This window comes from Hyla sarda, chromosome 6 (assembly GCF_029499605.1).
Source record: "Hyla sarda isolate aHylSar1 chromosome 6, aHylSar1.hap1, whole genome shotgun sequence".
Lineage (NCBI taxonomy): Eukaryota > Metazoa > Chordata > Amphibia > Anura > Hylidae > Hyla > Hyla sarda.
In genome coordinates this window covers 22,367,584-22,653,453 of record NC_079194.1, presented here as the reverse complement: position 1 = coordinate 22,653,453, position 285,870 = coordinate 22,367,584, and the positions used below count along the sequence as shown (strand labels likewise).

The 285,870-nt window shown below is 44.9% G+C and overlaps 2 protein-coding genes across 5 annotated transcripts in view; one reads left to right on the top strand and one right to left on the bottom strand.

Annotated features, from left to right (window-relative positions):
- The first annotated feature begins 42,362 nt into the window (after window positions 1–42,362).
- Window positions 42,363–206,782, top strand: RGS5 (regulator of G protein signaling 5). Of its 4 annotated transcripts, none has more exons than XM_056523298.1 (5): window positions 42,363–44,025; window positions 103,601–103,711; window positions 114,999–115,060; window positions 173,761–173,927; window positions 206,329–206,781. In XM_056523298.1, exons 4-5 carry the CDS (start codon window positions 173,793–173,795, stop codon window positions 206,488–206,490), a joined length of 297 nt encoding a protein of 98 aa, XP_056379273.1. In that variant the 5' UTR covers window positions 42,363–44,025; window positions 103,601–103,711; window positions 114,999–115,060; window positions 173,761–173,792; the 3' UTR covers window positions 206,491–206,781. The 4 variants fall into 4 exon arrangements, with proteins under 4 accessions (XP_056379273.1, XP_056379270.1, XP_056379272.1 ...); XM_056523295.1 differs by lacking the exon at window positions 42,363–44,025 and adding an exon at window positions 44,692–44,928 and having other exon boundaries at window positions 206,329–206,762; XM_056523297.1 differs by lacking the exon at window positions 42,363–44,025 and adding an exon at window positions 102,173–102,308 and having other exon boundaries at window positions 206,329–206,767.
- Window positions 206,783–283,662: 76,880 nt separating this feature from the next.
- The window catches only part of RGS4 (regulator of G protein signaling 4), a 16,659-nt gene continuing 14,451 nt past the window's right edge, over window positions 283,663–285,870 (bottom strand). The window contains exon 5 of the mRNA XM_056523294.1: window positions 283,663–285,056. Within this exon, the coding sequence (XP_056379269.1) occupies window positions 284,820–285,056 (237 nt within the window). The 3' untranslated portion in view covers window positions 283,663–284,819. The remainder of the gene's footprint in view (window positions 285,057–285,870) is intronic.

The window sequence follows — 285,870 nt, the reverse complement described above, 5'->3', positions numbered from 1 at the left end:
TTTGAAGAGGAAACAGAACGTGCAATTTGTGGGGCCCATCGAATCCCGTCACAAGTCATTAGAATTATGTGAGGGAGATGAAGCAGAGCCCGTTCTGTATATTAGGAGCAATAGTTAGAGGGCAAAGCAGACGACAACTGAACCAGTGATGGACCCACCACAGTGTGGTGGCCCAGTGCAGTAGTTGCACCCCCTGTACCCTAGCTGCCCTGTCTGGCAGACTCCATACAGTGACCCCTGCCCCCCCCCCCCTGCACTTATGTTCTACCTACTCCCTTAAATGCCATATAATGTACATATAATGTGTTATAGCTTTGAGACCTGTTGTCATGTGATTGTAACCCAGTGAGGTATCAGTGACCATGTGACCTAAGGGTGACCTATGGGACCCATCCTAGTCTCCCCCATATGAGCCCTTGGTGGAGCTATCTCACTCTTATGCTCTTCTCTACTGAGCGCAGCAAGGTCAAGTCCTAGGTGTGTGTTTAGAGTCCAGAACAAGGCCAAAGTCTACCACGCAGCCACAGATCCACAAATCCACTACCACCCAGGTCCAAGTCAAAACCTGGTAAGCTACAAATGAGGTAAAGTCTGTCATAGTCAGTCTCAGTCAAGTCAGTCCAAGTCAAGTCAGCGTGGCCCTGCATCAAATTGTCTAAGTCCATTATAAGTCCCAGCAAGCCCTGAAGCCCTCTGAAGTCACTGGTCACCTTCGTGGGCGTAGCCAAGCTGTATAGACTGTTACATCTGTCTGACTCGGTAAAGCTGCCGTTGTTCTGTAACTTGGCGTCGGAGTCATTATTTGCCCCCTTGCCCAACGTCCAGTGGTATATCTTCGAGTGGTATAGAGGATAAACCATGCCCTGGCGTCACGGACACAAGGGGCTAATGCATCTTCCCCTAGGGTAATTCCATCTGCCCTCACCACAACAGAAAGCCCAAGCGGGTTCACACAACCATCCTAAGTTCTTCTCATCACAAGAATATGTGCAACCTTCAACTAAACACTGATAGTTATTATCTTCACTCCAACCACTAAATAAAGACCCTATTTTGGTGTATGCAATTATATGGGATTTCTCTAATAAATACATATATATATATATATATATATGTATATATATATATATATATATATATATAGTATGCCTTGGGGGGTTATAATACAGTGGGGGTGTTGCTTCGGTATATGAGGGGTTAATTTAACTCCTGTCACTCGTGACGCCAGGGTGCGGGTTAATACGCTGAGGTAAATCTTCGGCCTATCACCACCCTGCCCAGAAACGATAGGTGCGTGCTTAAATGAATGAAGGTCCACAATAGAGATGGACTTGAACTTGCATAAACTTTACTGAAGTACTTGCGGTACATCCAATTAACAGCAACAGTCTTAGTAATACAGTCTCTATACAGCTCAGCAATGATTGACAGAGGCTGCGGACCATTGACTTATCCAAGGATTAATAGAATTAGGATTTGTGCAGAGATCCGTCCGTATTTAGGGGTCTGTTTAGGTCCGGTGATCTTGCGAAGTTAATAGGGATTGAGATAACTCACAGTTTTGTATGGATGGCCGTTGCCGCAAGGCTTGGGCCTAGTCACTGCGGAAGATAGTTGAGCAGATCCGTCCTCTTCAGCAGCCCACGAGGAAAGAGAGTGCTTAATGGCCGCTGCTCCCTTATATGGGCAGGGCCGTTTTGGATTGGCCCGTGTCAGCTGTCACTCACCTTTACAATACATGGTGGGTGCATACGTCACGGGAACCTCCAAAGGTCCTAAAGCAAAACCATAGAGTTTCTACCTGATCACATGACCCGCAAGTCCTGCTACGCTGCGAACAGGTACATAAATAAATATATACATTTCTATACCTATAGTTATATAAATATCAAATAGAAGTACTATATATGTACTGACTAAGTGAGAGGTGACAAGGGGAAAACTAGACAAGAGGGACCCCAATGTCCTAGGGACTCTGACTATATGGACCTCTATACAGGTAACATATAGGATACGGTACCGGGACACCACAAACCCCCTTGCTTAAAATATGTCGACCTATCTTCTATACATCCTGACAAAACCTAAATAAACATTAAACACATTCTCTGTATCGTGACTAGACAATAGGAATCTACACATTTTGATGCTACCTAGACCGTGATGAAGCTATCTAGCCTTTAGTTTCTAGCTCCTTAAACATTTATAATAGCTCTCTATAACATTTATGAGGCTAACTAGACATTAGTACAGCTCTCTATACATTTAGCTTCAAGCTGACTATACATTTTGAAATCTCACACATTTTTTTCTTTTTGCCAACAATAAGTTACCTGTTAGTACACGAGTGGTATACTGGCTAGCCGGAAGCTAGGTCACAGTAAGATGGCTGCTAGGGTCTATCGGCTACACGCTACTTACCCCTAGAGCACTTCCAAATAACCTACCTAGGTTACCTTTAGAAATACGTGTTCAATTCTATACTCGCAAGAGCACCTGCTGGCCAGGTAGAGCATCTCACACACGTAATACAGAGAAAAGACATATGAGTGTACCTAACAGTGGCAGGAATTGGACATCAATAGGCTACAATTCCTAAGTGTTTCTTGAATGGGAGATATATATATTTTTTTGTGCATGTACTGAAATAGATTGAGGTAGTACATTTAAGTGAGTAGTCTAGAGTACTGTGTGTGCAAGTACTATCTTAAGGGTAAGTTACCCTACTGTTTTTGTTGAGAAAGGTGCTAGCGATTGGCGACAGCAGCAATACTACCCTCGGAGGAGCCGGGGTGTCACCTATTAAGTAACTACTAAAACACCTTTTAGCATTTTTATATCTTTGTATGTACATGTGTACAAGTTATTTACATTTTTTTGTTTGGTGTACACGTGCATATAGCGGACAATTTTCTGGGTACAACCTTGACTTACTTTTATGTACAAAGACATGAAGCTATTCTTCTTGTGTACAAGAACCATATACATTTTTACTATACATTTATCAATACTCCAACAAGAGTCAGGCGCATACACCTGATAAGTGCAACATTTTGGAGAGAAAAAGTCCTATAAATATAGGGTTATGTAGATAAAACGGTCGTGTAAGGATCTGCAGTCCACCTACACTAGGAGTCTATGGGAAACACGGCTTTACCACAATTAGCCGGGCACAAAACTTACAAATTTCCTACGGGCTAGGAGTCTCTTGACCTAATGGTCAGGCACAAAGCTTGATGGTTAAGTTGCTGAACTTAAAACTGGAACAATCTTAGCACAGTCCTGCTAGCCACATATCTTGAACTTTGTTACTGTAAAACAAAAGTGGTTAGCACAGAAAAGCAATAAACATTACTTTACAGCCCTTTAAAAGACATTTCTTCTGAATCTTCTTGTGCCTCTTGTAGATCCTCTATATCTGCCAACATCTGAAGCATGCGAGAAGTTAATGTAACTTTCCCACACCACATTGGTGAGAGTAGAATGGTTAACAGTAGGATTCAGAGTGGCCAAAGGCTTACTGGACGGAATGTAAGTGAGGCAAAGGGCTTGAGCACCATCTCCAAATTAGGAATGGGGCAAAACACTTTCGTCGGTACCCTGGAAGCAGGCAAACTCTCCATGTCAGAAGAAGGACTTGGTACATAAGTTGGTACCTGTGAAGGAGGCAAACTCTCATTGCTCCGAGAGGGCCTAGGTACGTACGTTGGTACCTCTGGAACAGACAAACTCTCATTGTTCCGAGAGGGTCTAGGTACAGTCTTTGGTGCCCGCAACTTAGGCTTACTTTCTTGAACTTGAGCAGGACTTGGCACTTTACTGTACACAGAAGATGATTGATGTTGTAGAGGCTCCTCCTCCTTAAGTACGTTGTTGGAGGCATCAGGGGCAGACCATTTCGGCCTCAGGTTGAAGGGATCTGATTCCCAATCTGTAGACGGAAAGTATTTGAAGGGAAGCTGTGTTGGGGCTGTTGGTCTTGTGACCGCTGCAGCCCATTCTCCACGCAGGCTCTGGACGGGGGTGTACTCCACAATTTCACCCACCTCCAAGGAGTAGAACTTTTTATGAAGATATGGCCTCTGTACTGCTCGCCGGTTTACGGGGATGGTTTGCCCAGTGTGGCAATCAAGAGGTGTCCCATAACCTCTGAACTTATCGAACTTGGCCACAGTTGCTCTTCATCGTTCTAGAGGCTCCTCCCCTTTTCGGGGATGGTCCCACTTGCGGATGAATAAAGCTTCCATTTCTTTAGTATTCTCCTGGTAGCAGATTCTTTCTTCAGGAGGCAAATGCACATGCTTAGGGGCATACAGTTCTCTGTGTCGGGCCTCTAATCTTTCCATCAGTTCAGCCAGCTTGGCTTCTTGATGAGCCCTTTCCCTTTGTGCGGCTGGAATTGGTGGGAGTGGCTTCCCAGGTATAGGTTGTAGAACCGCGTGCATATACTCGATGAGTCCCGGCTCGTCCCCAAAGATCCACTGGGGTAAATCTGGTGAGCAGGGTCGTGCACTTGGCAAATTTGATCGAGGTATAGCTTCAGGGCTGGAGGAGGAAGAAAAGTCCACCTCTGGCGGGGTTACTCACTGCAGACTCCTTCAATGGGATCTCGGCCCACGAGCCCCAAGTTCTGTGGTGAGGGGACAGTCTCACCGGCGATGCACCTCCAGGTGTCCCTGCGTTCTCCGCTGGAGGTGTCTCTGGCCAATCATCATCATCATCATCAGGCAGTGGGTGAAGATTGCAGGCCCCCTCTTCGTCTAATGACAACCGCTGCAGACGGTCAGCAAGTTCTTGGAAAAGTCGGGCTGCGACTGCCACAACTTTCCGCTGTTCCGGCACCATTTTGCCATCCTCACCACGTGGAATGCTGCTCTCCGCCATGTCTGTACTCTCCGACTCCCTGTGCTGACTGAAGAGGTTGCTGTGCATGGTGTCTTTTATAGTGGGCTTCCCCAAAATGGTGGCCGGCAGGAAGGACGTCATCGGTGCAGCCCTGACTTCCGGTCCTTCCAGAGCCGACTCCTGTATCTCCAAGTTCCCTTTCGACTGTGATACAGCAACTTGGCAGCCACGCCCAGGGGCGGGGCGGGGCGCAGCACGGGCCTTCTTCGCGCGCTTTTCCGGCAGCAGTTCAGCTCCGCCTGTGCTGACTAGAGGATCACAGCGTGAATTAATTGCGTAGTTTACACATCCTAGTTGCAGATACATTTTTGCCTCCCCCTTACTTTTCTTGTGGCCCCCTTGTATGGCGCACTGCGGACACCGCTCCTGTACACAACAACACGGTTCACAGCACATGAATAAAGTTCGTTACTTGGGGGGACTACACTTTCACTAGTGGCAACTGTAGTAGGCACACACCCGAATCCTGTTCGTGACGCCAAAAAGGCTTTGTGGTAGCCCTTGGGGGGTTATAATACAGTGGGGGTGTTGCTTCAGTATATGAGGGGTTAATTTAACCCCTGTCACTCGTGACGCTAGGGTGAGGGTTAATACGCTGAGGTAAATCTTCGGCCTATTACCACCCTTCCCAGAAACGATAGGTGCGTGCTTAAATGAATGAAGGTCCACAATAGGGATGAACTTGAACTTGCATAAACTTTACTGAAGTACTTGCGGTACATCCAATTAACAGCAACAGTCTTAGTAATACAGTCTCTATGTAGTACAGCAATGATTGGCAGATGCCGCGGACCATTGACTTAACCAAGGATTAATAGAATTAGGATTTGTGCAGAGATCCATCCGGATTTAGGGGTCTGTTTAGGTCCGGTGATCTTGCGAAGTTAACAGGGATTGAGATAACTTACAGTTTTGTAAGATGGCAAGGCTTGGGCCTAGTCACTGCGGAAGATAGCTGCGCAGATCCTCTTTCATCAGCAGCCCACGAGGCAAGAGACTGAGTAATGGCCGCCGCTCCCTCATATGGGCAGGGCCGTTTTGGATTGGTCCGTGTCAGCTGTCACTCACCGTTACAATGCATGGTGGGTGCATATGTCACGGGAACCTCCAAAGGTCCTAAAGCAAAACCATAGAGTTTCTACCTGATCACATGACCCGCAGGTCCTGCTACGCTGCGAAAAGGTACATAACTAAATATATACATTTCTATACCTATAGTTATATAAATATCAAATAGAAGTACTATATATGTACTGACTAAGTGAGAGGTGACAAGGGGAAAACTAGACAAGAGGGACCCCGATGTCCTAGGGACACCACATATATATATATATATATATATATATATATATATATATATAACATTGCTCACACCCATCACAAAAAAATCTGTACTCTAAAATTAAGCTTGTAAAAACATTTTCCACTAATAACACTTCATATTATGTTTTCATACTTTCAGCCAGTAATGCCTCTGGCCTATTTTTCTTGTTGCCAGATCTAAGATATGCCAGGTTTAGTTTGTGCCAGGTTTAGTATGTGCCAGGTTTAGTAAGTGCCAGGTCTAGGATGTTCCAGGTCTAGTATGTGACAGGTTTAGGATATACCAGGTCTAGGATGTTCCAGGTCTAGAATCAAAAGGTCTAGGATGTGCAAGGTCTAGTATGTGCCAGGTTTAGGATGTGCAAGGTCTAGTATGTGCCAGGTTTAGGATATACCAGGTCTAGGATGTTCCAGGTCTACAATCAAAAGGTCTAGGATGTGCAAGGTCTAGTATGTGCCAGGTTTAGGATGTGCAAGGTCTAGTATGTGCCAGGTTTAGGATATACCAGGTCTAGGATGTTCAAGGTCTAGAATCAAAAGGTCTAGGATGTGCAAGGTCTAGTATGTGCCAGGTTTAGGATGTTCCAGGTCTAGATTATTCCAAGTCTAGGATGTTCCAGGTCTAGGATGTAGCAGTATTGCTTCAGCTATTGTTAGGAGCTGTGGACAATGGTGACTTTTCATAAGACTCCCTGAGAGCCTGTGGTGGACCAAAGTGCCCATATGATAATTGAATTTACAATGCCAACAGGTTAATATAAAGAAATGTAAATTAGTTACTAATGTGGAGGAATCTGACATCAACTTCACTCAGCCCCAGCAAAGTCATCTTTTCCTTCCCTGCAGACATCTTCCCCCTTTAGCTCCTCCCTCTCCCTGGCAGGCATTTTCCTTCTATAGCTCCTCCTTCTTGCCTGGGATTCCCCTCTTTTAGCTGAGGCTGTGAAGTCCTGAAGTTTGCAGCTTCAAAAAAAGGGGACATTTGGACACGTGTGAGTAGCACATTTGATGACTGTTTTATTGGGTGGCTGGTAGTAAGCCATCCATATAGATTGGGAAGATTATTGTATATTAGCACTTGGAGGAGCAGTATTTTGTTTGTATTGTGTGTTTAAACTTTACACCCATGTCCCTGTCTCCAGTCTCCCACACCCTGTACATCTGTCCTCCTTCTGTGTGCCCAAATGCTTCACTTCTGCATTTCCTTTGCAGGAGAAAGATATAGCTTCCCCCAAAGAGAAAACACCTTTAACCCCTTAAGGACTGAGCCCTTTTTCACCTTAAGGACTCGGCCATTTTTTGCAATTCTGACCACTGTCACTTTAAACATTAATAACTCTGGAATGCTTTTAGTTATCATTCTGATTCCGAGATTGTTTTTTCGTGACATATTCTACTTTAACTTAGTGGTAAAATTTTGTGGTAACTTGCATCCTTTCTTGGTGAAAAATCCCAAAATTTGATGAAAAATTTGAAAATTTTGCATTTTTCTAACTTTGAAGCTCTCTGCTTGTAAGGAAAATGGATATTCAAAATAATTTTTTTTTTTATTCACATATACAATATGTCTACTTTATATTTGCATCATAAAATTGATGAGTTTTTACTTTTGGAAGACACCAGAGGGCTTCAAAGTTCCGCAGCAATTTTCCAATTTTTCACAAAATTTTGAAACTCGCTTTTTTTCAGCGACCAGTTCAGGTTTGAAGTGGATTTGAAGGGTCTTCATATTAGAAATACCCCATAAATGACCCCATTATAAAAACTGCACCCCCGAAAGTATTCAAAATGACATTCAGTAAGCGTTTTAACCCTTTAGGTGTTTCACAGGAATAGCAGCAAAGTGAAGGAGAAAATACACAATCTTCATTTTTTACACTCGCTTGTTCTTGTAGACCCAATTTTTGAATTTTTGCAAGGGGTAAAAAGGAGAAAATTTTTACTTGTATTTGAAACCCAATTTCTCTCGAGTAAGGACATACTTCATATTTCTATGTTAATTGTTCGGCGGGCGCAGTAGAGGGCTCAGAAGGGAAGGAGCGTCAAATGGTTTTTGGGGGGCATGTCACCTTTAGGAAGCCCCTATGGTGCCAGAACTGCAAAAAACCCCACATGGCATACCATTTTGGAAACTAGACCCCTCAGGGAACGTAACAAGGGGTAATGTGAACCTTAATACCCCACAGGTGATTCACGACTTTTGCATATGTAAAAAAAAAAAAATTTTTTTACCTAAATTGCTTGGTTTCCCTAAAGTTTTACATTTTTAAAAAGGGTAATAGCAGAAAATACACCCCAAAATTTGAAGCCCAATTTCTCCCGATTCAGAAAACACCCCATATGGGGGTGAAAAGTGCTCTGCTGGCGCACTACAGGTCTCAGAAGAGAAGGAGTCACATTTGGCTTTTTTGAAGGAAATTTTGCTCTGGGGGCATGCCGCATTTAGGAAGCCCCTATGGTGCCAGGACAGCAAAATATAAACACATTGTCACGATGCCGGCTGGCAGGTAGTGGATCCTCTGTGCCAGAGAGGGATTGGCGAGGACCGCGCTAGTGGACCGGTTCTAAGTCACTACTGGTTTTCACCAGAGCCCGCCGCAAAGCGGGATGGTCTTGCTGCGGCGGTAGTGACCAGGTCGTATCCACTAGCAACGGCTCACCTCTCTGACTGCTGATGATAGGCGAGGTACAAGGGAGTAGACAGAAGCAAGGTCGGACGTAGCAGAAGGTCGGGGGCAGGCGGCAAGGTTCGTAGTCAGGGTGGATAGCAGAAGTTCTGGTACACAGGCTTTAGACACACAAAACGCTTTCACTAGGCACAAGGGCAACAAGATCCGGCAAGGGAGTGCATGGGAGGAGGTCAGATATAGTCAGGGACCAGGTGGAAGCCAATAAAGCTAATTGGGCCAGGCACCAATCATTGGTGCACTGGCCCTTTAAGTCTCAGGGAGCTGGCGCGCGCGCGCCCTAGAGAGCGGAGCCGCGCGCGCCAGCACATGACAGCAGGGGACGGGAACGGGTAAGTGACCTGGGATGCGATTCGCGAGCGGGCGCGTCCCGCTGTGCGAATCGCATCCCCAACGGCCATGACAGTGCAGCGCTCCCGGTCAGCGGGACTGACCGGGGAGCTGCAGGGAGAAAGACGCCGTGAGCGCTCCGGGGAGGAGCGGGGACCCGGAGCGCTAGGCGTAACAGTACCCCCCCCCTTAGGTCTCCCCTTTTTTTTGTCCGGTGACTGCCTCCCCTGGGATGAGGACACCGGGAAGGAATGGATGGTTTCCTCAATGGCAGGCAGTACAGCAGGAGTAGGAATGGGGAGGGAGGGCAGAGGGTGAAGCTTGGCACGGGGCAGGGAGACACAAGGACGGGAGCCATGAGGGGACACAGAGGCTTGCCTGAAGGGACTGGGAGGGGGGGAGAGGCATTTTCTGTGGCAGGCAGAGTCCCTAACGACCTTAGGGGGACCGGATACAGGAGGAACCACAGGGTCACGGCAGGGAGTACTGGGAACCGGTTTAAGGCAGTCCTTGGAACAAGAGGGACCCCAACTCTTGATCTCCCCAGTGGACCAGTCCAGGGTTGGGGAATGGTGTAGAAGCCAGGGTAGTCCAAGGAGAATTTCGGAAGTGCAATTGGGAAGGACCAAAAATTCAATTTTCTCGTGATGAGGTCCGATGCACATTAGGAGGGGCTCCGTGCGGTAACGCACGGTGCAATCCAACCTGGCTCCGTTGACCGCGGAAATGTGGAGTGGCTTGACAAGACGGGTCACCGGAATGCGGAATTTATTCACCAAGGACTCCCGAATAAAATTCCCAGAGGCACCAGAGTCCAGGCAGGCCACGGCTGAGAGGGAAGAGCTGGCTGAAGTAGAAATCCGTACAGGCACCGTGAGACGTGGAGAAGCCGACTTAGCATCAAGAGACGCCACACCCACGAGAGCTGGGTGCGAGCGTGCGTTTCCCAGACGTGGAGGACGGATAGGGCAATCCACCAAAAAATGTTCGGTACTGGCACAGTACAGACAAAGATTCTCTTCCTTACGGCGATTCCTCTCTTCCAGGGTCAGGCGAGACCGATCCACTTGCATGGCTTCCTCGGCGGGAGGCCTAGGCGCAGATTGCAGTGGAGACTGTGGGAGAGGTGTCCAGAGATCTAAGTCTTTTTCCTGGCGGAGCTCTTGATGTCTCTCAGAAAAACGCATGTCAATGCGAGTGGCTAGATGAATGAGTTCATGCAGGTTAGCAGGAGTTTCTCGTGCGGCCAGAACATCTTTAATGTTGCTGGATAGGCCTTTTTTAAAGGTCGCGCAGAGGGCCTCATTATTCCAGGATAGTTCAGAAGCAAGAGTACGGAATTGTATGGCGTACTCGCCAACGGAAGAATTACCCTGGACCAGGTTCAGCAGGGCAGTCTCAGCAGAAGAGGCTCGGGCAGGTTCCTCAAAGACACTTCGAATTTCCGAGAAGAAGGAGTGTACAGAGGCAGTGACGGGGTCATTGCGGTCCCAGAGCGGTGTGGCCCATGACAGGGCTTTTCCAGACAGAAGGCTGACTACGAAAGCCACCTTAGACCTTTCAGTAGGAAACTGGTCCGACATCATCTCCATGTGCAGGGAACATTGCGAAAGAAAGCCACGGCAAAACTTAGAGTCCCCATTAAATTTGTCCGGCAAGGACAGGCGGAGGCTAGGAGTGGCCACTCGCTGCGGAAGGGGTGCAGGAGCTGGCGGAGGAGATGATTGCTGCTGAAGTTGCGACTGAAGTTGGTGCACAATGGTGGACATTTCCGACAGCTGGTGGGTTAGATGGGCGATCTGTCGGGATTGCTGGGCGACCACCGTGGTGATATCAGAGATATAAGGCAGAGGGACCTCAGCGGGATCCATGGCCGGATCTACTGTCACGATGCCGGCTGGCAGGTAGTGGATCCTCTGTGCCAGAGAGGGATTGGCGAGGACCGCGCTAGTGGACCGGTTCTAAGTCACTACTGGTTTTCACCAGAGCCCGCCGCAAAGCGGGATGGTCTTGCTGCGGCGGTAGTGACCAGGTCGTATCCACTAGCAACGGCTCAACCTCTCTGACTGCTGATGATAGGCGAGGTACAAGGGAGTAGACAGAAGCAAGGTCGGATGTAGCAGAAGGTCGGGGGCAGGCGGCAAGGTTCGTAGTCAGGGTGGATAGCAGAAGTTCTGGTACACAGGCTTTAGACACACAAAACGCTTTCACTAGGCACAAGGGCAACAAGATCCGGCAAGGGAGTGCATGGGAGGAGGTCAGATATAGTCAGGGACCAGGTGGAAGCCAATAAAGCTAATTGGGCCAGGCACCAATCATTGGTGCACTGGCCCTTTAAGTCTCAGGGAGCTGGCGCGCGCGCGCCCTAGAGAGCGGAGCCGCGCGCGCCAGCACATGACAGCAGGGGACGGGAACGGGTAAGTGACCTGGGATGCGATTCGCGAGCGGGCGCGTCCCGCTGTGCGAATCGCATCCCCAACGGCCATGACAGTGCAGCGCTCCCGGTCAGCGGGACTGACCGGGGAGCTGCAGGGAGAAAGACGCCGTGAGCGCTCCGGGGAGGAGCGGGGACCCGGAGCGCTAGGCGTAACACACATGGCATACCATTTTGGAAACTAGACCCCTCGGGGAACGTAACAAGGGGTAAAGTGAACCTTAATACCCTACAGGTGTTTCACGACTTTTGCATATGTAAAAAAAAATAAAAAAATTTACCTAAAATGCTTGGTTTCCCAAAAAATTTACATTTATACAAAGGGTTAAAGCAGAAAATACCCCCCAAAATTTGAAGCCCAATTTCTCCCGATTCAGAAAACACCCCATATGGGGGTGAAAAGTGCTCTGCTGGCGCACTACAGGTCTCAGAAGAGAAGGAGTCACATTTGGCTTTTTGAAAGCAAATTTTGCTCTGGGGGCATGCCGCATTTAGGAAGCCCCTATGGTGCCAGGACCGCAAAAAATACCCACATGGCATACCATTTTGGAAACTAGACCCCTCGGGGAACGTAACAAGGGGTTAAGTGAACCTTAATACCCCACAGGCGTTTCACGACTATTGCATATGTAAAAAAAATAAAAACATTTTTACCTAAAATGCTTCTTTTCCAAAAAACTTTACATTTTTAAACAGGGTAAAAGCAGAAAATACCCCCCAAAATTTGAAGCCCATTTTCTCCCGAGTACGGCAATACCCCATATGTGACCCTTAACTGTTGCCTTGAAATACGACAGGGCTCCAAAGTGAGAGCGCCATGCGCATTTGAGGCCTAAATTAGGGATTGCATAGGGGTGGACATAGGGGTATTCTACGCCAGTGATTCCCAAACAGGGGGCCTCCAGCTGTTGCAAAACTCCCAGCATGCCTGGACAGTCAACGGCTGTCCGACAATACTGGGAGTTGTTGTTTTGCAACAGCTGGAGGCTCCGTTTTGGAAACCATGGCGTACCAGATGTTTTTCATTTTTATTGGGGAGGGGAGGGGGGTTGTATAGGGGTATGTGTATACGTAGTGTTTTTTACTTTTTATTTTATTTTTTGTGTTAGTGTAGTGTAGTGTTTTTAGGGTACAGTCGCACGGGCGGGGGTTCACAGTAGTTTATCGCTGGCAGTTTGAGCTGTTGCAGAAAATTTGCTGCAGCTCAAACTTGCAGCCCGATACTTACTGTAAGCCTCCGCCCATGTGAGTGTACCCTGTACATTCACATTGGGGGGGGGGACCTCCAGCTGTTGCAAAACTAAAACTCCCAGCATGCGCTGACAGACTGTACATGCTGAGAGTTTTAGTTTTGCAACAGCTGTAGGCACACTGGTTATGTATCACGGAGTTTGTGACCTTACTCAGTGTTTCAAAACCAGTGTGCCTCCAGCTGTTGCAAAACTACAACTCCCAGCATGTACGGTGCATGGTGTAAGGTGACTGCTGGGAGTTGTAGTTTGCAACTGCTGGAGGCACACCGGTCGTGAAACACTGAGTTAGGTAAAAAAAAAAACTCTAAGTTTCACAACCAGTGTGCCTTCAGCTGTTGCAAAACTACAACTCTCAGCAGTCACCGACAGCAAACGGGCATGCTGGGAGTTGTAGTTATGCAACCAGCAGATGCACCACTACAACTCCCAGCATGCACTTTAGCTGTTTGTGCAAGCTGGGAGTTGTAGTTATACAACAGCTGAAGGTACACTTTTCCATAGAAATAATGTGCCTCCAGCTGTTGCAAAACCATAAGTCCCAGCATGCCCATAAGGGAATGCTGGGAGTTGTGGTGGTCTGCCTCCTGCTGTTGCATAACTACAGCTCCCAGCATGCCCTTTTTGCATGCTGGGAGCTGTTGCTAAGCAACAGCAGGAGGCTGTCACTCACCTCCTGCTGTTGCTTCATCGCTGGACTGTCCCTCGCCGCCGCCGTCGCTCCTGGGGCCCCGATCCCAACATGGACGCCGGGGATCGGGGTCCCCAGCACCCGGGGTCGTCTTCCCGCACCCGCTCACGCCCTCCGGAAGAGGGGCGGAGCGGGTGCGGGAGTGACGCCCGCAGCAGGCGCCCTGATTGGTCGGCCGGTAATCCGGCCGACGAATCAGGGCGATCGTGAGGTGGCATCAGTGCCACCTCACCCCTGCAGGCTCTGGCTGTTCGGGGCCGTCAGAGACGGCCCCGAACAGCCAGTAATTCCGGGTCACCGGGTCACTGGAGACCCGATTGACCCGGAATCGCCGCAGATCGCTGGACTGAATTGTCCAGCGATCTGCGGCGATCGCCGACATGGGGGGGCATAATGACCCCCCTGGGCGATATGCCAGGATGCCTGCTGAACGATTTCAGCAGGCATCCGGCTCCGGTCCCCAACCGGCTAGCGGTGGGGGCCGGAATTCCCACGGGCGTATGGATACGCCCTGCGTCCTTAAGGACTCGGGATGCAGGGCGTATCCATACGCCCTGCGTCCTTAAGAGGTTAAAGGAGATATGTGGTGGGAGGGGAGAGGCGGGACATCATTGCGGCTGGTGATAAGCCACGCTGCAGCATGACTGTCGACCCCCAGAAGCAGGAAAAACCTCCTCCGGCTGTAAATCCTCTTTAAATTGCTTGATGTCAGGAATAGATCAAATAATATTCTCTATATAGGTCCTGTCTCTCCACAACCCGGTACAAAACGTGTACGTGACTTTCTTCTCTATACAAAAGTTGTGTGGTAAAGGGTGTGATGCAGGGCAGATGGAATTACCCTAGGGGCAGATGGCATTAACCCCTTGTATTTGTGATGCCAGGGCGTGGTTTATCCTCAATACCACCCGAAGGTATACCGCTGGATCCTGGGCTAGGCACGGGGGCAATAATGACTCCAAGTTACGGATAACGGTAGCTTTACTGAGATTAGACAGGTGGAAAAGTCTATACAGTTCAGCCAGGGCCCACGGAGGTGACCAGTGACCTTAAGGGTTTGCTGAGACTTGTAGTAGAGGTGGACAATTTAGTGCAGACCACGTTGACTAGACAGATGACTGTGACTTGACTGACTTGTGACTGACAAGACTGTGACTGTGGTTACTTGCAGGTTTGTAGCTTGTGGCTGTAGACTGGACTCGAGGCTCCTATGACTCTGGACACTTAGGCTCGACTAGACTGGACCTCAGCAAAGAATAAGAGAGCGAGCAGAGGCTCCACCCAGGGCTTATATGGGGGAGGCTCTGGTGGGGTCTCATTGGTCACCCCTAGGTCACCTGGTCACTGATACCTCCTGGTACCATATGGTAAACAGTCTTAAAGATATAACACTCTTACATATATAACATAGGGATAATATACAACTACAATAAACAGATGCAGGGGGGGGGGGCAGGGGACACTGCAGGGGGGGGGGGGGGGCAGGGGAGGGCAGGGGACACTGCAGGGGGGGGGGGGGGGCAGGGGACACTGCAGGAAGCTGCCTGATAGGGCATCAAGGGTACGGGGTAACAACTCCCATACTGGGCCACCACAGTTGCAAAATTCAATACACAAAAGGCAACAACAACAACAACAACAATAATAATAATATGGACAAGCAGGTGAATAGACAATAATTGACAATGAGTGCTTGTTCCTTACTGCCTGATCCGAATCTACATGAACATCTCCATGAAACCATTTCATCATCCTGGATGTTGAAATTGTGGGAACAAGGACACCTGTCTGTAATTCACATTGGGAATGGAACGACATGATACAGCGATTAAACCCGGGACATGTAGGTTTGGCCAAATATTCGAATGTTATTTTCATTTTAGAATGGCTCGTCCACACTGCGGATGTTACGCCGAGCGCTCCGGGTCCCCGCTCCTCCCCGGAGCGCTCGCTACACTCTCCTCACTGCAGCGCTCCGGTCAGATCCACTGACCCGGGGCGCTGCGATACCGCCTCCAGCCGGGATGCGATTCGCGATGCGGGTAGCGCCCGCTCGCGATGCGCACCCCGGCTCCCGTACCTGACTCGCTCCCCGTCGGTCCTGTCCCGGCGCGCGCGGCCCCGCTCCTTAGGGCGCGCGCGCGCCGGGTCTTTGCGATTTAAAGGGCCACTGCGCCGCTGATTGGCGCAGTGGTTCCAATTAGTCTGATCACCTGTGCACTTCCCTATATCACCTCACTTCCCCTGCACTTCCTTGCCGGATCTTGTTGCCATCGTGCCAGTGAAAGCGTTTCCTTGTGTGTTCCTAGCCTGTGTTCCAGACCTCCTGCCGTTGCCCCTGACTACGATCCTTGCTGCCTGACCCGACCTTCTGCTACGTCCGACCTTGCTTCTGTCTACTCCCTTGTACCGCGCCTATCTTCAGCAGCCAGAGAGGTGAGCCGTTGCTAGTGGATACGACCTGGTCACTACCGCCGCAGCAAGACCATCCCGCTTTGCGGCGGGCTCTGGTGAAAACCAGTAGTGACTTAGAACCGGTCCACTAGCACGGTCCTCGCCATCCCTCTCTGGCACAGAGGATCCACCTCCTGCCAGCCGGCATCGTGACAGTAGATCCGGCCATGGATCCCGCTGAAGTTCCTCTGCCAGTTGTCGCTGACCTCACCACGGTGGTCGCCCAGCAGTCACAACAGATAGCGCAACAAGGCCAACAGCTGTCTCAACTGACCGTTATGCTACAGCAGTTACTACCACAGCTTCAGCAATCATCTCCTCCGCCAGCTCCTGCACCTCCTCCGCAACGAGTGGCCGCTTCTGGTTTACGCCTATCCTTGCCGGATAAATTTGATGGGGACTCTAAGTTTTGCCGTGGCTTTCTTTCCCAATGCTCCCTGCACTTGGAGGTGATGTCGGACCAGTTTCCCACTGAAAGGTCTAAGGTGGCTTTCGTAGTCAGCCTTCTGTCTGGAAAAGCCCTGTCTTGGGCCACACCGCTCTGGGACCGCAATGACCCCGTCACTGCCTCTGTACACTCCTTCTTCTCGGAAATCCGAAGTGTCTTTGAGGAACCTGCCCGAGCCTCTTCTGCTGAGACTGCCCTGTTGAACCTGGTCCAGGGTAATTCTTCCGTTGGCGAGTATGCCGTACAATTCCGTACTCTTGCTTCAGAATTATCCTGGAATAATGAGGCCCTCTGCGCGACCTTTAAAAAAGGCCTATCCAGCAACATTAAAGATGTTCTGGCCGCACGAGAAATCCCTGCTAATCTACATGAACTCATTCACCTAGCCACTCGCATTGACATGCGTTTTTCCGAAAGGCGTCAGGAGCTCCGCCAGGATATGGACTCTGTTCGCACGAGGCGTTTCTTCTCCTCGGCTCCTCTCTCCTCTGGTCCCCTGCAATCCGTTCCTGTGCCTCCCGCCGTGGAGGCTATGCAGGTCGACCGGTCTCGCCTGACACCTCAAGAGAGGACACGACGCCGCATGGAGAACCTCTGCCTGTACTGTGCTAGTACCGAACACTTCCTGAAGGATTGTCCTATCCGTCCTCCCCGCCTGGAAAGACGTACGCTGACTCCGCACAAAAGTGAGACAGTCCTTGATGTCTACTCTGCTTCTCCACGTCTTACTGTGCCTGTGCGGATGTCTGCCTCTGCCTTCTCCTTCTCTACTATGGCCTTCTTGGACTCCGGATCTGCAGGAAATTTTATTTTGGCCTCTCTCGTCAACAGGTTCAACATCCCAGTGACCAGTCTCGCCAGACCCCTCTACATCAATTGTGTAAACAATGAAAGATTGGACTGTACCATACGTTTCCGCACGGAGCCCCTTCTAATGTGCATCGGATCTCACCACGAGAGGATTGAACTTTTGGTCCTCCCCAATTGCACTTCTGAAATTCTCCTTGGACTTCCCTGGCTTCAACTTCATTCCCCAACCCTGGATTGGTCCACTGGGGAGATCAAGAGTTGGGGGCCCTCTTGTTCCAAGGACTGCCTAAAACCGGTTCCCAGTAACCCTTGCCGTGACTATGTGGTTCCTCCTGTGACCGGTCTCCCTAAGGCCTATATGGACTTTGCGGATGTTTTTTGCAAAAAACAAGCTGAGACTCTACCTCCTCACAGGCCTTATGATTGTCCTATCGACCTCCTCCCGGGCACTACTCCACCCCGGGGCAGAATTTATCCTCTATCCGCCCCAGAGACTCTTGCCATGTCTGAATACGTCCAGGAAAATTTAAAAAAGGGCTTTATCCGTAAATCCTCCTCTCCTGCCGGAGCCGGATTTTTCTTTGTGTCCAAAAAAGATGGCTCCCTACGTCCTTGCATTGACTACCGCGGTCTTAATAAAATCACGGTTAAGAACCACTACCCCCTACCCCTCATCTCTGAACTCTTTGATCGCCTCCAAGGTGCCCACATCTTTACCAAACTGGACTTAAGAGGTGCTTATAATCTCATCCGCATCAGAGAGGGGGATGAGTGGAAAACGGCATTTAACACCAGAGATGGACACTTTGAGTATCTGGTCATGCCCTTTGGCCTGTGCAACGCCCCTGCCGTCTTCCAAGACTTTGTTAATGAAATTTTTCGTGATCTTTTATACTCCTGTGTTGTTGTATATCTGGACGATATCCTGATTTTTTCTGCCAATCTAGAAGAACACCGCCAGCATGTCCGTATGGTTCTTCAGAGACTTCGTGACAATCAACTCTATGCCAAAATAGAGAAATGTCTGTTTGAATGCCAATCTCTTCCTTTCCTAGGATACTTGGTCTCTGGCCAGGGACTACAAATGGATCCAGACAAACTCTCTGCCGTCTTAGATTGGCCACGCCCCTCCGGACTCCGTGCTATTCAACGCTTTTTGGGGTTCGCCAATTATTACAGGCAATTTATTCCACATTTTTCTACCGTTGTGGCTCCTATCGTGGCTTTAACCAAAAAAAATGCCGATCCCAAGTCTTGGCCTCCTCAAGCGGAAGACGCCTTTAAACGGCTCAAGTCTGCCTTTTCTTCGGCTCCCGTGCTCTCCAGACCTGACCCTTCCAAACCCTTCCTATTGGAGGTTGATGCCTCCTCAGTGGGAGCTGGAGCTGTCCTTCTACAAAAAAATTCTTCCGGGCATGCTGTTACTTGTGGTTTTTTTTCTAGGACCTTCTCTCCGGCGGAGAGGAACTACTCCATCGGGGATCGAGAGCTTCTAGCCATTAAATTAGCACTTGAGGAATGGAGGCATCTGCTGGAGGGATCAAGATTTCCAGTTATTATTTACACCGATCACAAGAACCTCTCCTACCTCCAGTCTGCCCAACGGCTGAATCCTCGCCAGGCCAGGTGGTCTCTGTTCTTTGCCCGATTTAATTTTGAAATTCACTTTCGGCCTGCCGATAAGAACATTAGGGCCGATGCTCTCTCTCGTTCCTCGGATGCTTCTGAAGTTGAACTCTCTCCGCAACACATCATTCCTCCTGACTGCCTGATTTCCACTTCTCCAGCCTCCATCAGGCAAACTCCTCCAGGAAAGACCTTTGTTTCTCCACGCCAACGCCTCGGAATCCTCAAATGGGGTCACTCCTCCCATCTCGCAGGTCATGCAGGCATCAAGAAATCTGTGCAACTCATCTCTCGCTTCTATTGGTGGCCGACTCTGGAGACGGATGTTGTGGACTTTGTGCGAGCCTGCACTATCTGTGCCCGGGATAAGACTCCTCGCCAGAAGCCCGCTGGTTTTCTTCATCCTCTGCCTGTCCCCGAACAGCCTTGGTCTCTGATTGGTATGGATTTTATTACTGATTTACCCCCTTCCCGTGGCAACACTGTTATTTGGGTGGTCGTTGATCGATTCTCCAAAATGGCACATTTCATCCCTCTTCCTGGTCTTCCTTCAGCGCCTCAGTTGGCTAAACAATTTTTTGTACACATTTTTCGTCTTCACGGGTTGCCTACGCAGATCGTCTCGGATAGAGGCGTCCAATTCGTGTCTAAATTCTGGAGGGCTCTCTGTAAACAACTCAAGATTAAATTAAATTTTTCTTCTGCATATCATCCTCAATCCAATGGACAAGTAGAAAGAGTTAACCAGGTCTTGGGTGATTATTTACGACATTTTGTTTCCTCCCGCCAGGATGACTGGGCAGATCTTCTTCCATGGGCCGAATTCTCGTATAACTTCAGAGTCTCTGAATCTTCCTCCAAATCCCCATTTTTCGTGGTGTACGGCCGTCACCCTCTTCCCCCCCTCCCTACCCCGTTGCCCTCTGGTCTGCCCGCTGTGGATGAAATTTCTCGTGACCTTTCCATCATATGGAGAGAGACCCAAAATTCTCTCTTACAGGCTTCATCACGCATGAAGAAGTTCGCGGATAAGAAAAGAAGAGCTCCTCCCATTTTTTCCCCTGGAGACAAGGTATGGCTCTCCGCTAAATATGTCCGCTTCCGTGTCCCTAGCTACAAGTTGGGACCACGCTATCTTGGTCCTTTCAAAATTTTGTGCCAGATTAATCCTGTCTCTTACAAACTTCTTCTTCCTCCTTCTCTTCGTATTCCTAATGCCTTTCACGTTTCTCTTCTTAAACCACTTATCATCAACCGTTTCTCTCCCAAATCTGTTCCTCCCACTCCTGTTTCCGGCTCCTCGGACATCTTCTCCGTCAAAGAAATTCTGGCATCCAAAAAGGTCAGAGGGAAAACCTTTTTTTTAGTGGATTGGGAGGGTTGTGGTCCAGAAGAGAGATCCTGGGAACCTGAGGACAATATCCTAGACAAAAGTCTGCTCCTCAGGTTCTCAGGCTCTAAGAAGAGGGGGAGACCCAAGGGGGGGGGTACTGTTACGCCGAGCGCTCCGGGTCCCCGCTCCTCCCCGGAGCGCTCGCTACACTCTCCTCACTGCAGCGCTCCGGTCAGATCCACTGACCCGGGGCGCTGCGATACCGCCTCCAGCCGGGATGCGATTCGCGATGCGGGTAGCGCCCGCTCGCGATGCGCACCCCGGCTCCCGTACCTGACTCGCTCCCCGTCGGTCCTGTCCCGGCGCGCGCGGCCCCGCTCCTTAGGGCGCGCGCGCGCCGGGTCTTTGCGATTTAAAGGGCCACTGCGCCGCTGATTGGCGCAGTGGTTCCAATTAGTCTGATCACCTGTGCACTTCCCTATATCACCTCACTTCCCCTGCACTTCCTTGCCGGATCTTGTTGCCATCGTGCCAGTGAAAGCGTTTCCTTGTGTGTTCCTAGCCTGTGTTCCAGACCTCCTGCCGTTGCCCCTGACTACGATCCTTGCTGCCTGCCCCGACCTTCTGCTACGTCCGACCTTGCTTCTGTCTACTCCCTTGTACCGCGCCTATCTTCAGCAGCCAGAGAGGTGAGCCGTTGCTAGTGGATACGACCTGGTCACTACCGCCGCAGCAAGACCATCCCGCTTTGCGGCGGGCTCTGGTGAAAACCAGTAGTGACTTAGAACCGGTCCACTAGCACGGTCCTCGCCATCCCTCTCTGGCACAGAGGATCCACCTCCTGCCAGCCGGCATCGTGACAGCGGACAGTCAGCCGGCAAAATTCCGTTTGCAGCAGGTGCCGCCGAAATCATCAAAAATGGCAACGCAGTCCGGAAGAATTCCATCCAAAGGATGAACATGTCCTTTCTTTGGGTGACCGCGTAAATTCTGCAGTATGCACAGAGCAGCAGAGACCCATTGAAAACCATGGCCACAGTGTGGATAGGCCTTCCAGGTTACAATACACCATTTTTATTATTCCAATTAATAATTATAATGATAATAATAATAATTAAAAAAAAGAAATATACAAAATAAAACTTCCATATAAAATATTCAATTGGATAAAAAGTAAGGAAGTCAGAAATTGCTGCATGGCTGGAGTTATAGGGGCACTCTAGCTTTTAGGGCCATAGATTGGAGACCACTACAGTAGAACCAGTGATATACGTACAGTGGTCCCTCAAGTTACAATATTAATTGGTTCCGGGATGACCATTGTATGTTGAAACCATTGTATGTTGAGACCAGAACTCTATGGAAACCTGGCAATTGGTTCCCAAGTCCCAAATGTCATTCAAAAATAGGAAAAAGTGAGAATTAAAGAGAAATAAGTAGATAACTAATATAGATAAAGCAAATCCTTACATATAAAAGGAAGAAAGATCTGCTGGGAGCTTTAAATCACTGTCTATGTCAGTGATTTCCAAGCAGGGTGCCTCCAGCTGTTGCAAAACTACAACTCCCAGCATGCCCGGACAGCCTTTGGCTGTCCGGGCATGCTGGGAGTTGTAGTTCTGCAACAGCTGGGGGCACCCTGCTTGGGAAACAATGGTCTATGTAGAGGACAGGAGCTTCTTCGGGGTCCTGTACAGTACACGCAATGTCCTAAAAAAGTAACATGGAGTCTCCCTCACCTGGTGTCCAAAGGAGCAGCTAATCCTGGTACAGGTAGAGTGTACAGAACATGTAATACCTCCCTGTACTGTAGGAGGTACTACCAGACATCAGTCAGTGCATACACTTCAGTAATACAGGTAAAGAGTACAGAACATGTAATACCTCTCTGTACTGTAGGAGGCACTACCAGACATCAGTCAGTGCATACACTTCAGTAATACAGGTAAAGAGTACAGAACATGTAATACCTCCCTGTACTGTATGGGGGCGCTACCAGACATCAGTCAGTGCATACGCTTCAGTAATACAGGTAAAGAGTACAGAACATGTAATACCTCCCTGTACTGTAGGGGGCGCTACCAGACACCAGTCAGTGCATACACTTCAGTAATACAGGTAAAGAGTACAGAACATGTAATACCTCCCTGTACTGTATGGGGGTGCTACCAGACACCAGTCAGTGCATACGCTTCAGTAATACAGGTAATACAGTAATTTGCCCATTCTGATTGGTCAGTTCTCTCAGCTATTGACAAGTTTCACAGATCTGGACTGTCTTTGTCCAGATTGTCATTGTATGTTGAGTCTGGTTTCAACTTACAATGGTCCAGAAAAGACCATCGTATGTTGAAACTATTGCATGTTGAGGCCATTGTAAGTTGAGGGATCACTGTAAATGACGGTAGTGTCTTCAAGTAGTTGTGAAGGCCTCCATCTTCACCCTTTTAGCCTGCCTTTCCATTGTTTATCAAGATTACAATTAGTCTGTAAGTAGCCCTAGTCCGTAGCCCTGCAGCGTATAGAGCATTTCTCCCTCTGATGGAAATCCCTTCTACTGTTCTCCGGCATATAATGGCCTTATATAAGAGGGATTTGTTATTACTATGGTCTTTGTTCTGAGCTGGAGGGGTCTGGGAGCGCAGGTCACAGGAAGGTAGTCTCCGAGATACCACATCTACTGTATAAGTCTTGTTGAAACGTATGTCAAACACGAGGCTCTATCGGTGGCCGCCAGTCACTTCTCTTCATGACAGACATTTCCCGAGGGCACCTTGGGCTTCTGAGTAGATGTTGGAAAGAGCTTCCATTATACAGAATTAAGATGTGGCAATGAAGTCCGGTGCATTAGACAGAACAAGCTTCTCATAACCTTGATAAATGAGCTTGAGCCGGGGCCAGATAGATAGAGATTGAGGTCTAGAGCTGAGGAGACATAGGTGAGAGTGATGTGACAGCAGAATTACAGAAGATGAACTCTCTGTATCAACAGCATCCCATCGGATACTTTTTAAAGTTCATTTTCATAATATAAAAAATTGTAGAAGCCAGAAGAAACTTTATCTAACGTGTACCTGTTATTAGCAAAAACTATTTTATATATAATGTAGATAATGCCATTATACATATATTTGTAATATACATTGGTTAAAAATGTGTATATTTTTGTCCCTGCAGCTATTGTCTGTGTGTCTCTATGAGGAGTCCAAATACAGGAACTGAGGGAGGACAAGCAGGGCTCTGTGCACTGAGGACAAGCAGGGCTCTGTACACTGAGGACAAGCGGGGCTCTGTACACTGAGGACAAGCAGGGCTCTGTAGACTGAAGATAAGCAGATTTCTGTACACTGAGGACAAGCAAGGCTCTGTATACTGAGGACAAGTGGGGCTCTGTACACTGAGGACAAGCAGGGCTCTGTACACTGAGGACAAGCAGGGCTCTGTACAGTGAAGGACAAGCAGGGCGCTGTACACTGAGGGCAAGCAGGGCTCTGTACACTGAGGACAAGCAGGGCTCTGTGCACTGAGGACAAGCAGGGCTCTGTACACTGAGGACAAGCAGGGCTCTGTACACCGAGGACAAGCAGGGCTCTGTACACTGAGGACAATCAGGGTTCTGTACACTGAGGACAAACAGGGCTCTGTGCACCGAGGACAAGCAGGGCTCTGTAAACTGAGGACAAGCAGTGCTCTGTATACTGAGGATAAGCAGGGCTCTGTACACTTAGGACAAGCAGGGCTCTGTATACTGAGGATAAGCAGGGCTCTGTACACTGAGCATAAGCAGTGCAGGATGATTGACAAGCCAGGAGCCTGCACAGAGTCCTGCTTGTCCTGGTCTCACTTCCTGTATTTGGTCTCCTTATAGAGACACACAGGCAATAGCTGCTGGGACAGCATTTTTGCACCCAAAATTATACACATTTTTTAAACAATGTATATTACAAATACACATATAATAGTATTATCTACATCATATAAAAAGTTTTTGGAAATGACAGGTACAATTTGAAAAGGACCTGTGACGTCCTCTGAAAAATCAATCTAACAACTATTATTTGTCAGCACTTCGTCCTATGCCCCCTCCCCCCAATCACTAGATATCAATGAGCCCCTATAGTAAAGTGGGCCATCACCATTACATAGTTCTCAATGGGGAGAAATGCTCAGATTGAAAGCAGTGGTGACCACCCTATTGACAGCTAAGAGACAGCAACGCAGGACCCTAGCCTTGCTAGGCAACAGTGCTTACCACTGAGCAGATAGGGAAATGTTCTGTGCATGGATCTGATGTCCTGATTGCCACAGTATAAAACCAGCCTACGACCTATGAGACCCAGGATGACTCCCTGCTCTGTCATCATTTTCAACCGTATCTGTGTCCTCCTGAGGAATCCAATACAGTTCAAAGTGGCACTTGCCCAAAGATCCAAAGCATGTGCCTCAGATGCCCTCTGCTAGGAATGGCACTCCCAGATGTGATAAGGAGGGCCTGGAACTTGGCCAAAAATGGCAACCGCTGTGACCCCTGTACTGTAGCTCAGCCACTGGTTAAAGCCCCCACAAATTCTGTTGTCCGCTTTTCCACAACTAGTAATGCATATTTCTGTTCCCATGTTGTTATAAATCTAAGCAGCTTTGCCATTTTCTTAGTCTAAGGCCGTATTCACACAGCCGAAATTTTGCGTAATGTCTGACCGGAAAACACTGGTGGAAACATGCTGGTGCTAGGACGGCTCAGAAATGAGCAGTCACCATAGACGGCAATGCATTTCTGATGCATGCCACCAAAAGAATTGACATGTCTGAGGACGGAATCAGAATTTCTGCGACAGATGTTTCCACCGCGGAAATTACGCTTTGTGTACAGTGCCGCATAATCCCACTAAAAATCGTAGGGGTTTCCAAGTAAAAGTTTTCCGCCGGTAATTCCATCGAGTAAACATGGCCTAAGAAAGATGGGTACCACCCTTGCGTGAGATGTAATTTGTCACTCAACTTTCCAAAAAATCAAATACATTTTCGAGAGAAGAGAGCAGTTCAATAATGTCTATTAATTGTGGATTTTTAAAAGATTTTTGCAGGAAATGCAATTTAAAAATGTACATAGTACTTTGTGTTTAATACTGTATTTTTAGATACGCCCCTTTAAAAAAAATTTAAAATTTTTAATTTATTTATTTTTCACATGTACGTGAGTTTAGAAGATATTTTATTTACTTCTGGGGCTTTGACCTACCATGAGAAACTGGGAAGCTACATCCTCCATAATTCCCTAACTTTTCCAGCTCATCTTCACATAAGAACCAGGGGGGGGGGGGGGGGGTCGACGTTCAACAAATAAACAAGCAGTGATCCAGCTCCCAATAATGAAGCCGTTCCCATACGGTCTCATAGGGACGGTCAGATATCTCATACGGAGATAACAACACATGTATCTAGGGTTCCTCACAGCTCAAATATTAATTGACAGAAGACAAGATAGCGTGTCCACAGGGCCGGTGTTGCCTATAGGCTAAATAGGCAGCTACCTAGAGCGCCTTCTTGATGGGGGCGCTGCTCTGTCCACTGCAGGAAAGTTAGTAGCCACCCAACATCCAAAGTCCCCTCTGCTCTTCCGAAGCACCCGCCCAGCCAGCTCCACCATTGCAACACCCCCGGTACCATAATAATCTGCATTCTTCAGCCTGCTGGAGGAGCGCAGCGCCACCTCCAGGGCAAGAAAGGTATGTCAGGTCCGTCCAGCATCCTGACATCGAGCACGCCTCCATACATCCGCCCCATGAGGAGGAGGTGTGTTACAGTATGTCACCCCAATAGTACGGTAGAGCGTGTCAAAGGGCGGGGCCAATGGGCAGGTCAAGGGGAGGCAAAATTAGCTTTCGCCTAGGGTGGCAAAAATCCTTGCACCAGCCCTGCGTGTCCATCTGACGAATGGAATCAGTTTGAGGTGAAAGAGTCTCCATCCAGTGCAACAGGTTCTGTTGATCGTATCATTGTATAATAATAATTTTTTCTTTCTTTATTGTATAATTGTCAACGTATGGGCATCTTCTGCGTTAGGTTAGCATGGACACAACCATTTGATGTCCAGAAAATGTGGTTTTTCAGCCATTGTGAAACTACAACTCGGAGCATATCCTAAGACAGTGTCTCAAACAGAGGCCCTCTAGATGTTGCAAAACTTCAACTTCCAGCATGCCCGGACAGCCAACGGCTGTCCGGGCATGCTGGGAGTTGAAGTTTTGCAACATCTAGAGGGCCTCAGTTTGAGACCACTGTCCTAAGAGATGGATCCAGTGGTTTCACAGCAGTTTTTGGAGACCCAGATTTTGTATAAGTGATATTTGTCCTGTCATATAACATACTACTAGTTTTCTATGTATGGGTAGAAGCTGTATGCTTGCCACATCAACTCCATGCTGGGAGTTGAATTTTTGCAAAATCTGAAGGGCTTCAGTTTGAGACCACTGTCCTGAGAGATGGACCCAGTGGTTTCACTGCAGTTTTGGAGACCCAGATTTGGTTTAAGTGATATTCGTCCTGTCATATAACATACTACTAGTTTCCTATGTATGGATAGAAGCTGTATGCTTGCCACAACAACTCCATGCTAGGAGTTGAAGTTTTGCAACATCTAGAGGGCCTCAGTTTGATACCACTGTCCTAAGAGATGGATCCAGTGGTTTCACAGCAGTTTTTGGAGACCCAGATTTGGTATAAGTGATATTTGTCCTGTCATATAACATACAACTAGTTTTCTATGTATGGGTAGAAGCTGTATGCTTGCCACATCGACCCCATGCTAGGAGTTGAATTTTTGAAAAATCTGAAGGGCTTCAGTTTGAGACCACTGTCCTGAGAGATGGACCCAGGGGTTTCACTGCCGCTTTGGAGACCCAGATTTGGTTTAAGTGATATTCGTCCTGTCATATAACATACTACTAGTTTCCTATGTATGGATAGAAGCTGAATGCCTGCCACATCCACTGCGTAAATCTCTTTATGACTGTGCTATATCTTCAATAACTACTCTACAACAGATTACAGAGAATTATTATGCAATAATATTTTCGTAAAAGAATGACTCAAACGGGAAATAAGCTAGAATACATTAAGCCGGCAGAGATTTTGGGAAAGTTCTTGTAACTCTTTCATGCCTTTAGAATAGGGAGATAGAAAGGCACAAATGTAAACCAGAAACCTGCACATAAAAAAGGCTAAACCTCTAGTAAGAAAGTACACATCATAGTATAATACACTGCTCAAAAAAATTAAGGGAACACTAATAACACATCATAGATATGAATGAAAGAACTAATCGTACGAAATACTTTCATCTTTACATAGTTGAATGTGCTTTGCATAGTTCTTTGTCCCAGTGTGAACAGTGTTCTATGTTCCTGTTCAGTTTGGTGTTTTTGCCTTCAGCTCTTCCGTTCATCCTCTTGTCTCCTGGATTCTGTTGTATACTTGTTCTATACCTAGTCTTGTTTATTTTAACATGTCTGACGTTTTTCTGGATTCCAGTTCACGAACTGTTTGTTAATTGACAATATTTTGCCCTGTTTGCTAGTTTATATTCTGTCTGGTATATCTGGTTGTCTGGTAGTTTTCTCATTCTGTTTCTGGCCAGTGACCAACTATTTTTATTATTTGTTTTTACACCACTACACTTTAGCGCAGGGAGGGACCGGCTCCAAGTTGTCAATCCACTGTTTAGGGTGGATGGGCAAATAGGCAGGGAGAGTGTATATAGGGACAGCTTAGGGCTCACTCTCCCTGTTCACCCCCGGTCATGATACACCGTCAGCCCCAGTGCTCGTCTCTTCATTACAAATGTCATGATACACCCCATACCCCATTAGGCCCTTTGTCCATCTGTGAGCTTCACATTCATACAAAGGAAAGGCACACAACACACAGCTGATTCCATTGTAGCAGCACAGCACTTGACTGTGCTCACGCCTTTTATTTACGTCCACAGTAGAATACCAACCAATGGGACCATGGTACAAGGACATGATGTGTTTCCAATTACATATAGCTACATAGGAAGTTTAGACAAAACCATCTAAGGACAGGCAATATATGTATAGCATCTTCTCTTTTTGGGAGGGGGAAACATAGCTTATAGGGTAATGTCTTAAAGGGGTACTCCACCCCTAGACATCTTATCCCCTATCCAAAAGATAGGGGATAAGATGTCTAATTACGGGGGTCCCGCTGCTGGGACCCCCACGATCTCTGTGCAGCACCCTGCATTCATTTAGAAAGCTGGGTGTGGGCGGCTGGGGTCGTGATGTCAAGGCTACGCCCCTCGTGATGTCACGCCACACCCCCTCAATGCAAGTCTATGGGAGGGGGCGTGCCACGCCCCCTCCCATAGACTTGCATTGAGGGTGTGTGGTGTGACATCACGACCCCGCGCCACCTGCTCCAAGCATTCGGAACAAAATGTTCCAAACGCTGGGGCAGCGGAGTACCCTTTAAATACAACAGCTTATACAACAGGCAAATCTGGAACAAGGCTATCCTTGGAGAGATGATGTATCAGCTTTTTATCCCTATCTGGGGGCCAGTGGTAATACACAGTCCATGGTGTATTTATTTATAACATATAGTGAAATAATGTTTTAACCCTGAATAATTTATACTATATTTCATATTACCATATAACACATCTCAGTTATGCCATTTCGGAGCTGGTGTAAATATTTTGTGACAATTAATGCCTGTTTGCAGGTGTAAATTGTAAAAGAAAATTGACTTGTGAATGGCGGCATGCCCCCTTTATGCATATTTTGCCCCAAGCTCCACCCACTTGAAGTTCTGGGCACAAATTGTCAAAAAGTTGCCAAATTTTTGCACAGATTGATTGTTTGCTCAAAAGAATTGTGATTTATCAAGACCTATCAAGAGGAAAAGTTGAATAGTTACCTATAGCAACCAATCAGATCGCTTCTTTTTATTTATTTTTTTAGATGCCTTTTAAACATGAAAGAAGCGATCTGATTGGTTGTTATGGGTAACTGGTCAACTTTTCCTCTGCACAGGTTTTGATAAATCTCCCCCATATGTATCTATATGTGATCAATCAGTGGTTATGATATGAACTGCAGCCTGTTGAGACTATTGCCTAAAGGGGTACTCCACTGCCCCAGTGTCCGGAACATTTAGTTCAGAACGCTGGGTGTGGGGGTCATGACGTCATGGCCATGCCCCTTGTGACGCCCCCTCCCATAGACTTGCATTGAGGGGGCATGGTGTGATGCCACGACCCCCGCAGCCCATACCCAGCATTTGGAACTAAATGTTCAGGACACTGGGGCAGTGGAGTACCCCTTTAAATGTTGTGATAAAGTATTGAATTTAGATTGTGAGAATTTAATATCCTTAGCACCATTTGACCATAAGACCGTCTATATAGCATCAAGAAGGGAATTGCAGCCCAGCCTGGGTGAATAGTAAAGCATTTTCCATGGTAAACCCCACAGCAAAGGTTGGCCATGTACCAATGGTGGAACAGAACTTTTTCAGTTTATATTAAAATTTTTCCAAGTTGGACTGAACGGTTGAGATCACCAGTTTACGATTGGCTACATTTTCGTAGATCACGTGCATGGGAACGTATAATGATAAAATCAGGTAAAAAAAAAAAATATGTTGTACAAAAAGTCTTTGTTTTCTGATTCATATATTTGGATAACAAAGGAGCAGACAAAAAACAATAGCCAGTTCATAGATATGTTATTAGAAATTAGACTTAATCCCTGGATAGTTCTTTTGATTCCCAGTTGGCTGAATGACAGATATTGGAGGGTTGTTGGTCATGGTGTGTGTTCTGAGCAGAGACTGGTTACAAGTAGGGCCACAGCGAGCCGAGCTAGGGAAACCTGGTTTCGACCCGAACTTCAGAGAAACTGCGGCTTGCCGAACTTCCGAATATTGCCAGGTTTGGCTTGCACAAATCTGGCAATAAAGTAAGGCAGCGATCTGTATAGATTGCTGCTTTACTGTAACCCTTAGCTGGGGAGAGTGCTATGCACTGGCCCAGCAAAGAAAGAGTTAACTGGTGCTGCTGAGCAGCACTAGTTAACTCCTTGGAATGGGGCTGTGGGGTATATAGTATTCAGCCATCTATATAGATGACTGTATACTCTAGGTAGAGACATTTACTTACCCTCCTGACTCCTGCTCTGGCCTTGTTTTGTGTAGCCCTGACTCTAGTGTTACTAGAGGCAAAACTGCAGCCAGGCAAAGGGTCCCTCTATAGGGAGGAGGGTTGGGGTATACAGTATCCAGCCATCTACTGTATATAGATGTCTGTATACTGTATACTGTGAGCAGAGACGTCCACTTATCCTCCTGGCTCCTGTTCCGGCCTGTTCCAGTGTAACCCTGCCTCTAATGATGATGTCACTAGAGGCTGAGCTACAGCCAGGCCGAAGACTCCCTCCATATAATATAGATACAAAAGAGTTAAGTTGCACCACACACCGAATATTTTCCGACAGTTTGGTGAGCCCACTGAGCCTAACTTTCGGACAGTTCACTCATCTCTAGTAGCAAATCTCTAGAAATTTGATTTGGCTACATAGGGGTTGTTTATCATTGTGTTCTATTGCTTTTTTTGGTCTACATTTGCAAACTTTTGTTATTTTTGCGCTATTTGCAGGGTTTGTTTGCATTTTTTTTCCATGTTCTAAAATCTGTCATTTTGACCTTTTGATGTTGCTAGACCATTTTTTTGAAGTGACTAATGCAGTGGTCACAAATTTATCTGCATGTTTTTTAATTTTTGCGCAAATTTTGTCGCAACTGACGCAAAAAAACTCACAAATCTAGACCACCTCCTGGTCTAAAAAAGAGAGAGATAACAAGATAGAGAATAAGAACGTTTAAAGGCATAAAAAGTAAAAAATTTTGAATAAATCAGATATATTTTTTTAGGTACAAAAAAAGGAATGGTAAAGTTGTAAGAAACAATAAGATTGTTAGCAATGGCCAACATCTCACAATTTCATGTGTCCAAATTTAAAAAAATATATGATAACAAAATAAAAATAAAAAGGTGGAAATAATAATAATAATAATAATAATAAAAATAAATAAATAAATACCTGTTCTATTAAAACCTCCGTCTCTTGAACAATAAAGTTTTTTTTCCTGTCCTGCAGCATGGTAAACCACTAGTCAGATGTGAGGGAGACTCTTTGCAGACCTTCTTTTAGACATTAATTTGCCTTAAAATTTAAACTAAAACAAATAAAGCCAAAACACACAGACAAACAAACGCCTCAGAAGCAGGATAGACATGATCTGAAAGCGGCGGTAGAAAATGATTTGGGTGAAGATCTGCGCGAAATTTATCATCGTCACTGCGACAATATGATAAATTTGGAGCAGCACCGCCAATAAAAACGCATCTAGACAAACTACAAAAATGATCTAGCCAAGACCATTATTCATAAATGACCCCCATTGTGCTTGAATCTGCTGTCGGATAGGTTTTGGATTCTGAATTCTGACTTTTGCTGGGCCTGGTGCCTTTGAGAGGAGTCCCTGTCCCTGTTTTTACAGCAATTTGGGTAATTTGGGGCAAAAAATGCACGTGGTACCGCAACGTCTGAACAGCAATTATTTGACACATACTTTAAGAAGATAATGGTTAATGGAGAAGGGAGCATGGAAAAAGTTTAAAAGGAGAACTGTTTGGATGGAGCCGTCACCTAGACTAGGATTGGATAAATATTTCTTTATTATGGGATCTACTCTTCAGAAGCCTGAATGATGTGATCCACCGGGATATAAGGGAGAATAGTGATGGGATAGCCATGGTTACTTATTGCACTTGCTCACAGTCTTGTCTTTCATGTCTTCTTCATGCAACACATACACATAGACAATAACCACTGTTTATATAAGAGTTGCACTTGTTTCGAGATCGGCCTAATCTCTTTTCAGGTTTCTATATTAAAAATTGTTGGCTGCTTTTATTGAATGGACCTGAAGAAGAGATCAGGTTGGTCTCGAAACGTGTAATCTTTAATAAAGTTTATCCTGTTTGAATGATAATTGCTGCACTTACGTAAACAGTGGTTGTCTTCTCTACCAGGGGATTGCATCTACCAGCACCCAAATCTGGATATACTACCTAGTCCAAACCAGAATGGTACCTGGCTGAGTACAAACAAATCAAGCAAACAAGTCTATAACCTCTTCTTCCCCGAATCCTCAACCATACTGTTTTCACTCATTGGTGTACTGTATACCATTCATTGCACCCATACACTACATGACTGGGCTGCTGCCCAGAGGAGAGGAGACTCCACATCTAGAGATCCCTTACCTTAGGCTCTGAGTTAGTGTTCCCCTTGAAGCATCTTTAGCATTTGGCATTCATCATTTATCTTTGTAGCCACATCTCTTGTGCATTGTTATTCTGCCACTATAGGTCCCCTGATGAACCCCATTATTGCTCATAACCAAACTATGGGGAGAAATGTGTTGGAACACATGGGACAAAATGTGATTTTTGTGTTTAATGGAGCAGGAATTCATGCAGATACTTTTATACAGTTTGGGGAGGGTGAAATCTTTGGGCCTTATTTGCTCGGCCTCCTACCCCACTGTTATATGAACATCTGAATAACCTAAGTTTTATACTTTTTTTCTGCCACTTTTCGTGTTTTCTTAGGCCAGGTTCACGCGGCTATGTTGTACTCTGTACCCCAGTCCAGCTTGTCCCAGTGGTAACACATGACTGTAACCCACGACCTTATGCAGACAGAACTTGTTAAAAATGATAATAATGTAATGTCATAAAACAGAAGAATGTTCCCAAATTCATAGATGACGGCATATAGCTGGTCTTCGGGAATTCCTTGAGCCCCTTTCTGCCATTATTACATTTTGTGGACATAAAAGAGAGTTATATTTCTCTGACTCTGCCCTTCCTCAGGAACATCTGTTTACATACCGTGTTTCTCCGAAAATAAGACCGGGTCTTATATTAATTTTAGTCACAAAAAACACACTAGGGCTTATTTTCAGGGTAGGGCTTATTTATTTACGGTATGGGGGGCTGCAGCAGTGTGGAGGATGGGGGGCTGCAGGAGTGTGAAGGATGGGGGGCTGCAGGAGTGTGAAGGATGGGGGGCTGCAGGAGTGTGAAGGATGGGGGGCTGCAGGAGTGTGAAGGATGGGGGGCTGCAGGAGTGTGGAGGATAGGGGGCATCCTCCACACTCCTGCAACCCCCCATACTCCTTCAGCCCCCCATCCTCCCCTTCCCCTGTCGTCCTCCACACTCCTACCATACCCTACAGCAGTGTTTCCCAACCAATGTCCTCCAGCTGTTGCAAAACTACAACTCCCAGCATGCCCGGACAGCCTTTGGCTGTCCGGGCATGCTGGGACTTGTAGTTTTGCAACAGCTGGAGGCACACTGGTTGGGAAACACGGCCCTACAGTGCCCCCCACCCCTCTGCCATAATAAACTTGGGTACCGGTACTCATTTTACTTTCTTACCGTACCCTGCGGCGAGATCTTCTCCTGTAGCTTACCGTAGCAGCCGGGGGCAGGGACACGTCCGTGACGTCGGCCATGCATACGCGCCGACGTTTTAGAACTTCAGCGTCCCTGCCCCGGCTGAATTACGGTAAGCCGCGGGACCAGCCAAAGGAGGCGGGGGGGGGGGGGGGGGGTGGCCGAGGGGGGCTGTGGGGTCTGAGGGCATTACGCGGGTGGTCGGGAGGGATGTGGAATCTGCGGGCATTACCACACTGTGGTGGCCGGGCGTGGTTTCGGGTCTGCGGGCATTACTGTGGCGGTCGGGGGGGGGGGGGGCTATGGAGTCTGCGGGCATTACTGTGGGGTCTGCGGGCATTACTGGCGGCCGTGGTCCGGATCTGGACCGCGGTCCGCCAGCAGATTACCCCTGGACTAGGTCTTATTTTCGGGGTAGGGCCCTACCCCATAATCCTGCTAGGGATTACTTTCGGGGGAGGGTTTATTTTCGGGGAAACACGGTAGTCAATACTTTGAGACATATACAAGGGAACAAAAAACACTCAGATTGATGTTTAATAATATAAGATGTCAAAATGCATCGGGGTACCCAAATACTTATTTTCTTTTCATGTTGACACAATCCAAATTGGCTTTGTCCAGGACTGTTTTTAGCTTATAAACTGGTCTGACAACAGCTAAAATAGGTCAGTCGGTTAGGATAATAACAAAGACATAGAAGTTTTCCGTACACCAAACATTGTTTGATAATTTGGTTTGTTGCTGCTCAACAATTCTGCGTAATCTGCTTCAATGATCAATTTGTATTATTTCTTCTAAGTAAAGTTAAAGAGAAACTGTGGCCCCACCCAAAACAATAAGATGTCCTGATCTCACACCTCTTTACAGTGTCTTGATACACCCTTCCGTTCCAGAGATATGAGGGTTTACAGGTTGTCTGACAATTCAGGGAATAGTCAAGTGGGCGTGAACTTCATTTTAATAACGGAAGTGGCTATTGGACGATGGGTGGGATAATACGGTCAATGATGAATATTAAAAGAGAATGGAAGAGCGCTCATAGCGTAAAACCGCCTATAGGTAATCCACCAATGTGAAGAGGAACTCTTACCATAGGAGGTTGTCGGAGCTCACGCACAACAATGGTCAGTGTGAATGAGCAATGAGACCAGGCATGCAGCCTCCCCAACCAAACGAACAATAGCTGGTGAAGACTTCCAAGGAACAGGAGGAACAATGCAGCGCATTTCACCGCGCTTGCGCAACTTTGTTTCATCTTGGCATTATGCCCAGGCTGACCCTTCCACAACTCTCCCCCTCCAGGTATCACTCTCCCATCCTCCCGCCCCGGTTCTCTTCTGACTTTTGGTGCCTGACTCGCTACAATGAGCTCAGCTAATCACCGGTCATGGCAATGTACCTTCTCGGCCCATGATAGGCCGAGCGGCAGTGTAATGTAATGGGCCTGGCCTTCTTCCCGGTGTCTGTTAAAGATCATTAGAAAGAGGGTCAATATAATCCTTTATGCAGGTTAGTGTAGATGTTCCCCCTGTCAGTTTCCCTCCTTATTTTACTGTCACGCCCCCTCCCATAGAATTGCATTGAGGGGGCAGGGTGTGATGTCATGAGGGGGCGGGGCTATGATGTCACAAGCTCCCGGCGTCGGCTCCAGCGCTTGGAACAGTTTGTTCCAAACGCTGAGCAGTGGAGTACCCCTTTAACTTTCTGGAGCCACTTGATATGTAAAAAATTATTTTTCAATGGAATACCCCTTTAAAGGGAACCAATCATCAGATTTTACCCTATATAACGCTTGGCAAAGCGTTATATAGGGTAAAATCTTTATTTTCGCCATTCCCGGGGGACGCTCCTGCCCCCAGGGATGGTGAAGATATGAAGTTATAAACTAGTCACCGCCGCCGCCGTAAGTAGTCCCCTGGGCGGGGAGCTCTTCTCACCTACTCCCGTTCTTCGGCCGGCAGCGATGCCCCCTCCGCTTGATTGATGGGCCGCGTCATCGTTCCGCTCACTGAACAGACGGAGCAGAGTGATGACGCGGCCCATCAATCAAGCGGAAGGGGCGTCGCTGCCGGCCGAAGAAGGGGAGTAGGTGAGAAGAGCTCAGGTGACTACTTACAGCGGCGGCGGTGGCTAGTTTATAACTTCATATCTTCACCATCCCTGGGGGCAGGAGCGTCCCCCGGGAATGGTGAAAATAAAGATTTTACCCTATATAACGCTTTACCAAGCGTTATATAGGGTAAAATCTGATGATTGGTTCCCTTTAAGGACCCACTCTTTTCAGGTGGTGGTGACGTGGCGAGCAGACTTGCACATATTGATCAAAATGTACAGACCTCTGCATTATTCTGTACAGCTAAAGGCTTTATAGGTCGCTTTACATCTAGAAAAAAACAAACAGTTAAAATATAGGAGTACAGATTGTACTGGATAGAATTGCATAGTTAAAGGGGTACTCCGGTGGAAAACTTTTTTATTTTTTTTATTTAAATCAACTGGTGCCAGAAAGTTAAACAGATTTGTAAATTACTTCTATAAAAAAAAAATTCTTAATCCTTCCAGTAATTATTAGCAGCGTATGCTACAGAGGAAATTCTTTTCTTTTTGGATTTCTTTTCTGTCACGACCACTGTGCTCTCTGCTGACACCTCTGTCCGTTTAAGGAACTGTCCAGAGCAGGAGAGGTTTGCTATGGGGATTTTCTCCTGCTCTGGACAGTTCCTAACATGGATAGAGGTGTCAGCAGAGAGCACAGTGGCCGTGACAGAAAAGAAATTCAAAAAGAAAAGATTTTCCTCTGTAGTACACAGCCGATAATAAGTAGTGGAAGGAATAAGAGAATAAGAGTTTTTAAGTAATTTACAAATCTAAAAATTAAAATTCCAATTGCTTTTCCTCTAATTTATAAATCTGTTGGCACCAGTTGATTTAAGAAAAAAAGTTTTCCACCGGAGTACCCCTTTAATAAAATTTTTAGATTTTTCTACTGCTTCTTATGTTGAATACTTTTGTACATGTTTTCATATAAAAATATTTTTAAAAATAAATAAATAAAGAAAAAAAAACACAAATGATGCTTTAAAAAGGTGGTGTGGATGAGGCCGTATATAAAATATTTGTTGCACACTTTCCACATCAGCGCTTTACTAGACTATGTCTATCCTCCCCTGACAAGACAGTTTCCATGTGTAGCTGCCCTATAAATACACGGATATTATGCTGTAAATACTATTTTATGGTGTTTATAGTGAACACTCCGAATATGTTTCCACAACGTTCTACATACTCTGATGTCGCTGTTTTATCTACAACTAGAACACGAGATACATTTAACCTGGGGACAAGTGCAGAATTCTCATTGTGAGTTACAGAAATGGCTGGATAAAACACTGGTTCGTTCACTTCATTAGAAATAAGCTGCAATACTACACGCAACCTAAGGACAAGGGGGGAGCTGTTTTTGGAGGAAATCATCTATGTTCCCGTAAAAGGAACATAGCGTTTGAAACAAACTGTTCCCAACGCTGGAGTCGGGAGCTTGTGACCTCATAGCCCCGTCCCCTGATGATGTCACGCCCCGTCCCCTCAATGCAAGTCTACGGGAGGGGGCGTGACATCCGTCACGCCCCCTCCCGTAGACTTGCATTGAGGGGGCGGGGCGTGACATCATCAGGGGGCGGGGCTATGAGGTCACGAGCTCCCGACTCCAGCGTTCGGAACAGTTTGTTCCAAACGCAGAGCAGCGGAGTACCCCTTTGACAATGGAACTCATACTAAATCATGGATATAGTTTTATGTATGTAGAGTATGAAAGATGAGATATGCTGTATTTTAAAGGAATTCTCTATGACAAGAATACAGGTTTGCTTTCCAGCTAATTATCTGGGATTGTTATTACAACTTGTGCCCATACGGCCATGTATTAAACATGTATTAAACAAAATAAAAACAGCCATTTTACTCCCCCAAGTAGTCTTTTTTTTATTTTACCATTTCATTTTATTGAATTAATTGTGGAAACATTTATGGCCATTTGTTAATATAGCCTCAAGAGGCAGTGACCCCCCCCCCCCCCCTCCTCTTAATCGCCTGCCCTGTAAGCGGTAATCCCCCGTCAGTAAGCAGTAATACCTCCCAAAAAATAGTAATCCTCCCTCAAAGGCAGTAAATGTCCCCATAATAGGCAGTAATTCCTCCCCAGTAGGCAGTAATCCCCCCAATAGGTAGTAATTCTTCCAAACACCAGTAGTCCCCCAATAGGCATTACCCCCCCCCCCCCCCCAATAGCCAGTAGTTCCTCACCAGTAGGAAATAATCCCCACCCTCCAATAGGCAGTCATTCCCCCCACCCCATTAGCAAATAATTCCTCTGCAGTAGTCAGTAATCCCCCCCCCCCAAATTGGCAGTTATCAACCCCCCCCCCCCCCCATAGTGATGATGTGTGACATCACTTCATGCACCGGGCAGAGGTCGAATCCCAGTGTAGGCAGTTTCAGGCGGCGTACTACACCATCAGCTGGAGCTCGCTGACCTGGGGATTTGGGCCAAGTGTCCTGGATTCCCCGGTTGGTGAACAGAATATAATGTGGCCGGTTATCTGCTGGATCAGGTGGCTTGGGGGGAACTTGGCACCCCCCTGGTCAGACCGCCACAACCCATATATATATATATATATATATATATATATATATATATATATATATATAAGCTAATTACAGCATGCATTCTGGGATATAAATGACCCAAAAGCGTTTCTTTTGCAAAGAGCACTTCTTTTGGAATATACTATAGCTTTTGCCCCAAAAACTATATTAAAAAAAAATGAAAAATCTTAAAATAAGATCTAAATGAAAAAATACACTAAGGTCCCTTTTACACTACCGTTGTCACCCTGCAAAAACTCCCGTCAAAAAATCCCATTCATGTCAGTGGGATTTCTTGACCATCCTGCAGCACCAGTTATGTCCTGTTATGACTAACGGGCGTTATTTTTGACGGCACAAAAGACGGTGCATACACAAATTTTTGTCCCATCAAAAATAACGATGGAATAACGGCCGTTAAACTTTTAACATTGAAGTCTTTGGGTGACGGATGTTCACAATTGACATCCGTTAGTGTCCTTTATTTTAAGGTCCGTTATTTGTACTGCGCATGCTCAGAACATGGAAATAAAATAACGGACTATAACGGATGAAATAACGGCTGATAACGGATGGAGCATGTCCGTTATTTTTACAAAATGGCCATTACAATAACGGACATTGGTCATCCGTCATCATCCGTTTGTCTACTGTTTCGTGACCTCTTTCAGCAGAAAAACAGCTGTCAAAATGCAGGAACATGACGGTAGTGTGAAAGAAGCCTAAAAGTCAGAAATGATCTGATATAATCTAAATAAAAAGATAAAATAAATAATAATTAAAAAATTTAAGGGTTTAAGCATAATAGGAGTTGTAGTTTTGCAACAGCTGGGGAACGCTATGTGATAACCTGGGGGAGAAGGGTATATGGGGTGTAGCTGTGCGGTGACTAAAGGGTGTCTGGTTAACCCTTGCTATTCGTGACACCAGGGTGTGGGCTCCTCTGTAATGCTTGTCCTACCGCCACCCTTCCCAAGAGCGATAGGGAGGTATAGAATAATTGAATGTCCACAACTGGAGAGTTTGCTGAAAACAGTTGGAACTTTACTGAAGATTTTATGCAAGTTTCATAACCGGAACAGTCTCAATACATGCAAAGTCTCTTGGGGATTGACAAAGGTTGGGACCTTAAGCAATTTAGAGTCTTTAGGATGATATGCGCTGTTCCACTGGATTTAGGGGATTTAGTTGCGGTCCAGTAGTCACTCTAGCTTTAGCGGGGATTAGTTTAGAACTCACTGTTTAGTTCAGCTGAGGCCGGTAGGTTTTCTGGCCTAGCGTGTCTTTGAAAGTTGCGCAGATCCATCCTGCTAGTCCGGCATCCACGAGAGCAGCAACCCAAGAGAGCGATAATTGGCTACAGCTCCGTTATATGGGCAGGGGCTGGACTAGAGCTAATTAGTCCAATACTTCTTCAATCACCTTTACAACGGGTTATGGGTAACATGTGACCCAAGGACCTCCAAAGGTCCTCCAACATACCATAGAGGAATAAACATAGTCACATGACCGAAGGTCCTGCGACGCCAACAAGGTAAGTATACTATACATTATATTAAATACACACATTATTAAATATATACACGTATAAACACTATAGAATTAGAGTAGAAGGAGGCGACTAGGGGCTGTCCCACCTAAGGGACCCTACCTGAACGTAGTAACTCTGACTTTGGGGATTACCACACAAGGTACGGTATGCAATACGGTACCGGGACACCACAATTGATTTTGAATTGACTACATAAGGATGATAGGAGTTGTAGTTTTGCAACAAATGGAGAGGGCAGGCTGGGAACACCAAACTAGGGAGAGTCATAGTCTTGCAATAGCTGCAGAGCCACAGGTTAAAGGGGTACTCCACTGAAAAACATCTGATCCCTTATCCAAACGATAGGGGATATGATGTCTAATCTTGGGGGTCCGCTGGGGACCCCTCCAACTCCGCTGCAGCACCCCAGAAATCCAGAACTCCACTCCGTGTTGGATGGCTGGACCTTCAGCCGTCACGACCCCTCCCATAGACTTGCATTGAGGGGGCGGGGCGTGATGTTGTGAGGGGGCGGGGCTATGACATCACAAGCTGACGGTGTCGGCTCCAGCATTCAGAACAGTTTGTTCTGGACGCTGAGCAGCGGAGTACCCCTTTAAGGGATTTGCTGGGACTTGTAGTAGGACTGAACAATTGAATGCAGACCACACTGACTTGACTTGACTCATAAAGCTGTGACTTTAGATTACTTGAATTGATGCGCATAGTGCGCATGCGCAATTATATCTTTCACCTAAGGCTGCATTCACACCACGATTGCAGCCTACGGTTGCCAGATCCGGCCCCCCAGCCGGAGAGGCACTGAAATCCATTTACCGTAGTATACTACGGCTTTAGGTCCGGTCAATAAACCAGATACGGGGCAGAAATGAGCCGACCAGAGTCACTGTTTGACTCCGGTCAGCTCATTAAAGTGAATGGATTTCAGCGCCGGTCCGACAGCCGTAGGCTGCAATCGTGGTGTGAATGCAGCCTAAAAGATGAGAGGGATCAGTGTCCAGCCTAGAAGTGCCGATATTTGCATAAATATTTGCATAAATTTGCATAAAAAAATTAAAAATAATAATATTCACGGCACAGTATGAGTTGTGGATTTGCAACAGCTGAAGCAACAGAGGTTTAGGAACACTAGTGGGGGAGATTCATCAAAACCTGTCCAGAGGGAAAGTTGCTGAGTTGCCCATAGCAACCAATCAGATCGCTTCTTTCATTTTTCAGAGGCCTTTAGGCCTCTGAAAAATGAAAGAAGCGATCTGATTGGTTGCTATGGGCAACTCAGCAACTTTAGGCCTCTGAAAAATGAAAGAAGCGATCTGATTGGTTGCTATGGGCAACTCAGCAACTTTAGGCCTCTGAAAAATGAAAGAAGCGATCTGATTGGTTGCTATGGGCAACTCAGCAACTTTAGGCCTCTGAAAAATGAAAGAAGCGATCTGATTGGTTGCTATGGGCAACTCAGCAACTTTAGGCCTCTGAAAAATGAAAGAAGCGATCTGATTGGTTGCTATGGGTAACTCAGCTACTTTAGGCCTCAGAAAAATGAAAGAAGCGATCTGATTGGTTGCTATGGGTAACTCAGCTACTTTAGGCCTCAGAAAAATGAAAGAAGCGATCTGATTGGTTGCTATGGGCAACTCAGCAACTTTAGGCCTCTGAAAAATGAAAGAAGCGATCTGATTGGTTGCTATGGACAACTCAGCTACTTTAGGCCTCAGAAAAATGAAAGAAACGATCTGATTGGTTGCTATGGGCAACTCAGTAACTTTAGGCCTCTGAAAAATGAAAGCAGCGATCTGATTGGTTGCTATGGGCAACTCAGCAGCTTTCCCTTTGGAAATGCTTTGATAAATCTCCCCCATTATTGACTTTCAGTAAGCTAGCTAGGACTTGATGGGAGTTGAAGTTTCTTAACAGTTAGAGAAGCCGACCTGGGGAACTCTAAGGCTGGGATCACACCACATTTTGTTAAATACGGTTCCCGTATACGGCTGGGAGGAGGGGTGGGCGGGGCTTAATCGCGGCGCCCGCACTCAGCCGTATTCGGCAACCGTATTTAATCCATGTCTATGAGCCGACCGGAGTGAACCGCAGCCTCCGGTCGGCTTCGTTTTCGGCCGTATGCGGTTTCCCGACCGTAGGCAAAAACGCGGTTGACCACGTTTTTGCCTGTGGTCGGGAAACCGCATACGGCCGAGGCTGCGGTTCACTCCGGTCGGCTCATAGACATGCATTAAATACGGTTCAAGAATACGGCTGAGTGCAGGCGCCGCGATTAAGCCCCGCCCACCTCCTCCCAGCCGTATACGGGAACCGTATTTAACAAAACGTGGTGTGAACCCAGCCTAACCTAGAGGAAGCAGGAAGCCTGGGGGAGATCCAGGACATCATGGGAGTTGTAGTTTTGTGCCAGCTGCACAGGCACAGGTTGAGGCATAATAGGAGATGTAGTTTCGCAACAACTGCAGTGGCACCGGTTTGGGAACACTACCCTAGAAGACGCTAATACCAGGATGAGCCAGGGAGCGATGGGAGTTGTAGTCCTGCAATAGCTTCAGAGCTACCGGTTGAATGATAATAGGAGTTGTATTTTTTGCAACAGCTGGGGAAACATAGAATGGGGAACACTGTCTGTGTGTTCACACTGAGTAGTTCAAGAGGAATTTACTCGAGTAATTCCTCTTGAATTCTCTGCTCCAAATTAATTCACATCTCCTCTGCCCATTGACTTTAATGTTTTTTCCGCTGTCCTGTTCACACGGAATTCACTAACGGAATTCCGACGCTGAATTTCTTTACACTTGAAGAAAGAACATGTTCATTCTTCAAGCGGAATCCGCTAGCAGAAATCAATCAAAGTCAATGGTTAAAAAAATTTCCACCCGGCATCGTTTTCGTGTGGAATTTGCGCAGAATTTGTGCAGAATTCGCGCTTAAATGGCTGAAAAACCCTCTACTTAATTTCCCCCCTTTCTGCACGCAACTCCACGCAAAATTATGTGCGAATTCCGCGAAAATTCCGTGCAAACAGAAAATTCTTTTTTCCGCACGTAAATTTTTCAGCGCAAATTCCTCATGATTTACTCAGTGTGAACGCACTCTAGGGTATGTTTACACTGTGGAATCTCTTCTTGCAGAATTCCGCTCGCTGAGATTCCGTCTGGCGGTACTTTGGCGGTAGGACCGTGCGGCACTGCGCTGTCACCATTGACAGCTATGCAGCACTCGCAGAATTCTGCGCAAAGAATGAACATGTTCTTTCTTTCTTTGCGCGGATCAATTTCAGCGGCGGAATTGTCCTGTGATAGCCTGGGGGATGTAGGATATGGGGAGCGTAGCTGTGCGGTAATTAAAGGGTGCTTATTAACCCTTGCTATTCGTGACGCCAGGGTGGGGGCTCCTCAGTAATGCTTGTCCTACCACCACCCTTCCCAAGAGCGATAGGGAGGTAGATAATAATAGAATGTCCACAACCGGAGGGTTTTCTGAAACAGGATTAACTTTTACTGAAGAATTTCTGCAAGCTTCAATAACAGAACAGTCTCTAATCATAACAACGCCTTTCCTTGGAGATTGACAAAGGTTGGGACTTTAGCACTTAGAGTCTTTAGGATGATATGCACTATTCCACTGGATTTAGGGGTCCAGTAGTCACTCTAGCATTAGCGGGGATTTAGATTTGAACTCACGGTTTTGGTTCAGCTGAGGCCGGCAGGTTTTTTAGGCCTAGTGTATCTTTGAAAGTTGCGCAGAACCATCCTGTTAGTCCGGCATCCACAAGAGCAGCAACCCAAGAGAGCGATAATTGGACGCAGCTCCCTTATATGGGCAGGGGCTGGACTAACGCTAATTGCTCCATACTGATGTCAATCACCATTACAGAGATTTGTGGGTAACACATGACCCAAGGACCTCCAAAGGTCCTACAACATGCCATAAAGGTTATTAACATGGTCACATGACCGAAGGTCCTGCGACGCTAAACAAGGTAAGTACTATACATTACTGTAAAATATATATTATTATTAAATATATACACGTATTAACATTAGAGAATTAGACTTGAGGAGAGACGACTAGGGGCTGTCCCACCTGAGGAACCCTACCTGAACGTAGTTACTCTGACTTTGGGGACCCCTACACTAGGTACGGTATGCAATACGTTACCGGGACACCACAGTCTTCAGTGTGAACGGGTTTCGCGGAAGACCCATTCACACTGAAGTTAATGTTCACTGCGCGGAATTCTACTCGCGGAATTCCGCAGTGTGAACAGACAGAGTAGTCATAGCATGATAGGAGTTGTAGTTGTAGGGCCAGTGGTCTCAAACTGTGGCCCTCCAGATGTTGCAAAACTTCAACTCCCAGCATGCCCGGACAGCCAACGGCTGTCCGGGCATGCTGGGAGTTGAAGTTTTGCAACATCTGGAGGGTCACAGTTTGAGACCACTGCTGCAGGGCTAGGGGATGCTGGGGGGGGGGGGGGGGGTGGGGGGGCACTTCTTTAACTCCCACATCCCCCAAATATGTGAGGAAGAGATGATCCCAGTGCTGTGCAGCCTGCGCTGCGAGGGTGGCTGTCATTGGATGAGGGGGCTGGCTCTCTTCCAGGGTTAAACCTCTATATACTTCTGCAAGTCAGTGACTGCCTCAGAGTGAGAGAACTAGAGAGAGAGTGCTACTGTCAGAGCTACAGACAGCCACACCAGTCCGAGACAGCCTGCACTGAAGACCACCACCACCACCGAGGAGGTGAAACTACTGAGACCCCCCCCTGCGCCACTTCTTACGAATAAAGAAAAAGCTTCTCCCAGTTCATTCTCAAGGACCGGACTCACTCAGCCAAGATGTGTAAAGGACTCGCCGCCCTGCCCCACACCTGCCTGGAGAGGTGAGACCACCAGGACCCCGCTGTATACTGTGTGACTAGGCATAGCAGAGCTGAGTTGGCGCATACATAGGGCTTCCGAAACTTTATAACCAGTTACAACCTGACATTGTCAAAAGAAACTATACACGAATGAGTACTGTGCGTTTTTAACTATTGCATTATTCTCTTAGAGAGCGAATTATCAGCGGCGTATTCCTTTAACGCGTTCGGCTCTGCTACATCGACCCCGCAGCGCTATTGTTTGTAGAGAGACGGACAGGTTATTGCGGTTCTGCATAGTCTCAGCTTTGGCGTATGTGTTGCTGCTGTTGTTGTTGCACAGGGGTGACGTGGTCCTGTGCCGGGCATCTTCGGAGGATGGAGCGGAGACGTATTGGTGTTGCGGTACAGAAGGACCATTATCTGATTTAGGATTTTTTTAAATCCAAATCTCATGACCCATCAACAGATCTCGATATAGCACAAGAAAATCATTCATCGGCATCGTGTAAATTTTTCATATGAGCATCTGTGACCGGTCAAAGTTTATGTTAGGCGTAAGGCGGCGTTCACATCACGTCTCTGATCTGTCATATGGGGTATGTGGGGAATGTATCCATAGGGCTCTGGGGTCTATACATAGCACCAAAGTCTACAAAAGTTTATTACACTATTCACTTCACCTAAAAACAAAGTAAACTAAATGTAGCAGTGTTTCCCAACCAAGGTGCCTCCAGCTGTTGCAAAACTACAACTCCCAGCATGCTGGGAGTTGTAGTTTTGCAACAGCTGGAGGCAACCTGGTTGGGAAACAGTGATATAAAGCAAGGTTTTATTGGTTTTGTTTTCTTGCACAAAGTTTATCAATAAGGCGCACATCACACCTAACTCACACAAATGTGTTGTTGAAAGCATTTTTTTTTTTTTTAGCAAGCAAAATGCTGGTGTAAATATATAAAGGTTATCACTGCGACTCCTATCTGGGGGAAAGTTCTACTGCAACATTTTTAACACATTTTCTTAAATCTATCTATCTATCTCATATCTATCTATCTTTCTCATATCTATCTATCTATCTCATATCTATCTATCTCATATCTATCTATCTATCTCATATCTATCTATCTCATATCTATCTATCTCCTATCTATCTATCTCATATCTATCTATCTATCTATCTATCTCATATCTATCTATCTATCTCATATCTATCTATCTCATATCTATCTCATATCTATCTATCTCATATCTATCTATCTATCTCATATCTATCTTTCTCATGTCTATCTATCTATCTATCTATCTATCTATCTAGACTTGACAGAAGCAGCACACCGGAGTAAGATGAATATGTGTCAGGCTTTGACAAAGAGCGTGTGAGGCGGATGAAACGTTGTGGCATCTGATGAATAAAGCCTGATACATATTCATCTTACTCCGGTGTGCTGCTGCTTCTGTCAAGTCTGTTTTTGCGGGGGTCTCCAACCCAGACCCGGCCAGCTTGCACCCAAAAACACCCTTTGGGACTGCGGTCCTTTTTTTGTATTATCTATCTATCTATCTATCTCGTATCTATCTATCTCATATCTATCTATCTCATATCTATCTATCTATCTCATATCTATCTATCTATCTATCTATCTCATATCTATCTATCTATCTTATATCTATCTATCTCATATCTATCTATCTCATATCTATCTATCTATCTATCTATCTCATATCTATCTATCTATCTCATATCTATCTATCTATCTATCTCCTATCTATCTATCTATCTATCTATCTATCTCATATCTATCTATCTATCTATCTATCTATCTCATATCTATCTATCTCATATCTATCTATCTCATATCTACCTATCTATCTATCTCATATCTATCTATCTCCTATCTATCTCATATCTATCTATCTATCTATCTCATATCTATCTATCTATCTATCTATCTATCTATCTCATATCTATCTATCATCTATATAATATCTATCAATCTATCTATCTAGCTCATATCTATCTATCTCATATCTATCTATCTAATATCTATCTATCTCATATCTATCTATCTATCTATCTATCTATCTATCTATCTATCTAATATCTATCTATCATCTATATAATATCTATCAATCTATCTATCTATCTCATATCTATCTATATCTATCTATCTATCTATCTATCTATCTATCTCATATCTATCTATCTCATATCTATCTATCTCATATCTATCTATCTATCTCATATCTATCTATCTCCTATCTATCTATCTATCTATCTATCTAGTAATCCAAAGAGAAACAGCACTCCCTTGAGCTCAATATCCGTGGGTGCACGCAGAACCAGACCTTGGTCAGGGGTCCCAATTCACAGAAAGTTCATATAAATCCGCAGCACACAGGTCCAATATGGTGAAAAAGAAAAAACTTTATTCCATCATGTGAATGTCATACAGCGACGTTTCTGCCGCCTCTCCCAGGAGCTTGAGAAAGGCTGGGAGAGCCGGCAGAAACGTCGCTGTATGACATTCACATGATGGAATAAAGTTTTTTCTTTTTCACCATATTGGACCTGTGTGCTGCGGATTTATATGAACTTTCTATCTATCCATCTATCTATCCATCTCATATCTATCTATCATCTATCTAATATCTATCAAACTATCTATCTCATATCTATTTATCTATCTCATATCTATTTATCTATCTCATATCTATCTATCTCATATCTATTTATCTATCTTATATCTATTTATCTATCTCATATCTATCTATCTATATATCTCATATCTATCTATCTATCTATCTATCTCATATCTATCTATCTATCTCCTATCTATCTATCTCATATCTATCTATCTATCTATCTATCTCATATCTATCTATCTATCTCCTATCTATCTATCTATCTATCTATCTATCTCATATCTATCTATCTATCTATCTCATATCTATCTATCTATCTATCTATCTCCTATCTATCTATCTCTCATGTGGTTTTGTTACATTATCATCCCATGTATCATTCCTATTGATCAGCCGCTTAGAATTCTCTCCATAGATCTTTCTTCCAGTTTTGGGCCAGAATGACTCCAGTTTTCCTGAAATCAAACAATTCAATAACATGAAAATCTTCCTGTTACATTTCCCCATTTTATTGACATTGTGGATTCTAAATGACATGAACGTCAATATGGAGGCAGGAATCCCTTCTGTAAGGATTAACCATTTCTGGTTCACAACACTTTGGGAAGGGATCTTGCAGTTGTCTTTAAGGTCTCGCTGTGTAATGATCTACTCCCCAGTACAATACACTGTAGATTACTCACAAAGTCTTACTATTTATAAGGATCCCTATTACTTTTACAAACTTCTCATGTGTCCTAGTGTCAGATTTTGGTGGCCCTGATGCCGAGACCCCATGATTGTTAGAATGAAGGAGCAGAGATATCATTGACCACTGTGCCCATTCATGTGGGTGTGGGTTGTAAGCAGTGGTCTCCAAACTGTGGCCTTCAGATGTTGCAAAACCACAACTTCCAGCATGCCCGGACAGCCAACTGCTGTCCAGGCATGCTGGGAGTGGTAGTTTTGTACCTGCTATAGGTCCTGCTATATAGTTGCATGCAGATTTTCCCATCATTGAGTGTACCAGATTTTCCTGCTATAGGTCCTGCTATATAGTTGCATGCAGATTTTCCCATCATTGAGTGTACCAGATTTTCCCCATCATTGAGTGTACCAGATTTTCCCCATCATTGAGTGTACCAGATTTTCCCATCATTGAGTGTACCAGATTTTCCCATCATTGAGTGTACCAGATTTTCCCATCATTGAGTGTACCAGATTTTCCCATCATTGAGTGTACCAGATTTTCCCATCATTGAGTGTACCAGATTTTCCCATCATTGAGTGTACCAGATTTTCCCATCATTGAGTGTACCAGATTATATTTTACATTTATCATTGTATGTACACTGGTTTTAAGTTAAATTATGTTGCACTTATTTTTGCACAGTGTTTTGTTTTTTTGCATCTTTTTTTTGTGCGCATTATTTTATTCCCATGTTTTTATTTTTTTATGTTTTGATGGTTGGTGGATACTTTTTCACAGTGGATAGAGAGTTATCATGTGCGCTTTTTCGTATTTTGCGCACTGATTTTGCACATGGCAGCATAATCCTGCGCAACCCTACACCGTAAAGGAGGACACGTAGAAATGTGTCAGATGATCGACTACTTTGAGGTACCGTGTGTGGTTCTCTAAGTCTGCACAACATTTTTCATCCACCGTGTGCACGTATGATACATTTTGCACAACAGCGACATAGAAACCGGTTGAGAAAGGACCACCGCACACCAACAATGAGAAATGTCCCCCAATGAGTGATCCACAGACATTTCCCTATGATAATTATAGGACAAAACAAGGAAAACGTATTACTACAAGCCAAAAAATCATCCCCATGTGCTCGGTGTGTGTGATGGAAGATCAGATATCACGGACGTTATAATGATGGGTTTTATTTAGACATCAGAGGGATTTCCCAATATTTCCTTTGGCATCTGCTATAAATTATTGTATAGGTCTATACAGATAGGATAATACCGCACAACAGCGGCTAAACAATGGCGGATTGTATTGGGCGCATTGAATGTAGAACCAGTGAGATATTTCACAAGACGTCTCAAGACCTTATCATCAGTTTTATGCCATGTTTCCATTTGTTTTAGTTTTTTGCAGACCATCCAAATTTTTTTCTTTTAGGCATCTTCGGAACTGTCTTATTTTAGGCAAAAAACACAGCAAGACAGATGTTAGCTGGGGAAAAAATAGGGGAAAATAGAACGCCCTAACCCACTGGGCGTTTTTTCCTTTTAAAAATTTTTTTTTTTCATTTTTTTGGGTGTTTTTATACCCCTCGAGTCTTCAATAGAAATCCTTCAGTCAAAGCATGAATGAATCACGAGTGAAAAAAAAAAAAAAAAAGGTAGCGGAAAAAACGTTAATAGTAATACCATTAAATTTTTTTTTTTTAAATATAGAAAAAAACTGCATCTTGTGAGGCCAAAATGAGGGGGCATTTTTTGGTGGCCGAAAAAAACGCCCAAAAAAATCACATGAGTGAAAAAAAAAATGTAGCGGAAAAAACATTTATAGTAATATCGTTAAAAAAAAAAAAAAATATATATATATATATATATATATATATAGAGAGAGAGAGAGAGAGAGAGAGAGAGAGAGAGAGAGAGAGAGAGAGAGAGAGAGAGAGAGAAAAACTGCATCTTGTGAGGCCAAAATGAGGGGGCATTTTTTTGTGGCCAAAAAAAAAAACACCAAAAATAAATTCAGCCTGTTTGACAATCATCTTTTTGAATACATTTTTGACAATGGGGCGGCCATAAAGCGGCCATAGTGTGATTTATAGCACTGAAGATCTGGATTACAAAGTGTAACAAGTGTAACATACGCTACTTTGTATCCTTTATGTAAGTTTTCTTTTATAATTACACTTTTTTTTTATTATTACTAAGTAGAATAGAGATGAGCGAACTTACAGTAAATTTGATTCGTCACGAACTTCTCGGCTCGGCAGTTGATGACTTATCCTGCATAAATTAGATCAGCTTTCAGGTGCTCCCGTGGGCTGGAAAAGGTGGATACATTCCTAGGAAAGAGTCTCCTAGGACTGTATCCACCTTTTCCAGCCCACGGGAGCACCGGAAAGCTGAACTCATTTATGCAGGAAAAGTCATCAACTGCCGAGCCAAGAAGTTCGTGACGAATCGAATTTACTGTAAGTTCGCTCATCTCTAAAGTAGAGACAATCTCTATTTATTATAAACTACAATAAAAATGTTTTGATCTATAGGTGTCTCATTGTTGGGACCTCCAATTATCTTTTGGAAAACCCAAGTGTTCTATTTCCCAGCAGTGCCACCGCTGGATAAACAAAGCATTACACAGGCGATCATTACATCAATGGGCTATCCCTGTAATGTATTGTTGTTTTAATTTGTTTCTTTTATAATGGAGTGGAATGTTAGCGCAGCATGTGGTACGATGTATAGCTTAGGGAAACCTTTCTGTATATTATACCAGCATGCTTTATACGATTTTAATTGTATCACTTGTAATGATGACTGAATGATCGATAAAGCTCAGTCAATGGGTTGTCCCTGGAATGTATTGTTGTTTTAATTTGTTTCTTTTATAATGGAGTGATGGAGCGGAATGTTAGCGCAGCATGTGGTACGAAGTTTAGCTTAGGGAACCCTTTCTGTATATTATACTATCATGCTTTATACGATTTTAATTGTATCACTTGTAATGATGACTGAATGATCGATAAAGCTCTGTCAATGGGTTGTCCCTGTAAAACAAGACACGGCAGCTTCTGGATAGCGACCCCCCCCTCCCACACAGACATGTCCTCTTCCCTCTATTAATGCAGAATTACCTAATAGGGTATATGAAAATGGGCTTGTAATTCGAACCAAAAATTCCAATTTTTTTATTTATATATTTATTTATTTATTTTTACGTTTTATAAGCAGTTGGCCCTTTTTAATATTTTTAGAAAGAAGTAAATAATTTTATAGAGACATTTCTTAGCATAACAAGACATTTTACGAGACTCTAGCAAGTTATAGAAATTCTTTATAAATGTTAGGAACCCCAGACTGCAAGAACTAGTCACTAAAAGTGGAGTATGGAGGTGGGTTATTTTTTTTAGAAATTTGGGGCTTGTTCTAAGTCAGTGCTCTCCAACCCGTTGCAAAACTACAACTCCCAGCATCCCCGGACAGCCGTTGGCTGTCCGGGCATGCTGGGAGTTGTAGTTTTGCAACCAGAGTTTTACTCCTATTTAAAAATCTTAACCCTTCCAGTACTTATCAGCTGCTGTTATGATCCACAGGAAGTTCTTTTCTTTTTGAATTTCCTTTCTGTCTGACCACAGTGCTCTCTGCTGACACCTCTGTCCATTTTAGGAATTGTCCAGAGTAGGAGCAAATCCCCATAGCAAACCCTCTCCTGCTCCGGACAGTTCATGATACGGACAAGAGGTGTCAGCAGAGAGCACTGTGGTCAGACAGCAAAGAAATTCAAAAAGAAAAGCACTTGTGAAACATATAGCAGCTGATAAGTACTGGAAGTATTAAGATTTTTAAATAGAAGTAATTTACAAATCTGTTTAACTTTCTGGTACCAGGTGATTTAAAAAAAAAATAATATAATGTTTTCCAGGGGAGTACCCCTTTGAAGGGGTACCCTCTGGCTTGCAATGTTACGGAGGGTACTTGCATTTGGGGGCACTCCGATCCTCTCCATGGTGGCATGGCTTATGTAAAAGATCCAATCTAGGATCTGGCCCTCAAGTGTGTCCTCAATGGTTCCAGATGTTTGTTCTTTGTGGTATTTTTTCTTCTTTTTCTTTTCACTGACATCAATAGGCTAAAAACGGAAAAAAATAAGAACCAGGTGCCATATTTTTATTTTTTATTTTGTGCATGTGTTTCTATGTTGATGATTTATCGTATTTTCTGCAGATAGGGTTACACAGAGATTTTCATGGGCCATCGTCTCCAATGGAAGACAATCAGCGCAAAAATGTCATGAAGGGCACTAAACTATTCCTCCTGACCCCCATGTATGTGCACTCCACTATTCCTCCTGACCCCCCATGTATGTGCACTCCACTATTCCTCCTGACCCCCCATGTATGTGCACTCCACTATTCCTCCTGACCCCCCATGTATGTGCACTCCACTATTCCTCCTGACCCCCATGTATGTGCACTCCACTATTCCTCCTGACCCCCCATGTATGTGCACTCCACTATTCCTCCTGACCCCCCATGTATGTGCACTCCACTATTCCTCCTGACCCCCATGTATGTGCACTCCACTATTCCTCCTGACCCCCCCCCCATGTATGTGCGCTCCACTATTCCTCCTGACCCCCCCATGTATGTGCACTCCACTATTTCTCCTTACCCCCATGTATGTGCACTCCACTATTCCTTCTGACCCCCCATGTATGTGCACTCCACTTTTCCTCCTGACCCCCATGTATGTGCACTCCACTATTCCTCCTGACCCCCCCCCCCATGTATGTGCACTCCACTATTCCTCCTGACCCCCATGTATGTGCACTCCACTATTCCTCCTGACCCCCCCATGTATGTGCACTCCCCTATTCCTCCTGACCCCCCATGTATGTGCACTCCACTATTCCTCCTGACCCCCATGTATGTGCACTCCACTATTCATCCTGACCCCCCCCCAATGTATGTGCACTCCACTATTTCTCCTTACCCCCATGTGTGTGCACTCCACTATTCCTCCTGACCCCCCATGTATGTGCACTCCACTATTCCTTCTAACCCCCCCCCCATGTATGTGCACTCCACTTTTCCTCCTGACCCCCATGTATGTGCACTCCACTATTCCTCCGGACCCCCCGTGTATGTGCACTCCACTATTCCTCCTGACCCCCCCCCATGCATGTGCACTCCACTATTCCTCCTTACCCCCCATGTATGTGCACTCCACTATTCATCCTGACCCCCCCCATGTATGTGCACTCCTCTATTCCTCCTGACCCCCCATGTATGTGCACTCCACTATTCATCCTGACCCCCCCATGTATGTGCACTCCACTATTCCTCCTGACCCCCCCATGTATGTGCACTCCACTATTCCTCCTGACCCCCCATGTATGTGCACTCCACTATTCCTCCTGACCCCCCATGTATGTGCACTCCACTATTCCTCCTGACCCCCCATGTATGTGCACTCCACTATTCCTCCTGACCCCCATGTATGTGCACTCCACTATTCCTCCTGACCCCCCATGTATGTGCACTCCACTATTCCTCCTGACCCCCCGTGTATGTGCACTCCACTATTTCTCCTTACCCCCATGTATGTGTACTCAGTTTAGCCATCAGCTTTCCTACCAATTCCCCCTCCCCCATATACATGCACACTCAGTTCTATCAACAATTCTGGTTTCACCAACCCTATTCCACGTGTCCTCCCAATACACATTCAAGCTTTGTTCAGCCGATAACTATTCCTCCCATCCACTATTTCTCCCCAGCCCCTCCATAAACAGGCATGCTTGGTTCTCTGTACGAACATACATTTTTGAGCTTCTCACACAAACTTGGTTGGTTCAGTCCCAAAGTCTTTTTAGTACAGTGTGACAGTATCCAACTTACCACAATCTGATCTCAGCTTCAGACCAACTCCTTTCTGGCAGTGCTCACACACATGGAAGATCAGGTTCAGGACCGCAGCACACCACAGAATTGAAATTTTGGAGTGACTTTATGTCCAGAACCTACAGTCACTCTTAAAATATGGACCCTAACTCCAGTCTTATATACAGTACCTCCCAGCCAACATTTTGCCTACTGCTTTCTTACAACATGCAAATTCAGTTCAGCCAACAACTATCCCACCCGTTCTACTGAAACATATGTGTGCTTGGATTAGAAGACCCCCCCCCCCCCAATTGTCCAACTATTCCTCCCATCTTCCCAATACACATGCATGCTTTGTTCAGCTGACAGCACCTCCTGTACACCCCCATATACATGCATGCTTGGTTTGATCAATAACTCTGGTTTGACCAATACCTATTCCATGTGTCTTCCCAATACATAACAAGCTTTATTCCTCTCGACAGCCCAATACATTGCACCCTCTTTTTGATCAACAGCAATTCCTCCTGAGCCCATCCATAAACATGAGCACTTGGTTTGACTGACAACTTTTCCATCCAGTCCGTCCTTCCCAATACACATGCTTGGCTTAGCTGACAGCTCTTCTTACCACCTCCCCCCTCCCCCCATTGCTCGGTTCCATCAACAACTCTCCCTCCTGACTCCCCAATACACATGCAAACTTTGTTCAGTCCTTAGGGTCCTTCTCTCCCCCCATCATCATCTGTCGGGAGAGAGTCAGATCGGCCTCCATACACATGAGCCAGTTGTCCGATCCCACAGATATTAACATGCCCCCCCATAGACTTGCATTGAGGGGGCATGGCCGTGATGTCACGAGCCTCCGGCGCTGCACCGTTCTAAACGATTGCCGGGTGCAGCAAGGGGACTGTGGGGGTCCCCAGCAGCAGGTCCCCCTCAATCAGACATCTGATCACCTATCCTTCGGATAGAGGATAAGATATCTGGGGGCAGAGTACCCCTTTAAGTAGCCGAAGCAGCTTTATATCCTCCCTATGGAGAAATCCTAGGAATATAATTCAAAAAGAAAAAAAAATTTTTTTGTTCTCCACACCGTTTTGCTATTTGGAAACACTGCAGATCGCCTCCTGATGTTTTGACACGGACTTTAACTTAATAATAAACTTATGGCGCTGCCTCCGTATTAATTCTGGGTTTATGACATAATGTTGAATGGAGATTTGCAGAATTATTATCACCTGGGCAAATTGTAATGGAAATCGACCAATTCTTGAGATATTTTTAGGATCCCGAATCCTTCTTGTAGTCACACACGTCATCCCTGTAAGGTGATACATCTGTTCGGATCAGGACGCCAGATATTAGTTCCAGTCTTTATCCTGGATGATCGCCGAGCCGGTGCGTTGTGGATCGTCAACCTCCGATAGACAGCGTTACGATCGCGAGTCTACTGGGGCGGCTGTTACCTTTCATCTGTTCCTGGTAGCAAAAGAACAGAAGAAATGTATAGTGAGGTTTGCTTTGATGTAATAAATCTGCATTGTCCAGAGGGATCTCCACATGTGCAGTTCTGGATATCACCAATACATTCACTAATATGACTATACGAGCCAACGCCGGAGCTTTACCCTTGGTCTCCAAAGTCTCCTTTCATGGGCAGATTTGTAATATGTATATACTTCAGGGTGCTCAACCATCTATTGCAAAAGTAGTGCTGAGTCAGGGGTGTATCTTAGGGGCAATGGAGTATATGCTATATTGGCAGACCATGTGGCTACTATGAGACCCTTGCGGGGAGGGGGCCCCATCCTGGTTGGTCCCATTGCTTTCTCTTTAAAGGGGTATTTCGGTCAAAAACTATTTTTTTTTTCATATCAACTGGCACCAGAAAGTCAAACAGTTTTGTAAATGACTTCTATTAAAAAAATGTTAATCCTTCCAGTACTTATGAGCTGCTGAAGTTTAGTTGTTCTTTTCTGTCCGATCACAGTGCTCTCTGTCTGTCTCAGGAACAGTCCAGAGCAGGAGAGGTTTGCTATGGGGATTTGCTCCTACGCTGGACAGTTCCTGACACAGACAGAACAACTCAACTTCACCAGCTGGGAGGATTAAGATTTTTTTATAGAAGTCATTTACAAATCTGTTTAACTTTCTGGAGCCAGTTGATATAAAAAAAAAATATAGTTTTTTCATGGAAAGCAAAGCGGAATAAAGACCAGACCTTTCTATTCTGGGGGGGGGGGGAATTAGACACCACAATAGGAGGCCCATTTTGATATTTGCTATGAGGGCCCTGTGCTGAGTGTTATTGCATACAAGACACTCTCCTTTAGCCCAAATAATAATAAGGTTTTCCAGAACTTAGGATCTGCGATCAATTTCAGATCCCGGTGGCGTCTAGATCCCAGGACCACCCCTGAGGAACTCATTGAAGGGATGGTGGTGCTCAAGCGTGTGATGACTTCTTTAGGCACATTGCCATACATTTTTCAGTGGTTGTACTTGGTACTGCAGCTTACTGTGGCTTGGTAACATTAAAGTGAACAGGACTGAGCAGTGATACAAGGAACAAAATAAACATAGTTGTGCCTGGTAAACAATAAAAAGGCTCTAGTACTTACCAGAGAATGACAGACCCTTCATTCAACATTCATCGAGCAGACGCCAGGTTGTCTCTTGAAGATATTCTCTGTATGCTCTATTGGGCCTATAGATATCACAGATATGGTTCCTCAGAGTCTTTTTTATGAACTAGGACTCACAAAGTAGGACTGACTAATATACTACTGAACACAACTTGGCCGCATATTAGTATGACGTATGTAAGGGTGCCGATACTTTTCGTAGTACTTACCAATACCAGTTGCTGATACTTTTTTCAATGTCATGTGCGAGCAGAAGTGGCTCTAGACTTTGAGGGTCTCATGTTAAATTTTCACCTAAAGCTTCACACTGACACTTCTGTAGTTTGGTAGGAAATTCATCCTATAAGGTTAAAACCCCTAAATATTTAGAACCCCCTCCCCCCCCCTGTTAGGTAGAACCCCCCCAGTAGTTAAGTAGTCAGGAAATCTCCTCTACTAGGTAGAAGCCCCCAGTAAGTAGGAAATCCCTCCTATTAGGTAGAAGCCCCCATTAGGTAGGGAATCCCTCCTATTAGGTAGAAGCCCCCAGTAAATAGAAAATCCTCCCCCCCCCCCATATTAGGTAGAAGCCCCCAGTAAGTAGGAAATCCACCCTATTAGGTTGAAGCCCCCACTAGGTAGATAGGTAGAGAATTCCCCCTATTAGGTAGAAACCCCCAGTAAGTAGGAAACCCCCCCTATTAGGTAGAAGCCCCCATTAGGTAGGGAATCCCTCTTATTAGGTTGAAGCCCCCCAGTAAGTAGGAAATCCACCCTATTAGGTTGAAGCCCCACTAGTTAGATAGGTAGAGAATTCCCTCTATTAGGTAGAAACCCCCAGTAGGTAGGAAATACCCCCTATTAGGTTGAAGCCCCCATTAGGTAGGGAATCCCTCCTATTAGGTAGAAGCCCCCAGTAAATAGAAAATACCCCCCCCCCAATTAGGTAGAAGCCCCCAGTAAATAGAACCCCCCCCCCAATTAGGTAGAAGCCCTCAGTAAGTAGGAAATCCACCCTATTAGGTTGAAACCTCCCACTAGTTAGATAGGTAGAGAATTCCCTCTATTAGGTAGAAACCCCCAGTAGGTAGGAAATACCCCCTATTAGGTTGAAGCCCCCATTAGGTAGGGAATCCCTCCTATTAGGTAGAAGCCCCCAGTAAATAGAAAATACCCCCCCCCCCTAATTAGGTAGAAGCCCCCAGTAAATAGAACCCCCCCCCCCCAATTAGGTAGAAGCCCTCAGTAAGTAGGAAATCCACCCTATTAGGTTGAAACCCCCCACTAGATAGATAGGTAGAGAATTCCCCTTATTAGGTAGAAACCCCCAGTAAGTAGGAAATCCCCCCCCCCTATTAGGTAGAAGCCCCCATTAGGTAGGGAATCCCTCCTATTAGGTAGAAGCCCCCAGTAAATAGAAAATCCTCCCCCCCCCCCATATTAGGTAGAAGCCCCCAGTAAGTAGGAAATCCACCCTATTAGGTTGAAGCCCCCACTAGGTAGATAGGTAGAGAATTCCCCCTATTAGGTAGAAACCCCCAGTAAGTAGGAAACCCCCCCTATTAGGTAGAAGCCCCCATTAGGTAGGGAATCCCTCTTATTAGGTTGAAGCCCCCCAGTAAGTAGGAAATCCACCCTATTAGGTTGAAGCCCCACTAGTTAGATAGGTAGAGAATTCCCTCTATTAGGTAGAAACCCCCAGTAGGTAGGAAATACCCCCTATTAGGTTGAAGCCCCCATTAGGTAGGGAATCCCTCCTATTAGGTAGAAGCCCCCAGTAAATAGAAAATACCCCCCCCCCCTAATTAGGTAGAAGCCCCCAGTAAATAGAACCCCCCCCCCCCCCCAATTAGGTAGAAGCCCTCAGTAAGTAGGAAATCCACCCTATTAGGTTGAAACCCCCCACTAGATAGATAGGTAGAGAATTCCCCTTATTAGGTAGAAACCCCCAGTAAGTAGGAAATCCCCCCCCCCTATTAGGTAGAAGCCCACATTAGGTAGGGAATCCCTCCTATTAGGTTGAAGCCCCCAGTAAGTAGGAAATCCACCCTATTAGGTTGAAGCCCCCACTAGGTAGATAGGTAGAGAATTCCCTCCTATTAGGTAGAAGCCCCCAGTAAGTAGGAAATCCCCCCTATTAGGTAGAAGCCCCCATTAGGTAGGGAATCCCTCCTATTAGGTAGAAGCCCCCAGTAAGTAGGAAATCCCCCCTATTAGGTAGAAGCCCCCATTAGGTAGGGAATCCCTCCTATTGAGTAGAAGCCCCCCAGTAAATAGGAAATCTACCCTATTAGGTTGAAGCCCCCACTAAGTAGATAGGTAGAGAATTCCCCCTATTAGGTAGAAGCCCTCAGTAGTTAGGTGGAGAATCCTACCCCATTAGGTTGAAGCCCCCAGTAGATCGTTAGCTAGAGAATCCTCCCCTTTTAGGTAGAGGCTCCCAGAAGATAGATATGTAGGGAATCTATTAGGTTAAAGCCCTCAGAAGGTAGTAAGGTAGGGAATCCCCCTGTTAGATAAAAGCCCCCAAAAGATAAGTAGGTGGGTAGGGAAACCCCCTATAAGGTTGTGTGGATTTGTTTTAATGGTCGGCAGGTATCAGGATAGTAGTACAAGTACTCAAGAAAATGACCGGTATCAGCATTGTTACCAATACCAGTATCGGTGTCGAGATACCCCTAGTTTTTTTTAAATCATTTTTTTAAATGTTTTTTGGGTTTTTGCTTTATATAAACCTATAATAGGGAATTATTAGAAGAAGAAAAAAAAACATCAAATTAGATACAGGACTGGAAGGACAAACATAGACATTTTTGACATTTGAGTCATTCTGTGCCCTGGCACCATTGCCAATTCCTCTGAATGCAATGATTAATGAGCGGCGACATAAATAGAGACCTGGATATTCCGAGACCTTTTTTATTAGGTCAAAATTGAACCCCCGGAGTGACTGATACCATGTATGTGCCCCCTCCTGTGAGCTGACTCCGCCATTCTTCGAGGGGGAGAACACATTTGTGGGGGGTTTTGGAGGGCTGGGGGGGCCCTACGGGACCCTGTAATTTGAAATTGGCCATTAATTGGATACAGTTGCAACCTAAAAATAACCTGATGTGTAGTACATGGATATCTCTATGTATAGAAGTGAGCGCATGGCGGGAAGCTGTGATATTTAAGGGGTACTCCCGTGGAAAACTTTTTTTTTTTAAATCAACTGGTGCCAGAAAGTTAAACAGATTTGTAAATCACTTCTATTAAAAAATCTTAATCCTTCCAGTACTTTTTAGGGGCTGTATACTAAAGAGAAATCCAAAAAAGAAATGCCTTTCCTCTGATGTCACGACCACAGTGCTCTCTGCTGAGCTCTGCTGTCCATTTTAGGAACTGTTCAGAGCAGAGGAAAATCCCCATATCAAACATGTGTTGCTCTGGACAGTTCCTAAAATGGACAGCAGAGGTCAGCAGAGAGCACTGTGGTAGTGACATCAGAGGAAATGCATTTCTTTTTTGGATTTCTCTTTAGTATACAGCCCCTAAAAAGTACTGGAAGGATTACAATTTTTTAATAGAAGTGATTTACAAATCTGTTTAACTTTCTGGCACCAGTTGATTTAAAAAAAAAAAAAAAAAAAAAAGGTTTCCACGGGAGTACCCCTTCAATCTTGCATGATGGAACTGTTGGCTGTCCGGGCATGCTGGGAGTTGTGGTTTTGCAACAGCTGAACACACCCTGGTTGGGAAAAAATGGTCTAGGATGACAAACAGCTTGGATCTGAGTTATCTCCAATCTCAGCCAATGCATAAAGCAATGATTTCCAACCAATGTGTCTCTAGCTGTTGCAAAACCACAACTCCCAGCATGCCCGGACAGCCTTTGGCCAACATTCTACTGTATATTCCAAGCCTGGGTCATGCCATATGTTGCTGGATTTAAGACATATATTTATTGTATTACTTGAAATAAAGATGTTTTCTTTGTTTTCCGATGGCTGTCCGGGCATGTTGGGAGTTGTAGTTTTGCAACAGCTGGAAGCTCCCTGGTTCGGGAAAAACTGTTGTTAAACAGCCTGGATCTGTTTATAAAAATTATGTAAATGTAGGTATCGTTTTAATCAAATTGACCCACAGAATAAAGAAAACATGTCGGCTTTACCATAAAGTGCACTGCGTAAAAACAAAAGCCACCCAAATTAATTTCCTCCACCCAAATTTTTTGCTTTGATCTACATTTTATGCTGAAATGAAAGGTGTCATTACAAAGTACAATTGATTTAGCAAAAAAAATAAAATTAAAATAAAAACAAGACCCCATATGGGTCTGTGGATAGAGATATAAAAGAGTTATGGCTTTTAAAAGGCAAAGGGGAAAAAACAAAAACACAAAAATGAAAATTGGCTGTGTCCTTAAGGTCAAAACCTGCTGTGTCATTAAGGGGTTAAAGGGTTTATTTGACTCTGATACATATGTAAAGTTAGTGTAGTTCGTAATATAATGTCTGTACCTGTGTTTTACTGTACTGTGTTGGTTTCACGATTCTTCTGTGATTTTTGCCCCAAAGTTTATTTTTAACAGCATCGTCTCAGGTTTCCTAGGTTGCAGTGTAGCCAAGACATGACATCACTAGTCAGGCCTTCAAAAGGAGCTTGTTCTGCTTCAATGGAGAGAGATCATGTTGCAAGTAATTGCATTTTTGCAACAGTGTGAGGCACTCTGGTTAGAAAACAATGGTCTATTGCATGGAATTGAGCTCAGCTGTGCTACAATGGGTGGGGTGGCTGATGTGTGGGAAAGAGAAAGTGACCTCACACTTACAAACAAGGAATCATAGGACTTGTAGTTGGAAGGAGGGAACTCACACAGGAAATAGCCAGTTCACAAAAAGATAACCTCAGCAGTATTGCAATCTCACAACATAGCCATTTAGCATGGATCCTTCCTAAGCATGTCCATTACTGTCTGGCAGGTAAGTACTAAAATCATCTTATGGTGGCTAACCCCTTTATGGAGAAATGTAATTGTTATTAAATAGAAGAGCCCAGGTTTAGAACATAGGTCTACTTTATTTAAGAAATGGCGCCACTCTCCTTTCTGGGCTGTGCCTGGTATTGTACCATATCCCTAATCGAGTAATACAAAGCTGGTATGCAATACCGGATATAGCCATGGACAAGAGTGGTGCTGTTCTTGGTTAATAGAAAATCCTTTTTTTCATATGCTGGAAAAGACCTTTAGGGAAAGTATTTACATTTCTATTATCACAATTATATTTTTTTTTTGTAAAAACAAATGTAATAAAGATTAAGGAGAAAATCTAAATGTCAGGACGGCAGCTTGTGACATCTCAACGTCTTCTTGGATTAATAGTAGGGATGAGCGAATTGAATCTGACAAATCCGAATTTGTTACGAATTTCAGGAAAAATTTGATTTGCAACACTGCCATTTCCCAGGGTTTTTAGGTGGAAATAGGGAGAGGTTCCTGTGTGGGGCCGCCCTTTTTAGGGCGAGTAACACTTGCCAAGAAGGGAGTTAATAGTGTGAGAGTAGGGCCTTACAGGAGAAGTGTTACGCCGAGCGCTCCGGGTCCCTGCTCCTCCCCGGAGCGCTCACGGCGTCTCTCTCCCTGCAGCGCCCCGGTCGGTCCCGCTGACCGGGAGCGCTGCACTGACATGGCTGTCGGGGATGCGATTCGCACAGCGGGACGCGCCCGCTCGCGAATCGCATCCCAAGTCACTTACCCGTCCCGGTCCCCTGCTGTCATGTGCTGGCGCGCGCGGCTCCGCTCTCTAGGGCGCGCGTGCACCGGCTCTCTGAGACTTAAAGGGCCAGTGCACCAATGATTGGTGCCTGGCCCAATTAGCTTAATTGGCTTCCACCTGTTCCCTGGCTATATCTGCTCACTGCCCCTGCACTCCCTTGCCGGATCTTGTTGCCTTGTGCCAGTGAAAGCGTTTTAGTGTTGTCCAAGCCTGTGTTACCTGAACTCCTGCTATCCATCTTGACTACGAACTTTGCCGCCTGCCCCGACCTTCTGCTACGTCTGACCTTGCCTCTGCCTAGTCCTTCTGTCCCACGCCTTCTCAGCAGTCAGCGAGCTTGAGCCGTTGCTAGATGATACGACCTGGTTGCTACTGCCGCAGCAAGACCATCCCGCTTTGCGGCGGGCTCTGGTGAACACCAGTAGCCTCTTAGAACCGGTCCACCAGCACGGTCCACGCCAATCCCTCGCTGACACAGTGGATCCACAACCTGTAAGCCGAATCGTGACAAGAAGTTTTTACCTCCACCGGTTACAATGGACCATATGTTGTTCCCTTCCACCTTTTAGAGGTCTTGTCATTACATCAATACTTGGTGGTGTAGGTGGCACATGGTGCTTTTTTCACACCTCTCATTTTGTTAGATTCTTAATATATTTTATCCTAAGAATAATATTAAAAGTTAAGTTTTACGCAATGCATATCCTCAATACTTCTTCTACCTACCTGCCTCAGCTACTATTCTGATTCTGCCACCCACCTGATGCCACACATCTGATGCCAAGTTTCCCTTCTTTCACCCACCTTCATCACCGGGTACTGGTATTGCCACCCACCACCCAACTCTACCAAAATGTACCAAAGTGCATGGCAGCACCGAAGTGTGGAGCTGTAACTACGGGCAGGGACAATACATGTCCTTTACCGCCCACTGGGTGAATGTGGTTCCTGCACAGCCACATCAGCAACTTGGACAGGTCACGCCGCTTCCTCCTCCACGCTCTCAGGCAGTTGGTCCTGCGATATTGTACGACTCCGCCTCCTCATCCTCCACCGTGTCTTCAGCCTCCACTGCATTGACAAGTCTCAGTGCCCCTTCAGCATACCATGTGTGCAGGGCACGGCGGTGTCACACTGTTCTTCATATGGTTTGCCTTGGCGAACGGAGTCACACAGGGGAGGAAATGCTCAAAGTCATTCATCAAGAAATGGGAACCATGGTGACCGACAACGGGAAGAACATCTTGTCTGCACTGCGTCAAGGAAACCTGAGCCATGTGCCCTGCATGGCACACATGTTCAATCTTATTGTCGAGCGGTTCCTGAAGTGTTCCCCCCATTTGCAAGACATCCTAACAGTGGGAAGGAAACTTTGCATGCACTTCAGCCACTCGTACACCACAAAGCACACCCTCCTTGAGCTGCAGCATCAGAACGGTATCCCACAACATAGTCTGAAATGCGATGTTTCCACACGTTGGAGTTCCACCCTCCATATGTTAGACTGACTGTACGAACAGAGAAAAGCCATCACCAATTTCTTGATGATCCAAGCGGATAGGGGGACTCCCTTGTGTAACTTCAATGTACACCAGTGGCAGCTTATACGTGACACCTATCGTGTGCTCAGGCCTCTATTATGGGATGAATAACGTCATTCCACTACTTCATTTCCTACAACACGTGTTGGAAACAATGGCTGGTCGGAGCACTGGAGACGTGGCGCCTTCATCTCACGGCCACATGAGCCTTGTGGGGGCTGAACTGGAGGAGGAGGGGGACAGTGGAGCACAGGCAAGGTTTTGCGAAATGGGTGGTTTTTATAGTCATCTGACAGGAGAGGAGGAGCAGGAGCAGGCTGTGGAGCTAGAGGATGATGAGGAAGACAAGAAAGAGGACCCAGACACACCATGGCCATGTGGTCTCCTCATGCTGCTGGCACATTAAATGAAACTTTAAAAATGTTAATCTATATAAAATCTTCAATTTAAATTTTACAAAATATCTGAGGCCCAATGGTCTTGTCAGGCTGTTGCCACCTCCAGGCTGGGTCCTTCGGCCCCATTATTGTCTCCTCACGCTGCTGCCACCTCCAGGCTGTGTCAAATTGGTCGAATCGAATTTTCCAAAAATTCACTCATATCTAATTAATAGTTGTTGTATTCATATATAAGTAAATGACATGTGGATGGATTTCTGATTTATTTCCAAAGTTTATATAAACATTTTGTTACAATACGATAAAGAAAATGTAAACGTTTTATAACATGTAATGTTGCAAAAAGAGAATAGAGGGGTAAAACTGGCAAAACTTACAAGGGGAGAAGAGAAGTGAAGAGCTCGCATATACTATGCACAAGAGCCTGAATGAGGACTATTGAGAAGGCTCCTCTAGATTTCTTATTTAGAGGGGTGTTTCAGGGTTTTTAGTTCTTTGAATGTAAGACAGGGACAGCAAAGTTAATCTAGTTACTAATATACATCTCTTACCTGTGTTTGGTGACTGGTATAGAATTTCGTTGTATTTCTTTTCCCCAGAAGTACATTTTTTGCAGCCTACATAATGAGTGTTCTCTTGGACCTTTCCCAGCTTGCTCTGCGGCCTGAGACATTACATCACAAGTCAAGTACTAAAAGGGGGCTTGGCTGCTTTGTCTATTGTGTGTGAGGCCAGCCCCTAAGGACGTTACTGGTGCATGTGTGCATGCATTTATTATCATGCAGATCCACAGCTTGTGTGTCAGGTTGTGCTGTGCTGCAATGGCAACCGATGTGTGAGAGGGAAATAAGTAACCACCTACCTTAAAACAAAGGATCCTGGGGATTGTAGTCTTAGGGAGGCCACAGAAACAGGAAGTAGCCAGTTCCCCAAAACAATGACTTAAAACTCCACCTTTAATATATTCAATAAGATATAATACCCCAATTTACAATATGGTGTCTACCTAAGATAAAGGTCAACACAAGGATCCCTCTAATGCAGTCCTGACTGAAGCGATTGACCAACAATGAATACAACAGAAGTCGTTATACTGCAGTAGTACACCTTAGAAGGAACACATAAAGTATATAAATATATATATATATATATATATATATATATAGATAGATAGATAGATAGATAGATAGATAGATAGATAGATAGATATCTAGGAAGGATGCCGCAAGCACACGGAAGATTCAAGTGCAAAAACAGCGGCTTGACAAAGGCTGCATTGGCAGCAGAAACGTTGCTAACCTGTATCACCATGGAATAAACCACTGTTTTTGCACTTGAATCTTCCGTGTGCTGCGGCATCCTTCCTAGATGTCTAACTTGCCTTGACCGGGGCTCTACTCGCTGCTTGCACCGCCATCATATTACTGTGGGACGTGCTGCTCTACCTTTTCTTGTGCTGTAGATAGATAGATAGATAGATAGATAGATAGATTTTAACCCCCAGACCGCCCAATGTGTTTCTGTCACAATGTGTCTTGTGACTTCCTCAGGGGGGAAGAAAGAGTAAATAAAGCTATGGTGATGGCAGTAAACAATCCCAAACATCGTACAATTCTATCCACATAAACTTAAAGTAGTGAGAGGCTGAAACGCTTCTAACATCAGACTACTGACAGTAGAGGTGCAGATGCCTACAAGAGCAAGACAGCCGTGACGCCCAAAATCAAGCAGGACACCTAGATTCACTCAGCTAACAATTGGTATAATTTCCGCAAACTTAGATCTAGAGCAAAATAAATGCTGGAAGGTGAAAGATGAATAGCAGGGACGAGAGGTAGAGAGCGTCCTGCATGTCGCCGCACGCGGGGAGATGCAGGACCCTCTCTACCTCCCGTCCCTGCTATTAACCTCTCGCCTTCCAACATATCTTCTGCTCTACTGCATTTTCCCTCTAAAAACCTATTCTGAGTTTATGATAGAGAGATGAGATATGGCCCAAATGATCAATTGATGCTGTCCCAGTAGTGGTCCCAGTGGCCATCCACCAAATCCCCCAGACCACCCAACATGTTTCTGTCACAATGTGCCTTGTGACTTCCTCAGAGGGAGTACCCCCCTGAGCAAGATACACTCAACTAACAACTGGTATAATTTCCACAAATCTACATGTCATTCACCAATCAAAATATTTCTGGCATGTCCCGGGATGTCCTCCACTGTAAGATTGTTTAAAAATAACCATGATGCCATTCTTGGGAAAGCTAAGCGACAACCAACATGTGATTTTTCTCAGGTCAGGTCAGTGTACAGATGTCCAAACTATTCTTCTGCCAAAAACCATCAGAGAACAGTCCATTAACTTTTACACATCACCGGAGGACGGGCCGAGTATGGAGGCAGCTTGGCCTTTCCGTGTCTTTGGAGGATACAATTTGGAAAATTCTAAGACAAGGGAATGTGAAAATGACAAATTAGAAGAACATTTAGAAAAAAGTTAGATAATAATATATCATGTAACCTTTTTATTGGAACAGGAAAATAACAAGAGGGTTAAAGTTACTTAAAATAGGTCATCAACATATCAAGGCATCATCGATGAACTGCTTCAAATCCTGCTGAACAACTAGCAAATTTGGGGGGATTTGGAGGTACAGGATAGCTGAAGGTGGGTTTTGTGTCTCATTGCAGAGGCTTATTTTCAGCCAATGCCCCATGGGAAAAAAATATGCAAATGAGGTTTACATCTTCTATGTTAGGCTTCTTTCACACTAACGTTTGTGCCCATCAGTGTACCGGCCGTTAGGAAGATAGCGGGAGAAAAATTTGTGCATGTCACGTCTTTTTCTCCTGCTATCATAACGGGACTTATAACGGACGATAGAGGGATCATCTTTGCCCGTTATAACTCCCATTTTGCTCCGCTACAATAACGGACGTTAATGGCAGCCAAAGTATTAAAAAAAAAAAGACCCATTAACGTCCGTTTGTAACGGAGCAACAGTATTGTGTGAAAGGAGCCTTACTAGAAACACAAATTTAGCAGGAGTAGATGCCTATCCATTCATAGAGGCTCCTACTAAAGTCCTATTTTGGGTTTACCTTATACACTTACTCGCCACTTTATTGGGTACATCTGTTTAATTGCCAATCAGCCAATAACATGGCAGCAACTCAATGCCTTTAGGCATGTAGACGTGGTCAAGACAACTTGATTTAGTTCAAACTGAGCACCAGAATGAGGAAGAAAGGGGATTTAAAGGAGATCTGTAGTGATACATTTTCTGAATCCCGCGTCCGGGTTGCAAAAAGTAACAAAACAAACTTTAGCTCACCTTGTGATGTTCCCCTGTTGCGCCGATATCGGTGTCCCGGTTCTTCTTCCTGGGGATGATGAGTCATACTGCGCTCAGTGTATTGCCGGGTACAGCGATGTCCCGCCTCGGCCGGTGATAGGCTGAGCGCACTGTTATGTAACGAGCCTGGGCTCTACCTGCTGTTCGAGCTCCTTACATGACAGTGCGCTCATCCTATCACTGGCCGAGGCGGGACATCGCTACGCCCGGTGATACACTGAGCACAGTACAACTCATCAACTCCCAGCACGCCCGGACAGCCAAAGGCTCTCACGAAGAATGAAGACAAAAGGGGGTTCAACCCAGTACTAGTAAGGTGAACCTAATAAAGTGGCCAGTGAATATACATTATACATATGCCGTACGTTTACTATATAATCTTCAGAAGAGCTAAGGAATTTCTAAGTGTATCCTCCAAGCAGTAACAGGTCTAATGGAGAATTTTACGAAAGGTGAGAACGCTCATAAATGCCTCTCTGACATTTTCAGAGCAATTACACTATAAAAACGACAGAATCGTAAATCCCTCTTACCATTGGCTTTGTCTTTTTCTGAAGTGTTTTCGCTATTTTTCACATGACTGATGACCAACATATGATTCTAATTTCTGCTAAAAAATTTTTTAAATAAAATTCAACTTTTCATGTTGATGTGGAGACCACTGACAGCATCATCTATTGAAGCTATAACTTAGTGAAAACTTCTTCCTGCTGTCTTAAAGGGGTTTTCCACCATAAGGTGATTTAATGCGTACCTGCCAGTCAGTAATGGACATGTTTAGAAAGGATCCGTGCTTGTCTTGGGGCTAAATGGCTATGTTGTGAGTTCACCGTACCGCTGCTTTCTTGATGTGAAATGGCTATTTCCTGTTGGCGTTCCCTCCCTCCAACTACAAGTCCCACACATCTGTCACCTGATCCATGGAAGCACAACTAAGCTTCCTTCCATCAGTGCTGGACTTAAAACTACAATTCCCTGCAGCCCTGTGTAAAATAATCTCCCTCCCACCCAACGGTTGCTCCACCCATTGCAAGTCTATGGGAGGGGGCGTGACATCCGTCACGCCCCCTCCCATAGACTTGCATTGAGTGGGTGTGGCATCACGTCATGAGGTGGCGGAGCTATGACGTCATGAGCTCCCATCGCTAGCATTCGGAACAGTTTGTTCTTAACGCTGAGCAGTGGAGTACCCCTTTAAAGGTTTGCTACATCTATATAATGTAAAGGTTCTTATTTTAACAGGTCCTTAGAGACCAATTATTATAACACAAGAAAGGGAAGCAAGGTGAACGACTGTAGTCTCTTGTATGATGCAGGAAAGTAACGACCCCTATATGTATATATAACCACCAATATCTACTTCTCCTTATGAATCATCCAGAGAATCTATGTGAAATCTGCTGATGCCGAGTAGGATTGTTCAGTGAGAGAACAGGTCCTTCCAGGTCAGGAGAATTATTGCTGTGAGCAGATATTTCATATGTGTTCTGGTTATTGGAATGACCTATGGGGTCCTCCTCAGTTTTGCTGAGACAGCCATACCCATCTGCTCCCATTACACTTCAGCTCAGTGAGTTTTCAGCCGTATGTTTGCTCATGGATGGAACCCGCCGCGTCGCCTGTGTAAATGTTTAGTTACGGATCTTTCAGCAGAAAAGCATTAGTTTGGCCGCAGGTTGATATGTTGCTGGTTTTGGCCAGGAATGCCGCTCAGCCCATTGGCAGAACCACCGTCAGCCATCGTAACGCGTCCTCTCAGCCTCATCTATTGCAGCTAATGGCTTGTACTGGCCAAGAAGGGACGTAATGCATCATTGCCGCTTCATCAAGCATATCATTTTAGTATTTCACACCTATGGATAGACAATTTATGTGCCATTTGTAGGCTTCGGTTGACTCTTTAGAATCTGAATATCTTTTGATTCACTTCAGATGTGTTTTGGCTCAGCTCCTGTAGACTGAGGGGCCTGGAGATCGGTGTTAATGATCTTTGCTTTGCAGCTTCCTCTCCTGCATTAATTAGGCTCTGTGCTCTGCTCCCGCCTAGCTGCTCAGTGTTTTGTACAAGAGCAGGGACTCCTGTCTATGATAAACTTCCCTGCTCCTGTAGACTGAGGTATGTGATGATGCTCTTTACTTTGCAGCTTCCTCTCCTGCGTTCACTAGGCTGAGCACTCTGCTCCCACCCATCTGCTCTGTGTACTGTACAAGAGCAGGGACTCCTGTCTTTGGTAGACATCCCCGCTCCTGTATACTGTGGGGCCTGGAAGTAGGCATAAATGCTCTTCGCTTTGCATCTTCCTCTCCTGTATACACTAGGCTGAGCACTCTGCTCCCACCCAGCTGCTCTGTTTATTGTACAAAAGCAGGGACTCCTTTGATGGACGTACCCGCTCCTGTAGACTGAGGGTCATAGAGGTAGGCACTGATGCTCTTCGCTTTGCAGCTTCCTCTCCTACATTCACAAGGCTGAGCACTCTGCTCCCGCCCAGCTGCTATGTGTACTGTACAGGAGCAGGGCTTCTTGTCTTTTGATAGGTGTCCCCTCTGACACAGACAGAGGTGGCAGCAGCAGCCCACTTTATAACAAAGGTATGTCCAGCACCAAGTGCGGTAAAATGCTAGGTATTTTATTGTAGGATCAGCGGATACAAACTTGCATCAGGCTGGAGCCGAAGCGTTTCGGACCGTTACAGATCCTTAATCATGCCATGCCATGACTAAGGACCTGTGATGATCCAAAACGCGTCGGCTGCTGCCTGATGCAAGTTTGTATCTGCTGATCCTACAATAAAATACCTGCCGTTTTACTGCACTTGGCGCTGGACATTTCTTTGTTATAGCGTTGATCCGGTCCGGGGACGCTGCCAGCTAGCCAGTGCGCTGGTGCTGGAAAAACGAGGGAGAGAACTGTCCACACAGTGTTGTTTCCCAGCAGTCCACTTTGTGTGGGCAATCACAGGCAATCAAAAGAAAAGTGCGGATAGGGATTCAAAACCAAAATGAATCAGACCCAAAAGAAATCTCTGGAGACTCAATCATCTTTACCTATTATCATTCTTATGTACAATACAAGGAAATGACTATATAAAAACTGAGAATCTGTCATATATTCACATCATGTGCCATAAGGTCTCGAGCTTAACCAAAAATTCGGCCAGTGGACATAAGTGGTGGTCAAAAAAACATATTTTAAATCCCAATCCCAACAAAACATTAAAGGAGTAGTCCAGTGGTGACCCAGTGGTGAACTACTTATCCCCTATCCTAAGGATAGGGGATAAGTTTGAGATCGCGGGAGGTCCGACTGCTGGGGCCCCCTGCGATCTCCTGTACGGAGCCCCGACAGCCCGCGGGAAGGGGGCGTGTCGACCTCCGCACGAAGCGGCGGCCAACACGCCCCCTCAATACCACTCTATGGCAGAGCCGAAGCGCTGCCTTCTGCAATCTCCGGCTCTGCCATAGAGATGTTTTGAGGGGGCGTGTCGGCCGCCGCTTCGTGCGGGGGTCGACACCCGCTATCTGGCCAGAGAGCCGGGGCCCCGTACAGAGAGATCGCAGGGGGCCCCAGCAGTTGGACCCCCCGCAATCTCAAACTTATCCCCTATCCTTAGGATAGGGGATACGTTTTTCACCACTGGACTACCCCTTTAACCTTTCTAATATACTTCTTTATAGAAATCATGACTTATAAAAAAAAAAAAAAACATCACTAGGGGTCGCCATACCATCCAGAACATAATCCTGTCCGGCTGCAGCATCATCTTTGTCCCAGCTGAAGCACAGGTTGAGACAAAGTTTGGGAGGTGAGGGCGGGACTAGTACTCCTCTGTGCTCACTCCTGTCCTATCAGACTGCAGCATGACAACAGAGAGGAGGGGGTTACAGAGCAGACTGTAGTGATTGGATGAAGAGACCCAGCACAGAACAGTAGACTAAGGGAGGAAGTGAATGCATGGTGAGTGAGGGCGGGTTCAGTACTTGCCCCTTCCTGAGCAGTGGATGTCAGAATAAGTGAGCAGCAGAACAAAGGGATTTGTGAGCCAAATACAGAAGCTAGATACATAAAAAAAAAAGACATATAAAGAATCTACATGACTTAGTGAGTAACATATAGAAGTATTATTTTCATTTTCTGTGATACGACAGGTACGCTTTAGGTTTTCATCTTAGTTGCGTAGGAAAAATAAAAAAACCTTGTATTATGCAGGAATCCTTTATTTTTATTTTTATTTTTTAGAAGCAATAAAATACAGTGGCTTTAGATCAGTGGTCTCCAAACGGTGGCCCTGCAGATGTTGCAAAAACTACAACTCCCAGCATACCCGGACAGCCAACGGCTGTCCGGGCATGCTGGGAGTTGTAGTTTTGCAACATCTAGTAGGCTGCAGGTTGGAGACCACTGCTCCAGACGAAAAATAGATGTATCCTGGGAAACATAAAAACAAGTAAAAATATATTTTAAAAAAAAATGCATTTTCTTTCAATTTTAATGGATTGCAATATGCAACAGAGCAGGGCTGCAATTTATTTATTTAATTTAATGTATTTACTTATTTATTTGTTTATGTTGTTAATATTAATAATAATATAATAATATTAATATTGATATTATTATTATTATTATTATATTTCTTTTTTTTTTTTTTACTAAAAGTTTACTAAAACTTTTTTTAAAGATTAGCTATCAGTAAATTAAATTTCCCTATTCCCCCTCCCCATCTATCCCTATCTTTATTTTTCCCCAAATCCCCATAAAAATACCTTTTTCTGAACTGCTGCAGGAGCTCAGAGTTGAGCTCACTGGTGAGGGCAGAAAGTGGGCGGCCCCGGCAGGCACAATGTCATCTGAAGCCTGGCCGGGGCTCGCTTCCGCCCGTCTTCCTGAATGCTGTGTTTGTGCCAGTCTCCTCTCTCTCCTGAGACTGCAGCTTGCGCGCTGCACTGAATGAGAAGAGGGAGATGCAGGGGGGCGGGGACATTTAAATATCGTGCACCGCGTGCATGAGCGCTGTGCTCGCTCTGTGCCTGTTTTCTGTGAATGCGCATTCCGGACCACGCTGTGCCACGCTGCCCGGCCAGCTTTGGTCCGAATGTGATGAACGTAAGGGGGGGGGGGGGGGGGGGGGAAGTAATCCTGAGCCATATAGGGTGACACCTAGTGGCCAGGTTTTCAAATGTAAAAAAAAGACATACAACATGATTTTTTTTTAAAATAAAATATATTCTGTTGCGCATTTTTTCCCCCCGTATCTATTGCCGGCGATAATGATAACTTGCGGCGGCGCAGTCGTTATGAAGTTCACCCCTGTGAACTCTTTTTTCCCTGTTATTATCTGGATGTGAGTAATTTTATCGTCCTACATATTTCTCCCATATGGTAACAATTTGCTGTGATTATCAGCGCGGTGACCCCTTGGTGTGCGCAATTCCCGCACATTGCGAGCGAGTAGAGGCTGTCATCGGAGAGAACACAGGCTGTACATCATAAAACAATGGCGCGGATGCCGGCCGCGGACGGTCGTGTCGCAATAGCTGATGAATTGTTTGCACATATTTTTTCATTACAGTTGCAGAAAGCAATATGGGGGGGGGGGGGGGGGTTCTTTTAACTTATTACAATGGGAAAAAAATACATTCGAAACTTTAAGATTCTTAGTAAGTCTTGAGTAAGTGGTCTGATCCCACGTGGCTGAACATTCCGAATTCATGACTCTGCTGAGAAGTTTATACAGTATTCAAATCGAGCAGGATAGTCAACCTTATGTTCCCTTCCATCAGAGGGATTCTGACTTCAAGGAGTTGTATGGGGTAAATGATGGCAGTGGGTTATCCAGGATTAGAAAAGCACTTTTTTTTTTTTTTCACAAAAACAGTGCCACCCCTGTCCACAGGTTGTTTCTGGTATTGCAGCTCATCTCCAATTAAGTGAATGGGACCGAGCTGCAGACAGGAGTGGCGGAACTGCGGACAAGAGAGACGCTGTTTTTGCAGCATTTTACTAACCCCTTTAAAGAAAGGATCATAGATTATTTAGTTGATGGATTTCCAGTTACTACCCCCCCTATTTACAGGTTAAGGGATAAAGGGGGGTAGGGTTGTCATTCCAGCCCCCGCCTTTCGAGACATACAGTGATCCCTCAACTTACAATGGCCTCAACATACAATAGTTTCAACATACAATTGTCTTTTCTGGACCATTGTAACTTGAAACCAGACTCAACATACAATGTACAGACAGTCCAGATCTGTGAAACATATCAATGGCCGGAAGAACCGACCAATCAGAATGGACATTCACTGGTAAAAACCCTTGTATTACTAAAGTGCATGCAATGACTGGTGTCTGGTAGCGCCCCAAACAGTACAGGGAGGTATTACATGTTCTGTACTCTTTACGTGTATTATTGAAGTGTATGCACTGACTGGTGTCTGGTAGTGCCCCCTACAATACAGGGAGGTATTACATGTTCTGTACTCTTTACCTGTATTACTGAAGTGTATGCACTGACTGTTGTCTGGTAGCGCCCCCTACAGTACAGGGAGGTATTACATGTTCTGTACTCTTTACCTGTATTACTGAAGTGTATACACTGACTGGTGTCTGGTAGCACCCCCTACAATACAGGGAGGTATTACATGTTCTGTACTCTTTACCTGTATTACTGAAGTGTATGCACTGACTGGTGTCTGGTAGCGCCCCATACAGTAGAGGGAGATATTACATGTTCTGTACTACTCTTTACCTATATTACTGAAGGGTATGCACTGACTGGTGTCTGGTAGCGCCCCCTACAGTACAGGGAGGTATTACATGTTCTGTACTACTCTTTACCTATATTACTGAAATGTATGCACTGACTGGTGTCTGGTTGCACCCCCTACAGTACAGGGAAGTATTACATGTTCTGTACTACTCTTTACCTATATTACTGAAGTGCATGCACTGACTGGTGTCTGGTTATGCCCCCTACAGTACAGGGAGGTATTACATGTTCTGTACTCTTTACCTGTATTACTGAAGGGCATGCACTGACTGGTGTCTGGTAGCGCCCCCTACAGTACAGGGAGGTATTACATGTTCTGTACTCTTTACCTGTATTACTGAAGTGTATGCACTGACTGGTGTCTGATAGCGCCCCCTACAGTACAGGGAGGTATTACATGTTCTGTACTACTCTTTACCTGTATTACTGAAGTATATGTACTGACTGGTGTCTGGTAGCGCCCCCTACAGTACAGGGAGGTATTACATGTTCTGTACTCTTTACCTGTATTACTGAAGTGTATGTACTGACTGGTGTCTGGTAGCACCCCCTACAGTACAGAGAGGTATTACATGTTTTGTACTACTCTCTAACTGTATCACTGAAGGGTATGCACTGACTGGTGTCTGGTAGCGCCCCCTACAGTACAGGGAGGTATTACATGTTCTGTACTACCCTTTACCTGTATTACTGAAGTGCATGCACTGACTGGTGTCTGGTAGCGTCCCCTACAGTAGAGGGAGGTATTACATGTTCTGTACTACTCTTTACCTGTATTACTGAAGTGCATGCACTGACTGGTGTCTGGTAGCGTCCCCTACAATACAGGGAGGTATTACATGTTCTGTACTACTCTTTGCCTGTATTACTGAAGTGCATGCACTGACTGGTGTCTGGTAGCGCCCCCTACAGTACAGGGAGGTATTACATGTTCTGTACTCTTTACCTGTATTACTGAAGTGTATGCACTGACTGGTGTCTGGTAGCGCCCCCTACAGTACAGGGAGGTATTACATGTTCTGTACTACTCTTTACCTGTATTACTGAAGTGTATGCACTGACTGGTGTCTGGTAGCGCCCCCTACAGTACAGGGAGGTATTACATGTTCTGTACTCTTTACCTGTATTACTGAAGTGCATGCACTGACTGGTGTCTGGTAGCGCCCCCTACAGTACAGAGAGGTATTACATGTTTTGTACTACTCTCTAACTGTATCACTGAAGGGTATGCACTGACTGGTGTCTGGTAGCGCCCCCTACAGTACAGGGAGGTATTACATGTTCTGTACTACCCTTTACCTGTATTACTGAAGTGCATGCACTGACTGGTGTCTGGTAGCGTCCCCTACAGTAGAGGGAGGTATTACATGTTCTGTACTACTCTTTACCTGTATTACTGAAGTGCATGCACTGACTGGTGTCTGGTAGCGCCCCCTACAGTACAGGGAGGTATTACATGTTCTGTACTCTTTACCTGTATTACTGAAGTGTATGCACTGACTGGTGTCTGGTAGCGCCCCCTACAGTACAGGGAGGTATTACATGTTCTGTACTACTCTTTACCTGTATTACTGAAGTGTATGCACTGACTGGTGTCTGGTAGCGCCCCCTACAGTACAGGGAGGTATTACATGTTCTGTACTCTTTACCTGTATTACTGAAGTGCATGCACTGACTGGTGTCTGGTAGCGCCCCCTACAGTACAGAGAGGTATTACATGTTCTGTACTCTTTACCTGTACCAGGGTTAGCTGATCCTTTGGACACCAGGTGAGGGCGGCTCTATTACTTTTTTAGGACATTGTGTGTTCTGTACTTTCCCTGAAGAAGCTCCTGTCCTCTACATAGACAGTGATTACAGCTCCCAGCAGATCTTTATTACTTTTATATGTAAGAATTTGCTTTATCTCTATTAGTTATCTACTAATTTTTCTTTAATCCTCACTTTTTCCTATTTTTGGATGACATTTTGGAGGCTTCAGAACCAATTACCAGGTTCCCATAGAGTTATGGTCCCAACATACAATGGTTTCAACATACAATGGTCGTCCTGGAACCAATAAATATTGTAACTTGAGGGACCATTTTACTAGTCTCAGCAGTGATAGGCAGCTTAGTCAATCTCGGTCAAGACGTGTCCCATCTCAATTGGTGATTGGCTGAGCGTCCATTACCTCCGAGACCAGTTTATCTAGTAAGGTGGCGACTGGAGCCCTCAGTGGGGAGACACAGGCCCTGTTCTGGAGACCGTGTTGAGGTACCAGTGGTCGGATCCCTGCACAATCAGACACTTATCCCCTGTCCTGTGGCTAGTGATAAGTTAAGGAAACTGATTTAAACAGATGACTTCCCTTCTTCCCTTCAGTTTTTAGGCCACCATGTGGTTGACGCAGACCCAACTAGTGTCCTGGTTCATAAAAACAGCCCCATCTCTCTGAGGACTGCTTACTCTGGCTCTTTGCTTTATACAGTGGTCCCTCAAGTTACAATATTAATTGGTTCCAGGACGGCCATTGTATGTTGGAACCATTGTATGTTGAGAACATAACTCTATGGAAACCTATTAATTGGTTCTGAAGCCACCAAAATGTCATCCAAAAATAGGAAAAAGCTGTAAATCACTGTCTATGTCAGTGTTTCCCATCCAGGGTGCTTCTAGCTGTTGCAAAACAGCAACAGCTGGAGGCGCCCTGGTTGGGAAAGACTAGTCTATGTAGAGGACAGGAGCTTCTTCAGGGTCCTGTAAAGTACACACAAAATGTAGCCGCCCTTACTTGGTATCCAAAGGAGCAGGTAACCCTGGCACAGGTAAAGAGTACAGAACATGTTATATCTCCCTGTACTGTAGGGGGCGCTACCAGACACCAGTCAGTGCATGCACTTCAGTAATACAGGTAAAGAGTACAGAACATGTAATACCTCCCTGTACTGTAGGGGGCGCTACCAGACACCAGTCAGTGCATGCACTTCAGTAATACAGGTAAAGAGTACAGAACATGTAATACCTCCCTGTACTGTAGGGAGGCGCTACCAGACAGTCAATGCATGCACTTCAGTAATACAGGTAAAGAGTACAGAACATGTTGTATCTCCCTGTATTGTAGGGAGGCGCTAAAAGACACCAGTCAGTGCATGCACTTCAGTAGTACAGGTAAAGAGTACAGAACATGTTGTATCTCCCTGTATTGTAGGGACAGTCAGTGCATGCACTTCAGTAGTACAGGTGTAAATGTCCATTCTGATTGGTCAGTTCTTCCAGCCATTGACACGTTTTACAGATCTGGACTTGTCTGTACATTGTATGTTGAGTCTGGTTTCAAGTTACAATGGTCCAGAAAAGATCATTGTATGTTGAAATTATTGTATGTTGAGGCCATTGTAAGTTGAGGGATCCCTGTATATCCGGAGGGGTACACTCCCTCCCCAGCCTATGACTAGTCTGGCTTATCAGAGTAGATCTAATAGACCATTTTACAGGCTTCGACCTCCCACCCACCTTGGTGATAATTGTCTGTAAGCTGAAGTCTCTTCCAGTCTACTCTGATCCAGCAGTAGCTCTTTAAGGCTCGGGTTCCACATAGCCCACACATTATTGGTTTCCCACAGGGCTTAAAGGGGTACTTCAGTTGGAAACTATTTTTTTTTTTAAATCAACTAATGCCAGAAAGTTAAACAGATTTGTAAATGACTTCTATTTAAAAATCTTAGTCCTTCCAGTACTTATCAGCTGCTGTATGCTCCACAGGAAGTTCTTTTATTTTGGAATTTCTTTTCTATCTGACCACAGTGCTCTCTGCTGACACCTCTGTTCATTTAAGGAACTGTCCAGAGCAGGAGCAAATCCCCATAGCAAACTTCTCCTGCTCCGGACAGTTCCTGACATGGACCGAGGTGTCAGCAGAGAGCACTGCGGTCAAACAGAAAGTAAATTATAAAAAAAAAAAAAAAACTTCCTGTGGAGCATACAGCAGCTGATAAGTACTGGAAGGATTAAGATTTTTTTTTTTTTAAATAGAAGTAATTTACAAATCTGCTTAACTTTCTGGCTCCAGTTGGCTTTAAAAAAAAATTGTTTTCCACTGGAGTACCCCTTTAAAGGGGTATTCCAGGCCAAAACTTTTTTTTTATATATCAACTGGTTCTGGAAAGTTAAACAGATTTGTAAATGACTTTGATTAAAAAATCTTAATCCTTCCAATAGTTATTAGCTTCTGAAGTTGAGTTGTTGTTTTCTGTCTAACTGCTCTCTGATGACTCACGTCCCGGGAGCTGTGCAGTTCCTATGGGGATATTTTCCCCATCATGCACAGCTCCCGGGACGTGACATCATCAATGAGCAGTTAGACAGAAAACTTCAGAAGCTAATAACTATTGGAAGGATTAAGATTTTTTAATAGAAGTAATTTACAAATCTGTTTAACTTTCCGGAGCCAGTTGATATATAAAAAAAAGTTTTGGCCTGGAATACCCCTTTAAAGGGGTACTCCAGTGGAAAACAATTTTTTTTTAAAGCCAACTGGAGCCAGAAAGTTAAACAGATTTGTAAATTACTTCTATTTAAAAAAAAAATGTTAATCCTTCCAGTACTTATCAGCTGCTGTATGCTCCATAAAAAAAAGTTTTGCCTGGAATACCCCTTTAAGTCTCATACAGTCTATGCCTCATCTACTATAGCCTCTCTCGGCAACTCACTTCTTCCACAGTCCACACAGACTGAACAGAGCTCGCTCTCCTCTGGGCTGAAGATCCTCTTAGCTTAAAGGGGTACTCCACTGCTCAGCGTTTGGAACAAACTGTTCCGAACGCTGGAGCCGGCGCCGGGAGCTCCTGACGTCATAGCCCCGCCCCCTTCATTACATCTCATCCTGCCCCCTCAATGCAAGTCTATGGGAGGGGGCGTGACAGCTGTCACGCCCCCTCCCATAGACTTGCATTGAGGGGGCGGGGTGTGACATCATGAGGGGGCAGGGCTATTAGGTCACGAGCTCCCGGCATCGGCTCCAGGGTTCGGAACAGATTGTTGAAAATGCTGAGCAGCAGAGTACCCCTTTAAACACTCTCTTCCATGCTAAGCGGTTCTGAAAGTTTTTGTCTTGACCTCTTGAGACCCAAGGTGCAGCCTCACCACACATAACAGGTTCACATGACTTATTCCAGCCTCCAGCCCACCTATGCTCCCATAACACAAGCCCAGGCCTATAGACCTGGGAAGACAACAACAGGTTCTCCTGACACATCATGTGGTATTACCGCACTGTCTCCCTGTGGTGCCAACACACGACCGAACTCTTCCATCACTCAGTGCCACAACACATGCACCTATGTCAGCATTGGGCCCTTCTCAAGCTCTTGCTGAAGCAGACGCCTTCTCCTACAGACTGCCGCCCAACTAAACCTCAGACGAAGTGTTGCACAACAGTGCTGGCTTAAAGGGGTTATCCAGGAAAAAAATTTCATATATATATATATATATATATATATATATATATATATATATATACAGAAACAGAAGAATACAGCAGCACACGTATAAAATTGTGAAGTAATGAAATAGTGAGGTACTTAGCTTGCAATTAGCTTGCAATTTTGGCGACCAAATAGCTTGGACGGTCCCACCACGGTAAGGTGACCTCATTTTGGGACGAACCCTACACTGTGAATATGCCTCTGTGTGAATATATATATATATACAGAAACAGAAGAATACAGCAGCACACTGCTAGCACAAAGATATAGGTGAAACATGAGTATATAGATACAACATGAGAAGCTATTCAGCTATGATGCAGTACATGAAAGTATAAAATTGTGAAGTAATGAAATAGTGAGGTACTTAGCTTGCAATTTTGGCGACCAAATAGCTTGGACGGTCCCACCACGGTAAGGTGACCTCATTTTGGGACGGACCCTACACTGTGAATATGCCTCTGTGTGAATATATATATATATATATATATATATATATATATATATATATATCAACTGGCTCCAGAAAGTTAAACAGATTACTTCTATTAAAAAATCTTAATCCTGTCAGTACTTTTGAGCTTCTGAAGTTGAGTTGTTCTTTTCTGTCTAAGTACTCTCTGATGACACCTGTCTCGGGAACTGTACAGAGTAGAAGCAAATTTCCATAGCAAACCTCTTCTACTCTGTGCAGTTCCTGAGACAAGCAGAGATGTCAGCAGAGAGCACTGTTGCCAGACAGAAAAGAACAACTCATCTTCAGAAAAGAACAACTCATAATTATTGGAAGGATTAAGATTTTTTAATAGAAGTAATTTTAAAATCTGTTTAACTTTCTGGAGCCAGTTGATATATAAAAAAAAGTTTTTTCCTGGAATACCCCTTTAACACCGTACACTACAGTATAATAGAGTGCAACACATTATACATATTATATATACATCATATATACACAATATATACACAGGTCTTTTTACGTAAGGGGGAGGGTAATGTCTACTCAACCCCCCCCCCCCCCCCCCCCAAGACAGGTCAACGTCTTCCTGTTATCAAAAAGTAAGACTGATTATGTAATGTTACATCACAGGCTGAGTACAGAAGGTCAATTCTCCGTCCTCACCAGATGTTAAGGGTCGGCCTTCCTGCTCTTGTTCCCCTTGAGAGTGGTTGGTGAAAGGAAGGCCATTTTTACAGTAAGGCTTTTGATCAGGACATTTCCTCTTTTTTGCAATGTACAGACTGGGTGGCACAGGCAGAAAGGAAACCTTGTTCATAACAATGTGTGCCCGTCTATTGTGTCTTCTCAGTACTCTCCTGGCCTTAAAGATTGCACGTAGCTGGCTCCATTTCAAAGAGTCTTTATTACTAATGGCCCATTTGCACTTGACTTGAACCAAGTGAATTATGTTCAATATCTTGTCATGGGATCATTGTTTTGTAGATCTTTCATAGTTCGTATCTATTCTATACGTAGCTGATAACATGGCGCCCCCTACCATTTGGAGCCCAAGTTATGAAAGGACCCAGTTTGATGATCTACAAAGAATTACAAAAGTTTATGTAAAAAAAAATTATTTATTTGAGATCCAATAAAAGCATGGTCACATAGAAGTCACAAAACATTTTTGCTTGACGTGTTTCGGGAGTCACCCCTTACTCATAAGCTCAAGTGAATACTGGTCAAAAACATACTTAAATAGCCCCTCCCCATGTGAATCATTATATACACCTGGCAGTTGCTAAATAGCAAATACATTTTTGTTCTCTAGTATGTGCTGTGATTCCTATTTGCTAGGTATTTAGCAACTAAAGTTGTATTTAATTATGCACATGGGTATGGGCTATTTTAGTATATTTTTGACTAGTATTCCCTTGAGTAAGGGATGACTCCCGAAACATGTCAAGATACAAGTGTTTTGTGACTTCTATGTAATCGTGCATTTATTGGATCTAAAATTAAGAAAATCTTTTTATGGGTTATCCTCTTAAAACGATGGACATTCTTTTTGACTTTTTTGCTTCAGTGTGACAAGTTTGCAATTAAAGTTTAGCAAGCGCAGCACCCTGAACCCGGATTCGATCCCAACTTCGGGGGGCGGGAGGTGTTGTTCTCCACCCAGGTGAACCCGGCAATATTGGGGCTGGGCTGTTCTCACAGCTTTGTATCTCGTCGCTGGTCCGGGCCTTTTCTTGTGTAGCTTTGGCCCCTAGTGACGTCATCACTAGAGGCAGGGCAACACAAGAAGAGGCCCAAACCAGCGATGAGATGGTAGGTATCACTCTCTTCACTGTATACATTATACGGCTGACTACTAAGGAATTAACTAGCGCTGTTCAGCAGCGCAAATTAACTCCTTTCTTGCTAGGCCGATGCATGGTGCTCAACCTAGTAAAATGTTACAGTAAACCAGCGAATTCGCAGGTTTACTGTAACAAAAGAGTTAAAGGGGTATACCACTGGAAAACTTTTAAAAAATAAAATAAACTGTTGCCAGAAAGTTAAACAGATTTGTAACTTACTTCTATTAAAAAATCTTAAACCTTCCAGTACTTATCAGCTGCTGTTATGATCCACAGGAAGTTCTTTTCTTTTTGAATTTCCTTTCTGCCTGACCACAGTGCTCTCTGCTGACACCTGTCTATTTTAGGAACTGTCCAGAGCAGGAGCAAATCCCCATAGAAAACCTCTACTGCTCTGGACAGTTCCTAAAATGGACAGAGGTGTCAGCAGAGAGCACTGTGGTCAGGCAGAAAGGAAATTCAAAAAGAAAAGAACTTCCTGTGGATCATAACAGCAGCTGATAAGTACTGGAAGGATTAAGATTTTTTAATAGAAGTAATTTACAAATCTGCTTAACTTTCTGGCACCAGTTGATTTAAAAGAAATGTTTTCCAGTGGAGTACCTCTTTAAGGCGTGATGTGCGGCCGCGCACCTTGACCCTTTCACTGCCTTTCATTGCGTCAAACTTTAGAAGTGCTCACTCAACTCTGTTTGCAGAGTTTTGGACTAAAAAACAATAAAGAAGAAAAACAGAGTCACTTAAAGAAGAAAACTTTATTGAAAAAGTAATAAAATAAGATGAAGTACACAAAAGGAGGAATACATACATCAAGAAATGGAGCGACATCACCGGAACCGGCACATTATCATAATAGTACTGGTATATCAGGGTAAAAGTGGTATATTCAGAGTTCAGAGAAGAATATTAGTATAATTATAGATATCAAAACAAGTAACAGCACAGATAGCAAATAAATGTGCTAATAGGCAAACATCCACTAGTACAGTGCATCAAGCATGCGCTCATATTAAAAAGTGCCATATGCAATAGAGGCCATAATTGTAATACAGTGACCCCTCGACCTACGATGGCCCCGACATATGATCATTTCAACATGCGATGGCCTCTCAGAGGCAGCATCAACATACGATGCTTTTGTATGTCGGGGCCATCGCATAAACGGCTATCCGGCAGCGCAGACTGCTTCAGCTGCCACCGGATAGCCGTTTACGGTGCCCCGTGTGGTCCGCTGACGATCACTTACCTGTCCTCGGGGCTCCGGCGCGTCCTCTTCGGGATCCCCTGCATTGTCGGCGCTCTCCATCGTAGTCATCACGTCGCTGCACACGCCGTCCTGCCATCCAATAGGAGCGGCGTGCGTAGCGACGTGATGGTGGCGACGGAGAGTGCGGATGCCGGGGAAGCAGAGGCCTTGTCGGAGCGTCGGGGACACCTCGGGGACGCGGCGACAGTGATGGAAGGCGACATCCCGGGCAGCGGTGACGAGCGGTGGCGGTCCAGAGCGGCGGGGACAGGTGAGTACAACTTCCTCTAACAGTGGTCTACAACCTGCAGACCTCCAGATGTTGCAAAACTACAACACCCAGCATGCCCGGACAGCCAACGGCTGTCCGGGCATGCTGGGTGTTGTAGTTTTGCAACATCTGGAGGTCCGCAGGTTGTAGACCACTGTCCTATACTTTACATTGCACAGATCCCTCAGCATGCGATGGTTTCAACAAACGATGGTCCATTTGGAACGGATTACCATAGTATGTTGAGGGACCACTGTACAATGACCCAAGAAAACAGACCATGTGAAAAGTGTAATGGTGCAGCAACTCCGACATGCGTTTCGCCACTTGTGACCTTCATCAGGGGATGACTATAATATCCTCCAAAGCCCTTTTATCAATTTGGGTACTAAGGTGATTCACAGAGCAAAAAATATTGTCTGGGTGCATATAAAAGCTGAAGCGTGTAATGTCGAGTGCTGTGAGTGCTGTCTCTTTGCATTTGAAGCGTTCTATTTCTTCAGAACTTAACCGCAATCATGTGGTAAGTATTCTATATGCCAAACCAGTGACATCAAAGGACGAGAAGAACTTAACTCCACAGCAAGAATGCAAATAAGATAGAGGTCATCTAATGTAATGTACTGCAGATCACAAACAACCCTACATGTTGTCCACCTTGTATGTCATCTACGATTTACATCCTCGTGTCAGGATTCTTTCCTTTCCTCCAACTTGTTGCTTTTTCACCAGAAATGTTTAATTTTCAGAAGATAAATGGTTTTAGAGGGGAAAAAAAAACTCTAGCTGCGCATTTTCGAGCAAACAAAAATTCTTCCTTTGATGCGGCCGTCCCCGGATAAATAAACAACATTTCTGAAAATAGCAGCTACTTATCTACTGAAAGAGCTCCAAGTATGGAAACTTTCTTGTGTTTCTCACTTTTCTTGTCATTTTTTTGATTTGTTAACTCCTTGTTGTGAAATGTTTACGAGACCACCAGCTGCAGGTTTCCTTGGGTCAGGGCGTTGTTTGATGATCGCTCCTGACAGGGGTCGTCTACTGATATTTATAACCCTTATAAGGAAATTCTAAATTTAAGGGGTTATCTACCATAAAGTGACATTAGTACTTACCTGCCAGAAAGTAACAGACATGCTTAGGAAGGATCCGTACATGTCTTGGGGCTAAATGGCTGTGTTGTGAGTCCACCATCACGCTGATGCTTTCTTTTTTGTAAAACGGCTATTTCCTGTTGGAGTTCCCTCCCTCCAACTACAAGTGCCAGGATCCCTTGTTTGTAAGTGGGAGGTCACTTTTCTCCCTCAGACACATCAGTCACCCCACCCATTGCAGCACAGCTGAGTACCCTTTTTATGTGCGCTTTGATTAAAACTACAATTCCCTTCATCCCTGTGAAGAATGATCTCTCTCTCACCCAGCAGTCATTTCACCCATTGAAGCACAGACAGGCTCCCTTTCAACACCTGTCTAGTGATGTTATGTCTCGGACCACACTGCAACCTGAGAAAAGCTGAGAGAATACAAATTTTTTATACTGCTAAAAAGGATTATCAGGGGAAAGATCACATAAGAATTGTGAGACCAGCCATCAAACACAGGTACATATACTATATTATGAATGACACTAACTTTACAGCCCCTGTAGCACAGTCAAATAAAACAAAAAACTTGGAATACCCCTTTAATACTGAGGGGCCCCTTTACAGTGAGATTGGAGATTGGCTACCAAGAGTGTCTTTCACTCTGGAGGACCTGCCATGACCTTGTACTAATCAGACAGCCCATTGAATTTCAATAACCACTGTGCAATGCTTCATTTCTCCTGTGGAGGTGCTGCAGGCAAACTAAACCCTTGCTTCTAGGTTTACAGCCGATTGTTGGGGTCATAACAGGACACTCCGTGAGCAGCTTATTGTAAAAAGAGATTGTAGTCATGAACAAAAAGTGGATAGTCACACCTGGTACGGACATGTTTGTGCCACCTACCCTTTTTTTTTTTACAATTTATTGACGTAATTGTCTGAGCAAGCGCTTTATCTGAGACCTGCACAGAAACACTTCAGTTCACCTCCGGTGCTGTTTTCCCAGGATTTATATTGGTACTGTATGAATAAAAATAAATTCAAAAGCGAAGATGAAGGTTTGGTTTTCTTCCTGTTATTCTACGCAATGTTTGCCCATCCGGGTTTCCCTTGGTTGTGACCGCACCTGCTTTATACACAAGAGATCCTGGAGTAGGAAGCGATGGGGTAAACAATTATCTACTTAATACGGCCGTTTCATCAGGACCAAGACATAATAATGACCTCAATTTCCTCAACTTTTTTCTGATTATTTACCAAAGAATTGCGTAGGCTTTTCTGTTTAGTCTTGTAGCTCAGTGCCCCCTTGCTGTTTGTTTCATAAACAGTGGCAGATTAAAGGGGTATTCTGCCCATAGACATCATATCCCCTATCCGGAGGATAGGGGATAAGATGTCTGATCGCGGGGTCCCGCAGCTGGGATCCCCGCAATCTCTGCGGCGGTGGTGTGATGTTACACGACGACCCTCGTGACATCACAACACACTCCCTCAATGCAAGTGTATGAGAGGTCGCCACGCCCCTTCCCATAGACATGCATTGAGGGGGCGTGGTGTGACATCACGAGGGGCATGGTCGCGATGTCACGACCCCCGCCGCCCACTTCAAGCATTTGAAACAAAATGTTCCAAATTATGGGGCAGTGGAGTATCCTTTTAAATGGGTATTCCAAGCTAACAGAATTTATGCCCTATCCAGAGTGTCAGATCCTGGGGTTCCAACTGGTGAGACCCATCGCAATATCCCAAACGAGGCCCTGAGTGTTTGATATGAATGCGCACCACCACATCATTCATTGTCAACTGCTGTACTCGGCTATCTTTGGTTGCTCCATAGACACTGTACTGATTATTCATAACTATGAGTCAGGTTCTGGAGATCGTGTGTGTGTGTGTGTGTGTGTGGGGGGGGGGGGGGGGGGTCAGTGATTTGACACCTATCCCTTATCCTGTGGATAGTGAATGGGATATTTTATCTAAAAATTCCCCTTGAAGTTGAACATAGGCTTTGAGCTATTACCTATCCACTGACCATCCATTCCCCCACCTCTGTGCCATGCATTGTCTATAGTAAATACCATCTTTCTGTGCTAGCAGGTTTACTTCGCTGTCAGTCTGTGTGGGGACACATCTTTTTGACAAAGAAAATGGTAACACCCAGTTGTTAATTAGGCCTGAACTACCATCCAGTGCTTCATAGGTCCCAGCTTCTCCCATTGCAGTCATTCTCCATTCAGCCCAGACCATCATGACCCCTAACTAGGCCCCTAAATAAATCAAGACCCTATACCAGATCCCTAAATCAATTCAGAGCCACAACTTGACCTTCAAATTAATTCAGTCTCCTAAATAAATCCAGTAATCAACCCCTAAATGGTTCCAGACCCCAAACCAAACCTCTAATTAATTCCAGACCCATAATCAAGGCCGGACTGGGTGTGAAAACCAGCCCTGGAAAAAATTACATACCAGCCCCATTTTCTTGTTCATAAAAGGTAAAATCATGCATTTTAAAGCATATTAGTCTCCCCACATTAGGTGCAGTATAGTTCTCCCCACATTAGGTACAGTATAGTTCCCCCACATTAGGTGCAGTACAGTTCCCCCCCACATTAGGTGCAGTACAGTTCCCCCCACATTAGGTGCAGTACAGTTCCCCCCACATTAGGTGCAGTACAGTTCCCCCAAAATTAGGTGCAGTACAGTTCCCCCCACATTAGGTGTAGTAGAGTTCCCCCCACATTAGGTGCAGTACAGTTCCCCCCACATTAGGTGCAGTACAGTTCCCCCCACATTAGGTGTAGTAGAGTTCCCCCCACATTAGGTGCAGTACAGTTCCCCCACATTAGGTGCAGTACAGTTCCCCCACATTAGGTGCAGTACAGTTCCCCCACATTAGGAGCAGTATAGTTCCCCCACATTAGGTGCAGTATAGTTCCCCCACATTAGGTGCATTATAGTTCCCCCACATCAGGTGCAGTACAGTTCCCCACATTAGGTGCAGTCACTGAGGACAAGCAGGGATCTGTACACTGATGAAAAGCAGGGCTCTGTACACTGAGGACAAGCGGGGCTCTGTACACTGAGGACAAGCGGGTCTCTGTACCTGAGGACAAGCGGGGCTCTGTACACTGATGACAAGCGGGGCTCTGTACCTGAGGACAAGCGCGGCTCTGTACACTGAGGACAAGCAGGGCTCTGTACACTGAGGACAAGCAGGACTCTGTACGCTGAGGACATGCAGGGCTCTGTACCTGAGGACAAGCAGGGCTCTGTACACTGAGGACAAGCGGGGCTCTGTACACTGAGGACAAGCAGGGCTCTGTACACTGAGGACAAGCAGGGCTCTGTACACTGAGGACAAGCAGGGCTCTGTACCTGAGGACAAGCGGGGCTCTGTACACTGAGGACAAGCGGGGCTCTGTACGAGAGAGAGAGCAGTCAGGGTGGCGGGCGCACTGATCGGTGGCACAGTGAACTCCGACATTGCGCTGCTGCGCTTAGACGTGAGGTCATGTCACCCCCAGGCAGCCGACCACCCAGGGCCGTAAGTAAGAAGCAGGGCGGGCCTGGGACAGTTCAGGGCCGGCCCTCTTTTTCTGCTAAGATATTTATTGTCTGCGCCAGGCGGCCTATGCGGGCCGCCTGTGCAGTCCGCTGGACCTATTTTCATGTAGGGGCCTGGAGCCCCTACGTTAATCTAGCCCCAAAGCGGCCCCAGGCCCAGGGCCCACCGGGATAATTCCCGGTATCCCAGTAGGCCAGTCCAGGCCTGCCCATAATAGATGGCTGAATGAATTTAGACCCCAGACTGAACCTTCAAATTAATTGAATCCAGACCTCAAACCAGACCCTTAAATTGATCAAAATAATTCAGACCCCTAAATTATTCCACATCCCATATAACCCCCCTATCACTAAATGAGTCAAAAACCCAGACCTCTACATTTTTTTCAGACCCCAGACCAGACAACTGGTCTGGAGGCGAGTAGTAAGTCTATTTTTTATTATTATTATTATTATTATTATTATTATTATTGTTATTATTATTTAATTAAATGCTGACATTCTGGATGGGCAAGCTTTAAAAAAAGTTCTATTCCAGATAACCACTTTAACAATAGCAAAAAAAGAAATAAAAATAATATATATATATATATATATATATATATATATTTATTTAGCTATTGTGCCAGAACTAGTGCCTGGTGGGTCCCATCCTCTTCCAGAAGGTATTAGTTACTGCTATATGTGACGGATCAGTAATACTGTCATAAATGGACATGTAGGTTCATTCCTTTCCTGCAGATTTTGTTGAACATTGTAGCATCATATTATAATCCAATTCTTCCCTTTCATCGATGGTTTATATAGCTCCATTCTCCCAGACATCAGAGGAATTTGTAATCTTATTATTCTAACATCCTGAGATATTTATAGCAGAAAATCAATACCTCTAGTATTGATCATGGAGGCTGCATCTGGAGGGTGGGAAGAAATTACAATGTTAATTTACTTTAAGGACATTATGGGGGATTTACTAACTGACTTACATAAAAGTAGTGCAGGCGAGGTTGTAGTAGTAGTGCTTTAAAGAGGTACTCCACCCCTAGACATCTTATCCCCTATCCAAAAGGATAGGGGATAAGATGTCTGATCGCCGGGGACCCACCACTGGGGGCCCCCACGATCTCCCTGAAGCACCCAACATTTGATTAAAGTGTTGGATGCAATGCCAGAGGCTCGCGGTCACGGCCACACCCTGCTTGTGATGTCACGGCCATGCCCCCTCAATGCAAGTCTATGGGAGGGGGCGTGACGTCATTAGTGGGGCGTAATCGTGATGTCATGAGCCTCTGCCCTTGCAATGCCAGTCATCCAGCACGGAGCAAAGTTTGCTCCCTGCACTGGATGTCTGGGGTGCCGTAGCCAAGATTGCAGGGGTCCCCCGTGATCAGACATCTTATCCCCTAAGATGTCTAGGGGCAGAGTACTCCTTTAAAGAAAACATGGCAATGATGTTACATGGCATGGTGGTTTAGCTAACCTGAAGGTCCCCTGTGAGCCCAACAATCCTTTTGTCACATAAGTTGTTCCTGTGGTGTAAAGTGCAGGAATGAGAAATCCAGACACTTGGTGTCATGTCTCGTGTAGGGAGCAGTGCAAATCTGAGCTGGCCCCAAAACACTGTCCCTACCTACTTGGATGATCCACCTTAAACGATGGCTACTACACTGGACTAAGCGCCAGGGGGCGTCAAGGAAAGTCAGACAAACCAGGTCAGCAACACATGGGTGAAAGGTACCAAATCAACAGAGAAGGGGTTAAAAGGGACAAGCGTAGAACGGACACAGTGCATACTCATAATCAGAAACAGAGTCAGGAAAAGCAAGGGCCAAACCAAGAGGGCAGTGTAGTACAAAATCAGCAGGCAAAGGCAAGGTCAGGTCAGAAGCAGAGGTCTGGCCAGATCACAGAATATTACAGGGAAGACGGAGAAGGAATAAATCCTCAATCACTTGCATAGGACTGAGCAGCTGACCAGTTTAAATAGGCCGCCGCTGGGAGATGTGAGCACCGGGGCCACAGCTGATTTGTCCCTGCGATGTGCAGGGTCGTTGACATGAAGATGAGAACTATGCACGTTTAAAACTATAAAAACTGTGTATTTCCATATTATCCACATTTAATGATGTGTGAGAATAAAAAAGTTTTGGAAAACTTTACAACCCTATTTCCCAACACAAATGTGTCCTATTGTCTGGTTAAAGGGGTACCCCACTCCTAGACATCTCATCCCCTATCCAAAGGATAGGGGATAAGATGTCTAGTTGCAGGGGTCCCACCGCTGGGAACCTCCGCGATCTCTACTGCAGCACCCGTCATCTGGTGCACAAAGGGAACTTCGCTTCATGCCTGATGCAGGGGGCCAGAGTATTGTGACATCACGGCCCCGCCCCCTCGTGATTTCATGCCCTGCCCCCTCAATGCAAGTCTATGGGAGGGGGCGTAGTGGCCGTCACGACCCCTCTTAAAGACTTGCAATGAGGGGGCAGGGTGTGACGACACAAGGGGTAGGCCGTGATGTCACGATCCTCTGGCCCCTGTATCGCCCGTCATCAGGCACGAAGTGAAGTTCCCTCGGGTGCTGCAGGAGAAATTGCGGGGGTTCCCAACTACGTGACCCCCGCAACTAGACATCTTATCCCCTATCCTATGTCTTGAAGTGGGGTACCCCATTAAAGGATAGGGGATAAGTTATAGATCGCGGGGGATCCGAGCGCTGGGGCCCCCGGGATCTCCTGGACGGGGCCGCTGCAGTCTGCCGGAAGTGAAGTTTCGTCCCCAGCAGAAAGCCGCGGCAGACAATCCCCCTCCATGTATGTCTATGGGATTCATGAAGGGGGCGTGTCGGCCGCCGCGTCATGCGGGGACGGAACGCCCCCTTTCCTGTATATTGCCGCGGCCCCGTACCGAAGATCGCGGGGGGCCCCAGCGATCGGACCCCCGCGATCTATAACTTATCCCCTATCCTTCGGATAGGGGATAAGTTATTTTGCACTATAGATGTCCTTTAAAGCACATCTGCAGTGCTGGGCAAAAAAACTTTTTTTTACCTCATTTAATAGGTCTTTGAAAGACCTTTCCAACGATGTCTCCCCCATCAAAATTGGCCCAGTCTTTCTCCCGTTCTCAGCACACGAATTACGGAGGAGAAATGAAAATAAAACTACATCTCCCATCATGCCTTGTGCTTACTTCCTGTAAGCTGCTGCCCTCCCCCTGTTCTATCCCCCCGAGCAAATTATTATATTGTAACGCCCACATCTCCCTTCCCTATGCATACACCCTCCCCTTCTGCTCATCTCCCCCTCCCCATGCTGCTCCTGTCCAGTGATGAAGCAGCTGCCTCTGTGCTCACTGTAGTGTGGAGAGTGGAGAGTGAAAGTAAAAATGGTAAAAAAAAACCATAATTGTTTGTCTATAAAACTGTCCTGATATTGGTCCCTCCATCTTTTTCACAACTACAACTCCAAGCATGCCCAGTTATTTTATATGCTGTTCGGGCATGCTGGGAATTCCAGTGGTGCCTCCAGCTGTTGCAAGACTACAAATCCCAGCATGCCCTGTCAGCTTTCTGCTGTATGTGCATGCTTGGAGTTGCAGAGGTGACTCCAGCTGTTGTAAGACTATACATCCAAGCATGCCGTGTCAGCTTTCTGCTGTTTGAGTGTATAAAGGAGTTGTAGTTCACCAACACCTCTACTGTATCAGGAGACTCCTGGGAGTTGTAGTTCACCAACACCTATATTGTATCTCTGTAGTCTCCTGGGAGTTGTAGTTCACAAACACCTGTATTGTATCTCTGTAGTCTCCTGGGAGTTGTAGTTCATACACCAATGTTTCCCAACCAGGTTGCCTCCAGATGTTGCAAAACTACTACTCCCAGCATTCCCTGGTTGGGAAACACTGGCAAACACACACACATAACAGGGACTACAACTCCCAGCATGTGTCATTCAGTAGTCCCCCCCCTCACACACAGAATCAGTATGATATTTATTCCCTGTATACACCACCAGCCCGTGCAGGGTAATATGTCTCCTCCACACACACGTCCTCCCCTCCCCGCTCAGTGGTTTGCTCTGTGTTTTCCCCCGTGATAACTTGAATCCTCCCCGGTGATAAGTGAGGTCCTGTGTAGACAGAGCAGGGGAGGGGGGAGGAGCTGTGGACGTCCTCATTCTCCCCCTGCTTGAATCTTACAGATAGGGGCGTTTCTGAGGATGAGCCTATGGCTGCCTCACAAAGCACCCGCTCATGCATATGCATAAGAGGGAGGAGCTGACAGAGGCTAGGGGGAGCACAAACACTGCTGGGAGGAAGAGATCTCCGTCCCCAAGATGGCGGCTGCAATGTAATGAATAGGGGACGGACGCAGGACTACTGGGCTATGCTGGCAACTCTAATATCTCAGAAACGGCTGCATATAGGTAAATAGGACTAATTGACTGAATTGTATAACTTTTGTTTGGGGAACATTTGGGCAGGGATTTTTGACCACTACAGTTGTCCTTTAAGTCCCTACTATTCATTGTTTCATTCCCACATTGTATTGGTTGACAAGGTCGGGAAGTTTTAATATTTGGTGAAATAAGGTTTAGTGTTCTAGATTGTCTAAGAAAAAACACAGATTGAAACCAATCCCAGGTGCTGTGGATGTTAGCAAAATACTATCCTAGAGATTTGTGCGGAACTGGACAATTTTGTAGAAATTCTAAAAATTTGGAGGGTGTGATCCAGAAGTCTTATGGAAACTATTTCATGTCTAGTCTTTCCAAAATGTGGTGGAAGACAGAAAAAAATAAGTCGTAGAGGGAATTGATTTAAGGAAAGTAACAAAGGCCATTTAGGAAAACATTAAGCAGACAATACTCCGGAATTCAGTTGTTGACTCCTTGGAGACAGTCGGGTCCTAAGCCGGGGCGGCTGTAAATAGGATAAGTGAAATATATTATAGACGCGGGCCATGATGGGTAAGAGCCAATAAGCCATTTGGTGTAGACAAAATAGTTGTTGTATCTGTTTGGGATTAATTCAGGCTGTAAGTACTTAACGACCCATCACGTTTCCTTCTTGAAGTATTAGCCAGAAATCCCCAAAATCTTACTTGAGATTGTTTTATAGTAAAGTCCATCTGCTGTGAAGAGATTGTGATGACATAGGAAACAAACATGGATACCAGTGAAATGCAGTTTTCCCATGTACGTAAGCCAAAATTGGTATCGGATCCGAAAAGAAATCCAAATCTTTCCTTTATCACCCCACTAGCAAAGTACCCAACGTTGCCCAATCTTCCTATCTATTTGCCATTAATTGTCTTTGGTCTCTAGGTTTACATTTCATTGGAGGCATTTTTTACACCTAAACCCCTTAAGGACGCAGCTCATTTTCACCTTAAGGACGCAGCCTTTTTTTGTAATTCTGACCACCGTCACTTTATGCATTAATAACTCTAAGATGCTTTTACCGATTATTCTGATTCTGAGATTGTTTTTTCGTGACATATTCTACTTGGTAAATTTTTGTCGTAACTTGCATCCTTTCTTGGTGAAAGATCCCAAAATTTCATGAAAATTTTGCATTTTTCTAACTTTGAAGCTCTCTGCTTATAAGGAAAATGGAAATTCCAAATACATTTTATATTGATTCAGAAATACAATATATCTACTTTATGTTGGCATCATAAAATGGACATATTTTTACTTTTTGAGGGCTTCAAAGTAGAGCAGCAATTTTAAAAATGTTCACGAAAATTGCAAAATCTGAAGGGACAGATGTTACAGAACTACAACTCCCAGCATGCCTGGGCAGTCTAGGCATGCTGAGAGTTGTAGTTTGGCAACATCTGGAGGGCCACCGTTTGGGCACCACTGTAATAGTGGTCTCCAAACTGTGACCCTCCAGATGTTGCAAAACTACAACTCCCAGCATGCCCAGACAGCCTTTGGCTGTCTGGGCATGCTGGGAGTTGCAGTTTGGCAACCACTAGAAGGGCAGCAGTAAAGATCGCTTTACTTCCCCCCTCCTTTGCCCCCCTCCCTCCCCACCGTCGCTTCCCTACCTGTGCCGCTGATCTCCGCAGTCTCCACCGATGATCGGCGGTCCCCATGGCATCTTCTGTTTGGGTAACCGCCGCCATCTTTTCCCCCCCATTCTTCCCGACATCCAGGGGTGGGCAGAATGGGGGGTTTCCATGGCAACCCCCTGTCGTGCGCTGCCATTGGTCAGAATTAATTTCTGACTAATGGCAGGGGATATGAGGAGATCACAGCTCTGTGACCTCACTCCTATCCCTCAGGGTGATCGGGGCTGTCACTGACAGCTCCGATCATTCCAATTTTCCAGGTGATCGGGTCACCAGAGACCCGATCAGCCCGGAATAGCAGAAAATCGCATGTCTGAATTGACATGCGATTTTCTGCGATCGCCAACATGGGGGGGGGGGGGGGGCCCACCCTCGGCAATGTGCCAGGATGCCTGCTGAATGATTTCAGCAGGCATCCCGGTCTGGTCCCCAACCGGCTAGCGGCGGGGACCAGAATTCCCACGGGTGTATGCATACGCCCTACGTCCTTAAGGACGTCCTGAAAAGGTTAAAATAATCACTCAATAATTAACTAATCAAAAATTAAACAAATGGGAATACAGCAGCTAAGTGCCATCTGCTGCTTCTCTTACAGAGGTACTCCGCCCCTATAAATGATATTCCCTATCCTAAGGATATCCCGCCGCTGGCGTGGCGCCCCCTCCCATAGACTTGCATTGAGGGGGCATGACATGAGTTCACAATGGGCATGGTAGTGACATCACGACCAAACCGCCCAACCCAAGAGTTTGGAACAAAATGTTCCGATTGCTGGGGCTGCAGAGTACCCCTTAATTGTCTGCAATATGGCTGCTTCGTCAGACAGGTAATCACTTTAAGAAACTGGGAAAGCTGCGTGGGGGGATGGGAGAATACTGTGAGGCCTGCACTGTGTACTCTCTACCACCCAGCTTCCCCAGTCTGCTGAAGAGAATATCTGTCTGGTAAAGCAGCCATATTGGAGCTATTTAGGATTTGGGAAAGCTAGGTGGCATGCAAACTGCATGTCACCCAGCTTTCCCAATTCACCAGCCCCCCCCCCCCCCCCCCATTTCTGCTTCTGAATTTAATTTGACTGCCTGAAGGTAAAACGCAGGTGAATGGTTTTTCCGTTAACCCATTTACATTGCAGATTTTTCTGGGCAGAATTTCCGTCAGAATCCACGCTGCAGATATTGCCGTCTATCTGGAAGGAAATGTCTGCGTGGTCCTAGCCCTGGCCAGAGGTTTTCCATGTGAACCCAGCCTAACTCTTCCCTCCCCCACTTGTTCCCTCTCCCTGCTCCATGCAATAACTTTTTTCTGTACCTGCCTGTTGGACAGTTAAATCATACTTTACCATCATGTTGGTCCGGCAACAGGATGTTTCTAACTCCCCGAAATTGAAAGCGTTATGGCTATTAGAAGGCGAGGAGAGAGAAAAAAGTACAAAAAAAATGAAAAATCCCTGTGTCCTTGTAGGGGTACTCCACAGCGGGACCTCCGCGATCTAACATGCTATCCCCTATCCTTTGGATAGGGGATGAGATGTTTACAGCGGAGTTCCCCATTAAAGGGGTATTCCAGAATTTTTTTTGACTATGCAACAGGGGCTGTAAAGTTAGTGTAGTACATAATATAGTGTCTGTATCTGTGTATGACAGTTTTCTCACAATTCTTCTGTGATTTTAACCCCAATATTTGCTTTTACAGCATACAAAATGACTATTGTCTCAGATTTTTCCCAGCTTGCAATGCGGCCGAGACCTGACATCACTAGTCAGCTGTGACAGGGAGCCTGTCTGCTTCAATGGGTGGAGCAATCGCTTGGTGGGAGAGAGATCAATCTGCAACAGCTGTAGGCACCCTGATTGAAAACCACACCGATTTGAATGGATGCAGCTCATTTATGTTTCAATGGGTGGGGTGGCTGATGTGTGGGAGGGAGGAAAATGGAATTGTGGGATTTGTAGTCAAAAAAGAAAAGTCAAACAGGAAATACCAGTTAACAAAAAGCTAACCACAGTGTTATGGTAATCTCACAACATAGCCATTTAGCCCCAAGACAAGCGCAGATCCTTCCTAAACATGTCCATTACTGTCTGCCAGGTACGTACTAAAATCACCGCATGGTGGAGAACCCCTTTAAGGGGTTAAACACAGAATCCCAATTTGCTTTCAGGTGGCACATGATACTGGGAGGGAGGAAAACCTGGTAAATATTTAGCTAATAATTGTCAGAAACCACTAATCTATCTCGGATGTTGTGGGGATTAGAGATGCAGATCCGGCGAGCCAAAAACAATTTTAAGGCTCTTTAGTGAATTTTATACGGAATTATATATACGGTGGAATCTTAATTGAAGAATTTAAGTCTGCTCTGCCAAAAAGGATAAAGCAGTGTTTCCCAAGCAGTGTGCCTCCGGCTGTTGCAAGACTACAACGCCCAGCATACAGATTTGTAAATTATTTCTATATAAAAAATCTTAACCCTACAAGTACTTATCAGCTGCTGTATGCTCCACAGGAAGTTGCGTAGTTCTTTTCTGTCTGACTACAGTGCTCTCTGCTGACACCTCTGTCCATGTCGGGAACTGTACAGAGTAGAAGCAAATCCCCATAGCAAACCTATCCAGCTCTGGGCAGTTCCTGACATGGACAGAGGTGTCAGCAGAGGGCACTGTGGTCAGACAGAAAAGAACTACACAACTTCCTGTGGAGCATACAGCAGCTGATTTGTACTGGAAGGATTAAGATTTTTATATAGAAGTCATTTACCAATCTGTTTAACTTTCTGGAACCAGCTGATTGCAAAAAAATGTTTTCCCCTCCGCAGTACGACTGTCTATTGCAGTGTTTCCTATCCAGAGTGCCTCCAGCTGTTGCAAAACTACAACTCCCAGCATGCCCAGATGTACGTAGGAGCTCTGTTTGGGAGTCCATTCCTGCGGTAAACAATAGACCTGGACGATCCGTTGCACAACGGACACCAACGGGACTCCACAGATCTCAATGACTTTAGGAGGGGGTTCCTGATTGAGCAGTTGCTCAGTACTACAATTCCCAGAATGCATTGCTTTCCCTCAGCTCTTCATCAAAGTCCTCCCACCCTGCCTACTCCCCTACCACAGCACTCCTGCCAATTCCGGCCCAGAGCTTCTGCAGAACAGTGCACAACAGACTATTGCTCTGCAGCCAGAAAATCAGCAGAACCTACTGTATTCATTACCTGTCCGCTCCTCTGCCTGTGGCATTGTTCAGCACAAGGCAGCATGCTGTGATCACACCTCATTCTTTTGTAAATGTCCCCAAAAAGATATATATATATATATATATATATATATATATATATATATATATATGTGTGTGTGTGTGTATATAACAGGGAGCTGGTGATGTAGACTTAAAGGGGTACTCCGCCCCTAGACATCTGATCCACTATCCAAAGATGTCAGATTGCTGCGGTCCCGCTGCTGGGGACCCCCGGAATTGCTGCTGCGGCACCCTGCTGTCATTACTGCACAAAGCGAGTTCGCTCTGCACCTAATGACGGGCAGTACAGGGGCCGGAGCATCGTTAAGTCACCGCTCCGCCCCTCGTGATGTCACGGCGTGCCTCCCTCAATATGAGTCTATGGGAGGGGGCGTGGCGGTCGTCACACTCTTGCCATAGACTTGTATTAAGGGGGTGGGCCGTGATGTCATGAGGGGCGGAGCCGTGACTTAACGATGCTCCGTCCCCTGTACTGCCCGTCATTTGGTGCAGAGCGAACTCGCTTTGTGCAGTAATGATAGCGCGGTGCCGCAGCAGCAATCCCGGGGGTCCCCAGCAGCGGGACCGTGGCGATCTGACATCTTATCTCCTATCCTTTGGATAGGGGTTAAGATGTCTAGGGGCGTAGTACTCCTTTAAATTTCACACATGACCTAGTATCTCTAGTATTACTGATTTCTGTACATTCACCTATGTTTCCTGTAATGTAGATGTAGGTGATGCCTCTTGGGGTCTGGAGTAACAGAACTCACTGAGCTCTTCAGATTTATGCTCTTTGTTTGGCGTGCTCTTATGGTCCGCTGAGATCCTGCGCATGTGCTGTAAGTTTTAATGGGATTCTGCTCCACCATGCATAAGGCAGAATTCTGATCCCTCTCAAAAATGCATTGCCGTCTATTAAGATGGCCCATCTCCGATCGGTCCTTGCACCAGCATTTTTTGCCGGCGCCTGCTGTCTCTGGAATATACGCCCACAAGTTTTCCCGGCGGACATTTTGCTGTGTGAACATAGCCAAATAGTCGGGACCAGCTATGCTGGAGATCTGTGGGCACACGCACGGGATTCCACCACAAAACAGCTACGTGCAAAAGAGAGAGTATGAATATTTATTAGGGGTGGAATTAGGGGGCGTGGTAATGAAGAAAACTGTGTCCTTGTAGCGGAATGTGACCCTCCACACAGGGACACACTTTTATGCTTTACAGTCGCCTCCTTCTCACTCCCTAATCCTAATACCTAACCCTTACCCATAATTCTAACCCCTAATCCTAACCCTTACAACCAATCCTAACCCCTAATCCTAACCCCTAATCCTAACCCATAACCCTAATTCCAACCCCTAATCATAACCCTAACCCCTAATCCTAACCCTTACAACCAATCCTAACCCCTAATCCTAACCCTTTCAACCTAACCCCTGATCCTAACCCTAACCCCTAATCCTAACCCCTAATCCTAACCCTTACAAACTAACCCCTGATCCTCACCCCTAATCCTAACCCTTTCAACCAATCCTAACCCCTAATCCTAACTTCTAATCCTAACCCTTACAACCTAACCCCTGATCCTAACCCTAACCCCTAATCCTAACCCTTACAATCAATCCTAACCCCTAATCCTAACCCCTAATCCTAACCCTAATCCCTAACCCTTATGCCTAATCCTAACCCATAACCCTAATTCCAACCCCTAATCATAACCCTAACCCCTTATCCTAACCCTTACAACCAATCCTAACCCCTAATCCTAACCCTAATCCCTAACCCTTATGCCTAATCATAATCACTAAGCCTTAATCCTAACCCCTAATCATAACCCATAATCCTAACTCCTAATCCTAACCCTAATGCTAACCCCTAATCCTAACCTCTAACCCTAATCCTAACCGTGATCAGCACTGAGAAGGGCTGAGAGCATTGAGCTCCAGGTCACAGTTTTTTTCACTTCACCGGCCGATAAGAACAGCCGGTGCACCATGGGGATAGGGAACCTTCCAAGGACACCAAGAGCCTAATTTACATTAGGATTTATAGGGATCTCTCTGGAACGCCAGCACCTAGAAAGATAAGGTAAACACCTTTTTGGTCAGCGTCACCCGCACTAACAGGCAGTACCCACAGGTTGGTGCTGGTGTAGCTTCTGTCAGTTTTCCTTTTAGTTGCTTGTTCTATGAATGTTCTCCTTTTATGTCATTTACCGTATTTTTCGTCCTATAGGACGCACCGGCGTATAAGACGCACCCAATTTGTAGGGGCAAAATGTAAAAAAATAAAGATTTTGAACCCAATAGTGGTCTTCAACCTGCGGACCTCCAGATGTTGCAAAACTACAACTCCCAGCATGCCCGGACAGCCGTTGGCTGTCCGGGCATGCTGGGAGTTGTAGTTTTGCAACATCTGGAGGTCCGCAGATTGAAGACCGCTGGATAGGAGGTAATACTCACGTGTCCCCGCCGCTCCGGACCCGTCACCGCTGCCCTGGATGTCGCTCCATCGCTGTCGCCGTGTCCCCGGCGCTCCGGAACGTCTCTGCTGCCGGCCGGGTATCCTCGCTCTCCGTCGCCGCCATCACGTCGTTATGCACGCCGACGCACGTACGCGACGACGTGATGACGAGGAAGGAGAGCGCCGGCCATACAGGGGATCCCTTAACGGAGAAGACCCCGAGGAGGCAGTTAAGGTCCCTCCCGGTGTCCTGTAAACTGTTCGGGACGCCGTGATTTCACCGCTGCGGTCCCGAACAGCCCGACTGAACAGCCGGGTTAGTGTCACTTTCCCTTCAGACGCGGCGGTCAGCTTTGATCGCCGCGTCTGAAGGGTTAATACAGGGCATCACCGCGATCGGTGATGTCCTGTATTAGCCGCGGGTCCCGGCCGTTGATGGCCGCAGGGACCGCCGCGATAGGGGTGTATTCGCCGTATAAGACGCACCGACTTTTTCCCCCCCAGTTTTGGGGAAGAAAAAGTGCGTCTTATACGGCGAAAAATACGGTATAAAATACAGTAGAATCTCCCAATAACGGACACTTATGGGGGGAAAAAAAGTGTCCGCTATTGGGAGCAAAAAGGCTCCAAAATCTTTCTAAATGACCGATTACTGTCCTCACCCCAGAGTGTATGTACCTATAAAACTCAATAAAAATACATTATAAAGAAATTATTTTGCACTGTAATAAGGCTTTTAAAAAAAACCTCTACAATCTCATAAATGATTACTGAAAAGTAACGATTTACTATGCACCTTCACTTTCTCGAATAACCTCTTCCGTCTCCTTCATTATTAATTGCTTTCACACCTTTGTTTTTCTCCCTCACCCGATTGTCGCAAGAGAAACACAGCGTTTCACGCACACTGGGGGAGATTTATCAAAACCTGTGCAGAGGAAAAGTTGTCCAGTTGCCCATAGCAACCAATCAGATCGCTTCTTTCACTTTTTCACAGGCCTTGATGAAAATGAAAGAAGCGATCTGATTGGTTGCTATGGGCAACTGGGCAAGTTTTCCTCTACACTGGTTTTGATAAATCTCCCCCTCTGAGCTTTCAGCTTCTCTTCCCTTCCCCCAAATCTCCCCTTTTTACTACCGTGCCATGCGTACCGCATCCCCTCTCCTCTCTACCACGGTTGATAGCTGCCCAACACCCCTTTAGCGGACTAATCCATTTCCACATGCGGTCAAGTCCATTTTAGCGTAGTAGGGCACAAGGTAGGGCCTGGTAGGGCCGGCAGATAAGCCTGGTTGTCTTATATTCGGAAGTTAACGCATTCGCGCGGATGTACCCACATGTGCTATTGGAGTGTCTGCTAGTCAGAGGATGCAAATACAGTACAATAAGTCTTATGGGACAATGCCGGGGAATAAAAAATATGTCCGCTACTGGGAGAAAGCTAGCAATTTCATCAAATATGTTCTCACCCTAGCTACGTATTTTAAAGGGGTCCTCCCGTGGAAACCTTTTTTTTTTTTTTTTTTTTAAATCAACTGGTGCCAGAAAGTTAAAGAGATTTGTAAATTACTTCTATTAAAAAATCTTAATCCTTCCAGTACTTTTTAGGGGCTATATACTACAGAGGAAATTCTTTTCTTTTTGGATTTCACTTCTGTCACGACCACAGTGCTCTCTGCTGACACCTCTGTCCATTTTAGGAACTGTCCAGAGCAGGAGAAAATCCCCATAGCAAATATGTGCTGCTCTGGGCAGTTCCTAAAATGGACAGCAGAGGTCAGCAGAGAGCACTGTGGTCGTGACAGAAGAGAAATCCAAAAAGAAAAGCATTTCCTCTGCAGTATAAAGCCCCTAATAATCAAGAGTTGGGTAGGTGGATTTCGTTTTGCTGTACGGTATATTCAGGGTCTTTCTATTCACCTCTGTAACATAATTGCATTAATAATTCTACTTGCTATCCTATTGTGTCTTGATTTTTGCCGTCTCTATAGGCGTCCCTCATGCATGGTTATGGCACACCTCAGACCGCTTGGTAAGGATTGTTCGGTGTCTTGGTAATTATATATAGTAGAAATACACCAGGCACTGCACGCTGTATAGAGGCAATTTACTGACTATAATCGTTCTGACGCAGGAGTGTTCCGGTCATCATTCCCCAATGTCGCTCCCGGGGTTCTCTACGTCCCAACAGAGTGTTTCAGTAGAAATGTAAGAGTCAGGTAGATGTAAAAGGACGGATCGCTCACTGGTTCTTGCGAGTCAAGCAGAATTTTCTTTATTTCAGGTATTGCATGAAAGTACACAAATGTGGGGTAGGTGGGGAGGATTCTCGGGTGAGACGCAGGAGGACTGAGGCAACGCCGTTTCATTCCGGCAAGGAAGTGGGGCGGGTGGGGAGGATTCTCGGGTGAGACGCAGGAGGACTGAGGCAACGCCATTTTGTTCCGGCAAGGAAGTGGGGCGGGTGGAAAGGATTCTCGGTTGAGACGCAGGAGGACTGAGGCAACGCCGTTTCATTCCGGCAAGGAAGTGGGGCGGGTGGGGAGGATTCTCGGGTGAGACGCAGGAAGACTGAGGCAACGCCATTTTGTTCTGGCAGTGAAGTGGGGCGGGTGGGGAGGATTCTCGGTTGAGACGCAGGAAGACTGAGGCAACGCCGTTTCATTCCGGCAAGGAAGTGGGGCGGGTGGGAAGGATTCTCGGTTGAGACGCAGGAAGACTGAGGCAACGCCATTTTGTTCTGGCAGGGAAGTGGGGCGGGTGGGGAGGATTCTCGGTTGAGACGCAGGAGGACTGAGGCAACGCCGTTTCATTCCGGCAAGGAAGTGGGGTGGGTGGGGAGGATTCTCGGGTGAGATACAGGAGGACTGAGGCAACGCCATTTTGTTCCGGTAGGAAAGTGGGGCGGCTTGGGAGGATTCTCGGTTGAGACGCAGGAGGACTGAGGCAACGCCGTTTCATTCCGGCAAGGAAGTGGGGCGAGTGGGGAGGATTCTCGGGTGAGATACAGGAGGACTGAGGCAACCTATGGGAGGCCGGAAGAAGTTCCTTGCCGGAACGAAATGGCATTGTCTCAGTCCTCCTGCATCCCACCCGAGAATCCTCTGCACCCGCCACAGTTTTGTGTACTTTCATGCGATCCGTCCTTTCACATCTACCTGACTGTTGTATTGGTTATTACGTTACGCTTTGAGCTACGACCACAAGAGAAATTTTACTGTACATTAATACAGAAGCCGTCCTTATCTACCACTTGGAGCTGGAGGATGGCCGACTTCCTTCATGCATAGACATGACTATAATTATTGCTTTTTTTCTCCTTAGGGCCAAGGAAATAAAGACCAAACTTGGAACTCTTCTCCAGAAGCCGGATACGGCCATCGACTTGATTATTCCGTATCCCGAGAAGCCGGAGAAGACAATCAAGGCTCCTAAGTAGGTATCTAGTGTGAAGGACCTCATCGTCCTAGGCGCTTCTTAATGCAAATAGAATTCCTATGTGATTATTATATCAGAATATGTTTATATAGTTTATCGCCCACTCCATCGCACGCGTCACCACCGGTGACCTCTTCAGTCTCAGAAAAAAAAATGTTAGTACATTATTAGCATGTCATATCATTACATTTTAGCTCTTCGGATTTAAAGGGATACTCCGAAAACATGACTTGAGGACATTTTATTTTTTAAATCAACTGATGCCAGAAAGTTAAACAGATTTGTAAATTGATTCTATTTGAAAATCTTAATCCTTCCAGTACTTATCAGCTGCTGTATGCTCCAGAGGAACTTATTTTCTTTTTTAATTTCCTTACCACAGTGCTCTCTGCTGACACCTCTGTCCATGTCAGGAACTGTCCAGAGTAGGAGCAAATCCCCATAGCAAACCTCTCCTGCTCTGGACAGTTCCTAAAATGGACAGAGGTGTCAGCAGAGAGCACTGGGGTCAGACAGAAAGGAAATTCAAAAAGAAAAGAACATCCTGTGTAGCATACAGCAGCTGATAAGTACTGGAAAGATTAAGATTTTTAAATAGAAGTAATTTGCACATCTGTTTAACTTTCTGGCACCAGACATCTGATCCTCTTTCCTTTGGATAGGGGATAAGATGTATTCGGCCAGAATACCCCTTTATTTACACCTCTATGACAACTATCTCAGTGACACATTATAAATATTCCTTTCCTTTAAACAGTGTACAGATAATATTCATGTCAGGGCATGGATGTGGGTCAGACTCCCCACTGACTGCTTAATGACATCCACAGGTAATGGCCCCGCGCTGTGTCCTGTAGGACTGTGAGGTCACATAACACAGTGACATAATGACCTACTTGTCACTATCTAATGTAGAATACCCCAAAAATCTTAATCCTTCCAGTACTTTTTAGGGGATATATACTACAGAGGAAATTCTTTTCTTTTTGGATTTCCCTTCTGTCACGACCACAGTGCTCTCTGCTGACACCTCTGTCCATTTTAGGAACTGTCCAGAGCAGGAGAAAATGCCCATAGCAAATATATGCTGCTCTGGGCAGTTCCTAAAATGGACAGCAGAGGTCAGCAGAGAGCACTGTGGTCGTGACAGAAGAGAAATTCAAAAAGAAAAACATTTCCTCTGTAGTATAAAGCCCACAGGTAATGGCCCCGTGCTGTGAGGTCACATAACACAGTGACACAATGACCTACTTGTCACTATCTAATGTAGAATACCCAGCACCTCACTTGTAGTGACTACTAACCTTATAGGATTGTGCTAGTCTATAGGCACCAGTCTTTGGACAGCTTACAGAAATGTCTGCTCCTCTAGGTCCCGATCCCACTGCACTACGACGGCAGATTATATGGCAAGTGGATATGGAGAGCAAAAGAGGGTCAAATAAGAGCTACTGCCTTACTAGACATGTTCTCTGCACCACAACAGGAGCAAAAGATAGGTTGACTTTATAGAATACAAAACAGGTTTCGGCACTAGGACACGCCTTCCTCAGGTCTACTATTCAACACCTTCTAATGTCCAGTGTTGCTTCCACGTGCATCTGTTGTGCAGTCACGTGACGCAGTGAGCCCAGCTAATACAAGATACAGACAGCGCTCCGTAGTGTGATAACGTTAAAGCCAAATTAGGTGTAATCAAGGTGGCGCTTACCACATAAAGTTACACTCCAACAAGTTTAAAGGGGTAGTCCAGTGGTGAAAAACTTTTCCCCTATCCTAAGGATAGGGGATAAGTTTGAGATCACAGGGGGTCCGACCGCTGGGGCCCCCTGCAATCTCTCTGTACGGGGGCCAGGCTCTCCGGCCAGATAGCGGGTGTCGACCCCCGCACGAAGCGGCGGCTGACATGCCCCCTCAATACATTGCTATGCAGAGACGGAGATTGCCGAAGGCAGCACTCCGGCTCTGCCATAGAGTTGTATTTAGGGGGCGTGTCGGCCGCCGCTTCGTGCGGGGGTCAACACGCCCCCTTCGCGCGGGCTGTCGGGGCCCTGTACAGGAGATCGGGGGGGGGGGGGGGGGGCCAGCGGTCGGACCCCCCGCGATCTGCAACTTATCCCCTATCCTTAGGATAGGGGATAAGTTGTTCACCACTTGTTCACTACTGGACTACTCCTTTAACTATGAAGTAAAGATAATAGGACGAGTGCCTGAAGCCGTTCCACGTCAGAACTTGAGCACAATGTAAAACTTTCTCCAACTTGGCGACGGGATAGAGAGGCGCTGGACAAAGTCTAGAAGGGATCTCAAATTTAATCACCCATGATGCAACGCGTTTCATAGTAAAACTGCTTCATCAGGCATCAGATGCCTGATGAAGCAGTCTTACTGAGAAACGCGTTGCATCATGGGTGATTAAACTTGAGATCCCTTCTAGGCTTTGTCCAGCGCCTCTCTATCCTGTCGCCAAGTTGGAGGAAGTTTCACGCAGTGAGACCAGGATCCCCATAAAACCTAATAGTTTTACACAGAAATGACGGCCCGGAGCAGGAATACACAGAGAAAAGCATCTTCTCCATCTTCAGGCCTTGTGTTTTAATATAGACACTGAGCTCAATAGTGATGAATAATTTACAGTAGATGCTACATTAAACTTATACAGTGACCCCCCCCCCCCCCGACCTACGATGGCCCCGACATACGATAATTTCAACATGCGATGGCCTCTCAGAGGCAGCATCAACATACGATGCTTTTGTATGTCGGGGCCATTGCATAAACGGCTATCCGGCAGCGCAGACTGCTTCAGCCGCCACCGGATAGTCGTTTACGGTGCCCCGTGTGGTCCGCTGACGATCACTTACCTGTCCTCGGGGCTCCGGCGCATCCTCTTCGGGATCCCCTGCATTGTCGGCGCTCTCCATCGTCGTCATCGCGTCGCTGCGCACGCCGTCCCGTCATCCAATAGGAGCGGTGTGCGTATTGACGTGATGGCGGTGACGGAGCGCGCGGATGCCGGGGAAGCAGAGGCCTTGGCCGGAGCGTCGGGGACACCTCGGGGACGCAGCGATGGAAGGCGACATCCCGGGCAGCGGTGACGAGCGGTGACGGTCCGGAGCGGCGGGGACAGGTGAGTACAACTTCCCCCAGCATGAGGTCCGCAGGTTGTAGACCACTGTCCTATACTTTACATTGCACGGATCCCTCAACATACGATGGTTTCAACAAACGATGGTCCATTTGGAACGGATTACCATCGTATGTTGAGGCACCACTGTATAGGCATTGGATACACATTGACAAAAGCTCTGCTTCTACTCTATTGGTATGGCCCAACGTATATGGTTCTTCAGTACAGAGCTTCCTAAAATCATTATGAATGGAAAAGAAAGACCGCAGTAACAAAGAAAAGATATAATATCACCAACCAATAACAAGTAAAATTAAAATGGTTCTCAAGCTCTGGACCACGGGCTGCACAAATGGTATGTCCAGTCAGAACTGGCCTAGGAGAGTCAGGGAAATGTTAGGGCCCACTGAGGTAAGACGGCCCACCCCTGTCTATCTATCATGGGTTTATCTCGTGTGTAATGTGTCCTGAAACTGGACAGACCCCTCCTAACACTGCTGTGTATTATTCTCTGCATCTAAATGATACAAAGATTCATTGACAAGATGGGCCTGTACATGAGCTTTCTTGAGCAGGGGGACCTTGCGGACACTGCAGGATTTAGGTCCTTCCTGATCACAAGGGGTTTGGCTGCTTCTCGTCCCCCCCCTGACAAGCCAGAACCCTGATGATGTGTGCGGCCCATCGTACGTCCGGCCGCGCCTGCACTGAATGTGTCCCCCGCTGTCACTGAATCTAAACACAATCTGCAGATTAAAGGGGTATTACAGGATGTGTTTGATCCCCTCTCAGTCAGCCAAGATTTTTGGCCACCTGCGGTGTGCGCCGGTTGGGGGGGGGGCAGAGATTATCAGCACGTGTACTGGTCTATGGGAGAAGCTCTGAACAGAAGTCACGGGTAAATGTACGGGATAGAACTATATCGTAGAGCAGTATTCCTCACTTTTGCGCAAAACTACAACTCCCATCATGCCTGGGCAGCCGAAGGCTGCCCAGGCATGATGGGAGTTGTAGTTTTGCAACAGCTGGAGAGCCACAGGATGTGTTTGATCCCCTCTCAGTCAGCCAAGATTTTTGGCCACCAGGTGTCTTTTATACAGTTAACGAGCTGAGATTAGGAGCACTCTCTTAAAGGTGTATTAAAAGATTTTTGAACTTTTAAAGGAGTACTCCGGTGGAAAACTATTTTTTATTTTTTTTCATATCAACTGGCTCCAGAAAGTTAAACAGATTTGTAAATTACTTCTATTAAAAAAATCTTAATCCTTCCAATAATTATCAGCTGCTGAAGTTGAGTCATTCATTTCTGTCTGACAGCAGTGCTCTCTGCTGACATCTCTGCTTGTCTCGGGAACTGCACAAAGTAGAAGAGGTTTGCTATGGGGATTTGCTTCTACTCTGGACAGTTCCCGAGACACGTGTCAACAGAGAGCACACTTAGACAGAAAAGAACAACTCAACTTCAGCAGCTCATAAGTACCGAAAGGATTAAGATTTTGTAATAGAAGTCATTTACAAATCTGTTTAACTTTCTGGAGCCAGTTGATATATATAAAAAAAAGTTTTTTCCCGGATAACCCCTTTATTTCTGGCACGGCTGGGTGTAAAGATGTGCTGCACATGTCATCAGGGGGCTGGCTTGACGAAAAGCAGCCGAGCCCACTGTGATCAGCTGTTGTCACGGGCCGCACAGGATCCCTGTAAAGGCTCGAGACGACAGTAATCCATAGTGCACAAGAATGCAAAAGCTCCGGGTGCATTAAAATACAAAAAAAAAAAAAAAAAAGGCACGATCCATCCCAGACAGGTAATACAAGTTAATTGATAACATAGATAATTTGGCATCAGGGACACATAGCTTAAAGGGGTACTCCAGTGGAAAAAAAATTCTAATCAACTGGTGGCAGAAAGTTAAACAGATTTGAAAATTACTTCTATTAAAAAATCTTAATCCTTCCAGTACTTATTAGCTGCTGTATGCTCCACAGGAAGCTCTTTTCTTTTTGAATTTCTTTTCTGTCTGACCACAGTGCTCTCTGCTGACACCTCTGTCCATTTTAGGAACTGTCCAGAGTAGGATAGGTTTGCTATGGGGATTTGCTCCTACTCTGGACAGTTCTTGACATGGACAGAGGTTTCAGCAGAGAGCACTGTGGTCAGGCGGAAAGGAAATTCAAAAAGAAAAGAAGTTCCTCTGGAGCATACAGCAGCTGATACATACTGGAAGGATTAAGATTTTTTTAATAGAAGTAGTTTACAAATCTATTTAACTTTCTGGAGCCAGTTGATATGAAAAAAAAAAAAATAGTTTTCCACCGGAGTACTCCTTTAAAAGTTCAAAAATCTTTTAATACACCTTTAAGAGAGTGCTCCTAATCTCAGCTCGTTAACTGTATAAAAGACACCTGGTGGCCAAAAATCTTGGCTGACTGAGAGGGGATCAAACACATCCTGTGGCTCTCCAGCTGTTGCAAAACTACAACTCCCATCATGCCTGGGCAGCCTTCGGCTGCCCAGGCATGATGGGAGTTGTAGTTTTGCGCAAAAGTGAGGAATACTGCTCTACAATATAGTTCTATCCTGTACATTTACCCGCGACTTCTGTTCAGAGCTTCTCTCATAGACCAGTACACGTGCTGATAATCTCTGCCCCCCCCCCCCCCCAACCGGCGCACATTGCAGGATCCCTATAAATAACGCCCGAACGCCGCTCGCTGCCCGTTGCGCCTCTCCTAATGAACCCCCCCTGATTGCCTATTGCTGCTGCAGCTCCTCTTTAATCCAATTGTGGAGCAATTATGGGAGGACTGTGAAATATCCCACAGAACATCTAATTTCTGCGCTGAGACCCGAGGCGAAGATGTCAATTACGATTACGTGTAATGATTCCTGCGCGAGGAGCAGAAACGTCGCTGGTATAATGGACTTTTAATAAGGCGATTGTAATAGCAACCGGGGACACTTTATCTTCCGGGCTTTTAGGGCTTATGGACTGTAAGGGAAAGTCACAGAAAAAAACATTAAAGACAAAATACATATTATTTACGGGATGTGCGCACAATCATTTTTAAATTCGATAAAACACATTTTTCATAAAAAAAAAAAAAAACAGATTTCAGCTGTATTTCATTCCATTTGGTCAGTTTTAAAGGGGTACTCCGGTGAAAAACATTTTTTTTTTTTTTTTTTAAATAAACTGGTGCCAGAAAGTTAAACAGATTTGTAAATTACTTTGATTAAAAAATCTTAATCCTTCCTGTACTTATTAGCTACTGAATACTACAGTGGAAATTCTTTTCCGTTTGAAACACAGAGCTCTCTGCTGACATCATGAGCACAGTGACTCTGCTGACATCTCTGTCCATTTTTAGGAACTGTCCAGGGTAAAAGGAAATCCCCATAGCAAACATATGCTGTTCTGGACAGTTCATAAAATGGACAGAGATGTCAGCAGAGAGCACTGTGCTTGTGATGTCAGCAGAGAGCTCTGTGTTTCAAACAGAAAAGAATTTCCGCTGTAGTATTCAGCAGCTAATAAGTACAGGAAGGATTAAAGGAGTACTCCGGTGAAAACCTTTTTTCTTTTAAATCAACTGGTGGCAGAAAGTTAAACATATTTGTAAATGACTTCTATTAAAAAATCTTAATCCTTCCAGTACTTATTAGCTGCTGAATGCTACAGAGGAAATTCCTTTCTTTTTGGAACACTGATGACATCACGAGCACAGTGCTCTCTGCTGACATCTCTGTCCATTTTAGCAACCGTGCATAGCCGATGTATGCTAAGGGCAGCATGGGGGCTCAGTGATTAGCACTGCTGCTTTGCAGTGCTGGGGACTTGGGTTCAAATCCCACTAAGGACAACAATAAATAAAGCGTCATTATTATTATAATAACGTCAGCAGAGAGAACTGTGCTCATGATGTCATCAGACAGCATTCCAAAAAGAAAAGAATTTCCTCTGTAGTATTTAGCAGCTAATAAGTACAGGAAGGATCAATATTTTTTAATAGAAGTACTTTACAAATATGTTTAACTTTCTGCCACCAGTTGATTTAAAAGAAAAAAGGTTTTCACCGGAGTACCCCTTTAAAAAATTTTTTAATAGAAGTAATTTACAAATTTGTTTAACTTTCTGGCACCAATTAATTAAAAAAAAAAATACGTTTTTCACCGGCGTACCCCTTTAATGGGAATTTTTTTAAATGTTTTTTAATTTTTTTTGTCTGTTCTATTATGCAATTTGCTCATTAGCTGTTTTCTGGGTTGAACATGACCATAATTTTTTAAAAAAATCTACGTTTTTTTAACCCGTTCTCAAACCCCTGAATTTTTATTTTTGGGTCACATTTTCTTTCAATTTTTTTTTTCATAGTCATGAAAGGGGTACTCTGGGGAAATTGAACATATCCCCATGTTAATGCACAAAAAAATAAATAAAAATGTCTTCTATTTGGTCATTTTTAGGACCATTTTTTTTAAATGTCATATTAAAGGAGTACCCCGGTGTAATAAAACATATCGCCATGTTTGGGTGCAGAGACATGTGACTAAACTAATATGGGGCATGGAGCATCTTAGCTATGAGGAACGGTTTAGTCCTGAGAAGAGACATTTAAAGGGGTACTCCGGTGGAAAACTATATATATTTTTTTTTTATCAACTGATGCCAGAAAGTTAAACAGATTTGTAAATGACTTCTATTAAAAAATCTTAATCCTTCCAGTACTTATTAGCTGCTGAATACTACAGAGGAAATTCTTTTTTTTTTGGAACACAGAGCTCTCTGCTGACATCACAAGCACAGTGCTCTCTGCTGACATCTCTGTTGGAATCAATAGTGCTGGCCAACTTATCCTTTGGTTGTATTACACATACAGGGGAGTGGCTACCTCCGTGTTGGCTCCTGCACCCCACCCACCTCCATTAGGTGTATATAAGGTGCCTTGGATGTTTCAGACCTTGCAATGTCTGCTGTACTGTTCACACAGAGGCATATACACAGTGTAGGGTCCATCCCAGAATAAGGTCACCTTACCGTGGTGGGACGGTCCACGCTATTTGGTGCCAAATTTGCAAGCTAAGTACCTCATAATTTCATAGTTTCATATTTTCATTTATTGCACTACAGCTGTATAGCTTTTCATGTTCTATCTATATGCTCATGTTTTATCTATATCTTTGTGCTAGCAGTGTTCTGCTGTATTCTTCTGTTGCTGTATATTTAGCCCAGCAGCCTGCACCTGCAAGCCAGGTCTTTACAATAGTTTGGAATCAATAGTGCTGGCCAACTTATTCTTTGTTTGTATTACATTTTCTTTCTACTTTTCATAGTCATATTAAAGGGGTACTCTGGGGAAATAAAGGGTATCCTCATGTTTATGCAAAACTATTTTTTTGCCATTTAGTCAGTTTCAGGGCCATTTCTAAAATGTCATATTAAGGGTCTATTCACACGTACAGTATTCTGCTGCAGATTTCAATGTAAACTGAACACAGCTTCAAATCTTTGCCTCAAATCTGCACAGAATATTGTACGTGTGAATAAACCCTAATGGGATATGTTATGAGCCCCTATAGCATCAGAGGATCTTCCTAATAAAAAGTGTAAGGATCTGAGCGACACGAGAGAAGAATAGTGATGTGTACACGACTGGGTCTGGTCATCCGATCCCACAGAAGATCTGCGGTAGAGCAAACTGCTGAAAACGTTCCTGCGGACTGTGATAGAAAGGGGAAGACCACAAAGGACATCACAGCTGCTGTGCCTGTGTATGGAGCCTGTCGTCCGGTCAACCCACAACCATGGTGACCAACATCCACCAATGGGCACGTAATAGAGCTGGAGCATGGAGTGAGAAGAAGGTGCCTGGTCTGATGGGTCACTTTCCCATCCTGTGGATGGCCGGGTGTGTGCGCGTCACTTACCTGGAGAAGAGATACACCAGAATGCATTATGGGAATAAGAAAAGACAATGTGATGGACAATATTCTGCTGGAGACCATCGGGAAGATTTATCAAAACCAGTGCAAAGGAAAAGTTTCCCAGTTGCCCTTAGCAACCAATCAGATGGCTTCTTTCATTTTGCAGAGGCCGTGTTAAAAATGAAAGAAGCGTGCTGATTGGTTGCTATGGGCAACTGGACAACTTTTCCTCTGGACAGGTTTTGATAAATCTCCCCCCATGTGACCTGGGACCTTGTAAATGCAAAGGCGGGGATACTAAGAGAAAAGAGCAAGAAGAGCCTAGTGCAAAAATTGAGTATTTCCCCCCCCCCCCCCCCTTCAGTGACATAAATATATTTATCCTTCACTTACCTACGATTATCATTATATATCAGACAGTTCCCTAATATACACATTTTATCGTAACCTTCATACAGTAAATATAGAAAATCCTAATAACCCATCAGCTTAATGTGGTGTCCCAGCACCAGAGGCTGTCCTATGGCTTTGGACTGTCTCGGGCAGCACAAGGTGTTGGGCCCACTAGAGTTCCACTTTTAAATTACCGTATTTTTCAAAACTGGGGGAAAAAAGTCGGTGCGTCTTATACGGCGAATATACCCCTATCGCGGCGGTCCCTGCGGCCATCAACGGCCGGGACCCGCGGCTAATACAGGACATCACCGATCGCGGTGATGCCCTGTATTAACCCTTCAGACGCGGCGATCAAAGCTGACCGCCGCGTCTGAAGGGAAAGTGACACTAACCCGGCTGTTCAGGCGGGCTGTTCGGGACCGCCGCAATTTTACCGCGGCGGTCCCGAACAGCCCAACTGAATAGCCGGGTTAGTGCTTACAGGACACCGGGGGGGACCTTACCTGCCTCCTCGGTGTCTTCTCCGTTCAGGGATCCCCTGTATGGCCGGCGCTCTCCTTCCTCGTCATCACGTCGTCGCGTACGTGCGTCGGCGTGCGTAACGAGGTGATGGCGGCGACGGAGAGCGAGGATACCCGGCTGGCAGCAGAGACGTTCCGGAGCGACGGGGACACGGCGACAGCGATGGAGCGACATCCAGGGCAGCGGTGACGGGTCCGGAGCGGCGGGGACACGTGAGTATTACCTCCTCTGCAGTGGTCTGCAATCTGCGGACCTCCAGATGTTGCAAAACTACAACTCCCAGCATGCCCGGACAGCCAACGGCTGTCCGGGCATGTTGGGAGTTGTAGTTTTGCAACATCTGGAGGTCCGCAGGTTGAAGACCACTATTGGGTTCAAAATCTTTATTTTTTTAGATTTTGCACCTATAAATTGGGTGCGTCTTATACGCCGGTGCGTCCTATAGGGCTAAAAATGCGGTAAATACGCGTATTATAGTGTCAGAGAATATATTTTCTTAAATTGATTCCGTTATATGTATATATATATTTTATATGTGAACTGTACCTTTAAGAGTGCAACCCATGAGACCTTGCAGAGAACCCCATGTGACCCTGCCTGCCAATGAGAACCCTAAAGTCTCCCCTGTATAATGTGGTGCAGGGGAGGAGTTAGTCTGTCCATTGCTAGTTCACCCTAGTGTGGCTCCTGAGCAACATCTTAGCTCAGGTGTGCTGTGTGTTGTGTGCTCTGAGGAGAGGCTAGTCCAAATCTAATCTCTCAACTGGTCATCCTGCAAGGATTATTCGCAAGGAGGAAATTCATGCCTCAGCGGGACAGTCTTCAGTGCATTGACAGGACCATAGAAACCAGGACTCAATCTTCTGTCTCACAAGTCAGTATAAATCTGTTTGGTGTAAGCACCACAAGTCTCAGCAGGGCAACAGGGCTCCCAAGGGGTTACGTTACACTCTCTCACCTAAAGCCAGCTATTTGTGTATTACCATCTGCACCTGCTCAGTAAAGACAGTTATCCATAACCTGACATCGGTGTCTTCATTTACTCCCCGTGTCTGGCCCAGGAGAAGCTGTCTCCAACATCGGACCGTGTATAGGATAACGGTGCCCTGGCGTCACGAAGTGATCAGTTTTTTCCACCAACACCACCCAGTGTCACCATATTAATTTCTAACATTTCAAGTAAAAAGAACACATTGGTGGATTGCTTTATGCACGTTGTTTTATTGTATGGTTGGTTTATGGAAGGTGAACCTGACGTCCCCATCCTGATACCTGCAGCTCACGTGTTTCCCCTTGTGTTTCCTTCACCAGACCGTCCACAGAGGAGGCCGCCCAGTGGAAAGATTCTCTGGAGAAGCTTCTTCAGAACAGCTGTGAGTATGCGTCTTCTTCCTCTCCACGTCACTGCAGGCTTAGAACCACTATGATCAATGCCATTGACCCCATATAGCTTCATGTCTTTTCCCACAAGTGGAATATTTCTCTTAGCTGGAAAATCCAGACCTTCCTGTCCTCTATTCTCAGATGACCCTGCCCTGGTTTGGATTCCTGGAAAGGTTTGAAAGGGGGCCCTCCAGGCTCCCGATATGATTGGTTGCACTTAGTCTTAGCTAGTAGTAAACATTACACATATCTTTCATTAGGAATTAACAGAGATGACGGATTCACCAAAAATCTGCTTCACTTCAGGCCCTTGGCAGTTTCACACCAATTCGGAAATTGGCCGTCAAAAGCCTTTAAAGGGGTACTCCGCTTCTAGACATCTTATCCCCTCTCCAAAGGATAGTGGGTAAGATGTCTGCTCATGGGGGTTCCACTGCTGGCGCCCCCCAAGATCTCCCGCAGCAGATCCCGCAGATCTCTAGACGCCGTGTTTCTGCGGCAGTGGTCGTGATGTCACGGCCAAACCACCTCCATTCATGTCTATGGGAGGGGGCGTGTCTGCCGACACGCCCCCTCCCATAGACATGAATGGAGGGGGTGTGGTGTGACATCACAATGGGGTGGGGCCGTGACATCATGATCACAGCCTCCGGCTCCAAGCGTTCTGAACAAAATGTTCAAATCACTAGAGTACTGGAGTACCACTTTAAGAGCTTGGAAAGTGTACGATAACACAAAAAACATTGAGGGGTTCCTACAATTCCCTTCAGGGGACCAAGAAATGTCTTGCTATATCAAGGGGTATACTAGCACCTAAAAGGTAGACCTCTGGGACCCCTGTGATCTTCAGTACGGGGCTCCGACTTCCCCCACTGCATGGAGTGGTGGGTCAACACGCATTCCTAGCATTATCTATGGGAGTGCTGGAGATACCTGAGTGATGTACCTATGGGGCTCCCATAGACAATGCATGGAGCACTCGCCCACCCATTGCTTCATACAGTGGGGAGGGCTGGGGCCCCTTCTGGAGAGATAACTTTGGATTAGTATCTCATCTAGACAACAAATACCCTGCTCTGTAGTAATGAAGAGCAAAAACTTCACAACTGCTGCCTATAGATGGGTGTCTCTTCCTTTTGGAGAAGACACTGGTTTGGCTTATATCCAAAGTCGTGTGTTAAAGGGGTACTCCGGTGGAAATTAATTTTTTTTTTAAATCAGCTGGTGCCAGAAAGTTAAACAGATTTGTAAATGACTTCTATTAAAAAAATCTTTACCCTTCCAGTACTTATTAGCTGCTGTATGCTACAGAGGAAATTCTTTTCTTTTTGAATTTCTTTTTTGTCTTGTCCACAGTGCTCTCTGCTGACACCTCTGTCAGTGTCAGGAACTGTCCAGAGCAACTCTGACAGTTCCTGATACGGGCATCAGGTGCTAGCAGAGAGCACTGTGGACAAGACAAAAAAAAAAAGAAATTCAAAAAGAAAATAATTTCCTCTGTAGCATACAGCTGCTAAAAAGTACTGGAAGGGTAAATATCTTATAATAGGAGTCATTTAGAAATCTATTTAACTTTCCGGCACCAGTTGATTTAAAAAAAAAAAGTTTTCCACCGGAGTACTCCTTTAAGGTTCCTATAGGCATTCACTAACAGGGTAGTGGCCTATAGGTGGCGTTAGAGAGACAGTTTTTGTCCTCCTGGTGGAGAGATAATTTGCATACTTTGTCCCATGGTGCATTGCCTGTAATACTCCAAGCCTAGCTGGATCTTCTTAATGAGATCCAGCAGCCCCCCAGAGCTGTTATAGACCCCCTGCCATCAGATTCTTATACCCTAACCTAAGGATTGGGGATATGTTTTTCGGGGCTGGACCAGCCAATTTTGGGAAAAACCAGATGACTTTATTATGTGTTTGGAATTGTTCCGAAAGATTATGTCAGGAGAAAGAATTTCAGCACCCAAACCATTTGTTCTAAAGAATAAAGCCGCCATCAGAGATGTCTATCTGGGGATTACCTCCCTTTCTCCATTGACAACATATGCACGCTAGGCCGAGCTGAGTGTGCATGTGTATGGGTAGGACAGAAGGAAGAAGCTGCATGAGCGTCCAGCTAACAGCTATTGTAAGTATGTGGCCGGCTGACGTGAGGAAGAATATTTTCCCATGGTCTGGTTACATTATATTATTATTAGTCTCATATAATTCTCCTGTCATATATGATTAGAGTTCACTGTTACTCTGAGTCATACCGTCATACCATACTTTTGTTGAAGACTAAACTGAATAGTGCCTCAATCGTGAATAGTGCCCTTATATTTTACTTAAAGAGGCACCGTCATTGTTGAAAACTTTTTATATATTACAGAACTAATCATGTGATGGCTTTGTACAATTAAAATGTATTTAAAAAATGTCAATTTCCCCCAGAAATGTAATCTAAAAATAGCCACCACTAGGGGTCGTCTGTCTCTAGCCAGACAGACTAGTGTTGATTTTGCAGCATACCAGATACCAGCCGTAAAGCACGCCGGTATCCAGTATAGGAGGTTTCAGCTGTATGCATACAGCTTATGCGCTGCCGGAGTATTGTGACGTCACGCCCTGTCCCCACTATGCAAGTCTATGGAGGGGGCGTGACGCCCCCTCCCATAGACTTGCATAGCAGGGGCGGGGCGTGACATCACATGGGGGCGGAGTCGCGACGTCACGATACTCCGGCCCCGTGGTCGCCACCCGGTTGTTTGTGAGCTGGCACCACGGCGTGCAGCTCAAACAGGTGGGTGGCGAATACAAGATTGCGGGGGTTCCCAGCGGCGGGACCCCCGCTGTGAGACATCTTATCCCCTATCCTTTGGATAGGGGATAAGACAGGGCCGGAGTACCCCTTTAATTCCTATTTCACCTCTGAATGTTGCACACATGTTTTCCCATGATGCCGCTGACTTTGTAGAGAGGGGGGGGGGGGTCTCATCACTGCACTTGCTTTGAGTCCTCATTGAAGTATACCTGGAGTGTATAATATTCCTCAAGTATCTTATAAAAGTTCAGATCTCAAGAAAACACCTCAACTGTGATTATAGGTCAAATCACTTTCTCCTTATGGCAATATTTCTCTACAAATTACACTTTGAATAGGAAAATGCATCAAAACCGCACATGATATGACCTGACACCAACCCACTTACGAGTCCAATCAAACCAACTATAGGCTGTGGGTCAGTTGGATATTAACATGTCAAATCTTAGTCATCAGGGGTATAAACCATCAACAGAGGTGTCTGGCAGCGCTGCTAATGAAGGGGGCAGAGCGTCCAGAGCCGCAAACTGAATTTTTAGCGTTGAGGCATGCAGACGCCGAACCCCACTCCCCCCGGGATGCCGCTGATGGCCCTCTGCATATCTGTCATCCCTGAATTTACTTTAAAGTTTAAACTCCCCGTGTTTGATCCGTGGCTCTAGGATGGCGCTTACCTTGCCTATAGATGGCGCCGCCGCCGGCCGGTGTGTGGGAAGGCGTTTGGCAGGAGAGATAGGTGTCAGCTGAACAAACGTGCAGCTTACATCTATCTAAGGTATATGAGCAGCTTAAAGGAGATATCCAGTGCTGAAAAACTTATCCCCTATCCTAAGGATAGGGGATAAGTTTCAAATCGCAAGGGGTCCAAATGCTAGGGTCCCCTGTGATCTCCTGTACAGGGCCACGGCTCGCTGGCCAGATAGCGGGTGTCGACCACCACATGAAGCTGCGACCGACACGCCCCCTCAATACATCGCTATGGCAGAGCCGGAGATTGCCAAAGACAGCGCTTCGGCTCTGCCATAAAGTTGTATTGAGGGGGCGTGTCAGCCGCAGCTTCGTGCGGTGGTCAACACGCCCCCTTTCCGCAGGCTGCCGGGGCCCAATACAGGAGATCACCGTGGGCCCCAGCGGTCGGACCTCCCGCAATCTGAAACTTAGCCCCTATCCTTAGGATAGGGGATACGTTTTTCAGCACTGGACTACTCCTTTAAATCTCCCACTGTTATACGACTACATGTCTAGAAATCAATCTTGCCAACATGCATTTGAAAAAAAGACATATAATAAAAATACTAATAATCTGTCGGCCCCCAAAAAAGGGAAGGGACTGTGTGAAGGGTGTGGCATAGGGGATAGAAGGGGCTTACCAAAACCCTTGTACCATCAGCAGTGGCAGATATCCCATTATGCCACTGAAACAGCCAAGATCTGAGTAATCTCTGATCCCAGGATTTAAACCTTGCCTCTGAGGAGTAATCTCTGATCCCAGGCTTTAAACCCTTCCTCTGAGGAGTAATCTCTGATCCCAGGATTTAAACCCTGCCTCTGAGGAGTCATCTCTGATCCCAGGCTTTAAACTCTGCCTCTGAGGAGTCATCTCTGATCCCCGGCTTTAAACCCTGCCTCTGAGGAGTTATCTCTGATCCCAGGATTTAAACCCTGTCTCTGAGGAGTAATCTCTGATCCCAGGATTTAAACCCTGCCTCTGAGGAGTTATTTCTGATCCCAGGCTTTAAACCCTGACTCTGAGGAGTTATCTCTGATCCCAGGATTTAAACCCTGTCTCTCAGGAGTAATCTCTGATCCCAGGATTTAAACCCTGTCTCTGAGGAGTAATCTCTGATCCCAGGCTTTAAACCCTGCCTCTGAGGAGTTATCTCTGATCCCAGGCTTTAAACCCTGCCTCTGAGGAGTTATCTCTGATCCCAGGATTTAAACCCTGTCTGAGAAGTAATCTCTGATCCCAGGATTTAAACCCTGTCTCTGAGGAGTTATCTCTGATCCCAGGATTTAAACCCTGCCTCTGAGGAGTAATCTCTGATCCCAGGCTTTAAACCCTGCCTCTGAGGAGTTATTTCTGATCCCAGGCTTTAAACCCTGACTCTGAGGAGTTATCTCTGATCCCAGGATTTAAACCCTGTCTCTCAGGAGTAATCTCTGATCCCAGGATTTAAACCCTGTCTCTGAGGAGTAATCTCTGATCCCAGGCTTTAAACCCTGCCTCTGAGGAGTTATCTCTGATCCCAGGCTTTAAACCCTGCCTCTGAGGAGTTATCTCTGATCCCAGGATTTAAACCCTGTCTGAGAAGTAATCTCTGATCCCAGGATTTAAACCCTGTCTCTGAGGAGTTATCTCTGATCCCAGGATTTAAACCCTGCCTCTGAGGAGTAATCTCTGATCCCAGGCTTTAAACCCTGCCTCTGAGGAGTTATCTCTGATCCCAGGATTTAAACCATGTCTCTGAGGAGTAATCTCTGATCCCCGGATTTAAACCCTGTCTCTGAGGAGTAATCTCTGATCCCAGGATTTAAACCCTGTCTCTGAGGAGTAATCTCTGATCCCAGGCTTTAAACCCTGCCTCTGAGGAGTTATCTCTGATCCCAGGCTTTAAACCCTGCCTCTGAGGAGTTATCTCTGATCCCAGGATTTAAAACCTGTCTCTGAGGAGTAATCTCTGATCCCAGGATTTAAACCCTGTCTCTGAGGAGTTATCTCTGATCCCAGGATTTAAACCCTGCCTCTGAGGAGTTATCTCTGATCACAGGCTTTAAACCCTGCCTCTGAGGAGTTATCTCTGATCACAGGCTTTAAACCCTGCCTCTGAGGAGTTATCTCTGATCCCAGGATTTAAACCCTGCCTCTGAGGAGTTATCTCTGATCACAGGCTTTAAACCCTGCCTCTGAGGAGTTATCTCTGATCTGATAAGTGTGATCCCCGTCGATGGAATATTACATCCACTTACAGGAAGGGGTTAAACAGACCTCTATGATTGCTCTAAATCTAATTGGATGATGATATCCTCATCTCACATGGACCCCGATGTCGGCTCTCCCTCAGTCCATGCCTGGCGCTACTTTGTACCAATATCTATTTTCATCCTCCGACATACAATTGCGCTTCTCAACCTGCTGTTAATCTGCCTTTGGCTCTCGTACAAAAGAGTCATATTTACTGAGTTTAATTGCTCAAACAAAAACAGGCGCGATCTGAGCAGACGCCGCGGGCGGGCAGAGCGTGCAGCCGGGGATAGATTACAGGAGCTCTCCAAGTAAATTGTCAGGTTTTCTTCTGATTAATTATACAGCGGCTCCGCAATTACCATTCATCTAGCCTCAAGGACGAGGAGAGCCGCGCATTATTGGAAATATCGCATTATAACCCCCCGTAGGGAAATCGACAGGAGTGAGCGTGATCACCATGACACTAACAGAATTATATGTAAATGGCAGGAAAAGGTGCACTCCTCTTCACATGGCACCCTGCAATAACACTAACAAACATAACGTGTTACATAATGGAGCGGAACATCTGTCTACGGACAAAGCGCGCTGCATAGCGGCCATTGTATCTTTACCATAATAATGGCTCTGCACTGATCTGATGAGGTGGCTGCAACATGATAAGCAATAGTTATGCAAAATAAGTGTAAAAAGTTAAAGGGGTACTCCGGTGGAAAACTTTTTTTTTTTTTTTTTTTTAATCATCTGGTGCCAGAAAGTTAAACAGATTTGTAAATGACTTCTATTAAAAAATCTTAATCCTTCCAGTACTTATTAGCTGCTGAATACTACAGAGGAAATTATTTTCTTTTTGGAACACAGAGCTCTCTGCTGACATCATGAGCACAGTGCTCTCTGCTGACATCTCTGTCCATTTTAGGAACTGTCCAGAGCAGCCTATGGGGATTTTCTCCTACTCTGGACAGTATTCAGCAGCTAATAAGTACTGGAAGGATTAAGATTTTTTAATAGAAGGAATTTACAAATCTGTTTAACTTTCTGGCACCAGTTGATTTAAAAAAAAAAAAATAATAATAATTTTCCACCGGAGTTCCCCTTTAACTTTTTACACTTATTTTGCATAACATAGACTTCTATGGGATTCCGCACTCCCATTCACACTTCTGAATTTCCGCTTGTGGAATGACGCTAGGCGAATTTCGCAAGTGGAAATTCAGAAGTGTGAATGGGAGCGCAGAATCCCATAGAAGGCTTTAATTTGATACAGAATTCCGCAAGTGGAAATTCTGCCGTGAGAATAGACCCTAAGGCCGTAGTCTTAGGCTAGGTTCAGACTACGGAATTTCCGACAGGAATTCAGTCGTAAAATTTCCGTCCGAAATTCCGCTTGCTAAAATATCTAGTGTAGTGCATGGGTTTCCGCTCACAAATCCACACTTCGGAATTTGTGAAGCGGAAAATCCGCTTAGAAAATCCGCTTAGAAATTTCCGCCTGAAGAAAGGGGTTGCTCTTTCTTCAGGCGGAAATCCGCGCGGAACACATTGCAGTCTATTGGAGACTGCAGTGTCCGCGGTCCTAGCGCCGACTGATTCAGCCAGCGCTGGCCGCACTCCAAATCTCCGGGCGGAAATTTTCTGTTTGGAGATTCCGTAGTCTGAACCTAGCCTTAGGCTAGGTTCACAGTGCGGATTCTCTGGGCAGAATTTCTGCCGGAGATTTAGCCGGCGGCGCTAGGACCACACAGACTGTATTGCCGTCCCCACAGATGGCAATGCATTTCTGGGTAGATCTTTTGGGAGATTAGCTCAGAAATGCATTGACATCTATGGGGACGGCAATGCAGTCCACGCGGTCCTAGTGCCCCTTTAACTTTTTACACTTATTTTGCATAACTATTGCTTATCACGTAAAAGTTTTCCACCAGAGTACCCCTTTAAGGTTCCCGTGGTGTTATTATGGTGGGACTTGGATTCATGTAGAGTCACCGGGCTGTACAGTATTTTCTATGAGCCACTTGTGGGCCTGTATAAGTATGAAAAGATAAAGGGAGACAGACCTGAGTAATGGAAAGTAGGAAGATTCTTCATCCAGCACTGCTTAAAGGGGTACTCCGCTGCTAGACATCTTATCCCCTATCCAAAGGATAGGGGATATCCCCTATCCAAAGGATAGGGGATAACATGTCTGATCGCGGGGGTCCCCCTGGTGGGTTCCCCCGCGATCTCCCCCAGCAGGTTCCTGCGGCAGTGGTAGTGATGTCACGGCCACACCCCCTCATGATATCACGCCATACCCCCTCCATTCATGTCTATGGGAGGGGGCGTGTCGTCCGACACGCCCCCTCCCAAAGACATGAATGGAGGGGGTGTGGCGTGATGTCAAGAGGGGGCGTGGCCGTGGTGTCACGATCACGGCCTCCAGCTGTGAGCATTCTGAACAAAATGTTCAGGATACTGGAGCACCGGAGTACCCCTTTAGAAGTTCACATGATAGACATCACCCCACCGTACTACACAAACCCCTCAGAGCTACATCTTAGTTCTCTCACCGAGCCAACCAGCCCCCTACTACGTATAATGAGAAGTCAAGAACCCCAACACAGTTATCTACAAATGGGTCTTACTTTGGAGAACAAATTCTGGTTAGACCAATAAACTCTAGTCTTGTTTCAAGAATCTTTTAGGCAATTCCGCTTTGAAATTGCAGGAATTCCGCTTACTAAAATATACTGTATAGTGAATGGGTTTCCGTTCACAAATCCACACTTCGGAATCTGTGAAGCGGAATTTGTGAACGGAAAATCTGCTTGAAAATTTCCGCCTGAGGGATGGCGTTGGTCTTTCTTCAGGCGGAAATACTCGAGGAACAGATTGCAGTCTATTGGAGACTGCAGTGTCCGCGCGGTTCTAGCGACGACTGATTCAGTCGGCGCAGGCCGCACTCAGAATCTCTGGGCGGAAATTTTCTGCTCGGAGATTCCGCAGTGTGAACCTAGCCTTAGGGTCTTTTCACACGGCAGAATTTCTGCTTGCGGAATTCCGCCTCAAATTAAAGCCCATAGACAAATTAAAGCCCATATGGGATTCCGCGCTCCCATTCACACTTCTGAATTTCCGCTTGTGGAATGACGCTAGGCGAATTCCGCAAGTGGAAATTCAGAAGTGGGAATGGGAGCGCAGAATCCCATAGAAGGTTTTAATTTGATGCAGAATTCCGCAAGTGGAAATTCTGCCGTGAGAATAGACCCTAAGGCCGTAGTCTTAGGCTAGGTTCAGACTACGGAATTTCCGACAGAAATTCAGTCGTAAAATTTCCATCCGAAATTCCGCTTGCTAAAATGTCTAGTGTAGTGAATGGGTTTCCGTTCACAAATTCACACTTCGGAATTTGTGAAGCAGAAAATCCGCTTAGAAAATCCGCTTAGAAATTTCCGCCTGAAGAAAGGCGTTGCTCTTTCTTCAGGCGGAAATCTGCGCGGAACACATTGCAGTCTATTGGAGACTGCAGTGTCTGCGCGGTCCTGGCGCCGACTGATTCAGTCAGTGCTGGCCGCACTCGGAATCTCCGGCTGGAAATTTTCTGCCTGGAGATTCCGTAGTCTGAACCTAGCCTTAGGCTAGGTTCACAGTGCGGATTCTCTGGGCACAATTTCTGCCGGAGATTTAGCCGGCGGCGCTAGGACCACACAGACTGTATTGCCGTCCCCACAGACGGCAATGCATTTCTGGGTAGATCTTTTGGGAGATTTGCTCAGAAATGCATTGACATCTATGGGGACGGCAATGCAGTCCACGCGGTCCTAGTGCCGCCGGCTTGGTCTCCGGCAGAAATTCTGCCCAGAATTTCCACAGTGTGAACCTAGCCTTAGGCTAGGTTCACACTACGGAAATTCCGCCTGTCTGCTTGCAAATGTTTGGTAGAGTAATTTCTGCCTCCAAAGCCTATTTTCAGTTGTTGGCGGAATTTTGTTATTTCCATGAGTATTCTGCCCCAATTCGGGACGGATTTTCCGCCCCACAGAAATTTGAAGCAGAAAACTGTGGGAGTGCACTAAGGACCAAAGTTTACTCCGTTTTGGACCATTTGGTCACATGACCATGACCAGGTCATCCCACTTTTTCATGCGTGGCTGAGGAAGTAAGCTCCAAGAACCAGTGAGCTGACCCAATTCAAAATTCCGACTAAACTCCATACGGAAATTCCGACTGCAATCCGCTTCCAATCTGCCTCCATTCCGCGTTGGGTAAAAATCTGCCTTCAAATGAGAGTCCCATTGAAGTCAATGGGATTAAGCGGCAAAAATCCGCCTAAAGAAAGAGCACCACCATTCTTCAGGCAGAAATTTAAAAAGCGAAAATTACGCTAAAAAATTCTGCTTCAAAAATTTGAATATGGTCATTCTGAGGGGAGTCCCCCTTTATTCATGGGCCGTATAGCAGCTGCTTGATATGTACTGTATGGGGGAGATTTATCCAAACCGGTCCAGAGGGAAAGTTGCTGAGTTGCCCATAGCAACCAATCAGATTTCTTCTTTCATTTCTGAAAAGGCCTGTGAAAAATGAAAGCAGCGATCTGATTGGTTGCTATGGGCAACTCAGCAGCTTATCCTCTGGACGGGTTTTAACCCCTTCCCGACCCATGGCATACATGTATGTCATGGGTCAGCTCCCATTCTATAACGTGGGGCCAGGGCGTGGCCCCTCGTCATAGTGGGTCGGGCCCTGCACCTAGCAATGGCCAGGACTCGTGGCTAATAGCGCGCGGCAGTGATCGTGGTGCCGCGTGCTATTAACCCTTTAGACGCGGCGTTCAAAGTTGAATGCCGCGTCTAAAGTGAAAGTAAACTAATGCCGGTTAGCTCAGGGAGCTGCTTGGGATCACCGCAGCAAAATCGCGGCATCCCGAACAGCTTACATGACAGCCGGAGGATCCCTACCTGCCTCCATGCTGTCCGATCGCCGAATGACTGCTCAGTGTCTGAGATCCAGGCATGAGGAGTCAAGCGGCAAAATCATTGATCACTGGTTTCCTATGAGAAACCAGTGATCAATGTAAAAGATCAGTGTGTGCAGTGTTATAGGTCCCTATGGGATAACAATGATCAGTATAAGAGATCAGTGTGTGCAGTGTTATAGGTCCCTATGGGATAACAATGATCAGTATAAGAGATCAGTGTGTGCAGTGTTATAGGTCCCTATGGGAGCTATAACACTGCAAAAAAAAAGTGGAAAAAAAAAGTGAATAAGCGTTAATTTTTAACGTAAATTTGTTTTCCCTTAGTCCTAACAGCAGCACAAATGGGGTGTTCTGCCCCTGTGAAGCTGGCAGGACGGTGGAATTTTTAATTCCGCCCAAGTAATTAAACATTTAATTAGTACCCCATATAAGGCCTCCTCCCTTAGGCCACATTGCTTTATAACAAGTAACAAACAAAAATATACGGGCGGGAAATTTGTGTGCTGCTGTTAGGACTAAGGGGAAACAAATTTACGTTAAAAATTAACGCTTCCCTTACGTCCTGACCAGCAGCACAAGTGGGTACTTAGCAAGTAACAACACAAATAGGGAGGGACTACGGCAGAGTGGCACTTAGGATTGATTGCTCAAAGGCCAACTCTTCCGATCGTTTGGCATTGACCCTGTAATGACTAATAAACGTATTATGGGTGCCCCAGGAGGCAGCCGCACAAATTTGATCAAGAGGAACAGCTTTCCTTTCTGCAAAGGAAGTAGAGACTGCCCTAGTAGAATGGGCAGTAACAAAGGCAGGAGGAGTTAAGTCCTGGGCTACAAAGGCCTCCCGGATTGCCTCCTTAATCCATCTACTCAGAGAGGGTTTAGAGGCTTTAAGACCCTTGTTCTTCCCTGAAAACGAAACAAGAAGGTGCTCCGATCTTCTAAATTCTTCAGTTCTGGAGATGTAGACTCTGAGAATTCTTGAGATGTCCAGAGTGTGGTCAGCAACTTCCTCAGGAGAAGCTGGATTAGGGCACAGAACTGGAAGGGATATGACCTGGTTGGTGTTGGAAAACGTCGGAACCTTAGGAATAAAGGTGGGTAAATATCTCAACAGGACTCTGTCCTGGAGAAACAATGTATAAGGCTCAAGGGACGAAAGGGCCTGAAGCTCGCCAACCCTTTTGGCTGAGGTTATGGCCAACAAGAAGGTGACTTTAAGGGACAAATACCTAAAGTCGACCTCTTCTAGCGGTTCAAAGGGATGAGAGCATAACCCTTTAAGAACAGTAGGCAAATCCCACTTGGGAATGGGTCTGAGAACTGTAGGTTTAAGTCTTTCAGCTCCCTTAAGGAATCTTTTGATTAGAGATTCTTGAGATAAGGACCTGCCTAAAAAGGCAGAGAGTGCTGAGGCTTGTACCTTTAGAGTGGATGGGCTAAGACCCTTGTCAAGGCCATCCTGAAGAAACCGTAGTATTGCAGAAAGAGGAGGATCTGAGGTTACTACCTCTTTCGTAGCACACCATTGAAGGAAAATCTTCTTTATCCTGGAATAGACCTTATTTGTAGACTCTGCTCTAGAGTGTGCAATGGTTCTCAAGACCTCCGCAGGAAGCCCACTACTTAGTAGGGTCCTGTCAATCTCCAGGCTGTCAGATTGAGTCTCCTCAGATCTAGGCAGGAGCCTGTGTTGTGAGACACAAGGTTCTGCACGTGGGGAAGCCTCCAATAACAACCCTGACTCATCCTCATGAGTTGGGTGAACCAGGACCTCTTGGGCCAGAATGGTATGATGGCAATCACTGAGGTCTGGTCTTGCCTGACTTTCATCAATACCTTCGGTATCATGGAAAGTGGAGGGAATATGTAGGCCAGCCTGAACCTCCATGGAATGGACAGAGCGTCTATCGCCACTGGGTTGTCCTCTTTGTAAAGAGAGCAGAATTTGTTCACCTTGGCGTTCAGACGAGTTGCCATGAGATCTATCTCTGGCAAACCCCACCTTAAGGTTATCTTCTTGAAGATGTCTTCGTTCAGGGACCATTCTCCTTGGACCGGAAGCCCGCGACTTAGACGTTCTGCCACTATATTGAGATCCCCCTTGATGTGGATCGCAGAAAGGTGGATTAGATTTAGCTCTGCCCAAGAGAGGATCAGTCTGGTCTCCTTGAGGAGCACTTGGGACTTCGTGCCACCCTGTCTGTTGATGTAAGCCACTACCGTGGTGTTGTCTGACCGGACTCTTACCGCCTTCCCTAGAACAAGAGGCGTGAAGTGGAGGAGAGCTAGACGAACTGCCCTCAGTTCTCTCATGTTGGAGGAGAGAAGTCTCTCCTGAGGGGACCAGGTACCTTGTACCGGAATCTCGTCCAGGTGGGCTCCCCAGCCCAGAAGGGAGGCGTCCGTTGTCAAAGTGATCCAACGAGGTTGAATCAAGGACTTCCCATCTGTCAGATCCCTCCACCATCTGAGGGATGCTCGGACTTCGGGCGACAGGGTGCATTTTCTGTCCAACCCTCTGGGGTTGTGGTTCCAGACAGTCAAGACCTGATCTTGTAGAGGTCGTAGATGCCATAGGGCCCAGGGAACTGCCTCTGCAGATGCTGACATGTGACCCAACATCTTCATCAGAGTTCTGATGGATACCCAGCGAGGGACCATTAGAAACTCGGCGGCTCTTATGACTCGTTCTCTTCTTTCTGTAGTGAGGAACAAAGTCATCTGAGAAGAGTCGAGAACGAAGCCCAGAAACTTTCTGGAGGTGGCAGGGATTATTTCGGATTTTTCCCAATTTATAATCCAGCCCAGACGCTGGAGAAAATCTAGAGCCAGATGAAGATGGGAATGTAGTACGTCTAGAGTAGCGGCCTTTAGAAGCCAGTCGTCTAGGTAAGGTATAATCTCTAGACCTCTTAATCTGAGGGCAGAGACTACCGGAGCCACCACCTTTGTGAAGGTGTGGGGAGCAGAAGTGATGCCGAAGGGCAACACAGCAAACTAGAAATGCCTTACCACACCTCTTATGGAGACAGCAACCCTCAAGAATTTCCTGTGGGCAGGAAAAATAGGAACATGAAGGTAAGCATCCTTCAGGTCGATAGTAACCATAAGATCTAGAGGGGCCAGAATGCTGATGACAGAGCGAATGGTCTCCATCCTGAACCTTCTTTTCCTTATGAACCGGTTCAAAAAGCGCAGATCTATGATCAAACGCCAATCGCCTGACGGTTTCGGCACCAGAAAGATCGGGGAGTATACCCCTGAACCTCTTTGATCGGGGGGAACGTCTTCCAAAGCATGCTTTTCTATGTATTGGAGAACAGAGTTCTCTAGAATAGCCTGCTTTGGCTGAGGGAGTAGTTTTGTTAACACAAATTTTCTTGGAGGAAGGGACGTAAACTCTATTTTGTAACCTGACTGGATAACATCCAGTACCCAGGGATCTTGGATTTCTTTCATCCAAGCTGGAAGAAATAAACTTAAACGACCTCCTACCGGAGGGGGATCGGTAGATGACTTCTCTACCTGACATAGAAGGGAAGGGAGAGGGGAAACGTTGATGGGTTCTAGAGGAGAGTCACAGCTCGGCTTTTCGATCTTTACCATGGCCACGGCCCCCTCCACGCTTCTGGTTGGACTGGCGCTTTTGGGATCTGGAAGGGCCCTGGTACCTCCCTCCCCTTGCTCTGCCCTTACCCCGAAAGGATTGGACAGGTAAGGATTTTCCTTTTCTTTCCGCATATCCTTCCATAATGCGGTCTAATTCGGACCCAAAAAGCCAATTGGGCTCAAGAGGCATACCACAAAGATTAAATTTGGAGGTATTGTCCGCCATCCAGGGGCGTAACCATAAGGGGCGCCTACTAGCCGAAGAGAGTCCCATAGACTTGGCCGCAAGCTTGAGGTGCTGTTGGGTCGATTCACAGAGAAAGTCCACTCCTAGAAGCAGTGTTTTAAAACTGTCCAGGATATCTTCCCTGGCAACATTTCCCTCAATCTCGGACTGGATCCGAAGAACTCTATCCTTCATGAATTCAGCAACTTCGTTAGAAGCAATAGCCACAGTAGCAGAAGCTGAAGCCGCAGTGTAACTGCGCCTCAATAATGAGTCCACCTTTCTATAAAGGGGATCCTGAAGGTTGCTTCCATCGTCTGCTGGAACAAGGACCCTCCTAGATAGTCTATTGACCGCCATGTCGACCTTAGGTGGAGGGACCCAGGAATCTAATTCAGCCTCCGGCAATGGGTACATGAGTCTGAACCTCCGGGTGAGAACTGCTGGCTTGTCCGGATGTTTCCATTCAGTTTTCATTATTTTCCTGAGGGTATCATCCACCTTGAAAACCCAAGGCTCCCTAGCGGTGGATGTTGAGGCTTCCCCCTGATCAACATCCTGGTCCCCTGACCGGATGGATCTAAGTAATCTCTGAATTTTCTCTATTGGAAAAAGTGGTTGAGAGACTACTTCTTCTACAGATAGCTCCGACTGATCTCCCACTGACATGGCGGGGTCTTCTACAACCGAAGGAGGGCTAGATGAGGTTCTAGGCCTTTTGGGAGCTAAGGAACTCTTTATTTCTGAGATAGAATTGCCCATAAACTCTTTCATCCATACAAACATGTCATGGACAGTGGGCTCCGCAGGGTTAGCAGGTGGACGACACCCAGGACACCTATTGTACTCATAGGCATCCGGTCTTCTTACAGGCGGATTTGCGACCTCCAGACAAATGATCACTCAAGGAAGGAGTAGACATTGTCTAAGAGAAAAGAAATCAAAGGGTTAGAAACAATTCTACCTAACCCTGTTGCAGAGCAACCTACAAATAAATACCTATTAGGTAAATAGTTTTGCTCTAGCAAAGAAAACTCAAGGTATAGCAGAGGTTTAACCAGTGCAAGTACTCCAGCTAGGGTAGCAGCAAGAGACACACTAATGGTCCAGCTCATTTTTATAGGGGAATGGCGCCTAGATTTAAGTTAAGCCCGCCCCCTACAGGATGTGATGTACAATACCGAACAAAACATCCAATTCATGGAGAAATGCAGATTATACAGGATGTGATCCTTCCCACCCTTGGAAGGGGCACATGCACAACAGGATTTGCGAAAAATCCTAGAAATTAAGGTAATCTGCGCTTTAGAAGCGCAGACGCCGGACCGGAAGTCGTCAGACGACGCACTTCCGGTCCACGGAGCTGCCGCAGCGATGGGGCGACACAGACAGCGCTGCCAATTAAGGTAAGGGCGGACTTAGCCCAAACAGAGAGGCATCAGCGGACCCCTAACAGTTAGGAGGGGCGCACAGAGCTGCTCACGCCAACTCTCGCAACTTCGGTCAGAGACCGAAGTCGCGGACCGCTGAGCTTGGGACAGAACGCTGTCCCGCAGTAGAAAAAGATAAGAAAACATATATATATGAAAAAACCTCTCCCCTAAGACTTGGGAAGGGAGAGGGATCCATGCAGGCTCTGCTAAAAAGCAGCAGAGCCTGCACCGTCCTGCTGTCCGCACAGGACAGAAAAAAAGCAATGTGGCCTAAGGGAGGAGGCCTTATATGGGGTACTAATTAAATGTTTAATTACTTGGGCGGAATTAAAAATTCCACCGTCCTGCCAGCTTCACAGGGGCTGAACACCCCACTTGTGCTGCTGGTTAGGACGTAAGGGAAAGATCATTTAACCCCTTCCCTAATAAAAGTTTGAATCACCCCCCTTTTCCTATTTAAAAAAAAAACGGTGTAAATAAAAATAAAAATAAACATATATGGTATCGTCGCGTGTGGAAATGTCCGAATTATAAAAAATATATAATTAATTAAACCGTTCGGTCAATGGCGTACGCGCAAAAAAATTCACTTTTTATATAATGAAAAAATGAATAAAAAGCAATCAAAAAGTCCGATCATTACAAAAATGGTACCGCTAAAAACTTCAGATCACGACGCAAAAAATGAGCCCTCATACCGCCCCATACGCGGAAAAATAAAAAAGTTATAGGGGTCAAAAGATGACAATTTTAAACATATAAATTTTCCTGCATGTAGTTATGATTTTTTCCAGAAGTCCGACAAAATCAAACCTATATAAGTAGGGAATCATTTTAACCGTATGGACCTACAGAATAAAGATAAGATGTCATTTTTACCGAAAAATGTACTGCGTAGAAACGGAAGCCCCCAAAAGTTACAAAATTGTGTTTTTTTTCTTCAATTTTGTCGCACAATGAATTTTTTCCCGTTTCTCTGTAGATTTTTGGGTAAAATGACTGATGTCTTTACAAAGTAGAATTGGTGACGCAAAAAATAAGCCATCATATGGATTTTTAGCTGCAAAATTGAAAGAGTTATGGTTTTTTAAAAGTAAGGAGGAAAAAACGAAAGTGCAAAAATGGAAAAAAACCTGGGTCATGAAGGGGTTAATAAATCTTCCCCTATGGCCTTAGATCCATCTATGGTCATAGAAGAAGATTTTCTTTGTTCCAAAAAGATTTAGGCAGGCTTTGAGTGAGGTTCCACCATGTCCCGACTTCCCACCACTCGTCTATTTCAGGATGGAGTCCAGACGATTCATCCCTGTTCACATTCGCTTTACATCTTTACTTCTATTACAGGAATTTGTTGCTTTCATCACCTGCTAGTTTTGGAAATATTAAGCATCTAGATTTCCAATTACAAAGTAAAAAATACACGGCCGTAGAAATACTAGATGTGGCGTTTCCCTAGATGTCATGGCGTTTGCTATAGATGACGCTTTAGTGTCATTTATCTCCCGGGCGTACGTGTAGTCCTTGTGTAAACAGAGGGAAAGCTCCAGTTCTGCTTTCAACAGCATATTTATATTGTATATTATGTTCACATGGATTTTAACCTCTTTGTGCTCTCGCCTGGAGTCGGGTCTTTGGCTTAGAATAAATTATCAACAGTTCCTAGCTATTTACCATAAATATATTATTCATAGATATTAGTCTGGGCTTCCTTACCCTACCACATGCACGTCCCGCATGGATGGCTCCTTGGTTAGAATCAAGCTTAAGACTCAGCTCCGTGGCTGTAACATAAAAATGGTAAAAAGTTAAAAGGGGTACTCCGGCGCTTAGACATCTTATCGCCTATCCAAAGGATAGGGGATAAGATGCCTGATGGCGGGGGTCCCGCTGGCGGGACCCCCGCGATCAGGCATCTTATCCCCTATCCAAAGGATAGGGGATAAGATGTCTAAGTGCCGGAGTACCCCTTTAAAGGGGTTATCCACCATAAGGTGATTTTAGTACGTACCTGGCAGACAGTAATGGACATGCTTAGGAAGGATCTGCGCTTGTCTTGGGGATAAATGACTATGTTGTGAGATTATGATAACACTGTGGCTAGCTTTTTGTGAACTGGTATTTTCTGTTTGAGTTTTCTTCTTTTGCCTACAAATCCCATCATTCCATTTTCCTACCTCCCACACATCAGCCTTCCCACTCATTGATACATAAATGAGCTGCACCCATTCAAAAGACCTGTGGTTTTCAATCAGGGTGCCTAGAGCTGTTGCATTAGTTGCAGATTGATCTCTCTCCCACCAAGCGATCGCTCCACCCATTGAAGCAGACAGTCTCCCTGTCATCAGCTGACTAGTGATGTCAGGTCTCGGCCGCATTGCAAGCTGGGAAAAATCTGAGACAACAGTAATTTTATATGCTGTTAAAAATAAATATTGGGGTGAAAATCACAGAAGAATTGTGAGAAAACCGTCACACACAGGTACAGACACTATATTATGAACTAGTAGACTTAGATTTGGGATTTAAAGGGGTATTCCAGAAATTTTGTATTATTTGACTATGCTACAGGGGCTATAAAGTTTACAGCCCCTGTAGCATAGTTAAATAACAAAAAATTCATGGAATACCCCTTTAAATCTCAAATCTAAGTCTACTAATTCTACTCAAGAAGAAATAACTTGATGTCTATATAACTAGATGTAAATAATATACAATATCCTAAAAAAAAATGAATATTCTACATATAATGGTCTTTGGACTTCTAAAAGGCCAAATACATTTTTTTTATGGATTTAATTTAGTATGAATTATAAATCAACACTTAAAGGGGTATTCAAGGCAAAAACTTTTTTTTTATATATCAACTGGCTCCGGAAAGTTAAACAGATTTGTAAATTACTTCTATTAAAAAATCTTAATCCTTCCAATAGTTATTAGCTTCTGAAGTTTCCAGTCTAACTGCTCAATGATGATGTCACGTCCCGGGAGCTGTGCATGATGGGAAAATATCCCCATAGGAGCTGGACAGCTCCCAAGACGTGAGTCATCAGAAAGCAGTTAGACAGAAAACAGCAACTCAACTTCAGAAGCTAATAACTATTGGAAGGATTAAGATTTTTTAATAGAAGTAATTTACAAATCTGTTTAACTTTCCGGAGCCAGTTGATATATAAAAAAAAGTTTTTGCCTGGAATACCCCTTTAAGTCACTTCCATCCACTCCTTTCTTTTTATGGATCCCTGGTCAAGAAACCCAGCAAAACTCTAAAGCTGCCATCGACCTACAACAACCAGTGAGCGCAGATCCGTTGCGTCACCAAACCGGTGTGACTTTGGTCCATTCCTAAGTGAGCTCTATAAGGGTCTCCTGGTTTTTACTCTTTAACCCCTATGGAGGATTTTGACTTCACTACAGATAACCACTAGGGGGGAGATTTATCAAAACCTGTCAAGAGAAAAAGTTGCTGAGTTGCCCATAGCAACCAATCAGATCGCTTATTTCATTTTTTAAAAGATCTCTGGAAAATGAAAGTAACGATCTGATTGGTTGCTATGGGCAACTCAGCAACTTTTCCCCTGGACAGGTTTTGATAAATCTCCCCCTAGGTCCTTACCTCTAGAAGTGGTCACGCTGAAGGTTACAGCTGGAGACACTGCTGTGACACGCCGAGTGATCAGACAAGAGGTCAGTGGCTGGTAGAGTCATTGGACAGACAATAGGTCAGGGTAGGTAGCACAGCCAAGGTCAGTCACGATGTACAGTAAACTACAGACAGATGAGGCCAGTCAAAAAGCCGGGGTCGAACATAGTAAGGCCTCGTTCACACTACAGGGCATGAGGAATTCTGCGTGGATTCTTCCTTGTAGCACTCTACAAAACTTACGATGAGGAACTGGATTCCGGCAAAAGATTGAACATTGAACGGAATCCACCCAAAAAATCTAATTTGTCAATGTGACGGTGTTACCCCTTAGCAGGAGACTAGCAGGCTAGGAAACTATTGCCCCGGCAGGGTGTGGCTGATCTAGCTCATTGTTCTAGCTCGTGGCTGCCAGGGATTAGGCTGCATTCACACCTCGTCTTCAGCCTATGGTTGCCGGATCCAGTTGGGGAGGGGAAAAGCGGGTGCTCTGGTCGGCTCATATTTGACGCGTATCCGGTTTTGTGACCGGACCTAAAACCATAGTATACTACGGTTTTAGGTCCGGTCACGAAACCGTATACGGGTCAAAAATGAGCCGACCTGAGTCACCGTTTTAATCCGGTCGGCTCATTAAAGTAAATGGATTTCAGCGCCGATCCGGCTGGGGTACGGGAGCGCCCGGTTTTCCCCTCCCCCAGACGGATCCGGCAACGGTAGGATGAAAATGAGGTGTGAATGCAGCCTTATCTGGGATTTTGGTGTGTGCACTCTGGCTATGTATCCGAATTCGGAGGAGAGTGTGTGCACCCGATGGACAGAGCCAGCAGCAGCAAGTGCATTGGTACGGCAGCAAGAAGGGGCGCAGCCCATAAAGAAAAAGTAACCCGCAGCTTTGCCTGCCAGATTGAGCAATACCCCGGTAGGAGCGGACCACCGGTGTTACACAACCAATCTGAGACTATTCAAGGGACCACAGCCTGGTCAGAAAAGTCTCCATCCCTGTACATGGGTTATATGGTAAAATCTGGGGAGTCTCATAGAGTCAGCACCCCAGTCTAGCCAGCAATGATCAAATTTTTGTTTAGACCATTGGTCCTCAACCCAGTCCTCCAGGTCCGCCAACATTCTGTTTTATTTATTTTTTTAGTTACGCCATTGAAATAGAACAGGGAAAACTTCTAATCCTGGACTTAAAGGGGTACTCCGGTGGATTTTTATTTTATTTTTTTTAAATCAACTGGTGCCAGAAAGTTAAACAGATTTGTAAATTACTTCTATTAAAAAAAATCTTAATCCTTTCTGTACTTATTAGATGCTGAATACTACAGAGGAAATTCTTTTCTTTTTGGAACACGGTGCTCTCTGCTGAATCATGACCCCAGTGCTCTCTGCTGACATCTCTTTGTCCATTTTAGGAACTGTCCAGAGCAGCATATATTTGCTATGGGGATTTTCTCCTACTCTGGACAGTTCTTAAAATGGACAGAGATGTCAGCAGAGAGCACTGTGGTCATGATGTCAGCAGAGAGCTCTGTGTTCCAAAAAGAAAAGTATTTCCTCTGTAGTATTCAGCAGCTAATAAGTACTGGAAGGATTAAGATTTTTTAATAGAAGTCATTTACAAATCTGTTTAACTTTTTTGGCACCAGTTGATTTAAAAAGTAAATAAATAAAAAGTTTTCCACCGGAGTACCCCTTTAAGGACTGGGTTGAGGACATTTGGTCTGGAGGATCCACTTTCTGGAACATAACTAGAGATGAGCGAACTTACAGTAAATTCGATTCGTCACGAACTTCTCGGCTCGGCAGTTGATGACTTTTCCTGCATAAATTAGTTCAGCTTTCCGGTGCTCCGGTGGGTTGGAAAAGGTGGATACAGTCCTAGGAAAGAGTCTCCTAGGACTGTGTCCAGCTTTTCCAGCCCACGGGAGCACCTGAAAGCTGAACTAATTAATGCAGGATAAGTCATCAACTGCCGAGCCGAGAAGTTCGTGACGAATCGAATTTACTGTAAGTTCGCTCATCTCTAAACATAACATTAGACCTATTCTCTTTTTTTCTCTCCACCTTTAGGCCAGTGGTCTCAAAGTGTGGCCCTCCAAATGTTGCAAAACTTCAACTCCCAGCATGCCCGGACAGCCAACGGCTGTCCGGGCATGCTGGGAGTTGAAGTTTTGCAACATTTGGAGGGCCACACTTTGAGACCACTGCTTTAGACCGATGTCCTTGCTGAATAATAAATAAAAGGCTTGTAGGGGCCATCATATTCCTAGACCCTAGAAAAGAACTTGTTTATCTTCACTGTAAACAGCGCTCAACATATTCACTAAGGGAAAGGAGTGGGCACGCGGGAGAAAACTCACAGATGATGTCACTTCCTCCCAAAAACAGGAAATGGAGCGGTGGAGATAACATTTGTCACTTTAGCCCCATTCATCACATATTTTGTACCGTTCGCTTTCGAGGAAAAAATAATAACTCGTACAGGACATTTATTTCTACAATATATACAAATGTCCCTTAACAGTAAACCGCGAGGAAGGATTCCGAGAAAACATTGTTCATGGAATGAGCCCAACGTCAGAAGTCAGACGGAAGTCTCCCATAGGGCAATGACTGGGTGGACGTGTATATTTGTCTTTTAAGGGGTATTCGATTTTTCTAAAATCAACTGGTGCCAGAAAGTTAAACAGATTTGTAAATTACTTTTATATAAAAATCTTAATCCTTCCAGTACTTATCAGCTGCTGTATGCTCCACAGGAAGTTTTGTAGTTTTTTTTTTTTCCAGTCTGATCACAGTGCTCTCTGCTGACACCTCTGTCCGTATCAGGAACTGTCCAGAGAAGGAGAAAATCCCCATAGCAAACCTATCCTTCATGGACAGAGGTGGTAGCAGAGAGCACTGTGGTCAGACTGGAAAGAACTACACAACTTCCTGTGGAGCATACAGCAGCTGATACGTACTGGAAGGATTAAAGGGGTACTCCGGTGAAAACCTTTTTTTCTTTTAAATCAACTGGTGGCAGAAAGTTAAACATATTTGTAAAAATCTTGATCCTTCCTGTACTTATTAGCTGCTGAATACTACAGAGGAAATTCTTTTCTTTTTGGAATGCTCTCTGATGACATCACGAGCACAATTCTCTCTGCTGATGTTATTATAATAATAATAATAATAAAACTTTATTTATTGTTGTCCTTAGTGGGATTTGAACCCAAGTCCCCAGCCGTGCAAGGCAGCAGTGCTAAGCACTGAGCCACCATGCTGCCCTTAGCATACATCTTTATGCATCTGCTATGCATCTGCAACCACTGGTTGCTAAAATGGACAGAGATGTCAGCAGAGAGCACTGTGCTCGTGATGTCATCAGTGTTCCAAAAAGAAAGGAATTTCCTCTGTAGGTTTCAGAAGCTAATAAGTACTGGAAGGATTAAGATTTGTTAATAGAAGTAATTTACAAATATGTTTTACTTTCTGCCAGCAGTTGATTTAAAAGAAAAAAGGTTTTCACCGGAGTACCCCTTTAAGATTTTTATATAGAAGTAATTTACAAATCTGTTTAACTTTCTGGCACCGGTTGATTTTAACAAAATTGTTGTCCACCGAAGTAACCCTTTAAAGAAGTCCAAAGATTCTAATGGCCACCACTATGGAAAGAAGAACACGACTAAAGGATCTCAGGCAAACTTGGATGCATTCAAACTTGAATTTGAGAAAAGAAACCAAAGAAACCAAGCTTACAATATGTGTATCAGTAATCCTATCTGTGTTGTCCCACAAGGTTTTCTTGCCTCACTTAACCCCTTAAAGTACTCCATCGCAAACATCTTAGCTGTCGCAAACAACGTAACCGTCACGCCTCCTCCCATAGAAGTAAATAGAAGGGGCGTGGCGGCCGCATTCACAGTCAACGGGCATGGAGTGGAGTTCGCTCCATGCGCCAAATGACAGGGTGCCTCACCTCCTTTGGATAGGGGATAAGATGTTTGCGACGGAGTACTACTCATTTTGACCCTAAAGAGTACCTGTCACCAAATAAAACTTTTAATATAGTGTTCCTTGTGTAATTTGCAGACACTTTCCCATTCACTTGCTTTTAAAATTATCAACATAAATATGTTCAAAAGGTAATATAAAAAACTGCCACTAGGTGGCTCTGTTCTGTTCCCTGCCACAATTAATACAGTGAGTTTGGTCTCCTCACGGCCGGGCAGTAGTCCAAACTCAGGAAGTGCTTCTCTGCACTGAGCTTGATTGACAGCTGCACAGAAAGTGAAAGCTCCACAGATTCTCACAGAAAGCTGCACAGACTGAAAGCTGCTGAAGAGCCTCACTGATAGCAACACAGACTGAAACATGCACAGAGCCTGAGGTCTTCTATTCATCACAGCGCTGCAAAAATGTGAGGGCAGAAGTAGTCCCCCAGCAGGCTTCAGTGATGTCGTGTCTACTGGGAAACGCCCACTTTCTCCTGCTGGGAAATTGCACTATGTGAGCAAGAAGAAATGTGAGGGCTGGAGGGGTGTTAGGAGTAGTTAGAGAACATAGTCTGAGTTAGTTTAGAAAAGTTTATTTGGTGACAGGTACTTTTTAAGGACCGGGCCAATTTTATTTTTGCATTTCCGTTTTTCCCTCCTCGCCTTCTAAAAATCCGAACTCTTTTTATATTTCCATCCACAGACCCATGTGAGTTCTTGTTTTTTGTGCAACCAATTGTACTTTGTAGTCATCCCATGTCTGTATGGGATCAATCGTGGTCAGGTTGCTATAATGTATTCAATTTGTATTGTAAGAAATTGGAGTAGATTCATAGGATCTTTTAAAATTGATGGTATATCCTCAGAATAGGCCATTAATATTAGATTGGCAGGTCCAACTCTCAGCACCCGAGTCAATCACCTGTGCAAGCATCGCACCCTCTTCAGTATTACCCTGTTTCCCCGAAAATACACCCTACCCCGAAAATAAGCCCTAGCTGGATTATTGGGGTGGGCTGCAATATAAGCCCTACCCTGAAAATAAGACCTAGGGCCAGGGGGCTGTGGGAGGATGGGGGCTGTATAGCAGTGTGGAGGATGGGGGGCTGTGGGAGGATGCGGGGCTGTAGCAGTGTGGAAGATGGGGGGTGCGGCATCCTCCACACTGCTCAAGCCCCCCCATCCTTCACACTGCTACAGCCCCCCATCCTCCCACAGCCCCCCATCCTCCACACTCCCACAGCCCCCCATCCTCCACACTCCCACAGCCCCCCATCCTCCACACTCCCCCCCCCCCCCATAAATAAATAAGCCCTACCCTGAAAATAAGCCCTAGTGTGTTTTTTGTGACTAAAATTAATATAAGACCCGGTCTTATTTTCGGAGAAACACGGTAACTACTACTCATCCTGGCAGTTTCTTTACCTTTAGGATCAGTGGTGCTCGTCCTTGTAGGTTCTTTACCTTTAGGATCAGTGGTGCTCGTCCTGGCAGGTTCTTTACCTTTAGGATCAGTGTTGCTCATCCTTGTAGGTTCTTTACCTTTAGGATCAGTGGTGCTCGACCTTGTAGGTTCTTTACCTTTAGGATCACTGGTGCTCGACCTTGTAGGTTCTTTACCTTTAGGATCAGTGGTGCTCGACCTTGTAGGTTCTTTACCTTTAGGATCAGTGGTGCTCGTCCTGGTAGGTTCTTTACCTTTAGGATCAGTGGTGCTCGTCCTGGCAGGTTCCTTACCTTTAGGATCAGTGGTGCTCATCCTTGTAGGTTCTTTACCTTTAGGATCAGTGGTGCTCGTCCTGGCAGGTTCTTTACCTTTAAGATCAGTGTTGCTCATCCTTGTAGGTTCTTTACCTTTAGGATCAGTGGTGCTCGACCTTGTAGGTTCTTTACCTTTAGGATCACTGGTGCTCGACCTTGTAGGTTCTTTACCTTTAGGATCAGTGGTGCTCGACCTTGTAGGTTCTTTACCTTTAGGATCAGTGGTGCTCGTCCTTGCAGGTTCTTTACCTTTAGGATCAGTGGTGCTCATCCTGGTAGGTTCTTTACCTTTAGGATCAGTGGTGCTCGTCCTGGCAGGTTCCTTACCTTTAGGATCAGTGGTGCTCATCCTTGTAGGTTCTTTACCTTTAGGATCAGTAATGCTCGTTCTTGTAGGTTCTTTACCTTTAGGATCAGTGTTGCACGTCCTGGCAGGTTCTTTACCTTTAGGATCAGTGGTGCTCATCCTTATAGGTTCTTTACCTTTAGGATCAGTGGTGCTCATCCTGGCAGGTTCTTTACCGTTAGGATCAGTGGTGCTCATCCTGGCAGGTTCTTTACCTTTAGGATCAGTGGTGCTCGTCCTTGCAGGTTTTTTTACCTTTAGGATCAGTGGTGCTCGTCCTTGCAGGTTCTTTACCTTTAGGATCAGTGGTGCTCATCCTTGTAGGTTCTTTACCTTTAGGATCAGTAATGCTCGTCTTTGTAGGTTCTTTACCTTTAGGATCAGTGGTGCTCGTCCTGGCAGGTTCTTTACCTTTAGGATCAGTGGTGCTCGTCCTGGCAGGTTCTTTACCTTTAGGATCAGTGGTGCTCGTCCTTGTAGATTCTTTACCTTTAGGATCAGTGGTGCGCATCCTTGTAGGTTCTTTACCTTTAGGATCAGTAATGCTCGTCCTTGTAGGTTCTTTACCTTTAGGATCAGTGGTGCTCATCCTGGCAGGTTCTTTACCTTTAGGATCAGTGGTGCTCGTCCTTGTAGGTTCTTTACCTTTAGGATCAGTGGTGCTCATCCTTGCAGGTTCTTTACCTTTAGGATCAGTGGTGCTCGTCATTGTAGGTTCTTTACCTTTAGGATCAGTGGTGCTCGTCCTGGCAGGTTCTTTACCTTTAGGATCAGTGGTGCTCGACCTTGTAGGTTCTTTACCTTTAGGATCAGTGGTGCTCGACCTTGTAGGTTCTTTACCTTTAGGATCAGTGGTGCTCGACCTTGTAGGTTCTTTACCTTTAGGATCAGTGGTGCTCGTCCTGGCAGGTTTTTTACCTTTAGGATCAGTGGTGCTCGACCTTATAGGTTCTTTACCTTTAGGATCAGTGGTGCTTGACCTTGTAGGTTCTTTACCTTTAGGATCAGTGGTGCTCGACCTTGTAGGTTCTTTACCTTTAGGATCACTGGTGCTCGACCTTGTAGGTTCTTTACCTTTAAGATCAGTGGTGCTCGACCTTGTAGGTTCTTTACCTTTAGGATCAGTGGTGCTCGTCCTGGCAGATTCCTTACCTTTAGGATCAGTGGTGCTCATCCTTGTAGGTTCTTTACCTTTAGGATCAGTAATGCTCGTTCTTGTAGGTTCTTTACCTTTAGGATCAGTGTTGCTCGTCCTGGCAGGTTCTTTACCTTTAGGATCAGTGGCGCTCGTCCTTGTAGGTTCTTTACCTTTAGGATCAGTGGTGCTCATCCTTGTAGGTTCTTTACCGTTAGGATCAGTGGTGCTCATCCTGGCAGGTTCTTCACCTTTAGGATCAGTGGTGCTCCTCCTTGCAGGTTTTTTTACCTTTAGGATCAGTGGTGCTCGTCCTGGCAGGTTCTTTACCTTTAGGATCAGTGGTGCTCGTCCTGGCAGGTTCTTTACCTTTAGGATCAGTGGTGCTCGTCCTTGTAGATTCTTTACCTTTAGGATCAGTGGTGCTCATCCTTGTAGGTTCTTTACCTTTAGGATCAGTAATGCTCGTCCTTGTAGGTTCTTTACCTTTAGCATCAGTGGTGCTCATCCTGGCAGGTTCTTTACCTTTAGGATCAGTGGTGCTCGTTCATGTAGGTTCTTTACCTTTAGGATCAGTGGTGCTCATCCTTGCAGGTTCTTTACCTTTAGGATCAGTGGTGCTCGTCCTTGTAGGTTCTTTACCTTTAGGATCAGTGGTGCTCGTCCTGGCAGGTTCTTTACCTTTAGGATCAGTGTTGCTCATCCTTGTAGGTTCTTTACCTTTAGGATCAGTGGTGCTCGACCTTGTAGGTTCTTTACCTTTAGGATCACTGGTGCTCGACCTTGTAGGTTCTTTACCTTTAGGATCAGTGGTGCTCGACCTTGTAGGTTCTTTACCTTTAGGATCAGTGGTGCTCGTCCTGGTAGGTTCTTTACCTTTAGGATCAGTGGTGCTCGTCCTGGCAGGTTCCTTACCTTTAGGATCAGTGGTGCTCATCCTTGTAGGTTCTTTACCTTTAGGATCAGTGGTGCTCGTCCTGGCAGGTTCTTTACCTTTAAGATCAGTGTTGCTCATCCTTGTAGGTTCTTTACCTTTAGGATCAGTGGTGCTCGACCTTGTAGGTTCTTTACCTTTAGGATCACTGGTGCTCGACCTTGTAGGTTCTTTACCTTTAGGATCAGTGGTGCTCGACCTTGTAGGTTCTTTACCTTTAGGATCAGTGGTGCTCGTCCTTGCAGGTTCTTTACCTTTAGGATCAGTGGTGCTCATCCTGGTAGGTTCTTTACCTTTAGGATCAGTGGTGCTCGTCCTGGCAGGTTCCTTACCTTTAGGATCAGTGGTGCTCATCCTTGTAGGTTCTTTACCTTTAGGATCAGTAATGCTCGTTCTTGTAGGTTCTTTACCTTTAGGATCAGTGTTGCACGTCCTGGCAGGTTCTTTACCTTTAGGATCAGTGGTGCTCATCCTTATAGGTTCTTTACCTTTAGGATCAGTGGTGCTCATCCTGGCAGGTTCTTTACTGTTAGGATCAGTGGTGCTCATCCTGGCAGGTTCTTTACCTTTAGGATCAGTGGTGCTCGTCCTTGCAGGTTTTTTTACCTTTAGGATCAGTGGTGCTCGTCCTTGTAGGTTCTTTACCTTTAGGATCAGTGGTGCTCATCCTTGTAGGTTCTTTACCTTTAGGATCAGTAATGCTCGTCTTTGTAGGTTCTTTACCTTTAGGATCAGTGGTGCTCGTCCTGGCAGGTTCTTTACCTTTAGGATCAGTGGTGCTCGTCCTGGCAGGTTCTTTACCTTTAGGATGAGTGGTGCTCGTCCTTGTAGATTCTTTACCTTTAGGATCAGTGGTGCGCATCCTTGTAGGTTCTTTACCTTTAGGATCAGTAATGCTCGTCCTTGTAGGTTCTTTACCTTTAGGATCAGTGGTGCTCATCCTGGCAGGTTCTTTACCTTTAGGATCAGTGGTGCTCGTCCTTGTAGGTTCTTTACCTTTAGGATCAGTGGTGCTCATCCTTGCAGGTTCTTTACCTTTAGGATCAGTGGTGCTCGTCCTTGTAGGTTCTTTACCTTTAGGATCAGTGGTGCTCGTCCTGGCAGGTTCTTTACCTTTAGGATCAGTGGTGCTCGACCTTGTAGGTTCTTTACCTTTAGGATCAGTGGTGCTCGACCTTGTAGGTTCTTTACCTTTAGGATCAGTGGTGCTCGACCTTGTAGGTTCTTTACCTTTAGGATCAGTGGTGCTCGTCCTGGCAGGTTTTTTACCTTTAGGATCAGTGGTGCTCGACCTTATAGGTTCTTTACCTTTAGGATCAGTGGTGCTTGACCTTGTAGGTTCTTTACCTTTAGGATCAGTGGTGCTCGACCTTGTAGGTTCTTTACCTTTAGGATCACTGGTGCTCGACCTTGTAGGTTCTTTACCTTTAAGATCAGTGGTGCTCGACCTTGTAGGTTCTTTACCTTTAGGATCAGTGGTGCTCGTCCTGGCAGATTCCTTACCTTTAGGATCAGTGGTGCTCATCCTTGTAGGTTCTTTACCTTTAGGATCAGTAATGCTCGTTCTTGTAGGTTCTTTACCTTTAGGATCAGTGTTGCTCGTCCTGGCAGGTTCTTTACCTTTAGGATCAGTGGCGCTCGTCCTTGTAGGTTCTTTACCTTTAGGATCAGTGGTGCTCATCCTTGTAGGTTCTTTACCGTTAGGATCAGTGGTGCTCATCCTGGCAGGTTCTTCACCTTTAGGATCAGTGGTGCTCCTCCTTGCAGGTTTTTTTACCTTTAGGATCAGTGGTGCTCGTCCTGGCAGGTTCTTTACCTTTAGGATCAGTGGTGCTCGTCCTGGCAGGTTCTTTACCTTTAGGATCAGTGGTGCTCGTCCTTGTAGATTCTTTACCTTTAGGATCAGTGGTGCTCATCCTTGTAGGTTCTTTACCTTTAGGATCAGTAATGCTCGTCCTTGTAGGTTCTTTACCTTTAGCATCAGTGGTGCTCATCCTGGCAGGTTCTTTACCTTTAGGATCAGTGGTGCTCGTCCTTGTAGGTTCTTTACCTTTAGGATCAGTGGTGCTCATCCTTGCAGGTTCTTTACCTTTAGGATCAGTGGTGCTCGTCCTTGTAGGTTCTTTACCTTTAGGATCAGTGGTGCTCGTCCTGGCAGGTTCTTTACCTTTAGGATCAGTGGTGCTCGACCTTGTAGGTTCTTTACCTTTAGGATCAGTGGTGCTCGACCTTGTAGGTTCTTTACCTTTAGGATCAGTGGTGCTCGACCTTGTAGGTTCTTTACCTTTAGGATCAGTGGTGCTCGTCCTGGCAGGTTTTTTACCTTTAGGATCAGTGGTGCTCGACCTTATAGGTTCTTTACCTTTAGGATCAGTGGTGCTTGACCTTGTAGGTTCTTTACCTTTAGGATCAGTGGTGCTCGACCTTGTAGGTTCTTTACCTTTAGGATCACTGGTGCTCGACCTTGTAGGTTCTTTACCTTTAAGATCAGTGGTGCTCGACCTTGTAGGTTCTTTACCTTTAGGATCAGTGGTGCTCGTCCTGGCAGATTCCTTACCTTTAGGATCAGTGGTGCTCATCCTTGTAGGTTCTTTACCTTTAGGATCAGTAATGCTCGTTCTTGTAGGTTCTTTACCTTTAGGATCAGTGTTGCTCGTCCTGGCAGGTTCTTTACCTTTAGGATCAGTGGCGCTCGTCCTTGTAGGTTCTTTACCTTTAGGATCAGTGGTGCTCATCCTTGTAGGTTCTTTACCGTTAGGATCAGTGGTGCTCATCCTGGCAGGTTCTTCACCTTTAGGATCAGTGGTGCTCCTCCTTGCAGGTTTTTTTACCTTTAGGATCAGTGGTGCTCGTCCTGGCAGGTTCTTTACCTTTAGGATCAGTGGTGCTCGTCCTGGCAGGTTCTTTACCTTTAGGATCAGTGGTGCTCGTCCTTGTAGATTCTTTACCTTTAGGATCAGTGGTGCTCATCCTTGTAGGTTCTTTACCTTTAGGATCAGTAATGCTCGTCCTTGTAGGTTCTTTACCTTTAGCATCAGTGGTGCTCATCCTGGCAGGTTCTTTACCTTTAGGATCAGTGGTGCTCGTTCTTGTAGGTTCTTTACCTTTAGGATCAGTGGTGCTCATCCTTGCAGGTTCTTTACCTTTAGGATCAGTGGTGCTCGTCCTTGTAGGTTCTTTACCTTTAGGATCAGTGGTGCTCGTCCTGGCAGGTTCTTTACCTTTAGGATCAGTGTTGCTCATCCTTGTAGGTTCTTTACCTTTAGGATCAGTGGTGCTCGACCTTGTAGGTTCTTTACCTTTAGGATCACTGGTGCTCGACCTTGTAGGTTCTTTACCTTTAGGATCAGTGGTGCTCGACCTTGTAGGTTCTTTACCTTTAGGATCAGTGGTGCTCGTCCTGGTAGGTTCTTTACCTTTAGGATCAGTGGTGCTCGTCCTGGCAGGTTCCTTACCTTTAGGATCAGTGGTGCTCATCCTTGTAGGTTCTTTACCTTTAGGATCAGTGGTGCTCGTCCTGGCAGGTTCTTTACCTTTAAGATCAGTGTTGCTCATCCTTGTAGGTTCTTTACCTTTAGGATCAGTGGTGCTCGACCTTGTAGGTTCTTTACCTTTAGGATCACTGGTGCTCGACCTTGTAGGTTCTTTACCTTTAGGATCAGTGGTGCTCGACCTTGTAGGTTCTTTACCTTTAGGATCAGTGGTGCTCGTCCTTGCAGGTTCTTTACCTTTAGGATCAGTGGTGCTCATCCTGGTAGGTTCTTTACCTTTAGGATCAGTGGTGCTCGTCCTGGCAGGTTCCTTACCTTTAGGATCAGTGGTGCTCATCCTTGTAGGTTCTTTACCTTTAGGATCAGTAATGCTCGTTCTTGTAGGTTCTTTACCTTTAGGATCAGTGTTGCACGTCCTGGCAGGTTCTTTACCTTTAGGATCAGTGGTGCTCATCCTTATAGGTTCTTTACCTTTAGGATCAGTGGTGCTCATCCTGGCAGGTTCTTTACCGTTAGGATCAGTGGTGCTCATCCTGGCAGGTTCTTTACCTTTAGGATCAGTGGTGCTCGTCCTTGCAGGTTTTTTTACCTTTAGGATCAGTGGTGCTCGTCCTTGTAGGTTCTTTACCTTTAGGATCAGTGGTGCTCATCCTTGTAGGTTCTTTACCTTTAGGATCAGTAATGCTCGTCTTTGTAGGTTCTTTACCTTTAGGATCAGTGGTGCTCGTCCTGGCAGGTTCTTTACCTTTAGGATCAGTGGTGCTCGTCCTGGTAGGTTCTTTACCTTTAGGATCAGTGGTGCTCGTCCTTGTAGATTCTTTACCTTTAGGATCAGTGGTGCGCATCCTTGTAGGTTCTTTACCTTTAGGATCAGTAATGCTCGTCCTTGTAGGTTCTTTACCTTTAGGATCAGTGGTGCTCATCCTGGCAGGTTCTTTACCTTTAGGATCAGTGGTGCTCGTCCTTGTAGGTTCTTTACCTTTAGGATCAGTGGTGCTCATCCTTGCAGGTTCTTTACCTTTAGGATCAGTGGTGCTCGTCCTTGTAGGTTCTTTACCTTTAGGATCAGTGGTGCTCGTCCTGGCAGGTTCTTTACCTTTAGGATCAGTGGTGCTCGACCTTGTAGGTTCTTTACCTTTAGGATCAGTGGTGCTCGACCTTGTAGGTTCTTTACCTTTAGGATCAGTGGTGCTCGACCTTGTAGGTTCTTTACCTTTAGGATCAGTGGTGCTCGTCCTGGCAGGTTTTTTACCTTTAGGATCAGTGGTGCTCGACCTTATAGGTTCTTTACCTTTAGGATCAGTGGTGCTTGACCTTGTAGGTTCTTTACCTTTAGGATCAGTGGTGCTCGACCTTGTAGGTTCTTTACCTTTAGGATCACTGGTGCTCGACCTTGTAGGTTCTTTACCTTTAAGATCAGTGGTGCTCGACCTTGTAGGTTCTTTACCTTTAGGATCAGTGGTGCTCGTCCTGGCAGATTCCTTACCTTTAGGATCAGTGGTGCTCATCCTTGTAGGTTCTTTACCTTTAGGATCAGTAATGCTCGTTCTTGTAGGTTCTTTACCTTTAGGATCAGTGTTGCTCGTCCTGGCATGTTCTTTACCTTTAGGATCAGTGGCGCTCGTCCTTGTAGGTTCTTTACCTTTAGGATCAGTGGTGCTCATCCTTGTAGGTTCTTTACCGTTAGGATCAGTGGTGCTCATCCTGGCAGGTTCTTCACCTTTAGGATCAGTGGTGCTCCTCCTTGCAGGTTTTTTTTACCTTTAGGATCAGTGGTGCTCGTCCTGGCAGGTTCTTTACCTTTAGGATCAGTGGTGCTCGTCCTGGCAGGTTCTTTACCTTTAGGATCAGTGGTGCTCGTCCTTGTAGATTCTTTACCTTTAGGATCAGTGGTGCTCATCCTTGTAGGTTCTTTACCTTTAGGATCAGTAATGCTCGTCCTTGTAGGTTCTTTACCTTTAGCATCAGTGGTGCTCATCCTGGCAGGTTCTTTACCTTTAGGATCAGTGGTGCTCGTCCTTGTAGGTTCTTTACCTTTAGGATCAGTGGTGCTCATCCTTGCAGGTTCTTTACCTTTAGGATCAGTGGTGCTCGTCCTTGTAGGTTCTTTACCTTTAGGATCAGTGGTGCTCGTCCTGGCAGGTTCTTTACCTTTAGGATCAGTGTTGCTCATCCTTGTAGGTTCTTTACCTTTAGGATCAGTGGTGCTCGACCTTGTAGGTTCTTTACCTTTAGGATCACTGGTGCTCGACCTTGTAGGTTCTTTACCTTTAGGATCAGTGGTGCTCGACCTTGTAGGTTCTTTACCTTTAGGATCAGTGGTGCTCGTCCTGGTAGGTTCTTTACCTTTAGGATCAGTGGTGCTCGTCCTGGCAGGTTCCTTACCTTTAGGATCAGTGGTGCTCATCCTTGTAGGTTCTTTACCTTTAGGATCAGTGGTGCTCGTCCTGGCAGGTTCTTTACCTTTAAGATCAGTGTTGCTCATCCTTGTAGGTTCTTTACCTTTAGGATCAGTGGTGCTCGACCTTGTAGGTTCTTTACCTTTAGGATCACTGGTGCTCGACCTTGTAGGTTCTTTACCTTTAGGATCAGTGGTGCTCGACCTTGTAGGTTCTTTACCTTTAGGATCAGTGGTGCTCGTCCTTGCAGGTTCTTTACCTTTAGGATCAGTGGTGCTCATCCTGGTAGGTTCTTTACCTTTAGGATCAGTGGTGCTCGTCCTGGCAGGTTCCTTACCTTTAGGATCAGTGGTGCTCATCCTTGTAGGTTCTTTACCTTTAAGATCAGTAATGCTCGTTCTTGTAGGTTCTTTACCTTTAGGATCAGTGTTGCACGTCCTGGCAGGTTCTTTACCTTTAGGATCAGTGGTGCTCATCCTTATAGGTTCTTTACCTTTAGGATCAGTGGTGCTCATCCTGGCAGGTTCTTTACCGTTAGGATCAGTGGTGCTCATCCTGGCAGGTTCTTTACCTTTAGGATCAGTGGTGCTCGTCCTTGCAGGTTTTTTTACCTTTAGGATCAGTGGTGCTCGTCCTTGTAGGTTCTTTACCTTTAGGATCAGTGGTGCTCATCCTTGTAGGTTCTTTACCTTTAGGATCAGTAATGCTCGTCTTTGTAGGTTCTTTACCTTTAGGATCAGTGGTGCTCGTCCTGGCAGGTTCTTTACCTTTAGGATCAGTGGTGCTCGTCCTGGCAGGTTCTTTACCTTTAGGATCAGTGGTGCTCGTCCTTGTAGATTCTTTACCTTTAGGATCAGTGGTGCGCATCCTTGTAGGTTCTTTACCTTTAGGATCAGTAATGCTCGTCCTTGTAGGTTCTTTACCTTTAGGATCAGTGGTGCTCATCCTGGCAGGTTCTTTACCTTTAGGATCAGTGGTGCTCGTCCTTGTAGGTTCTTTACCTTTAGGATCAGTGGTGCTCATCCTTGCAGGTTCTTTACCTTTAGGATCAGTGGTGCTCGTCCTTGTAGGTTCTTTACCTTTAGGATCAGTGGTGCTCGTCCTGGCAGGTTCTTTACCTTTAGGATCAGTGGTGCTCGACCTTGTAGGTTCTTTACCTTTAGGATCAGTGGTGCTCGACCTTGTAGGTTCTTTACCTTTAGGATCAGTGGTGCTCGACCTTGTAGGTTCTTTACCTTTAGGATCAGTGGTGCTCGTCCTGGCAGGTTTTTTACCTTTAGGATCAGTGGTGCTCGACCTTATAGGTTCTTTACCTTTAGGATCAGTGGTGCTTGACCTTGTAGGTTCTCTACCTTTAGGATCAGTGGTGCTCGACCTTGTAGGTTCTTTACCTTTAGGATCACTGGTGCTCGACCTTGTAGGTTCTTTACCTTTAAGATCAGTGGTGCTCGACCTTGTAGGTTCTTTACCTTTAGGATCAGTGGTGCTCGTCCTGGCAGATTCCTTACCTTTAGGATCAGTGGTGCTCATCCTTGTAGGTTCTTTACCTTTAGGATCAGTAATGCTCGTTCTTGTAGGTTCTTTACCTTTAGGATCAGTGTTGCTCGTCCTGGCAGGTTCTTTACCTTTAGGATCAGTGGCGCTCGTCCTTGTAGGTTCTTTACCTTTAGGATCAGTGGTGCTCATCCTTGTAGGTTCTTTACCGTTAGGATCAGTGGTGCTCATCCTGGCAGGTTCTTCACCTTTAGGATCAGTGGTGCTCCTCCTTGCAGGTTTTTTTACCTTTAGGATCAGTGGTGCTCGTCCTGGCAGGTTCTTTACATTTAGGATCAGTGGTGCTCGTCCTGGCAGGTTCTTTACCTTTAGGATCAGTGGTGCTCGTCCTTGTAGATTCTTTACCTTTAGGATCAGTGGTGCTCATCCTTGTAGGTTCTTTACCTTTAGGATCAGTAATGCTCGTCCTTGTAGGTTCTTTACCTTTAGCATCAGTGGTGCTCATCCTGGCAGGTTCTTTACCTTTAGGATCAGTGGTGCTCGTCCTTGTAGGTTCTTTACCTTTAGGATCAGTGGTGCTCATCCTTGCAGGTTCTTTACCTTTAGGATCAGTGGTGCTCGTCCTTGTAGGTTCTTTACCTTTAGGATCAGTGGTGCTCGTCCTGGCAGGTTCTTTACCTTTAGGATCAGTGTTGCTCATCCTTGTAGGTTCTTTACCTTTAGGATCAGTGGTGCTCGACCTTGTAGGTTCTTTACCTTTAGGATCACTGGTGCTCGACCTTGTAGGTTCTTTACCTTTAGGATCAGTGGTGCTCGACCTTGTAGGTTCTTTACCTTTAGGATCAGTGGTGCTCGTCCTGGTAGGTTCTTTACCTTTAGGATCAGTGGTGCTCGTCCTGGCAGGTTCCTTACCTTTAGGATCAGTGGTGCTCATCCTTGTAGGTTCTTTACCTTTAGGATCAGTGGTGCTCGTCCTGGCAGGTTCTTTACCTTTAAGATCAGTGTTGCTCATCCTTGTAGGTTCTTTACCTTTAGGATCAGTGGTGCTCGACCTTGTAGGTTCTTTTCCTTTAGGATCACTGGTGCTCGACCTTGTAGGTTCTTTACCTTTAGGATCAGTGGTGCTCGACCTTGTAGGTTCTTTACCTTTAGGATCAGTGGTGCTCGTCCTTGCAGGTTCTTTACCTTTAGGATCAGTGGTGCTCATCCTGGTAGGTTCTTTACCTTTAGGATCAGTGGTGCTCGTCCTGGCAGGTTCCTTACCTTTAGGATCAGTGGTGCTCATCCTTGTAGGTTCTTTACCTTTAGGATCAGTAATGCTCGTTCTTGTAGGTTCTTTACCTTTAGGATCAGTGTTGCACGTCCTGGCAGGTTCTTTACCTTTAGGATCAGTGGTGCTCATCCTTATAGGTTCTTTACCTTTAGGATCAGTGGTGCTCATCCTGGCAGGTTCTTTACCGTTAGGATCAGTGGTGCTCATCCTGGCAGGTTCTTTACCTTTAGGATCAGTGGTGCTCGTCCTTGCAGGTTTTTTTACCTTTAGGATCAGTGGTGCTCGTCCTTGTAGGTTCTTTATCTTTAGGATCAGTGGTGCTCATCCTTGTAGGTTCTTTACCTTTAGGATCAGTAATGCTCGTCTTTGTAGGTTCTTTACCTTTAGGATCAGTGGTGCTCGTCCTGGCAGGTTCTTTACCTTTAGGATCAGTGGTGCTCGTCCTGGCAGGTTCTTTACCTTTAGGATCAGTGGTGCTCGTCCTTGTAGATTCTTTACCTTTAGGATCAGTGGTGCGCATCCTTGTAGGTTCTTTACCTTTAGGATCAGTAATGCTCGTCCTTGTAGGTTCTTTACCTTTAGGATCAGTGGTGCTCATCCTGGCAGGTTCTTTACCTTTAGGATCAGTGGTGCTCGTCCTTGTAGGTTCTTTACCTTTAGGATCAGTGGTGCTCATCCTTGCAGGTTCTTTGCCTTTAGGATCAGTGGTGCTCGTCCTTGTAGGTTCTTTACCTTTAGGATCAGTGGTGCTCGTCCTGGCAGGTTCTTTACCTTTAGGATCAGTGGTGCTCGACCTTGTAGGTTCTTTACCTTTAGGATCAGTGGTGCTCGACCTTGTAGGTTCTTTACCTTTAGGATCAGTGGTGCTCGACCTTGTAGGTTCTTTACCTTTAGGATCAGTGGTGCTCGTCCTGGCAGGTTTTTTACCTTTAGGATCAGTGGTGCTCGACCTTATAGGTTCTTTACCTTTAGGATCAGTGGTGCTTGACCTTGTAGGTTCTTTACCTTTAGGATCAGTGGTGCTCGACCTTGTAGGTTCTTTACCTTTAGGATCACTGGTGCTCGACCTTGTAGGTTCTTTACCTTTAAGATCAGTGGTGCTCGACCTTGTAGGTTCTTTACCTTTAGGATCAGTGGTGCTCGTCCTGGCAGATTCCTTACCTTTAGGATCAGTGGTGCTCATCCTTGTAGGTTCTTTACCTTTAGGATCAGTAATGCTCGTTCTTGTAGGTTCTTTACCTTTAGGATCAGTGTTGCTCGTCCTGGCAGGTTCTTTACCTTTAGGATCAGTGGCGCTCGTCCTTGTAGGTTCTTTACCTTTAGGATCAGTGGTGCTCATCCTTGTAGGTTCTTTACCGTTAGGATCAGTGGTGCTCATCCTGGCAGGTTCTTCACCTTTAGGATCAGTGGTGCTCCTCCTTGCAGGTTTTTTTACCTTTAGGATCAGTGGTGCTCGTCCTGGCAGGTTCTTTACCTTTAGGATCAGTGGTGCTCGTCCTGGCAGGTTCTTTACCTTTAGGGTCAGTGGTGCTCGTCCTTGTAGATTCTTTACCTTTAGGATCAATGGTGCTCATCCTTGTAGGTTCTTTACCTTTAGGATCAGTAATGCTCGTCCTTGTAGGTTCTTTACCTTTAGCATCAGTGGTGCTCATCCTGGCAGGTTCTTTACCTTTAGGATCAGTGGTGCTCGTCCTTGTAGGTTCTTTACCTTTAGGATCAGTGGTGCTCATCCTTGCAGGTTCTTTACCTTTAGGATCAGTGGTGCTCGTCCTTGTAGGTTCTTTACCTTTAGGATCAGTGGTGCTCGTCCTGGCAGGTTCTTTACCTTTAGGATCAGTGTTGCTCATCCTTGTAGGTTCTTTACCTTTAGGATCAGTGGTGCTCGACCTTGTAGGTTCTTTACCTTTAGGATCACTGGTGCTCGACCTTGTAGGTTCTTTACCTTTAGGATCAGTGGTGCTCGACCTTGTAGGTTCTTTACCTTTAGGATCAGTGGTGCTCGTCCTGGTAGGTTCTTTACCTTTAGGATCAGTGGTGCTCGTCCTGGCAGGTTCCTTACCTTTAGGGTCAGTGGTGCTCATCCTTGTAGGTTCTTTACCTTTAGGATCAGTGGTGCTCGTCCTGGCAGGTTCTTTACCTTTAAGATCAGTGTTGCTCATCCTTGTAGGTTCTTTACCTTTAGGATCAGTGGTGCTCGACCTTGTAGGTTCTTTACCTTTAGGATCACTGGTGCTCGACCTTGTAGGTTCTTTACCTTTAGGATCAGTGGTGCTCGACCTTGTAGGTTCTTTACCTTTAGGATCAGTGGTGCTCGTCCTTGCAGGTTCTTTACCTTTAGGATCAGTGGTGCTCATCCTGGTAGGTTCTTTACCTTTAGGATCAGTGGTGCTCGTCCTGGCAGGTTCCTTACCTTTAGGATCAGTGGTGCTCATCCTTGTAGGTTCTTTACCTTTAGGATCAGTAATGCTCGTTCTTGTAGGTTCTTTACCTTTAGGATCAGTGTTGCACGTCCTGGCAGGTTCTTTACCTTTAGGATCAGTGGTGCTCATCCTTATAGGTTCTTTACCTTTAGGATCAGTGGTGCTCATCCTGGCAGGTTCTTTACCGTTAGGATCAGTGGTGCTCATCCTGGCAGGTTCTTTACCTTTAGGATCAGTGGTGCTCGTCCTTGCAGGTTTTTTTACCTTTAGGATCAGTGGTGCTCGTCCTTGTAGGTTCTTTACCTTTAGGATCAGTGGTGCTCATCCTTGTAGGTTCTTTACCTTTAGGATCAGTAATGCTCGTCTTTGTAGGTTCTTTACCTTTAGGATCAGTGGTGCTCGTCCTGGCAGGTTCTTTACCTTTAGGATCAGTGGTGCTCGTCCTGGCAGGTTCTTTACCTTTAGGATCAGTGGTGCTCGTCCTTGTAGATTCTTTACCTTTAGGATCAGTGGTGCGCATCCTTGTAGGTTCTTTACCTTTAGGATCAGTAATGCTCGTCCTTGTAGGTTCTTTACCTTTAGGATCAGTGGTGCTCATCCTGGCAGGTTCTTTACCTTTAGGATCAGTGGTGCTCGTCCTTGTAGGTTCTTTACCTTTAGGATCAGTGGTGCTCATCCTTGCAGGTTCTTTACCTTTAGGATCAGTGGTGCTCGTCCTTGTAGGTTCTTTACCTTTAGGATCAGTGGTGCTCGTCCTGGCAGGTTCTTTACCTTTAGGATCAGTGGTGCTCGACCTTGTAGGTTCTTTACCTTTAGGATCAGTGGTGCTCGACCTTGTAGGTTCTTTACCTTTAGGATCAGTGGTGCTCGACCTTGTAGGTTCTTTACCTTTAGGATCAGTGGTGCTCGTCCTGGCAGGTTTTTTACCTTTAGGATCAGTGGTGCTCGACCTTATAGGTTCTTTACCTTTAGGATCAGTGGTGCTTGACCTTGTAGGTTCTTTACCTTTAGGATCAGTGGTGCTCGACCTTGTAGGTTCTTTACCTTTAGGATCACTGGTGCTCGACCTTGTAGGTTCTTTACCTTTAAGATCAGTGGTGCTCGACCTTGTAGGTTCTTTACCTTTAGGATCAGTGGTGCTCGTCCTGGCAGATTCCTTACCTTTAGGATCAGTGGTGCTCATCCTTGTAGGTTCTTTACCTTTAGGATCAGTAATGCTCGTTCTTGTAGGTTCTTTACCTTTAGGATCAGTGTTGCTCGTCCTGGCAGGTTCTTTACCTTTAGGATCAGTGGCGCTCGTCCTTGTAGGTTCTTTACCTTTAGGATCAGTGGTGCTCATCCTTGTAGGTTCTTTACCGTTAGGATCAGTGGTGCTCATCCTGGCAGGTTCTTCACCTTTAGGATCAGTGGTGCTCCTCCATGCAGGTTTTTTTACCTTTAGGATCAGTGGTGCTCGTCCTGGCAGGTTCTTTACCTTTAGGATCAGTGGTGCTCGTCCTGGCAGGTTCTTTACCTTTAGGATCAGTGGTGCTCGTCCTTGTAGATTCTTTACCTTTAGGATCAGTGGTGCTCATCCTTGTAGGTTCTTTACCTTTAGGATCAGTAATGCTCGTCCTTGTAGGTTCTTTACCTTTAGCATCAGTGGTGCTCATCCTGGCAGGTTCTTTACCTTTAGGATCAGTGGTGCTCGTCCTTGTAGGTTCTTTACCTTTAGGATCAGTGGTGCTCATCCTTGCAGGTTCTTTACCTTTAGGATCAGTGGTGCTCGTCCTTGTAGGTTCTTTACCTTTAGGATCAGTGGTGCTCGTCCTGGCAGGTTCTTTACCTTTAGGATCAGTGGTGCTCGACCTTGTAGGTTCTTTACCTTTAGGATCAGTGGTGCTCGACCTTGTAGGTTCTTTACCTTTAGGATCAGTGGTGCTCGACCTTGTAGGTTCTTTACCTTTAGGATCAGTGGTGCTCGTCCTGGCAGGTTTTTTACCTTTAGGATCAGTGGTGCTCGACCTTATAGGTTCTTTACCTTTAGGATCAGTGGTGCTTGACCTTGTAGGTTCTTTACCTTTAGGATCAGTGGTGCTCGACCTTGTAGGTTCTTTACCTTTAGGATCACTGGTGCTCGACCTTGTAGGTTCTTTACCTTTAAGATCAGTGGTGCTCGACCTTGTAGGTTCTTTACCTTTAGGATCAGTGGTGCTCGTCCTGGCAGATTCCTTACCTTTAGGATCAGTGGTGCTCATCCTTGTAGGTTCTTTACCTTTAGGATCAGTAATGCTCGTTCTTGTAGGTTCTTTACCTTTAGGATCAGTGTTGCTCGTCCTGGCAGGTTCTTTACCTTTAGGATCAGTGGCGCTCGTCCTTGTAGGTTCTTAACCTTTAGGATCAGTGGTGCTCATCCTTGTAGGTTCTTTACCGTTAGGATCAGTGGTGCTCATCCTGGCAGGTTCTTCACCTTTAGGATCAGTGGTGCTCCTCCTTGCAGGTTTTTTTACCTTTAGGATCAGTGGTGCTCGTCCTGGCAGGTTCTTTACCTTTAGGATCAGTGGTGCTCGTCCTGGCAGGTTCTTTACCTTTAGGATCAGTGGTGCTCGTCCTTGTAGATTCTTTACCTTTAGGATCAGTGGTGCTCATCCTTGTAGGTTCTTTACCTTTAGGATCAGTAATGCTCGTCCTTGTAGGTTCTTTACCTTTAGCATCAGTGGTGCTCATCCTGGCAGGTTCTTTACCTTTAGGATCAGTGGTGCTCGTCCTTGTAGGTTCTTTACCTTTAGGATCAGTGGTGCTCATCCTTGCAGGTTCTTTACCTTTAGGATCAGTGGTGCTCGTCCTTGTAGGTTCTTTACCTTTAGGATCAGTGGTGCTCGTCATGGCAGGTTCTTTACCTTTAGGATCAGTGTTGCTCATCCTTGTAGGTTCTTTACCTTTAGGATCAGTGGTGCTCGACCTTGTAGGTTCTTTACCTTTAGGATCACTGGTGCTCGACCTTGTAGGTTCTTTACCTTTAGGATCAGTGGTGCTCGACCTTGTAGGTTCTTTACCTTTAGGATCAGTGGTGCTCGTCCTGGTAGGTTCTTTACCTTTAGGATCAGTGGTGCTCGTCCTGGCAGGTTCCTTACCTTTAGGATCAGTGGTGCTCATCCTTGTAGGTTCTTTGCCTTTAGGATCAGTGGTGCTCGTCCTGGCAGGTTCTTTACCTTTAAGATCAGTGTTGCTCATCCTTGTAGGTTCTTTACCTTTAGGATCAGTGGTGCTCGACCTTGTAGGTTCTTTACCTTTAGGATCACTGGTGCTCGACCTTGTAGGTTCTTTACCTTTAGGATCAGTGGTGCTCGACCTTGTAGGTTCTTTACCTTTAGGATCAGTGGTGCTCGTCCTTGCAGGTTCTTTACCTTTAGGATCAGTGGTGCTCATCCTGGTAGGTTCTTTACCTTTAGGATCAGTGGTGCTCGTCCTGGCAGGTTCCTTACCTTTAGGATCGGTGGTGCTCATCCTTGTAGGTTCTTTACCTTTAGGATCAGTAATGCTCGTTCTTGTAGGTTCTTTACCTTTAGGATCAGTGTTGCACGTCCTGGCAGGTTCTTTACCTTTAGGATCAGTGGTGCTCATCCTTATAGGTTCTTTACCTTTAGGATCAGTGGTGCTCATCCTGGCAGGTTCTTTACCGTTAGGATCAGTGGTGCTCATCCGGGCAGGTTCTTTACCTTTAGGATCAGTGGTGCTCGTCCTTGCAGGTTTTTTTACCTTTAGGATCAGTGGTGCTCGTCCTTGTAGGTTCTTTACCTTTAGGATCAGTGGTGCTCATCCTTGTAGGTTCTTTACCTTTAGGATCAGTAATGCTCGTCTTTGTAGGTTCTTTACCTTTAGGATCAGTGGTGCTCGTCCTGGCAGGTTCTTTACCTTTAGGATCAGTGGTGCTCGTCCTGGCAGGTTCTTTACCTTTAGGATCAGTGGTGCTCGTCCTTGTAGATTCTTTACCTTTAGGATCAGTGGTGCGCATCCTTGTAGGTTCTTTACCTTTAGGATCAGTAATGCTCGTCCTTGTAGGTTCGTTACCTTTAGGATCAGTGGTGCTCATCCTGGCAGGTTCTTTACCTTTAGGATCAGTGGTGCTCGTCCTTGTAGGTTCTTTACCTTTAGGATCAGTGGTGCTCATCCTTGCAGGTTCTTTACCTTTAGGATCAGTGGTGCTCGTCCTTGTAGGTTCTTTACCTTTAGGATCAGTGGTGCTCGTCCTGGCAGGTTCTTTACCTTTAGGATCAGTGGTGCTCGACCTTGTAGGTTCTTTACCTTTAGGATCAGTGGTGCTCGACCTTGTAGGTTCTTTACCTTTAGGATCAGTGGTGCTCGACCTTGTAGGTTCTTTACCTTTAGGATCAGTGGTGCTCGTCCTGGCAGGTTTTTTACCTTTAGGATCAGTGGTGCTCGACCTTATAGGTTCTTTACCTTTAGGATCAGTGGTGCTTGACCTTGTAGGTTCTTTACCTTTAGGATCAGTGGTGCTCGACCTTGTAGGTTCTTTACCTTTAGGATCACTGGTGCTCGACCTTGTAGGTTCTTTACCTTTAAGATCAGTGGTGCTCGACCTTGTAGGTTCTTTACCTTTAGGATCAGTGGTGCTCGTCCTGGCAGATTCCTTACCTTTAGGATCAGTGGTGCTCATCCTTGTAGGTTCTTTACCTTTAGGATCAGTAATGCTCGTTCTTGTAGGTTCTTTACCTTTAGGATCAGTGTTGCTCGTCCTGGCAGGTTCTTTACCTTTAGGATCAGTGGCGCTCGTCCTTGTAGGTTCTTTACCTTTAGGATCAGTGGTGCTCATCCTTGTAGGTTCTTTACCGTTAGGATCAGTGGTGCTCATCCTGGCAGGTTCTTCACCTTTAGGATCAGTGGTGCTCCTCCTTGCAGGTTTTTTTACCTTTAGGATCAGTGGTGCTCGTCCTGGCAGGTTCTTTACCTTTAGGATCAGTGGTGCTCGTCCTGGCAGGTTCTTTACCTTTAGGATCAGTGGTGCTCGTCCTTGTAGATTCTTTACCTTTAGGATCAGTGGTGCTCATCCTTGTAGGTTCTTTACCTTTAGGATCAGTAATGCTCGTCCTTGTAGGTTCTTTACCTTTAGCATCAGTGGTGCTCATCCTGGCAGGTTCTTTACCTTTAGGATCAGTGGTGCTCGTCCTTGTAGGTTCTTTACCTTTAGGATCAGTGGTGCTCATCCTTGCAGGTTCTTTACCTTTAGGATCAGTGGTGCTCGTCCTTGTAGGTTCTTTACCTTTAGGATCAGTGGTGCTCGTCCTGGCAGGTTCTTTACCTTTAGGATCAGTGGTGCTCGACCTTGTAGGTTCTTTACCTTTAGGATCAGTGGTGCTCGACCTTGTAGGTTCTTTACCTTTAGGATCAGTGGTGCTCGACCTTGTAGGTTCTTTACCTTTAGGATCAGTGGTGCTCGTCCTGGCAGGTTTTTTACCTTTAGGATCAGTGGTGCTCGACCTTATAGGTTCTTTACCTTTAGGATCAGTGGTGCTTGACCTTGTAGGTTCTTTACCTTTAGGATCAGTGGTGCTCGACCTTGTAGGTTCTTTACCTTTAGGATCACTGGTGCTCGACCTTGTAGGTTCTTTACCTTTAAGATCAGTGGTGCTCGACCTTGTAGGTTCTTTACCTTTAGGATCAGTGGTGCTCGTCCTGGCAGATTCCTTACCTTTAGGATCAGTGGTACTCATCCTTGTAGGTTCTTTACCTTTAGGATCAGTAATGCTCGTTCTTGTAGGTTCTTTACCTTTAGGATCAGTGTTGCTCGTCCTGGCAGGTTCTTTACCTTTAGGATCAGTGGCGCTCGTCCTTGTAGGTTCTTTACCTTTAGGATCAGTGGTGCTCATCCTTGTAGGTTCTTTACCGTTAGGATCAGTGGTGCTCATCCTGGCAGGTTCTTCACCTTTAGGATCAGTGGTGCTCCTCCTTGCAGGTTTTTTTTACCTTTAGGATCAGTGGTGCTCGTCCTGGCAGGTTCTTTACCTTTAGGATCAGTGGTGCTCGTCCTGGCAGGTTCTTTACCTTTAGGATCAGTGGTGCTCGTCCTTGTAGATTCTTTACCTTTAGGATCAGTGGTGCTCATCCTTGTAGGTTCTTTACCTTTAGGATCAGTAATGCTTGTCCTTGTAGGTTCTTTACCTTTAGCATCAGTGGTGCTCATCCTGGCAGGTTCTTTACCTTTAGGATCAGTGGTGCTCGTCCTTGTAGGTTCTTTACCTTTAGGATCAGTGGTGCTCATCCTTGCAGGTTCTTTACCTTTAGGATCAGTGGTGCTCGTCCTTGTAGGTTCTTTACCTTTAGGATCAGTGGTGCTCGTCCTGGCAGGTTCTTTACCTTTAGGATCAGTGGTGCTCGACCTTGTAGGTTCTTTACCTTTAGGATCAGTGGTGCTCGACCTTGTAGGTTCTTTACCTTTAGGATCAGTGGTGCTCGACCTTGTAGGTTCTTTACCTTTAGGATCAGTGGTGCTCGTCCTGGCAGGTTTTTTACCTTTAGGATCAGTGGTGCTCGACCTTATAGGTTCTTTACCTTTAGGATCAGTGGTGCTTGACCTTGTAGGTTCTTTACCTTTAGGATCAGTGGTGCTCGACCTTGTAGGTTCTTTACCTTTAGGATCACTGGTGCTCGACCTTGTAGGTTCTTTACCTTTAAGATCAGTGGTGCTCGACCTTGTAGGTTCTTTACCTTTAGGATCAGTGGTGCTCGTCCTGGCAGATTCCTTACCTTTAGGATCAGTGGTGCTCATCCTTGTAGGTTCTTTACCTTTAGGATCAGTAATGCTCGTTCTTGTAGGTTCTTTACCTTTAGGATCAGTGTTGCTCGTCCTGGCAGGTTCTTTACCTTTAGGATCAGTGGCGCTCGTCCTTGTAGGTTCTTAACCTTTAGGATCAGTGGTGCTCATCCTTGTAGGTTCTTTACCGTTAGGATCAGTGGTGCTCATCCTGGCAGGTTCTTCACCTTTAGTATCAGTGGTGCTCCTCCTTGCAGGTTTTTTTACCTTTAGGATCAGTGGTGCTCGTCCTGGCAGGTTCTTTACCTTTAGGATCAGTGGTGCTCGTCCTGGCAGGTTCTTTACCTTTAGGATCAGTGGTGCTCGTCCTTGTAGATTCTTTACCTTTAGGATCAGTGGTGCTCATCCTTGTAGGTTCTTTACCTTTAGGATCAGTAATGCTCGTCCTTGTAGGTTCTTTACCTTTAGCATCAGTGGTGCTCATCCTGGCAGGTTCTTTACCTTTAGGATCAGTGGTGCTCGTCCTTGTAGGTTCTTTACCTTTAGGATCAGTGGTGCTCATCCTTGCAGGTTCTTTACCTTTAGGATCAGTGGTGCTCGTCCTTGTAGGTTCTTTACCTTTAGGATCAGTGGTGCTCGTCCTGGCAGGTTCTTTACCTTTAGGATCAGTGTTGCTCATCCTTGTAGGTTCTTTACCTTTAGGATCAGTGGTGCTCGACCTTGTAGGTTCTTTACCTTTAGGATCACTGGTGCTCGACCTTGTAGGTTCTTTACCTTTAGGATCAGTGGTGCTCGACCTTGTAGGTTCTTTACCTTTAGGATCAGTGGTGCTCGTCCTGGTAGGTTCTTTACCTTTAGGATCAGTGGTGCTCGTCCTGGCAGGTTCCTTACCTTTAGGATCAGTGGTGCTCATCCTTGTAGGTTCTTTACCTTTAGGATCAGTGGTGCTCGTCCTGGCAGGTTCTTTACCTTTAAGATCAGTGTTGCCCATCCTTGTAGGTTCTTTACCTTTAGGATCAGTGGTGCTCGACCTTGTAGGTTCTTTACCTTTAGGATCACTGGTGCTCGACCTTGTAGGTTCTTTACCTTTAGGATCAGTGGTGCTCGACCTTGTAGGTTCTTTACCTTTAGGATCAGTGGTGCTCGTCCTTGCAGGTTCTTTACCTTTAGGATCAGTGGTGCTCATCCTGGTAGGTTCTTTACCTTTAGGATCAGTGGTGCTCGTCCTGGCAGGTTCCTTACCTTTAGGATCAGTGGTGCTCATCCTTGTAGGTTCTTTACCTTTAGGATCAGTAATGCTCGTTCTTGTAGGTTCTTTACCTTTAGGATCAGTGTTGCACGTCCTGGCAGGTTCTTTACCTTTAGGATCAGTGGTGCTCATCCTTATAGGTTCTTTACCTTTAGGATCAGTGGTGCTCATCCTGGCAGGTTCTTTACCGTTAGGATCAGTGGTGCTCATCCTGGCAGGTTCTTTACCTTTAGGATCAGTGGTGCTCGTCCTTGCAGGTTTTTTTACCTTTAGGATCAGTGGTGCTCGTCCTTGTAGGTTCTTTACCTTTAGGATCAGTGGTGCTCATCCTTGTAGGTTCTTTACCTTTAGGATCAGTAATGCTCGTCTTTGTAGGTTCTTTACCTTTAGGATCAGTGGTGCTCGTCCTGGCAGGTTCTTTACCTTTAGGATCAGTGGTGCTCGTCCTGGCAGGTTCTTTACCTTTAGGATCAGTGGTGCTCGTCCTTGTAGATTCTTTACCTTTAGGATCAGTGGTGCGCATCCTTGTAGGTTCTTTACCTTTAGGATCAGTAATGCTCGTCCTTGTAGGTTCTTTACCTTTAGGATCAGTGGTGCTCATCCTGGCAGGTTCTTTACCTTTAGGATCAGTGGTGCTCGTCCTTGTAGGTTCTTTACCTTTAGGATCAGTGGTGCTCATCCTTGCAGGTTCTTTACCTTTAGGATCAGTGGTGCTCGTCCTTGTAGGTTCTTTACCTTTAGGATCAGTGGTGCTCGTCCTGGCAGGTTCTTTACCTTTAGGATCAGTGGTGCTCGACCTTGTAGGTTCTTTACCTTTAGGATCAGTGGTGCTCGACCTTGTAGGTTCTTTACCTTTAGGATCAGTGGTGCTCGACCTTGTAGGTTCTTTACCTTTAGGATCAGTGGTGCTCGTCCTGGCAGGTTTTTTACCTTTAGGATCAGTGGTGCTCGACCTTATAGGTTCTTTACCTTTAGGATCAGTGGTGCTTGACCTTGTAGGTTCTTTACCTTTAGGATCAGTGGTGCTCGACCTTGTAGGTTCTTTACCTTTAGGATCACTGGTGCTCGACCTTGTAGGTTCTTTACCTTTAAGATCAGTGGTGCTCGACCTTGTAGGTTCTTTACCTTTAGGATCAGTGGTGCTCGTCCTGGCAGATTCCTTACCTTTAGGATCAGTGGTGCTCATCCTTGTAGGTTCTTTACCTTTAGGATCAGTAATGCTCGTTCTTGTAGGTTCTTTACCTTTAGGATCAGTGTTGCTCGTCCTGGCAGGTTCTTTACCTTTAGGATCAGTGGCGCTCGTCCTTGTAGGTTCTTAACCTTTAGGATCAGTGGTGCTCATCCTTGTAGGTTCTTTACCGTTAGGATCAGTGGTGCTCATCCTGGCAGGTTCTTCACCTTTAGGATCAGTGGTGCTCCTCCTTGCAGGTTTTTTTACCTTTAGGATCAGTGGTGCTCGTCCTGGCAGGTTCTTTACCTTTAGGATCAGTGGTGCTCGTCCTGGCAGGTTCTTTACCTTTAGGATCAGTGGTGCTCGTCCTTGTAGATTCTTTACCTTTAGGATCAGTGGTGCTCATCCTTGTAGGTTCTTTACCTTTAGGATCAGTAATGCTCGTCCTTGTAGGTTCTTTACCTTTAGCATCAGTGGTGCTCATCCTGGCAGGTTCTTTACCTTTAGGATCAGTGGTGCTCGTCCTTGTAGGTTCTTTACCTTTAGGATCAGTGGTGCTCATCCTTGCAGGTTCTTTACCTTTAGGATCAGTGGTGCTCGTCCTTGTAGGTTCTTTACCTTTAGGATCAGTGGTGCTCGTCCTGGCAGGTTCTTTACCTTTAGGATCAGTGTTGCTCATCCTTGTAGGTTCTTTACCTTTAGGATCAGTGGTGCTCGACCTTGTAGGTTCTTTACCTTTAGGATCACTGGTGCTCGACCTTGTAGGTTCTTTACCTTTAGGATCAGTGGTGCTCGACCTTGTAGGTTCTTTACCTTTAGGATCAGTGGTGCTCGTCCTGGTAGGTTCTTTACCTTTAGGATCAGTGGTGCTCGTCCTGGCAGGTTCCTTACCTTTAGGATCAGTGGTGCTCATCCTTGTAGGTTCTTTACCTTTAGGATCAGTGGTGCTCGTCCTGGCAGGTTCTTTACCTTTAAGATCAGTGTTGCTCATCCTTGTAGGTTCTTTACCTTTAGGATCAGTGGTGCTCGACCTTGTAGGTTCTTTACCTTTAGGATCACTGGTGCTCGACCTTGTAGGTTCTTTACCTTTAGGATCAGTGGTGCTCGACCTTGTAGGTTCTTTACCTTTAGGATCAGTGGTGCTCGTCCTTGTAGGTTCTTTACCTTTAGGATCAGTGGTGCTCATCCTGGTAGGTTCTTTACCTTTAGGATCAGTGGTGCTCGTCCTGGCAGGTTCCTTACCTTTAGGATCAGTGGTGCTCATCCTTGTAGGTTCTTTACCTTTAGGATCAGTAATGCTCGTTCTTGTAGGTTCTTTACCTTTAGGATCAGTGTTGCACGTCCTGGCAGGTTCTTTACCTTTAGGATCAGTGGTGCTCATCCTTATAGGTTCTTTACCTTTAGGATCAGTGGTGCTCATCCTGGCAGGTTCTTTACCGTTAGGATCAGTGGTGCTCATCCTGGCAGGTTCTTTACCTTTAGGATCAGTGGTGCTCGTCCTTGCAGGTTTTTTTACCTTTAGGATCAGTGGTGCTCGTCCTTGTAGGTTCTTTACCTTTAGGATCAGTGGTGCTCATCCTTGTAGGTTCTTTACCTTTAGGATCAGTAATGCTCGTCTTTGTAGGTTCTTTACCTTTAGGATCAGTGGTGCTCGTCCTGGCAGGTTCTTTACCTTTAGGATCAGTGGTGCTCGTCCTGGCAGGTTCTTTACCTTTAGGATCAGTGGTGCTCGTCCTTGTAGATTCTTTACCTTTAGGATCAGTGGTGCGCATCCTTGTAGGTTCTTTACCTTTAGGATCAGTAATGCTCGTCCTTGTAGGTTCTTTACCTTTAGGATCAGTGGTGCTCATCCTGGCAGGTTCTTTACCTTTAGGATCAGTGGTGCTCGTCCTTGTAGGTTCTTTACCTTTAGGATCAGTGGTGCTCATCCTTGCAGGTTCTTTACCTTTAGGATCAGTGGTGCTCGTCCTTGTAGGTTCTTTACCTTTAGGATCAGTGGTGCTCGTCCTGGCAGGTTCTTTACCTTTAGGATCAGTGGTGCTCGACCTTGTAGGTTCTTTACCTTTAGGATCAGTGGTGCTCGACCTTGTAGGTTCTTTACCTTTAGGATCAGTGGTGCTCGACCTTGTAGGTTCTTTACCTTTAGGATCAGTGGTGCTCGTCCTGGCAGGTTTTTTACCTTTAGGATCAGTGGTGCTCGACCTTATAGGTTCTTTACCTTTAGGATCAGTGGTGCTTGACCTTGTAGGTTCTTTACCTTTAGGATCAGTGGTGCTCGACCTTGTAGGTTCTTTACCTTTAGGATCACTGGTGCTCGACCTTGTAGGTTCTTTACCTTTAAGATCAGTGGTGCTCGACCTTGTAGGTTCTTTACCTTTAGGATCAGTGGTGCTCGTCCTGGCAGATTCCTTACCTTTAGGATCAGTGGTGCTCATCCTTGTAGGTTCTTTACCTTTAGGATCAGTAATGCTCGTTCTTGTAGGTTCTTTACCTTTAGGATCAGTGTTGCTCGTCCTGGCAGGTTCTTTACCTTTAGGATCAGTGGCGCTCGTCCTTGTAGGTTCTTAACCTTTAGGATCAGTGGTGCTCATCCTTGTAGGTTCTTTACCGTTAGGATCAGTGGTGCTCATCCTGGCAGGTTCTTCACCTTTAGGATCAGTGGTGCTCCTCCTTGCAGGTTTTTTTACCTTTAGGATCAGTGGTGCTCGTCCTGGCAGGTTCTTTACCTTTAGGATCAGTGGTGCTCGTCCTGGCAGGTTCTTTACCTTTAGGATCAGTGGTGCTCGTCCTTGTAGATTCTTTACCTTTAGGATCAGTGGTGCTCATCCTTGTAGGTTCTTTACCTTTAGGATCAGTAATGCTCGTCCTTGTAGGTTCTTTACCTTTAGCATCAGTGGTGCTCATCCTGGCAGGTTCTTTACCTTTAGGATCAGTGGTGCTCGTCCTTGTAGGTTCTTTACCTTTAGGATCAGTGGTGCTCATCCTTGCAGGTTCTTTACCTTTAGGATCAGTGGTGCTCGTCCTTGTAGGTTCTTTACCTTTAGGATCAGTGGTGCTCGTCCTGGCAGGTTCTTTACCTTTAGGATCAGTGTTGCTCATCCTTGTAGGTTCTTTACCTTTAGGATCAGTGGTGCTCGACCTTGTAGGTTCTTTACCTTTAGGATCACTGGTGCTCGACCTTGTAGGTTCTTTACCTTTAGGATCAGTGGTGCTCGACCTTGTAGGTTCTTTACCTTTAGGATCAGTGGTGCTCGTCCTGGTAGGTTCTTTACCTTTAGGATCAGTGGTGCTCGTCCTGGCAGGTTCCTTACCTTTAGGATCAGTGGTGCTCATCCTTGTAGGTTCTTTACCTTTAGGATCAGTGGTGCTCGTCCTGGCAGGTTCTTTACCTTTAAGATCAGTGTTGCTCATCCTTGTAGGTTCTTTACCTTTAGGATCAGTGGTGCTCGACCTTGTAGGTTCTTTACCTTTAGGATCACTGGTGCTCGACCTTGTAGGTTCTTTACCTTTAGGATCAGTGGTGCTCGACCTTGTAGGTTCTTTACCTTTAGGATCAGTGGTGCTCGTCCTTGTAGGTTCTTTACCTTTAGGATCAGTGGTGCTCATCCTTGTAGGTTCTTTACCTTTAGGATCAGTGGTGCTCGTCCTGGCAGGTTCTTTACCTTTAAGATCAGTGTTGCTCATCCTTGTAGGTTCTTTACCTTTAGGATCAGTGGTGCTCGACCTTGTAGGTTCTTTACCTTTAGGATCACTGGTGCTCGACCTTGTAGGTTCTTTACCTTTAGGATCAGTGGTGCTCGACCTTGTAGGTTCTTTACCTTTAGGATCAGTGGTGCTCGTCCTTGTAGGTTCTTTACCTTTAGGATCAGTGGTGCTCATCCTGGTAGGTTCTTTACCTTTAGGATCAGTGGTGCTCGTCCTGGCAGGTTCCTTACCTTTAGGATCAGTGGTGCTCATCCTTGTAGGTTCTTTACCTTTAGGATCAGTAATGCTCGTTCTTGTAGGTTCTTTACCTTTAGGATCAGTGTTGCACGTCCTGGCAGGTTCTTTACCTTTAGGATCAGTGGTGCTCATCCTTATAGGTTCTTTACCTTTAGGATCAGTGGTGCTCATCCTGGCAGGTTCTTTACCGTTAGGATCAGTGGTGCTCATCCTGGCAGGTTCTTTACCTTTAGGATCAGTGGTGCTCGTCCTTGCAGGTTTTTTTACCTTTAGGATCAGTGGTGCTCGTCCTTGTAGGTTCTTTACCTTTAGGATCAGTGGTGCTCATCCTTGTAGGTTCTTTACCTTTAGGATCAGTAATGCTCGTCTTTGTAGGTTCTTTACCTTTAGGATCAGTGGTGCTCGTCCTGGCAGGTTCTTTACCTTTAGGATCAGTGGTGCTCGTCCTGGCAGGTTCTTTACCTTTAGGATCAGTGGTGCTCGTCCTTGTAGGTTCTTTACCTTTAGGATCAGTGGTGCTCATCCTTGCAGGTTCTTTACCTTTAGGATCAGTGGTGCTCGTCCTTGTAGGTTCTTTACCTTTAGGATCAGTGGTGCTCGTCCTGGCAGGTTCTTTACCTTTAGGATCAGTGGTGCTCGACCTTGTAGGTTCTTTACCTTTAGGATCAGTGGTGCTCGACCTTGTAGGTTCTTTACCTTTAGGATCAGTGGTGCTCGACCTTGTAGGTTCTTTACCTTTAGGATCAGTGGTGCTCGTCCTGGCAGGTTTTTTACCTTTAGGATCAGTGGTGCTCGACCTTATAGGTTCTTTACCTTTAGGATCAGTGGTGCTTGACCTTGTAGGTTCTTTACCTTTAGGATCAGTGGTGCTCGACCTTGTAGGTTCTTTACCTTTAGGATCACTGGTGCTCGACCTTGTAGGTTCTTTACCTTTAAGATCAGTGGTGCTCGACCTTGTAGGTTCTTTACCTTTAGGATCAGTGGTGCTCGTCCTGGCAGATTCCTTACCTTTAGGATCAGTGGTGCTCATCCTTGTAGGTTCTTTACCTTTAGGATCAGTAATGCTCGTTCTTGTAGGTTCTTTACCTTTAGGATCAGTGTTGCTCGTCCTGGCAGGTTCTTTACCTTTAGGATCAGTGGCGCTCGTCCTTGTAGGTTCTTTACCTTTAGGATCAGTGGTGCTCATCCTTGTAGGTTCTTTACCGTTAGGATCAGTGGTGCTCATCCTGGCAGGTTCTTCACCTTTAGGATCAGTGGTGCTCCTCCTTGCAGGTTTTTTTACCTTTAGGATCAGTGGTGCTCGTCCTGGCAGGTTCTTTACCTTTAGGATCAGTGGTGCTCGTCCTGGCAGGTTCTTTACCTTTAGGATCAGTGGTGCTCGTCCTTGTAGATTCTTTACCTTTAGGATCAGTAATGCTCGTCCTTGTAGGTTCTTTACCTTTAGCATCAGTGGTGCTCATCCTGGCAGGTTCTTTACCTTTAGGATCAGTGGTGCTCGTCCTTGTAGGTTCTTTACCTTTAGGATCAGTGGTGCTCGTCCTTGTAGGTTCTTTACCTTTAGGATCAGTGGTGCTCATCCTTGCAGGTTCTTTACCTTTAGGATCAGTGGTGCTCGTCCTTGTAGGTTCTTTACCTTTAGGATCAGTGGTGCTCGTCCTGGCAGGTTCTTTACCTTTAGGATCAGTGGTGCTCGACCTTGTAGGTTCTTTACCTTTAGGATCAGTGGTGCTCGACCTTGTAGGTTCTTTACCTTTAGGATCAGTGGTGCTCGACCTTGTAGGTTCTTTACCTTTAGGATCAGTGGTGCTCGTCCTGGCAGGTTTTTTACCTTTAGGATCAGTGGTGCTCGACCTTATAGGTTCTTTACCTTTAGGATCAGTGGTGCTTGACCTTGTAGGTTCTTTACCTTTAGGATCAGTGGTGCTCGACCTTGTAGGTTCTTTACCTTAAGATCACTGGTGCTCGACCTTGTAGGTTCTTTACCTTTAAGATCAGTGGTGCTCGACCTTGTAGGTTCTTTACCTTTAGGATCAGTGGTGCTCGTCCTGGCAGATTCCTTACCTTTAGGATCAGTGGTGCTCATCCTTGTAGGTTCTTTACCTTTAGGATCAGTAATGCTCGTTCTTGTAGGTTCTTTACCTTTAGGATCAGTGTTGCTCGTCCTGGCAGGTTCTTTACCTTTAGGATCAGTGGCGCTCGTCCTTGTAGGTTCTTTACCTTTAGGATCAGTGGTGCTCATCCTTGTAGGTTCTTTACCGTTAGGATCAGTGGTGCTCATCCTGGCAGGTTCTTCACCTTTAGGATCAGTGGTGCTCCTCCTTGCAGGTTTTTTTACCTTTAGGATCAGTGGTGCTCGTCCTGGCAGGTTCTTTACCTTTAGGATCAGTGGTGCTCGTCCTGGCAGGTTCTTTACCTTTAGGATCAGTGGTGCTCGTCCTTGTAGATTCTTTACCTTTAGGATCAGTGGTGCTCATCCTTGTAGGTTCTTTACCTTTAGGATCAGTGGTAGTGTTGAGCGGCATAGGCTATATTCGAATTCGCGAATATTCGCGAATATATGGACGAATATTCGTCATATATTCGCGAATATTCGCATATTCGTTATATCCTCGTTTTATTTTCGCATATGCGAATATTCACGTATGCGAAAATTAACATAAGTGAATATTGGCATATACAAAATTAACACGCGCGTAAATTCGCATATACGAAAATTAGCATATGCAAATTTTCGCATATGCGAATTTTCGCACGCCAGTCTCACACAGTAGTATTACAGCCTTCTTTACACCACACAAGCTGGAAGCAGAGAGGGATGATCACTGTGATGTGTACTGTGAAGAAAAAAAAAAAAAAAAAAACGAATATTCGTAATTACGAATATATAGCGCTATATTCGCGAAATTCGCGAATTTGCGAATATGCGATATTCGCGAATAATATTCGAATTGCGAATATTCGCGAGCAACACTAATCAGTGGTGCTCATCCTTGTAGGTTCTTTACCTTTAGGATCAGTAATGCTCGTTCTTGTAGGTTCTTTACCTTTTAGGATCAGTGTTGCTCGTCCTGGCAGGTTCTTTACCTTTAGGATCAGTGGCGCTCGTCCTTGTAGGTTCTTTACCTTTAGGATCAGTGGTGCTCATCCTTGTAGGTTCTTTACCGTTAGGATCAGTGGTGCTCATCCTGGCAGGTTCTTCACCTTTAGGATCAGTGGCGCTCGTCCTTGCAGGTTTTTTTACCTTTAGGATCAGTGGTGCTCATCCTTGTAGGTTCTTTACCGTTAGGATCAGTGGTGCTCATCCTGGCAGGTTCTTCACCTTTAGGATCAGTGGTGCTCGTCCTTGCAGGTTTTTTTACCTTTAGGATCAGTGGTGCTCGTCCTGGCAGGTTCTTTACCTTTAGGATCAGTGGTGCTCGTCCTGGCAGGTTCTTTACCTTTAGGATCAGTGGTGCTCGTCCTTGTAGATTCTTTACCTTTAGGATCAGTGGTGCTCATCCTTGTAGGTTCTTTACCTTTAGGATCAGTAATGCTCGTCCTTTTAGGTTCTTTACCTTTAGGATCAGTGGTGCTCATCCTGGCAGGTTCTTTACCTTTAGGATCAGTGGTGCTCGTCCTTGTAGGTTCTTTACCTTTAGGATCAGTGGTGCTCATCCTTGCAGGTTTTTTTTACCTTTAGGATAAGTGGTGCTCGTCCTTGCTGGTTCTTTACCTTTAGGATCAGTGGTGCTCATCCTGGCAGCTTCTTTACCTTTAGGATCAGTGGTGCTCATCCTGGCAGCTTCTTTACCTTTAGGGTCAGTGGTGCTCATCCTGGCAGGTTCTTTACCTTTAGGATCAGTAGTGCTCGTCCTTGTAGGTTCTTTACCTTTAGGATCAGTGGTGCTCGTCCTTGTAGGTTCTTTACCTTTAGGGTCAGTGGTGCTCATCCTGGCAGGTTCTTTACCTTTAGGATCAGTGGTGCTTGTCCTTGTAGGTTCTTTACCTTTAGGATTAGTAATGCTCGTCCTTGTAGGTTCTTTACCTTTAGGATCACTGGTGCTCGTCCTTGTAGGTTCTTTACCTTTAGGATCACTGGTGCTCGTCCTTGTAGGTTCTTTACCTTTAGGATCACTGGTGCTCGTCCTTGTAGGTTCTTTACCTTTAGGATCACTGGTGCTCGTCCTTGTAGGTTCTTTACCTTTAGGATCAGTAGTGCTCGTCCTTGTAGGTTCTTTACCTTTAGGATCACTGGTGCTCGTCCTTGCAGGTTCTTTACCTTTACGATCAGTGGTGCTCATCCTTGTAGGTTCTTTACCTTTAGGATCAGTGGTGCTCGTCCTTGTAGGTTCTTTACCTTTAGGATCAGTAGTGCTCATCCTTGTAGGTTCTTTACCTTTAGGATCAGTGGTGCTCGTCCTGGCAGGTTCTTTACCTTTAGGATCAGTGGTGCTCGTCCTGGCAGGCTCTTTACCTTTAGGATCAGTGGTGCTCGTCCTGGCAGGTTCTTTACCTTTAGGATCAGTGGTGCTCGTCCTGGCAGGTTCTTTACCTTTAGGATCAGTGGTGCTCGTCCTTGTAGGTTCTTTACCTTTAGGATCAGTGGTGCTTGTCCTTGTAGGTTCTTTACCTTTAGGATCAGTGGTGAAAGGAGCTGCAGCTCTAATTCTAACTATATAGGGAAACAATAGGATGGGATGAAATCAAAGACAATCTCCATTAATATCACCATCTACAGTGTAATTGTGGCTGCAATAACAACAAGAAAGGAATATTTCAGGGCTTTCAGCATCAGGTCCCTCAACTGGTCTTAGAAGATCATAATCTGAGAAAAATGGTCCATATCATTGTGTGTGATTTCAAACAATGTGTCACATAGGTTTCTTTCCTTATCACTAATTTCAGGACTCCGATTTCTCACTTTCCAAATACAATACATTTGGGCACGCTAATGTGGTGGCCCAGTACGGGAGGTGTTACCCCGTACCCTTGCAGCCTTGTCAGACAGCCTCCTGCAGTGTCCCCTGGGCCTCCCTTGCACTTGTTCCCCTATGTACATATGTTTCCCCATTTGTTGTATTATAAAATGTGTAAAGAGGTGTGATAACTTTAAGAAGGTTGTCATGTGAGTTGTCATGTGATTGTTACCCAGGAGTTATCAGTGACCACATGACCCAAGGGTGGCCTATGGGCTCCTGCTAGTCTTCCCCATATAAACCCTGGGAGGAGCTTCTCTCTCTCTCTAGCTTCCAGCTCAGGTCCAGTGCAGTCGAGTCTAGGTCTGTGTCCAGAGTCATAGGAGGCCTCAAGTCCAGTCTGCAGCCACAAGTAACCACAGTCTCAGTATTGTCAGTTATCAGTCACAGTCATCATTTGTCTAATCGACTTGTCCTGCATTAAATTGACCCCCATCTACTACAAGTCCCAGGAAGCCCTTAAGGTCTCTGAAGTCACTGGTCACCTCCGTAAGCTCTGGCTGAACTGTATAGACTTTTCCACCTGTCTAACCTCAGTAAAGCTTATTGCCTCCATGCCTAGCCCAGGATCCAGCGGTATACCTTCGGGTGGTATTGAGGATAAACCACACCCTGGCATCATGAATACAAGGGGTTAATGCCATCTGCCCCTAAGGTAATTCCATCTGCCCTTTGCATCATACCCTCTACCACACTAACAAAACTTTCAACAAGCTGCAACCACCATCACCAGCACTGGGTGGCCACATGTGGACTCATTTAAACAATTAAAGGGGTACTCCCATGGAAAACTTTATTATTTTTTTTAAATCGACAGGTGCCAGAAAGTTAAAAAGATTTGTAAATCACTTCTATAAAAACATTTTTTTAATCCTTCCAGTACTTTTTAGGGGCTGTATACTAAAGAGAAATCCAAAAAAGAAATGCATTTCCTGTGATGTCCTGACCACATTGCTCTCTGCTGACCTCTGCTGTCCAGTTTAGGAACTGTCCAGAGAAGCATATGTTTGCTATGGGGATTTTCTTCTGCTCTGGACAGTTCCTAAAATGGACAGCAGAGGTCAGCAGAGAGCAATGTGGTCAGGACATCACAGGAAATGCATTTCTTTTTTGGATTTCTCTTTAGTATACAGCCCCTAAAAAGTACTGGAAGGATTAAGATTTTTTAATAGAAGTGATTTACAAATCTGTTTAACTTTCTGGCACCAGTTGATTTAAAAAAAAAAAGTTTTCCATGGGAGTACCCCTTAAATATAAACAACCCCAAAAAGAGTAGGATCATCTTACATCATATTTTTTGGGATATGTGAAGTCAAAGAAAAAAATAAGAAAGGACACAACTGTGTGTATTTTCTACGTTGGCAAATAATGTCAAATAATGTCCTTTTTCCAAATAAAGAGACATCTTAGTATCAGAGCCGATATATCTAGGTGGTTTTAATGTTTAGAGGTCCCCAAATCCTCAAGGCCCACTGTTCAATTTCAATGAAGTGTTGTTAGGCCTAGAGGACTGGTTTGGGGACCACCGATGAAGATGATGGCACCCACTCGAATGACTGTGGTGTCTGAAATTCTGGAACGGTAACTTCATAATTTAATTGAATTTTGATGCACGCAATCCCAATCATTTCCAAAATTGTTTGAAAATGACCAACTTGACCCAGTGTTTATACTCGGAGACCAGTGTAGTCTTCGCATTGGGTCTGACTTTTCACATGTTGTGACCTTCAATCTGTTTTCTACCCTCTGTTCAGATGGCCTTACTGCCTTCCAGAACTTTCTGAAGATGGAATTCAGCGAGGAGAACATTGAATTTTGGATGGCTTGTGAGGAATACAAAAAGATCAAGTCCCCAAACAAGATGGCAGCAAAGGCTAAGAAAATCTATGAAGAATTCATCCAAACCGATGCTCCAAGAGAGGTAAATTATTTTGTCTTTGAGCTTCTCCGTATATCTGTATATTCCCACAGCTTGACCACTACCTATGACTTCTGCATCAGAACAGCGCCAATACAACTTCCAGTCTCAATAATCCCAAAAATAGACAAAACAAGCTGCACACAATGTCCCGACTTCACACAATGTCACGTGCTTCTTCCGGCCTGGAGGCCGGAAGAAGCACGTGACATTGTGTGAAACTGCCGGTTACCCCTGAGCGCTCGGTATTGTGTCCTGATTCCTCCCCTAATAAAAATGGCATTTTGTAACTTTTGGGGGCTTCCGTTTCCACGCAGTACATTTTTGGTAAAAATAACACCTTATCTTTATTCTGTAGGTCCATACGGTTAAAATGATACCCTACTTATATAGGTTGGATATTGTCGGACTTCTGGAAAAAAATCATAACTACATGCAGGAAAATTTATACGTTGAAAATTGTCATCTTCTGACCCCTATAACTTTTTTATTTTTCTGCGTATGGGGCGGTATGAGGGCTAATATTTTGTGCCGTGATCTGAAGTTTTTAGCGGTGCCATTTTTGTATTGATCGGACTTATTGATCACTTTCTATTCATTTTTTCATGATATAAAAAGTGACCAAAAATAAACTTTTTTGGACTTTGGAATTTTTTTTGCACGTACGCCATTGACCAAGCAGTTTAATTAATGATATATTTTTATGATTCGGACATTTCTGCACGTGGCGATACCACAAATGTTTATTTTTATTTACACATTTTTTTTTTAAATGGGAAAAGGGGGGTGATTCAAACTTTTATTAGGGAAGGGGTTAAATGATCTTTATAAACTTTTTTTTTTTAACTTTTTTTTTGCAGTGTTATAGCTCCCATAGGGACCTATAACACTGCACACACTGATCTCTTATACTGATCATTATTATCCCATAGGGACCTATAACACTGCACACACTGATCTTTTACATTGATCAGTGGTTTCTCATAGGAAACCAGTGATCGATGATTCTGCCGCTTGACTGCTCATGCCTGGATCTCAGGCACTGAGCAGTGATTCGGTGATCAGACACCAGGAGGCAGGTAGGGACCCTCCTGCTGTGTCTCAGCTATTCGGGATCCCGAACAGACCCCTGAGCTAACCGGCAATGTTTTACTTTCATTTTAGACGTGTTCAACTTTGAACGCCGCGTCTAAAGGGTAAATAGCGCGTGACCCCACGTTATAGAAAGGGAGCGGACTCATGACTTACCGGTACATCATGGGTCCTTAAGGGGCTAAAGGGGTACTCCGGTGGAAAACAGATTTGTAAATTACTTCTATTAAAAACTCTTAATCCTTTTAGTACTTATTAGCGGCTGTATACTACAGAGGAAATTATTTTCTTTTTGGATTTCTTTTCTGTCACAACCACAGTGCTCTCTGCTGACACCTCTGTCCATGTCAGGAACTGTCCAGAACAGAGAAAAGAGAAAATCCCCTTAGCAAACATATGCTGCTCTGGACAGTTCCTAAAATGGACAGAGGTGTCAGCAGAGAGCACTGTGGTTGTGACAGAAAAGAAATCCAAAAAGAAAAGAATTTCCTCTGTAGTATGCAGCCTCTAATAAGTACTGGAAGGATTAAGAATTTTTAATTTACAAATCTGTTTAACTTTCTGGCAAAAAAAAAAAAAAAAAAACATTTTCCACCAGAGTACCCCTTTAAGGTTGATTTGCAGACATCATGTCCCTATTGCATTACTCAGGTTAAGGTAAGTCACTGCAGAATTACGACGTATGGCACAAAATGGGTAAGAAGATTTTGGAGGACTAAGGTTCTGCTTACACGGCTTGTCTTCCAAGTTTCATGAGTGTCCTCGCTCCTGTGCTGCATCTGTTTTTCGGCAGAGCACTGTTGGGGGTGCATGGGGTCTCCACAACAACCAGCTCAGGCTTAGTATAGTGCTGCGTGTCATATTACAGAAAAAAACATATTTTCAAATCAACTGGTGCCAGGGAGTTATATAGAGCAAGTTGTGTAGTTCTTTCCAGTCTGACCGCAGTGCTCTCTGCTGACACCTCTGTCGGTGTCAGGAACTGTTCAGAGCAGAAGAGGTTTGCTATGGGGATTTGATCCTTCTCTGGACAGTTCCTGTCATCGACAGAGGTGGCAGCAGAGAAAAGAACTACACAACTTCCTTTGGAGCATACAGCAGCTGATAAGTACTGGAAGGATTAAGATTTTGAAATATAAGTAATTTACAAATCTGTAGAACTTTCTGGCAGCAGTTGATTTGAAAACATTTTCTTTCCTCCGGAGTACCCCATTAAGAAGTTGTAGACAAAGGCAGTGGTCTCCAAACTGCGGTACCTCCAGATATATCTATAGCCCCCAATTATCATAATAGAGAGATTGGGCACATCAGTTCTTGGTTGGAGGTCTCTGTAGGTGGAATCCCACTAATCAAATATCTAAAAATGGAAAATTAAATGAGGTAAATGGAAGCTTGGTTGCAGTAACCCAGAACGGCCACTACATAATGTATGGAGCTGTCTGATTTAAACTCTTTTTTTTACTAAGTATGCCAAAAACCCCGCTCTGGCAAACAGCTGACCATTGGGGGTGCCAGGAGTTGGACCTCCACTGATATTAAATATGTGGTGAGCTTGTGGGGATGTAGGGTAGGTAGGGTGTAGCTGTGCAGTGATGAAAGGGTGTTGGATTAACCCTTAACTGTCGTGACGCCAGGGTGCGGGTTCTTCCTCTGTATATATATATATATCCTACCGCCACACGTCCCAGGAACGATAGGGAGGAATAAAGGATTGTCCACAACCGGAGGTTTAGTAAACTGGAGATAACTTTACTGCAACTTTTATGCAAGTTAACAGTAGTGTTGCTCGCGAATATTCGCAATTCGGATTTTATTTGCGTATATCGCATATTCGCGAATTCGCGAATATTTGCAAATATAGCACTATGTATTCGTGATTACGAATATTCGTTTTTTTTTTGTTTTTTTTTACAGTACACATCACAGTGATCACCCCTCTCTGCTTCCAGCTTGTGTGGTGTAAAGGCTCTAATACTACTGTGTGAGACTGGCGTGCAAAATTTCGCATATGCGAAAATTTGTATATGCTAATTTTCGCATATGCGAAAATAAAACGCGAATATTACGAATATGCGAATTTAGCGAATATATGACGAATATTTGTCCATATATTCGCGAAATATCGCAAATTCAAATATCGCCTATGCCGCTCAACACTAGTTAACAGTAGTAACAATCTTTACATAGGACCGCACTTAAGTACCTCACAGTTGGATGGGACCTTATAGGGAATATAAGCTCTGAGCCTTGCTTTATGCTGTTCCACTGAATTTAGGGTTTAGTTTAGGTTCAGTAGTCAATTTAGGATTGAGTTTAGTTAAACTCACGGTTTTGTATTCGGCTGAAGTTAACAGGCTCCAGGCCTAGATTTGTCATGAAGGTATACACGGAACTCCTCTCTCTGTTAGTCCGGAACCCAAGAGAGCGAGGAGTGGGGAAGACCAGAGATAATTGGGTAACAGCGCCCTTATATGGCAAGGGGCAGGCTCATAGCTTATTGGTTCCACCAACTGTCAGTCCCTTCACAAAGCATTGTGATACATCATGTGACCCACTCACGTGACCTGGAAGGTCCTTAAGCTTAACCTAACAGTAGGCTTAATAGTCATGTGACCTAAGGTCCTGGAAGTACTATACATATCTATAAATTACCATATAAGACGCACTTTTTCTTCCCCAAAACTGGGGGGAAAAAGTCGGTGCGTCTTATATGGCGAATACACCCCTATCGCGGCGGTCCCTGCGGCCATCAACGGTCGGGACCCGCGGCCAATACAGGACATCACCGATCGCGGTGATGCCCTGTATTAACCTTTCAGACACGGCGATCAAAGCTGACCGTCGCATCTGAAGGGAAAGTGACACTAACCCGGCTGTTCAGTCGGGCTGTTCGGGACCGCCGCCATTTCCCCCGCGGCGGTCCCGAACAGCGCGACTGAATAGCCGGGTTAGTGCTTACAGGACACCGGGGGGGACCTTACCTGCCTCCTCGGTGTCTTCTCCGTTCAGGGATCCCCTGTATGGCCGGCGCTCTCCTTCCTCGTCATCACGTCGTCGCGTACGCGCGTCGGCGTGCGTAACGACGTGATGGTGGCGACGGAGAGCGAGGATACCCGGCCGGCAGCAGAGACGTTCCGGAGCGACGGGGACGCGGCGACAGCGATGGAGCGACATCCAGGGCAGCGGTGACGGGTCCGGAGCGGCGGGGACACGTGAGTATTACCTCCTCCTGCAGTGGTCTTCAATCTGCAGACCTCCAGATGTTGCAAAACTACAACTCCCAGCATGCCCGGACAGCCAACGGCTGTCCGGGCATGCTGGGAGTTGTAGTTTTGCAACATCCGGAGGTCCTCAGGTTGAAGATCACTGTTGGGTTCAAAATCTTTATTATTTTAGATTTTGCACCTATAAATTGGGTGCGTCTTATACGCCGGTGCGTCCTATAGGGCGAAAAATACGGTAATATACATATTATACACACCAAACATATAAAATTAAAGAAGGAAGAGGTGACAAGTGGTTATCCCACTAGGAGGATCCTACCGGTACGCAGGAACTCTGACTTTGGGGACTTAGCACACAAGGTACGGTACAAGGTACGGTACCGGGACACCACAAATATCCTTAGTTTTACCTGGAAATGCCCTTTAAGAGTTTTTAAACAGTCCTGATTCCAAGCTTTTTTTTTGCAGTTGAAGGTTTTGCGGTAACTATTCGCACTATTAGACTTCACACAGTCACATTACTCTTCAGGCAGAGTGCCAATATCACTGATCAGTGCTATGCTATCTAATGTTTACACGGATAATCTCCTATGGGGGAGTTAAAAAGTGTAAAAAAAGAAATAAATAAATGAAGTTTAAGAAGTCAAAATATATATAAGCCTGTCTCAAAATAAATGTTGAAATCATTATCAAGTGGGAAAAAAAACCCGAAAATTAAATAAATAAAAATATTTGGTATCACTGTGTGCGGAATTGTCCAAACTATTAAAATATGACATTATTGATCCTGTGCGGTGAACGGTGTATATGTAAAACAATACCAAATTTGCTAGTTTTTGGTCACATTACATCCCAGAAAAAAAAAAAACTGAATAAAAAGTGAAAGTAAAAAATACAGTGTTGCAGGGCTCAGAAGAGAAGAATTTTTAAAGGGGTACTCCGGTGGGAAACTATTTTTTTTTCTTCTTTAAATTAACTGGTGCCAGAAAGTTAAACAGATTTGTAAATTTCTTCTATTTAAAAATCGTAATCCTTCCCGTACTTATCAGCTGCTGTATGCTCCAGAGGACCACAGTGCTCTCTGCTGACACCTCTGTTCGTGTCAGGAACTGTCCAGAGTATAAGCAAATCCCCATATAGTAAACCTCTCCTGCTCTGGACAGTTCCTGGCATGGACAGAGGTGTCAGCAGAGAGCACTGTGTTCAGATTGGAAAGAACTACACAACTTCCTCTGGAGCATACAGCAGCTGATAAGTTTTTTTTAATAGAAGTCATTTACAAATCTGTATAACTTTCTGGCACCAGTTGATGAAAAAATAAAATAAAATAGTTTTCAACCGGAGTACCCCTTTAAAAACATACAGATTTTGTAAAAGCAGCACAATAATAAAAAAGTATATAAACATTGATATCGTTTTAATCGTATTGAGACTCAGAATAAAGAAAACATGTTATTTTTTAGAGATGAGCGAACTTACAGTAAAATCGATTCGTCACGAACTTCTCAGCTCGGCAGTTGATGACTTATCCTGCATAAATTAGTTCAGCTTTCCGGTGCTCCGGTGGGCTGGAAAAGGTGGATACATTCCTAGGAAAGAGTCTCCTAGGACTGTATCCACCTTTTCCAGCCCACAGGAGCACCGGAAAGCTGAATTAATTTATGCAGGAAAAGTCAGCAACTGCCGAATTTACTGTAAGTTCGCTCATCTCTATTATTTTTACCCTAAAGTGCACTGTGTAAAAACAAAACCACCAATAGTTCAAAATTGTGTGTTTTTCAACCCCCCCCCCCACCCCATCAGCACCAAAAATGTTTATATTTTCCATCGCTGTACATTTTATGCTAAAATGAAAAGTGTCATTACAATGTACAATTGGTCGCTCAAAAAGAAGACCTCATATGGGTCTGTGGATGGAAAAAATATTCTAAGAGACGAGGAGTTAAAAAACAAAACCCTTACGACTGTGTCATTAAAAGGGTTTATCCAGGATTAGAAAAACTAATCTGATTTCTTCTAAAAATAAAAACCACTCCACCCCTGTCTTCAGGTTGTGTGTGGTATTGCAGTTCAGTTTCAGTAAAGTGAATAGAGCCGAGCTGTAATACCCAACACATCCTGAGGACAGGGGTGGTGCTGTATTTTGGATTAAATTAGCTCTGTTGTTATATAAGGGGTTACTGTAGAAAGTTTGTTTTGGGGATCTTATGGCAAAAATTAAAGTTTCGATTTAACAAATTTTTATTGATGCAAATTAACTTGTCGAAACAACCAGGCATATAGAGAGTTGGCACCATATCAGTATATCGACTAAAAGACATGACCATAGGGAAGCAGTGTAATGGCTGTGGTAAGGAAGATCCACCGACCTGTGTGGAAGATGACGCGGGCCGTATCAGGGAGCGGGGTCTAAGGTGCCGCTGGTTTTCACCAGAGCCCGCTGCAGGACTTGCTGATGGACTTGCTGCGGCAGACGGCACCCATGTCGCTACCCCTGGTACAACCCGTCCCCTCAGGCAGCCGAGGAATAACATGGCACAGGAAGGTAGAGGCACAAACATAGTCAGGGCTGGCAGGAGATCAGGGCTGGCGGCAAAGAAACAAAGTCTGGGCACGTAGCAAGAAGGTCAGAAGGCAGGTGGCACAGGAGCAAGGTCAGAGTACGTAGCAAAGGTCAGAGGCAGGCGGCACAGGAGCAAGGTCAGAGTAAGTAACAAAGGTCAGAGATAGGCGGCACAGGAGCAAGGTCAGAGTACGTAGCAAAGGTCAGAGGCAGACGGCACAGGAGCAAGGTCAGAGTACGTAATAAAGATCAGAGATAGGCGGCACAGGAGCAAGGTCAGAGTACGTAACAAAGGTCAGAGATAGGCGGCACAGGAGCAAGGTCAGAGTACGTAACAAAGGTCAGAGATAGGCGGCACAGGAGCAAGGTCAGAGTACGTAACAAAGGTCAGAGATAGGCGGTACAGGAGCAAGGTCAGACTACGTAGCAAAGGTCAGAGGCAGGCGGCACAGGAGCAAGGTCAGAGTACGTAACAAAGGTCAGAGATAGGCGGCACAGGAGTAAGGTCAGAATACGTAACAAGGGTCAGATACAAGTCGAGGCAAGACACAGGAAAACCCTTTCTCTTAGGCAACAAAGATCCGGCAGGGGTCAAGAGGATGTGAGAATTACTTATAGGCTCAGCGCCCAATTATTGGTGCGCCGGCCCTTTATATCTCCAACGCGCGTGCGCCCTAGGAACCGGGGATGCGTGCAGGCATTGAGAGAGTGCAATGGAGCCGGGAACACAGTGGGAAGAGTGTCCACCGGCTGGGAGGCTGCAGCCAGAGCCCGGTAAGGAGATAGCAGAGCCGCCCGTGCCGGAGACAGCACGGGGGCGGCGGGGTAGAAGTGCGCCCGTGGCCAGCATGCCTGCCCGCGGAGCCACTTGTAACAAGCAGATTTGTTTTTCGGCTTCCTGACTCTCTGTTACACACAGACATATGAAATATAGCCGAGTCGCGTCTGCCAAACAGCTGGGGTAATACCGCAAATCGCATCGGCCAAATGAGATTAAAACCAGAACAAATATGGCCGCAAGACTGGAGCCTGTCAGCGTTCCTTGTCAGGCAGATAACAGGCTCTTAGGCTTTATAAACAAGTGTTCAAGTAGGAGATGGCTTCAGACCAACATCTCACATCTATCAGGCCACGCCATTCCCTATCGTTCGCGGAGAGAACATGTCTCCACATCGCCGGGATAACATTGACTATGCAAGGCTCTACTATTTACAGTCTTAAAGGGGTACTCCACTCCCCAGCGTTGGGAACATTTCGTTCCGAATGCTGGGTGCGGGCTTCGGGGGTCGCAACGTCCCCTTGTGACGTCACGCCCCGCCCCTCGTGTCGTCACGACCCGCCCCCTCAGTGCAAACCTATGGATGACTTGCATTGAGGGGGCGGGGCGTGTTGTTACGAGCCTACCCAGAGTTCAGAACTAAATGTTCCCAATGCTGGGGAGTGGAGTACCCCTTTAAAGGATAGGGGATAAGTGTCTGATCATGCTTGGGTATCGTCAGCACTTCCATAGACAATACATGGAGAACATGACGACGTATCTATTCCTGCAGCGGGGACAGCTAGGGCCCTGTTCTGGAGAGAGGTATTTTAGCCACCCTGTCGGTATTTTTATATTAAAAAATACCGGCAATGCAATGGCCGGTATTTATCCAACCAATCGTCCAATTCCTGGAATGTTGCACCATAACCATTACCAGTAATTCCCAACCAGAGTGCCTTCAGCTGTTGCAAAACTACAACTCCTAGCATGCCCGGACAGCCAACGGCTGTCCGGGCATGCTGGGAGTTGTAGTTTTGCAACAGCTGTAGGCACCCCTGGTTGGAAAACACTGACCTATACTATATACTACTATATAGTCCAACGTGCTGGGAGTTGTAGTTTTCGTTTGGGGCAGCTGCTGAGCCACAGGCTGTATCAGGGCATGCTGGGAGTTGTAGTTAGTACCCAACTGCAACTCTCGAATTTACTAAATAAAAGTGATCAAAAAGTCACATAAAGAAATGGTACTGTTAAAGGGGTACTCCGGTGAAAACCTTTTTTCTTTTAAATCAACTGGTGGCAGAAAGTTAAACATATTTGTAAATTACTTCTATTAAAAAATCTTAATCCTTCCTGTGCTTATTAGCTGCTGAATACTACAGAGGAAATTCTTTTCTTTTTGGAATGCTCTCTAATGACATCGCGAGCACAGTGCTCTCTGCTGATGTTATTATAATAATAATAGCACTTCATTTATTGTTGTCCTTAGTGGGATTTGAACCCAAGTAGTGCTAACCACTGAGCCACCATGCTGCCCTTAGCATGCATCTGCTATGCATGGTTGCTAAAATGGACAGAGATGTCAGCAGAGAGCACTGTGCTCGTGATGTCATCAGTGTTCCAAAAAGAAAGGAATTTCCTCTGTAGCATTCAGCAGCTAATAAGTACTGGAAGGATTAAGATTTTTTAATAGAAGTAATTTAAAAATATGTTTAACTTTCTGCCACCAGTTGATTTAAAAGAAAAAAGGTTTTCACCGGAGTACCCCTTTAACTGCAGATCAGGGCGCAACATAATGAGCCTTCATACAGCCCCGTATAAGGAGAATAAAAATTGTCATAGGGGCAGAATAGGACAAAATTTTCCCTGCATATGTGTATCCTGTGATGTCACGCATATATAATTAGGTATGCAAATTAGCATGGCCGGTATTTTTTTTTATTTTTTATTTTGCAAGAAAGGCGGCAACCCTACACGGGGATGTTAGTGGAAATACATGATCACTTCGTGACGCCAGGGCACCGTTATCCTATACACGCTCCGAGGTTGGAGACAGCTTCTCCTGGGCCAGACACAGGGTGTAAATGAACACACCGGCGTCAGGTTACGGATAACTGTCTTTACTGAGCTGGGTGCAGATGGTATCACACATACAACTGGGTTAAGGTGAGTAAGTGCAGCGTAACCCCTTGAGAGCCCTGTTGCCTTGTTGAGCCTTGTGGTGCTTTCACCAAACAGATTAATAATGACTTGTGAGAGGGGTAGATGAATTCTGGTATGTAGGGCCCTGTCAAGGTACTGAAGCTCTCCTTCTCCAGCAGGGGCATGAACTTCTACCGGGCGAGTAATCCTTGCAGTATGACCAGAGAGAGTAGATTTGAGCTAGGCCTCTCCTCAGAGCACACAACAGGCAAGCACACCTGAACCACACTGTGGCGCAGACTAAACTAGACTGAGGCAACTCCGCCCTCCACTACACTATATAGGGGAGACTTTAGGGGGTTCCCATTGGCAGGCAGGGTCACATGGGTTTCACTGCTCACTCTTAAGGGTACAGTAACACAGAAAAACATAAATACATATAACAGTAATATACAGTAATTCATTTAGAAAAATATATTATTTGGCAATAGAATGTGAACATAATTAATATAACAGTAAGTCTCTGGTGGGGCCAACACCATGTGACATCACACTAATATTCATAGACAATGCACTTACACTAGGGTTTCCCAACTGGGGTGCCTCCAGCTGTTGCAAAACTACAACTCCCAGCATGCCCGGACAGCCGTTGGCTGTCCGGGCATGCTGGGAGTTGTAATTTTGCAACAGCTGGAGGCACCCCGGTTGGGAAACACTGCTTACTGTACATGGACATATCCATTAGAGATGAGCGAACTTACAGTAAATTCGATTCGTCACGAACTTCTCGGCTCGGCAGTTGATGACTTTTCCTGCTTAAATTAGTTCAGCTTTCAGGTGCTCCCATGGGCTGGAAAAGGTGGATACAGTCCTAGGAGACTCTTTCTTATGACTGTATCCACCTTTTCCAGCCCACCGGAGCACCTGAAGGCTGAACTAATTTACGCAGGATAAGTGATCAACTGCCGAGCCGAGAAGTTCATGACGAATCGAATTTACTGTAAGTTCGCTCATCTCTAATATCCATATTTCCCCCAAATAGTTGAAAAAGGCAAATGTTGGGAAACAACGACTTACAGGGTAGTTGCCTGTAATACTCCAAGTTGCAAGTAGGTGGCAATAGAGAGGCAGTTTTTTTCCCCTCCTGGCGGAGAACTAATTTGCATACTTTGTCCCATAGTACATTGCCTGTAATACTCCCAACAAAGCTGGATCTCCTCATTGAGAACCAATAAGAACTGTTATAGACTACAGAAATTTACTTTAAAGGGGTACTCCAGTGGAAAACGTTTTTATTTATTTTTCTAAAATAAACTGGTGCCAGAAAGATAAACAGATTTGTAAATGACTTCTATTTAAAACTCCTAATCCTTCCAGTACTTATCAGCTGCTGTATGCTCCACAGGAAGTTGTGTAGTTCTATTCTGTCTGACCACAGTGCTCTCTGCTGACACCTCTGTCCATTTTAGGAACTGTCCAGAGCAGGAGAAAATCCCCATAGCAAACCTATCCTGCTCTGGAGAGTTCCTGAAATGGACAGAGGTGTCAGCAGAGAGCACTGTGGTCAGACAGAAAATAAATTCGAAAAGAACTTCCTGTGGGGCATACAGCAGCTAAGTACTGGAAGGGTTAAGATTTTTATATATTACAAATATTTACAAATCTGTTTAACTTTCTGGCACCAGTTGATTTAAAAAACAAAATTTCACTGGAGTTTCCCTTTAAGAAATAATAACCAATATAATAAGATAAATGTAGTAATAAACATATTCCGCAATAGGACCAATTCATATATTAAAGGGGTACTCCCATGGAATATTATTATTATTTTTTTAAATCAACTGGTGCCAGAAAGTTAAACAGATTTGTAAATTACCGTATTTATCGGGGTATACCACTCGCCGGCCTATGACACGCACCCTCATTTTACCAAGGATATTTGGGTAAAAAAAGTTTTTTACCCAAATATCCATGGTAAAATGAGGGTGCGTGTGTGCGTGCGTATACCCCGATACACCCCCAGGAAAGGCAGGGGGAGAGAGGCCGTCGCTGCCCGCTTCTCTGCCCCTGCCTTTCCTGGGGTCTAGAGCCCTGCTGCCGGCCCTTCTCTCCCCCTGGCTAACGGCGCCGCTGCCCGTTCTCTCCCCCTGACTATCGATGACGGCGCCCCATTGTCGGCGCCGATAGCCAGGGGGAGAGAAGCGGCGCCGGCAATGGGGCAGCGGCACCGACAGACAGGGGGAGAGAAGGGGCAGCGGCACCGACAGACAGGGGGAGAGAAGGGGCAGCGGCACCCATTGCCAGCGCCGCTGCCCCGTTGCCTCCCCCCATCCCCGGTTGCATAATTACCTGTTGCCGGGGTCGGGTCCGCACTGCTTCAGGCCTCTGGTGTGCGTCCCCTGCGTCGTTGCTATGCACTGCACGGCGCGGCGCAATGACGAGTGACGTCATTGCGTCTCGCAGCGCATAGCAACGACGCAGGGGACGCACACCAGAGGCCTGAAGCAGTGCGGACCCGACCCCGGCAACAGGTAATTATACAACCCGGGATGGGGGAGGCAACGGGGCAGCGGCGCTGGCAATGGGTGCCGCTGCCCCTTCTCTCCCCCTGTCTGTCGGTGCCGCTGCCCCATTGCCGGCGCCGCTTCTCTCCCCCTGGCTATCGGCGCCGACAATGGGGCGCCGTCATCGATAGTCAGGGGGAGAGAACGGGCAGCGGCGCCGTTAGCCAGGGGGAGAGAAGGGCCGGCAGCAGGGCTCTAGACCCCAGGACAGGCAGGGGCAGAGAAGCCGGCAGCGCTGGCTGTCTCTGCACCTGCAAAGCCGCTGCAGTTCATTGATTTAAAGCGCCCGCTTTAAATCATTGAACTGCAGCGGCTTATCGGCGTATAACACGCAGGTAGACTTTAGGCAAAAAATTTTAGCCAAAAAAGTGCATGTTATACGCTGATAAATACGGTACTTCTATTAAAAAATCTTAATCCTTCCAGTACTTTATAGGGGCTATATACTACAGAAGAAATGCTTTTGTTTTTGGATTTCTCTGATGTCATGACCATAGTGCTCTCTACTGAGAAAAATCCCCTTAGAAAACATATGCTGCTCTGGACAGTTCCTAAAATGGACAGCAGAGGTCAGCAGAGAGCACTGTGGTCGTGACATCAGAGATATCCAAAAGAAAAGCATTTCCTCTGTAGTATAAAGCCCCTAAAAAAGTACTGGAAGGATTAAGATTTTTTTATAGAAGTAATTTACAAATCTGTTTAAATTTCTGGCACCAGTTGATTTAAAAAAAAGAAAAAGTTTTCCACGGAGGTACCCTTTAACTTTTTTTTTTTTTTTTTTAAATAAGAATAGAACACACAAATCCCAGCCAAACTCAGGGAAAACAGACAAACTCTGTGTAAGTGTTTTTTTGGATTGGACCCTAGACGTGTTGTGTAATTTTAGGAGATAATACCTGATCCTTCTGATCGCTTGTGGTGAGCAGTAAAGTAACCTACTGGCTTTATTGTCTCCCCGGAGTCAAGATGAAGAGTAATGAGAGGTCATAAAAGATCCATTGATAGTCGGGATAATAAAGTAGCGTTTCCTGGCTACATGAACAGATGCTGAGGCAAAGGTCGACCCGGCTCATGATCTGCGTCTCATCGTATTGAAAATACTGGAAGTCTCCGAAAATGAAAGTTTTATGCTATCGAAACCATCCACTTAACCCCTTAAGGACGCAGCCCTTTTTCACCTTAAGGACTGAGCCCTTTTTCGCAATTCTGACCACCATCGCTTTATGAATTAATAACGCGAAAACGCTTTTACCGAATATTGTGATTCTGAGATTGTTTTTTCGTGACATATTCTACTTTATTTTGGTGGTAAATTTTCGGCGCTACTTGCATCCTTTTTTGGTGAAAAATCCCAAAATGTCATAAAAATTTAGAAAATTTTGCATTTTTCTAACTTTGAAGCTCTCTACTTGTAAGGAAAATGGATATTCCAAATACATTTTATTTTTCTTCACAAATACAATATGTCTACTTTATGTCGGCATCATAAAATGGACATATTTTAGCTTTTTTGAAAAAATTAGAGGGCTTCAAAGTAGAGCAGCAATTTTCAAAAATTCATGAAAATTGCTAAATCTGAAGGGACAGATGTTACAGAACTACAACTCCCAGCATGCCTGGGCAGTCAAGGCATACTGAGAGTTGTAGTTTGGCAACATATGGATGGCTACTGTTTGGGCACCACTGTAACAGTGGTCTCCAAACTATCCCCCCCCCCCCGACGATTCCCTATCTGAGCCAGGATCCAGCAGTCTCCAGCGAAGTTTCTGGGTCCCCAGGCATCTTCTCCTGCAGGTACGGCCTCCATCTTCTTCCCACGATCCCCTCAACATCCAGGGGCGGGCAGAACCCGCTGCCCTGCACTGCCATTGGTCAGAACTCCGTTCTGCTAATGGCAGGGGATAGGAGGAGATCGCAGCTCTGTGACCTCACTCCTATCCCTTAGGCTGATCGGGGCTGTCGCTGAAAACTCCGATCAGCCCTATTTTCTGGGTGATTGGGTCACCAGAGACCCGATCAGCCCGGAATTGGAGAAAATCGCATGTCTGAATTGACATGCGATTTTCTCCGAACGCCGACATGGGGGGGTCTCAGGACCCCCCTGGGCGATGTGCCGCGGTGCCTGCTGAATGATTTCAGAAGGCATCCCGATCCGGTCCCCAACCGGCTAGCGACAGGGACCGGAATAGCGACAGGGACCTTATGGACTCGGGATGCAGGGCGTATGCATACGCCCTTTGTCCTGAACAGGTTAAAGGGGCACTCCAGAGAGAAATTATGTTTTTTTTTTTAATCAACCGGTGCCAGAAAGTTAAACAGATTTGTAAATTATTTCTATATAAAAATCTTAATCCTTCCAGTACTTATCAGCTGCTGTATGCTCCAGTGGAAGTTGTGTAGATCTTTCCAGTCTGACTACAGTGCTCTCTGCTGACACCTCTGTCCATGTTATGAACAGTCCAGAGTAGGAACAAATCCCCATAGCAAACCTCTCCTGCTCTGGACGGACAGAAGTGTCAGCAGAGAGCACTGTGGTCAGACTGAAAAGAACTACACAACTTCTTTCGGAGAATACAGCAGCTGATAAGTACTGGAAGGATTCAGTTTTTTAACCCCTTAAAGACGAAGCCCATTTTGACCTTAAAGATGTACTCCTGTGGAAAACTTTTTTTTTTTTAACTCAACTGGTGCCAGAAAGTTAAACAGATTTGTAAATCACTTCTATTAAAAAATCTTAATCCTTCCAGTACTTTTTAGGGGCTTTATACTAAAGATAAATCCAAAAAAGAAATGCATTTCCTCTGATGTCATGACCACAGTGCTCTCTGCTGACCTCTGTTGTCCATTTTAGGAACTGTCCAGAGAAGGAGAAAATCCCCATAGCAAATATATGCTGCACTGGACAGTTCCTAAAATGGACAGCAGAGAGCACTGTGGTCGTGACATCAGAGGAAATGCATTTCTTTTTTGGATTTCTCTTTAGTATAAAGCGATTTTTTATTTTTTAATAGAAGTGATTTACAAATCTGTTTAACTTGCTGGCACCAGTTGATTAAAAATAATAATAATAATAATAATTCCCCAGGAGTACCCCTTTAAGGGCCAGGTCAATTTTAATTTGTGCACTTTCATTTTTATCTCCTCCCCTTTTAAAAATCATAACGCTTTTAATTTTGCACCTACAGACCCATATAAGGTCTTGTTTTTTGCACCACCAGTTGTACTTTGTGATGACTTCAATCATTTAATAACAAAATTTACGGCAAAAAAAATATAAATATATTTGTGGGGTGAAATTGAAAAAAAAAACACACCATATTGTAACTTTTTAGGGCTTCCGAGCACAGTGCTCTCTGCTGACATCTCTGTCCATTTTAGCAACCATGCATAGCAGATGTATGCTAAGGGCAGCATGGTGGCTCAGTGGTTAGCACTGCTGCCTTGCAGTCCTGGGAACTTGGGTTCAAATCCCACTAAGGACAACAATAAATAAAGCATTATTATAATAACGTCAACAGAGAGAACTGTGCTCGTGATGTCAAAATTTCCTCTGTAGTATTCAGCAGCTAATAAGTACAGGAAGGATTAAGATTTTTTTAATAGAAGTCATTTACAAATATGTTTAACTTTCTGCCACCAGTTGATTTAAAAGAAAAAAGGTTTTCACCGGAGTACCCCTTTAAAGGAGATCTGTAGTGCAATTTAACTTATCCCCAATCCGAAGGATCTCCTAGATGGGGCCGAGCAGGGTTCTGGAAAGGGGGCGTTTCTTCCCCGCATGACGCGGTGGCTGACACGCCTCCTCCATGTACCCTATAGAGATACATGGAGGGGAAGTGTCTGCCGCGGCTTTCTGCTGGGGACGAAACTTCACTTCCTGCAGACTGCCGCGGCCCCGTCCAGGAGATTCCGGGGGGCCCGGGCCCCAGTGCTCGGACCTCCTGCGATCTATAACATCCCCTATCCTTTGGATAAGGGATAAGTTATTTTGCGCTGGAGTACTCCTTTAAACCTTCCAGTACTTATCAGCTGCTGTATGTTCCAGAGGAAGTTGTGTAGTTCTTTCCAGTCTGACCACAGTGCTCTCTGCTGACACCTCTGTTCATATCAGTAACTGTCCAGAACAGGAGAAAATCCCCATAGTAAACCTCTCCTGCTCTGCTATAGCCGGCTGGAGCTTCAGAGTGATTTTTTATGTTTCATTGTCCTTTATATCAACGAATTTGTTTATACACGTTACAAAACTTCAGTGGTGTTCATTTATTTAGTCTGTTAAAAGTGAAAAATCACCTGAAAAGACCCCAAAAGATGGAAAATCTGCGGAAACGTAGAGTTAAAAAAAGAAACAGACATTTTTGGCGTACCACATGAATGAATAGAGGGAAATACATTTCCGCACAATTTTTTTATTTGACTACCCTGATGAAGTAAATCGGGAAAATCCTCAATGAAACCCGCACCGCAGGTCAATTTCTGCACAGGTTTTGTGATTCATAAAAATGTTTTTTTTTTTTTTTTTTTTAACATGGCCCATAAATAAGTCTCTTGCATTTATAATTCTGGATAAAAATTTCCTTGGCAATGAACAAGTTAACAGCACTTATTCGACACTCAATTCAGGCCTGGTGCACAGCAGTGAGGGAGCGGAGCGCAGCCGGAACATTACTGCGCGCTGTGCTGGTTTCTATGGAAAAGCTTCAAAGGTCAGAAAAAAAAAAGTGAAATCCTGTTGTAAAGACGTATAATGATGAAATGAATGATATGTATATGTGCGCTGCAGCGTGATGTGTGCGCCACGTATATCCAGCTCAATCTGTATCAACGCTCTATGTGTCTACGTTTATTATTTTACCAATGTGCAAATTATCCACCATCCACATGGAAGGGAATGGTCGTGCCGGAAAGTTATACAGATTTGTAAATTACTTCAATTTAAAAATCTTAATCCTTCCAGTACTTATCAGCTGCTGTGTGCTCCAGGGGAAGTTGTGTAGTTCTTTCCAGTCTGACCACAGTGCTCTCTGCTGACACCTCTGTCCATGTCAGGAACTGTCCAGAGCAGGAACAAATCCCCATAGAAAACCTCTCCTGCTCCAGACAGAGGTGTCAGCAGAGAGCACTGTAGTCAGACTGGAAAGAACTACACAACTTCCTCTGGAGCATACAGCAGCTGATATGTACTGAAAAGAATTAAGATTTTTAAATAGAAATAATTTACAAATCTGTATAACTTTCTTGCACCAGTTGATTTAAAACAAAAGGGGTACTCCGGTGGAAAACTTTTATATATATATATATATATACCGTATATATATATTTTTTTTAAATCAACTGGTGCCAGAAAGTTAAACAGATTTGTAAATTATGTCTATTAAAAAAATCTTAATCCTTTCAGTACTTATTAGCTGCTGAATACTACAGAGGAAATTCTTTTCTTTTTGGAACACAGTGCTCTCTGCTATCATCACGAGCACAGTGCTCTCTGCTGACATCTCTGTCCATTTTAGGAACTGACCAGAGCAGCATATGTTTTCTATGGGGATTTTCTCCTACTCTGGACAATTCTTAAAATGGACAGAGATGTCAGCAGAGAGCACTGTGGTCATGATGTCAGCAGAGAGCTCTGTGTTCCAAAAAGAAAATAATTTCCTCTGTAGTATTCAGCAGCTAATAAGTCCTGGAAGGATTATGATTTTTTAATAGAAGTAATTTACAAATCTGTTTAACTTTCTTGCACCAGTTGATTTAAAACAAAAATGTTTTTCACCGGAGTACCCCTTTAACTTCATCATTAGACTAGGCTTCCCTATAAAGAAAAAACAGTATAGTACGGGGATAGGTCCATTTTCCGGATGGTCCAAATGGCGGAAGAAAAACTCTATCAAAGACCTACAGGGATGACTCCTGTCTGTTCATATTGACCAAACTGAACAACATTTTGGGCCATTCGGGATTATTGAAAAGTAGTACTGGCCCCGTACTATGTCGCCTTCATGTGGGGCGGCTTAAAGGGGTACTCCGGTGGAAAAAAAATTTTTGGGAACACAGAGCTCTCTGCTGAATCACGAGCACAGTGCTCTCTGCTGACATCTCTGTCCATTTTAAGAACTGTCCAGAGTAGGAGAAATTGCCCATAGCAAACATATGCTGTTCTGGACAGTTCCTAAAATGGACAGAGATGTCAGCAGAGAGCACTGTGCTCGTGCTGTCAGCAGAGAGCTCTGTGTTCCAAAAAGAAAAGAATTTCCTCTGAAGTATTCGGCAGCTAATAAGTACTGGAAGGATTAAGATTTTTTAATGGAAGTCATTTACAAATCTGTTTAACTTTCTGGCACCAGTTGATTTAAAAAAAAAAAAAAAAGTTTTCCACCGGAGTACCCCTTTAACTTTTTACCCTTATTTCATATAACTATTACTTATCACGTTGCAGCCACCTCATCAGATCAGTGCAGAGCCATTATTATGGTAAAGATACAATGGCCGCTATGCAGCACGCTTTGTCCGTAGACAGATGTTCCTTTATTTTCTTTTTTTCTTTTTAAGAGCCGTAAATAATAAGTACTGGAAGGATTAAGATTTTTTAACAGAAGTAATTTAAAAAATCTGTTTAACTTTCTGGCACCAGTTGATTTAAGAAAAAAAAAAAAAAGTTTTTCACCGGAGTACCCCTTTAATGTGACGACAGCAGATTTTCTTGATTTACTATACTTAAAGGGGTTCTCCGCCCTTAGACATCTTATTCCCTATCCAAAGGGAAGGGGATAAGATGTCTGATCACGGGGGGGACACCCACGATCTCTGTACAGGGTTCATTTAGAATGCTGGTTAGGGGCGGCGGAGGTCGTGACATCACGGCCACACCCCTTCAAGACATCACAGCCAGGCACCCTCAATGCATGTCTATGGGAGGGGGCGTGGCGGATGCCACGCCCCCTCCCAAAGACTTACATTGAGGGGGCGTGGCCTTGACATCACACCCTGCGCCGCGTGCTCCAAGCGTTCGGAACAAAATGCTCCGAACGCTGGGGCAGCGGAATACCCCTTTAATCTTTAGTTGTTTCTGTGTTTTAATATTGCTGAGATTTGTTCTGTTTGGCATGTCAGGTCGCTCCATGTACGGGTAAAGTCTGTACGACTTGGCTTGTTCTCCATGCTGTGAAATTGTTTCTCAGTTCCGAAGAAAAAATCCAGCAAAACCGGCAAATTCTAACGTCATAGAACAGAGGATTCATGAATAACAATAATATAATCCACCTTTCTTGCAAAGAAAAATTCTGGCCATGCTAATTAGCATAATACACATATGCGGGGGGGAGGGGGGGGATAATTTTTTCCTATTCTGACCCCTATAACTTTTTATTTCTCCTTATACGGGGCTGTATGAGGGGTCATTTTTTGCACCCCAATTTTAATTTTTAAACTGGACCATTATTGTTTTGATGGGACTTTTTGATTGCTTTTTTGTATTAAATTTGGGAGTTGCAGTTAGCAACAGCTGGAGGCACTCCTGGTTGGGAAACACTGACCTATACTATTAAAGGGGTTATCCAGGAAAAAACTTTTTTTTTTTTAAATATCAACTGGCTCCAGAAAGTTAAACAGATTTGTAAATTACTTCTATTAAAAAAATCTTAATCCTTTCAGTACTTATGAGCTTCTGAAGTTGTTGTTCTTTTCTGTCTAAGTGCTCTCTGATGACACGTGTCTCGGGAACCGCCCAGTTTAGAAGAGGTTTGCCATGGGGATTTTCTTCTAAACTGGGTGGTTCCCGAGACACGTGTCATCAGAGAGCACTTAGACAGAAATAAACAACTCAACTTCAGAAGCTCATATGTACTGAAAGGATTAAGATTTTTTTTTTTTTTAATAGAAGTAATTTACAAATCTGTTTAACTTTCTGGAGCCAGTTGATATTTAAAAAAAAAGTTTTTTCCTGGATAACCCCTTTAATAGTATAGGTCAGTGTTTCCCAACCAGGAGTGCCTCCAGCTGTTGCAAAACTATCACTCCCAGCATGCCCGGACAGCCAATTGCTGTCCGGGCATGCTGGGATTGGTAGTTTTGCAACAGCTTAAGGCACTCTGGTTGGGAAACACTGGTATAGGTTATGGTGGAGTTGGAGGATTGGTTGGATAAATACTGGACATTGCATTGCCGGTATTTTTAATATAAAAATACCGGCAGGGCGGCCAAAATACCGGTTATGCTGATAAAATACCGGCCAGGTGGCAACCCTACTAGTAGCCATTCCTAAATGAAAATGTGTTTTTGGCATTATTGTCTTGCTGAAATGCCCCCCTTCATTTCATCGGCATCATTCTGGACGATGGCAGCAGATTTGTCTCGGTAAATTTTCCCATTCATCTTTCCTTCAATTATGTGAAGTTTGCTCTCGTGTCTATCCCCTCGCTCGGCAAAATTGGTCAGTGTATGAAATGCCATCAATTCTTCGCACTTACCTAATGCACCAAATATCTAGGCCTCCAGCAGTACAAGAAAGCTGCAATTTGTCATACAATTTCCTGATTGCAATCATGAGATGGCTCTACTGCCCTGCCCTGACCTACACAGAAAAGCTAAAAAAAAATGATCTACAGAAAATAGGAAATGTCAACCTATCGTGTGTTCCCCTGTGGCCAGAGTATAAACTACAACTTTTTAGGATTTTTTGTTAGAATAAAAAAAAAAAAATTCTTTCTTTTTCAAAGATTCCCTGATAATAATCATGAGATGACTCTGCTGCCCTGCCCCGGTCTACACGGGAAAGCTGAATATGATCTGGAAATGTCAACCTATTGTGTGTTCAGCTGTGGCCAGTGCATAAACTATAATATTTTAAAATATTGTTTGGAATACAACTTTTTCAATGTTCTACTCTCTTGAATCGGCCTACGTAGATTTTCTGAAGCGTGTAACAAGAACACAAAGTTCAATCAGTTGCGAATGCAGATAAATTAGCGTCTCGTTTTCCAGGTGGTTTTCAGTCAATATATAATAGACGTATCCCCATGTCTGAACATCGAGCCCTCAGGCTTCGGAGCCCTCTCGCAGCACGTAGTGAATGTCGCGGACTCAGCTTCCCATGGTGATCTACCCCAGCGAGGCCCAGATGTTTTATCCCAGCAGAGCTGCTCCTGCCACATTGTGCGGATGTTGAGTCTCCCAGGGGGAGTCACGGTGACCCTGCCTGTGCTCAGACACTTGTATAAATATTTGGGGCTGCAGCCCGTGACATGTGGCGCTGTGAAATACGGCGGGGTCTGACTGGAGCATAGCCAAGTGTGCAGCTGGCAGCAGACCATCTTCAAGAGAGTATACATACTGATCCTAAAAATAACCACTCTGCTGAACTGAATGATGTGCGCCACGAAAAACCAACGTGTATGTATACTCAGGGGATCATGTCTACCATATACAAAACTGAGATGACGATCAGGGTTGTGAAAGTGGCGCTAATATTTATATCAATAGAGAAGGGAGAGTGTGGGCGCATAGAGCTATCACTGGAGGGCAAAATCTTTACCCTCAAAATACTATTGCCAAAAAAAGAAGGGAAAGGGGGGCAAGAGAAAACCAGTTGCATCCCGAAAATAAACAAATTTGACCCTTTATTTTTTCCAAAATAAAATAGTTAAAGGGGTACTCCGCTGCTCAGCGTTTGGAACAAAGTGTTCCGAACGCTGGAGCCGACGCCGGGAGCTTGTGATGTCATAGTCCCCTCATGACATCACGCCCCGCCCCCTCAATGCAAGTCTATGGGAGGGGGCGTGCCGTTGGCTGTCCGGGCATGCTGGGAGTTGTAGTTTTGCAACAGCTGGAGGCTCTCTGGTTGGGAAACACTAGTATAGTATATGGTGCAACATTCCGGGAGTTGGAGGATTGGTTGGATAAATACCGGCCATTGCATTGCCAATATTTTTAATATAAAAATACCGTCAGGGTGGCCAAAATACTGGCTGTGCCGGTGAAATACCGGCCAGGTGGCAACTCTAATCACAAGCAAAGTTAGGCAAAGAAATATAGGAAAGTTTGTGCTTTGTTCGGAAATCCTCTTTGAAAACCGATCCTAGTTATACAAAACAATTCACATCCAAGCTGAGTGTTCGTTTTTGTTAATTAAAAAAAAAAAAGCATAAGAGAACACGGGCCCTATAAAGCCTCATAAATAAGCTCTTGATGTTTATAACTGCGGCAGAAATTCGTCCCCCCGTTACGGAGAGACACGTGTCTTCTATCAGCAGGTCACCTCAGTCCATAGTCATCATGGCTCCTGTATTCTCTCCTGCGGTGCTGATGGCAGGAATCAGTCAGCGTCTGAAATATAAAAGGATTCACACCGTCTTTTTATGTCACCTTGTATGTCAGCGAGTGTGAATGGAACATGAGGCGCCGCGCCTATTATAAAGCATTGTATATCCCGGCATCAGCTGTTCTGTACATGAACAGGACATAAAAGCCGCCGCACTTCAATGGCTGACAATAGAAGAATAGAATTGTTGCGAAAGTAACAAAAATCAATTATGCGGATGAATTACGTCTCCATCCTGCGCTCCGCTATAGGAAATTGCTTCGCTGTTGACTGATTTGGTCTTCACGAGGCAATGGACATGTTTACTATAAGCTGACGTCGTCTGAAAGCGCTACTTTTCCGTTTTTGTTGGTGGAAAGTTTAATGGTCTATTCACAGATCTGTATGTTGTGGAGGATCTGTATGCGGTGGAGGATCTGTATGCGGTGGAGGATCTGTATGCGGTGGAGGATCTGTATGCGGTGGAGGATCTGTATGCGGTGGAGGATCTGTATGCGGTGGAGGATCTGTATGCCGTGGAGGATCTGTATGCCGTGGAGGATCTGTATGCCGTGGAGGATCTGTATGTGGTGGAGGATCTGTATGCGGTGGAGGATCTGTATGCGGTGGAGGATCTGTATGCGGTGGAGGATCTGTATGCGGTGGAGGATCTGTATGCGGTGGAGGATCTGTATGCGGTGGAGGATCTGTATGCCGTGGAGGATCTGTATGCCGTGGAGGATCTGTATGTGGTGGAGGATCTGTATGCGGTGGAGGATCTGTATGCGGTGGAGGATCTGTATGCGGTGGAGGATCTGTATGCGGTGAAGGATCTGTATGCGGTGGAGGATCTGTATGCGGTGGAGGATCTGTATGCGGTGGAGGATCTGTATGCGGTGGAGGATCTGTATGCGGTGGAGGATCTGTATGCGGTGGAGGATCTGTATGCGGTGGAGGATCTGTATGCGGTGGAGGATCTGTATGCGGTGGAGGATCTGTATGCGGTGGAGGATCTGTATGCGGTGGAGGATCTGTATGCGGTGGAGGATCTGTATGCGGTGGAGGATCTGTATGCGGTGAAGGATCTGTATGCGGTGAAGGATCTGTATGCGGTGAAGGATCTGTATGCGGTGAAGGATCTGTATGCGGTGGAGGATCTGTATGCGGTGGAGGATCTGTATGCGGTGGAGGATCTGTATGCGGTGGAGGATCTGTATGCGGTGGAGGATCTGTATGGGGTGGAGGATCTGTATGCGGTGGAGGATCAGAATGCGGTGAAGGATCTTTATGCGGTGGAGGATCTGTATGCGGTGAAGGATCTGTATGCGGTGGAGGATCTGTATGCGGTGGAGGATCTGTATGCGGCGGAGGATCTGTATGCGGCGGAGGATCTGTATGCGGTGGAGGATCTGTATGCGGTGGAGGATCTGTATGCGGTGGAGGATCTGTATGCGGTGAAGGATCTGTATGCGGTGGAGGATCTGTATGCGGTGGAGGATCTGTATGCGGTGGAGGATCTGTATGCGGTGGAGGATCTGTATGCGGTGGAGGATCTGTATGCGGTGGAGGATCTGTATGCGGTGGAGGATCTGTATGGGGTGGAGGATCTGTATGCGGTGAATGATCAGAATGCGGTGAAGGATCTGTATGCGGTGGAGGATCTGTATGCGGTGAAGGATCTGTATGCGTTGAAGGATCTGTATGCGGTGGAGGACCTGTATGCGGTGAAGGACCTGTATGCGGTGAAGGATCTGTATGCGGTGGAGGATCAGTGTGCGGTGGAGGATCAGTGTGCGGTGGAGGATCTGTATGCGGTGGAGGATCTGTATGCGGTGGAGGACCTGTATGCGGTGAAGGATCTGTATGCGGTGAAGGATCTGTATGCGGTGGAGGATCTGTATGCGGTGGAGGATCTGTATGCGGTGGAGGATCTGTATGCGGTGGAGGATCTGTATGCGGTGGAGGATCTGTATGCGGTGGAGGATCTGTATGGGGTGGAGGATCTGTATGCGGTGGAGGATCTGTATAGGGTGGAGGATCTGTATGCGGTGGAGGATCTGTATGGGGTGGAGGATCTGTATGCGGTGGAGGATCTGTATGCGGTGGAGGATCTGTATGGGGTGGAGGATCTGTATGCGGTGGAGGATCTGTATAGGGTGGAGGATCTGTATGCGGTGGAGGATCTGTATGCGGTGGAGGATCTGTATGGGGTGGAGGATCTGTATGCGGTGGAGGATCTGTATGCGGTGGAGGATCTGTATGGGGTGGAGGATCTGTATGCGGTGGAGGATCTGTATGCGGTGGAGGATCTGTATGGGGTGGAGGATCTGTATGCGGTGGAGGATCTGTATGCGGTGGAGGATCTGTATGGGGTGGAGGATCTGTATGCGGTGGAGGATCTGTATGTTGTGGAGGATCTGTATGCGGTGGAGGATCTGTATGCGGTGGAGGATCTGTATGCGGTGGAGGATCTGTATGCGGTGGAGGATCTGTATGCGGTGGAGGATCTGTATGGGGTGGAGGATCTGTATGCGGTGGAGGATCTGTATGGGGTGGAGGATCTGTATGCGTTGGAGGATCTGTATGCGGTGGAGGATCTGTATGGGGTGGAGGATCTGTATGCGGTGGAGGATCTGTATGCGGTGGAGGATCTGTATGGGGTGGAGGATCTGTATGCGGTGGAGGATCTGTATGCGGTGGAGGATCTGTATGGGGGTGGAGGATCTGTATGCGGTGGAGGATCTGTATGCGGTGGAGGATCTGTATGGGGTGGAGGATCTGTATGCGGTGGAGGATCTGTATGGGGTGGAGGATCTGTATGCGGTGGAGGATCTGTATGCGGTGGAGGATCTGTATGGGGGTGGAGGATCTGTATGCGGTGGAGGATCTGTATGGGGTGGAGGATCTGTATGGGGTGGAGGATCTGTATGCGGTGGAGGATCTGTATGTTGTGGAGGATCTGTATGCGGTGGAGGATCTGTATGCGGTGGAGGATCTGTATGCGGTGGAGGATCTGTATGCGGTGGAGGATCTGTATGCGGTGGAGGATCTGACATGTCACTTTTTTTCTCAGCTTTTAAAAATATTTCCTATTTTTGTTTGTTTCTTTATTTTTTTACAGTTTCCCAGAAGCAATTTTACAAATTAAATAGACCTGAAAAACACCGTGTGAACGTAGCCTTAAACTGAAAGTGCACCTGTCACATGACAGAAAACAAATAATGCTTTTATCTCTTACTCACTGGGTCATGCAGATTCTTTAAATGTGTTTGTTATATGTCTAGCTTCTGTATTTAGCTCACAAATCCCTCTGTTCTGCTGCTCACTCATTCTGTCATCCACTGCTCAGGAAGGGGCAAGTCGGAGGCAAGCCTGAGCCTGCCCTCACTCACCATGCATTCACTTCCTCCCTGAGTCTGCTGTGCTGTGCTGGATCTCTTCATCCAATCACTGCAGGCTGCTCTGTAACCCCCTCCTCTCTGTTTTCATGCTGCAGTCTGATAGGACAGGAGTGAGCACAGATGAGTGCTAGTCCCGCCCTCACTTCCTGGACTTTGTCCCAGCTGAAGATGATGCTGCTGCCGGACAGGATTATGTTGAGGATGGTATGGGGACCCCTAGTGGCCTTTTTTTATAAGCCATGATTTCTATAAAAAGGAGATACATTTTTTTAATGAAGTATGTTAGAAAGGTTAATGTTTTGCCAAGATGTAGAACATATAAAAAGTTTTGAATTCTGACAGCGACCATTTAACTTCTTAAGGACGTAGGGGGTACCTGTACGCCCTACACCCGGTGTTTAAAACGGGGTCACGCCGTGACCCCGCATCACACCGGGTCTGTCACGGCTGCTAATCGTTGTGCCGCGCGCTGTTAACCCTTCAGATGCGACGATCAAAGTTGACCGCCGCGTCTGAAAGCGAAAGTAAACGCTTCCCGGCATCTCAGTCGGGCTGATCGGGACATCGCGATAAAATCGCGATGTTCCGATCAGCTGGGACGCAGGCGGAGGTCTCCTTACCTCTCTCCGCGGCGTCCGATCGTCGATTGATAGCTCCAAGCTTGAGCTACAGGCTTGAGCAATCCAGCCCCTATGTCACTGATCCGTGCAAAGCTATGGCTTTGCAGGGATCAGCATAAGAGATCAGTGTGTGCAGTGTTATAGGTCCCTATGGGATAACAATGATCAGTGTGTGCAGTGTTATAGGTCCCTATGGGATAACAATGATCAGTGTGTGCAGTGTTATAGGTCCCTATGGGATAACAATGATCAGTGTGTGCAGTGTTATAGGTCCCTATGGGAGCTATAACACTGCAAAAAAAAAAAGTTTAAAAAAAAAGTTAACAAAGATCATTTAACCCCTTCCCTGATAAAAGTTTGAATCACCCTCCTTTTCCCATTAAAAAAAACTGTGTAAATAAAAATAAACATATGTGGTATCGCCGCGTTCGGAAATGTCCGAATTATAAAAATATATCGTTAATTAAACTGTACGGTCAATGGCGTACGCGCAAAAAAATTCCAAAGTCCAAAATAGTGCATTTTTGGTCCCTTTTTATATCATGAAAAAAGGAATAAAAAGTGATCAAAAAGTCCAATCAATACAAAAATGGTACCGATAAAAACTTCAGATCACGGCACAAAAAATTAGCCCCCATACCGCCCTGTACGCAGAAAAATAAAAAAGTTATAAGGGTTAGAAATGAGAATTTTTAACATATAAATTTTCCTGCATGTAGTTATGATTTCTTCCAGAAGTCCGATAATATCCAACCTATATAAGTAGGGGATCATTTTAACCGTATGGACCTACAGAATAAAGAGAAGGTGTTATTTTTACCAAAAACTGAACTACGTAGAAACAAAAGCCCCCAAAAGTTACAAAATGACATTTTTTCTTCAATTTTGTCACACAATTAATTTTTTTTCCGTTTCACCGTGGATTTTTGGGTCAAATGACTGATGTCACTGCAAAGTAGAATTGGTGGCGCAAGAAATAAGCCATAATATGGAATTTTATGTACAAAGTTGAATGCGTTATGATTTTTAGAATGTGATGAAAAAAAAATGAAAATACAAAAACGGAAAAACCCTGCGTCCTTAAAGGGGTACTCCGCCCCTAGACATCTTATCCCCTATCCAAAGGATAGGGGATAAGATGTCAGATCGCCGCGGTCACGCTGCTGGGGACCCCGGGGATCGCCACTGTGGCACCCCGCTATCATTACTGCACAGAGCAAGATCGCTCTGCACGTAATGACGGGCGATACAGGGGCCGGAGCATCGTTACGTCATGGCTCCGCCCCTCGTGACATCACGGCCCGCCCCCGTCAATACAAGTCTATTGGAGGGGGCGTGGCGGACGTCACGCCCCCTGCCATAGACTTGTATTAAGGGGACGGGCCGTGATGTCATGAGGGGCGGAGCCATGACATCACGCTGCTCCGTCCCCTGTATCGCCCGTCATTACGCACAGAGCGATCTCGCTCTGCGCAGTAATGATAGCGTGGTGCCGCAGCGGGGATCCCCGGGGTCCCCAGCAGCGGGACCGCGGCGATATAACATCTTATCCTTTGGATAGGGGATAAGATGTCTAGGGGCGGAGTACCCCTTTAAGGGGTTAATCCATTAAACTGCCTGACTGCAGAGCTCTGCTACATCTGTTGCAGTGTTTTCCACTTGTTTTCAGGCGGTCTGAGAACACGATGCCATGATCTTTAAGTGAAGAAATGCCAGGTTTACGTAATCATAATTCTTTCCTTCTTTTTCTCTTGGCATGGTACAGTATGTTCAGTACGGGAAATATTATTGACAGATTTTTCTGTGGGATTTTTATTCAAACATCAGTGGAAATCCTGTATGTGAACCTCTCAGATTACACTCAACTACACTATACAGTGACCCCCCGACCTACGATGGCCCCGACATACGATCATTTCAACATACGATGGCCTCTCAGAGGCAGCATCAACATACGATGCTTTTGTATGTCGGGGCCATCGCATAAACGGCTATCCGGCAGCGCAGACTGCTTCATCTGCCACCGGATAGCCGTTTACGGTGCCCCGTGTGGTCCGCTGATGATCACTTACCTGTCCTCGGGGCTCCGGCGTGTCCTCTTCAGGATCCCCTGCATCGTCGGCGCTCTCCATCGTCGTCATCAAGTCGCCGCGCACGCCGTCCCGTCATCCAATAGGAGCGGCGTGCGTAGCGACGTGATGGCGGCGACGGGGAGCGACGTTCCCAGGTAGCAGAGACCTTCCCGGAGCGTCGGGGACACCTCGGGGACGCGGGACAGCGATGGACGGCGACATCCAGGGCAGCGGTGACGAGCGGTGACGGTCCGGAGCGGTGGGGACACGTGAGTATAACCTCCAATACCAGTGGTGTTCAACCTGCGTACCTCCAGATGTTGCAAAATTACAACTCCCAGCATGCCCGGACAGCCGTTGGCTGTCCGGGCATGCTGGGAGTTGTAGTTTTGCAACATCTGGAGGTCTGCAGGTTGTAGACCACTGTCCTATACTTTACATTCAACATGCGATGGTTTCAACAAACCATGGTTCATTCGGAATGGTTTACCATCGTATGTTGAGGGACCACTGTATTTAAAGACTATAGAAAAATACACAGCAGGTTCTAAAATTTTAAGCGCACCTGTCAGATCCCACAAAAAAAATATACTCAGTTACTCAGTACCTAATCCCTGACCATGTACATTTACTTTTCTTGCCTCTTCACCTATAGTTATTATAAAAATCTCTCTTTTCATTAGGTCACAGTGTAAGGCTGCGTTCACACGGCCGTCTGTCCCCGTTTTTTTTTATCCCCGTTTCGGTTCCGTTCTTGCAGACTGTAAACGGATTAAAAACGGTTTTAAAAAAATCCCATTCATGTCAATGGGATTTTTTTTTACAATCCATTTACATCCGTTTGCACCCATCTGCGATCATTTCCATTTTTTTGACAGCAGAAAAAACAGCACATGCAGTATTTTTTCTTCGACAAAAAAAATGGAAGAAAAGACAGTAAAAAAGGATACAGTAAATTTAACATTGAAGTCTATGGAAAATGGATGAGCCTTTAATGTTATCCATTTACATCCATTTTTTTCTATCTGTTTTTTGATCCGTTTTTACTTCTGAGTAGGGATCGACCGATATCGTTTTTTTAGGGCCGATACCGATAATGGGTGGAGGTTAGGGCCGATAGCCGATAACTTATACCGATATTCTGGTATAAGTTATCGGCCATTTATCCCCCCGCGATATCGCTGCAGATCATTGATTTAAAGCGGGCACTTTGAATCAATGCACTGCAGTGGCTTTTGCGGTGCCATAGGCCGCCGCCACCACCCGCTTCTCTCCCCCTGCCTTTCCGGGGGTCCTGAGACCTATCACCGCCACCGCCGCACCGCGACCGCCCCCCTGACCCGCCGCACCGCGACCGACCCCCTGCACCGCACCGGCCCCATTGCCTCCCCCATCCCCGGTTTTATAATTACCTGTTCCTGGGGTCCACTCTACATCTGGCTCCTGTGGCGTCCTCCTGAGCTGTCACTGTGCGCACTGACTGTGACGTCACGTCGCGTCACTCGTCATTGCGCACAGCGTAACGCAGGACGCAGCAGGAGCAAGAAGTAGCGTGGGCCCCGGGGCGGGGCGGTCGTGGTGCGGTGGGGGCGGTGCGGGGGGTGGGGCATTATCGGCTTATGAGCAAGGTAATTGCCGATACCGATAATGCCCAAATTCGTGATTATCGGACGATAATATCGGCCATACCGATAATCGGTCGATCCCTACTTCTGACCAATAACGGGCCCAAATGGATATAAATGGATAACATCCGTTATTGTCCATTTTTTTTTTTAAGTCGTTTTTATTTTTGATGAAGAACGTCCCAGGCGGCCGTGTGAACGTAGCCTTAGAAATCCTCTCAGGGGAAAGGGGCGTGTCCCTTGCTTGTGGTGGTGGGAGGTAATTGGTGTGTGGTGTGATAGGGGTGTCCTTCCCTTGTGGTGGTGGGAGGTGATTGGTTTGTCTGCTCTTGCCTCTTGTCCATGATTCATGGACATGTCTGATGCTGCTGCAGGACTGGTTAGTGTCCCAGTAGTTATGGGGACCCCCAGTGGTGGGGTTTTCAGGAGCTGTTTTCTTTATTAAATATTAAAAATTTTTAAAACAAACAATTTTACAAAAGTTCTTTAATTTTTATCAGTAACAACATATACAAAGTTTTTGGATCTGACATTAGCTTCTACCATGTTTTGGACATGTACCAATATAAAGCCAACATTTTTTCGCCTAGTGTATAATAAATAAATGATATGTAACCAGACGACCACATGGCAAACAATATTAAAGAAGTAAATGTACTAAAAAGGAAAAGAAGAAAAGTGGTGAGCACCTAGCGAAGGCTGAAATAAGATCTCAGGCAGGTATGGTTGTGCTTGAACAACAGATATAATGGGTCGGCAGCCTCAGGGTTCCTCTGGACTCTGCAAATGCCATACAGTACCTTAAAGGATAGGGCATAAGATGTCTGGGGACCCCTGCGATCTCGGCTGCCGGAAACCAGACATCTGGTGCACGGAGCGAACTTCACTCCATGCCGGATGACTGGCAATGCGGGGAGGTGGCTCGTGACTTCACAGTCACGCCACGCTCATGACATCATGGCCATGCCCCCTCAATGCAAGTCTATGGACATAGACTTGCATTGGAGGGGCATGGCTGTGACATCTCAAGCCTCCGGCGCTGCACCCGACGCTTTAAACGAATGCCGGGTGCAGCAGGGAGATCGCGGGGGTCTCCAAAGGTGGGACCCCCGCAATCTGGGATAAGATGTCTAGGGGTGGAGTACCCTTTAAAGTTGTAGAAGTGACGTGAAAATAATTCACATACTTAAAAATAGAACTTTGTGTAGGCTAGTGGCCTCAAACTGGGTCCACAGTTAAGGACCACTGGTGTAGGCACTTTTCCCAAACCCTGACAAAAGTCCAAGTATGGACAAACAATGAGGTTTTAACACATTTCAAGCATCTTTCATCTCCTCCATAAGGAAGATAACTGCCGGTAGTGTCACCTATTGGGGACAGAGTACTCATAAGTCAGTGTCCCATAAAAAAGCTGTGAATCACGGTAAGAGATTTCAGTCTAGTGAGAATCTCCTCCAAAAGGAAAAGTCACAATACTTAGACACCTGTTTTCTGGGTTGTTTTTTTTTTTTGTAATAAAGCTCAAGTACAAGGTATGGTAAACTCTCTCTAAATTGATATGGACCCCCACATACCTTCTACTTCCCTCAAGCAGAATGCACCTGCAAGGGTCAGAAATCAATGGACCCCCCTTTGTCACCACTTAAGGGAAACCATCTTCTTCTTTCTGCCACCCAATAGTCTACCAAGAAGCCATAAGTCAAGGTTAAGTTCTAGGCACTGATATGAACGGATACAATACTCGATCAGGTTCCACAACCAATAATTCAATGATGGGGGCAACCCCAGGAGCATTATGGGTTCCCCTAAAGTGAATGGTGGCCACCAATCAGTGACCCTTGCAGGTGCCTTCTGGCCTGCAGTAAATATTTATGGGGGCAATTTCTTTTCAGGGCGTGTTGGAGGTGAACCACATCCTTGTGCACTTTTTTCGGAACTTTAGAGAAATTTGTATAAATTGCAACATATATAATACATTTATTTTAAATGGTGCAATCCACGCTCCTGTACTTGTACCAGACATTTCTAAACATTGCATTCCTTGTTTTGACAGGTCAACATCGACCACTTCACCAGAGCTGTGACCACAAAGAACCTGGTGGAACCATCATCTTCAAGTTTTGACCTTGCCCAGAAGAAGATCTTTGCTCTAATGGAGAAGGACACACTGCCCAGATTTATCCGGTCTGAGTTCTATCAGGAGCTAGTGAAGTAGCAGTGTGACAGAGCTGTGCAGTGCACCCCCGGCATACCTTTGGGGGGTCCACCCTCTGGTTTGCTGGTCTGTTGTTTCTGCCGTCGCTTTTTTCTAATGGGCCCTTTCAATTGACTGTTGTTGCCAATCTGTCCATTATTTTACAGGCCATAGAGAGTCTGCACAACCTCTGCTAGTTATACATAGTGCAAAAAAAAAAAAAAAAGTTAATGAAAAGTTAACCAATTTGTTTTACTTAAAGGGGTACTCCGCTGCTCAGCGTTTTGAACAAACTGTTCCGAACGCTAAAGGCAGCGCCGAGATCTCGTGACATCATAGCCCTGCCCCCTCATGAAGTCACACCCCGCCCCCTCTATGCAAGTCTATGGGAGGGGGCGTGACGGCTGTCACGCCCCCTTCTTATAGACTTGCATTGAGGGGGCAAGGTGTGACATCATGAGGGGGCTATGAGGTCACGAGCTCCCAGCGCTGGCTCCTACGTTCGGAACAGTTTGTTGCAAACGCTGAGCAGCGGAGTACCCCTTTAACAAGTTTTTGATGATGTAAGTAATTGTAGAAAGCCTTGCCTATTGCCCCCACCTGTCCCGTAGAATTTACGAGAGAGAACTTTGCACAACAGTTCATGGATAAGTAAAAGTAGCCAAACTGTAATACATCCAGGGGGAGGGGAGGATATTTTTAGTCAGAGCAGCAAATTATTCGTACGGTGCAATTACCTGACAAAAATTATCACAAAATAACGATTGGATTGGAGCCGAGGTTAATTGGAACCCATAGAGGTCTGGGTTAGGTGTGGAGAGTATTCCATATGAATGCCCTCTTCATGCTGATCATTAGTCATGGCGTGTTCACCTTAAAGACATCTCAAAGGGCTCCTGTGTGGACTTCAGGAGGAACGGAAGTTCTGAGGGCAGCTGGATGCCATGGAACGTAACCTATTTAGTATACGTAGGCACATTCCCGACTAATTCCTGTTGACCATGAGTAACGCTTCAACTTTCCTAACCCATATTAATGTTCCTCTATAATATTACAGTAGTATGGCTAATCCAGGGGGGCCAGTCTAAATTTATACATCTGGGACTGTAACGTGACAAAAATACTAATTTACTTAGCGAGTACCTTAGAGAGTCTCACATATAATACAATTTACTATTTTATTTGGTAACTGCTTTTGAAGGCAGTAATCCCTAGATAACCCAATTTACTATTCTATTGGTAACTACTTTTTCTCCTATAATACGAATTAAAAAACATTCATGACACGATGGCCTCGTAGTGTGAGAAGGGATCGGTGGCCACCCTTCATTTAAAATTAGGGATGCCCATAATGCTCCTGGTTTCAACCTGGGCTGCCCCCGTCATTGTCCACCAAGGAGCATTAAATTATTAGTGAGTTGAGGTTGCAAACCCGTTCAAGTGTAGCGTCGGTTCTTATCAGTGCCTAGAACACAACCTTCTTGGTGGACTGTGGTTTGGCAGACACAAGCCAGTGTTTGTCAAGCGCGGTCCTCAAGACCCCCCAACAGGTCATGTTTTCAGGATTTCCTTACGCTTTCACAGGTGATATAACCTGTTGGGGGTCTTGAGGGCCACGATTGAGAAATATTGCTCTAAGCAATGACAAAGAGGGTCCATTAATTCCTGACCCTCGCGGGTGCATTCTGCTCGAGTAACGCTTCAACTTTCTTAACCCATATTAATGCTCCTCTATGATATTACGGTAGTATTAACACACTAGCATCTACAATGCATGCACACGCCCTAGTCGCCTGCAGAGACTGTCACAGCAAGTTATTTTCTGAAGGCAATACTTACCCAAATAGGGCCTGAAGGATGGCACTCCCAATCCCAGGATAAGTATTTGTAAAAAGGAGACACGTTGTAAGGTTCCGGGAATGGGGTGAAAAGCTTACAGAAAGGTATGATGAAGAACGGGTGGTTTCAAAAAAGTACAGGAAGACCTAAAAAAAAAAAATTCATGCAGAGATATGGAGAGCTCGGGTGACATGGTGTTTGGACTTTAGAGTAAAGGGGGCCTTATGTGTTAAGATGGCACGGAAAGTTCTAGGCAAATGGGATTTGAGGGATGGCTACTCCAGGCGGGCCAGCCTAAATTCATACATCTGGGACTGTAACGCAACAAAAATACTAATTTGCTTGGGTAACTACTTATTTTCCCATTTTAAAAATTACAAAAATATATATATAAAAAGATGGCCTCATAGCCCTGAGTGTGACCAGGACATATCCCAAAATTTGTATGAACGATGTAAAGAAGAAAACTAAGGATTGGATGAAACGAGAAAAAAAAAAGTAAATACATTTTTCCCCCTATTAAGGTGTAAGAACTAAGTTCATTCTGAAAACCTGAGATGGTCATTACATTTTCCAGTAGACGGTCACAGATGTGTCCATCCATCCTTTGCCTTTCCGCAAATTGGAGTATAAATTTTTCACGTTAGAAATGTAATTCATTACAGCAACCTGCTAAAACCCTCCGCAGGCTGCAGTTCACATTGCCACCACTGGGTGTGCACTTATAGACAGATTAGACCATACACAACTCCCAACAGAGTAGAGCCCAATCATCTTTTTCTCGAAGCCGATCGTGTGTCCATCCATCCTTTGCTTTTTCCAAATTGGGGTGTGAATTTTTCACCATACAAATTTAATACATTACCACAACCTGCTAAAATCCTCCACAGGCTGCAGTTCACATCGCCAACACTGGGAGTGCACTTATAGACACATTAGACCATACACAACTCCCGACAGAGTAGAGCGAAATTATGTTTTTCTCAAAGTCGCTTGTGTGTATCGGAGAGAAGAGGTATGGAAGGACGCATCTGTATACCTGCACGGGAATGTTCTGACCAGTTAGAACTCCATACATAGCATCATCTCCCGAATTGTGGACCACAAATGTACTATAACAGTGGTCTCCAAACTGCGGCCCTCAAGATGTAGCAAAACTACAACTCCGAGCATGCCCAAACAGCCAACGGCTGTTTGGGCATGCTCGGAGTTGTAGTTTTGCAAAATCTGGAGGGCTGCAGTTTGGAGACCACTGTTCTACGGTCTCGTCAAGTGTTAACACAAAGAACAGCCTGTACATGAGGGATCCTTTCTGTAAGGCAGGCACATGGGCTGTATAATTGTATTCTGTGCAACCTAGGACAGCACTTCACATGGAAACTATGGAAACACGGCTCAGACGTATGCATTTACTTTAGACGTTGTAAGAGTTCTCGGCCCGGACTGGCTCAGTGTGAGGGTTGCATTTGTTTGTCTTTTGATTTGTGAGTTGTCTTTTCTTGAATAAAATGTATTTCATAATGGCGAATGTCATGAAATCTTTGTCACGTTAAGAGTACCGATCACGTGTAAGCAATGTGGGGAGTCATTCCGAGAGTCTAATGGTGGTCTCCGTTGCTGATAAGTCAACACCAGTTATAGATTCATTGGGTATGACAGGTTACAGCCAGTCTCTATGCACTAAGGCAGCTTAAGTAGTGTTTTATTTAAATTTTTTTTTACAATTTTTTGCTTCTTTCCCAGGTGCCCATACAAACCGAGCAAATTCCACTCTGAATTAGCCCTTACAGCTTGCAGCAGCCTCCAATTTTTTTAATGGGATTCTGCTGCTCCGTGCACACATCTGAAGTTCCGTAGCAAAAGGCAGATCTGGATTCCCGGTAAAAGAATGAACATGTTCCTTCTCTCAGTGGAATCTTCCATTTTTTTAACGGGCTGATTCTTAGATGGTGTGGACGCTCTGAGGAATAAAAAAAAAAAAATATTTCATGGAATTTGCTCAGTGTGCAAGGTTCCTATGGGTGTTTTGTAATCTCTTTTTATGTATCTTAATAACCACTTGTCTTCTGGGTGACTACCATGTCAGTACATGTCATTGCTTCCTCAAGTGATCACTAAATATTCTATCTGGTGTAAAAAAAAAAAATAATAATCCACATCTACATTACATGACTTAGAGAACTTTCCAGTCAACTTACAGGAAGAATAATAAGTTTGAGTAAGGTCGCATTTACACTATGGGAATTCTGCTGGATTTATTTCTTATTTTTCTTTGCTCTGAATTTCCACTTGCAGCTTGCAGCAGCCTCACATTGTCTTCAATGGCTGGATTCTGCTGCACCGTGAACACTGCAGAATTTGCGTGATGGAAAATTCCATTACGGAAATTCAAATTCCAAACTCTGTTGAAAGAATGAACAGGTTAATTTCTTTGGCGGATCCGCTGCATTGCCATCAGTGGTGACGGCACATTTCCAAGTGGCCCTTGTGAAGACTGATTCTCGGTGTGGACATTCCGTAGTGTGAATGCACCCTAAAACATGCTGAAAAGTAAGACCAGAGAAATTGTGCAGCTATATAGGGGAATCACTAAGGCTACATCCACACGGGATGGAAATGCTGTGCCCGAAATAGGGAATGGAAAACCCATAGTAGGGAACATTTGTAGTAAAGAATTGGAACAAAGCTCATCCTCATTCTGCAAAATGCATGGGAATAGACCTAGCATGGCACGTTCTGCTGTGCAAAAAGCCAGGATTTGATGCAGACTTTCCCAATTGACTTCAATAGGGAATGGAAAATCCATGAATCTTGAGTCCCATGGTTTTATTTTATATTCAATGTCCTAACCTTCTGCTGCTCTTATGATGAGGTTTCTTGAGTCTCGGTTTATTGATCAAAGATGTATGGACTCCGTTTTGGATTTATCAGTATTACCCACAGCAGATCCCGCCCATATGGACGTACCCGAACAGTTTTGAATCTGGCTAGAATTAGCAGGTACATAAAACTATTGAACGTAATGTGCGTCTTCCTCACAAATGGTCCATCGTCCATCGTATCCAATCAAAATTGGAGCCCGTTGGCCACATATAAGACAGGACACCTTGGCAATAACAGAAAATACCACCAATATGTTAAATGCTTTTGCTTTTTGGAATCTGTTAATGGGACTTCTGCACAGCTCCGTAACATGCGAATCCAGACAGTGTGTCTGCTACATGGTTTATCTTTGCAATATTGTTATATGCTGTATTCTTGCTCTGTAGGAAAAACGCCTAATGTCTAATGTTTCGTATAAGGCTTTGTAGTCTTTACCTGAAGACCAAACTTCATGTACTCCACACAAAAAAAGTCCAAAAAAGAGTAAAGCACTTTTTTGTTGGGTGATCTGGTGTTATTTGTTCAGTAGACTTTCCTGTTTAAGAACCTTAGCCACAAGATGGTTGAGCTATGGAAACGGGTGAACTGTGAATGGATAGGGTCACTCTCATGTCAGCCAATATGAGACCCCTGTCATCGAAAGGTGTCCATGCAACCATGGGGAAAAGTGTCTACTGAAGACCATAAGAGCTAGTGATGAACTCAAGGTAGTACATTAGTGGATGCAAGTTGGGTCTTCACGGTTATGGCAGACAAATGGTTTAAGGTTGCACCTCATCTTTCCCAATGGTTACCAATTGGGTACATCTGCACAATTTCGACATAGTTAACTAAAACATCTACATCAAAGTCTCTTCTTAAACTCCATAGTGGGTGGCTAAGCTATCCATCTACAATGAGTGATAAATACCGATACATACAATGTTTAGTGGTCTAGATCAGTGCTCTACATCTGGAGGGCCACAGTTTGGAGACCACTGGTCTAGATCAGCCACTGATCTGTCTCTTTCAACCATTATAAAATAGTTTGGTCTTACACTAGAAAGACTACACATTCCAATGCCCCCTTGGGCTGAATTCGACAGATTTGTTGCAAAAATTACGACACTGTCCTCATACGAAGTTGTTACAGAAAATTCTTCAACTGTACCATTTATCTCAACGGGAATCATAGAAATCCATGTGTTTGATGCCAAAACAACCCGTTCTGGAATGTTTGCAACTTATCTGCTCTCTGTACTACGAATGAAGTAAAGTTGTGTCACTGGTTCCATCTGCCTCTACTGTTTGTTGGTAAGAACATAGACTGCAGAATGATGCTGTCCATACATTTCAGATGGCTATCGGCTAAATGGTCCATATATCCCACAGCTATCTCTTCCAATTCCCACATGCACACGAACACCTATTTATACTGAATGGGCGGAGGAGACAAAGTTGTTGCCAGACACCTCTGGTGGCAGCTTAGGCTGGGTTCACATATATCAGGCGTATGGCACAGTTTCCCTCTGGCATGCACCGGAAGGAAACGGATGTTAGAACTGATCCCATTAATTTGAATGGGACAGTTCACAATCATCCAGTGTCTCAATTTTGATGCTGGATGGTTGGACACACCAGTGGACATCGGACAGTGGAATGCAGCTTGCTGCGTTCCCCTGTCCGCTGTGCAAAAACAATGGACGCTGGATGCAATACAACTTATGACAACATGTCATCAGTTGTGGCATCTGTTGAGTCTAGTTTTAGGCTGAGTTCACCTATGCCGGACGCCTGATATATGTGAACCCAGCCTTATCTCCCCAAGAACAAAAAGGATCCAACACAACAGACTCTTCTCTTTCCCAACATCTGCTGTAAGGTCCGGTTCACACTACGGAATTTTCGGGTGGAGAAATGGGATTAAAGGGGTACTCCCGTGGAAAACCTTTTTTTTAAATCAACTGGTGCCAGAAAGTTAAACAGATTTGTAAATCACCTCTATTAAAAAATCTTAATCCTTCCAGTACTTTTTAGGGGCTGTACACTAAAGAGAAATCCAAAAAAGAAATGCATTTCCTCTGATGTCATGACCACAGTGCTCTCTGCTGACCTCTGCTGTCCATTGTAGGAACTGTCCAGAGCAGCAAATGTTTTCTATGGGGATTTTTTCCTGCTCTAGACAGTTCTTAAACAGCAGAGGTCAGCAGAGAGCACTGTGGTCATGACATCAGAGAAAATGCATTTCTTTTTTGGATTTCTCTTTAGTGTACAGCCCCTAAAAAGTACTGGAAGGATTAAGATTTTTTAATAGAAGTGATTTACAAATCTGTTTAACTTTCTGGCACCAGTTGATTTAAAAAAAAAAAAAGTTTTCCACGGGAGGACCCCTTTCAATGGGATTCAATGGGATCACGCGGCACCATGCACACTGCAGACTTTCCTTTGGTCCGGAATTTGAATTTCCAAGGTGGAACCCTTCTCTCTCCGGACATCCTGCTGTAAAGTTCCATTCACACTATAGAATTTCCTAGCGGAAAGAAATTCCGCTCAAAAAACTGTTCAATGGGGTCCTACTGCACCATGGACACAATGCAGAATTTGAGTCCGGAATTGGAATTTCCATGGTGGAAATTTCCTCTGGGGAAATTCAAATTCCAGACCGAAAGAATAAATATGTCCATTCTTTTGTCAGAATTTTGCGCAGGCTGTTTTTTCCATCGACGGTGGCGGCGCATGCCCGTGTGATCCTAGCGCGGATGGATTTTCGACATTCCATAGTGTGAATGGACCCTAAGAGCAGTATTGGAGGAGCCACCATTTTCATTAGGCCGTCAGCCGATCCATTCTAAAATTTGTGGGTTCAGCCGACTCCGCCCTAATGTATACGGCCAGTTAAAACCTGCACATAGGGTCTGTATGTAGAAAACACCAACGCTGCGTGCACAAAATGGCGGCATGTTTTGTGCATACCTTTTCGTTGCTTTTTGTGATTGTGTATCATACTCCTACACTTTCAATTTTATATATGAAAACATTTAGGACATTGGGGGAGATTTATTAAAACCTGTGTAGAGAAAAAGTTGACCAGTTGCCCATAGCAACCAATCAGATGGCTTCTTTCATTTTTGAGAGGCCTTTATAAAAATGAAAGAAGCGATCTGATTGGTTGCTATGGGCAACTGGTCAACTTTTCCTCTGCACAGGTTTTGAGAAATCTCCCCCATTGATCCTATCTCTATGATTAAGACTACAAAGCAAAGATGGCGTCTCCTATATATGTAATAGCAAATCTGCGTTATTCTTGATTCACCCTCCAATACGTCTTCTGCACTCGACTGACCATAATGATGAGATTCTATTCATTTCCCGTAATGATTTCATCGATTCCATTACCAAGGCTGACAGAAGGGAGATTGGAGCGTCTTATGATTGATCTTCGGGAGACCAGTGTTTTCCAACCAGGGTGCCTCCAGCTGTTGCAAAACTACAACTCCCAGTTCAGTCTGCCCCGTTGTCAGATCTTACAACCATGCGGTGGACAATCTGTAACCCTGCTAGAGCTGTGATGACTACATCCTCTATAGCAGTGGTCTCCAAACTGTGAACCTGCAGCTGTTGCAAAACTACAACTCTCAGCATGCCCGGACAGCCAACGGCTGTCCGGGCATGCTGGGAGTTGTAGTTTTGAAACAGCTGGAGGCACCCTGGTTGGGAAACACTGCTAACTGCACATGGACATGTCAACACCTAGCAGAATGCAAAAAAAAAAAAATATATATATATATATATATATATATATATATAATATATATATATATATAATATATATATAATATATATATTATATATATATAATATATATATATATATATATATATATATATATATATATATATAATCTTCGCTAAAATTTATATGTTCCCAAACGTCTCTTTATAATTCAAATCCCTATTCTACATTTGTCAATGTCTACGACAAATTCGAATTCGCTAATGTTTCGAGTAATGGAAACATCCAAGCTCGATCGGTCATATTTAATGAACGCCGCTCGCGACTAAATGTGTATGCGCGATCGCATTAGCGTGACCGTATGCTCGCCTGCCACATGTATTCCATTTATCTTCCAGCTATTTCGAGTAACAAAAAAAAAAAAAATTATAAATAAATAAATAATAAAAAAAAAAAAAAGAATTATAAAAAAATAAATTGCCAGTTCCACGTGACCGTAAATCACGCTGTAGATTTCTGGCGCCGCGCAGAACTGAAGTCATAGGGGACAAACGCACAAACCTTGACGTTTCCAAGCGATGATTTAGGAGTCAGACTGTTTACTCGGTAACCAGGGGCAGAGGGGACGCGGTCGCTGATCGGTGATCATAAATAAAATTAGACGCCGGCGGTAAAATGTTTTCGGCGCCCGCACTCCAGTTATTACATCAACCTTGCTTAAACCCTTTCATCATTACAGTCTATCATTCAGACACAGATATACAATCTCACATTATTTTGAGTATATTTGTGGTATCCCCACTTGTGGAATTGTCCAAACTATTAAAATATAATGAAATGAAGCCACAAGGTGAAAAAAAAAAAAATAATATATACAAAAATCTTGGGGTTCCGATCAGCGAGGACTAAAGGAGGATCCCTACCAGCCTCCCTCCCTTCAGATCGATGCTACATCTCTGCGGGCAGCCTGTACTAATGGAGCATAACACTGATCAATGCTGTTCTATGGCACATCATTGATCAGTGTATGCAATTGAAAGATTACATGTAAATTGTAAAAAAAAATTATAATAATAATAATAATACATGTGAATAAGCCCCTCCCCTAATAAAAGTTTAAATGAACCCCTTTTGCCATTTTTCAAATAAAATAATAAAAAAAAATTATAATTAAAAAAAATAATTAATACATTAATATTTAGTATCACATGTACATAATGTATTGCGTGAATGTAAAAAAAAAATAATAATAATAAAAAAAAAACAAAGTCCACAAATGGCGGGGTCCCGATCAGCTGAGAGGATGGGAGGAGGGTCCCTATCTGCCTCTGTCCTGTGCAATTGGTGCTCCATCAGTGCAGATAGCCTTAGCAGTCTGTAGTAATGGAGCGTCGATAACACTGATCAATGCTGTTCAGTGGCATAACATTGTTCAGTATATGCAATCTAAAGATTTCATGTAATAGTCTCCTATAGGGACAAACAAATAGTGAAAAAAAAAATGTTAAAAATAAGCTAAAATTTTTAAATTAACCCGTTCCATAAGCATGGGGCACATTAATATTAATAAAGTTAATCAAATCTCAAGGTTAATGGTGTAAACATGAAAAATACCAAAGTCCAGGATTGAGGATTTTTGGTCACTTCATATACCAGAAAAAAAAAAGAAAAAAAAAAACATCAAAATGTTCTATCAAAACGAAAATGATACCGATAAAAAAAATAAAGATCACAGCGTAAAATAATTGGCCCTTATACATCACTGCATACAGAAACATAAACGAATTGGACGGGTCAGGAGAGGACAATTTTAAGGCTACTTATTTTCCTACAAAAATTATCATTTTTTAAAAGTAGTAAAATAAAACCCATATAAATTGGGTATCGTCGTAATCGCACGGACCTACAGAATAAAGATAACGTGTCAATTTTAACGAACATCGCACTGCGTAAAAATGAAAACCCCCTGCGTCCTTAAGAGGATAAACACGGCAATGACGTGCGGAAAGTATCGGTATTGTAATGTCCAGAGCCCGGCATGTTTCCTCTCCGAAGCCTCGCTCCTCGGTTAGAAGCGCTGCCAGGTTATTTCCTGGATTACAAAATGTTCCCCCTCCAAATATCTGTTTTCGATGAGCATACCTAAAAAGGTCACGGAGAGGAATCAGAAAGACATTGATGAATTTAGATGGTTGCTGTGTTATGTTTCCCGGTTACTAGGCAACCGCAGAGAGTCCAAAAAGCACTAACGTGTCTGAGCACCATTGTGGGCTTTCTAGGAGGGGAGATTTATCAAAACCTGTTCAGACAAAAAGTTGCTGAGTTGCCCATAGCAACCAATCAGATCACTACTTTCATTTTTGAATGGGCCTCTGAAAAATGAAAGCAGCGATCTGATTGGTTGCTATGGGCAACTCAGCAACTTTTCCTCTGCACAGGTGTTGATAAATCTCCCCCCTAGTCTTTTTCTAAGTCGTAGTATTTTTAGGGTTGTTCTTCATGAGGAGATCCAGCCGGTGTACGGAGTCTTACAGGCAATGCTTCATGGGAAAAAAGTTATGCAAATTAGCTCTCCTCCAGAAGGAAGAATTCTGTTCTATTACCTGTTTCCCTCCGATGCTGAATATATATGTGAAGTGTTTGATCACAGGGGGTCCGATCTCTAGAAGGGGGACTCACCTTTCTTGCCAAAAAAATACCGGCCATGCTAATTTGCATAATTAATTACATATGCGTGACATCACAGGATACACATATGCGGGGGAAATTTTGTCCTATCCTGACCCCCATAAATTTTTTAATACTCCTTATACAGAGAAATATGCGCCCCAATCTGTAGTTTTTAACAGTACAATTTGTGAGTTGCAGTTAGTTTCTAACTACAACTCCCAGCATGCCCTGATACAGCCTGTGGGTCAGCAGCTGCCCCAAACGAAAACTACAACTCCCAGCATGTTGGACTATATAGTAGTATATAGTATAGGTCAGTGTTTCCCAACCAGGGGTGCCTCCAGCTGTTGCAAAACTACAACTCCCAGCATGTTGGACTATATAGTAGTATATAAAATAGATTATTGTTTCTGAACCAGGTGTGCCTCCAGCTGTTGCAAAACTACAACTCCCAGGATGTTGGACTATATAGTATAGGTCATTGTTTCTCAACCAGGGGTGTCTCCAGCTGTTGCAAAACTACATCGCCCAGCATGGTGGACTATATAGTAGTATATAAAATAGATTATTGTTTCTGAACCAGGTGTGCCTCCAGCTGTTGCAAAACTACAACTCCCAGCATGCCCGGACAGCCAACGGCTGTCCGGGCATGCTGGGAGTTGTAGTTTTGCAACAGCTGGAGGCACACCTGCTTGGGAAACACTGGTATAGTATATGGTGCAACATTCCAGAAGTTGGAGGAGTAGATGGATAAATACCGGCCATTGCATTGCCAGTGTTTTTAATATAAAAATACCAGCAGGGTGGCCAAAATGCCGTCTGTGTCGGTAAAATACCGGCCAGGTGGTAACCCTAGACTCAACACTGTACTTTAGGCCGCTCCCAAAGACAATGACTGGAGTGCGTGCTGACATGTCTCTCCATTCAGCAGGAAGAGTCGATGCTCCAGAGATCACAGGCATCCTACAGATTCCACTAGTGTTGGTTTAAGGCTTAGCCAATAATTTTTAGGGTAGCTACCTAGATGTGGCACTAGAGAGACAGGTTTCTTTCTTTTGGAGGAGAGCTAGTTTACATACAAGTAGGTAGTGCCATAATGCGATCTTAAAGGGTACCTTTCATCAAAAAAACTTTTGATATATAATCCGGGACACAGACAAGCTCAGCACTGCTCCCTGGCAGGGAGTAGTGGTGAGTTTGTCTGTGTCCTGGCTGCAGTCTGAGATTTAGGACTCCTACATGAGTCTGAAATCTATAAAAAAAAGGACTGGTAGGGAGACCCCTAGTGGTCATTTTTTCAAAGTGGAAAATTAAATAGAAAGAAGCATATTTTTTTGTAACATACTATTGAAAAGTTATTCTGCATACATTAATCTAAAATATATCAAAAGTTTATTTGATGAAAGGTACCCTTTAATGTGTCTTTCCATATAATGCTCCCTTCCTTCGCGACCCTCGACGGAGCTAGTCCGTCATGGTGCCGAAGCGGTGTCTGAAGCGGGCTGATTTCAGCAGCTGGGGGGCTGCAGGTAATAGCCGGCATGAGGCGATCGTCACAGCCGCCTATTAACCCTTTGGATCGCCACTGTGAAAGCTGGAAGCGGTGTCTAAAGTGAGCTATAAACCATCCTTGAGGGTCTAGTGGGTGGATCAAAAATCCATCCCCCCCCCTCCGCGTTGGGGGGGGGGGGGGGGTCGTTGGGGTGATCCTCTGTGGAGGTAGCTGGAGGGCTTACCTCTCCTTCATGCCTGTCCACGGCTCTGCATTTGATAGAGCTTGGCTGGACCAGGCTCTACCAAATGATCACAGAGCACACAGATCAATGAAGTTCAAAGGAACTTCATCGATCTGTATGAGGAATCTGATTCCTCCTAAGGGTGCATTCACACGGAGTAATTCAATCCTCTTGAATTCTCCGCTCCAAATTAATGCACATCTCCTCTGCCCATTGACTTTAATGATTTTCCGCTGTCCTGTTCACACTGCGGAAATTCTGCTAGCGGAATTCCGACACTGAATTCCGTTCCATTGGAAGAAAGAACATGTTCATTCTTCAAGCGGAATCCGCTAGCAGAAATCAATAGAAGTCAATGGAAAAAAAAATTCCGCCCATCATTTTTGCGCGGAATTTGCGTGGAATTCACGCGGAAATGGCTGAAAAACCCTTCACTTCTTTCTTCCCCATTTCCGCACGCAATTCTGCGCAAATTTCGCACAAAAATAAAATTCTTTTTTCGGCCCGTAAATTTTTCGGAGTGAATTCCTCTTGATTTACTCCGTGTGAACACACCCTAAAAGTCCCCGAAGGGACCAATAAAGTGTGAAGAAAAAAAAAGTTTAAGAAAGGTTTTTAAAAAACACACAAACACATTAACCCCATACATATTAAAAGTTCAAATCACCCCCCTTTTACAATTTTTCATTTAACAAAACATGTAAACATAATGAAAAAAAAAAACCTTTATGGTATCGCCGCGTGCGTAATTGTCCAAACTATTGAAATATAACATTAGGAATCCCGTATGGTAAATGGCGTAAAAGTAAAAAAATACAAAACCCCAGAATTACGTTTTTTATTATTATATCCTCCTGATATGCAATGGCATAGTCTTTTTTTTTTTTTATTGGGGGGAAGAATTTCACTCCTGGACCCAGGCAGCACAATGTCTTGGGCCAGGCCCTGATAATGCTTATTTTATTTTCTCCATTGATGTCCAATATAAAAACCATGTAACATTGCATTTGTAATTACAGTTCATGCACATGGCAGAAATAAAGGAGTTATCCAGGAAAAAAAAAAACTACACACACACACACACACACACACACACCTCAACTGGCTCCAGAAAGTTAAACAGATTTGTAAATTACTTCTATAAAAAAAAAAATCTTCATCCTTTCAGTACTTATGAGCTTCTGAAGTTAAGGTTGTCCTTTTCTGTCTAAATCCTCTCTGATGACACCTGTCTCGGGAACCGCCCAGTTTAGAAGCAAATCCCCATAACAAATCTCTTCTAAACTGGGCGGTTCCCGAGACACGTGTCATCAGAGAGCACTTAGACAGAAAAGAAGATTCTTAACTTCAGAAGCTCATAAGTACTGAAAGGATTAAGATTTTTTAATAGAAGTAATTTACAAATCTGTTTAACTTTCCGGAGCCAGTTGAGATATATATATATATATATATATATATATATATATATATATATATATAACGTTTTTTCCTGGATAACCCCTTTAAGGCTCGAGTGGTAAAGACCCTGTAATACCGCCCTGATTAAAATTCTACGGGACTATACCACGCTCCTGCATGCCTCTGATTTCCTATGGGGTTATGGACTCATATGGAATCGGTGACATGCTCCATCAGGTTTTTTGTACGAATTTTGTGCCGCCATATAGAGATGAGCGAACTTACAGTAAATTCGATTCGTCACGAACTTCTCGGCTCGGCAGTTGATGACTTATCCTGCATAAATGAGTTCAGCCTTCAGGTGCTCCGGTGGGCTGGAAAAGATGGATACAGTCCTAGGAAAGAGTCTCCTAGGACTGTATCCACCTTTTCCAGCCCACGGGAGCACCGGAAAGCTGAACTAATTTATGCAGGAAAAGTCATCAACTGCCGAGCCGAGAAGTACGTGACGAATCGAATTTACTGTAAGTTCGCTCATCACAGACTCTGCATACGCATCTCCTCCATGTGCATGAACCAGTGTTTTTCCCAACCAGGGTGCCTCCAGCTGTGGTAAAACTACAACTCCCAGCATGCCCAGACAGCCAAAGGCTGTCTGGGCATGCTGGGAGTTGTAGTTTTGCCACAGCTGGAGGTACCCTGGTTGGGAGTCCTTGGCATGAACCCTAAGAATATCAGATAAAATGCAATATAAACTTGCCTAATGGTCGACGTGTGATTGAGATGGATGGATGGACATTTTGCCCCCCCAAATAATATTCAGACCGATATAGCTAGTGTTGAGGTGCAGCGGATTAACTATTGAGGGTTTCCTCCATCTCTGGCGGAATGGGATGGTGATGTGTTACATGTTCTGTCTATGAATTAATATTTCGTTTTGAATGTATCTTGCTACCATTATATATATATATATATATATATATATATATATATATATATATATACACACACACACACACACATATATATCTTCTATGTACCACTGCATGAGAAATAAAGAGCAATAACCAGCCTTGTGTTTGTGTAATCCGTGCGGACAGGGAACATGGTGGCGCGGACCAGGGATGTGCACACATAGGGGGAGATTTATCAAAACCTGTCCAGAGGAAAAGTTGCCCAGTTGCCCATAGCAACCAATCAGATCGCTTCTTTCATTTTTGAAAAGGCCTCTGAACAATGAAAGAAGCGATCTGATTGGTTGCTATGGGCAACTGGGCAACTTTTCCTCTGGACAGGTTTTGATAAATAGACTCAAAAGGGGGCTTGCGCCCCTGTCCTTTTAAAGGAGTAGTCCAGTCCTGAAAACTTATCCCCTCCCCTATCCTAAGGATCGGGAATAAGTTTCAGATCACGTGGGGGGGGGATAGGGGTCCGACTGGGATCTCCCGTACGAGGCCCCGGCAGCACGCGGGAAGGGGGCGTGCCGACACCCCCCCTCAATACACCGCTATGGCAGAGCCGGAGATTGCCGAAGGCAGCGCTCCGGCTCTGCCATAAAGTTGTGTTGAGGGGGCGTGTCAGCTGCCGCTTCGCGCGGTGGTCAACACGCCCCCTTCCTGCGGGCTGCAAGCCCGCGTACAGGAGATCGCGGGGGGACTAGTGTTGCTTGCGAATATTCGCAGTGCGAATTTTATTCGCGAATATCGCATATTCGCGAATATAGCACTATAAATTCGTAATTACGAATATTGTTTATTTTTTTTTGTTTTTTTTTTGTACAGTACGCATCACAGTGATCACCCCTCTCTGCTTCCAGCTTGTGTGGTGTAATACTACTGTGTGAGACTGGCATACAAATTTTCGCTTATGCTAATTTTGGCATATGCAAATTTTCGCATATGCGAATTTCCGTATATGCGAAAATATTACGCGAATATTACGAATATGCGAATTTAGCGAATATATGACGAATATTCGTCCATATATTCGCGAAATATTGCGAATTCGAATAGGGCCTATGCCGCTCAACACTAATTAGGACCTCTGTGGAATAATGGGGTCTCGTTCAGCTGACATGACTGCTGGAGAGGTCTCCTTTTTTTTTTTACTTGAGCCCCCCCCCCAAAAAAAATGTCTGTTCACGTCCCTGGTGCAGACATTGGTGAATGATAAAATACATCAGCGTGTGCGGTAGATGAGATCTAATGTGACTGGTGTCCAATTTCAATGATGTATTGATTACTAGTGTTGGGTGCAAATATTCGCAATGCAAATATTTATCGCGAATATCGTATATTCGCGAATTCGTGAATATTGCGAATATAGCCCTAAATATTCGCAGTTACGAATATTCACATTTTTTTTTCACAGTACACATCACGGTGATCATCCCTCTCTGCTTCCAGCTTGTGATGTAAACAAGGCTCCAATACTATTTACGGTGTCAGACTGGCGGGCGCCCGAAAATTCGCATATGCATATTTTGATCCCTCCCTTCTTTTAGCTCTTTTATCACACGATATTATGCATGCGAATTTTATGGTGCATAGTAAAAAAAAAAGGCAGCGAATATGCGAATTTTGAGAATATATGACGAATATTCGTCCATAAATTTGTGAAATATCGCAAATTCGAATATGGCCCCTGCCGCTCATCACTATTGATTACCACAAGGAATACATGCACTGATCTCTAGTTGCATCCGGTGCCACGCGGAATTTCCGAGTCCAATATGGAAGAAAAATGTAACTTGAAAATCCCCTTGAAGCGGAGTCCAATTGATTTCAGGGGGATTCTGTTGCACCGGGCACACAGCGGAATTTCCATGACGGAAACATCTGAAGCAGAAATTCAAATTCCGGCCTCCGCAGAAAGAATTGACGTCAGTTCTTCCGCCGGAATCTGCTCGGAAAGCCATTGCCGTCCACAGAGATTCTTAGACGTCCTAGTGCCGACTGATAATTCAGTGCCTGCCGCAAATGGAATGTCCGCCAGACATTAAGCAAAAATGACCCCTAAAACAGCAAATCAGGTCAATTACTGAGGAATGTGGATTAGCGACAACATGTAAATTCTGTAGCCATCATTTGTAACATAGTAACAGGAATACACAAACAACATAGTATATTTTATTAGTACAAATATATATTAAAAAACACTAAATAGTATTAAAATCACAGACAAAATAATGATAGTCACAATAGACCAAGACTAAAAGCGGTGGCTAAAGTAAGTGATATAATGCAAAGCAGGGGCGGACACAGACAGCATAGGACCCCTGTACAAAGAACGTGCCCCCCCCCCCCCCCCCCATATATAAATTGTTCAGGTAGGAGATAGATAGATAGATAGATAGATAGATATGAGATAGATGATAGATATGAGATAGTTAGATAGATAGATAGATAGATGATAGATATGAGATAGATAGATAGATAGATAGATATGAGATAGATGATAGATAGATATGAGATAGATGATAGATAGATATGAGATATATGATAGATAGATATGAGATAGATGATAGATAGATATGAGATATATGATAGATAGATGATAGATAGATAGATATGAGATAGATAGATAGATATGAGATAGATGATAGATAGATAGATAGATGATAGATAGATAGATATGAGATAGATGATAGATAGATATGAGATAGATGATAGATAGATATGAGATAGATGATAGATAGATATGAGATATATGATAGATAGATAGATAGATGATAGATAGATAGATAGATATGAGATAGATAGATAGATATGAGATAGATGATAGATAGATATGAGATAGATGATAGATAGATAGATAGATATGAGATATATGATAGATAGATATGAGATAGATAGATAGATAGATATGAGATAGATAGATAGATAGATATGAGATAGATAGATAGATAGATGATAGATAGATATGAGATAGATACAGTAGATAGATAAATAGATAGATAGATGATAGATAGGACATGAATATCTTTTTACCAACCAGGGTGCCTCCAGATGTTGCAAAACTAAAAAACTACAACTCCTGGGCCTTTGGCTGTTGAGGTATGCTGGGAGTTGTAGTTTTGCAACAGCTGGAGGCACCCTGTGGGATGGATAGATCGATAGGTAGATAGATAGTGTTTTCCAACCAGGGTGTCTCCAGCTGTTGCAAAACTACAACTCCCAGCATGCCTGGACTGTAGTTTTGCAACAGCTGGAGGCACCATGGTAGGAAAACACTGATCTATGCCCAGTCAATCTATCTCAGTGTTTATCAACCAGTGTGCCTCCAGCTGTTGCAAAACTACAACTCCCAGCATGCCCGGACAGCCTTTAGCTGTTCGGAAGTTGTAGTTTTGCAACAGCTGGAGGCTCCCTGGGTGGGAAACACTGCCTTAATGGATTAATGATAAATAAACAAGCAGTGTGTCCACATGTTGTGGCCCCAGTGGGGTCACTTTCTCTCCTCCGGGGTCCACAGGTCACCTACAGGTCACATTACAAGATTTTTTTTTTGAAAAATCGCGGCAAAAATGGCGCAGTTTTACCGTGATTTTTCCCAAAAATTGTTCTTGGAATGTGACCTGTAGGTGACCTGTGGACACCTCTCTCTCAAGGGGGCCCTTGGCCAGTGCCTGAGGGCCTATGTGTAGTGGCGGGCCCCTGTGCAGCTGAACATGCTGCACATGTGATTTGTCCGCCCCTGATGCAAAGTGCAAGGAAAGACATGTTATGATCCTCCCTCAGGGTAATGTGCAAAGTCCACAACAATATAACTTATCTAGAGTAATTCCTTATACAGTAAATAATGTAATAAAGTAATAGAAGCATATAAATCTCCAGTGGGAAACAGAATGCCTACTTAGCCACACGTTGAACGCGACGTTTCACTCACTGCTTCATCCGGGGCATCGGCTACTTAGCCACAAGCTGAACGCGACATTTCGCTCACTGCTTCATTCGGGGCATCGCCTACTTAGCCACAAGCTGAACGCAAGGTTTCGCTCACTGCTTCATCCGGGGCATCACCTACTTAGCCACACGCTGAACATGACGTTTCGCTCACTGCTTCATCCGGGTCTTCGCCTACTTAGCTACACGCTGAATGTGACGTTTCACTCACTGCTTCATCCGGGTCTTCGCCTACTTAGCTACACGCTGAATGCGACGTTTCGCTCACTGCTACATCCGGGGCATCACCTACTTAGCCACACGCTGAACATGACATTTCGCTCACTGCTTCATCTGGGTCTTCGCCTACTTAGCTACACGCTGAACGCGATGTTTCGCTCACTGCTTCATCCGGGGCATCGCCTACTTAGCCACATGCTGAACACGACGTTTCACTCACTGCTTCATCCGGGGCATTGCCTATTAAGCCACACGCTGTACGCGACGTTTTGCTCACTGCTTCATCCGGGGCATCGGCTATTTAGCCACACGCTGAATGTGACGTTTCGCTTACTGCTTCATCCGGGTCTTCGCCTACTTAACTACACGCTGAATGCAACGTTTCGCTCACTGCTACATCCGGGGCATCACCTACTTAGCCACACGCTGAACATGACATTTCGCTCATTGCTTCATCCGGGGCATCGCCTACTTAGCCACACGCTGAACACAACGTTTCACTCACTGCTTCAACCGGGGCATCGCCTACTTAGCCACACGCTGAACATGACATTTCGCTCATTGCTTCATCTGGGGCATCGCCTACTTAGCCACACGCTGAACACGACGTTTCACTCACTGCTTCAACCGGGGCATCGCCTACTTAGCCACACGCTGAACGCAACATTTTGCTCACTGCTTCATCCGGGGCATCGCCTACTTAGCCACACGCTGAACACGACGTTTCGCTCACTGCTTCAACCGGGGCATCGCCTACTTAGCCACACGCTGAACGTGATGTCTCGCTCACTGCTTCATCTGGGGCATCGCCTACTTATAATAAGAGTCCATCAAGTTCAACCTATACACTTCAAGACTGGGTAATATGCAAACCACATGAACATCACCAGGGCCACCATCAGGGGGGTACAGCCAGTACCCCTGTAAGGGGCCCGAACCTCCAAGGGAGCCCAGCCGGGCCCAACACTTTTTTTTTTAAACTTCTTGTCAGTCAGTGAGTGACAAGAAGTTAAGAAGAGCCGGAGCAGAGGAACAGCCAGGAAGACGCGTGGCTAACTGTGTGACCGGCAAGGTAACTGCAGCAGGCTGCCTTCAATGCTCTGACCACTGTTCCTCGGGGGCTACTGCTCTGAACCATAGGCCCCAGACCAGAGGAGCAGTGGTCGGAGCACAGACGTACTGCCTCAAGCCATATACTGTGTATGGCTGGAGGCCGTATGTCTGTAGGGGCACATGGGGCCTACAACTACTAATGGGGGCACAGGGGGCCTATAACTACTAATGGGGGCAGAGAGGGCCTATAACTACTAATGGGGGCACAGAGGGCCTATAACTACCTATGGGGGCACAAAGGGGGCCTATAACTACCTATGGGGGCACAAAGCGGGCCTATAACTACCTATGGAGGTACGACACTGGCCTTGAGCTGTGTAAGGGGCCCCGAAATTTCTGATGGCAACCCTGGACATCACTTCATGGGTGACCTGATCCAGCTACATACCCAGTACATTTGGCGAGAGGGACATGAGGAACCAATTTAATGATCTACTGCAGTGTTTTCCAACCAGGGTGCCTCCAGCTGTTGCAAAACTACAACTCCCATCATGCCCGGACAGCCTTTGGCTGTCCGGGCATGCTGGGAGTTGTAGTTTTGCAACAGCTGGAGGCACCCTGGTTGGGAAACACTGATCTACTGAGAACAGCAGCTACGGATCTGCGAAAAAAAATTTGTTCCTACAATTGCCCACACACAGTGGGAGAGATTTATCAAAATCTCTGCAGAGGAAAAGTCGACCAGTTTCCCATAGCAACCAATCAGATCGCTTCTTTCATTTTTGAAAAGGCCTCTGAAAAATGAAAGAAGCGATCTGATTGGTTGCTATGGGTAACTGGGCAACTTTTACTGTGCACAGGTTTTGATAAATCTCCCCAAATATGTCCAGCAGCTGGGACACTGAGGGGAGAGATTTATTAAAACTTGTGTAATGTCCCAGTACAGGACATGGTCCAGCACTACACTTAGGCCCAGTCAGGTTGAGTCCCTCAGTGATCTGGGGGCTCCCCTGCAGGGTCTCCCCTGATGTTTCTATGATGTTATTTAACCTACCTTATGTGTGGTCAGTGTCCTAATGTATAGATAGTCTAAAGGACCTGTGGGATGTCTAAAGGACCTGTGAGACTGTCACATGTTATGTTATGTTGTCACATGATGTTACCCAGGGAGCACCAGCTTAAAGGGGTACTCCAGTGGAAAACTGTTTTTATTTTAAATCAACAGGTGCCAGAAAGTTAAACAGCTTTGTAAATTACTTCTATAAAAATATTTTTAATCTTTCCAGTACTACTTAGCGGCAGTATACTACAGAGGAAATTCTTTTCATTTTGGATTTCTTTTCTGTCTGTCCACAGTGCTCTCTGCTGACACCTCTGTCCATGTCAGGAACTGTCCAGAGCAGGAGAAAATCCCCACAGCAAACATATGCTGCACTGGACAGTTCCTAAAATGGACAGAGATGTCAGCAGTGAGCACTGTGGACAGACAGAAAAGAAATCCAAAAAGAAAAGAATTTCCTTTGTAGTATTCAGCAGCTAATAAGTACTGGAAGAATTAAGATTTTTTTTATAGAAGTCATTTACAAATCTGTTTAACTTTTTGGCACCAGTTGATTAAAAAAAAAAAATATATTTTTCCACTGGAGTACCCCTTTAACCTACTACACGCAGCTTGAACAATGGGCCTTAGTCCAGCCCCTCACTATATAAAGGGGGAGCCATTACAATTTCATGCCCTTATCTCTTACCACCTGCTTCTGAGCCCAGCAACCACCAGAGATCTCAGTGCTAGTGACCAGCATCTGCAAGACCCCAAAAGCTACAGTCATTCCAGTAAGTCAAAAGTCTATGAATAGTCAAGCCCAGCATATAGTCAAGCCTGAAGTCAAATCTCTAAAGTCTATTACAAGTGTAATTGGTCCCAGCAAGCTGCGTGGTCCTTCTGGGTTCCTGGTCACCTCTCTGGGAATCTGGCCTAGCTGTGAAGAAAATACCATCTGTCTGAACTCAGTAAAGCCTCCGTTAAACCATAACTGGTTGGGGACTCTCCTTTCCTTAACTAGCCATTGGAATAGTGGAGATACCGTTCGTGTGGTTCTGGTACCAAAAAACACTCTGGCATCACGAACAATAGGGGTTAACAACATCTTGCCCCAGGGGTTAATACCATCTAGCCCCACCATCTACACCGCTACACCCCATGGTCCTGCCATACACCGTTGGTCATGTGATAACCTGGGGGATGTAGGGTATGGGGAGTGTAGCTGTACGGTGACTAAAGGGTGTTTGTTAACCCTTGCTATTCGTGACGCCAGGATGAGGGCTCCTCAGTAATGCTTGTCCTACCGCCACCCTTCCCAAGAGCGATAGGGAGGTAGATAATAATAGAATGTCCACAACCGGAAAGTTTTCTGAAACAGTTGTAACTTTTACTGAAGATTTTCTGCAAGTTTCATAACCGGAACAGTCTCTATACATACAACTGCTTTCTTGGAGATTGACAAAGGTTGGGACTTTAGCAATTTAGAGTCTTTAAGGTAATATGCGCTGTTCCACTGGATTTAGGGGATTTAGTTGCGGCCCAGTAGTCACGCTAGCTTTAGCCGGGATTAGTTTAGAACTCACGGTTTTAGTTCCGCTGAGGCCGGTAGGTTTTCAGGCCTAGCGTGTCTTTGCAAGTTGTGCAGATCCGTCCTGCTAGTCCGGCATCCACGGGAGCAGCAACCCAAGAGAGCGATAATTGGCTACAGCTCCCTTATATGGGCAGGGGCTGGACTAGAGCTAATTGGTCCAATACTTGTGTCAATCACCATTACAACGGACTATGGGCAAGATGTGACCCAAGGACCTACAAAGGTCCTCCAACATACCATAGAGGAGATTAACATGGTCACATGACCGAAGGTCCTGCGATGCTAACCAAGGGATCCTACCTGAGCGTAGTTACTCTAACTTTGGGGACCTATACACTAGGTACGGTATGTAATACGGTACCGGGACACCACAGTCACCACACTTGTGTAGAGAATGAGTGGGGCAGTTGCCCATAGCAACCAATCAGATCGCTTCTTTCAATTTCAAAGAGGTCTCTGAAAAATGAAAGAAGCGATCTGATTAGTTGCTATGGGTGACTGCCCCGCTCTTCTTCTGCATAAGTTTTGATAAATCTCCCCTTGAGTGCCTAGAGCAGTGGATGTAGTGAGTGGAAGCTGCCAAACATACAACATGGCTGCTCACCTCATTGGCCCCTCAGTGTACAGAAGCCGTGAGAAAACAATTCCCAAACAAATCACCAAAAATATTCAGCTACACTCAGAAATACACACTCACACTCACACCATGGCAGCCATCAATGAGGTTATTTATGGTTGTCTGAGTAATGTTCTGCCACGCTGAATGCACATGGACATACAAATCATTAAAGGAGTACTCCGCCCCTAGACATCTTATTCCCTATCCAAAGGATAAGATGTCTGATTGCAGAGGTCCCGCCATCTCCCTGCTGCACCCGGCATTCGTTTAGAGCAGGGGCGCTCAACTGGCGGACCGCAGGCACTGGAAGTTCAACATGGCACCTCAGGTATATATTACATAACTCCATACTGTTTTTGTTATCCCAATGTCCCATTATGGTCTCAAGGAATTACGGCAATACATCTACCACCTCACATGGGCAACTAGGACCCCACAGAAACAACAACCCCACAATAGTGCAGTCAGATGACCATCTCTGTTTTAGCTGCTAAACCATTGAATCAAGTCCCTGTTAGGGTGCATGCACACCACATTTTTGTTATACAGTTCCCGTAAACGGTTTTAAAGGGGTACTCCGGTGAAAACCTTTTTTCTTTTAAATCAACTGGTGGCAGAAAATTAAACATATTTGTAAATGACTTCTATTAAAAAATCTTAATCCTTCGTGTACTTATTAGCTGCTGAATACTACAGAGGAAATTCTTTTCTTTTTGGAACACTGATGACATCACGAGCACAGTTCTCTCTGCTGACGTTATTATAATAATAACACTTTATTTATTGTTGTCCTTAGTGGGCTTTGAACCCAAGTCCCCAGCACTGCAAGGCAACAGTGCTAACCACTGAGCCTCCATGCTGCCCTTAGCATACATCTGCTATGCACGGTTGCTATAACGGACAGAGATGTCAGCAGAGAGCACTGTGCTCGTGATGTCATCAGTGTTCCAAAAAGAGAGGAATTTCCTCTGTAGCATTCAGCAGCTAATAAGTACTGGAAGGATTAAGATTTTTTAATAGAAGTAATTTACAAATATGTTTAACTTTCTGCCACCAGTTGATTTAAAAGAAAAAAGGTTTTCACCGGAGTACCCCTTTAAGTTAAATACCGTATGGAACTGTATAGAAAACCGTATGCATTGACTTAACATTGTAAACCGTATGTGAAACGCATCATCAGGTTTGGTCCATTTTGCATCTTATACGGTTTTGTTTGTTTTTTTTATCCAAAACTGTAGTCTACCACGTTTTTTGGTCCGGGCGAAAAACTGTATTAAACCGTATACTTTTTTTTTTTTTTTTTAACCTGAGAGTCAATGGGAACCGTATAGAACTGTATGTGTTTACGGTTCCATCAGGTTTTCACCATACGCTTTTTTACATTGCACAGTTTTGTTTTCTTGGAACTTCAATCAAACAAGTGAAACTTTATTCAAAATGGAGTGAAAAGATAAAAACGTATACATTTTTTTCATAAAAAACTGATGCAACCGGACATTATTTTTCAAACCGTATACGGTTTTCAACCATATATGAGTTAAAATTTGTGCACACGTTTTGATACAGTTTAGTCAGGTTTTCAGGAATCCATTTTTCATCAAAAACCTGATACGGGAAGTGTATAGCAAAAACGTGGTGTGAATGCAGCCTAATGGGTTGTACATTGACACAGAGTCGCCACCTATAGGTGGCACTAGAGACACGGTTTCATAATTATAGCCATTAGACAGTGTATAATGAGTCATTCTGTCGCTATAGCCCATAAGACTGTGTTATGTGTGTTTTATGTTATTTTTTATATTAGATTTTGTACATGATGAATGCAGCGTCAGGCGGCGGAGTACCTCTAGGACATCCAGTCCTCCAGATGACTAATTTATGACACCGCAGGAGTCGTCAACGTAAAAACAGAAAGGTTTGTATGGAAAGAAGTGCAGTGTTGGTTGCTAAGGCTTAAATAGTCAAGGAGGAATTAAGTAGTAATAAAAATTGGAAGTATATTGCGTGGTAGATAAGCAGCAAGGTGCCACAATATTCATTTCCTTCCTATATGTTGTTCATTAATAAGGATAAACTTACTTCCTGCAGGGTAATAGATGGCATCCCTGCTTTAAAGGGGTTATCCAGGAAAAAACTATATATATATATATATATATATATATATATATATATATATCTCAACTGGCTCCAGAAAGTTATACAAATTTGTAAATTACTTCCATTAAAAAATCTTAATCTTTTCAGTACTTATGAGCTTCTGAAGTTAAGGTTGTTATTTTCTGTCTAAGTAATCTCTGTTGACACCTGTCTCGGGAACCGCCCAGTTTAGAAGAGGTTTGCTATGGGGATTTGCTTCTAAACTGGGCAGTTCCCGAGACACCTGTCATCAGAGAGCACTTAGACAGAAAAGAACAACCTTAACTTCAGAAGCTCAAGTACTGAAAGGATTAAGATTTTTTTAGTAGAAGTAATTTACAAATCTGTTTAACTTTCTGGAGCCAGTTGATTACATATATATATATATATATATATATATATATATATATATATATATATATAAAGTTTTTTTCTGGATAACCCCTTTAACGTATAAAAATTCATCTAATACCATCAAAACTGTCTCCGTGTATGTCCCGTTCCTCTAGGGGTTTCTGGAACTCTAACCAAGGTGCTTCCCTGTGTTGCAAAACTACCACTCCCAGCATGCCCGGACAGCCTTTGGCTGTCCGGGCATGCTGGGAGTGGTAGTTTTGCAACAGCTGGAGGCACTCTGGTTGGGAAACACTGAGATTGGTCATATCTGAGGATACCTCTCAATTAGTCTTTTTGGCTTACGAAAGGTTGATCTTCTTGACCAACGGTAGAATACGAAGAGTAGTGACTGCCCCTATCCTCCACCCTCTCCATGGTGCATATTTATTTTACATTTCTCCATTTCAGGGGGCTGGACCAGTGCTTGACTGTTTGCAAGTAGTACTCACACAGGGACTTCCTTTCCCTTACTTCTCTGGCTATTCACAGCACAGCACTTAGGAGGTGATTTATCAAAACATGTCTAGAGGAAAAGTTGCTGAGTTGCCCATAGCAACCAATCAGGTCACTTCTTTCATTTTTGAAAAGGCCTCTGAAAAAATGAAAGAAGCGATTTGATTGGTTGCGATGGGCAATTCAGCAACTTTTCCTCTGTACAGGTTTTGATAAATCTCCCTTTCAGTTTTTACTGCTATGCCATGATACAGCGGGTGAAATAAGTATTAAACATGTTCTCTGACCAGATGGGCCTGTGAGTCCAAAACACGTAGGAGATCAGGAGTTTATGATTTATGTTTTTTGTCTCAATAAAGTTTTCATAATTTCACTGGAAATGTCGAAGTTCTTATTATGAAAATATTGCATGTTCTCTGACAGGCAAGGCTCACGTTGGGTTAATGTACTAATGATATATGGAGTATTGAAATTGTTACAAGATTCTTTGATTCCTCATGAAAGAGCAGAAAGAAGAAGGTTGAAGGACTATCTATTCCAAAGATTGGTGGCTCATTGTGTCTTATTTCTTAAAAAAAAAAAATAAAAAAAAAATAAACAACATCAAAATTTAGCAAATACTGTAAATTCTCCCCGAACAAAAAAATAATAAGAATAATAATAATAAGATGATGATCCCACAGTGCCTTTGCGTTTTCCTGCCACTGTTTCGGGTGGCAACCTCCAGTAGTTCATACTCGTACAAAGGAACATGGTACATACATAGGAACATAGGAACTTCCTTTCCCTTACTTCACTGTCTATTCACAGCACAGCACTCAGTTTTTACTGCTATCCCATGATATATGTTATGCACTGAACAGGCTTACTGAGCAGGGGGATGATTTGCACAGTACACTGCTATAGATGGTGCATTGAAGATGATATTTAGAAGGAGAAGGAGTTACTGATACGCTAGGTTTGCAAATACTGTAAATCCCCCTCCCCCTCACCTCCCAAAAAAAGTAATAAAAACCAATAAGTAAATCAATCAATCAATCAAAAGATCCCACAGTGCCTTTGTGTTTTCCTGCCACTGTTTTTGGAGGCAACCTCCAGTAGTTCATACTCAGGGACTTCCTTTCCCTTACTTATCTGTCCATTTACAGCCCAGCACTTTTTTTTTATGCTATGCCATGATTTATGCACTGAAAAGGCTGAATGTAGGCTGGGGGATGATTTAAAGAGTACACTGCTATAGATGGTATTTAGAGGAAGAATGGGATACTGATACACTGGGTTTGTGAATACTGTAAATCCTCCCCCCCCCCCCCCCAAAAAAAAAAAAAAAAATCTATAAAAAAAATTTTAAGTAAAGAAAATTAAAAAAAATTTATTAAAAAATTAATAAATAAACAAATTAGATCCTACTGTGTCTTTTTTGTTTCCCTGCCACTGTTTCGGGAGACAACCTCCAGTACTTCATCCTTCTTTCTCTCCAATCCTGGTCTCTTCTCTTCCGTGGTTCTCCGTGTTCAGCACTAGGTAAGTGGGCACAGTTACCTTCTCCAGTTACTCGCTCTCCCCATCATTAGTAAATGTCACTCGAGTGTCACAGCTGCCACTTGAGTCCTTAGAAGAACTACTTGAACCATCTCGGTTTATTTTGGAGCCACTTGACCATATGATAGCAAAAGACTACACACTTGACCTTCAAAGAAAATAGCAAATCACAAAAAAAAAGAAAACAAAAAATGTACATACACTATGAGCATGTAGAGCGCACGGGGGCACAGGTAGGACACGCACGGGGCTTCTGGGAAACCACATTTTTCAGCCTAAATGCAGTGATAAAAAGAATTAGAGGAGCTGGGGAAAGAAAAGAGACAAAGGTGCACAGTAAGTTCCTCTATGCATAGTACACAATATATTAGAATGTAATGTAGGTACTGGGCAGGCCTGGACTGACAATCTGGCATGCCGGAATATTCCCGTTAGGCCGCGCACTACCACTAAACGGTGGCCCGCTAGGCTGCATGTTACCAGGATGGATATTCAGGGCTTGTGTAAGATTTTGTATCATGTTACTATACTTATATAGCTATACTTACTATACCTATATTTCCAACCTTAATCATATTTCACATGATGAAGGTTGTGAGTCCGAAACGCGTCAGGCCTGATGTGTAGTGTTTTTATGTCGTGTGGCTTTGACTGCAGCATTCTATATATTTTTTTTTGTCTTAACTTAATAAAGAAGATGGGTTTTTACCTGGATTCGAGCTGCTGAACTACCCTTCACTTCATATTATGGACATTGTTTAGGCACGTGCTCGGGGCCCGACTGTGCAGATGGTGAGAGAGGGGGGGGGGGGGGAAGAGCTGGTTAACAGTTTCCTTCTATAGTTCCTTTGTATAAGAAAATAAGAATATCTATATAGATTTAGACAAAGGGGAGGTGCTTAAATTATGAATGATCACAAACCCTTCGCTTTCTCTACCAGGATTTATTACACAATTGAAATCCCCATAGGTAATTAAAGGGGTACTCCAGTGTTCCCATAGAGCAACGATCTCCAAACTGTGGCCCTCCAGTTGTTGCACAACTACAACTTCCAGCATGCCCGGACAGCCAACGGCTGTCCGGGCATGCTGGAAGTTGTAGTTGTGCAACATCTGGAGGGCCAGAGTTTGGAGATTGCTGCTCTATGGGAACGCTGGGGTATGCACAGAACACATGCTGACCCCATGCTCCATGCTGCAGGGAGATCCAAGGCCCATTCTCGAGATCACCGGGGTCCCAGAGGTCAGATTCCTCGCCATCAAACACTTATCTCCTAATTTTATTATGGATAAATACAGAAACTTCAAAAGGATAATAAAGAAAACACAAATATAATATTCCAGAGGGGTCTCGATACGACAGACAAAAAATGGCACCTCTCTTGATCCTCTCCCCCATTACCCTTACATTCCAAGTCCGAACATTAATGCCCATCTGGCAGCTAAGATCCCTTTTCTACCTACCAGGCCCTTCCTCCATGTTCATCTCTATATCTCTTCAATGCTGAAATCAAATTAGCATGATCTAAGGGACCAGGAGTGCAGTGATGTGGTAGGTGATTCCACACAGTGATTAGCTGCAGAGTTATTTACCTCCCCTGACTCAAGCCTGTTCTAATGTTTTCTAAGCTTTATACTACTCTCCCCTGCCTCCTGTTCGTAAGAATTGACGGGGTGAAACCTATGAAAAGGAGACAGGCTGAAGTGTCATATCATAGGACTTTATAGCAGTGTTTCTAAGCCAGGGTGCCTTCAGGAAGCCAATTTATGAAAAAAAGAAAAAACAAACAAAGAAAACTAAAAACAAAACCCACACTCCCTCCCCTAACCATACTCTATGCATGGTCTGAACACTGGATCAACAATCCTCTTATCAATAACTATAGTAGTGTAGCAACATACCGTAAGGTTGAAAAAAAGACCAGAGTCCATAAAGGTCAACCTTTATCCCTAATGAGTCCCTACTGACTGAGTTGAAGGCAAAAGACCCTCATACTAGAGGTAAGAATTCCTTCCCGACTCCATACTATAACTATAACTACTATATCTATACTATTCCCATCCAACCACCTCAACCAAAGTCTCCAGCCCTCCATAGTAATATACAGATTAAAATATATCATAAACCCTGGGGGTCCATCCAATCCATGGCGTCCACAGCTAAAGAACGTTACTTTTTATTTCTAAGGGATTCTCATTCCAGCTGGTAAAAGCAGAGAAGGCACCATGCAGTCTTCTATAATTATCTTGAGCGACATCCTCCTCGTGTAGAGCAGTGTGATGTCTTGTATAATGGGGTTTCTTTTGCAGTCGAGGTACATGGTGACCTTAATGCCATTATACAAGATATCTTTTTTTTCTCTAGACTTTCTTAGAATCGCATCCGGATCATTCGAACAAAGCACTTTAATCAACATCGGTCTCGGAGGAGACCCTGAAGAAGGTTCCCGTCTACTAAGAACACAATGTGCTCTAAACCAAGCAAGGAGAAAAAAAAATGAGCCTCAAATGCGTTGATTAAAAAGTGTCCGGACCATCAGTACCCCCGGAAGACCTACAATTCTAGGCAAGGCCAGCCCAATACATTGTGCTGCCTGCGTCCAAGAATGTGATCACCAAAAACATAGGAGGCTCTTTATTTTAGCACTATTCCCAACTCTATACAAAATCCCCATATGTATTACAGGGGTGTGGAATTTTTTTTAACCCCTTAAAGGGAACCAATCATCAGATTTTACCCTATATAATGCTTGGCAAAGCGTTATATAGGGTAAAATTGTTGTCCTCACCATCCCCGGGGGACGCTCCTGCCCCCAGGGATGGTGAAGATATGAAGTTATAGACTAGTCACCGCCGCCGCCGTAAGTAGTCCCCCTACTCCCGTTCTTCGTCCGGCAGCGACGCCCCCTCCGCTTGAGTGATGGGCCACGTCATTGTTCCGCTCACTGAACAGACAAAGCAGAGCGATGACGCGGCCCGACAATCAAGCGAAGGGGGCGTCGCTCCCGGCCGAAGAACGGGAGTAGGTGAGAAGAGCTCCCCGCCCAGGTGACTACTTACGGCGGCAGCGGTGACTAGTTTATAACTTTATATCTTCACCATCCCTGGGGGCAGGAGTGTCCCCCGGGAATGGTGAAAATAAAGATTTTACCCTATATAATGCTTTGCCAAGTGTTATATAGGGTAAAATCTGATGATTGGTTCCCTTTAAGTACCAAGCCCATTTTCACCTTAAGGACCAAGCCAATTTTATTTTTGCGTTTTCGTTTTTTTTTCCTCCTTGCCTTCTAAAATCCATAACTCCTTTATGTTTCCATCTACAGACCCATATGAGGGCTTGTTTTTTGCGTGACCAATTGTACTTTGTAATGAAACCTCTCATTTTACCATAAAATGTGCGGCAAACCCAAAAAAAAAATTTTAGGGAGGAAATTTAAATGAAAACCAAAATTTTGCACATTTTGGAGGGTTTTGTTTTCACACTGTGCACTTAACAGTAAAAATGACATGTGTTCTTTATTCTGTGGGTCAATACGATTAATATGATACCCATGGCTAGATACTTTTATATTTTTGTACCGCTTAAAAAAAATCTAAATCTTTTTGTACAAAATCAGAAATCTAAAATCGCCTTATTTTGACCACCTATAACTTTTTCATTTTTCCGTATATAGGGCAGTATGAGGGCTCATTTTTTGCGCCGTCATCTGTACTTTTTATCGATACCACATTTGAATACATAAAACTTTTAGATAATTTTTTATAAATTTTTTTTTATAAAATGTGACCAAAAAGCTGCATTTTTGGACTTTTTTAATTTTTTACGTTTACGCCATTCACCGTACGGGATAATTAACATTATATTTTGATATTACGGACATCTACGCATGCGGCGATACCAAATATGTTTATAAAAAAATATTTTTACGCTGTTAGGGGGTAAAATGGGAAAAACTGACAATTTATTTTTATTGGGGGAGGGGATTTTTCACTTTTTTTTTTCTTTTTACATTTTTCAACTTTTTTTTTTTTACACTTTTTATGTCCCCATAGGGGACTATCTATAGCAATCCTTTGATTGCTAATACTGTTCAGTGCTATGTATAGGACACAGCACTGATCAGTATTATCGGTGATCTTCTGCTCTGGTCTGCTCGATCTCAGACCAGAGCAGAAGACTCCGGGAGACGGCTGGAGCCAGGTGAGGGGACCTCCGTCCGCCATGCTGGATGATCGGATTGCTGCGGCAACGCTGCGAGCGATCCGATCATCCATTCAAAGTACCGCACTGCCGCAGATGCCGTGATCTGTATTGATCACGGCATCTGAGGGCTTAATGGCGGACATCCGGGCGATCGTGGATGTCGGCCACTACCGGCAGGTCCCCGGCTGCTGCTAGCAGCTGGAACCTGCCGTGTATGACGCGAGCACCCTTCCGATCCTCGCGGTCATACACAGGACGTAAATGTACGTCCTGGTGCGGGAAGCCCAGCAAAAACAAGGACGTACATTCACGTCCGTGGTCGTTAAGGGGTTAAAAACTACTTGTCCAAGGGACTAAAACGGAGCACAATCTACTTGTCCCTCATGACGATCCACTTGTCCTGGTACATAAAATAATTTCAACCAAAATATTAGGTAAATGAGATCTTTATTAACAGAAACTTAATAGGCAGACCAGTATGTCACCCCATTAGGTGATAAGTAAGTCCGCCCCATTAAGTAGGTAGTCCCCCCATCAGGAAGGTATGTCCCTTTATCAGGTAGGTACGGAATTACGGCAATACATTTACCATCTCACATAGACAACTAGAACCCTAGTCTACATTGAGAAGAAACAACAAGCCCCAAATAGCGCAGTCAGGTGACCATCTCTGTTTACGCTGCTAAACCATTGTATCAAGTCCTGTAATGGGTTGTAGATTGACACAGAGTCGCCACCTATAGGTGGCACTAGAGACAGTTTCCTTTTTCTAAGTAAGTTTCATAATTTGGGGGAGATTTATCAAAACCTGTGGAGAGGCAAAGTTGCCGAGTTGCCCATAGCAACCAATCAGATCGCTTCTTACATTCTTAACAAGGCCTCTGAAAAATGAAAGCAGTGATCTGATTGGTTGCTATGGGCAACTCGGCAACTTTGCCTCTCCACAGGTTTTGATAAATCTCCCCCTATATCCCATAAAAAGTGTATAATGAGTCATTCTGTCAAAATCACCACAGGTCATTAAAGGGGTACTCCAGCGTTCCCAAAGAGCAACAATCTCCAAACTGTGGCCCTCCAGTTGTTGCACAACTACAACTTCCAGAATGCCCGGACAGCCAACGGCTGTCCGGGCATGCTGGAAGTTGTAGTTGTGCAACATCTGGAGGGCCAAAGTTTGGAGATTGCTGCTCTATGGGAACGCTGGGGTATGCACAGAACACATGCTGACCCCATGCTCCATGCTGCAGCGAGATCCAAGGCCCATTCTTGAGATCGCGGGGGTCCCAGAGGTCAGATTCCTCGCCATCAAACACTTATCCCCGAATTTTTTATTTTTTATTTTTTTTATGGATAAATACAGAAACTTCAAAGGATAATAAAGAAAACGCAAAATATAATATTCCAGAGAGGTCTCGATACGACAGACCGATGCTGCTAGTTGATTAAAAAAAAAAAAAAATGGCACCTCTCTTGATCCTCTCCCCCATTACCCTTACATTCCAAGTCAGAACATTAATGCCCATCTGGCAGCTAAGATCCCTTTTCTACCCACCAGGCCCTTCCTCCATGTTCATCTCTATATGTCTTCAATGCTGAAATCCAATCTGCATTATCTAAGGGACCAGGAGTGCAGTGATCTGGTAGGTGAGTCCACACAGTGATTAGCTGCAGAGTTATTTACCTCCCCTGACTCAAGCCTGTTCTAATGTTTTCTATGAAAAGGATCTTTATACTACTCTCCTCTGCCTCCTGTTGGTAAGAACTGACGGGGTGAAACCTATGACAAGGAGACAGGCTGCAGCTGCATATCATAGGACTTTATAGCAGTGTTTCTAAACCAGGGTGCCTCCAGATGCTGCAAAACTACAACTTCCAGCATGCCCGGACAGAATGCTCAGAAAGCCAATTTATGAGAAAAAGAAAATACAAACCCACACTACCTCCCCTGACCATATCCTATGCATGGTCTGAACACTGGATCAACAAACCTCTTACCAATATATATATATATCAACTGGCTCCAGAAAGTTAAACAGATATGTAAATTACTTCTTATGAGCTGCTGAAGTTGAGTTGTTCTTTTCTGTCTAAGTGCTCTCTGATGACACCTGTCTCGGGAACTGTCCAGAGTAGAAGTAAATCCCCATAGCAAACCTCTTCTACTCTGTGCAGTTCCCGAGACCAGCAGAGATGTCAGCAGAGAGCACTGTTGCCAGACAGAAAAGAACAACTCAACTTCAGCAGCTGATAATTATTGGAAGGATTAGGATTTTTTAATAGAAGTAATTTACAAATCTGTTAAAATTTCTGGAGCCAGTATATATATATATATATATATATATATATATATATATATGTATATGTGTGTGTGTATATATATATATATATATATATATATACAGTGGTCCTTCAACATATGATGGTAATCCGTTCCAAATGGACCATCGTTTGTTGAAACCATCTTATGTTGAGTGATCCGTGCAACGTAAAGTATAGGACTGTAGTCTACAACCTCCAGACATCCAGGTGTTGCAAAACTACAACACCCAGCATGTCCGGGCATGCTGGGTGTTGTAGTTTTGCAACATCTGGAGGTCCGCTGGTTGTAGACCACTGGTAGAGGAAGTTGTACTCACCTGTCTGGACCGTCACCGCTGCCCTGGATGTCGCCTTCCATCGCTGTCGCCGCGTCCCCGTGGTGTCCCCGACGCTCCGGCAAGGCCTCTGCTTCCCCGGCATCCTCGCTCTCCGTCGCCGCCATCACGACGCTACGCACGCCGCTCTTATTGGATGGCGGGACGGCGTGCGCAGCGACGAGATGACGACGATGGAGAGCACCGACGATGCAGGGGATCCCGAAGAGGACGCGCCGGAGCGTCCAGGTAAGTGATCGTCAGCGGACCACACGGGGCACCGTAAACGGCTATCCGGTGGCAGCTGAAGCAGTCTGCACTGCCGGATAGCCGTTTATGCGATGGCCCCGACATACAAAAGCATCGTATGTTGATGCTGCCTCTGAGAGGCCATCGTATGTTGAAATTATCATGTGTCGGGGCCATCGTAGGCCGGGGGGTCACTGTATATATATATATGTGTGTGTGTTGTTATTTTTTTTCCTGGAATACCCCTTTAAGGGCAGGTCCTGCTAATGGGAACGGTGTTTCTGCTGTAGAAAAAGTGCAGGAACTGAGTTCCCACACGTTCCTGCAGGACTTGAGCCCTGATAGTAACATAAGGTTTTAAAAAGACCAGAGGTTCAACCTATATCCCTAATGAGTCCCTACTGGTAAGAATTCCTTCCCGACTCCATACTATACTATACCTACTATATCTATACTATTCCCATCCAACCACCTCAACCAAAGTCTCCAGCCCTCCATAGTAATATACAGATTAAAATATATCATAAACCCTGGGGGTCCATCCAATCCATGGCGTCCACAGCTAAAGAACGTTACTTTTTATTTCTAAGGGATTCTCATTCCAGCTGGTAAAAGCAGAGAAGGCACCATGCAGTCTTCTATAATTATCTTGAGCGACATCCTCCTCGTGTAGAGCAGTGTGATGTCTTGTATAATGGGGTTTCTTTTGCAGTCGAGGTACATGGTGACCTTAATGCCATTATACAAGATATCTTTTTTTTTCTCTCTAGACTTTCTTAGAATCGCATCCGGATCATTCGAACAAAGCACTTTAATCAACATCGGTCTCGGAGGAGACCCTGAAGAAGGTTCCCGTCTACTAAGAACACAATGTGCTCCAAACCAAGCAAGGAGAAAAAAAAAGGAGCCTCAAATGCGTTGATTAAAGGGGTACTCCGGTGGAAAAATGTTTTTTTATGAACTGGTGCAGGAAAGTTAAACAGATTTGTAAATGACTTCTATTAAAAAATCTTAATCCTTCCAGTACTTATTAGCAACTGTATGCTACAGAGGAAATTCTTTGCTTTCTGAATTTCTTTTTTGTCTTGTCCACAGTGCTCTCTGCTGACACCTGATGCCCGTATCAGGAACTGTCCAGAGCAGGAGGAAATCCCCTATGCTGCTCTGGACAGTTCCTCACACGGACAGAGGTGTCAGCAGAGAGCACTGTGGACAAAACAAAAAAGAAATTGAAAAAGAACAGAATTTCCTCGTAGCATACAGCTGCTAAAAAGTACTTGAAGGGTAAAGATTTTTTAATAGAAGTAATTTACAAATCTGTTTAACTTTCTGGCACCAGTTGACTTATAAAGACCTAAAAAAAAATGTTTTCCACCAATACCCCTTTAAACCACGCCTGGACCTTCAGTACCCCCAGAAGACCTACAATTCTAATCAGGGCCGGCCCAATACATTGTGCTGCCTGCGTCCAAGAATAAAATGCAGAATGTAATCACCAAAAACATATGGGGCTCTTTATTTCAGCACTATTACCAACTCTATACAAACTCCCCATATGTATTACAGGGGTGTGGAAATAAATAAAAAAACTACTTGTCCAAGGGAATAAAACGGAGCACAACCTACTTGTCCCTCATGACGATCCACTTGTCCTGGTACATAAGATAATTTCAACCAAAATAGTCTGTAAATAAGTCCTTATTAATAGAAACTTAATAGGCAGACCAGTACGTCACCCCATTAGGTGGATAGGGCCCCTGATAAGTAAGTCCGCCCCATTAAGTAGGTAGTCCCCCCTTCAGGAAGGTATGTCCCTTAATCAGGTAGGTACGCCCCTCATCAGGAAGGTAGGCAGGTAGGGCTCCCTTAGTTAGTAAACAATGCCCCAGACAGTTGGTAGGAAGGGTGGGTTCCCCCAGTAAGCAGACAGAACCCCAGAAAGATATGTCCCCCATTAGGTAGAGCTCCCCCATATATAGACAGGTCAGCAGATAGATATGACCCCCATCAGGTAGGGCTCTTCAGTAGGTAGAAAGGCCCCCAGATAGATATGACTACCATCAGGTAGGGATCCCCAATAGGTAGCCAGACCCCCAGATAGATATGTGCCCCATCAGGTAGGGATCCCCAATAGGTAGCCAGACCCCCAGATAGATGTGTGCCCCATCAGGTAGGGCTCCACAATAGGTAGTCAGACCCCCCAGATAGATATGACCCCCATCAGGTAGTGCTCCACAATAGGTAGTCAGACCCCCCAGATAGATATGACCCCCATCAGGTAGGGATCCACAATAGGTAGTCAGACCCCCAGATAGATATGACCTCCATCAGGTAGGGCTCCCCAATAGGTAGACAGGCCCCTGATAGATATGACCCCCCATCAGGTAGGGCTCCACAATAGGTAGTCAGACCCCCAGATAGATATGACCCCCATCAGTTAGGGCTCCCCAGTAGGTAGACAGGCCCCTGATAGATATGACCTCCATCAGGTAGGGCTCCCCAATAGGTTGTCAGACCCCAGATAGATATGACCCCAATAAGATAGGGCTCCCCAGTAGGTAGAAAGGCCCCCAGACAGATATGACCCCCATCAGGTAGGACTCCCCAGTAGGTAGACAGGCCCCAGATAGATAAGACCCCCATCGCTGATGGGGGTCACATCTATCTGGGGGCCTGTCTACCTACTGGGAAGCCCTACCTTATTATTAGGTGGAGCTTCCAAGTAGGTAGAAAGGCCCCCAGATAGATATGACCCCCGGCAGGTAGTGCTCCCATTTAAACAATTATACCCCCTAAGTCTCAACCAGGGTGCCTCCTGCTGTTGCAAAACTACAACTCCCAGCATGACCGGACAGCCAAAGGCCGACTGCCAGGATAGCAGTTTAGTGACGGGGCAAGACAGTCTTTCCCCGTCATATGTGAATTCTCCCGGCATTTAGCGCTGCTTGCCCGAAGCAGGGCTAAATGCCTGACAAATTCACCTGCCCGGCGTCCAGAACTGCATGTCCCGGGCATCGGGCGATACAATTCCCACATCCCTGTATTATACTGCCCCCATATAGTATTAGGTCACCTCTATGCCCCCATATAGTATTAGGTCATCTTTATGCCCCCATATAGTATTTAATCCCCTTCTGTTTTTCCATATAGTAGTTAGGCTCCTCTGTGCCCCATATAGTATTAGGTCACCTCTATGCCCCCATATAGTATTTAGTCCCCCTCTGTTTTTCCATATAGTATTAGGTCATCTCTGTGCCCCCATATAGTGTTAGGTCACCTCTATGCCCCCATATAGTATTTAGTACCCCTCTGTTTTTCCATATAGTAGTTAGGCTCCTCTGTGCCCCATATAGTATTAGGTCACCTCTATGCCCCCATATAGTATTTAGTCCCCCTCTGATTTCCATATAGTAGTTAGGCTCCTCTGTGACCCATATAGTATTAGGTCATCTCTATGCCCCCATATAGTATTTAGTCCCCCTCTGTTTTTCCATATAGTAGTTAGGCTCCTCTGTGCCCCATATAGTGTTAGGTCACCTCTATGCCCCCATATAGTATTTAGTCCCCCTCTGTTTTTCCATATAGTATTAGGTCATCTCTGTGCCCCCATATAGTGTTAGGTCACCTCTATGCCCCCATATAGTATTTAGTCCCCCTCTGTTTTTCCATATAGTAGTTAGGCTCCTCTGTGCCCCATATAGTGTTAGGTCACCTCTATGCCCCCATATAGTATTTAGTCGCCCTCTGTTTTTCCATATAGTAGTTAGGCTCCTCTGTGCCCCATATAGTATTAGGTCACCTCTATGCCCCCATATAGTATTTAGTCCCCCTCTGTTTTTCCATATAGTAGTTAGGCTCCTCTGTGCCCCCATATAGTATTAGGTCATCTCTGTGCCCCCCATATAGTGTTAGGTCACCTCTTTGCCCCACACTGCCCCTCACATAGTAGTTAGGATCCCCAAACTGTCCCCATATAGTAGTTAAGACCCCCACACTGCCCATATTTGGCAACATGAAAAAAGATGCAAACACAATTAATCTGCCATTTTTCTCGACATAAACAACCTTTAAAGGCCTTTTCTACAGTAAAAATAATAATTTTATGCTCTATTTCCAGGGGTTCTTCAAACTCTTTAGGCTGCTAATGGGTTTTAGAGTCCAGACAAAGCCCTGCAAAGCAATCTCTTATGAGCATGATATATACGTGAAATCAGAAGCTTGATATTCTCAATGGTGGGCGGAGGGGGATAACTCTGGGAATGACAAGTGGGAAATGCCTCCTTTTGTAAATTAAATGCATTGTAGATAAAGCTGTTTATTTTTTTGTTTTTTTGCTATAAAAGCCTCATTGATCTCCAGTAAATCAAGTCATGTCGTCTCCAGAGGAAGAACCCGATAGCTCCACTTCACCACTAATCTAAAGCAAATAGAAACATCGGCTCTTAGAGAAAGAGAACTCTCCTGACAGAGGAAGAGAAAACAAATAAATCATAAAAACAGGCGGAGTGGTGCTTAAGCCTCATTACTGCTTATAGGAAAAGAATAAGAGCCATAAAGAAGTCAGCGCTGCACCTCGTAATCTGTTGTTATTGATGTGAGATACAAAGTGATGACGAACATAGAAACACACAGAATACAGGGGTAACAGCGAAGAGAAGGGGGCAGGTACAAAATGTGCAGGGTCTATTGCAAAATTACCGCATTAAAGGAGTACCCCGGTGAAAATTTTTTTTTTTTTTAATGTTTTGTTTTTACTGGTGCCAGAAAGTTATACAGGTTTGTAAATTACTTCTATTTAAAAAATCTTAATCCTTCCAGTACTTATCAGCTGCTGTATGCTCCATAGAAAATTCTTTTCTTTTTGCATTTCCTTTCTGTCTGACCACAGTGCTCTCTGCTGACACCTCTGTCCATGTCAGGAACTGTCAAGAGCAGGAGCAGTTCCCCATAGCAAACCTCTCCTGCTCTGGACAGTACCTGAGGCAGACAGAGTTGTCAGTAGAGAGCAGTGTGGTCAGACAAAAAAGAAATAAAGAAATGTAAAAAGAGGAAAACTTCCTGATGAGAAATACAGCATCTTTTAATTACTGGAAGGATTAAGATTTTTTAATAGAAGTCATTTACAAATCTGTATAACTTTCTGGCACCAGTTGATTTAAAAAAAATATTTTTCACCAGAGTACCCCTTTAAACATCCAAAAAAGTAATTTCCCCTGATCACTAGTGCTACGTGTCTTTTCATTGTTATTTCAGTTATGGGATGAACAGTGGGATCCTGATGGAAATGGGCACAAGACGACCAAGTGTAATTAATAGAAAATGTGGGTTTTCTAGAAGCAAACTAGAAAAAAAGTATAATCCCTTCTTCTTTGGCCCCATGCACACTACAGAAATTCCACGGTGTGCACGGTTGTAGCAGAATCTCATTGAGGACAGTGGGAGGCTGCTGCACGGGAACTTCCACCTGGAATTTCTCCGGGTGGAAATTCCGTAGTGTGCATGGAGCCTTCTTCTCACAATGCTCTCTGTAACCATACATGTGGGGCACTGTGGGGGATACAAGATGACCACTGTTGGGGTACAAGATGGGCACTGTGGGGGACACAAGATGGGCACTATGGGGGATACCAGATGGGCACTGTGGGGGACACAAGATGGGCACTGTGGGGGATACCAGATGGGCATCGTGGGGGATACAAGATGGTCATTGTGGGGGGAAAGGGGTACAACATGGGGACTGTGGTGGATACAAGATTGCCACTGTGGTGGATAAAAGATTGCCACTGTGGGGGGGATACAAGATGGGCACTGTGGGGGATAAAATATTGCCACTGTGGGGGGGATACAAGATGGGCACTGTAGGGGATACAAGATGGCTACTGTGGGGGGGGGGGACAAGATGGGCACTGTGGGGGATACAAGATGGCTACTGTTGGGGGGGTTACAAGATGGGTACTGTGGGGGGGACAAGATGGGCACCGTGGGGGATACAATATGGGCACTGTGGGGGTACAAGATGGGCACTGTGGGGGATACAAGATAGGCACTGTGGGGGAGACAAGATGGGCACTGTAGGGGAGACAAGATGGGCACTGTGGGGGGGGGTACAAGATGGGCACTGTAGGGGAGACAAGATGGGCACTGTGGGGGGGTACAAGATGGGCACTGTGGGGGAGACAAGATGGGCACTGTAGGGGAGACAAGATGGGCACTGTAGGGGAGACAAGATGGGCACTGTAGGGGAGACAAGACGGGCACTGTAGGGGAGACAAGACGGGCACTATGGGTGTCTTCTTCATTGATGTAGGATGGGAAGAAAGCAGTAGGAGCAAAGGGAGGAGCCTGAGGGAGTTTGAGGGTGAGAGCTCAGCTGCTTGTATCTCCAAATCCCAGGCCAGGGGCAAGAGATTCAGATCAGAGACAGTGCCCAGCTGCCATCCCATTCCTCCCTCCCGGGGATCTGTGCAAAGCCATTATTACAGTCATTACAGGGGGGGACTGACAACTCTCAGGGCCCCCGGACAAAAAACAGTAAGGGCCCCCTGCGATGCTCTGCCGCTGGCCCCTATTCTACCTAAATCCCTCCACCAGCCCTACACACAAAATAAACCAAACTTTATATATAAGAAACACTTTAAGGTAGGTAAAATAATTTAGCATGACCAATAATACCAGTATACAAGGAGTTAAAATATACCACCACACAATAACTGGATAATACTGTCATACTGTACTGAATAAAACCACTATACACAGACCAGTATACTACACAGGATCTGTATACAATATAAAGGATAATATATAGGACCATACGGCGGTAGATATCAGCTGTACACAGGATCTGTACACCATATAAGTGATTACAGTTGCATCTAGGGACTCACAATTATGTATTTTTTTAACGGCAGCGCCCTCTTTCCTTTTCTTCTCCGTCTGGATCAGACCGCCATGTTGATCTCTAAACATCTGCAGTACAAACATGTTAGACTCTAAATTTTTCCAGTGCCGTCCCCTCCTCTACACAATCTTTCAATCTACTGTTATAAAGCCCTCCTTTGTGCCCTGCACAGTAAAAGGGCAGATAGTTAGGTAGTAAGATACACAGTTAACTAGGTAGGTAGATCAGGAAGCCATATATGTAGGTAGGTGACTAGCCGGGTAGGTAGGTTTCTAGCTAGGTAGTTAGGCAGCCATGTATGAAGCCAGGTATGTACATAGTTAGGTAGCCAGATATGTAGGTAGGTAGCAAGATATGTAGGTAGGTAGTTAAATACCCAGGTATGCAGGTAATTAGTAAGGCATCCAGGTACAAAGTTAGGTAGCCAGGAAGCTAGTCAAGTAGGTAGCCAGCCTCCCCCTCCACCCAGTGGCGGATTCAGAGTCTAGTCTCGGGAGGGGCATCATGAAAACCCCCTATGTAGTTAGTAGGTAGTCCTTCTATTAGTTTAGTATAGACATGTGCACAAACAAACATTTTGTTTCGTTTTTTCTTCGGATACATTTTTTTTGGTTCTGTTAAACCTTCGGGATACAGTAATTAGTTTTATTCTGTTTTCGGATGCATTTTGTATATTTTTTTTCGGTTCTATTCGCAAACTGTTCGGCTTTCGGATGAATTCGTTATTTCGGATCTATTCATTATACATGTCGTTAGTTTTATTTTAGTTTTTGGCCGATTTCGTTATTTTTTTTTAATGGATATTGGAGATCGAGATTCCCTTTTAAATCGTAGGGTACCATTAAAAAACTAAAATAAAAAAGATTCAGTAGTTAAGGAAAAAATTGTATCTAACGAAATTTATCTTTTTTATAACTAATTTTGTAATAATTTTTAAACAGGGATCACTTTATGTGTGGGGGAGGGCAGTAAAAATGTAGCCGACAATAATAAAAATGTAGTCTGTGTGTTTTCCACTTTTTTTTCCTAATTTTTTAAATTTTTTAGGTAGTACTACTACTCCCAGCATGGAACACATTGTTCCATGATGGAAGTAGTAGTACCTGTACTAATTGACAGATCGCCGGGGTTCATTGCGATCCTCCTGTATAATGTATAAATGCGGCCGCTCTTCTATGGTCCCCTGCACTGCCGTATATATACACCTATTCATATTTCCCGCATAGAGCTGTGATTGGTCAGATGGTTCCAGCCAATCACAAGTCTCTGTGGAAAATATGAATATGTGTATATATATACGGCAGGGCAGGGGACCATAGAAGAGCGTCCGGCTGCATCTATACATTTTACAGGAGGATCACAGGAGTGACATCCGCTGTGATCTTTCCATAACTGCAGGTACTACAACTCCCAACATGGAGTAAACTCTGCTACATGCTGGAGCTGTAGTACCTGAATAGACAGATCGCAACAGGTGTCAGAAGTTACACTCACTGCGATCTGTCTATTAATGCAGGTAATACAGCTCCCAGCATGGAGCACAGTGGGCTCCATGTTGGAAGTAGTAATCCCTGCAGGTAAGAACAGATCACAGGTATCACTACTGACACCCAATGTGATCATCCTATCTATTGCAGAGATGAAGCGGCTTTCTCCTGCGCTCGCATCTCTGCTCTGTACTAAAGCCGGCCACTCACTCATTCATATTTCCCTCAGAGCTGTGATTGGCTGCCACCATCCAGCCAATCCCCACTCTGGGCGGAAAATATGAATGAGTGATGTTCTATACACATAACTGGCCGGAGTACAGAGCAGAGATGTGAGCGCTGTATAGAGCCGCTCCACATCTCTGCTATATAATGGACGATCGCATCGGGTGTCAGGAGTGACACCCGGGGCGATATGTCTATTAGTACAGGTAATACTACTCCCAGCATGGAACAGTCTGTTCCATGCTGGGAATAGTAGTACTACCTAAAAAAATTTAAAAATAGAGAAAAAAAGTGAAACACACACTTTATTAAATGGTCTCTTGCTTCTAAATGAAAATACATTTTCTTTTAACAAAAATAAAATACGTTTTTCACAATGTCGTAGGTATGTACAATTTGTTTTGTTACGAATTTGGATTCATTCGGATGTAAATATTTTGTACATTCGGATCAATACGAATGTACGAAATATGAACAATTCGGACAAAAACGAATTACGTCCAAAACAAATTGCACAAGCCTAGTTTAGTAGTTTGTCCCCATATTAGCTAGACAGGAACATAGTAGATAGTCCCTCACATTAGGTATAGGCAGCAGAGTTCCCTCACATTAGGTATAGGCAGCAGAGTTCCCCAATAGTAGGTGTAAGCAGCAGAGTAACCCCATAGTAGGTGTAGGCAGCATAGTTCCCCAATAGTAGGTGTAAGCAGCAGAGTACCCACATAGTAGGTGTAGGCAGCAGAGTTCCCCCATAGTAGGTGTATTCAGCAGAGTTCCCCCGTAGTGAGTGTAGGCAGCAGAGCATCCCACAGTAGGTGTGGGCAGCAGAGTTCCCCCCCAGTAGGTGTAAGCAGCAGAGTTCCCCCACAGTAGGTGTAGACAGTAGAGTTCCCCCACAGTAGGTGTAGGCAGCAGCCCCCCCCCCCAGTAGGTGTAGGCAGCAGAGTTAGAGTCCCCCCCCCCAGGAGGTGTAGAAAGCAGAGTTAGAGACCCCCCCCCCCCAATAGGTGCAGCCAGCAGAGTTAGAGTTCTCCCCAGTAGGTGTAGGAAGCAGAGTTTGAGTCGTCTCCCCCCCCCCCCCCAGTAGGTGCAGACAGCAGAGATAGAGTTCCCCCCAGTAGGTACAGGCAGCAGCGTTTAAGTGCCGCAGCAGAGTCAGAGTCTCCCCAGTAGGTGCAGACAGCAGAGTTAGAGTTCCCCCCAGTAGGTGCAGGCAGCAGAGTTAGAGTTCTGCAGCAGAGTTAGAGTCTCCCCCAGTAAGTGTAGGCAGCAGAGTTAGAGCCCCACCACCCCAGTAGGTGTAGGCAGCAGAGTTAGAATACCCCCCCCCCCCCCACCAGTAAGTGTAGACAGTAGAGTTAGAGGGCCTCCCCCCAGTCTTTCTTCCACCACAGCGCAGACGCCAGGTGCTGAGTGGGAGTGGAGATCACGTCTCCTCTGCTGCAAATGTGGCTCACACAAAGGGGACGCCTTCTCCTCTATGTGTGTGTGTACCGCACATACAGGAGAGGGCAGCGCTGTCTGCTGGGGATCAGGGACAAGTCTCCTGGATCCTCAGCAGCGGAGGCAGCGGGCCCTTTACCTGGCTGGGCCCTCGGAAGATGTCTGATCGGACTGGCCGGTCAGTCCGCCCTTGAGTCCAGTATATCTATCATGGGGGGGGGGGGGGGACTACTTTGTATACTTCTGTGTGTATACTGTATATCTAAGTGTGCTATGTGTGTATATGCTATGTATACTGATGTGTGTATATGCTATGTATACTGATGTGTGAATATGCTTTGTATACTGATGTGTGTATGCTGCATATCTAAGTGTGCTATGTGTGTATATGCTATGTATACTGGTGTGTATATGCTTTGTATACTGATGTGTGTATATGCTATGTATACTGATGTGTGTATATGCTTTGTATACTGATGTGTGTATATGCCATGCATACTGATGTGTGTATATGCCATGCATACTGATGTGTGTATATGCCATGCATACTGATGTGTGTATATGCCATGCATACTGATGTGTGTATATGCTTTGTATACTGATGTGTGTATATGCTTTGTATACTGATGTGTGTATATGCTTTGTATACTGATGTGTGTATATGCTTTGTATACTGATGTGTGTATATGCTTTGTATACTGATGTGTGTATATGCTTTGTATACTGATGTATGTATATGCTTTGTATACTGATGTATGTATATGCTTTGTATACTGATGTATGTATATGCTTTGTATACTGATGTATGTATATGCTTTGTATACTGATGTATGTATATGCTTTGTATACTGATGTGTGTATATGCTATGTATACTGATGTGTGTATATGCTATGTATACTGATGTGTGTATATGCTATGTATACTGGTATGTGTATATGCTATGTATACTGATGTGTGTATATGCTATGTATACTGATGTGTGTATATGCTATGTATACTGATGTGTGTATATGCTATGTATACTGATGTGTGTATATGCTATGTATACTGATGTGTGTATATGCTATGTATACTGATGTGTGTATATGCTTTGTATACTGAGGTGTGTATATGTTATGTATACGCTTTGTATACTGATGTGTGTATATGCTATGTATACTGATGTGTGTATATGCTATGTATACTGATGTGTGTATATTTTTTGTATACTGATGTGTGTATATGCTATGTATACTGATGTGTGTATATGCTATGTATACTGATGTGTGTATATGCTATGTATACTGGTGTGTGTATATGCTATGTATACTGATGTGTGTATATGCTTTGTATACTGATGTGTGTATATGCTATGTATACTGATGTGTGTATATGCTTTGTATACTGAGGTGTGTATATGTTATGTATACTGATGTGTGTATATGCTTTGTATACTGATGTGTGTATATGCTTTGTATACTGATCTGTGTATATGCTTTGTATACTGATGTGTGTATATGCTTTGTATACTGATGTGTGTGTATATGCTTTGTATACTGATGTGTGTATATGCTATGTATACTGATGTGTGTATATGCTATGTATACTGATGTGTGTATATGCTATGTATACTGATGTGTGTATATGCTATGTATACTGATGTGTGTATATGCTATGTATACTGATGTGTGTATATGCTTTGTATACTGATGTGTGTATATGCTTTGTATACTAATGTGTGTATGTGCTTTGTATACTGATGTGTGTATATGCTATGTATACTGGTGTGTGTATATGCTATGTATACTGATGTGTGTATATGCTATGTATACTGATGTGTGTATATGCTATGTATACTGGTGTGTGTATATGCTATGTATACTGATGTGTGTATATGCTATGTATACTGATGTGTGTATATGCTATGTATACTGATGTGTGTGTATGCTATGTATACTGATGTGTGTGTATGCTTTGTACAGTAGTCCCTCAAGTTACAATATTAATTGGTTCTGGGACGACCATTGTATGTTGGGACCATTGTATGTTGAGACCAGAACTCTATGGAAACCTGGTAATTGGTTCTAAAGCCCCAAAACATCATCCAAATATAGGAAAAAGTAAGGATTAAAGAAAAATAAGTAGATAACTAATATATATATATATATATATATATATATATATATATATACATATATATTTATATATAAAGCAAATCCTTACATGTAAAAGTAAGAAAGATCTTCTGGGAGCTGTAAATCACTGTCTATGTCAGTGTTTTCCAAGCAGGGAGCCTCCAGCTGTTGCAAAACTACAACTCCCAGCAGGCTGTCCGGGCATGCTGGGAGTTGTAGTTTTGCAACAGTTGGGGGCACCCTGCTTGGGAAACACTGGTCTATGTAGAGGACAGAAGCTTCTTCGGTGTCCTGTATAGAACACAGTGTCCTAAAAAGTAACATGGAGCCGCCCCCACCTGGTGTCCAAAGGAGCAGCTAACCCTGGTACAGGTAAAGAGTACAGAACATGTAATACCTCCCTGTACCGTAGGGGGCGCTACCAGACACCAGTCAGTGCATACACTTCAGTAATACAGGTAAAGAGTACAGAACATGTAATACCTCCCTGTACTGTAGGGGGCGCTACCAGACACTAGTCAGTGCATACACTTCAGTAATACAGGTAAAGAGTACAGAACATGTAATACCTCCCTGTACTGTAGGGGGCGCTACCAGACACCAGTCAGTGCATACACTTCAGTAATACAGGTAAAGAGAACAGAACATGTAATACCTCCCTGTACTGTAGGGGGCGCTACCAGACACCAGTCAGTGCATACACTTCAGTAATACACGTACAGAGTAGTACAGAACATGTAATACCTCCCTGTACTGTAGGGGGCGTTACCAGATACCAGTCAGTAATACAGGTGTTTTACCAGTAAATTACACATTCTGATTGGTCAGTTCTCTCAGCTATTGACAAGTTTCACAGATCTGGACTGTCTTTGTCCAGATTGTGATTGTATGTTGAGTCTGGTTGCAACTTACAATGGTCCAGAAAAGACCATTGTATGTTGAAACTATTGTATGTTGAGGCCATTGTAAGTTGAGGGATCACTGTATACTGATGTATGTATATGCTTTGTATACTGATGTGTGTATACTACTGTGTTGAAATACTAGTGCTTCCCACCTGCAATTCCCAGCATGCCCAGACAACCAAAGGGCATGCTGGAAGTTGTAGTTTTGCAACAGCTGGGAGCACCCTGTATAGTGGTCTCTGTATAATGGGTTTTATGTAATAACAGTATATAGTATTAACCAAAAAGCAGCAGGTCACAGCATTCAGATGGCGGACTCCGATAAAGTGCAAAAGCTGTTGTCTTTTTATTTGTTACCAAGATCCTCCTTTTTCTTTGATAAGTTTTTTATTTGCCTCCATGGGTGAGGGATCTGAGTCATGTGACTGCAAAGCAGGTGACACAAGAATTGCTGTAATGTGGACACGTGTGCTCTATTAAAAGTGTTCAGCGGCAAAGGCCATATTCGAATTTACGATATTTTGCGAATATATTGACGAAGATTCGTAATATTCGCATTTTATTTTCGCGTATGCGAAAATTAGCATATGTGAAAATTAGTATATGAAAAAATTAGCGTTTGCATATTTTCGTATATGCGAAAATTCGCACGCCAGTCTCACACAGTAGTATTAGAGCCTTCTTACACCACACAAGCTGGAAGCAGAGAGGGGTGATCACTGTGATGTGTACTGTGAAAAAATAAAACAATATTCGTAATTACGAATATATAGTGCTATATTTGCGAATTTGCGAATATGCGATAGTCGCAAATAAAATTTGCATTGCGAATATTCGCGAGCAACACTATTTATTAACTGGCAGTATCTAGCAGTGGCCATGATGGCACAGGGAAGGCTACCTGCTCATGGGACTGGCCTGTCAGTATTTACAGTCTTTTGCAGCCCCTTAAAGGGGTACTCTGTCCCTAGACATCTTATCCCCTATCCAAAGATGTCTGATCACGAGGGTCCAGCCGCTGGGGACCCCCGCGATCTCCCTGATGCACCCGGCCTTCGTTTAGAGCGTTGGATGCAGCGCCGGAGGCTCGTGACATCACGGCCACGCCCCCTTAATGCAAGTATATGGGAGGGGGTGTGGCGGAAGTCTTGCCCCGTCCCATAGACTTGCAATGAGGGGCGTGACCGTGACAAAGCGAGCCTCCACCCTGCATCGCCAGTCATCTGGCAAAGTTCGCTCTGTGCACCGGATGTCTAGCGTGGTGCTGCTGAGATCGCGGTACCCCCGCGATAAGACATCTTATCCCCTATCCTTTGTGTGGTGAGGGTGTGATGAGGCCCAAGGAGGTGACCAGTGACTTCAGAGACCTTAGGGCTTGCTGGGACTTATAGTGGACTTGGACAATTTGGATGCAGGCCAATCTGACTTGAGACAGGATGACTTGGACCGACCTGACTATGACAGACTATGACTGACTTCACCCCTTCTGTGGCTTACCAGGCTTTGACTTGACCTGTGGGGCAATGGAATTGAGTATCCGTGGCTGCTTGACTGACTTTAGGCCTCTTCTGGACTCCAGACACCTAGGACTTCACCTCATTGCAACTCAGCAAAGACTGAGAGAGAGCAGAGGCTCCACCCAGGACTTATATAGGGGAGACTAGGAGGGGTCCCATAGGTCACCCTTAGGTCACATGATCACTGACACCTCACTGGGTTACAATCACATGACAACAGCTGTTCTTAAAGCTATAACACATTTTATATACAGTACACAGCATAACATAGGCATAGAAGGACAGGAACAAGGGGAACGGGTGCAGGGAGCCCAGGGGACACTGTATGGAGGCTGCCTGACAGGACAGCAAGGGTACGGGGTGCAACTCCTGTACTGGACCACCACATTTTGATAGGGAATAAGATGTCTAGGGGCTGAGTACCCCTTTATGTTAGGACTCACTGGAAGTGATAAGTGACTTATAGACTTTCCTCTAAATGTTTCCCAAAAGCCCTTATATTCGCTCCATAAACGTTAGATCACTGTGAGAAATAACAACTGATGTGCGGTCGATGTCCCTTTTTTTCTATTTAATCTATAACGTCGCATACAATGCCGTCTAGAGAGGTGAAGGGCTCAATACTCCGTTATGTCATAAAAGTAGAGAATGCAGACAGTAACATAATAAAACACATATCCCCAATCCACAAAAGAAACAACAGAGCCTGCCACCTTTATAGCTGATCCCTTAAAGGGTACCTCTCATCAAAAAAACTTTTGATATATTATAGATTAATGTATGCAGAATAACTTTACAATTGCATGTTATTAAAAAATATGCTTCTTTCTATTTAATTTTCCACTTTGAAGAAATGACCACTAGGGGTCTCCCTACCAGTCCTGGCAGCAAGCATTTCAGACTCATGCTGGAGTCCTAAACACTAGGAGCTGCCAGTCTGCTTTGTTCACAAAGGAGAACACTCAGAGCTGCCAGCCTGCTTTGTTCACAGCCTGTTTGGCTGTGAACAAAGCAGGCTGGCAGCTCTGAGTGTTTAGGACTCCAGCATGAGTCGGAAATGCTTGCTGACAGGACTGATCGGGAAAAATACAATAGAAAGAAGCAGATTTTTCATTAACATGCTATTGGAAAGTTATTCAACATTCACTAATCTAAAATATATCAAAAGTTTATTTGATGAGAGGTACCCTTTAAGGACCCAGTTATTTTGGGCTGCGCAGATGGAGTGTTTTTTTTTGAACAGTAACATTTTGTCATTGTGTCATTTTCCCATCTATGTATCTTGTTTTGATAGGGTGAGCTGTAATATTCGATAATTTGAGTACATTCAAGTGTAAAACGACAGCAGCGTCTCCCCCATTAACCGGCTGGGGGTTGCCTTGGGGTCTATTCATACAGAAGAATTTCCGTTTGCGGAATTCCGCCTCAAATGAAAGCCCAATACACTTCTAGGGGATCCCGCACTCCCGCTGACACTTGTCAACGGGACTGCGGAATCCCATAGAAGTGTATTAGACTGTCATTTGAGACGGAATTCCGCAAACGGAAATTCTGAAGTGTCAACGGGAGTGCGGAATCCATTAGAAGTGTGTTGGGCTTCTAATGCCATGTGAACAGATCCTTATTTTCCTAGGTGTCACTGTTCCATTTAGGTCGGTACAAATACTAATATGTAAATTTGGGTCGGAGATGTTCCCTAGCCCCAAAATGCACGGGACTCTCCCTCTTCTGCATGTAGCCGCTATGCGTGCGCAGTGAGAGTCTGGGCTGCCGCCAGACTAGGAGACATCACGAGTACACCAAAGACCCTAATATATTGAGACGGAGGGCACCTAGAAAAATAAGGTGAACAGTGTCAACACACAGTAGTGTGGGTGACGCAGCTGTCAGTTTCCTTTTAATGTATTGAAAACTAAAAGGGGTACTCCGCTGGAAAAAAAAATTCAACTGGTGCCAGAAAGTTAAACAGATTTGTAAATGACTTCTATTAAAAAAAATGTATCCTTCCAGTACTTATAAGCTTCTGTATGCTCCACAGGAAGTTATTTGCTTTTTGAATTTCCTTTCTGTCTGACCACAGTGCTCTCTGCTGACACCTCTGTCCATTTTAGGAACTGTCCAGAGTAGGAGCAAATCCCCATAGCAAACCTATCTTGCTCTGGACAATTCCTAAAATGGACAGAGGTGTCAGCAGAGAGCACTGTTGTCAGACAGAAAATACATTTTTTTTAAAAATAGAACTTCCTGTGGAACATACAGCAGCTGATAAGTACTAGAAGGATTAAGAATTTTTAATAGAAGTAATTTACTAATCTGTTTAACTTTCTGTAATCAGTTGATTAAAAAAAATAATAATAATAATGTTTTCCAGTGGAGTACCCCTTTAATTTAGTTTTTGATGGGGGAAAACCCACAATTTTGTCATTGTTTTGGGTTTTCTTGAAATTGCATTTTCTGTAGACATGTGCAGAACCAAAAATTAAGTTTTTTTCGTTTTGGTCGTTTTCGTTTTTTTTTTAATTTTTGGTTCTGTGAATATTCGGAATGCTGTGCATTCGTCATATTCGGTTTTCGGACGCATCGGCAAATTTTTTTTCCGTTTTTGGATGCATTCATTTTTAAAAAAACGGATGCATTCATTTTAAAAAAACGGATGCATTTGTTAATTCTGATTTTTGGTTCTGCACATGTCTAGTGATCCCTCAACATACGATGGTAATTCGTATGTTGAGGGATTTGTGCAATGTAAAAAAGAAAAGTCCTACTCACCTGTCCCCGCTGCTCCCGATGGTGTCCCCCGGCCTCCGCTGGGCTCTCCTAGTCCTCTTCAGTACTCCGCTGGGCTCTGCTGGGCTCTCCTGGTCTTCTCTGGTCCTCCGCTGTCTGCCGCAAGGCCTTACTGGGCCTCCATAGCGACGCCATCATGTCACTGCCGCACGCCGTTCCTATTGGATGACGGGACGGCATGCGCGATGGCGTCATGACGACGTCAGAGGGAGACCCGTATGAAGGCCCCAGACCAGCCCAGGTCCCACCAGAGGAAGATCCGGAGCAGCGCGGAAAGGTGAGTGAACCTGCCCGGGCTGCTTCAACTGCTATCCGGCAGCAGCTTAAGCATTATGCGCTGCAGGATAGCAGTTGATGCATGGCCCCGACTTTCGGTATACTGATAACGAATGCATTCGTTGTTCGTTAACATGCATATTCGTTAATTAACGAATGCATTCCTTAACCCCTTAAGGACCATGGGCGTACAGGTACGCCCTTGGTCCTGCTCTCCTGATATAACGCGGGGTTACACAGTAACCCCGCGTCATATCACGGCGGGCCCGGCGTCATAGTGAAGCCGGGACCCGCCTCTAATAGCGCGCATCGCCGATCGTGGCGCCGCACGCTATTAACCCTTTAGCCGCACGCTCAGAGCTGAGCCGCGCGGCTAAAAGCAAAACCGAAAGTGGCCGGCTAGCTCAGTCGGGCTGTTCGGGATAGCCGTGGCTAATCGCGGCATCCCGAACAGCTGACAGGACAGCTGCCTCCTCGCTGTCCGATCGCCGAATGACTGCTCAGTGCCTGAGATCCAGGCATGAGCAGTCATGCGGCAGAATCGTTGATCACTGGTTTCTTATGAGAAACCAGTGATCAATGATGAAGATCAGTGTGTGCAGTGTTATAGGTCCCTATGGGATAACAATGATCAGTATAAGAGATCAGTGTGTGCAGTGTTATAGGTCCCTATGGGACCTATAACACTGCAAAAAAAAAGTGAAAAAAAAAAGTGAATAAAGATCATTTAACTCCTCCCCTATTAAAAGTTTGAATCACCCCCCTTTTACAATAAAAAAAAAAAAAACAGTGTAAATAAAAATAAAAACAAACATATATGGTATCACCGCGTGCGGAAATGTCCGAATTATAAAAATATATCATTAATTAAACAGCTCGGTCAATGGCGTGTGCGCAAAAAAATTCCAAAGTCCAAAACAGTGCATTTTTGGTCACTTTTTATATAATTTAAAAATGAATAAAAAGCGATCAATAAGTCCTATCAATGCAAAAATGGTACCGTTAAAAACTTCAGATCACGGCACAAAAAATGAGCCCTCATACCGCCCCATACACGGAAAAATAAAAAAGTTATAGGGGTCAGAAGATGACAATTTTAAACATATTAATTTTCCTGCATGTAGTTATGATTTTTTCCAGAAGTCTGACAAAATCAAACCTATATATGTAGGGGATCATTTTAATCGTATTGTACCTACAGAATAAAGATAAGGTGTCATTTTTACCGAAAAATGTACTACGTAGAAACTGAAGCCCCCAAAAGTTACAAAACTGCGTTTTTTTTTCAATTTTGTCGCACAATGATTTTTTTTCCGTTTCACCGTAGATTTTTGGGCAAAATGACTGACGTTATTACAAAGTAGAATTGGTGGCGCAAAAAATAAGCCATCATATGGATTTTTAGGTGCAAAATTGAAAGAGTTATGATTTTTTAAAGGCAAGGAGCAAAAAACGAAAATGCAAAAACGGAAAAACCCCCGGTCCTTAAGGGGTTAACTGTATATTCGTATTCATATGCTTTTTCGGGATTTTGTGATTTTTTTTTTTCGGGCATTCTTTTCAAAACGAATTGCACTTGTCTAATTTTCTGTGTGGTATGAATGACGCTTTGATTTAACATAAAGATTAGGATAATGCCAAATTTATGGGGTTTTTTTTATGTGTAAAGATAGAAAGACAGCACCAAAAGCCCAAATTCGCACGTGGTCAAGAAAAGTTGCCAAACCCCACCAGGGGCAGACTGACAACACACAGGGCCCCCGGACCAAAAAAAGTAAGGGGCCCCCTGCGATGCTCTGCCGCTGGTCACACTTCTGCCCCTATTCTACCCAAATCCCTCCAACAGCCCTACACACAAAATAAACTATATTTTATATATAAGAAACACTTTAAGGTAGGTAAAATAATTTTGCATGACCAATAATACCAGTATACAAGGAGTAAATATATACCACCACACAATAACTGGATAATACCGCCATACTGTACTAAATAAAACCACTATACACAGACCAGTATACTACACAGGATCTGTATACAATATTAGGTATAATATACAGGACCATATGGCGGTAGATAACACTTAAACATTCACAGGAATACACATTTCTAGAGTGATACTTAGGTCTTCTGAGAATTCATACAAAATGGTGGATACATTGCCATGTTATTAAAACATAGTGATTCATTTTTTTGGGCCTACAATAAGTATGACACTGTACACAGGATCTGTATACCATATAAGTGATCACAGGTACATCTAGGGACTCACAATTATTTATTTTCTGATCGGCAGCGTCCTCTTTCCTTTTCTTCTCCGTCCAGATCAGACCGCCATGTCGATCCATAAACATCTGCAGGACAAACATGTTAGACTCTACATTTTTCCAGTGCCGTCCCCTCCTCTACACAATCTTTCCATCTATAAGCCCCTAAATGTTATTAAGCCCTTCTTGGTGCCCTGCACAGTAAAAGGGCAGATAGGTAGGTAGCAAGATAAATAGTTAACTAGGTAGGTAGATCAGGAAGCCATATATGTAGGTAGGTTACTAGCCAGGTAGGTAGGTAGGTTGCTAGCTAGGAAGTTATGCAGCCATGTATGAAGGCCAGGTAGGTACATAGTTAGGTAGCCAGATATGTTGGTAGGTAGCAAGATATGTAGGTAGGTAGTTATGAAGCCAGGCATGTAGGTAGGTAGTTAGATAGCCAGGTATGCAGGTAATTAGTTAGGCATCCAGGTACAAAGTTAGGTAGCAAGGGAGTTAGTCAAGTAGGTAGCCAGACCCCCCACCCCACCCCCTCCACCCAATTGCGGATCCAGAGTCTAGTTGCGGGAGGGGCATTATGAAAACCCCCTATGTAGTTAGTAGGTAGCCCTTCTGTGAGGCCGGTCCTCTGCTTCTACTCGCTGTACGCTTTTACTACATGTGAATAAAGATCTCTTCAAGCAAATGTCCAGGGTGAGTGCGTCCTTTACTTCTTGAACTATCTGCTTGCCCTCCTCTTAGATTAGTAGTTTGTCCCCATATTAGCTAGGCAGGAACATAGTAGTCACTCACATTAGGTGTAGGCAGCAGAGTTCCCTCACATTAGGTGTAGGCAGCAGAGTTCTCCAATAGTAGGTGTAGGCAGCAGAGTTCCCCCATAGTAGGTGTAGGTAGCAGAGTACTCCCGTAGTGGGTGTAGGCAGCAGAGTTCCCCCACAGTAAATGTAGGCAGCAGGGTCCCCCCCAATAGGTGTAGACAGCAGAGTTAGAGTCCCCCCAGTAGGTGCAGGCAACAGAGTTAGAGTACCCCCCGGTAGGTGAAGGCAGCAGAGTTAGAGTCTCCCCCCAAGTAGGTGTAGGCAGCAGAGTTAGAGCCCCCCCCCAGTAGGTGCAGGCAGCAGAGTTTTCCACCTCCCCCCAGTAGGTGCAGGCAGCAGAGTTAGAGTCCCCCCCCGTAGGTGAAGGCAGCAGAGTTAGAGTCCCCCCCCAGTACGTGTAGGCAGCAGAGTTAGAGTCCCTCCCCAGTTAATGCAGACAGGAGAGTTAGAGTTCCCCCCAGTAGGTGTAGACAGCAGAATTAGAGACCCCCCACTGTAGGTGTAGGCAGTAGAGTTAGAGCCCCCCCCCCCCACAGTAGGTGTAGGCAGCAGAGTTCCACCCCAGTTAATGCAGACAGCAGAGTTAGAGTTCCCCCCAGTAGGTGTAGACAACAGAGTTAGAGTCGCCCCCAAGTAGGTGTAGGCAGCAAAGTTAGAGTCCCCCCCTAGTAGGTGTAGGCAGCAAAGTTAGAGTGTCCCCCCCCCCCCCCGTAAGTACAGGCAGCAAAGTTAGATTCCCTCTCACAATAGGTGAAGGCAGCAGAGTTAGAGTCCCCCACAGTAGGTGTAGGCAGGAGAGTTAGAGTCCCTCCCTCAGTTAATGCAGACAGCAGAGTTAGAGTTCCCCCCAGTAGGGGTAGACAGCAGAATTACAGTTCCCCCACAGTAGGTGTAGGCAGTAGAGTTAGTCCCCCCCACAGTAGGTGTAGGCAGCAGAGTTAGAGTCCCCCACAGTTAATGCAGACAGCAGAGTTAGAGTTCCCCCCAGTAGGTGTAGACAGCAGAATTAGAGACCCCCCTCAGTAGGTGTAGGCAGCAGAGTTAGAGTCCCCCCCCCCCAGTAGGTGTAAGCAGCAGAGTTAGATTCCCTCCTTCAGTAGGTGTAGATCGCTGAGTTAGAGTCCTCCCCTCCCCCATTAAGTGTAGGCAGCAGAGTTAGTGTCCCCCCCCCCCAGTAGGTGTAGACCGCTGAGTTAGAGTACCCCCCTCCCCTCCCCCAGCAGAGGTAGAGTCCCGCCCCTCCGCATTCTAGTAGGTGTAGGCAGAGTTTTTCCCCATCCCCCCTTCCCAGGTTGAAAAAAAAAATAATGCTTATCTTCTAAAATAATGCGGATCTTCTCCTCTGGAGCGCAGCAGGGGCCCGTGTCCTTCTTACTCCACAATGCAGGCGCCAATGAGTGACGTCATCGGCGCATGCGCTGCGTGGGGGCAGAGGTCATGTCTCCTCTGTGTAAGCTGCAGAGTGGTCTGCTGGGGATCCGGGACAAGTGTCCTGGATCCTCAGCAGCGGCCGCAGCGTGCCCTTTACCCGGACGGAACCTCGATGACATCCGATCGGACCGGCCGGTCAGTCCGTCCCTAAACCCCACCTACAAACAGTATTGTGGTGATGCTAATAAATCACAACATGTTCCAGTGTGTCCCAGCACCAATGGCTGTCTCGTGGCTTTGGACTGATCGTGGCATTAATTATGTTATGCACTTTATTAAGAAATTAATATACAGCATTTTTATCATTATCTTATTGTTGTTATCCCAATGTATGTTAAATGTGTTACTGTGCCTTTAAGCAGAGGAGAAGTGTACCCCCATGTGACCCTGTCTGTATCCCAATGGAAACCTCTAAATTCTTCCCCATATAGTGTAGTGGGGGACGAGTTGTGGTTCGTTGTGTTGTGTGTAGAAGCCTCAAGGGAAGGCCCAGATCTAATTTACTTTATCCGGTCTGTGGTGGCCCAGTACAGTAGTTGCCCCCCTGTATCCTAGCTGCCCTCTCCGGCAGACTCCATTCTGTGACCCCTGGGCCCCCTTCACCGGTCTCTTATGTACATTGCCTTAAATGCCTATGTTATCCAGTCTGATGTGATATACCTTTAAGTGTAGTTGTCATGTGATTGTAACCAGGGAAGGTACCAGTGACCACGTGACCTAGAAGGGTGACCTATGGGACCCCTCCTGAGTCTCCCCCATATAAACCCTGGGTGGAGCTCGCTCACTCTCTTAGGCTGCGTTCACACGGCCGTCTAGACCCGTCCCGTTCTTCTCCCGTCAAAGATAAAAAAAGCAGACTTTAAAAAAACGGACAATAACGTATGGAAATGGATGTTATCCGTTTGTATCCGTTTTTGTTCAGTTAATAACCCCCCCCCCCCCAAAAAAAAAATGTATTTTGTTCTGAGCATGCTCAAAAGTAAAAACGGATCAAAAAACGGATTGAAAATACGGATCACATGAATGGGATTTTTTTTAACCGTTTTGAATCCGTTTAAAGCCTGCAAGAAAGGAAACAAAACGGGGATAAAACAACGGGGACAGACGGCCGTGTGAACGAGCCCTTAGTTCCTGCTGAGCTGAGTGCAGTGAGGTCAAGTCCTAGGTGAGTGTCTGGAGTCCAGAGGAGGCCAAAGTCTACCACGCAGCCACGGATCCACAAATCCACTACCCCCCACGTCCAAGTCAAAACCTGGTCAGCTACAAACGGGGTAAAGTCAATCATAGTCAGTCTCAGTCAAGTATTCTGTATCAAGTTAGCGTGGCCCTGCATCAAATTGTCCAAGTCCACCATAAGTCCCAGCAAGCCCTGTGGTCTCTGAAGTCACTGGTCCCCTCCGTGGTCCCAGCCAAGCTGTATAGACTGTTACACCTGTCTGACTCAGTAACTTGGTGTCGGAGTCATTATTGCCTCCTTGCCTAGCCCAGGATCCAGCGGTATACCTTTGGGTGGTGTAGAGGATAAACCACGCCCTGGCGTCACAAACACAAGGTGTTAATGCCATCTGCCCCTTGGGTAATTCCATCTGCCCTCATCACACCCTCACCACAGGTCATTCTGCAAGGATCACGCACCCGCACAGAGGAAGTTCATGCCCTGGCGGAGAAAGCTACAGGACCTTGACAGAACCTTACCTACTAGGATAAATCCACCCATCTTTCAAGTCAGTACCAATTCATTTGGTGTAAGCACCACAAGTCCCAGCAAGGCAACATAGCTCCCAAGCGGTTACACTGCATCCTCTCACTCTGCACCAGACTGTGTAATACCATCTGCACCAGCTCAGTAAATACAGTTATCCATAACCTGACATCAGAGTGTTCCTTTACTCCCTGTGTCTGGCCCAGGAGAAGCTGTCTCCAACCTCAGACCGTGTATAGGATAACAGTGCCCTGGCGTCACGAAGTGATAAGGTATTTCCTAACACCCCCGTGGCTACCACACTAGACCCATGGCTACGCTGTGATTTTCTTCTTTCGGGTTATATACAGTTTTTTTTATATGTTTTACTTACCTTTGTACAATGAAACACTTTTACATTGTACATTTTTTGTGCAGCCACATCCCTGGGACATGTCAAAAATTTGGAAACCCACGTAGTGGTACACTGCACATCCTTTTAACCACTTGTGTATTGTGCATCAGTATTTGTAATCCGAAGCAGAAGTAGCACCTACAACGGTGTTTCCCAGCCACAGTGCCTCCAGCTGTTGCAAAATTACAACTTGTTGTAGTTGTAGTTTTGCAACAGCTGGAGGCACCCTGGTTGGGAAACACTGACTTACTTACACCTAGAGAAGCTGTAATAGAGAAGCTATAAAGATTCCCCCTTTTCTTTATTTCATACATTCTGCTGGTTTTTGATGCATTTATTTAAAAATATATTTTTTTTTGGGGGGGGGGGGGGGGGATGGGTAACTCGGATTTAACAGGATATGACAATTTCAGGGGAATTATTATGGAGGATTTGCGCTGAGGTTCTTAACCTTTTTTTGGCCAGGACCCAGAACAAGCCTGGGAGATAGATTCCCAAACCGCGGCTTTAGCTTTCAATTAGTGATGTATTTCCTTTTATTTACTTTACTGTTGTCTTAAAACTAAATATATTACAGCTTCATAACCTAAATAAATAAGTAAAGGACTAAAAGAGCACGTATGACAAAAAGCAGCAATATTACAAGGGAAATATAGGTTTTATGTAGACAGTAACAATATGTATGTACAGCAAATATACCAGTTAGAGATGAGCGAACTTACAGTAAATTCGATTCGTCACGAACTTCTCGGCTCGGCAGTTGATGGCTTTATCCTGCATAAATTAGTTCAGCTTTCAGGTGCTCCGGTGGGCTGGAAATGGTGGATACAGTCCTAGGAAAGAGTCGCTGTAAGTTCGCTCATGTCTAATACCAGCAAAAGAGGGGAGAAGCAGCAAACCAGGCATTGTCAGTAATGATGGGTGCCGCCAGGCCAAGGGACCGGGTCACGGACCCCCACAAACTTCAATAGCAATAATCCAACAGCACTCCAAACTGTGAAAAACTGTGGTCGTTTATTCAGCCATGTCTATGAGACGTTTCGGCTACGCCGAAGTGCTGTTGGATTATTGCTACAGCAAATATAACCATGGACCTTTTCTTTTCACCCACTGGCATGAATACCTGAAATACACTCAGTGGCCACTTTATTAGGTACACTCTGCTAGTCCCAAATTGGACCACCGTTCGCCTTCATTCTTGGTGACATAGTTTCTACAAGTTTCTGGACATATTCCTCACATATTTTCTCCATATGGACATGATGACATCACACAGTTCCTCTATATAGACATGATGACATCACATAGTTCCTCCATATGGATATGATGACATCACACAGTTCCTCCATATATACATGATGACATCACACAGTTCCTCCATATATATACATGATGACATCACACAGTTCCTACATATAGACATGATGACATCACACAGTTCCTCCATATGGACATGATGACATCACACAGTTCCCCCATATAGACATGATGACATCACACAGTTCCACCATATGGACATGATGACATCACACAGTTCCCCCATATAGACATGATGACATCACACAGTTCCTCCATATGGACATGACATTACACAGTTCCTCTATATAGACATGATGACATCACACAGTTCCACCATACGGACATGATGACATCACACAGCTCCTCCATATGGACATGATGACATCACACAGTTCCACCATACGGACATGATGACATCACACAGCTCCTCCATATGGACATGATGACATCACACAGTTCCTCCATATGGACATGATGACATCACACAGTTCCTCTATATAGACATGATGACATCACACAGCTCCTCCATATGGACATGACATCACACAGCTCCTCCATATGGACATGATGACACCACACAGCTCCTCCATATGGACATGATGACATCACACAGTTCCTCTATATAGACATGATGACATCACACAGTTCCACCATACGGACATGATGACATCACACAGCTCCTCCATATGGGCATGATGACATCACACAGTTCCTCCATATGGACATGATGACATCACACAGTTCCACTATATGGACATGATGACATCCCACAGTTCCTCCATATGGACATGATGACATCACACAGTTTCTCTATATGGACATGATGACATCACACAGTTCCTACATGTGGACATGATGACATCACACAGCTCCTCCATATGGACATGATGACATTACAAAGTTCCTCCATATGGACATGATGACATCACACAGTTCCTCCATATGGACATGACATCACACAGTTTCTCCATATGGACATGATGACATCACACAGTTCCACCGTATGGACATGATGACATCACACAGTTCCTCCTTGTGGACATGATGACATCACACAGTTCCTCCATATGGACACGATGACATCACACAGTTCCTCCATATGGGCATGATGACATCACACAGTTCCTCCATATTGACATGATGACATCACACAGTTCCCCCATATAGACATGATGACATCACACATTTTCTCTATATGGACATGATGACATCACACAGCTCCTCCATATGGACATGATGACATCACACAGCTCCTACATATGGACATGATGACATCACACAGTTCCTCTATATGGACATGATGACATCAAACAGTTTCTCTATATGGACATGACATCACACAGTTCCTCCATATGGACATGACATCACACAGTTCCTCCATATGGACATGATGACATCAAACAGTTCCTCCATATGGACATGACATCACACAGTTTCTCCATATAGACATGATGACATCACACAGTTCCTCCATATGGACATGATGACATCACACAGTTCCTCCATATGGACATGATGACATCACACAGTTCCTCCATATGGACATGACATCACACAGTTCCACCATATGGGCATGATGACATTACACAGCTCCTCCATATGGACATGGTGACATCACACAGTTCCTCCATATGGACACGATGACATCAAACAGTTCCTCCATATAGACACGATGACATCAAACAGTTCCTCCACATGGATATGATGACATCACACAGTTCCTCCATATGGACATGATGACATCACACAGCTCCTCCGTATTGACATGATGACATCACACAGTTCCTCCATATGGACATGACATCACACAGTTTCTCCATATAGACATGATGACATCACACAGTTCCTCCATATGGACATGATGACATCACACAGTTCCTCCATATGGACAGACATCACACAGTTCCACCATATGGGCATGATGACATTACACAGCTCCTCCATATGGACATGATGACATCACACAGTTCCTCCATATGGACACGATGACATCAAACAGTTCCTCCATATGGACATGATGACATCACACAGTTCCTCCGTATTGACATGATGACATCACAAAATTCCTCCATATGGACATGACATCACACAGTTCCTCCATATGGACATGATGACATCACACAGTTCCTCCATATGGACATGATGACATCACACAGTTCCCCCATATGGACATGATGACATCACACAGCTCCTACATATGGACATGATGACATCACACAGCTCCTACATATGGACATGATGACATCACACAGTTCCTCCATATGGACATGATGACATCAATAAATTCCACCATATGGACATGATGACATCACACAGTTCCTCCATATGGACATGATGACATCACACAGTTCCTCCATATGGACATGACATCAAACAGTTCCTCCACATGGACATGACATCAAACAGTTTCTCTATATGGACATGATGACATCACACAGTTCCTACATTTGGACATGATGACATCCCACAGTTCCTCCATATGGACATGATGACATCACAAAATTCCACCATATGGGCATGATGACATCGCACAGCTCCTCCATATGGACATGATGACATCACACAGTTCCTCCATATGGACATGATGACATCACACAGTTCCTCCATATGGACATGACATCACACAGTTCCTCCATATGGACATGACATCAAACAGTTCCTCCATATGTACATGACATCTCACAGTTCCTCTATATAGAGATGATGACATCACGCAGTTCCCCCATATGGACATGATGACATCACACTGTTCCTCCATATGGACATGATGACATCACACAGTTCCTCCATATGGACATGATGACATCACACAGTTCCTCCATATGGACATGATTACATCACACAGTTCCCCCATATAGACATGATGACATCACACAGTTCCTCTATATGGACATGATGACATCACACAGCTCCTCCATATGGACATGATGACATCACACAGTTCCTCCATATGGACATGATGACATCACACAGCTCCTACATATGGACATGATGGCATCACACAGTTCCACCATATGGGCAGGATTACATCACACAGTTCCTCCATATGGACATGATGACATCACACAGTTCCTCCGTATGGACATGATGACATCACACAGTTCCTCCATATGGACATGATGACATCACACAGCTCCTACATATGGACATGATGACATCACACAGCTCCTACATATGGACATGATGACATCACACAGTTCCTCTATATGGACATGATGACATCAAACAGTTTCTCTATATGGACATGATGATATCACACAGTTCCTCCATATGGACATGATGACATCACACAGTTCCTCCATATGGACATGATGACATCACACAGTTACTCCATGTGGACATGATGACATCACACAGTTCCTCCATATGGACATGATGACATCACACAGTTCCTCCATATGAACATGATGACATCACACAGTTCCACCATATGGGCATTATGACATCACACAGCTCTTCCATATGGACATGATGACATCACACAGTTCCTCCATATGGACATGATGACATCACACAGTTCCTCCATATGGACATGATGACATCACACAGCTCCTCCATATGGACATGATGACATCAAACAGTTCCTCCATATGGACATGATGACATCACACAGTTCCTCCATATGGACATGACATCACACAGTTCCTCCATATGGACATGACATCACACAGTTCCTCCATATGGACATGATGACATCACACAGTTCCTACATATGGACATGATGACATCCCACAGTTCCTCCATATGGACATGATGACATCACACAGTTCCACCATATGGGCATGATGACATCACACAGTTCCTCCATATGGACATGATGACATCACACAGTTCCTCCATATGGACATGACATCACACAGTTCCACCATATGGGCATGATGACATTACACAGCTCCTCCATATGGACATGGTGACATCACACAGTTCCTCCATATGGACACGATGACATCAAACAGTTCCTCCATATGGACACGATGACATCAAACAGTTCCTCCATATGGATATGATGACATCACACAGTTCCTCCATATGGACATGATGACATCACACAGCTCCTCCGTATTGACATGATGACATCACACAGTTCCTCCATATGGACATGATGACATCAAACAGTTTCTCTATATGGACATGATGACATCAAACAGTTTCTCTATATGGACATGATGACATCACACAGTTCCTACATTTGGACATGATGACATCCCACAGTTCCTCCATATGGACATGATGACATCACAAAATTCCACCATATGGGCATGATGACATCGCACAGCTCCTCCATATGGACATGATGACATCACACAGTTCCTCCATATGGACATGATGACATCACACAGTTCCTCCATATGGACATGACATCACAGAGTTCCTCCACATGGACATGACATCACACAGTTCCTCCATATGGACATGATGACATCACACAGTTCCTCCATATGGACATGACATCACACAGTTCCTCCATATGGACATGATGACATCACAAAGTTCCTCCATATGGACATGACATCACACAGTTCCTCCATATGGACATGATGACATCACACAGTTCCTCCATATGGACATGATGACATCACACAGTTCCCCCATATGGACATGATGACATCACACAGTTCCTCCATATGGACATGATGACATCACACAGTTCCACTATATGGACATGATGACATCCCACAGTTCCTCCATATGGACATGATGGCATCACACAGTTTCTCTATATGGACATGATGACATCACACAGTTCCTACATGTGGACATGATGTCATCCCACAGTTCCTCCATATGGACATGATGACATCATGCAGTTCCTCTATATAGACATGATGACATCACACAGTTCCCCCATATGGATATGATGACATCACACAGTCCCTCCATATAGACATGATGACATCACACAGTTCCTCCTTGTGGACATGATGACATCACACAGTTCCACCATATGGACATGATGACATCACACAGTTCCTCCATATGGACATGATGACATCACACAGTTCCTCCATATGGACATGATGACATCACACAGCTCCTCCGTATGGACATGATGACATCACAAAGTTCCTCCATATGGACATGATGACATCACACAGTTCCTCCATATGGACATGACATCACACAGTTTCTCCATATGGACATGATGACATCACACAGTTCCACCGTATGGACATGATGACATCACACAGTTCCTCCTTGTGGACATGATGACTTCACACAGTTCCTCCATATGGACATGATGACATCACACAGTTCCACCATATGGACATGATGACATCACACAGTTCCTCCATATGGACACGATGACATCACACAGTTCCTCCATATGGGCATGATGACATCACACAGTCCCACCATATGGACATGATGACATCACACAGTTCCTCCATATGGACATGATGACATCACACAGTTCCTCCATATGGACATGACATCACACAGTTCCTCCATATGGACATGATGACATCACACAGTTCCTCCATATGGACATGACATCACACAGTTCCTCCATATGGACATGACATCACACAGTTCCTCCATATGTACATGATGACATCAAACAGTTCCTCCATATGTACATGATGCCATCTCACAGTTCCTCTATGTAGACATGATGACATCACACAGTTCCCCCAAATGGACATGATGACATCACACATTCCCTCCATATAGACATGATGACATCCCACAGTTCCACCATATGGGCATGATGACATCACACAGCTCCTCCAAATGGACATGATGAATTACACAGTTCCACCATATGGGCATGATGACATCACACAGTTCCTCCATATGGACAAGATGACATCACACAGTTCCCCCATATAGACATGATGACATCACACAGTTCCTCTATATGGACATGATGACATCACACAGCTCCTCCATATGGACATGATGACATCACACAGTTCCTCCATATGGACATGATGACATCACACAGCTCCTACATATGGACATGATGACATCACACAGTTCCTCTATATGGACATGATGACATCAAACAGTTTCTCTATATGGACATGATGACATCACACAGTTCCACCATATGGGCATGATGACATCACACAGTTCCCCATATGGACATGATGATATCACACAGTTCCTCCATATGGACATGATGATATCACACAGTTCCTCCATATGGACATGATGACATCACACAGTTCCACTATATGGGCATGATGACATAACACAGCTCCTCCATATGGACATGATGACATCACACAGTTCTCCATATGGGCATGATGACATCACACAGTTCCTTCATATGGACATGATGACATCACACAGCTCCTCCATATGGACATGATGACATCACACAGTTCCTCCATATGGACATGATGACATCACACAGTTCCTCCATATGGACATGATGACAGCACACAGTTCCTCCATATGGACATGATGACATCACACAGTTCCTCCATATGGACATGATGACAGCACACAGTTCCTCCATATGGACATGATGACATCACACAGTTCCTCCATATAGACATGATGACATCACACAGTTCCTCCATATGGACATGATGACATCACACAGTTTCTCCATATGGACATGATGACATCACACAGTTCCACCATATGGGCATGATGACATCACACAGCTCCTCCATATGGACATGATGACATCACACAGTTTCTCCATATGCACACGATGACATCACACAGTTCCACCATATGGGCATGATGACATCACACAGCTCCTCCATATGGACATGATGACATCACACAGTTTCTCCATATGCACACGATGACATCAAACAGTTCCTCCATATGGATGTGATGACATCACACAGCTCCTCCGTATTGACATGATGACATCACAAAGTTGCTCCATATGGACATGACATCACACAGTGCCTTCATATTGACATGATGACATCACACAGTTCCTCCATATGGACATGATGACATCACACAGTTCCTCCATATGGACATGATGACATCACACAGTTCCTCCATATAGACATGATGACATCACACAGTTCCTCCATATGGACATGATGACATCACACAGTTTCTCCATATGGACATGATGACATCACACAGTTCCACCATATGGGCATGATGACATCACACAGCTCCTCCATATGGACATGATGACATCACACAGTTTCTCCATATGCACACGATGACATCAAACAGTTCCTCCATATGGATGTGATGACATCACACAGCTCCTCCGTATTGACATGATGACATCACAAAGTTGCTCCATATGGACATGACATCACACAGTGCCTTCATATTGACATGATGACATCACACAGTTCCTCCATATGGACATGATGACATCACACAGTTCCCCCATATGGATATGATGACACCACACAGTCCCTCCATATGGACATGATGACATCACACAGTTCCACTATATGGGCATGATGACATCACACAGTTCCTTCATATGGACATGATGACATCACACAGTTCCACTATATGGACATGATGACATCCCACAGTTCCTCCATATGGACATGATGGCATCACACAGTTTCTCTATATGGACATGATGACATCACACAGTTCCTACATGTGGACATGATGACATCCCACAGTTCCTCCATATGGACATGATGACATCACGCAGTTCCTCTATATAGACATGATGACATCACACAGTTCCCCCATATGGATATGATGACATCACACAGTTCCTCCATATAGACATGATGACATCACACAGTTCCTCCTTGTGGACATGATGACATCACACAGTTCCTCCATATGGACATGATGACATCACACAGTTCCACCATATGGACATGATGACATCACACAGTTCCTCCATATGGACATGATGACATCACACAGTTCCTCCATATGGACATGATGACATCACACAGCTCCTCCGTATGGACATGATGACATCACAAAGTTCCTCCATATGGACATGACCTCACACAGTTCCTCCATATGGACATGATGACATCACACAGTTCCTCCATATAGACATGATGACATCAAACAGTTTCTCTATATGGACATGATGACATCACACAGCTCCTCCATATGGACATGATGACATCACACAGTTCCACCATATGGACATGATGACATCACACAGTTCCTCCATATGAACATAATGACATCACACAGTTCCTCCATATGGGCATGATGACATCACACAGTTCCTCCATATTGACATGATGACATCACACAGTTCCCCCATATAGACATGATGACATCACACAGTTCCTCTATATGGACATGATGACATCACACAGCTCCTCCATATGGACATGATGACATCACACAGCTCCTACATATGGACATGATGACATCACACAGTTCCACCATATGGGCATGATGACATCACACAGTTCCTCCATATGGACATGCTGACATCACACAGTTCCTCCATGTGGACATGATGACATCACACAGTTCCACTATATGGGCATGATGACATCACACAGTTTCACTATATGGGCATGATGACTTCACACAGTTCCTACATATGCACTTGATGACATCACACAGTTCCACTAGATGGGCATGATGACTTCACACAGTTCCTACATATGGACATCATGACATCACACAGTTCCACTATATGGGCATGATGACATTACACAGCTTCTCCATAGGGACATGATGACATCACACAGTTCCTCCATAGGGACATGATGACATCACACAGTTCCTCCATATGGACATGATGACATCACACAGTTCCTCCATATGGACATGATGACATCACACAGCTCCTCCATATGGACATGATGACATTACAAAGTTCCTCCATATGGACATGATGACATCACACAGTTCCTCCATATGGACATGACATCACACAGTTTCTCCATATGGACATGATGACATCACACAGTTCCACCGTATGGACATGATGACATCACACAGTTCCTCCTTGTGGACATGATGACATCACACAGTTCCTCCATATGGACATGATGACATCACACAGTTTCACCATATGGACATAATGACATCACACAGTTCCTCCATATGGACACGATGACATCACACAATTCCTCCATATGGGCATGATGACATCACACAGTTCCTCCATATTGACATGATGACATCACACAGTTCCCCCATATAGACATGATGACATCACACAGTTCCCCCATATAGACATGATGACATCACACATTTTCTCTATATGGACATGATGACATCACACAGCTCCTCCATATGGACATGATGACATCACACAGTTCCTCTATATGGACATGATGACATCAAACAGTTTCTCTATATGGACATGAGGACATCACACAGTTTCTACATATGGACATGATGACATCACACAGTTCCTCCATATGGACATGATGACATCACACAGTTCCACTATATGGGCATGATGACATCACACAGTTTCACTATATGGGCATGATGACTTCACACAGTTCCTACATATGGACATGATGACATCACACAGTTCCTCGATATGGACATGATGACATCACACAGTTCCACCATATGGACATGATGACATCACACAGTTCCACAATATGGGCATGATAACATCACACAGCTCCTCCATATGGACATGATGACATCACACAGTTCCTCCATATGGACATGATGACATCACACAGTTCCTCCATATGGACATGACATCACACAGTTCCTCCATATGGACATGACATCACACAGTTCCTCCATATGGACATGATGACATCAAACAGTTCCTCCATATGTACATGATGACATCACACAGTTCCTCCATATGGACATGATGACATCACACAGTTCCTCCATATGGACATGACATCACACAGTTCCTCCATATGGACATGACATCACACAGTTCCTCCATATGGACATGATGACATCAAACAGTTCCTCCATATGTACATGATGACATCTCACAGTTCCACCATATGGACATGATGACATCACACAGTTCCTCCATATGGACATGACATCACACAGTTCCTCCATATGGACATGACATCACACAGTTCCTCCATATGGACATGATGACATCACACAGCTCCTCCATATGGACATGATGACATCACACAGTTCCTCCATATGGACATGATGACATCACACAGTTCCTCCATATGGACATGACATCACACAGTTCCTCCATATGGACATGACATCACACAGTTCCTCCATATGGACATGATGACATCAAACAGTTCCTCCATATGTACATGATGACATCTCACAGTTCCACCATATGGACATGGTGACATCACACAGTTCCTCCATATGGACATGATGACATCACACAGTTCCCCCATATGGACATGATGACATCACACAGCTCCTCCATAAGGACATGATGACATCACACAGTTCCTCCATATGGACATGATGACATCACACAGCTCCTACATATGGACATGATGGCATCACACAGTTCCACCATATGGGCAGGATGACATCACACAGTTCCTACATATGGACATGATGACATCACACAGCTTCTACATATGGACATGATGACATCACACAGTTCCTCCATATGGACATGATATCACACAGTTCCTCCATATGGACATGATATCACACAGTTCCTCCATATGGACATGACATCACACAGTTCCTCCATATGGACATGATGACATCACACAGTTCCTCCATGTGGACATGATGACATCACACAGTTCCTCCATATGGACATGATGACATCACACAGTTCTTCCATATGAACATGATGACATCACACAGTTCCACCATATGGGCATTATGACATCACACAGCTCCTCCATATGGGCATGATGACATCACACAGTCCTCCAGTTCCATCTTGGGACTCTCGGTACATGTGGATTGCTGGGACTCCGCCATCTTCTGGGACTCCAGCACTTCCATTGAACTCAAGAGATTGGGATCTTCGTCACTTCTTATACTGGTCTTCACCAAAATTCCCTCCGGCCGGATGACTTCAGCATGGCCTGGAATCGGAAGTGACAGAATGGTGCATCTTCTTTGTCCGCCCCCCTGGCAACAAGGGGGGGATTTTTTTAGTTCCACCTCGGACTGGACACAGCAACATAAGCCCCACGCCCAGGGGCGGGACGCTGACTTTGGCAGGACTCTTTTGACTTTTAGTTGACCCTTCTCAACCAACTGGTTAACCCTTGCAGGTACAATGGCAGACATTTTGGCGCGCAACATGGCTTCACTTCTGATCTTGCACATTGTCACTTTCACAGACTTTTCAACAATACACAGCACAGTTTTCTTCACCTCCCCCTCTACTTTATCAGCGCCACGGTGAAAGCACATTACAGTATCAAAGTCCCGCACAATTTTCTGGGGCAAACGTTTTCGCATATGCATGCGATTCTTTTCCTGGACACAATACAGACTCAGACTAGGGGGAGGAATTGCGGCTTTATGGCTAAGGCACACACCCGTATCCTGTTCATGATGCCAAAGTTTTGTGGTGAGCCAATGGGCTGCGATGTGAGGTGTATGGGGCAGATGGTATTAACCCCTAAATGTTCGTGACACCAGGGCGTGGTTTGCCTATGTAACCACCCGAAGGTAGCTCCGCTAGTCCTAGTTTAGGCAGGGCAAATAAAAGTCCAAGGCCAGGTCAGGGTTAACGGTAGCTTTACTGAGGTAGACAGATGGTACAGTCTTTACAGCTAGTTCAGGATCCCAGAGAGGTGACCAGTAACACAGGGGACCTCGCAGCTTACTATATGACAGCCACGCTGACTATAATAGACTTGACCTGACTGTAGATAGTGACAGCAGACAGAGATGACTTTACTTACTGACATGTGGCTTTAAAGGAGTACTCCGGCGCGCACTTTTTTCCTTTTATCCCGTCCGGGCTGCAAAATAAAAGAAAACACACTTTCTCTTACCTGCCAACGAGCCCCCGGAGCTCCGGTACACTCCGGTACAGGTGTTCGGTCCCCGGGCTGTATTCTTCTTACTTCCTGTCAGCCCGTCACGTCACATGGAGCTTCAACCTATCACCGGCAGAGGCGGGACATCGCTGCGTTTTCTTTTATTTTGCAGCCCGGACGGGATAAAAGGAAAAAAGTGCGCGCCGGAGTACTCCTTTAATTTAGGCTTGAGGCCTCCAGATGTGCTGAACTGAAAGTGCAGTGGAAGAGCAAAAGAGACAGATTGCAGCTCCTCCCTTCCTTATAAACGGGGACTGAGCAAGGAGTCCATAGGTCAAGCTGCAGGTCACCTGGTGAGCTGGTGCTCTCTGGGTAACAAGCAAGTGAATTGAACATGTGACCACATTATCATGTGACTAACTCAAAGGTCCTCAATGGTCCTTTAAACACATACAACACTATGGGGAGACGCTGCAAGAGAGCCCCTAGGACACAGAGGGACTTTACCTGACAGGGCCCAAGCACTGGGATAGGCCCTGTACTGGGATATCACATATATATAAATATGACTGTGTTACACAAATGATGAAGCATGTCCAGGCATTTTCCTAAAAATGACTAATCTGTCTTTCTTTCTTTATGCTTCCACTGGCCACTTATTTTTATTCAATTCAATGCCCACTACTACAGCCCTAGCACCCCTCCAGGATTGCATATCGGAGACGGGAGCCATTGCCTCATTAAACATTTCGCTATAACATGGTGCTTTGACAGTGATCCTGATGAGTCCTCATTTTCGCCGGCCTTGGCTTCTTCTCTGCTTGTCAGGAAAAAAAGGATCTGGCCCAGTGGTATCCTCAGCTTCTCTGACAAGCAGAGAAGATTACAGTAAATGCCATCTCCTTCGCTTGCAATTGAAGTGCGCATTTCTTTACCTTTGGCTATTTGGCCTGCCCGAAATCCCCCCCCCCCCCACTGGAGTCAAGGCATGGGGCATTAGCATGGCTGAATTGGTATTAAAGGGGCACTCCGGTGGAAAACATTTCTTTTTAAATCAACTGGTGCCAGAAAGTGAAACAGATTTGTGAATTATTTCTATTAAAAAATAAAAAATATTTATTCTTCCAGTACTTATTAGCAGCTCTATACTACGGAGGAAATCCTTTGCTTTTTGAATTTTTTTTTTTGTCTTGTCCACAGCGCTCTGTCCGTGTCAGGAACTGTCCAAAGTAGCACAGGTTTGCTAGGAGGATTTTCTCCTTCTCTGGACAGTTCCTGATAAGCGGGCATCAGGTGTCAGCAGAGAGCACTGTGGACAAGACAAAAAAAAAAGAAATTCAAAAAGAAAAGAATTTCCTCTGTAGCATGCAGCTGCTAAAAAGTACTAAAAAGTCATTTACAAATCTGTTTAACTTTCTGGCACCAGTTGATTTAAAAAAATAAAAATAAATAAATATATATATATATATATATATATATATATATATATATATATCATTTTATTTTTTATTTTTTTTTTATTATTATTATTATTTTTTTCCACCGGAGTACCCCAGATGTCCCTTCTTGGCAGAGAGATGTTGTATGCAAAAAAAAAAAAAGGCATTGATCCCCGAACGCCCAAGTAACGTGCAGCAAACACACAAAGTCACCACAGTTTCACGGTTTGTCAAAAGAAAACATCTTTATTTCAAGTAATACAATAAATATATGTCTTAAATCCAGCAACATATGGCATGACCCAGGCTTGGAATATACAGTAGAATGTTGGCTGTCCACATCACGTACCAGTGTTTCCCAACCAGGGTGCCTCCAGATGCTGCAAAACTACAACTCCCAGCATGCCCGGACAGCCAAAGGCTGTCCGGGCATGCTGGGAGTTGTAGTTTTGCAGCATCTGGAGGCACCCTGGTTGGGAAACACTGGTACATGTACAGTACTGCAGACTGGCATTACAGAAGAGCGAAACACCAATGTTGCGGGGGAACCTACGTACAGCCGGAGATTATCAGGGAACCACAATATATAGATATATATATATGTGTATATATATATATATATATATATATATATATATATATATATATATAAAAATATTATATATATATATATATATATATATATATATATACACACACACACACATATATTTATATATCATACTGCTGCTGCCAGGCGTCTCCGCTCCATAATGGTGTATTATTTATAGGCAATATACCCGCAGTCTGTCCGACATATTCATAATAGGGTAATGGAAGAATATTGGTGCTGCCCCATCATGTGAAGTTAACCGTCGGTATTGCGGTCCAAATTATCATAGAATTTGTCTTGTTTGTATCGTTCGCGTTGCATATATGCCAATATATTTTGTGTTGAAAACACATGCATGCTCGGTCGAGCTGAGTGTGCATGTGCAAAGGGATATGGGGAGAGACAGCTGTCGGCTAATGGCTGTATAATGCAGTGTTTCCCAACCAGTGTGCCACCAGCTGTTGCATGACTACAACTACTAGCATGCCCGAGCATGCTGGGAGTTGTAGTTTTGCAACTGAGAAAAAAAAGGAGGATTGGACATGTTGAAATCCGGCTGCCCAAACAGTCTCACCTACGACATCTGGAGACCACCGTGCACATTAGATGGTCGGTCAATCACAATCAAGGGCTTTAATCCGATGTGTACGGCCATTATAACCCTAGCTATACAGAGCAGATAGGTCAGCATGCTCCACCATGACAGCTATATATCCTGATTCTCCCTATATATGCACTCTCAACTAGGCTGAGCATGCATGATTTATTTTTATTTTAAGAAAATAGAAGAATAAGCTGCAGACACACACCTTTGGCAGCAACTTTTCTCCCCTTTGCTCCTCCATCTAACAGCTACCATTCTCAGCCCCCCCCCCCATACATATGCACTCTCAACTAAGCTGAGCATGCATGTGTTCTGAATCGAAATAGAAGAATAAGCTGCAGATGCACACCTTTTGCAGCAGCTTATCTCCCCTATGCTCTTACATCTGACAGCTACCTTTCCTGATTCCCCCCCCCCATACATATGCACTCTCAACTTGGCTGAGCATGCATGTGTTCCGAATGGGAATAGAAGAATAAGCTGCAGGCACTCACCTTTGGCAGCAACATATCTCCCCTCTGCTCCTCTATCTGGCAGCTACATTTCCCCATTCCCTTCATACATATGCACTCTCAACTTGGCTGAGCATGCATGTGTTCTGAATGGGAATAGAAGAATGAGCTGCAGACACACACCTGCAACATCGGCGTGAACATTAGGGGCTTCTATCTAATGTCTATGGCCGCCTTAAACTTATATATATATACAGAATAGATATGTCAGACCAATGCCCTGCCATCTGACAGCTACCCTTACATATGCACTCTCATCTTGGGCGAGCATGCATGTGTTCTGAATCAGGATAGAGAAATAAGCTGTATGATACAATTTCTCAGATACCAAGTGGCTCAAACCGTAGGAAGTCTCTGGTTTCCAGAAATACATAACATTTCGTTTCAGATTAGCCAAAAAGTATGTGTACATATATATATATATATATATATATATATATAATTATTATTATTTTTATTTTTTTTTTAATCAGCACAAAATGTCCATCTTAATATTGTATTTTTTTGTAATTTTATTGATAGCAGGCCCATTTTAAGTTGCTTTCCCAACGAGTAACAGTATATACACTCTACAGTAGTATATGGCCTCCAGTCAGTTGCATACAATACATGAGAATCAAGTCTGAGTCTATGTTCCAGTAGTTGAGCATTTAGTTTTTTAATGTAACTTATTCTATTCTGGCACCAATATGGCTAATAAATCTGATAGGACTGAAATAAACGTTTCTTTCTCTCTGCATAAGATCTTAGGGTCTATTCCCACGGCGGAATTTTGCTTGCGGAATTCCACCTGAAATGAAAGCCCAATACACTTCTTTGGGATTCCGCACTCCTGACGACACTTCGGAATTTCCGCTTGCGGAATTCCGCTAGCGGAATTCCGCAAGCGGAAATTCCGAAGTGTCGACGGGAGTGCGGTATCCCATAGAAGTGTATTGGATTTCATTTCAGGCGGGAATTCCACCGTGTGAATAGACCCTAAGGCAGCCACCAGCAGTTTAAAGGGGTACTCCGGTGAAAAACGTTTTTTTTTTTTTTTTTTTTAAATCAACCGTTGCCGGAAAGTTAAACAGATTTCTAAATTACTTCTATTAAAAAATCTTAATCCTTCCTGTACTTATTAGCTGCTGAATACTACAGAGGAAATTCTTTTCTTTTTGAAACACAGAGCTCTCTGCTGACATCATGACCACAGTGCTCTCTGCTGACATCTCTGTCCATTTTAAGAACTGTCCAGAGTAGGAGAAAATCCCAAGAGCAAACATATGCTGCACTGGACAGTTCCTAAAATGGACAGAGATGTCAGCAGAGAGCACTGTGCTCGTGATGTCAGCAGAGCCCGGTGTTTCAAAAAGAAAATAATTTCCGCTGTAGTATTCAGCAGCTAATAAGTATAGGAAGGATTAAGATTTTTTAATAGAAGTAATTTACAAATCTGTTTAACTTTCTGGCACCAGTTGATTTAAAAAAATAAATAAATAAATAAATAAATAAAGTTATTCACTGGAGTACCACTTTAATGGGGTTGATGCTCAGGGCCGGTTCTGCCTTTAGGCAAAATAGGCAGCTGCCTAAAGTGCCCTCTTGACTGGGGCACCACTCTGCCTGCTGCAAGAAGAATTACCAGAGGAATTCCGCCGTGTGAATAGACCCTGAGATCTTCCTTCCTCTCCTTACAAGCACCTGAGCGTATACTCATCGCCAGTCCGGCGTGTCCGTACCGGGACAGCGCCTCCCAGGATGTCATCATCTCTGACACTATTTACATGGAAACTTATTCGGCATCGCATACTGGTTGTATGAGATCCCAAACGTGCACGGATACATGCTCGGAACACTGAATTCTAGGACTGTCCCCTGCCAATAGTTGACACAAGTCCCCGCCACCCTAGTCCTGCTCGTATCCCTCTCCATTGTTCACTGACAAGGTGTTTGATCAACGAGAGAGTCCGATGCAACCGTTCTCTTCCGCTCAACAACAATAATAAATTATAAACAGCAAAACAAAAACATCAACAATAACAAAAAGGCTTAAAATGCACTTAAAAACAGCATCGTCAAAATAAATATCTGTAATAAAATAAAAGCTTCACTCAGTAGTTTCTAGCCTCCGTCAATGAACATGTGACACTGTCGACGCAACGACTAAACGTTGCTGTCTATCGGCTTCCCTGGGTTAGAGAAACTTGAGCGTGACTTTCACACGGCCCTTGATCTTAAAGATAGTTGTCTCTACGTTCTGTCCGGGATCTCGCGCGGACCTCGCGCGCCTCGTCTGGTAGAAGATAGATCCTTCGTAATGAAGGAACCTTCAATCTGTCACCTGAGAGTATCGTGTTAGACATGCTTAACCCATTTACCGGTGAGTCCCTAGTCTGTACAACGTCACACGGGTCGGAATTATTCTTCCCGCTCGTCCCCCGATAAAACAGAAATGCATGCAAGACACACACGTCTAATAAATAAGAGGAGCTCAGGTCCGGGTCTGAGCCGTGGTAGAGTATAGATAGGAGCACATAGACGATCAGTCCTTAGCTGCCACCATGCAGTCCGTGTCTTAGGCGCACTGAGGGATGAAGGGGTTGCTGTCTCCGCTAAGACCCTTCATCTTCTTGCTGCTCCCACCAGGGGTCAATTGGACAAGGTCCAGGTAGAAATGTGACTTGAGGAAGCGGCGGTAGGAATCCTTCTCCATTAGGATGTAGATCTTGTGCTGGGCCTGGTCGAAAGAAGAATGTGTTGGGTGAAGGATGTTCTTGTTCGTGTCTTCTCGGGTGGTGGAATCCAGGTTGACCTGAAGTTGGAGAAACAAGATTATGTAAGATGCTATCGCCTAAAAAGCTTAGGAGGTTCGGGTCGATCACATCACAGGCTTTGGGGTTGTACACTGTGATGTACCTGTGGCGTGGCCTTAGGGGTACTCTGGTGAAAATATATATTTTTTTTTCATATAAACCGGCCCCAGAAAGTTAAACAGATTTGTAAATTACTTCAATTACACAAATTTAGCAGCTGATAAGTAATGGAAGGATTAAAATTTGTTTAGTTCTTTCCAGTCTGACCACAGTGCTCTCTGCTGACACCTCTGTCTGTCTCAGGAACTCAGCAAATCCCCATAGCAAACCTCTCCTGCTCTGGACAGTTCCTGAGACAGAGAGAGGTGTCAGCAGAGAGCACGGTTGTCAGACAGAAAAAAACAACTCAACTTCAGCAGCTGATCAGTACTGGAAGGATTAATATTTTTTTAAATAGTAAGTAATTTACAAATCTGTTTAACTTTCTGGAGCCAGTTGATATGAAAACATTTTTTTTTTTTTTCATGGAATGCCCCTTTAAGCTTCTCTTGAGGTATTAATCCTTTATCATCAAGATACCTAGGTACGTTTAAAAAAAAAATTATACATATATATACATATATATACATATATATATACACATATATACATATATATATATACACATACACATACATATACACATATATATACACATACACATACACATATATATACACATACACATATATATACACATACACATATATATACACATACACGTATATATACACATACACATATATACATATATATATATATATATATATATAT

Excerpts from the sequence above, each read along its gene's own strand:
- RGS5 (XM_056523295.1), top strand. The coding sequence starts at position 44,885 with ATGTGTAAAGGACTCGCCGCCCTGCCCCACACCTGCCTGGAGAG. Across the intron at positions 103,712-114,998 it reads AAGACAATCAAGGCTCCTAA|ACCGTCCACAGAGGAGGCCG; the intron begins GTAGGTATCTAG and ends TTCCTTCACCAG. Across the intron at positions 115,061-173,760 it reads GAAGCTTCTTCAGAACAGCT|ATGGCCTTACTGCCTTCCAG; the intron begins GTGAGTATGCGT and ends CCCTCTGTTCAG.